The sequence below is a fragment of the Castor canadensis genome, chromosome 14 (genome assembly GCF_047511655.1).
Source record: "Castor canadensis chromosome 14, mCasCan1.hap1v2, whole genome shotgun sequence".
In the NCBI taxonomy this organism is placed as follows: domain Eukaryota; kingdom Metazoa; phylum Chordata; class Mammalia; order Rodentia; family Castoridae; genus Castor; species Castor canadensis.
The window spans coordinates 114488248-114775457 of NC_133399.1; the positions used below are offsets into that span (position 1 = coordinate 114488248).

The window sequence follows — 287210 nt, forward strand, 5'->3', positions numbered from 1 at the left end:
CTGCTCCCTCTTTGGGTGTGGCTGTGACATGGGGCACCTGTGAGACTGCCTTGCATCTCCTTTGCCTCAGTTCCCGGAAGTGCTTTCATCCACTCTGTAGGTGCGTTCCTTCCCATGCCCCAGGGTTCCCCCCACACCCTTGGGGGGCAGTGGGGTTGAGCTTGTTCTCCTTACCCAGCAGCAGTACTGTGCTGCTGTGCCATCTAAGACTACTGCTGCCCACACACTGGCTGCACAGCCCCCAGCTGCTGCCACCTCCTCTGCTCTCAGCTGGACTCATTCCATGACCACAGCTGGCATTCAGTGACCCAGCTCCTGCAGGTGTCGGCCACGCCAGTATCACTGGTGGGCTATGGAGTCCCTTTGGGCACTCCTGGTACTGAAAGCCTGAGTCTGTGCTCAAAGATGAATTTGAGGCAAAGCTTATGATGTTGTGCTTTACTGGAAGGTGCAGTCCAGGACAGCCAGAGAGGATAGAAAAATGAGCAGAGGAAGGGCAGAGAAGACAGATGACTGCGTTTTCAAGCTGCTGCAACTTCACAAGGTGGCTCTGTTATGGCCTCGCACTGGACGCCTCAGATGCAATGACGGCACTTCAGCACAGTGTGGCTGGCAGGCAGGAGAAAGAACCTGACCACCCTAGCCTCCACTGACCAACACTTGCCCTCCCATGGTGTGCCAGGTGCCGACTGGGCCAGGAGGCAGCAAGAGATGCCCAAACCTGCTGGGCCTGTCACTAGCACTAGCGAGGCTCCCGGGAGATCTGCAGAAGGGAGGAGGCCCCTGGGCATGAGTTCATGATGTCACAAAAAAATTTTAGGATACATCAAGGAAGAGACTTAAAAAGTTCATCAGTAAAACACAGATAGAGACAGTACACAGCCCCGACACGGGTGCCGGCACATCTGGTAACAGGTGCCCTGAGTGTGTTACCATCAGGGGAATGCATGGTGAAAAAGGAGGTTGGGGGTTGGTTTGAATTCACCTTGGGGAAAGAGCTCCTCTTTGCTCTGACACCTGGCATAATTGTCACTGCTGTTACACTGTTGTACCAGTTGGGCCGAGACTTCAAGGTTTTCAGACTCATTAAATTTGGTCATTAAGACCTAAGAGGTTGGGTCCTGCCAGGTGCTCCCTTCAGGAGAGGTGTTCATCTCTGCAATAAGTATTTCCCTTTGTAAACTCTTCTTATGCTCAGGAGTCATTTTTCCAAGAGATTTTTTTCCCCCAGGACAAGAGTCTTTCTTTAAGACATGCTTGCTCAGTTCCCAGAGCACACTAATTATTTGGGCAAACTGTCAAAGTCAGAGAACTGCTTTTTCCTTTTGTTCTTTTTACTAAATGTTGCAGTGTAAGAGAAGTCAGGCTCCAAACAAAGAAAACGGTGCATGTGTGTCTTTAATCAAGTCATTTATTAATACAGTGTTTACCTCTGAGGTCCAAGCAGCCGTTTCCCAGGCCTCACTTCCCCTGACCTGGTCCTGACTCAGGCCCACCAACCTCTCTGGGCCCTGTGGCCACTGCTTGGAGTGTGAGTGGTTGTGTTCAAGCCTGGCCACGTCCCAGGGTAGGATGGGCACAGACAGGAGAGGGGGGCAGCACCATCACTGATCCAGCCCGAGGGTCTGTGGGGCAGATGGAGACAAGGACACTAGGGTAGACACAGATAGTGTGCCTGACTTCTCATGTGCCCTGTGCTCACTGTGGTTAGTTACTGGCCAGGAAGGCTCTGCAGAGAAAAGACCCCAAAGCATTGCTGTGTCCACTGTCCTATCCCCAGCACCCTACAGAACCTGGTGTCACTTCTAACATACCTGAAGGACTCCAGAAGTCAGCTGCTTACTAAGTGCGCTGGCTTTCACCCTGCCTTCTTCAGCAGCCGCTGTGGGTATGCCTGTTCCCCTCACCTGTGGTTCACGCCAGGCAGGTGCTATGTGTTGACGGCAGGGCTCACTGACCACAGGCACTCACCTCTGACCCCCTGCAGGCTCTCCAGCAGTCTGCTTCTCAGGCCTCTGGCCTTCCCTGTTCTCAGAGGGGCCGGAAAGGTAGCGAGCAACCAGAGGTCACTCTGCGCTGACTGTGTGGAGATGCTCCTGGCCTCGGTCTCTGGTGCTTATACCCCTCCTTTCCCGTTCTAGGGGGAGTTCACCCCTCCTTTCCCGTTCTAGGGGGAGTTCACCCCGGCCTTGCAAAGCATCCGTAAGATGGACATTTTCTATGACATTAGTGACGTCACACACAAGAATGGGCACAGGCACGAGTCTCAGGAGGATCCCAGGACCCCTGGGCGCTGTCTTCCACCTGCATTGCCCCAGCTGGCCATGGTGATGCCAAAAGGAGAGAACAGGCGGCCGTTCCCTCCCCTCCTGGATGTGATCGCCCTCTTGTATTTTACAGGGAGAAAAAGGCAACTTGTTGTATTGTGTTCTTAAATAACAAGACTTTATTCATGAAATGAGATAGCAGCTAACAGTTAAGAAAGCCTGGCGTGTGCATGCAATTTGGAGAAATTTGGCCAAGTTTCACACTGGCATTTTTAGTCATCTCTAAAGTGCTGAGAAATTCCTTTCTGGTGAACGCCTGTTAGGCCTTTTTTTCCCTTGTTATCCATCCAGTAAAACATCAAAATGGAAGGACAGGTGGTGATTTCCAGTTCAACGTTAACATTATTTAAAATGGGAAGGCAAGAATGTTTGGTGATGACCCTGGAATCTAAATGTTGGTAGCAGTGAGCATTTTGGTTGAAAGCAGAGACTATTAAACACTAGATAATATAATGACTCAAATGTTAACTTAAGTTTTTGATAGAAAATTGCAATATAAAAATGCTACTTTGTTAAAATACACAGCCACACATCAGTCCACTTTGGAAAACCCAGTTCCCTTCCGAAAGCACAGCCCCGACAAGACTACAGTGTGTTACCTGGCTTATTACACTATTATAAATCTTGTTTTGGAATTTAAAAATGCAGAATATAAATAAAAGTGGTGAATCTGAGTCAAGTGAAATCATTTTAAAAATTGTTAATAAATTCCTACACTATTGAATACGCTACATTTCCCCACAAATCCTCTAAGTAAGAAGATACGAGAACAGGTTTGGAGCTGACGAGGCTGAGCACCTTCATTGCCGGTGGATGACAGCGGCCAGTGAGTGTGGTGGTGGTGTGGCCTCAGCGTCACTCAGTGACCCAGGACCTGTCTCCTCCGCGTGTCAGGTGTCAGGACAGCGCTCAGCTGTGGGGAAGAGCAGGTGGACCTGCAGGAAAGCCCCTGACGTTCTGCACTTTGCTTTCCCCTGCCGTTTCCAGTTGGCCCCTGGCAGTGTGGACATGGCCTGAGCTCTCGCCTATGCTGGGCCGAGTCCCTGACGGCCACTCTGAGGCCAGGAGGTGACTGCCCCCCTATGCACTGAGCAGCGGGATCTGCCAGACCATCACGGAGGACATCACTTCCTCCTGGGGCTGCCGGGCCTTCTTGTGCACACGCCGGTGGCCCTGGCCACCACACACCACTAGCACCGAGCTGGCCTTGGCTCTCCTGGACCTCTGTGCCCTGCTCCTGCAGTAGGCTGAGGGGTCCTTCAGGAGGTCACAGACACTGCTGTCCTCAGACCTGTGTTCGAGTGAGCTGGAGCCATGAGACAGGCTCAGTGACCCAGATGACGAGGACAGGTCGCTCTTCTGAGAAGTCAACCCCAGAGTGTCTCCCAACCAAACAGCTGTGTCAGGGTCACTGTGACTTGGACGGGAAGGGGGGCCCTCGCCAGGGAGCATGTCCTTCTGGTCTTCGCTCTGGGGCTCAGGGCCGGGAGGCGGGCTGTCCCTGGCTCCATCTTGGTCCTTCTTCTGCAGTGTGGTGGCTGTGACAATGAACTTGACAGGACCCTGGTGTGCATGGTAGGACACCATGCCTCTTCCTGAAGGGACAGTTCAACAAGTGTGAGAACAGACAACATCGTGCAAGGCAACCGAAGCACAGGTCACCATTCCACCAGCCCCCAACCAGAAGCCGCCATGAGTAACGCAGAACCTGGTGGTGGTGAAATGAGAATGCTGCTACATCACAATCCCGAGAGGTTCATCGGTTTCAAGGAAGCCTTAGAAATGACAGGTTACTCCAGAGGCACCTGCACACCCATGTTTATTGCGGCACTATTCACAATAGCCAAGTTATGGAAACAGCCAAGATGCCCCAGCACTGACGAATGGATTAAGAAAATGTGGTATCTACACACAATGGAATTTTATGCAGCCATGAAGAAGAATGAAATGTTATCATTCGCTGGTAAATGGATGGAATTGGAGAACATCATTCTGAGTGAGGTTAGCCTGGCCCAAAAGACCAAAAATCGTATGTTCTCCCTCATATGCGGACATTAGATCAAGGGCAAACACAACAAGGGGATTGGACTTTGAGCACATGATAAAAGTGAGAGAGCACACAAGGGAGGAGTGAGGATAGGTAAGACACCTAAAAAATTAGCTAGCATTTGTTGCCCTTAATGCAGAGAAACTAAAGCAGATACCTTAAAAGCAACTGAGGCCAATAGGAGAAGGGGACCAGGAACTAGAGAAAAGGTGAGATCAAAAAGAATTAACCTAGAAGGTAACACCCACGCACAGGAAATCAATGTGAGTCAATGCCCTGTATAGTTATCCTTATCTCAACCAGCAAAACCCTTGTTCCTTCCTATTATTGCTTATACTCTCTCTTCAACAAAATTAGAAATAAGGGCAAAATAGTTTCTGCTGGGTAGCGAGGGGTAAGGGGGGGTAAGGGAGGGGGTGGGGGAAGGGGGGAGAAATGACCCAAACATTGTATGGACATATGAATAAAAAAAAAAAAAAAAAAGAAATGATTGGTGCCAGTGGCTTACACCTGTAATCCTAGATATTTGAGAGGCTGAGTTTGGGAGGATTACAGTTCAAGGCCAGCCTGGGCAAACAGTTCTGGAGACCCCATCTCCAAAATAACCAGGATGAAATGGACTGTGGCTCAAGCAGTAAGCACCTGCTTTGCAAGCATGAAGCCCAGAGTTCAAACCCCAGTCCCACCAAAATAAATTAAAGATTATTCAAAATATGAAACTATTTTCCTCAGAACTCAGTTCTAAAACTCATCATGGTACTTCTGAGGTAATAGAACAGTTACTGTGCAGGTTTTTTGTATGAAATTCCTTCTCAATGCTCTATGGAAACATAGCTAATTTTCCTAAATCTTGACTAAAAACTTAAAGGTTGAAATGCGTCAGTTTTAGGAATAAAATCCCTACACTACTGGCGCTTCTGTCATTTTTTTTATTGCAAAAAGTTTCGGGGTTTGAAAAAAATTAAACCTACAGTCTTAATTAAAATGAGGACTTTTCGGTGAATTTTCAGGTGCTGTGACTCAAACTCCTCATCAGAGTCAGAAACACCTGAAGTTCTCCTGACCAAAGACCACCAGGTGCCCAGCTTCCGTCATGGGGGGGGTGGTTAACAGGCCGTGCCCTGGGCCATTCACAGGTGCTGGTCACTAAGAGACTGGGGTCTGGGTCTGTGCTCTTTGCACAGAATGATTTCAGGTTGAACCCAGGCCTCACCATTACCATCACCATCAATCTGGCCAAAGCAGATTAAGTTATAAAACTGTTCTCATGGTGAGATTCCATCCTCAGTGAGCAAGTAAAGCTCACCCAGGGCAGAGCCAGCAGCCACAGGTGGTCACACACAGTGAGGGGACAGAGGAGGGACGGGGTGCCCACACAGTGAGGGGACAAGGGGAGGGGCGGGGTGGTCACACATGGTGACAAAGGTTTGATGGGTGCTACGCCTGGGACATCTCAGTGACCACTGGTGAAGATGCACTCCAATGCGCTCTGCACTCCAGCAGCTAGACACACCTGTGCAGCTGTGTGCAGAAATGGCCACGAGAATACTAAAGGAATTATGTTATGTGATCAAAAAGCTGGAAACAAGTGAGTATCCACCACCCATGGAGCAGGGCAGGGTCCTGGCCTCTCAAAGGCCCACCAAGGGCATGGATGAGGACAGCAGGCACGCAGGGAGGAGCTGCAGAAACAGCACTGAGAAGACAAATCCACTAGAGAAGGTGCTTGCTGTGGGGCTGTGGTTGACATCACAGAAACAGGAAGTCGAGAACTTTTTTTATGCACAACTTGGTGAAACAGATGAAAATCACTGGAGTGAGTAGCATAAAACTCGGGGTGGGGAGCAAAGTGTCTGGGAAGGACTACGGCTGCATTTCCTAAGCCAGCTGGCAGGCAGGTGGCGTCTGCCTCACTACCGTTTAAGCTGGACAGCCTCAGTATTTACACTGCTGATAAATGCAATACTTAAATCACAAAACCAGAAATTAAGCAATGAACAGATCTGTAATCCTTTGTAATCCCTTATTCCTAACAGGGACACGCCAAAACACACCTGTGTCTAAACCAACGGTGGGGGGTGGAGGAATGGGGGGCAGCTGGAGGCAGAGTAGGGCTGGGCAGGGCCCTGTTAGGACGGAGCGATGGACTGAATCCTGGCTAACACACTGCTGAGTTCCCCACAGACCCTTTGCTGTCAGCCATTCCTCCCGGACAGAGAGTGTGGTCAAAAAGAATTTCACGTCTTGGTTTTACTTAGCATAATGGCGCCATCAGCATCTCTCAGAGCCCTGCTCTGCGGGGACTCTAGCCTGCTTCTCCTCACTTTGGACCCTCAGGCTATCTTCCTTTTCGTGCTGTTGCGATGACATGCTGAAGAGGCTGTCCCTGCACCAGGCTTGCTCCCACACCGGGCACTTCCTGAGACAGCTCCTGAGTGGGAACCCAGCTCTGGCTTTAGGAACACTTGAAGATCAAGACTCGTAACACCAAGCTGCTTCCCAGAAAGGCTGTTTATCCAGAGAGCAAAGAGAAAGGCCCCGTTTCCACCGAGCCAGGCCCGAGGCTGACGGGAAGTAACGGGGCAGGGACAGAGATGTGAACACGTCTTCAGAATGAGGTTCTCCTGAGGCCCCACCATGGCAAACAGAAAGTGAAGTACAAAGGGGCAGTTCAAATTTAATAGGCTTCTCTACTAACTATTTACAGTACACTAAAAAATCCCAATGATGAAAAAATGCATGACTGCTCCCAGGGAGGGGCTGACAGGGGTCAGTGTCCACTCACCAGTCACTTTGGGGATTCCCTGCAGACGAGGGACTGGCAGGGCCACAACAACGCCCAGGCTGGTGCCAACCATCAGCAAGCCATGGCAGACGAGCAGGCTGGTCACAGACAGCCGCTGGTGCCCTGGGCGAGAGAGGAGAGAGACAGAGAGAGACAGGAGGGGACAGAGGTGTATGTGTGCAGCTGTTTCGTGCAGCGGTGCTGGGAGGGCAGCGGGGACCAGGTACACTGTCTGGAAATCCCCCAGTCTCCCACTACACTCAGCCTCCTGCAGGCCGGCCTGGGAGCAGGCCCACCTGAGTGCTGGGCCTCCCTCGACCAGGACCTGAGGGAGGCCTGTCACTGCACCTGAACTGAACAGAGCACTCTCCCAGCTGCTCTCTGGCTGGCTCTGCCAGAGGTGAATCAAACCCCAGAACCATCTATTTAAGCCACGAGCTTCTGCACAGTGCAGCCACGGGCACGCACACAACACACCCACACGAACACACCTCCCAACGTGCCTGTGAGGTACCTGTGCACACCCATGAGCACATGCCCGCAACAGGCACTCCCATGCACAAGCACAAACACCCACACACAGTCGCCCTTCACACATGAAAAGCCATCTCCCACGGGCAGGGGACTTCTGGTGACACTCCACAGCATCGTAGGAACGTGAGGCTGCCTGTGAGGCCTCCCAGGTGTCTGGGCAGAGAACACCTCAGACACGATGCCAGCAACAGTGGGGACACCGGCACAGGGCTGAGTCAGAACGGCCTGTGGCGTCCTGGGTTCTGTCCTGTTGGGCTTTCTTTGCAGCCAGGGGTCTGACAGAGGCCATGGAGACAGGGCAAGTGCACCGGTATGTGGCTCTGCCACTGCACTTCCATCACAAGCAAGGCTTCCGAGCGGCTAAGGGAAGTCCTGGCATTTCTAACTGGCCCTGAAGCTGACAAGCACGATGGCACTGAGTTTGTGTGTGAGGTGTACAGTGGCCCCGTCAACCTCGCTCGATTCTTGCTTTCAGCAGGTGTACAGCTGGGTTCGATGTCTGCATTTGATCCAAAGTTCACCTTTATTTAAAGAGCCCGAAAGCAAACGATGTAAATGCCAGGCCCAGGAAGACTTGCTCTCTGAAGTCATTTATGAGGAAGCATTTAGGCAGCAGCAAAACTAAGTAACTAAACAGGCTCAAAACCCAAATGTGTGCGTTTCTCCTAAACACGGACTCGTGTCAGTTGTCAAAAGCTGAACGGCGTCGATGTTCTGGGAATTCTGAATGTTTGCCCTGTTTTGACTGGTGTGGGGGTCCTGGAGACGGATGGCACACAACTATTCTGCATGTCACCGAAGTGCCTTTGTTTCCAAAAGCCACAAGAAGCACCGAAGCCATCAGGACTGGTGCCCAGCACCCCTCAGGGCTTCCACGTGGGCATCCTCAGCCCGTCCCAAAGCCACGAAGCAGGGAAGACGTAAGTAGAGAACGTAGGCTTCCAGTGAGTTTGAGTAAATCCCTGAATGTAAGTAAATTTCCTTTTTAGAACACAAAAGTGCTGGAAACCATTAAACCAGCAGCCTGGCTGCTCCCCCGGCCCCGCCGAGGCCTCGTGGCCTTGGCTCAGCGCAGGGCAGGACAGCTCTCGGGCCTGCACGCTGACCCTGGGCTGGCTGGGAGGACCCACGTGGATGTGGAGCGCACTGCTCTGCAGCTGCCTAATCCGACATCCTAGAGAATTTTGCCTTGGGAAACGGAATTCTAGTTCACTTTTCTACACAGAGAAATTTCTGAGGTGAATTTTCCTCCACAGTGAATCTGTCCTTTTTTAAGTGTTGACTCGGGGCTTTTAAAGAAAAATCTAAAAACGTTTATTCTAATAAACAACTCCACTGAGAGGCAACTGATGCTGATACCTGGGCCTCTGAGTGGTCTCTCTCGACAATGAAGTTACATTTGCCCACCTCAAACAGGTCTTCACAATGCCTTTTCCTTCATTAAATCACATGAGGAAAGACTTCCAGCTGCGAATAAAAACAAAACCCAATTTACCTTCAGATGGCGAAGGGGAGAACTTCACTACCTGTTTTCAATCTCCCTGGGAATCTTCCCCTCTGCGTGAAGCAATACATTTAGAGACGTCCATTTGTCATCGGTCTTCAGATTCTAGACCCACATTATCTTAAGTGCAGTAAGAACAAGGAGGGTGAAAGCAGGCGAAACCCAGATACCAGTTTTTTCTAACTGGTTTGAAAGCGTTCAGAAACCAAGTCTCAGGGATGCCTGTTGCCTCCATGTTCAAAGCCGGCCACGACTCTTCATGTTTCGGTGACTGGCTGCGTTGCTGCTGCCATCCTGACCATCTGTTGGAGGACCTCGGGCAGGCAGGGGAGGACGTGAGTCCCAAGTGTGCCACTGTGTACCGTGGACCTCCATTCATGAACAGCCTGACGTCGTTACCGATTTCCTTGTGGCGTGGTCTGTGGTATTCACAAGTTACACTGACTTTTTTAATGGAAGTTTTGGCCATTTTATTTAAAATGGTCACACCACTCGTGGAGGCTACATTGACCAAGTGGGACACAGAAAGCTCAGTGTGACCCACCACCTTTCCACCATCATGTCCTGCCTGGGGCACTGTGGATGATGCAGGAAACACTGTGCCGTGTGTTTTGCACCAAGGGTGGACCGTGACTCCATCCTCTCTACCCCAAGAGGAAGTCAGCAGACAACAGCTGACAGGACGCACGGGATAGGCCACCTGTGTCTCACAGCTGGGGGCGTGTGCAGTTTGGTTTTATTACGTCCCGCACAGGGGTTATTTTCACAGAACACTGGAAACACAAACTCCACTCACACTTGCCGGCCTTCCCTCCAGCAGCTGCTCTGACTGTAACTGCAGGGGTAAGCACCAGGCCCAGCCAGATGCATTGTGTGTTTGGCTCTTGGGAGCCGGAGCCATGCAACCTCGCCTGTTTCCCTGGAGGGTGCAGGGTCAGGTCCTAGGGCCCTCAATCACAACACCCGTCACCACCCACAAGGACGGAGCCCGGAGCAGAGAGCACTCCCTGGCCAGATGTGTGCGCATTGTCAGTCCATGAGTGTGACTTGGTCCCCCTTGAGATGACCACCAATTCCAATGGTAGACACCTTCCTGGCAGCCTGTGTTTCAGAGAAAGCCCCTCCTCCCCAGCAGCACCAGCTTCCAGAGCTGGAGACTACGCCATTCTGGCTTCCTAAATAGAAACGTATGTTACACAGCCTCCATTTTCCTCACTAAAAATATCCCCCAACATGCTATCAATGATTTGCACAGCCAGCAGCGCCACTGAAAGAACAGCTGTCACCGCGCTTCAGATGCCTCCATCCTATGGACCTGGGGTGAGGGCCCCTCAGTGTGTCCTTGGCTACTGCCTCTCCTGCCTCGGCCTCCTGGTTCCAGTCACTTTGCCTCTGGTGTCTCCACCTGGCCCTTCATCCTCATCCACACTGGTGCATGTCCACACACACCGGCCACACACTGAGACACGTTTATACATGCTGGCCACTCACACAGGTCACACATACAGGATACATGCTTGCACACTCCACCTATGCTGATCTCCAGCAGCCACTGGTTCATGCAGACACGCGGGACCTAGCACGCTCACACGTGGAAGCTACACGCCTACACGAGGTGTGTGTGCACACAAGGGCCCACACCCCACGGGCTGTGTGCACTAGCCGCACACTGCTCACCCCTCCCTCAATCTGCTCGTTCTGTCCTCTGCACCCCCCCACCCACCCATAAACCTTTTCCTAGTCTGTATCCTTCAACTTGTTCCCCAGGGCCGTTGGCATGGCCACCTGGTTCAACCCACAGGACTTCACTCTGGCTGTGCTCACCGTGGAGGGAGCCGGGGCCACTGTTCCAGGGTGAGGAGCCTGACACCTCTGCAGGCCCCCATCTGCCCTGCACTTGGTGGAGGCTGTGCACAAGGGGTGGTGATACTGGGAGACTTCTCTCCCTCTGCAGGTCTTCTGTCACCTCTGCTCCTCACCTGCAGCACACTGTGTACAGGGCAGCGACACAGGGACAGCTTCCCCCCCCACCACACCCCCTCGTACCTGGCAGCATGCTGTGCACAGGGGCGGCGATGTTGACATCCTGCAGGTGCTTCAGCGTTTCCGTGTGGAAGAGGCGAAGGGTGGACCCCGAGGTGAAGGCGATCCAAATTCCAACGCCAGCCACGGCCATGTGGGAGATGACCATCCCTTCCTCTTGATGGGCCTCCAGCTGGCCCTGGGGTCAAGAGATAGTCATGGTGGTCAGGGGTGCTGCTGGAGCAGATGGCCCAGTGTGCAAAGCCTGCTGGGCCACACAGGGAGGTAACGGGGATGGCGGTGACCATGTACATGGAATCCTCACCACGGGGGCAGCAGAAGATGAAGCTACAAGTTCAGATGATGAGGAGTGCCTGGTTCACGAGCTTATGCGTGGCAAGCACATGCCTGATGTTACATGCCTCCTGACCAGCCAGTCTGTGCACCACTAGCTGCTGTGTGGACACGACCTGCCCTTCTCCACCCAGCTGGACGCCTCCTCTCCTCCCCCTCTCCTGCTGCTGCACTACGTTCACCACTGAGGTGCATTTAGGGTACTTCCAGTTGTTAGGGACACCAAGTAATGTTGCCAGCCATACAGTGAGTGCTCGCCCTCACGCCTCACTCCCCTGGAGGGAAGCCCTTGCAGTGGGACAGCAGAAGGAGCGAGCTCTGGGAACACTGACCGGCAGTGGGTGATTCTGACTCCCACGGAAGCCGGCTCAGGTCCCCTCCACCCGCCAAGACACGGACGCCCCGTGCTGCACAGTCGCTGGCTGGACAGCACTGAGTGTCCTTCCTTTGCCACTCTGGAAAAGGACACTCCAAGGTCCGTGGTGGCCCAGGGTCAGGAGAGGAAGCATCAATGGAGGGAGCAGAGGGGATTTTCAGGGTGACAAACCACTCTGTGTGATACTGCAATGGTCCATTCACATCACTGCACATTTGCCCAAACCCGCGTGGTGCCACACCAAGCATGGACCCTGATGCACCCTGTGGACTCTGAGTGTTGATGATGTGTCAGCATGGGTCCACCGATGGAAACAAGCTCCTTTTTTTTCAATCTCTTGCCCCAATTTTGCTGAGAGCCTGAATCTGCCCCCCAGATAAGCTGTGTTGGTAGAATGGCACCTTGCTTTACTGAGCAATGCAGTTACCAACAAGGCCGAGGGCGAGTGGCTTTTTCTGTGACCTGCCCTTCCAGGTCCTCTAAACGTTTTCTATTAGGCTGGTTGCCTTTTCCTTAAAGTTCAGTAAGAATTCCTGGTGTGCTAAGCACAGTCATTCTTGGTCATACATACAGGGAACATTTTCCTAATTTTTAAAGTAAGTATCCCGAGGTGCATGTATTTGGTATCAGATGAGAAAGGAACGACTTCAGTTCACATTTTCTCGCTCTATTTATGGCGACTTCTGAGGATCTGGGTCCCGGGAGAGGCTTTCTTCACTGCAGTGACAGACGCCTTCCCTTGGTTTTTATCTCCTCAGGGTAGAGTTTTGCCCTCAGGGTAAACTCCAGCCCACAGCAGTGCTCAGAGGCGAAGCTGGGCTGGTCCGATTCCTCACCAAACAACGCATTCGCCCGCTGATGTTGCAGAAATGTGACTGACTGGCCAGCGAGAATCAGACTCGAGCCCAGGGGGCTGGAGGAAAGGAAGGTTTATTTTGCTAGTGAGCCAACACCTGGGCTCGAGTCTGTCAGTCAGTCAGTCACGTTTCTGCAACAATGTGAAATGACCCTTTGGTCAGCCGCTGATTTTCCATATGGCCTCGAGCGCTCCACGTCCACCTGGATAAGCTTCTAGAGCAGTGTTTCCACTGCCTAGCAGGTGAACAGTGAGCAAGTGCTGCTGTGGGTAAGTGACTTGAACTTCCTAGCTTATCTATCTGACAACAACGTAGAGGGAATTTTCTTTGCACACGGCCCCAGGGAAGTAGCATCCCCGGCTTTCCACTGCCAGAGGCTGAGCGCGACCCCAGCTCCCGGGGTCACCTGGGCTGCTTCTGAAATGTGTCATTTCCACACCGAGCAGTGCTGGAGACGACTTACCTCAATGGCATGGGTCTCGGTGCTGACCATGGACACTTGACCTCCAGATGCTGCCCACAGCGTGTCCTCCACCAGCAGAAGACTTCTCACCGGCAGGACGCCCAATTTTATCACTTTCTGAGGTTCTGAATTCCAGGATCCATCTTAAAAAAAAGTATTTCCTTTAAACTCACGCAAGTTCAGGTGACTGCACACAGGGACAGAAACGGGATCACAGACCACTTTAAATAACAACCAAAATATCAACTGAAATCTTCCTTCCAGGTGTGCCCAGGTGCCAAGCACTAACCCCATTTCAACAGGGTGGCCTGGGGACGATGACAGATCATGGCTGCCGGGATGCTGCCTTTGGGACCCAACTGGGTCACCACTGACATGTGTCAGACACACACTCGTTTACCCTCGATCTCAGTTCCGTATCCGTCAGATGGGGACAATCTTCCCACCAGCTTCGAAGGCTGTTCTAAGAGTTGGAAATGAAAATGAGCCTTGAGCAAGGCTGAGCACAGGACCTGGTACACTGCTCAGTAAACACTGTCACTTCCAATTCCAATACACAAGGCAACTTGGTCCTCAGCAGGGACACACCCGGGTAACTGGGCAGGGGTTTAACTTCCCCCATTGCCTGCGTAGGTTTAAAATATCCCTCCACATGTATATCACAAGGAGACTGCCGCCGAATGTGGAAAAGAAATCAAGACCAGACAGGAGAAAGAGGGCCCTGCGTGACACTGCTGTCGTCCCCACCCATCCCTGTCCCCCAAGCCAGAGACCCACGATGAGGCCTACCATGCTTTAGACGAAGTGAGCCAGACACCGTAAGATCAGCGCGAGATCCAACACAAATTTTAAAGTGGCTGGTGCAATTAGCCTGTCACTATTATGACCAACCCCTCAATTGTCTAGTCATTCATTAAGCCACCATGCTTCTGGAGGCAAGGACGCAGTGCACCAATACCTGTGGCTTCCTCACTAAATATGCATCCTTTGCCCAAAGAAGACAGCGAAGGCTGGGCTCTTCCTCTGCCCAGGTTTGGGGCACGAACCTCTGATGACAGAGGGAGCCAGGGTGTGCAGTCGCCAGAAGGCCGCTCTGTGAACTCTGGCTGTGGTGGCTTCTTGTCATAGTTCAGCTTTAGTGGGAATTTTGTGTCCCAACTAGGCCAGACGATGCTGCAGGACAGTTACTAGGCCCATGGATGCTGGCCTGCCTTTCACTTAATGTCGGCTTAGTACATCATTATGTGGGTAAACATGCACTCACATCAAGCGTGCACACAGGAATGCAGATACACGCATGCACATGCATAGCACGCAAACATGCACGTGCCCTCACATTCTCCCGCACACACACATGCGTGCACACAGGAATGGAAGCACACACATGTATACACACATGCCCTCGCATTCGTGTGCACACACACATGCATGTGTGCAAACAGGAATCCAGGTACACACATGCCCTCACCTACACATGCACACCCTCATGCACAGGTGCACACACCCTCATCACAGGTGCACGCACATGCACAGGTACACACACACGCAAACCTCACGCACAGGAGCACAACACTCACACAAGGTGCACTCACACACAGGTGCACACACCCTCACGCACAGGTGCACACACCCTCACACACACTCACACACAGGTGCACACACCCTCACGCACAGGTGCACACACCCTCACACACACTCACACACAGGTGCACACACCCTCACGCACAGGTGCACACACCCTCACACACACTCACACACAGGTGCACACACCCTCACGCACAGGTGCACACACCCTCACACACACTCACACACAGGTGCACACACCCTCACGCACAGGTGCACACACCCTCACACACAGGAGCACAACACTCACACAAGGTGCACTCACGCACAGGTGCACACACCCTCACGCACAGGTGCACACACCCTCACGCACACTCACACACACCCTCACGCACACTCACGCACAGGTACACATTAATGCACAAGTGCACACACCCTCACGCACAGGTGCACACACCCTCACACATACTCATGCACAGGTGCACACACCCTCACACACACTCACGCACAGGTGCACACACCCTCACACATCCTCACGCTCAGGTGCACACACCCTCATCACAGGTGCACACACCCTCACACACACTCACGCACAGGTGCACATTCATGCACAGGTGCACACACCCTCACGCACAGGTGCACACACCCTCACACACCCTCACGCACAGGTGCACACATGCACAGCCTTCCCACCTGGTGCTCACAATCCTTGGAAGCACTGCAGCCTCCCCGTGAGGGAGTGACAGTCACTTGCTCCTAAGGGCACACAGATCTGAGGCCATGGGGAGCTCCACCCGTCCAACGGTGCTATTCCTTTGAAACAGGAGCTCAGAGATCAAAGGCGGGATAGCCTACTGTGACAGTCCACTTTGGCAAGGGGCCACTTCACAGCAACTGGCCTCTGTTCTGGGCGGTTAGGCTGCCTTCCCAGAATGTGCACAGTTTCCCTGGGTGGGGCGGCGTTCCACGCCAGCCACTGAGCACGTGTGGACATGGTCAGCAGAGCTGCTCTCAGGATGACTTTTTCCCAGGACTCCCCCAGGCAACCCACACCGCAGGCCGACTCCATGCTTGAGGTGAGTAGCACCTGACTACCTGGGCATTTCCTACCGAATTCCTGACCTCCAGAGGCCTGGTATGTGAGTGTTTCCCAAACAGCTGCCTCCTCTCTCAGTGAAGGCCACGACCTCCAGCCAGCCACATTGTCCACCACTGAGAACATAAGGACAGGCTGAGTATGGATGCTCAGGCTCAGGCTTGCAGGCCTGCCCACCAGCGCTCAATGAGGAAGAGGTTGAAACCCCTTAGGCAGACCTCCTGACCCTGCTGAGACACAGCCCCTGCAGGACAGACCATACCAGCACTGTTGTGATGCCCACTGCACAGCCCAGCGCAGGGCCAGCCACAGTGCACAGAGATGAGCACACACAGCCTTAAAGGAACTGGTCACTGAGTAACACACAAAGGACAAAATGGCCCATGCACAGGTAAGAGGGTCAAAGAATAATCATGTGAAAACACTGAAAAGAAGCAGGTGTGGTGGTGCATGCCTGTAGCCCCAGCACTCAGGAGGCTGAGGCAGGAGAATCACAAGCTTGAGGCCAGCCTGGGATACACAGTGAGACCCGGAAAAAGAGAAAAAGAAAAACCCCAACAGGAAAGGTTGTCACAAATAGAAGAGCTGCTCCTATACACTTTGTCCCTGTCCCTCTGCTGCCTCTGCCTGGCAACAAGGAGCAGCAGCCTCTGGACTCAGCTCAGCTGCCTCTTCCACCCCAAAGTCCCTAACCTGAGGGGCCCAGGGTGGGGCTCAGGAGCAGAGCACTCGGCAGGCATGAGGAAGACCCAGGTTTGATTCCCAGAACAGCATTTAAAAAAACAAAACCTAAAACAGTAAGGCCGGCCCTTTGCAGTCTTTCTGAGCACCTTGATATCCCCACCTGGGCTGTCATGAACAGTATGTCACAGCTGTGGCCCAGATGACCAGCCTGGGGTCACCTGGACAGAGCAGACAATCAGAACCTCTCCAAGGTGGGAGCCAATGTGGGGTGGGTGGGAGGTCACCGTCCACTGGAGACACCTGCCCTGCATGGGGGTGACTGGAGGGAACCCTGGTGACACCACAGCCTGTAGGGCAGGGCGGGGGAAGGGAAGCCCCGCCTTGGCTCCCGTGCTCTGCCTCCTTTGGGTAACAGTGCCACTGTTCTTACAAACCTTGAAGTGGGACTTTCTTTTCTCCCTGACAAAATATACTTCACTATAGCGTGAGGACGCTGTCCTGGGAACTGCTGAAGTTCCCCTACAAACATAAGAAGCTGCCCCTGGGGCAGCCACACACAGCAACCGGGTCGAGTGAGGGCCGTGTAGAGTGCCAGAGCATCTGGCAGGGAGGGTGGGCTCCCGAGCCCCCTGCACCCCACCTGGATGAGAGGAGCCACCCACTGTGAAGCGGGGAAGAGCAAGCCCGGGAACAGGCACCCCACCGAGTGGTGATGCCAAAACTCTCGGGAGGCGCTCACGAGAGTTTTGGCATCCCTCTCTTCACCACCGCAGGTTCAGGAGTCTGTGGACAGTGAGGGACAGCGGACAGCAGGCTGATACCCTCTCCGCTTCAGTGCTGGGAGGACCAGATGGGAGACAGAGAGCCATGGGCTGGTATAGTGCAGTCCACGGAGAAACTGTGGGGTGTCTATGGGCTGCAGAGCCTGTGGCCTGAGTGGCCCTCCCCCGGCTTCCCCAGAGCCCATCAGGACAGCCAGTGAGACATGGCCATGTGAGAAGAGGACTGGGTGGTCTGCACAAGGGGGGAGCTAAGGACGTCTTGAGAAAGAAGGGTCATGGGCTCAACACCCAGGAGGACCCTGCCCAGGTGGGTGAGGCCAGTGGACGCAGTACCACTTGTAGGCACCACCAAGAGGCAAGCTTGACCTGGATGGCCACCAGGAGCCCATGTAAAGGGCAGAAAGGGGGGAGGGCTGGGGAGGGGCCAGAGAGCCGAGAAGAATGCACGGGTGTGTGCAGAGCCCAGGAGGGCGAGGGTGGGGGCTTCAGACTCAAGTGGCGTGAGATCGAATCCCTGTGCAGTCCAGAGACGTCACCAAGAGGCTGGCTTAGGAAACAACTGCCCGTGTGTCCATCAGTGGCGTTTTGGAAAGGAGGAAGTTACCCAGGCCTAGGACCAGGGGTGACAAATGCTAAGGGGAGGGGAGACGGATGTGCCCACACCGCCCCAGAGACAGCCAGGGCTGAGCACCATTACCTGTGGCCTTGGTGTAGCTGGCCACTGACCCGTTGACCAAGCCAGCGTACAGGCCCTGTGGTGAACAGGCCAAGCTCATGACTGTGGACTTCTCGGGAGTGAAAAAGTGTTGAAGCCTCACTTTCTTGGAGCCTTGGCTGCTTTTGTAAATGGAGATGCTTTAAAAGAAAGACACAAGTTAGCCGGTCCGTTTGCTTGTGTGAAAGCCTCACGTCGCCCCGTCCTCCTCCCATTCGGGGACATGCTTGGCTACGCTTTGAAGTATTTGCAGCCACTCTGGTCTCTTTCTTGTATTTTCAGTGAATGTTCTGAGCTATGAATCTATCTCAGAACTCTTTAACTTTGCGCTAAACAGCGTCAACGTTCAATGTGATCGTAACACGGGCCGTGGTTCTGCTTTATTCTGAAATGTAAGGACTGGACTTGGAGACGCAGCAATAGAAATGGTCATTTCAGGAGCAAACGGCACAATGGAAACCTTCCCCTGTAATAAACTGCTTTCCTCTGGGGCTTCCTAGACAAATGCCCACAGCCTGACTCAGTGGTACGTTCAGAGTGCAGCAACCCTAAAAACGCCCCCTTGCATCCCATATTCTCAGCGTTCTGCCCAGCATCTACAATGAGGCCCCCTCCCAGGACAGGCCCCACGGCTGTGGACGCAGCCGAGGGTGACCCTGGCCACACGGGCCGTCCTCTACCTTCCTTCTTCCGTGCCCAGACAGATGGTGGGCACGTCGGAAGCCCTGGCGGCCGTGGGCTCAGCGTCCGGGGCTGCACTGGGCTCTCGGGGCTGCTCCTCCACGGGAATGTACACCATGCATAGGATACGAGACTCCACGTTGAAGCACTCGATGACTTTGGGGTTGGAATTTTGAAAGGAGACGATGGCAATCTGACCCATCTGGTTGCTGCAACTTCCGATCTGAACCGGGAAGGGAGAGGGGAGACAATGAGCAAGCGGTGGGTCACGCCTGCCTCTGTGACCCACGGACACCTGACCTATTGAGGCATCAGTCTTCATGTGGGAATCAACGCACGTGGAAATCCAAATGGAACATCAGTGATCTGCTAATATGACTCCTTTTTCTTTTCAACAGGTTTAATCAGGTTTTTAAAAACAAAGAGCATACTTTTTTTTTTTAAGTTATAGCTGGGCGTGGTGATGCACACCTGTAATCCCAGTTCCTCTGCAGACAGAGACAGGGGCATGGCAGATTTGAGGCCAGCCAGGGCAGAGTTAGATGAGATCCTTGCTCAAAAGCAAAATAAACACAAAGGGCTGGGGGCGTAGCTCTAGAGGTAGAGCACTTGCCTAGCAAGTGCGAGGCCCTGGGGATAAAGAGAGAGAAAGAGACCATCCTGTGCATTAAGAACCAGCTACCCATCAGTACACGGTGACAAAAGCTTAGGCGCACTCATTTTACAGTCCCAAAGAGCAAACTAATGTTGATTTTAGGAGGTTAACACCAATGTTTAGCCAGCTCAAGTCTTAGGTAAAACAAACCTTTGAACTGAGAACAACAGAAAAGAACGCAGTCCGCGGGGGCCAGCCATACAATCCTATTTTAAGCTTCCTACCATGTCTGGGAGGACAGGCGTGTACCACCACGCTCAGGGTTTTTCACTGAGAAGGGGGTCTCACAAACTTTTTTTTGCCTGGGGTGACGTAGATCTGTGATCCCCTAGTCTCAGCCTCCTGTGTGGTTTGGGATGTCAGGCACCTGCCACCATGCCCAGCCATCTCAAAAGGTTGAGATGGGGTCTCACAATCTTTTTTGACCAGGCTAGCCTCAAACTATGATCCTCCCAATCTGCACCTTCCGAGTAGCTGGCATTACAGAGGTGAGCCAGCACAACGGGCTGTGGTGAGCATTTCTAAACTAGTTTTCCTACATCAGGAAGTTCTGGGGTGTCAGTGTTCACTGGAGGAACACTGGGCGCAGTTACTTCCCTGAGTGCTACTGAAATTTAGTTTTGGTCACGTGGTCACTCCTCGTTCATGGATCTGGTTTGGGCGGTTGGCTCACTGGGTTTTTCCTGTCCTGATTTTGAGCCTGTTGTTACGTCCTGTCTCTCCTGCATTTGTCCATGCTGCAGATGAACGCCCGCCCTCCTTTGACCCTGCCTGCCTCAGCGGCGGGGTGTGACCAGGAGAGGGGTCGGAGCACCAACACCCACAGGCCTCCTGGGAAGGAAAACACACAGCTCTCCTCAGGTTCCAGCCCGAGGGAATCCAGCCTCTGCCTGGTTCCCTAGGTGGGCACAACTGAAACACCAGACAACCAGCCTGCTTCATCTTTAACGGTGACAGGACAGACGTCAGCCTGGAGCAGAGTCCAGGGGGGCAGGGGGCAGGCTGAGCGTGGACCCGACGCCCCGGCCCGAGGGATTCCCCTGCTGTGCCATAAACACGCCCGACATCAAGGCTGTGCATCTGGAACAGGCTGACCTTAACCTCTGAGCCTCCAGTGTAAAAAGCCAGCCGAGTCTCAAAGGGAGGAAAGTCCACGACGTGGAAAAGGGTAAGATGACTACTGGTGGAGCCAGCGATCTTTGCACTGAACTCAAGCTGTCGAAGGGCAGATGGAAAAGCAGAGAAAGGCGTTCGATGCCAAAGAACCCCTGTCTTCCCGAAGGCCGCCAGCCCCGCCACAGAAGCCCTCCATTCAAAAGTCAATCATGGAAGCGGCTGGAAGCCGGGCTTCTCGTCACGCTGCCTGCGCTGTCACTGCTTTGTGAGCGTGCCCTGAAAACAAGCAAAGACTCACCCACAGGAAGCCGTGTGCCGTGGAGAGTGAGTCCGGCTGACTTTCGTTACTTAGGTAAGGCTCCGGGTTGTAAGCAGCACACTCGATCTGAAAGAGATCAAAAACCAGACACTCACAAAAGGGGACCCGGGCTTCTAGGCTACGTCAGGTCCTAAGGGGAGGACAGCTTCAACAGCTAACCCAAATTCCAGGTCGATTACCTTCCAAAGATGAAAACAGCAAGGGCAAAAGCTTCACGTGCACCTGCCCCACAGTGTCCGCAGGGACAGGCTCCCCAGGACATCTACCCGGGGTGCTGAGACCCTTGGATGCGCATCGAGTCACGTAAAATGGCGCCACGTATGCACGTAAAGCCTCACACATCCCGTATGTGCCAAGTTTTCAATACAGGCGCCACCCACCCATGTTTTCCATCCTTGGTTGGCTGCATCACGGACAGGGAAGCCACGGGCACAGTCACGTCTCAGACGTGAACCCCGAGGTGGCTTCAGTCCGTGTTGTACTCTCCAGACCCCGTGGCCCGTCAGACAGGAGGGTGTAGCTGGTGACATGGCATGTCCACCTGGCCTCCCCACGGGCGCATGGTGGGACAGGGCAGGGGCTCTGAGACTCCCGAAGGTGTGGTCATGGGAGCTGCAGAGAAGCCCAGGCCAGGCGAAGTGTGGGACACGGAGGAGCGAGAGGTAACAACACCGACTTTGTTTTCAGAGGCAGGGACATGGACAGGTCACAGGTCACAGAGTCACTGGCGCTGCCGCAGAGGCCCCTGGAGGTGTAGCTGCTTCAACACAGGGTGGTCACCTGTGTCCAGCACACAGGCCTGGAGTCCTGACCCTCTGTGCAAACAGATAACCATCACCACGCTGCAGCATGGCAGGGTGACAGGTGTGACACAGGCCTCCCGACTGAGTGGGGAATGCCCGGAGCCCGGCAGTTGTCCCAGTGACCTCAGTGGGCGTCAGGGACGGTAGCTGAGCCCCACTGTGGCTGCAGACGACAGCAACTTTGAAGATTCCTCAGTGCACGTCCCCCTGAGAACCTCCCTGGAGAGCTGAAGTTCTGACGCTGGCCCACACCCATGGCCCCAGGAAGCCTCGGGCCCTCACCTTGAACTCGGGCTGCCTGGCCACCATCACTGGCGTGTGTCCCACGAGGAGGGGGTGCGTCTCCTTCTTGGTCTGGTTCCCGTCATCGCCCACGCAGAACCAGCCCAGGTGGTTCTCCTCCTCTGTGAAGACATTCGGAGTCCCGGGCGCCGTGAGCCGGACGCCCGGCACTGACTTTGTCTCTCACTGCAGGACACAAGTCTTTCTCAGCGGCCTGCTGCAGACTCGCTCACTGCTTCACCCCAGACGGCAGTGTGCCTGGGGCCGGTGGCACCACCCTCTCCCTCCAGCCCGAAATGGCGGGCAGCGTCAACCCCACAGGACTGTCCCCTCCATCCCTTTTCCTGGTTTCACAGCACAGACGGTTAGATTCAAATAACAGAGATGTAGTGGGAACCCCCAAACACGCGTGATGGTTGATCTTGGTCCCCAGCTCGATACGGACCGAGAGCTGCCTAGGAGACGGGTGACACACACCCTGGGGTGTCTGGGCGGTGTGTCCAGGATGACGGGGTCGTGAGGGCTCTGACCCCACGAACAGTGTAACCCACTGATGGACTTAAAACCCAAGCAGCCGCTGGAGGGTGGGGGAACCGTGGAGGGCGGGGTCTTCTGGGAGGAGGGGTCACTGCGTACATGTCCTTGGGGCTGCATCCTGTTCCTCTGTGCCCCCCCTGCCCCAATGGACTGAAACCTCGGACACTGTGGTGAGCAAAATAAACCTTTCCTCCTCGTAAGTGTTTACGTCGAGCATTTTGTCACAGCAACAGGGGCTGTAATGCTACGGATTAAAAAGTGCAATGAGATGGAGTCATCTGCTGCGACAGCAAAAGGGCCCTCCTTAGCTCTGAAGGCCATGGGCTTATTTTCACGTCCTTCACGACAGCCAGCAGCCTCCTGTTTGCTAAGTCCCTCAAAACCTAACTCAACAAACTGAGCTACCCAGGAAGGGCAAAGGGTCGGGAAGGCTCCCCTTTCATGATAAAAGTCCTTTTCCTTCCACTACCATCGCTTGCTAGGGGACAAGCAACACTCACTTCTCTTTTATTCCCAGATAGCATTTCAGGTTGTCTACACCTGAGAGAGACTTCACAGGTGCACACAGCAACAGGTCTGTGTGTGAATTTTACTCACCCAAGGCTAACAGGACAGAGGAACAAGAAAGCCCCCAGGGTCACCGCTACACACAGCAGACCTGTGTGGAGCTATCCTGGAGCTGGCCTGCACTCTGTGTCATGGGAGGGGAGCATGCAGCCGGGACGCACAGTGGACGTCCTGCTCCTGACCCACACTGGGGCCTTAAGCCCTGACCAGGACCCCGGCCTTGAGGGCCACACCTGAGCTCTACAGTCACAACTGAAAGCACGGCTCCGTCTCTGCAGCCCCTGAATTGCAGCATGAGTTTGGCAATGTCCCTCGTGCCGGGCCGACTCTCCCGGGTGAGGCCGTTCCTCGCTCCTGCATTTCCTCTGGACCCGAGTTTACGGTCACAGTTGCTTTCATGGTACAGAGGAACTCATGCGACCCAGGACTCCGAAGCGTCCAGTCTCGCAGAGCCGACCACGGCTTACCAAGGGCGAGCTTGGCCATCTGCAGGTGGCTGACCCAGGACTCTTTGATGGCAGGGGTGAACGTGTTGAACACAGCGGTGAAGAACGTCGGCCGCCCAGACCTGCCACACACAACAGCGAGCCGTCACAGGCGGCGTCACAGCCTGCTTTGCCGTCCGGCAGAGTCCCCGAGCCAAGGACGCATGTCATGACAGAAAGCACCGTCTCTCCAGCACTGGCCCAGAGGGTTCCGTTTTGGAGTTACTCACTTGTCCTGCTTCCCGGGGAGCTGCAGCTGAATTCTGCAGCGGTCGGCGGCTCTGATTTCATCTTCTTTCTTCAAAATCAGTCTTTGCAGACCTGACGTCCAGTCGTGGGCCACCGACTGGTTTAAGTTCTAGGAAGGAAGTGCACACACACATTCTCAAAGTGTTCACAGAAATGCTGCGGAGCTGTCACGGGAAAAACTCAGGGCCCAATAATACCCATATCTCATCATGGAAAAGACTCCCTGGGGTTAACCGCACCACGGGTGGCCAGGACACTTGTCAGACAGAAACGGTGCTGGAGGGTTCTACAAAATCAGACAGTGTCCGGCCCAAATCAGAGTGGGCCTTAAAGTCACCTCAATTCTCACTTCTGGACCACACAGAGAAGTAAAAACAGACCAGTATGGTAGCTCATACTTATAATCCCTGCTATTCGTGAGGCAGAGAATGGAAGAATCACAGTTCAAGACCAGTCTGGGCAAAAAGTTAGAGACCCCCATCTCAACAAATCATCTGGTGTGTGGTGGTCACTCCTGTAATCCCAGCTATTTAGGAGACAATAGGAAGGAGAACTGTGGTCTGAGGCTGGGCTCTGAGCAAAAATGTGAGACCCTCTCAGAAAATAACTAAAGCATGAAGATCTCGTGGCATGGCTCAAGTGTTAGAGAACCTAACTAGCAAGTTTCAGGCCCTGAGTTCAAACCCCAGCACCAAAAAAATACCCCTTCATTTCCATAAAACTGCTCGGGTTACCTGGTAATTCCCTTTGAGGTTTCCTATCAGCTGAGAGATCTGGCCGACAACATTGAGGTCGTGCAGAAGGTTCTGCAGATCTTGATACAGCTGTCCTGGCCCCATGTAAACTTTGCCTGAAATAAGGAGAAGGACAGACAAGAATAGTGGGGACCAAAAGCCTTGAACATGGCCTTTGGGAGAACACTAGGGCTGCACCTTGGGGAACCAGGAATCCCGCTGGCTCGACACTCGCTGTCCTGCCTTATCCAAATCACCCCGAATGTCATTTTCTACCCTGCAGTCAACATGGCTCCCACTGAACCTGACCTCCGCCTCGGGGACGGTCCCCAGCCGGGGACAGGCCCTCAGTCTGTCTCTGCTCTTGCGACCTGAGCCTTTCAAGACACTGGGGAGTTGTTCTGTAGCTTCAAGGTCTGATTTGGACTGGTACTTTGCCATTGCTACCGTTTTTTAATATTTACGTAATCACTGAGTAAGAAGTACTTAGAAGTAACCTGAATCAAATTTTCATTACCTAGGGTCAGCGAAGGTCAGACAGTCTGTGACTTTCCCCAAGCTAAAGAAAGCAGGAGTGGAAGTGGTTTCTGCCACGGTGTCACACGGCCTGGGGTGCACGCGCCCTCCAAGGCCGGCCCCACACCTTTGGGTGGGCTGCAGGAGCCAAACCCCACAGCAGACCTGTGACACCCAGACCAGACGATCCACCCCAGGAGTAGACTGTCCGGAAGAACTTGAACTCAGAACCGCACACCTCGCCCGTGCTGTAGACCAGTGCGTGGTAACGCCCAGCCTTCTCCCATGCTGCACAGAGAAATCGCCAGCAAAGGGAGCCAGAGCTCAAACGCAGGCACAAGAGTTCATTTGGGTCAAACGGTGACAGTGACTTGGTCCCTACAGGGCGGCTACCTGAGGTCTGGCCAGCCACAGGGCGGGAGCCCACCAGGGCCTGCTGGGTTTGAGGCTCTGCTGTCCACGTCTTGAAATTCTTCACAATTCTGAACGAGGGACCCGAGTGTGCATTTTGTACCAGGCGAGCATGTTACGAAGCGTGTCAGTGTGTCTGACGTAATGTGCAGGTTAAGCTGAAGACTTCTGTAGGGCAACGCTGCAAGCAGGCCACGGGTGCGTGCAGCTGAAGCCCCGCTCGCCCGAAAGCTGGGGTGGTCACCACCGCTTTGCCAGCACAGTGCGTCAGGGACGTAATTGCAGGGACACTCAGGTAGAGGCGGCCTGAGCGCTACACCTGACAGACGCTCTCAGTGAGAACTTAGTGAAAGTGCCAGTTACCTTTGCTAGCTCACGTCTGTTTCTCAGTGTACTTGTAATCATCAGTCAATAAAAGTACCCTTTTAATTTTGGTGTGCAGCTCTTGGAATATCAGCACACGTGCAGCCATGTAACGTCAATCAGCCCACGCCACGGTTCTGCGGCCCCCGGCACAGCCCTGGGGTCCCCGCCATGGCTCTAGGACGGACTCACACACAGCTCTCCCACCTGCAAAGATTCCCTCACTGTCCCCTCAGAGTCACACCGCCTCAGCCCCGCCCGGGCAGCCACCAGCACGTTCTGTCTCGCGGTGTCCCAATCTGCTCCTGATTGCCTGTGTCAGAAGAACCCCTTGGTTTTGGAGGACCAGAGTCTAGCCTGACCACAGCATCACTTGTCCAGGAAGCAGTGGCAGAGCACTCTGCGTCCCGTGTCCATCTGCACCCCATGTCTGTCAGTGCACGAATGCAGCTCTGCACACATGTCCATCTGCACACACATCCACCCGCACGCAGACACAGCTCTGCACCCCGGCGCCCAGAGGACTCAGCTCCAAGCTCCTGTCCCATCCCTGAAGCACACGTAAGCTGGCAGTAGTTTCTCAGCTAGTGAGTCAATCACCCCCGCCCTACCCAAATAATTTGTTCCTGTTAGAAACACAGAAACATGACAGCCAACGGCTCCTAAATGAGTTTGAAGAAAAGAATTTAAATTAAAAGAGGAAATTGGAAGAAAAACAATCTTTTCTATCAAAGTACATGTCACCCTCTTAGATTACTTAAAATTCCTCAGGTCGCCATCTTAGGGGACTTGCATTATTTAAAGGGCTCCTGTTTCTTTTGGATTCTTGTACAGCCCTATTGCCCACCAAATTACGTGCCCTAACCCATCCCCCAGGCCTTTTAGCCAATCAAGAAAGACTGTAACCTTTGACCTGGACAAATCCCAGGTGAGGGGCAGATACAGCCGTGTCAGGGATGTAAGGAGGAGCCACTGTCAGCCATTGTGTGCTCACGTGCTTGCACCTTTTGATCAAAAGAAATTGCTTGTCAAGACTTTGTCTCCTGTGTGTCTGTTTTCAGCACAGGAGGGTCTTTAATGCCAACAATTTGGGGGCTCGGTCCCGGATATTACATTTCGTCCGAGAACAGGGGCCCCCGGCCCTTCCCTAGGGAGACCTGTCCTGCTGCCTGGTTGTGGCAGCCCCGAGGTTCAGCTGACAACGACAACTTTCGGGATCTGTGAGTGATCATGGACTCCAGAATTTCTTGACAACGCGGAAAAAAAGAGCTCTGAAGACAGGGGCCATGGTGACCATGTAAGTTTTGTGCACAAACCAAGACAAGAAACGTCACGGGAGGGACCAAGTAATGTCTTGGTGGTCGGGACACTGGAGGCTGTGAGATGTGTGAAGGAGACGTGCTGGGTGACATGCAGGAAAAGCAGAGTCCTGATCTTCAGTTCCGAGGTGACCTCATACTGTTTAAGGTGGAATTAGACTCAATCCAAGTCAGCAGCTTATACTGACCCGCCAGCTACCAACGGGTGACTCTAGCTCCCACGAGGGACACGGCCAGAGATGGACAAAGAGAGAGAATCAGAGTGCAAGAAACCTCCAAGGCAAAGGGGGGGTTGAGCTCCTGATAGAGCACAGTCGACCAGAAGGGAGAAATGGGAAATAAAGGCAGCAAAGACAGGGGCCAGAAAACAAAGGCCCAGGATAAGATACCATCTGAGAGCCCCCTAGGGAAGATGTGAAAATATTGGGAAGATAGCCCCTGTACTAAAGGGGAAAGAAACAAAGAATGGTCAAATACTGTTGTTTTATCTGGACCCAAGAACTGATCTTAAAGCCTTTGGGTTTTTGGCCAAAAATTTGGGTCTGCCGAGGACTGGGTCTGTCAACTATGAATTCAACATGTAAACGACAAGAGCCCATCACTTAAGAGGAGATGGAATATGCATCTGTTGGAGACAAGTCCTGTAGCCCTGTTTCCACTTGAAGAAAAAAAACCTTCTAACTGGGCTTTTCTCTCCTCCCTCCCCACTCCCCCTTCCCCTCTTCCCCTTCCCTTCTCCCCCTTCCCCTCTCCCCCTTCCTCACTTCCCCTTCCCCACTTCCCCCTTCCAGCCCTTCCATTTCTGCCTCCCTTTAACCTCCTGCCCCTTCCCTCCCTACCTGAACCCCCTCCTTACCAAGACTTCAAAGGGAGTTAGAACAATGTCATCGAGACACTGAGAATCTAACTTTTCCTCAGTCTGAAGAAGAAAAACCCCACTCCCTCTTTCCTCTTAGGGAGATTCCCCTCGGAGGAGGTGAAATTGGGTTTCTAAATGCCCCTCTCACCAACTCTGAGGTCCGAAATTTTAAAAAGGAGTCACGACCCCTTCTCCAGGATCCCTTCGGGGTCTCAGAACAGGTTGATCAGTTTCTGGGACCACAGATAGATACTTGTGCTGAGTTAATGTCTATTTTGGGAATTCTCTTCTCAGGGGAGGAAAGAGCCATGGTCCATAGAGTGGCAATGGCTATCTGGGAGCGTGAACATCCCTGGGACAAAGTGTCCTGGCGGCTGATGTTAAGTTTCCTAGTCAAGATCCCCGATGGGATAACAACACCCCAGGGCACTGAGAAAATAGGAGACTTGAGAGAGTCGATGATGAGGGGACAATCAGGGGGAGGTGATTAACACGACCATTAGCTTTATAAATTTCCTGGGAAGCGGGGACTTCGTATTTCAAAGACTAAGTTACAATTTGCTGAGACTGGAGTAAAATATCTGGGACATTTGATCAGGAAGGGCCAACAAAGGATTGGTCCAGAAAGAATAGACTGGTCTCCCACTCCCAGGAACAGAACAAGAATTGAGAAAGTTCCTTGGTTTGTGGGATACTGCTGGTTGTGGACAGACTCATATGCCCTTAAAACTAAATCTTTTTATCTCAAATTGACCCAAGAGGAGATAAGAACAAGCAGATGAGCTACTTATCACAGCACCAATGCTAGCCTTGCCCTCTCATGAACAGCCTTTTCACCTCTTTGTAAATGTAAACAAGGGATTGCCCTTGGGGTGCTAACCCCAAAACACGGGGATCAATGTCAACCTGTGGCCTTCTTATCTAAATTCCTAGAACCTGTCACCCGAGGTTGGTCTGAGTGCATTCAGGCAGTAGCAGCTACAGCCCTCAACTGAAGAAAGCAGAAAATCACCTTTGGGGCAGTCTAGTTATTAGCACTTCCCATCAAGTTAGGACAATCTTAAACCAGAAGTGTAGACGGAGGATAGATTCCAGGGTCCTAAAGTAGGAGGCTATCTGGATAGAAAACGATGACCTGACTCTAACTACTGATGGGGCCCTAAATCCAGCCACTTTCTTGGAAGGGGAGGCAGAAAGGAGGAGCCCCACACATAAATGTTTAGATATTATTGAATACCAAATGAAAGTAAGGCCAGGCCTCGGGGAAACTCCTCTCCAGACCGGGCTCCATTTCTTTGTGTGTGGCTCCTCTTGGGTAATTGGGGGGAAAAGACACAATGGGTAGGCCTTGACTATAATAGAATCAGGCTGACTCCCTAGCAATTGGTCAGCACAGACGAATTGTTTGCTCTAAATCAGACTCTTAAAAAAATCAGCCCACTAAATTTGTCTTAGAGACCAGATTACTTGGATTAAATGCCTTCCCACAGCACTACTCAGGATAGGGACGGCCCCTCGGAAGGACACTGGCCTCTCCCCTTATGAAATGTTTTATGGCCTTCCTTACCTTAGCTCTGTTACTGATGTGCCTTCCTTTGAAACCAAAGAATTTTCCTCAAAAATTATACACTTGGATTGTCCTCTACCTTACTTTCTCTTAGGAAAAAAGGATTGTTAGCCACAGGCTCCTCCACTTGACCTTCCCGTTCACCTGGCACCAGCCTGGCAGTCATGTGCTAACCAAGACCTGGAAAGAAAATAAGGTCGAGCCAGCTTGGGAAGGGCGCTTCCTGGTCCTGCTGACCATGGAGACAGCCATCCAGACCGCAGAGAGGGGGTGAACAGGGGTGGGCTCATCACACACGGGTAAAGAAGGAGCCCCCCCCCACCCAGAAGGAACAATGGACCGTGCTCTCACATCCAGGTGACACCAGAGTAACCTTAAAAAGACTACAGTGAAATTATTCCTTCTCTTTCACCTGGGAAATGGTATGTTTATTATTAATGTAACTCAGAGTACTTTTCCCTTAACTGTTGAATTCAATGCCTGCCTTCCTCATGGAGACCTTACATCCCAACTCCAGCTCCAAGAATACTCCTTTTATATGTGCCCCATCCCTGAACCCACAGGGGAGCCTGGTATCTGTCCAGAGTGGACAGATGGGGGGTTGAAACACTGGGTATAAAGGATACACTTCTCCCTTTTATGACAATCCTAAGGGCTGGGCCAGACCCCAGGGCACTGGAAAGACTCCAATTTCCACCATCCAGAACAATCGACTGTCTTTTAACAGACTACAGTAGAAATTACAGCTGTTTCAGACACACCCCTCTCCTTCTTGCAAAGATAAACAGTGTGACCCACTTAGATTAGGCATAGAAAGCTCTTGGAGTATGACACGAGAACCATCCATATTTCATAAATATGGGTTGCCTCAGGAACAGACCCTTTAGGTGCCTTGAGCTCTGTCTAGCTTCCAAACTCTCTCAGGGGACACCCAGTTCTACCTCCGCACCAACATTACCTCCATGTTTCCTCCACGTTTATACAATAATCAAACTCAGGTAACCACAGTAGAAGTCAAGGACTTAAGACAAAATGTAGATACAAATGCTTGGATGGAATGGATAATAATTCTGTCAGCACATTAAAGAAGAGCGATTGCTATGTTTGCCCTACTGGGAGGCCAGTCTCAGGTGGTCCCGTTTCCATTAGGATGGTCCTTGGACCCAGATGGAATGTATTGCGTATTGGCTGTGTTGCAGGACACCAAAGCTTGGGGCAATGAATCCTGCGGGACGCTGTCACTACTGTTCCCATTGGTCAGAGGTCCTATGGGTCAGCCCCCGAGGACTAGGAGGCCACCCACCCTAGATGTCAATTATGTGTCATGTCTCACCAGGCGGGGGCACAACTGACAAATGTGGGAAACCCGGCAGGATGCAGTGAAAGCCGGTCCTCCAACAGCCTCACAAACCAGTCAGCGTACCTCCGCACAGCACCAAAACCGAGGAACAGGCCAGACCCGAGTGGGTTGAGAATGGGACACAGTTTAGGAAAGAATTATTTTTGTTTTCTGGCAAAAACGTATTGGTCAACCAAAAACCCTCTGTCAAAATGTTTGTTAGACTTGAGCTCCAGGCGCCCAAGTTGTAAATTCTGAACCGGTTCTCAGTTGCCGGGCTGGCACATAATGCCTGCCTGTCTCTGGCTTTTCTCATGGACACGACCTGTTTCCATGGAAATCCCTGCAACAGGCGGGGAACTCCGGGGTGTCAGTGGAATGGAATCTGATGTGACAAAACGGGCCGGGGCCAGGGAACAGGTCAACAGTAACAACACTTCAGCACCCTCGCTGGAGGGTGGGCTCCTTGCAGATCCCAAGAGCCTCCCACCTAGGAACCCATGACCCTTAACAAGACCTGAAGTGTCCCCTCTGCTGGCTGAGGCATCTGGGCAGGCGGTATCTGTGGGACAAGCAGGGGTAGAGAACAAGGACTCTGAAGCAAGGCCAGGTGTGGAGGCACACGCTTGTAATCAACACGTCAAGGCCAGCTTGGGCTATGTAGAGAAAACCTGTCTCAACGCCCACCACACCCCCAAAAAAGGACTCTGAGGCAGGAACTGAGGAGCACTTGGTGCCTTTGCGGGGAGGTAGGAGATGCAGGGTCAGATGTGGAGTGGGGGTGGGGGTGGGGTAGAGGTATAGGGTAGGGAACAGGTGCAGAGCATGAGGGCAGGGCCCTGGTGTACACGGGGGGTGCAAGGTGCAGGTGTAGAGGCACAGGCATAGGGTGAGGGGCACAGGGCTCAGGTGTAAAGGGAACAAGCAGCCCATGTGAGTCCCACAGGCCCTCACACAGGGTCACTCAGAGCTGCTTGTCAACCTCTGTTCCAGAGCGAGCCCTGCTTCTCAGAACTCCAGCCATCTTCCTCCTTGTGAGAGCTGGGCAGGGATCCAAGGGGCAGTGGCCCTGCCTAGCATGGTACTGGCCGCTGCCTGGCCTCCTCCTCCCTCTATCAGCGTCCAGCCTCCACCTCTGCAGTGCAGCATCTGCACACCATCTCCTTGGGGTCTAGGTTTCGTCCAAGAGCAAGGGTGGTGTTATAGAGTAAAGGAAGGCGACAAGAAACCACCCTCTGAGAATGACGTGGACAAAAAGCCACATCCCCTCACAGTTGGAAACCAGGTCTGAATGTGCAGTGTCGCTGTGACAGACAGAAAAAAGCACCAGGGGGACAGGACAACTCCAGATGCCCCACAGCCTGCCAGAGCTTCCTGCACTGTGACAGAGCAAGAGCAATGAAAAGGCACAGCCGCCGTACAGGCAGAGACCCTGGCTCCTGTGGCCAGCACTCCTGAAAGCGCTGTCTGGAAGCAGCTCCTGTCTTCAGTTAGCGGGCAGGATAACTGACTCTCGCAGTTAATGGACAGCAAGAGTCATGGGACTATTTTGAGTGGGGTTTTGTACCTGGAGAGGAATAAGGGTCAAGTTCAACCTTATTCACATATTCTGTATGTGAATATCCAAGTTTCCAGCACCATTTGGCAAGGAGTTTTGGACAAGACACCGAAAGCACAGGCAACCAGAGCACAGAAAGACAAGTGGGGTTCTATCTACACGCAAAGGAAGCACCCAGTAAAGAAACCACCCATGGAACAAGTAAAACTTCTGACAAGCAGCATCGAGAGCATATGAGGAACTCAAAAGACTCTGTAGCGAAAGCTGCACGAACCCAGTTTAAAAATGGGTGAATTACGTGAGTACAGGAAGTACATGAAGATGCTCAACACCATATCCTCAAGCCATACGTGGAACCCCACTGCTGGTCTCAGTGAGCCCCGGTTCTAGGAGATTCCACTTGGGCCGAGCCGGCACGAAGGCACGACGACACAGAAGGTGGCTAGCGTTTCTCAAGCCGTGGAGGGGCAGGCCGGCTCGATGCCGTGTCCCATGCAGGTCCTGGACGTTGGCGTGCAGGTGCCCGGGATGACTACGGCCTTTGCTCACTAAGTGCTGTTAGGAAGAATCTCGCTAACTGCTCAGGGCTGATGCCATGACTACTACTTCAGTGCCTTCAGAGTCACTCGAGCACTGCTTGGGGGGTCGTAGGGGGCAGTGCGCTTCCCAGGATGGCCAGGCACCAGGCACAGTGGGGCACGAGGAGACCCTGGTGAGCAGAAGGAAGCAGGCAAAGGCCCGGACAGGGGGCCAGGGAACTCCCGGACTCCACGACAGCATCACGTGGCCGCTCGAGCCCTCAGGGCTCCCCCGACTGGCAGCCAAGGGGAGGTCAGGAAGGTGGTCCACTCAGTCTCCATTCACAGCTAACCCTCACATCAGTCACTCTGTTGCAGTCTGCTCCAGTGAGCCCCATTTTCCTGGATGTGCCCTTCGCACTCCATAATGACCACTCAACTAGTTCAACCACAAAACGAGCACCGGGACGCAGCTCGGTGGCAGAACACACAAAGTCCTGACTTCAGCCCTCAGCACCCCAAAAAAAAAAGCAAGCAACAAAAAATGGTAAAATAGAAAACGTCTAGGAGTTTATTACTTTGGCCCCTTCCCTTTTATTTCAGAATTTCTCTTTAAAATTTACTCAGAACAGGGCTACGTGAGGTGGCTCACACCAGTAATCCCAACTATGTGGGAGGCAGAGATGGGGGGGACCACCAGGCAAAAAGGGAGACCCCCCTGTAACCAACAAGTCAGACGTGGTGGTCCAAGTCTCTAATCCCACCTACTCCAGAGGCACAGGGAGGAGGACCACGGTCTGAGGCCAGGCCAGGAAAAACACAAGACCTTACCTGAAAAATAACTAGAAACAAGGGCAGGGGCGTGGTTCAAGTGGCAGAGTGCCTGCCTCGCAAGCCCAAGGCCCTGAGTTCAAACCTCAGCCTGCCAAAAAAACCAAAACACACTTAAAGTACTTTGGAGGCCAAGCATGAAGGGCAGGGTCCTGACATCCTCACCACCTCCCTGCTGAGCCAGGCAGCCCTGGAGCTTCACCACTGCTCCCTCACGGTGACACTACTGCTTAAGTGGAATGCTGTCACAGACCATGTCTGCAGCGCCCCATAACCCTTACTGAAATCCCCTCGAGGTGCACATGGCCTCGGAAGGACTCACCCAATGAGCAATCACAAGCACTGAGAAGGTTGTCAGAGACCCCTGCATACCAGGCTGAGGGTGGCACAGGCCCTCAGCGTGGAGAGGCAGGGACAGGAGCATCACTGTGCCTGCATGGCCGTGTCACAGAGTTGTGTGGGCGGGCTCTGCATTCAGAAAGAGCCCAAGCTGGAGCTACTTACTGCCCACGACGTCCCACCTGCCTCCTACCATGGCGCCAAAGAAGACAACAGGGTATGAGGGGTGCTGAGTGCCAAGACCCCCCCACCAGTGCCCTCTGCACATGGCACCCCACCCCTGAGCTGTCCCACCGCTATGACAGCACATGCAGGGCTGTCCCCGAGGAGCTGGGGTGACAGAGGAGCTCATGTCCTCCAGGCCTGTTCTCTGCACACAGGGGCTGGGAGGCGCAGAGCCAGGCATGAGGCTCGGCAGAAGCATGGTTCTGCCCATCCCTCTGCCTGTGTCAGTCTAAGAAAGTGAAAATATTTTTAAATGCCAAAATCAAGAAAAAAAGCACACAGACATGTTTTTACACATGGCTCAGAACTTAAAGATGTTAGTATTTTGCTGTATTTCCTTCAGATGTTGCTTTTACCAAATGTTAAGGTGCCAGGTGCCCTGTGGCCTCTGTTGTTCTCGGGGTCAGAGTTTCCACTACGGCTCTGCCATATGAACAGCTCCAAACTCCAGGCTCTTAAAAGCTTACCCTTCCTTATGACAAAGGACAGCCATGGTTGGCCCTGCCCCCTTAACTTTTAAGGATTATGTAACTACCCATAAAGTAACAGGGCTGGTTGTTATAAAATCACTCAGAATTTGCACATGCGGATGAGTGGGCTGGCCTTAAAAACACATTGTGCTCTCAGTTCCCAGGATTCGGGGCATCTTGCTAGGAAGTGCTTACAAGATCTGCGATGTTGTCAGTCTCAGACTGTTCTCCTAAAACCCCTGGGCCTGTCTGCTAAAGCTGGTGTCCCTCCTGCTGCAGGAAAGACCCTGCAGAGCGGGCCTGGGACACCTCCCCTTCCTCTCCAGGCTCCTGCCTAGACGTCACCTTGCAGACAAGGAGTGCTCTGTCATCTATTCTATTTGCTGAAAGTGAATCAGGGCCATGAAGACTGCTCAGCTACCTGCTCCTGGCACGGGATGGCTGTTTTCTCAGGCAGTGACCTCCCAGATGGAGCACAGACAGCAGAAGTGACAGACAGCAGGGCCAGAAAGGCTCCCCCAGAGCAACTTGCCGGACCAGGCCTCAGAGGGTGCAGTCTTTCTCTTCCCCATCAGCGCAACTGGAAAAGGCAGTGAAGCCTTCAATGACCCCAGGAAAGTGCACAGTACTCTGAGAAATAACTTCAAGGGGTGGAACTCAGTGGGGGTTAACGCATGTGGCAGACGTGTACCCCAGACCCTGTTTTGGGGGACAGAGAGCTCACGGGCACAGCCCCTGCTTCCCCACCTTCCCCAGCAGCGGTTGCTAGGCAGTGACACCCACACTGTGCCTCCAACACCAGATGACAGACCAGCGCTGCCAAAACCAGATGCTACAGAGTCACCAACGGCAAGAAAGTCACACAAATGCATAGCAGAACGGGAACTTCCAGCTAGCTTCACAATGAGTCTGGCATAGCAGATGCAAGGGAAGGAGAAACAGAGAAAGAGAACACCATAGCGAGCCTGACACTGGTAATGAAGCCCTGAGGATGTTGGGGCCACCCAGGTGGTGTGACCCAGGGTGGGCCACAGTCCTAGTGCCACACAGAAGGGTGCTTGATTCCCTGACTGCAGCGTGGCGTTGACACGGTCAATACTGTGAGCCTGACACCAGACACAAGCTCACCTCTGACCCCAAAGACAGGCTGCAACACCTCCCACCCCAAGCTGGTGAATCCCCTCTCTGCATCCAGACCTGAGTACACTGATCGGCCAGCGACCCGAGCTGTGTGTGAAGCACTGAATCCGGCGTGTGTGAGGCACTGAGTCCAGCCGTGTGTGAGGCACTGAGTCCGGCCGTGTGTGAGGCACTGAGTCCGGCCGTGTGTGAAGCACTGAGTCCGGCCGTGTGTGAAGCACTGAGTCCGGCCGTGTGTGAAGCACTGAGTCCAGCCGTGTGTGAGGCACTGAGTCCGGCCGTGTGTGAAGCACTGAGTCCGGCCGTGTGTGAAGCACTGAGTCCGGCGTGTGTGAAGCACTGAGTCCAGCCGTGTGTGAGACACTGAGTCCAGCCGTGTGTGAGACACTGAGTCCGGCCGTGTGTGAGGCACTGAGTCGGCTGTGTGTGAGAAACTTGAGTCTGACTGTGTGTGAGACACTGTGTCTCACTGGGTATGAAGCAGACATGTCTCGCTGTGTGAATGCTGTAATAAAAGGCAGAAGTTTGAGAGACCAGCACATGCCACAGAGAACTGTCACATTCGTTCATCCTCGAGTCTGTGGTGGCCCACCTCTCTCATGAGAAGGGGCCTCACCTGTCCACTCCCTGTGGACCCCAACCAGACCCCCGAGGACTTGCCTCAGAGGGGTCCCTGCCTCCCAGCCAGAGGCATGTCATCCTTGCCACACAGCAGTGAACCTTTGAAAACCACAGGTGACAACACTCTGTGCTACCGAAACCCCACACTAGCGACCTGGGCATGACTTCTCTTTCTCAGGGATATGGACTCAACTGCGTGAGATGACAAGCGTGTTAACTAACAGGTTGTAGTCATTTCACAGTGCAGACAAGTATCAGACTCACCCATGCATCTTACACACATAAAATCTCATTTGTTCACTGTAACTCAGTGAGTTTGGGGAAATACAACCTACATGCAGAGTGACCACACAGTCCTTTCTTCAAAGACTTAGCAATAATTGCCAATTGTAAAACCGAAGCCAAAATTTCACCAAAGTCTCAGACAAAGGATAAGGTGGACGTCCCACAGGTTTATATTCTCACAGATGGACCAGGATCCCAGGAGCACTGTGCCAGCTACGCGGTCTGGTCCTTGGCTGCCCCAGAGCCACCGCTGCTTCAGGAGTGCCATGCTGGAGACCAGGTGCAGCTGCACGCACGCATGGGTGAGCCAGCCCAGGGGGGCTGCCTCCACCCACACAAGCTCCTCCTCAGCCCCTCGTCCTAAAGGCGTCCTCTCTTCTTCAGCTGCTAAAGGATTTGTCTTTGCTTCCATTATGGGATGTGTCCCAGGCTGCAGCATTTGTGTGTCAATGAGCCTGTCCACTCTGGCCATGAGCTGATTCAGGACAGCCCAGTCTGTGCCTCCATCACTTAGGGATTACAAGGTGAAGGAGACAAGTGGAAGACACCACCTAATCAAAATGCATTATCTCCCCATTCATTCAACAAGGGAAGTCATAAAGACTAGAGAAACGCAGAGAAGAATCAGCTGCCTTCAGATAGTCTTTCACACACCCTTAAGTTACCAGTATCCTCCGTTCTCAGTAACACTACACCAAGAGGCGTCAGACCCTGCCACCACCCTCAGTAACAAGTCAGTATAGGACACGTGCTGCCCGAGCATGGCGTCAGCGCAGAACATGGAGCAGAACAAACTTCTTTTGAAGGCAGAACAACTTCTTCATGCTCTAAGACAGTGTGCAAAAGGATGCCATGAAGAACGGCTCCTGCGGAGGCCAACGTGCTTCTCCATGGGACAGAGCACAGCAGGCTGTGTCTTCCAGCATCTTCCAACTGCCCATTACCCTAGGCTCTGATGGCAAACGTTCCTCCTGACACTCTGAGGACCAGTCCGTCCTCAGTGCCTCTCTCGCCGCTCACAGCATCTCAGGCTCAGGTGCAAAGTACACCTGTTCCGGTTTGTCCATCCATGGTTTCGGAAAGTGATTAAATCATCTGTACTGCGATCTTAAACACTGCTAACTGACTCTAACCTCATTCTAAGCTCAGTACGCATCACAAACCGAAAAACACAAGAAAACGTAAGGTTGTGTGCAATACTTAGAATTTATCTTGTGACTCAAAGTCATCCACCACTCTTCTGTCTTACGTCGTTTTGAAAATGTGGGATATAGTTTGATATTTTGGTTATTAGTTGAGAGACTTGCCTCAAAAAAACCACGAAGAACGTAACATCATGCTATGAAAACGAGCCTATTCAGCAGCTCGCCAACCCGAATGACTGTCCACGCTGGGGGCGGGCGGGGGGCGGGGAGAGAAAAGCAGAAGAGAGTTCAGAGCAGTTAGAGCTGGCGCTCGCTACACTGTGTTTTTGTGGCCCAGGCAGATGTGCACATCCGGCCAGAAAGGCTCAAGTCTTCCCTGCTGCTGTCTTGGATCACGTGAGAAACAGATTACTCTGACAGGTTAAAGCTCATTTAAGGCATGAGGTTTGCTGAAAGTTCCATTTGGTACATTTTTGTGAGCATTGGGGACTGAAAGCAGGGCCTTTCTTACCACTTGAGCCATGTCCCCAGACGCTCAATTCAGAGACAGAGGCCAAGAAGGGAAAAAGCTTAACTAGCCTCACTGAGCATGGCAGTGCTAATCCCAGCACACCAGAGTCAAGGCAGGAAGGTCACCAGACGCGGATAGAAATCTGCAGCCTGGGCCTGGAGATGAGGCTCAAGCGATAGAACGCCTTCTGGAAAGCACCAAGCCCTGACTTCAAATCCTGCACCTGTCTGACAAATGCCAAGCCCTGAGTTCAAACCCCTGAACAACGTTTCGTAGTAATAATTGCATAGTGACTTCTATGCAATGCTGAGACTTTGCCATCTCTCAGTAGGAAGCTCCCAAGTTCACGCTGCAATTCGGTACCAGAGATACTACCTGAGCCTGAGTCCTGCCCTGGTCAGCAGGCAATGCAGGAGAGGTACTTCTAGTGGCCAGTGTGTAGAGGAGCCCAAGGTCAAAGCATAAATATGGGCTCTGGACTGCACTGCCCTGACAGGTCTACTGTGTCAACCTGGTTCTAAACAGAAGCATCAGAGCTCAGGCGGCCGCGGCTTGCAGGGCGTTGGCACGTGTCACTTACGTGGCTTCACGTTTGCCATCACCGCCAGGCTTTCAGGCGAGTGCACAGCGGAGAACCTGCAGTGCTCTCCCGGGCCAGGACTGCTGCTGTACTCGATCACATCCACGTGTCCCAGGGGGACACTCCACTTGAGCAGGTACCTCTGGCTGGTCACAGCATGGCTGTCGTGCAGGCTGCTGGAACCACAGGAGGACTGTGACTTTGTGAATGACAGGTGGATGCTTGTAACACTGCCCACCCTCAGACACCACACAAGGAACACTCTAACTGTGGAGTTAGACTCCTGGCTTTCTTTCTAACAGCTGCCATGGGCTCCATGGTGGGCCTCCAACTGGATGAGTGCAGGAACCCTCCCAGCACTCTTAGCCAGACAAAAAAATTCACTGATAATGGGACGTGGTACCTGCCCAGCAAGTGCAAACAAAGCTCTGAGCTCAAACTCCAGTACCACCAAAAAAAAAAAAAAAAAAAAAAAGACCTAAAACAACAACAGAAATACTTACAGAAGCAGCTGAGGGAAGAACTCGGCCCAGAGCCTGACCTGCAGACAGGAGCTTCTGCCGGCCAAGGCTCAGCCCAGCCCCCCGTCCCTTTAAACTAAGCGTGCTTGCTACACGTCTCCCTCAGTGGCAGGGCTGGGTGTGCTAGCAGAGCGGCTCAGCTTGCCTCCCTTGCTCTGGATGTACATGCATGTCACTAAGGCCAGCACGTCCTTACCGGGAGCTGACCGTGGCACACATCAGCACGTCGTTCAGCATGAACAGCCGGCGCTCCTTGGTCTTCATGATTTCTCCTCTGTCGTTGTAAACGGTCTCTATCACATCATCAGATCGGATGAGGTACCGACTTCCACTGCTGAGGAGCTGGATGTGCAGAAGACATCTGACAGTCACCACAACCCCAATGTGAAAGGATGTGCAAAAGTCTCACCCCTCATCCCTCCCACTCCCCCTCAGGCATGGATGCCCTGGGTTTACAACGTGACTGTGAACTCCACATCTCACAGACATGCAGTCTGTGTGGCTGCACTATGCAGAGAAGGATCTAAAATCCCTGCAGAGAGGATTCCCACGCTGAAACGGTGGCTGGCACAGTCCCTGCTCTGTTCACCTGTCCTCACACTGCTCTTCCACTCACTCCAGCTCCCGCACCTCGGTCAGTGCGGCCTTCTCACTGACTTTCTAAAGATGCTCAGGCAGCATCTGCACTTCTTACAGATGCTATGCTGTTCCACCAAGACAACCAGGGCACAGGAACGATGTTCTGTGCCGGTCAGTCCCATGGCACGCCGCCCCGCACTGCGAACAGCGTATCCAATGGGAAACGCAGCGTTCTCAGCCCAGGTGATTGCTGCCACCTTCTGATCCCACCCCTGTGCTGGACGCCAGCCCCGCAGCTGGGCAGCCAGGCCGCGTGCTCACGTGTGCACGCCCGGGCTGCGGGCCCCTCCTCCACCCACACGTGCCTCCATGCCCTCAAGCACCAAGAACGCAACTGATCGCAAGTCCCTGTTCACAAAAATTCCACATGAATCATGGGGAGACTGGGGAACCTGCTGCTGAAAACGCTGTCACAAAGTTCCCAGAGTGAAATTACTGGACGCTATGATGGAGAAATTACCCCTACTGAGAAAAAAGAGACTGTGGCTTTAGCACGACCAACACTGCATGCAATTAGGAACACCTCCCCATGGACCAGGCCCTGCGTGGGCATGGGAGGCCCACGCGGATCAGCGGGCTCCTGCGGGAACGCATGTGCTGATACCAAGCTGAAACACAGCCGGCAGAGGACCCACCCTCACCCTGCGTTCCGCACGTCACTTTCACGACAAACGCAGCTTAGACACGCACTGCTGAAGCAAGCGGGGAATTCTGAAGGCGAAGTTTAGCTAAAAAGTTGCTCTCAGCCTCTCTGGGGTCCGCGCTCACCCGGGAACTAATGCCCCCAGTGCCCTCCCGAGGACAGCGCACAGCCCGCCGAGCCCGGCACACCGTCCTCAGCGTCCGCCACCCCGCAAGCTCCCGTCGACCCCACTTAAAACTCTGGCCAAGGGCAACGTCCCACATGACTGTTAGTAAGCGGCTGAAGTGACGCTGGCTTGTTAGTACGAAGCAGAAGTAACTTCAGCAAGGGTTGAAACACATCTCTGTCAACCTTGTTCAGGTATCGCTCGTTTATGGCTTTTGCTATTTGTTTGATCTCACAGCGCTGGTCGGCATCCCTCTTCCTCTCGTTCAACTTCTCCGCCAAGGTTTCGAGCTCTGTCAGCGCCATCTGAAGGGGTAGCCGGTCGGGGTGTCCTTTGGAAGTGTTCTTCAGCATGTCCTGTGAGCGAGGAGGCAGAGCGTGGGCCGTTACCACACCCGTCTCCACCGCACAGGTGCAGGTCACTCACGGTCTGACCAGAAGGAAGCATCGCACTCGGGAGGGCGGTAAGCTGGTGCAGCACCAAGCAGCTCCGTGTGCAAAAAGTGCAAGAGGTCTATAACCGGCGCTGCTGGTGAAAGGACAGCGTCTGGCAACGCAGGACTTGCCGCCGTCTCGAGGGTCTGCACTGTGTCTAGGATTAAACGTCAGGCTGTCTTCCTTGATGTGCAGGACAGATGCACCAACACATAAAGGAGTCTAGCTCCTTTTTCAAAACAGCAGTTTCCCAACACCATTAAACACCTGCGTGCACTCACCCAGCAGGGTCTACTGTCCCCACACTGAAAAAGTAACCTGGCCTCAGGGGGCAGAGCCTCTGTGGATGCTGCCACCGTGCGGGCAGACCTCAGTGTGCCACCACAGAGAGACCTCGGTGCACCGGGCAACAGTGCAAGGTCCCACCTCAGACTGTCATAGTCCATCGTGCCTCACACACACCGCCTTTCCCAAATTGGAGACTGCAGCCCCGTGTCCAGCAGCCCCAAGATGAAAGGCCCATGACACTGACTGCCCAACAGCATTTGTCACTTTGGATCTCGGTGTCACATTTTAAATCTCACTTGTGTCAAACCTTTTCACTGTGATGTGTCTGTTATGGGAATCTGTGAGCAGCGGTCTCTGACGTTACTATGTAACTGTCTGCTTAACGGTGAGGCCCGTGACCCTCCAGCCTGGTTAAGGACCTAGTCCTACAAGAGCGGTCTGCTGGCTGCCATCCTCAGCAAGGCTGGGCTCTGTAACGTGAGGGCCCTGCCCTTGGTGACAAATGCTGCTCCCCTCGAGCTAACGCTGTTGTCAACACATTACAGCTCAGGAAACACAAGCAAAACAAGGCTAAAACACAGGTTGGATGTGGTGGGGCACACCTGTAATCCCAGCTAACTGGGAAGTGGAGGTAGGAGGGATGCAGTCTGAGGCTGACCCAGGCAAAGTTAGTAGGAAACCCTACTTGAAAAACAAACTAAAAGCAAAAGACTGGGGTTGGGGGGGGCTGTAGTTCAATGGCTAGAGTGCTTGGCTAGCAAGCGTGAGGCTTGAGTCCAGTCCCCAGCACCACAAAACAGTAGATAAACAACAATTAAAAAATAAAGACGAAACACATTTTCTGGATACTTTGGTATTAGAGAAACAACAGCTTGTGCTATCAATATTCTAAAACAGAGTAACTGTACACTCGAAAACGTGAGATATCAGAAAAAAAAGAAAAATGGCCTATTAGCCTAACACAGAAACACTTGATATCGATATTCTAGCGTTTTTCACACTTTTATGACTACTTTTAGTTAAAAGACACATTTCACACAGATTTGTCTGGATAGAAAATAAAAACCCCAATGGACGGGGCCTCAGCAGTGCCTCTCAGATGCCCGCTCACCTGGGAGGGACAAACCCTGCTCATCCGGCAGCCATGGTACCAAGCCGCGGACCCGGCTGGCTGTCCTGCAGGGACAGCAGGGACTCCATGCAGGAGGAGGCCTGCGGGGACACCTCTGAAATGCATTTCTGCAGTGCTGGTCACTGAACCCAGAGCCTTGTGCAGACTAGGGAAGCGCTCTACCCAAGTCAGGTCCCCAGCCCTCAAACACACGCTCTAATGCAAGCCCTGGCGGCACAAGGTTGAGTGTCAAGACTTTGACAAGGCTAAGTGCACTTTGGGGCTCATGTGGACTTGGTGGGGAGACAAATGGGCTGGGCATAGACTAGTGTGTCACACGAGAGGGCTCAGATCTGCATTGCAGGGATGGATGGATCCCCAGAAAACACTAGTGCCTCCCAGTTCTGGGGGCTTGTTGAATAACTCAATGACTGACATAAATCTGCTTCTCTGTTTAAATCTGCTCCTAGCTTCCCAAGCCTGTCCTCACACACTGGCCCAGAAGAGCAAATCCCTTTTCCACATGGCTCTGGGCTGCACGTGGCTGCTGACAGCCCCACGAGAGCACCGGCCAGGGGACACGTGACACCCTCTGGGTAAGGTCGCCCACTTACAGGTGGGTGCTGAGGCTCTGCAGCTGCCTCTCCCACCCCTGGCCTTTCATGTGGAGTAGCAGGTCCCCCCCTTGATGGACAGCCGAGGCGGGGACCGGAGGCAGACATACCTGCAGCAGGAGGATGAACTGTGGGAACCGCTGGATGGGTTTCATCATGAGGCTGTAAAGGGTGACCCGGTCTGGGCTGCTCTCCTTGCTCTGCTGTGGGGACATTTGGCTTGTCACTGCAGCCAGTGGGACCAGGCTGTCCCAGCCACATGTGGAGGGCAAGGACGCAACTGCCCAGCTACTCTGGACCGGCTGCTTACTATAGCTCACCACGGAGAAAATGCCCTCAGATGTGTGGGAAGCACCTTCTACCTGCCCCAGAGGACTTGCTGTCCCTCCCTGCCCTGAGGGGTTACATCTCACTGCCACAGGCCCTGCTCTGGGAAGGACAGATTCCAGTATCCCTGAGTGTTGGGGCTGGCCAGCAGGCCGCAAGAGAGGACGGTCACCTCTCCACTGCTTAGGGCGGAAGGTTCCTCCTGGACCCTGAGGACACCTTAGCCCACCGCTGAAGATGTCACCAGGCAAGACCACTGACAGCCTGAGGCTGGGGCAGCCTTGACCCTGGGCAAAACCTGGGGCATCTCCATTGAAAGGAACCATCCAGAGGAACAGCCTGGCTCAGAGCCTGTGTCCAAGGCGGCCTCATACCCTAAAGACTGATGGTCCGGGGCTGTGGTCACTGCCACACCAAGGTTGACATCCTCAGCAACTTCGTAACAAAATCTTAACTCCGTCGTGTGTGCTTTCCCCGCAAAGGAATGAGAGACTGGGACAGCAAAAGGACAAAGTGGTGTGCCTTCCAGAGCTGGGGTACAGAAGACCTCTATGGGCTGGAACAGCGGGGCCACTGTGTCCATCAGGAGCAGAGGAGGGGACGAGGTTCCAATTCAAGAAAATACTGCCCTGTATTCACTCACCCCAGGTAGCACAAGTTTCTAAGAACAAGGTCCAAGTAACAAGAACTCTGTGTTCCAGGGTCTTATAATGCAAATGAATCAGGCTGGGTGGGTACAGCCTTTAAAGGGACTCTCATCTGCTCCACGTGCAGAACCCTCCTCTGTCCAGGTCTAGACTGAGCCCTGGCCCACACCAGCGGCACAGCCAGACGCCAGCAGCGGGAACAAGACCCTGTTCCGCCAGCCTCGAGGCTCTGCCTTCCCAGGCCTTTGCCTCTTGTTCTGAACCCCGAGTCCAGATGACCCCCCACCACCCGAATCCAGATGCTGGAGTTCCCTTATTCCTGACATCAAGCTGAGGACAGGAAGGCTAAGGCAACTCTGGGGTCTGACCTCACTTCTTCCTGTGAACCCACTTTTAAGGAATGGGCAAATGAAAATTATTCAAAAAGCTGCATTAGGCCTGAAATTCACCTTCATTTCAAGGCTATGCCCATATCCCGGACTCTGCTGGCACTGAAACCCTTGTAATATGTGCATTTAGAGGCAAGGTTTGGCCAAGTTTCATTACAGGCACCTTGACTTTGGGATTCATTATGAGAAGTGTTAAAGAAAAAAACGAATGTGCTTACCTTTAAAAATTCAAGAAAAGCAGGCTTGGTGGCACATGTTTTCCTGAGGACTGCCATAGCAGTGCTGAAATTGTTCACGTACTCACTGTAGGCACCCAGCACCATGGACTTGGAAAACTGAAATACAAGACGACTGAGGGAGAAGCAGTGTGGACAGTTCAAGTGCTCCCTCTCTGACCCAAACAGAAGGCCCGAGGCCGCCCAGAAGCGTCCCTCCAGCCGGTGAACTGTGACCCACCACAGGGTTAGCCACTGTGCACAAGGCACATCCTCCTGCCAGCCTGCTGGGAATGCACCTGGCTCTGCAGACCCCACATGCTGTCAGGAGTCCCTCTCCAAACCTCACTAATCTGGGTTTAGGTAAGAAAGGACCAGACTACAGACAAAAAAAGGTGGTAGTTACAGACACCCTTCTTTTAACTTCCTGCCGAGTATCCCCTGGGGTGCAAGCTCCGGGTGAGAACAGGGTCACGATACAAGGTCCCTGGAGAAGGCGCACTGCCAACCCCGGCAGGACAGGACAGGGCAGGGCAGGGGACTGGCTGCACTTCTCCCGGCTGAGGTCCATCCGTGTATGGTCACCTCCCTATGTTCCTAAAATCACAAAGGTTTCCAGAGGCAGGAGTGTGTGTCCTGGTACCAGCTTTTAGAGATACAAACTATCTGCTCTTGGGGAAGGTACCGCGCATCCTCAGGAACGGCCAGCAGCACCTGCGGTGTCACCCGTGTGACTGCTGCCTACTGGAGCACACGTTCACCGAATCAGAGTTTAAAAAAGATTGTTTCCACCTTAAAACGTGTTCCCAAGGTAGACAATTTGTTTCCAAGATAACTTTTTTTTTTGGTGGTGGTACTGGGGCTTGAACTCAGGACCTTGTGCTTACTAGGCAGGCGCTTTACCACTTGAGCCACGCCTCCAGCCCAAAGGTAGACAATTTGAAGCTATTATGCATCACAGGCAAAAACGTAACAACAAAGTAAGCATCCAGTACTTTTTTGCCTGTCGCAGGAACCGTGCAGTGCATTCTGCAAATGCTTCGGCAACGACTTCCAGTTCCACAGCAGCTTCAAAGCACCCTGCGATGCACACACCTCAGCAAGCACTCACACGAACGTACAGGACAAACGCTTTCTCCAGATGTGGGAGCGCGCGCCTGTAATCCCAGGACTTGGGACACAGAGGCAAGAGGATCTCAAGTTTGAGGCCAGCCTGGGCTGCGTGAACTTTTAAAAAATTCTCTCAAGCTTGAACTCCTCACTACCTTAAATAATTAGAGAACCAATCTGCTTCATCTGTGACCTTCCAGCTGAGACAGAGATCTAACCTTCATGCACTAGGCATGACTTGTGCAGAGCAGACATACAATGACACAAAGGGACACGGGCCAAGGATCCCAGAGCCGCTGCTGCGACACTGCGTCCTGTGTCACAGTGAGGGCCAAGCCTGGTCACACAGTAAGAGCTCCACATCAAAGAGGAAAACTCGAGGAACCCGCTGCCTTTCCTGCCATTCCCAGGCAGAGGGCTCTGCGCACACAAAGTGAGATGAGTCGGGGTGGGGGGCACATCCAGCAACAAGAAGTGCCACCAGTCACACAGTGGTGCACCGGGCATGAAAAGGCCAGGCGTGGCGGGCCACGCCTGTAACCTCAGCTACTGAGGACGTGGACATTGGGAGGGTGGAGATTCGAGGCCAGCCCAGACAAAAAAGTTCCTGAGACCCCATCCCCATCCCAATCAACCATCCAGGTGTGGAGGTGCACCCCTGCCACCCCAGCTCCATGAGAACTGTCCAGGCCGGCCTGAGCATAAACAAGAGACCCCATCTCAAAAATAACCAACACAAAAGAGGCAAGAGGTGTGTGTGGTAGAGCACCTGCCTAACAAGGGTGAGGCCCTGGCTTCAAATCCCAGTATTACCACAAACAGTAAAAATAAACATAAGTATCTTTAAACCTCTCCAGATACGCCTTCCGTCCTGAGCCTGTCCGAGTGTCCCCCGGACGCACCCTGCCCCTTCCTGCGTCAGCTCCAAACCACATCCTGACCCTGACCCCACGTGGAGACCCCGCCCGTGACAGGCACCCTGTGAACAGGCCTGGGGGGGAAGGCAGCAAGTTACCGAGGCCACGAAGACGTCACCGATGGTTTCCACGGCGTCCCACTCGGCCACGCGGCTGGCCAGCGCGATCTGGAACATGCAGTGACACTGCAGGATCTCCCTGATGCGGTGGAAGACTGTCCGCAGCTTCCTCTCGCTCAGGACCCGTGGCTCCATCGCCGACAGCGGCTTCTCGTAGTGCTGAGCCCAGCAGGTGGCATCGGCCGGGCCGGAGGAGGGGACATGTCACTCTCCATGTACACAGGGATGTTCGTCCCAAGACCAAACCCCTGCCGCCGACAGTGATGTGCAGCCGTGACACTCACACGCTTGAGGGTTTTATGCTTATGAACTATGTGCACACAGCCTAAGTGATCACACAAATGCCCACAAGGAAAGGGATGACCCAGGGCACGCGGTGAGGGGACACCACGTCGAGCTACCTCCACGATCCTCTGCAGTGCGCCCACGTAGTTCTTCTCGCTCTCCACGATGGAGCCCAGGATATACCGTCTCACCACCTGCGGGACGTGAAGACAGGCAGTGCCAAGGCTTCAGAATCCCACAGCCTTTTTACGTCGATGTTCAGGTGCACTGAGCAAAAAGGGTTGTTTTTAAACAGCAGGTAAAGGAAGCCTCCAAAGGCCTTCAAAGTATTCAAACAGAATGCAAATTAAACACATTACGGGGGCAAACATGCTTCCCCATTAGCACAACTGCATTCTTCTTTAAGCCTCAAGTTACACCTCCCAACAATAGCACAAAAATAAAATTATAGCACTAAAAGTAATTCTTTCCCTTATACAACGATGAACTGAATGAGCTGATCTTATTTTGTGCCCAACACTATGTTAGATGATATTTCATACAGAAAAGCAATTCCAGCCAGGCACTGTGGCTCAGGCCTGTAATCCCGCGACTCAGGAAGCAGACATCAGGAGGGCTGAGGTTCAAAGCCAACACAGACAAAAAGTTAGTGAGGCCCCCATCCCAACCAATAAGCTGGGTGAGGTAGCAAGCCCTGTAATCCCGTCTTCTACTGGGAGGCATAAATAGAAGGGGTCAGGGTACATGCAGGCCCCAGGCAAAAACCTGAGAGCCTATCCAAAAACTAGGGCTGATGGAGTGGCTCAAGTGGTAGAGCACTGGGCTAGCAAGCACAAGGTTCTAAGTTCAAACCCAAATACTGCCAAAAGAAAAAACAAAAACAGTAATTTCAGTCTTGACCAAATAAAGCTATTTGCAACAGTTATCTAAAATCATGATTTCAGCCAAAGTTCCAGAAAACAAGGGTTGTGGAAGGAAGAGACAGACCTGTGACCACACAAAGAGACGCCTGCACTGAACAGCACGTCATTTTCTGATTTTCTCATTAAAATCACAAGGATGTGGAGAATAAACTTGTGACGGGAAGATGCAGAAGGCCAAGCACACTGGACGCTGGCACTTTCAGAGGCCTGGGCACATGCCAGCCAGTGTCACCTGCCATTAGTGCTGCTAAGCATGCACACGCGCATACACACACGTGTACACACAAGCACGTGAGCCCATGTGCCAGCACACCTCACCACAGCGCACACAGCACACACTGCGTGTGCACACACACACACACACAAAGCCCATGTGTACACGGGCACACGAGCCAGCACACCTCACCACAGCGCACACAGCACACACTGCGTGTACACACACACACAAAGCCCATGTGTACACGGGCACACGAGCCAGCACACCTCACCACAGCGCACACAGCACACACTGCGTGTACACACACACAAAGCCCACGTGTACACGGGCACACGAGCCAGCACACCTCACCACAGCGCACACACGGCACACACAAAGTGTCCAGGCCTTGCCACTAAGGGACACCATTTGAAGACACTGCAGCGCCCCCTGGGGGGCACACCGAGGATTTCCACCCGGAATCCCTGCACAAACAGATGCCAGGGCACCAGTGGTTGTTTATACAACAGGAAGGAGGTCTTGTCCGTTCACAGAAAGGACGACATTTTTACTTCACAAGACTAAGACAAAAATAAACCCTTGCAGGGTACTAATGGAACTGATGTATTTTATAAAAATACAGGCGTGGTGTGGCTGGGGTTAGAAATGCACCCAGAGGATTAAAACGAAGTCCAGCTTGTGAGCAGCCCCAAAGCCAATCATGACCTTGGCTGGGCAGACCACGCACTTTAAAGCGACCCACCCAGGCTGTCCTCCCTCCAAAACCCAGATTCCCAGTCGCTCTCCTGGGGCTCCTGACTCACGTTACTTGAAGGTCAGAACTGTGAACTTATACACGTTTCAGCTTCGAGACACCTAGAAATCGTGTTGGATGAAATCCCATTATATCACACACAGCTGCCACCTCGCCGGAGGTGCTTTGCTAACAAATCACCCTTTACAGTCTTATACACTTCCGCTTCCTTTGCAGCACCTGGGGCAGGCGTCCTCGTCTTTAAACGCTGTGCACAAAAACCAAAGGACATCTGTAACCTCCGACCCCCAGTTTACCGTCACCCATGCCTGGGTCCAGGACGGTGACAGCCAGGACCCTGCATCCTCAGGAGCCAGGGCACTTTTCAAGTAAATGACACCCTGGAGAAACAAAGCTTTCCCTGCTCCTCTCAAATCTTAGTCACGTGACCTTCTTTCCATTCTTGAAAGGAAAAAAAGGATTCAAGCGCATCAAAACCCCCAGTTTGACCTTTGAAGACAGAGCAGGAGAGAATCATCAATGCAAATCACAACTGCAAGAAGCAGTATAGAAAAATCCAGAAGCCCTCACACCGGTAGGTGTGAAGTCAACACCCCACTCTCATCTCCCCAGGTCAGAGCTGGGAGAGACAGCTGTCCAAACCCTCATTCACACACTTCACAGACGGCCTTCATTATGCCACAAGAGTTGACGTCCCCATTTCACTGAGGGGAAGGGACGAGACAGTTCTAATTAACTGACCAACGTGACCAGGCAAATCCCAGAGGAGGACCTGGGGTGGACTCAGGCCTGGTGGGCTCCCTGGACAGCTGTTTCCACTGCACAGTGACCCGTGAAAACCAAAGGCCAACACAGACTAACTGACTTCATCAACATGAATGGCAAGAGGCTGGAGACGGATAGGGCGTTAACACCCTCTGCTCAAACATCCTTCAAGGGGTTTCCAACACACCCACCCTGAGCTGGACTCTTAATCACACCCCACACCCCACTGACCCCCTCCTCACACCCCTCTCACCCCACTCACACCACTCACCTCCTCCTCACGCCCCACTCACCTCCTCGCGCCCCACTCACCTCCTCCTCACGCCCCACTCACCTCCTCACGCCCCACTCACCTCCTCACGCCCCACTCACCTCCTCACCATGCCCCACTCACCTCCTCATGCCCCACACCCCACTCACCTCCTCGCGCCCCACTCACCTCCTCCTCGCGCCCCACTCACCTCCTCCTCATGCCCCACTCACCTCCTCCTCGCGCCCCACTCACCTCCTCCTCACGCCCCACTCACCCCACTCACCTCCTCACGCCCCACTCACCTCCTCCTCACGCCCCACTCACCTCCTCACGAACCACTCACCTCCTCACGCCCCACTCACCTCCTCCTCACGCCCCTCACCTCCTCCTCACGCCCCTCACCTCCTCGCGCCCCACTCACCTCCTCGCGCCCCACTCACCTCCTCGCGCCCCACTCACCTCCTCCTCACGCCCCACTCACCTCCTCGCGCCCCACTCACCTCCTCGCGCCCCACTCACCTCCTCCTCACGCCCCACTCACCTCCTCCTCACGCCCCACTCACACCACTCACCTCCTCCTCATGCCCCACTCACCTCCTCCTCAAGCCCCACTCACCTCCTCACGCCCCACTCACCACCTCCTCGCGCCCCACTCACCCCCTCTTCGCGCCCCACTCACCTCCTCCTCAAGCCCCACTCACCTCCTCACGCCCCACTCACCCCCCTTCGCGCCCCACTCACCTCCTCGCGCCCCACTCACCACCTCCTCGCGCCCCACTCACCCCCTCTTCGCGCCCCACTCACCTCCTCGCGCCCCTCTCACCCCCTCCTCGTGCCCCTCTCACCCCCTCCTCGTGCCCCACTCACCCCCTCACGCCCCACTCACCTCCTCACGCCCCACTCACCCCCTCCTCGCGCCCCACTCACCCCCTCCTCGCGCCCCACTCACCCCCTCACGCCCCCTCATGCTCGTTCGACTCCCCCACCACAGGGTCCTGGCCCAGTCCCACCGCCTGTGTGAAGCTGCCCTCCTCCTACCATGGCCAGCACTGCCTTCTTGCCTCCCGCCCTGCACAGGAGGCCGTTGCTTTTAGTCTCCATGCCTCTGTTGACAGAGCAGGATCCAAGCAGCATCTGCACCTTTGGCCTCCACTGTCGTGCAGAGATCCTGATATGGTCAGTGTCCAGCACACACTGTGCCTCAGAGCCTGTGGTCACGTCAGTAGCTCCAGCCTCCCCCTCCCTCTTTTACAACTCCAGCTACCTAAGACGAGTGGGAAAGTGACCACTTTGTTCCCGTGACAATCTGTTAACAATCCTCCTCAGGCCAGCAGCTCAGGTCACATTTCCACAGCTGGACATAAGAGAGTGGTTAGGAGTGGGCTTGTGGTCAGAGAGAGATAAAAACCAGACTCTTCCATGAGTTGCTGTGGGACCTGGCTGGGATTATTAAGTTTTCAGATGCTTGTTTGTAAAACCACTGACGATGCTCCAAGGATCACGTGAGATGAGGTCTACTGGGGACCAAGTTCGCACGGGCGCCTGTGAGGTGCCCCATAACCACCCCCCAGGCCGTCTGCGCCTCACCTTGTCACACGTGCAGACTGCTCGGTTTATCTTCGCTGTTTTCTCATTAATCCCAGCTCCCTTGGGTCCCTCTTCAAGCCCAGTGAAATGGGAGCTCACCCTGTGGGCCTCGCCATTATCACCAACCTCCAGATACACCTTCTAATTGCTTCCAAACCGACCTCAACACCTGGCACTTTCACGTTGTCTCCCTTTTGTCTGTCATGCTCTGAATCTACCTGCATTACCATCACTCCGTCTGCCTGTCCATCAGTCCACCTCCACTCGTCATTGGTCTCTGTCACATGTCTTCTTACGTCTACACATCTATCCTATCTGTCCATCCGCCCACCTCACCCGCCATGATTCATACCACACCACCCACACGGCACAGACCTCCGACCCCACTCTAAAGCTCACCCCTATAATTAAAGCCCCACAAACTCTGGCACTGCTGCTAAGTTTTCTCTTCCTTTTACCCAAAGATAACCAGATGGAAACTTGTTCTGCCTTTTCCTACCTATTGTCAGGCTTTAAGAAATGCATCCAACTCATGAAAAATCTACCTTTTCATCTTAAGCTCCTATGAACACACGAACTTTGCACACACCCATGTACTGTCTTTTTGTAAACATGTCATCAGTACAAACAAGTGTAAATGACTGCCACAAAGAATGTGAGTTCCGCACACTTCTCACAGCGAACATATTTAAGAACCAGGATGTCACCATTCTGTCTGCGAAGCCATTCTGTCAGCCTGAGCTGAGGCCACAGCAGAGACCAGGACCCCAAACCCTTCTGTTGTGCCCACCATTAACCTTTCATTTGCTGGAAAGCAGACATTTACAACTGGCAGGAAAACCTCAGTCGTTAAAGCTAACCGGGCCATCCTGGTGCACAGCACCTGGGCATCACCTGCTCACCACACCTGTTGCTGAGACAAGCCCTCGGGCATCGGGGTCAGGACGGCCTCTGGGTGCCTGCAGTCCACGTCTATGAACAAATTCTGCTCTTCTTCAAGACCAGATCTGTGATCTTAAAAAAAAGAAAACAGCCAAAATGCACACATTTCATGCTGAAATTCTGTGTTTTCAACATTACAGCACTGGAAACAAGGTGTCCAGTAAGTCTTTCGTGTAGACCTCAAATTCACATTTCTAACCAGTTATCATTAAACTGAGTTTAACAAACCCAATAAAATATCCTTCCTATGAGGGTAACATGGTATTGGTATTTGAAATCTTCAAGTTTACCTTCAAAACGCAGAGGTAACCTGACAGCTAACGGCGAAGGTGCGTCTTACCCTAGGCCACACTTCAACCAGACAGAAAGACAGCGCCTGGGAATGGCTGAGACAGACACTCACCATCAGGGGAAGGAATGTGAGTCCGCAGACCGAGACACCTGCACCCCCATGATCACAGCAGCACTAGTCACAGTAGCCAAGCTAGGGAGTCAGCCTAGTGCCCACCAACTACAGAAAGCTTAAAGAAAATGTGGTGGATATACGTAATGGAGTATTAGTCAGCCCTAAAGAAGGAAACTGTGTCATCTGCAGGAAAATGGATGGATCAGCATGTTCAGTGAAATGAGCTGGACTGAGAAAGGCAAATGCTCCTTAAGAGCAAATGACGGGAGTACAAAACAGGTTCTGTGGGAACCAGAGCAAGGTGGCAAAACAAAAGGATATGGTGAAAGGGGGATATAGTTTATACACATGAAAAACCTGTTGAAAAAAACAGCAATCAGGGAAAACTCAGGTGGGACTCGGTGAATTTCTTGACTTTCTGTCTGCCTCTCACTAGAAATCTGAAAAGGCAGTTTTCCAAAAATAATAATGTTTAAACCAAAACTAAATTCATTTTTAAAAACCAGAGATAGCTAGCTATGTTAAAGACCGCACAACATGGCTGGGGACAGATGAGCACAGAAACTTTCAGGGCACAGAAACCTGAGCTCTGCTGGTTCAAAGATCCCAATGCCTGGCAGCACAGACAGAAGCTGAGGGTCTGTAAAACCCTGCAACATCCCACTCCTTGCCTGGAGACTGGACGGCTGGGTTGGCGGGGCTGGGGTGGCGGGTCTGGGCACGGAGTATTCTTAAGGAGGTTTCTGGGTAATTCTGGGTATATCCAGGACCAGGAACACTAGCTTAGTCTGAAATGCTCACTTGGCAGCTTGGGGAACAGGGAGGTAAGGCTTAGAGACTGGCCTGTCAAGCTGCTGTACCCCTCCAGCTAACCCCAGGGACCACCCTCAAGCCAGAGATGAACCCCACCTCATCTCACAGGTACACCCAGCCCTGGGGGCCTCTCCAGTCCACAGATCCCAGCTGAGGCCTGGGGTGGGGGTCCAGGGTGGGCATTTCTGTCGGGTCCCCAGAATCCAGGACCTGGACCACGGTGACACAGACTCACTGTGAGCCAGGGACCCACAGAACGCAGACCCAAGTCCCAGCTCTTCCCACCTGGTGCCCACACACTGCTGGCACCTCGGCCAGGGCACTGGTTTGACTGCGAGTATCCCAGGGATGCACTCGTCTATCTCCTTCACCAAGGGAACACGCTGGGTCCCAACTGCCTCCAGCAGCTTGTGTGAGATGCTGAGGACTTTGTCAGCATTGGAAAGTTGAGGCTGGTGAGCCTTAACTCCACGACATGTGGGGTCCCCAGGCTACTCCTGAGCAGACCCGGGGTCACACAGTGTGGACAGACGGCAAACGCTACACATGCACCAACATGGGACGTGAGCACCAGAAATCACGCAGTTCCCACCCTCCCTCCTCGCCACAGGATGCTTGGTCATTGGTGCTCAGTGTAGACAGACGGCAAACGCTACACATGCACCAACATGTGTTGAGCACCAGAAATCACGCAGTTCCTTGCCACAGGATGCTTGGTCATTGGTGCTCGCAGGTGTAGGGAGCCTCCTCCACCCTGAATGATCCCACGCCTGGAGCTCAGGGACAATATACAACGCCCCAGACGGTCTTTCACACACAGGCTGCACAGGTCACGGCCCGCTAGGGAGATTCAGGAAAAATATCTCCACTATAGATCCTCCCCTACCAGCATCGTTTCTAAAACCTGTTTAGATGGACACCTGCTGGCCTACGACTTCAGTCCTTGCAAGCAGGGAGCTAACACACAGTCCATGTCACTCACTGCCCAGCTTAGGATGGGTGAAGTAAGTAGGGATCCGTGCTGACCCCAGGGGCTACAGGGAAGGCGCCCAGTAATGAGGCCAAGAGGAGACCATGGGGAGAGGTCGGCTGCCTGGAAAACTCCTTTACTTTTCCACTTTGGGGGACATGTCCCTTTGTAGCCTCTGTCAGTGATTCTCAACACCCACAGCTACTTGGGGTCCTTGGCCTAGAACAGCGAACGCCCCCCTCCACGTGGGAGGCGGGGACAAACCCTCTCCCCCAGGGTGAGAACCCTCCATGCTGCCCCCGCCAACGGAAGGCGGTGCCCAGCTCGGCTCGCGTCACGTGCAAACCCACAGGTCCCAGACCTTGCGAAATGAAAGACTTGGTCCTGATGAAGGAGCGGCCTCTCTTCACGGCGGCCTTGGTTTTCTCCAGCCCGTCTTTGGTGCCTTCCTTGGCCGCCTTCATGAGTTTCTGCATCTGTGGGGCAGGGGCAGCAGTGAGAAGCAGACTGGCTCGACACAACTCGCCGGATCTAATTTACTGGTTTTAAAAGAATACTGTCAAGTAGTCCTGGGCCCGAAACGTTACCTGAGCTTGGCTTTGCGGTTTGGGGAGGGCCTTCTCGGTAGTGTGTGTGGCTACTTGTTGTTTTTGTTTTGTTTGTTTTAAAAAAGGGAAAAAAAAAACTTTGAAGACAGAGCTCCTTTGACAGGTCACAAATGTTTCCTGCTACATTTAAGACTTTATTTTTACTACACTCACTTAGAAAACTCAGGTCTTTGCAGGGGAACCCGGTGCTCGAGGGCACAGTGTCAAATGGCTTGCCCCACATTAAATGGCTCCATTCAGCCTCAGCACTCTCCAGGAGTCCCTCCTCACATGTCCCAGGCACAGCTGGCCAGCTGCTCAGAGCAGCCACTTTGCACCAATGGTCACCAGACGCAGCCCAGAATGCGGGAGCTGAATTTGGCAAGATGGAGCCGGTGGCTAGAGAACACTTGGGCACGAGCTGCGTGAAAGTCAGGCAGCTGCCACCGCTCCTCAGATTCCAGCCCGAAAGACCTCGTCCCCCGGGCCGGACTTGGCTGGCCCTGGTTCCCTCCAGCCAGGGCCGTGTTTTAACACGCACAGTGCCACTGGTGCTGGAGAGCTCAGAGCATCAGGGCTAGCATATTATTCCTGATCTTTAAAAACCCTGACGTGGAGGTGGTGGCCAGTGGACACTGAGTCTTCTTTCAGAGAAAACCCGAGTGTCCTGTTAACAGACAGTGGTGTCCCCTCATGCTGACCTCTCAGAAGGAGAGCACCCTCTGCTCCCGACTCACTGGCTTCAGGGCTTCTGTGAGTTGTCGGACACTTCCAGCACTAGCCTTGCCCCTTGGAGCCCCTGCTTCCCAGTGCCGCACGCCCGCCTTCAGGATGTCCCTGGCACAGGACAACCTAACTGAAAGTAAACGTCTGCCCACCCCCCACCAAGCACTTCAACTCTCGCTTCCACCTGCACAGCCCTGTCTCCTACGTCAAAAACACCAAAGCCACTCTCACTCACCAACTCCTGTGTCCCTCAGCCCCACACGACCTGCCCCTCGTGTCACTGGCAGCTTCTCCTGTGCCCTCTTTGTTGGTACCCAGGGGCCTCGTGCTCACCTTCTTGCAGGCATCCAGTCAGCCTCCTGCCCGGTGCCTTTCCAAGCCCTGCTCTTTCCTAACCCACACCTGAGCAGCTGCACCCTGGCCCAGACTGACCATCAGGACCATCAGAGGACTGCAGGCTCAGGCCCCCAGGGCCCCGGCCCATGTGAGGTGAAGTGAATGACTTACCCTGGGCCTCATCCTGATGAAGGGCATCTACCTGACCTGTCCCAAATTATCACCTGGTCTTACTTCTTATCCTCCTTACACGTGGCCATACCTCCTTGGCCCTGGGGCTCACTGTCTTCCGCATTTCTCAGCTGGACTGAGCTGGGCTCCTGCAATGCACAGACCCTGCAGCCTCCAGGAAAACTCCAGATGGTGGCTCCCCCAGACTTGCCACCATGTCTCTCACTGTACTGCAAGGGAACCAGCCAGGCCCCAACGAATGGTGGGATGGCTCCGGGATGGGGGGGGCCGCTGCTACTCGAGAGCCCGGGGCACTCAGAGCACACTAAGAGCAGATGTCTAGGGTCACGAGCAGGTCACCCCGCACCAAAGGGACAGAGGTGAGATGAGGAGAGCATTACTTGACAGTGCCCTTTTAAAACACATCTCAGGAACTGACCGTCACAACACCCAAACCCAGCAGTTCTCAAGCTTTTTGGCCTAGAAGCCCTTTGCTCTGCTAAAGCTCATTATTAGCAGGGTTTTTCAGTGGTGTTGGGGATGGAACCCAGGACCTCGTGCCTGCTGGCACACACTCTACCCTGAGGCACACCCCCAGTCCTTAAAAATTATTGAAAACCCCGAAGAGCTCTACTTTATCTGGGTTTTGTTAATCTGATTGTATTGGAAGTTGAAACTGAAAAAAATTAATGCTGTCAGCATTCATTTAGAAGATAAAAAACCTATTACATACTATCCTAAATAACACATTCATGAAAAATTACTGTATTTTCCTAAACAAAAAGCTGCTGTTTTGCGTTTCTGGGACTTTCTCTCACTTTCAGACACAGCCGTACTCCGCACTCAGATGTGATGACACACTACTACTACCTGGAAGAGGTAAGTAACAATGGCTCAGAATGGACATGACCCTGAAAGCACCTGGGTGACCGCAGGAGCCCGAGCCACACTTTGAGAACCACTGTTCTGGCATAAGTGACCACTGCAGCCGCCTGGTTGTGTTCAGCACGGCCTGCTGTGAGCAGGCGTTTTCAAACGCGGGTCAGAGACCCCACACTACCTTCCGCTCCCGCCTGTGCCTGGGCCGCTGCACCTCCACGGCTCCCACCGTGCTGGCCACCAAGCCTCTCATCTTTTCCTCACAGTGCGCCTTTAATCGGCTTAGGTCATGAGAGAGCTAAGGCACAAAGAGACACAAGCTTACGTGAGGGACAGTGCCCCTCCTGATCAGAGCCCCCAACACCCTGGCCACACGGGAGTCCCACGGCCAGTCCCGCTGACCTGGGAGGTTAAGTGCGTGTACACTGCAGGCTGCTGAGCAAGTCAGCGCCCAGGACCATCAGTGTCAGATCACAGTCCATCCTGACCAGTAAGAGTCACGGGTCACACACTGATTCACACTGGGAGTTCTTTCGTGTTGGTACCCAAGGGCAAGACACCTGCATTCAGGTCCACACTCTGTGTGGCTTGTTGGGGACTACCAGTCTCCAAGCTGCCTTCACAGCCTCTCCAAGTGACAGGCTGGCTGGGGTTTCCTGGACATCGGAACCCCAGACACCACCGGCTCACGTGTGTACGACCAAGCCCACTGCTCCCCTGGGGCTGTTTCTCACATCAGCCTTGACGTGGGCACTTTTTAAACAGCATTTAATAAAAGTGGGAGGCCATGTCCGAGGTAGTTTTAGAAACATGACATCTTCACCTAGAAAATCTGTACTTCTACAGAGCAGCCTTCCATCCCTGACCTGGCCCTGGCTGTCAGGGGCAGTGAGTCATCTCAACCCATGTTCCCAGGCACCCCTCACCCAAAATGCTCCACAGCTGAATTCTTTAAAGACCTCAGGCATGTCTGCCATGGCGTATCCAGTCAAACATCCCCCTCAGTTATGAGCTCCAGAGCTACAAGTACAGCTCCATCATTGGTGAAGTCCCTGTGGTCCTCTGGCACAAGTAAGACAAACCGCTGCTCCTGGAGAAGCTATTTATAATCAGAGTGGTAGAGTGACCACGGCAAATCAGTCATTTCTTCCTGGGAGTCATGACCCATGTTTAGAGGGTGTGAGAATTCTACGGAACCTGTAACAACATGGAAACCAGGCCAAGAGCATCTCAGGTTCCTGGGGCCCCTGGGGGCAGAAGTGGGGATGGTCACTGTCACAGTGGGAGGTGACAGGTCTGACTGGCTGCCTCGATGAAGACTATAAGCAAGCTGCCTGTCGACCTCACACAGGAAGTTCCCACGGCCACCACTGTGACTGCACAGGTGAGGCCCAGTCCACCCTTCTACACATGGCCACGAGAAACCCTACCAACCAGGATATAGTGGCCTGGACAGCCACAGTGAGAACCCCACAGAGAAATGTGCCTCAGCAGTGGCACCAGGCCTGTCCTACAACACCCAGTCCACAATTCACTCTTCAGGGCTCCCCCCTCTCTCCTTGGACCCCTAACCTCATAAGTTACCCAACACAACATAGAAGTTCCCTGTCAGACAAGATAATCCCAAGGCAGCTTAGGAGCTGTGTTCGCACATCTCCTGCACACGTGCAAGTGCTCACATTCAGGGCGTCACGTGCAGGACGCGAGGCTCACCTGTCTGAGGGCATCCCACCTGCTCTCTCAAGTAGTCCAGGTGGGGTGACTGCCTGGGACCTTCTAAGGGACTTAGTTTCTAAGTCTAGCATCCCCATCCTCAGTGTGCACTGTGAAATAAGGTACACCTCTCCTTTGTCAGTTTCTTAGGTATTTCTGAAAGTGTATGTCAATCAATGTCTTAAAAGTAAGTACCATGTGAATCAAAATCGTGCTTCCCAGCCCCATTCCCAGGTTATCGGAGCGCTCGCCCTACATGTACTCAGGACACTTACTTGCTTTTTGTGGCTGCCACGCAGGAAGGACCTGGGAATCCCATTCTTGCACTCAGAGTCACTCTGCTCTTCGTAGCTTTCAAACTCACTTGAGCTCCACCCGTATTCCAAAGAGCTGTTTCCACCTTCGCCTCCATTCTCCACATCGTCATAGATCATTTCATCTGGACGCACAAACACCAAGATGAAATTCAAATGAGAAGCAGGGTTCACTCACCTGCTTAAGGTTCGACCTTACCATCTGGAGTTGGGGTGGGGTTATCAGAATAATACAAAGACCACCACAGCAGGTACTCAGCCAAGCTCCCTGGTGGAAACCAGTTCTTAGAGCCCCCTCCATGCGGGCAGTGAGTGACTTCAAGGTCAGAAAACTCTTGTCAGGTGATGCTGATGGACCCCCCCCCACCCAACCCCTGCCCACATGCTAAGGACCAGCAGTCTATGGACCCCACCACCATTACACCAGGTGACTTGCTGACAGTGGTAAATCCTCCATGAAGTGGTAAACTCCTTCTTTACACAGATGTACTGAACATAAACAGAGTGGACAATGGATAGACGGCAGACAGGTGGACAGACACGTGTGCCCATCTGATTAGCAGATGGTAGACAGGGAAGCAGAGACTCCAGATGATAGCTGACGGGTGGGCAGGCAGATCCAAGGGTGACAAAGAGCTCTCCAGATAGCTGGACGGACAGATGAGAGACAACCAGGTGAGGCTCATTCTCCCTGACCCAGAGCATGTGACAGAGGGGACCTGCCCCCCAGGGGGCTTTGTGAGCCCAACACAAACACGTCAGCAGCTGATTGTGTAATATTCCTAAAGCTTGTCAAAGAACGGCCTCTTCGTTCTGTTGATACTCTATCATTTTGTCGTTCTGCTTCACCACTTTGCCCTTCCATCGTCTCCCCTCAACTTCGCTCCATCTGCTGTGCTGTCCTTTGTAACTGAGCTGTGTCTGAGCTCACCACGTCTCAGTCGTTTTTAAATATACACTCTTCTGTCTACAGCTTTATTATTTTAAATCTGCCCCGTAAGTTTTTAGATCAAGTCGAAATGTTCGATTTCCATTGTTTTCATCCTTGACTATTAGTGATGTGGTGTAACTCGATTTCCAAATGCTTCTGGGGTTTTATTTTCATTCATTTCATTAGATTATCACATTTTGAGACCCAAATATCAATTCTTTGGCATTTAGAAATATTCACTTTGAAGCATACTGTACATTTCAGAATGCACAATTTCAGAAATATTCCATGTTTTAAAAATGCACATTCAGAAACCACCAGCTCTGAGGTTCTATGTAAGTCTTTTTAATCAATCATGCTAACCTTCCACGTGTATTAATTCTGTATTTTGTGCCCAGACAGTGGAGAGAGCTTTGTTAAAAACCGGCATTCCAATTTCGCCTGATCAGTTTGCTTTGTGCATGGGGTGCCTCTTGGGCGAGGCGCACGCAGCACACATCTGTCCCATTGCTGGCTCGTGAATTACTCCATGACTCTGAACCAAGGATCTTCACAGCTTAACACCTAACGTGTGATCGTAGCCATGTCGGCTGCACTTGGAGGAATTAGCCGTCCGTTTCTTCTCCCGCCCGTGTACTTCCACACGCTCTGTGTCCTCACACACCTCTCGGGAGAGCAAGGCTTTGCTACCTTGTCCAATCCAAGAACTTCTCTTGCTGCCAGTTGGAGCCAGTATGTTCAGACTCGTACTGCGTACTGCCTTCCTTTCACTCTTAATTTGTTTTCCAGCTTTGGGCGAAATCTGGTTTTGCTTTACTGGTTTAAAAATGTATTTCTATTCCCTTGGCAGTCGCCCATAAAATAGACACTTGACCTCTGGTAGCCAAGCAAAACCCCCAAACCAAGACAAACTAACATCCACCCTCCTCCTGAAAATGCACTCAGTGTGTGGAGGGCCCACGGCGCCCTTCAGTGACCCCAGCCCAGGGCTCAGCCTCCTTCAAGTGGATGGACGCTACCTGTGCTGTCCTGGTGGACGTTAGGTTTACTCACAAGTCTGCAATCTACCTGTCCACTACCCTTTCTCACTTCCCATTACTTCAGTGTAGGTTCAGTATTGTTTCCTTGGAATAGCACATTAAACCCCCCACCCCAGTCTTTGTCTGATAGGCTTTTTTATGTTTTAACACAGGGTCTCACTAAGTCCTTGAACTCACAATCCTACCTTAGTCTCCCAGGTGCTGGAATTACAGGTATGCACCACCACACCTGGCTTGTCTTCTTCTTTTAGGAGGACTGTAATTTGGCTACATATGGAAACCTGGGCTGAGGTAGCATCTTCCTTCCTTGCTTTAAGAACAAAATCATCTGTTGGGATGTCTGCTGCTTTTTTTGGTGGCACTGGGGTTTGAACTCAGGGCCTCGCACTTGCTAGACAGGCACTCCACCACTTGAGCCACTCCGCCAGCCCCGTTTTGTGCTGGGTATTTTCAAGACGGGGTCTCAAGAACTATTTGCCCGGGCTGGCTTCGTACCTCAGTCCTTCTGATCTCTGCCTTCTGAGTAGCTAGGATTACAGGCCTGAGCACCAGCACCCAGCCTGTTTTCACTGAAGATCAGCGTTCTGCAATTTCAGTTGCATTTGCCTAGGTCTGAGCTGATGTTTAATGAATCTGCTCTGAGTTTGCGTTTTTACAACCTGAGAATTTAAGTTTTCCTTTAATTCTAGAAATTCTTGATAACCCTTTCTTTGAATATTATCTTTTCCCACGTACGTCATTTGTAGATATACGCTGGTGCTTCTCAGTCTCCTTTCTCTCTGTTCCTAACTTCCCATATTTCTGCTTCAAGTTGTAACACACACCCGTGTGCACATGGACACGAGTACACACACACCCCAACCCTCGACCACACCACGGCGTGAACCCAAGGAGCACACCACACTGGTCACTCTGCACCCACACGAAAGACTAAGCCACATTTCCTAAGTTCGGTCCCAGACAAGATCAAACCTGGTTCAGAGTCTGAGTTTTCCCTTGGGACATCGTCGTAAATCGCTTCCTCTGGATCTGCAGCGAGAGGAAGGAAACATTAAAAACTGACCAGAGACAAGAGTGACCAAAACTTCCAGATAGTGTGGACAATAAACATGAGTACTGGGGAAATCTAGACAAATTTCACACTGGAAATAAAACTGCTGACAAATAGCTAATGACCATTTCATACTGTGATGACCCTTATTCGAGAGCCCCAGGCACAGCCATCTAACTACGCTAGGACCTGGCTTTAAAAAGTCACAATTAAAACACAGAAGATAATAGAATAGTTCCTAGCAGCTAACATGGCTCGGCCTTAAGTCAGTCACGTGAAACAATCACCCAGAAACTAGGGAGCCAGAGGTAAAGAAAAGCATAATTAGAAAGTAATCTTTACTTTCTGCCTAGAAATTAGAAACAAGTAAGTCTAGCTAAAAAGTCTCAGCTCTTAAACTACACGTGGAACCCCAGGTCTGATGTGCCGTCGGGCAGCAGGCCAGCTGAACCACCTACCTCCCCAGTCTCCCAAGGAATCACAAGTGAGAAGTTTTGCAGGTGTCTCAAGTGACAAGCTGGCTGTGGGCTACAGGTCAAAGCACTGCTTCCCCATTCTATAACCTACAACAAGGCCAAATCCACCCCAGAAGGAAACCTCAGGAAGGAGCAGGCTGGGATGCAGAGCTCTGATGGATGGTGGGAAAGGAAATGCCAGCCTCAGAGAGGCCCGTGGAAGTTTCTGCACATACAGCTTCTGCTAAAATTTTAATTCCCAATGCGCTGTTACAACACTGCCACCTGCTGCAGGCCTGCGCGAGCTCACAGGGAACTGGTGTACTCACTCTCCATCCATGCAGTGTTGGCAGGGTCGGCCGCCCAGCGGGCCAGGGCGCTGCCCTCCTGGCTGCCAAGATCACCGCTGGAAGGAAACAGACCGTTACATGGGGATGTGAAGAAGCGGAGGCACGTGTGTACATGTGCACGTGTGTGCAGGCTATTTGCCTGCTAGCTGTGTGTTTTCCCTGCTATGAGTGCAGACTCCCAGGTTCAAGTTTTCATTCTTAACTCTTTCAGCAAGCGCTTTCAACTGCCCCCGAGAGCACAGCACAGTACCTGGTACTATGGGGTCACAGTGGAGTGGCCTCCATCCTGCACTGGAGGCCTGGATTATTTTCCTGTCTCCCCTGTGCCACAACTACCTGGCAGGACTCCTGAAAGAGGACTCGGCTCCTGTCACCCTCTCCCAGCTGGCACTGGCCCTGCACACACAGAAGTGACACCTGGTGGCCAAGGCCTTTGGTAAAAGGGAGCCACACACCCAGGCAGGGTGTAGACAGGACAGGGCCCGAGAGCTCAGACACATGTGAGAGCACACAAGGGCCACTGAGTCCAACACCCAGAACACAGGCGCCGTCCAATGCCCAAGCAGAGCGGCGATGGATGATACCTGGGTGGAGGGTCCTCAGAGCTCAGAGAACTGAGTGGGCAGTCTCCCATGATTTCCGGTGTTTCTGCTGAGGAGAAAGAAGTGACGTTTTATGCCTGACAAAAGTGTTTGTGCCGTTGAGTTTTACCCTTAAAATGATTTATTTCCCTTTCTTATCAAAAGGCTGTTACCATAAAGATGATTAACTGACGCTTTAACATGTCTTTTAGATAAAATGCACTCAAAATATGATTACAATAAAATAAAATGAAATGTGAAATACCAAGGACTTATGACAGACAAAACAAAAAGTACAGCCTGGCAGGTCAGTCAGGCTGCAGTTAGAGGCAGCAAGGCCTCCACCTTCCATTTTCCAGGCTCTGTGGTATTTCACTACCTGAGCAGCCTGCAGGGGTATCCACCTGGCAAACCCAATGGTCATCAGACGACAGACAGCAGTGTGTGACAGCCCCGCTCTTACACACAGGCCCCGCCTCAGCCCTCCTCGGGTCTGACTGGTCTTTTCCTACCGTATGTTTCAGTTTGCAAGTGCTGAGCACGTGACAAGGCCGGTCCATGTCCCACAGGCTCCATGTACTCATGCAGGGGGACATGAGCAGACAGGCAATGAGCGGCCTGAGAAGCAGGTACAGACAGAGGTAGACCTCCAGCTGGGACGGCAGGTGGACAGGAGATGCACCCACCGTCCTCAGGTGGCCTCTGTCCTTGCCCAGCAGCCCTGTGCAGGGAACCCCTTGGTGTGAGTTGATGCTGCCTGGCCAATGGCTGGTGTGATTCAGCAGGCTGGCAAAGGTGCTCATGATGGGCCTTCAGAATGGACTTGCTTTACCAGCAGGTCCTGGACATTCCTAACTGCCCAACAGCTAACGAAGTCCAGGAGAGTCGACCCTGTGCAGTCAACGAGCAGACCTCATCCACAAGGGCAGCCTGTCACCTGGGCTGCGGCCACTAAGCTCGCGGCCACATAATCCACAGAGGTGCAGGTGTGGGAGCTGCCACAGGAAAGGGACGCACCCCCTCAGACGTGGCCTACCCAACTGGCCTGCTCTCACTCTCTGCTTGGGCTCTTGCTTCCAGGAAATGAGAAGCAAGCTCAGTGTACCCCAAAACACGAGAGCTCTGACTCAGGAGGTGGGAGCAGTGAGCACACTTGGGACACGGGACGCACGAGCTCTCAATGGCAGAGGACTGATGTGCCAAGTGGCCCTGGCCTCAGAAGCCCGCTGTCCCTGGGGGAGGGGGCCTGAGTAGGAGTTGCATCCCGGGACAATCCTACAGAGCTCAGTGGCCCCCACCGCCAAGGCAGGTCATGGGCACCCAGAGCTGAGAGGCTAGAGGGCTTTGAGCCTAGGTCCGAGATGAGGCACCTCGGATGGGTGCTGCATTCTCCAGCCCCGTCTTTCTCTGCTATCTTTCCAGGTACAATGCAGAAGCTCCCAGGTGGGCAAGCTGCTCTTCTCATGAAGTGAGCTGAAGGTGAGGACGGACCACTCACGCAGAATTTAACTTGCACGCAGGTGAAACGTCCAGAAAAGGGCTGTTTTCTTTCCAGTTAAAAGCAATTAAGGAAAAATCTGTGACAAAAACTCTTGTCTCTGAATGCTGGAAATCAAGGTTCGTAGGATGGATTTTAACACAGATTTTCCTGCCAAAACTGGCCCAATGCTGCCTTACTGTGTAACACAGAGGAGGCCAGCCACAGGGAGGGAGAGAAAATTACAGAGGTTTTGTGCTCAGAGAAGCACTTTGCTTTTGTCAAATTATTTTTTTTAAATAACCAAACATCATTTAAAGTAATTAATTTTGTAAATAATCTGGCATGATTTTAAGACAGTCAACCAAGAGCCGGTAGTGAAACTCATCGTAATGAACACTGTTGTAGGTTCTGTTTGTCTTATGTTCCTGTTGCTGAGGACAGTGTCAGCAACAGGAACAGACTGCTCTCCAGAGTGGAGAGAAGCAGACGGAGGGGCTGAGGGCATGTGGGGGCCAGCACGGGGTACAGGCCAGAGTCCTTCCAGGTGCAGAGAGCAGATACTCACATGCCCTCAGAGCTGTCAGACAAGACGCCGAGCCTTTCCTTATCTGCCTCCTGTCACAGGAGACAGTGGATTTGGGTCTCTTTTTCCAGCCTCACAGATATACACTTAACGGTGGAAAGGAAGAGGTAAGAGCAACAGAACCATCGTGTTGCTGAGCAAAGGGACAGGCTACATACCTTCCTCCTCCACAGACTCAGCACGGATGATGACAGGGCTGGAGTAGGCCGGGGGCACCAGCAGCGGCAGGTTGGAAGGAACAGCGTAGCCACAGGGCACAGGCACCGAGTAGCCGCTGGGCACATGCAGCCCCACCACATCTTCCTCCACATTTGGATCAGGGCTCGGGGGCTGGTCCTCCTGGAACGGTGTGATGTCGATGACAGAATATGGGTTCACTTTTGTAGTGATGGGTTTGGCAGGTTCTGCCATGGTGGCCCCATTTCTACCTCCTGGAAGATGGAAAGACAGGTGTCAGTAAATGGCATTCCAAAATGCTGAGGTCCCTCACGGCTACAGCCAAGTACACAGAGACCCCAAACTCTCCATCCAGCACAAGGAACCCCGCATTCCCAGATCATCACAGCTGATCACAAGGCCAGGGTCCACACAGACAGGCTGGAATGGGTGAGGCCACAGTACCACCTCCGGGCACAGGTGAGACAGGCACTGCCTGGGGGCTCAGGATGTTTGTCCAGTGAGACAGGCTGGAAGGTCATGGGACAGGTTCTGCAGACAAGGTCCCTAGACCTCAGCTGGGTCTACACAGCCCGCTGATGAGTGTGTGTAGGCCCCCATCCACCTCCAGACTTGAACGTGAACCTTGACGGTTAATTCACCCCAAATGGCATTGCGTTTTTAATATTTTATGTAACAGTAACATGGTGATGAGGCAATTTCTGTTAGGAAACAGCAGTGCCTCTGTCTCCAAAACGTAAGTAGGAAAGGAATGTAGAATGAGATTGAAAATTTGGGGGAAAAGTACAAAACAGCAGAAGAAACTCAGCCAAAGCTGAACAAAGTTGGTAAGAAGCCAGGAACCTCCCTAGCAGCTCCTGCCAGGCAGAAGAGGAGCCCAGAGCCATCTGCAGCACACAGTGGGTGTGGACAGCAAGTGGCCAGCAGGACTCACCTGCAGGAGACACAGCTCTCCCTGCTTCGGGGGTTTCACCTGCCTCAGCACCTCTCACCCCGGGGGTGGACGGGGCTTGTCGATCGGCTTCGGGAACTTCATCTCCACTGTCAAAGTCGAACTGTTCTCCCTCCTCCTCTTGGTTGTTATTGTTATCACATTTCACTTCATTTTCTAGAGTTTAAAATAACATAAAGCACAGGTTTCCTGTTCCTGGCATGGCATTTATTCCTTCCTGTTCAAGGACAAATCCAACAGAAGAGGAGAGACGGGGCTGCTGGGCAGGAGCCTGTGCAGCACAACCAGGCACTCTCCTTCTCTTTTGTCTTTCGCCTTGTAGACATCCATGGGCAGTGAAAGGACATCTCTGCCTGCTTGCTCAGCCACCTCCCCTGCAAGAGTCCTGGGGAGCGGTGTGCCTGCACAGGTCACTGCCCGGACAGAAGCCCATGCTGCAGGGGGGTGAGGCGCAAGGGTGACAGGCACAGGAGTGAGCCAGGGCAGTGCATCCACAGGGAGCCCTGGCCACTCATGCCCTAAATGCTCTCTGGCCAGCAGCAGAGGGCTGCGGTGTGAGCAAGCCCCCTTTCTCTAAGTCTGCTCCAAATCTGACATAGCTCTGAAGACACGAAGGAACTAACACCCCAAGAGCAATCTCAGAGGATACTCACCCTCACGCTCCGAGGCTGTTAAAAAGGACCGCATTTGATTAAAATATGAGCGCTTAATTCCGCCTGATTTCTCTCACTTCATATGAAGGCTATTTGCTTTTTGCCTTGTTTCTTAATGTGCTTTACAAGTGTCAGGCTCCAAACAGCTTCATCAGCAAGCGGCCTCGTGCCCACCAGCCTGGCCGACCCCACTGGACCCGGGGTGTCCTGTGGTTCGCGGCTGCACTGCTGAGGAAGGAGTCCAGGCACAGGCTCCCGCTGTGTGCAGGACCCCCGGGGGAAGGGGCCTGGAGCGGGAGTGTGCAAAGACTCACAAGGCCTTTGGTCACCGACTCTTCATGCATGGACATTAATATGGCAGTAGTACCCATCTCTCTTGAAATCTCATTTGGAGTGGAATTTGCCATGAATGAGAGAGGCGCTGGTGGCCATGTGACTTTAACATTACCACTGCTGAGCTTTGCTTTTGGAAGTATCTCAGAATGTCTTCAGGCACAATTGGTTTTAACCCAGACCTTCCTACAAGTTAATTTCTGTGCTTCACAAATGCCACCTGGCTGAGTCCTCGTGGGGTGGAAAGCCACCCGAGCCCAGCTTCTATCTTTTACTTTTAATGTTAACTCTCTCCTCAGCACTTCCAACACTGTAACAGTGTCTGCCACCTTAGGCTGTACCCACGGCAAGACCGTGTGACATGGGCTGAAAAGATCCATGCCAGATGAGCAAGGAGCTGGCCCAAACCCACGCACAGAAACAAGAGCAAACCACGGCCCAGATTCTGGGTCTCACAGCTTCAAAAATCTCCAGAAGGTGGGCTTCCCATCTGAGTCCTTGCCCTTCCCAGGAATCTCAAAATGGTGTCAGTGCTGCTGGCCCTCAGGGGCACCTCTTGTCCTGCTGGCTTCGTCCACCTGTACAGCCTTGGTCATTCATGACATCTCTGAGTGCCTGATTCACTTGGGGAACAGATATGACTGCAGCTGCCACTGTGTGTCACAGGCTCTGAGAGCCAGAGCATCCACGCAGTGGACAGAACAGGACAGGAGTACCAAAGGCTAGTCCCAGGTCATACAGGCTAATCTCTCCCAGCCCGCGCTCCTAACAGCCTGAGAACAGGATCAAGTTTCCCAAGAGCAACAGGAAACCATGCTAAAGGCCGGCTGTGGAAAAGTTGAGCACAGAGGCCAGCATCCACTGGCAGGGTCTTCCGTTAAGGAAAATAACTGGCAGGCTCCCCTCACACAGTCTCTAGTACTGAGCAGATGGGTGAGGAAGTCTGTGGCCCTGAGCTGCCCCACGGGAAGGAAGCAGGAAGCCTGGAGTATCACCCTGGCAAGGAAGGGTTTATACCTGGACACAGTCCCTCTTCAGCACCTCCTCCTCTGATGCAAGTCTGATTGGATCAAGGGAGGGAAACCTCAGGGGATCTGAGACACTGTGGATAGGTCACCAAATAGGCTCTGTGGTCACCCAGTCATGCAGGTACAAGAGCTTGGGGGAAAAGCTGTCGCCCCTTCCTATGGCAGTGACAACCTCATCCTCTCCCTGAGACGCTCTCATCAAAGGGCCTGCAGTGTACTGACTCCAGAACTATGGCATCCTCACTAAAAGTCATGGCCACTACAGGCTCCAGGGACACCAGGGTGGAGGCCGAGACATACCTGTGGGAACAGGAGGAGGCAGCTCTCGCTGGTCCATGTCAGCCCTCGTGGCCTCTGTCCAGGGTGGGTCAGGGAACAGGAGCCACTGCAGACAGAGACATTGCCCTTCTCTTTCCAGGAAATGCTGGTCACTCACTCAGTGCAGGGCTTTCTAGTAATGACCCTGAAACAAGGAGAAAGGTCACATCATTCACTTGCAAATCTCCCTTGAAATAATGGAGCAAAACAAAACAGTTCTCAGAATGATTTCACCTGGAGTCACTGCCAGCAGTTTATTTTGCAACCCGGATTCCCAGTCCAGACCCAACACCCCAAGACCCCCACTTCAGTCCACACTCAACTCCCCCAAGACCCCCCTTCAGTGCAGACCCAACACCCTAAGACGCCCCTTCAGTCATTGCTGAATTTCATGTCATGGTTTCAAGGAGAAATCAACACAGTGAGAAAGTATTTTTGCTTCCTGCTCCTTCAACTAACACTTTTTAAGGGTTTTTCAGAGACTTGCTGGAGATAAAGAACAAAGTTACCATTTTCTTAGCTCCCTTTGAGCAAATGTGTAACTAAACTTTCTAGACTCATCCAAACTTTCTAGACTCATCCACAAGCCTGTTTTTTTTTTTCCTTTGTATATTTCTTTTCCATCTGACCCATGCTAAGACCACCCAATGCCCACCCTGGTTCTGCCAGCACTTCCAGAAGAAAAGCAAATGGCTGGAGACCCTTCCTGGTGGCTTTTTGCATTATCTGGAACCCATGAACAGGACATTCCATGTCACAGCTGCCCCCACTCCTCTTCCACTCTCTTCTGCCCACACCAGGACTATTGCTGTGCTCACGTGCTCCTCACTGAGAGCAGACTCAGGAAAGGCATAGGGGCTGGGGGGCAGAGCTTTGGACTTTGCAAAAGTCCATACCTAAGACACCAAGCCAGCCCAGAGAATTCTAACTCAGAACTCATGCTTGCTTTGACACTTTCAGGAAACAAACAGTGCTCTAGTTAAGAGGAGCTGGTGACATGTCCCAAGCCTGGCAGCCCCTGGGACGCAGAGAGCTTCTGTCTGCCAACCTCTGGTATGCCACTGCATGGGTCTTCAATGCTGCCCCATGCACTCCTCACCCAGCTTCCCTCACTCTCACTCTCATGGGTACTGGAAGCCACTTAAATGCCTCAGCCGGAGCCAGCAGGCTGCTCTGAACAGCTGGGCCTCCTCACTGGGCAGCTTGTGTTGCCTGAGTTCAGGGAATTTCACCAACAGACATGCACAGTCCACCCTGCCAGTATCTGCCAGGCACAATGGCAAAGGTGCAGGCAGGCTGTGGTTGTCTCACCTGTTGACCGCGTAATCACAGCTCCTACGAGTGGGTCCCATTATTATTTCAGATGGAGAAACTAGGATTGAGAGGGCTTGTGAGATCTACCCAGGATTATACCTGAGGACAGGTGTCTGCCCTTCCACCTGCCAGCACAACCTGAGCAAGAGCCACGATTTCTGTGCAGCCCCTGCTTAGCCTGGAGCCCATGGGCTGCAGGTAACACGTCTTGTGCAGGTGATGAAGACCGGTGCCTAGCATCATGCTGGGCACACGGACCAGCCATCACTGCTGCTTGTGGCAGGAGCAGGTGCTGAGGCTGCTCAGCTCCAATGCTGCTCTGCCTCACACCCACCACCCTGCTGGAGCTCCCACAGCAGGAGCTAGAAGACATCCCTCCATGAAGAGCAGAAGCAAAGCAGTTCATCTTCACTGCAGAAAGTGGTGGTTTAGTGCCCAGCTTTTGGCAGTGGTGCTCAGACCACGACAGTCACAGTAGCACATAACACAGGTGGAAGGCGTCCTCGGAAAGAAGCTGGACAAATGGTGCTTCCAACACACAGACAGACAGGAAGCAAGGAGGATGAGGAGGGCTGTTTCATCAACAGATATGCACACACACCCATGCAGTGCTGCAGAACCACACAAGTTCTAGAGTGGCATGCTCTGTAAATGATGGAGGCACATGTGTGTGCAAATACACACATACACACACAGAACACTGGAGATGCCATGGAATGACACCATGGAGACGACCCGGTGGGTCACGGAAGGACACAGTAAGGAAAGGACAGGATTGAGGTGGCCTGAGCAATTCCTGGCGCCTCTGACGCTCGCTGGGAGGAAAGCACTCCCAATCCTCGTGCCATTTCCCAAGGAAAGAATACAAATTCTGAGTGCACACTTAGGCATCCTGGGAGTTTCCATGATTCACCTTTGCTGGAGAACTGGAGCCAGACAGCTCGAGATGACCAGAGGTGCTGGAGGCTCAGTCCCATTAGGGAAGGAACACGGACCAAACTGGGTAGCTCCTCAGTGGGCCCAGCCCTGTGCCTGTCCTTCCACAGGGAACAGGACAGATGAGTCCAGCCAACAAAAGCCCTTGACCTCTGCAGTCCTAAGAAATGGAGAAGGAAGCAGGCAGTGCCTAGAGCACTTGTGGCAGGAGAGACAGCCTCACCATTGACAGTATCAAGGTCAGGCAGATCACGACCAAAACTCAATCAATCACTCGCAAACACCAGTAAGAAAAAAGACAAGCATAGCCAGGGGTGTCAGTAGGATGTAGAAAAAAAGCAAAACTGTTCTGTGCTCACTGCTTACCTGAGGGGTGAGCGACGGCAAGGGGCTCACCCTTCCTATCAGCAGGCAAAGCAGTCATATTTTGCCTGGAGTCTGTTGAAAAACAGACATACCACGTGGCACGCTGCTATGTTACCTTGTGTCTTGAGCCTGAATGCTTACTCATTTAAAAACAATTTCTAAACCACACTGCAAGGTGCTCGAAATGCATGTACACGGAGTCCGACCAACGAGAAGACCAACCCGAAACAAGTCTGCCTGAACTCTTGGCAACAGCTGACCTTTGAGGTCATCCTGGCTGGCTCTCAAACAGAGCCTACCATGTGCAAGCTGTCCTGGAACTTCCAGTGTACAGCCCCAACAAAACCCACACCACACTCCCAGGGAGAAAGACACTCTCTGCTCCTCACCAGGGATGAGGAGAGAAGCCCAGAGAGGGCCCACTGCCCAGCTGGTGAGCCTGACTCCAGGGCAGTGCTCCTGCCCACTGGACAGTATCAGGCAGGTGCTCTGGACTCCTCCTTTGGACCTCTGTGTCCCTGGAGACCTCACTCCTGCCTGAGCTGGACACTTTCTAGGGACGAGCACAACAGCTGCTTTTGTCTCCTGCACCCAGAAGGCAGCACAGCCACATTTCATGGTACACGGAGAAGCACACACCCTCCTGCCTGCCTGCCTGCACACTGCTGGGGTGCTGAGAACAGAGGTAGGTTCTCCTGCAATGCTGGGCTTTCCAGAAGCATGGAGCACCCCACTGCCCTGCAGCCTGGGACTTCAGTGCCCTCTCTAGGGCCGGCATGCATGCCTGACTCGGTTGCATTCTGCAGATGGCATTCTCACTGGAGAGGCTGGAACCGCAGCCAGACCAGGCAGGCACAGAAGAGACCGATCAGGGCCAGAGCCCGGGAGTCTGCGTTTAGAACTGCCTGAGAGCATGAGATAATACCAGCCTGGACTTCGGCCTTTGTTTGTTCCACTGCTGTCATCTTCCAATTTAAGCATCATAATGAAAGGTCTCACTGTGCACTTGGGACTGTGGTTTTAAACAAGACGTCATATTCAGTCAAAGAAGCCCAGAGACACTGGGCGCTGTGTGCTGGGGACACAGCAGCTCCATCTGACACAGCCTACCAAACTCAGGGCGGTCATCACCTCCCAAAGTCACTCTTCTTCCTCATGGAGGCACACCCACATCTCACTTCTGTGGCATCACGTAGCTGGGTCTTCTAGGAGATGGACGGTCAGGGAAGGACCTTGGGGAGCTTCCAGGACCACATGTGCACCACAAGCTCCTACAGGCCAGGAAAACGGACGTCCTACCAAGACCCCACATGCTGAAATGTGCAGAGGACAGAGGGTGGACACACAGCCCTCCTGTGCGGGCTCTACTGTACCAGGCACTGACCCGCATTGACTGCTGTAACTGAGAGGTCACGGAGGACGCCCCTACCTGACAGCTGCCTGAGGCCTGGGTGACTGGGCCTCACAAGAGCCCCGGGCAGGGCTGGCAGGCAGAACAGTGTCTTTCTCACCTTCATTTCTGACGCAGCTGTGTTCATGCGGAGCACAGGCCTCGTGTGTCCTGGGCCTCGTGCTGGGTTTCCTGATGTTTGTCCTTCCAGCCTCCAGGCCCTGCAAGGGTGAGGCAGCCAGGACAATCCTGAGTCTACGCCAGACTGAGCCAGTGTGGGGAACACCGAGATCACCGCCAGAGGCAGGTCTAAGGTGGTCGTCGCCCAGCAATCCCTGGACAGAGGGCCTGGCTCAGAGTCAGTAAGGTCCACGTGAGACTTGGGGGCCACTGCCCTGCAAGTCTGGGGACAAGGTGGCCCCTGAAGCCAGGAAGCCAGGGCAGGAGCAGAGGCCGTGGGCCAGGGGCAGATCTGGGGCTATGCAGTCTCTGAAGTCCCCAGGGAGAGGCCTGAGGCGCCTCATGCTCACAAGGCGCTAAAGCAATGCAAAACCCATGAGGACCAGTGCTTGGCACAAGTCTTTTGCAAACAAAGCACTGGCTCTTCCTCCAGAACTTTCCATAGCAGACTTAAAGCTTATGAAAAGAGAAAATCCAGAAATGGCTTCTCTTCCACACGAAGGGAGCCCGGGCACCCTGGGAAGGCACAGTAGGGACCAGGGGTTTCAACAGGCCACTCAGAGAGTGCCATGCAGCCAGCATGTATCTAAGGTGATGCCTGCTCACGCCGGATACAGACTAGTCACAGAGCTCCATTTACTCTGCAAAATGCACAGTTCATCAGCTCACAGCACCACGGGGACAGCCGGTCCCCAATGTCAGCCGGCTCTTGTCCCAACAGCCAGCTGTGGTCAGTCACATATCCTACAACTGCCCTGCTGCTCATGTGCACACGCACACACTTCTGCCCAGCCCTTTCCAGGACTTTCTCACCTGAAGACTGCGCCCCCAGTCCCTCTCTCACTGACTCGTTCCGTCCTCTCTCTCTCCTTCTCTGCTCCCAGCCATGGGGACAATGGTGGCAATCCTCAGGAAAGCACTAACTTGGGCCTGACTGAAATACGGTTGCAGTGATTCCTAACAACAAGGCCTCATTCATGGGCCTGAGGCAAAACCCTGGCTGTCCTCCAGATGAAGCACACGCTGCAGAGGCCACCAGGGACAAGGTGGGTGAGGACCGGCAGGTGGGAGTGGGGTGGCACCGGAGCTGGCAGGGACTTTGGTTGGTGTAAGTCTGAGGAAAGGCAGCCATGGCCCACAGAGGGACGCGGTACCAGGCCCAGCCCTGGCCCCTTCTGAGCCACAGTGCCCAACCTCTAAGATCTGTGGCCCCAGGCCTCTGCACCAGCTGTGCTCCCATGATGCCCTGGCCCAGACCTGGGGCCAGGTCCCTTCGGGGCTGGGAGCATCACTCACCCGTGGGGGCCCTTCGTCCTGCTCAGAGCAGCTGAGATGATGCAGGGTGCATGTATTTGGAGACAATGCATTGGTCCAGCCCAGCACTCTCTGTCCCATGGCCCCTTCCCAGAAGCAGGTGTGGCTGGTGACAACTACCACCAAGAGTGTTAGCCCAGCACTCCCTAAAACACTGTGTGATGCACAAGTGAGTCCACAGGGGACCCCCAGGTACTATCTGTACCTCTACCCAGGTGGAAAACGTGCATTCAGTTGTTTAACCTATGTGAGAAATAAAAACTCAGAAATGCACCTGGCACCTGCTCAGCAATCACAAACCCAGTGTGGAGAAGGCAGGGAGGGAAGAAGTGAGGGGCACGGTCAGTTGTGGGCACAGCCAGGGCCATAGCCAGCCAGACCTGACCTGGCTGCTGGCCAGCTTACACGAGCTCTCTCTGAATCCGGCCACCAACCAGCATTTCCACACCCAGGCCCGGAACCCACCAGCTAAGTGAGTGCGTGTGTGCGCGTGCGTGCGTCCTGGAGCCCAGCCTGAGCCTCTGCATGAAAATGCACTCCCTGCAGTCCTAAGTGAGTCACCACACCCAGGGATGTTCTCTGAAGCCTCAGACCACCTCGATCAAACCACAAGGTCCCGTTACTACAACATCCCACGTAGTTTGATCGTTACCTTGCTTGGCAGTATGGCGACAGCCTTGCACACTTTTTCCGTGAAACAGGACGTTAAATTCACAAAACAACAGAGCAAGTCAGGTGCTGGTGGCTCACGCCTGTAATCCCAGCCAGTCAGGAAGCAGAGATCAGGAGGGTCATGGTTCAAAGCCGGCCTGGACAAATCGTTCACGAGACCCTATCTCAAAAATCCCTTCACAAAAAAGGAGTGGAAGCGCACCTGCCTAGCAACCACGAGGTCCTGAGTTTAAACTCTAATACCACCACATAAATAAATAAATAAAACAAGAGCAGAAAGCTTTCCATAGAGGGAAAGAGTCATCAGACCTTCCCAGCTCAGTGGACAGACCCCTCTGTGGCCCAGCCTCTCCTCAAATATGAACTTGGACCTTACAGCAGCATCCCAGTCCTTGCTGGTTCACTGCCTGTGATGTCCCAGGCCATGCCCAGTCCGAGAAGGTACAGAAGACAACAGAAAAGGGGAATTCGAAAGCTGACCAGGGATAGAGCTGAGTCAAGCCAAACCACCCTAAATGGACAGAGGCGAGAAGGGGACAAAGGGCAAGACAACGCCTGAGTTCCTGCTGACCATGGGCAGTCATACCAGCCATCTCACGTGTGAAAGCCCATTCAAACTTCCAAAAGTCACTTACAGACGGGACACCATGGCTCTGTGATTTAAGTGATGCGAGAGTTGCCGTGGAGCTGCAGTTCCTCCTTCAGTCACCAGTGGGGTCCCCTGTCTGGGAGCTCACAATCCAGTAGCAGCATGCAAGTGGATGGGGTGTCACAGTTGTCATAAATGGCTGCAGAGAAGGCAAAGGGATCCAGCTAAGACAACCTCTGATGGAAGGAGCTGGTTGGCCATGCTTGCCAAGCTGGAGAGCCACGAGGACTTCCTGGAGGTGGCCCTGGAGCCCAGCTCTGCAGAAGGGGAGGGCGCTAGGCTGGGAGAGGTTTGGGAACAAGCATGGACAGGCCACTGGGACATAGGAGCAGGCAGCCTGGATGTCCCTGTCCAGGGCATGGGTGGGTCCTTAGAGCAAAAGGGATCCACACCCAGGGCTTAACAGGGCCAAAGTGGGTCCTGGAGGAGGAGGAGGTGGAGGTGAAAAGGGGTGGCAGTGTCCCCAGGAGGGCTGTATGACTGGTGAAAGGAGGGATGGCAGACTGTGGGGGTCTGCAAGTCCTGGGCTAGACTTCAAGAGGACAGGAGCACTGATCCTCAGCCTGGCCTTGCAGCAGTGCATCTGCAGACTGAGTCACGTGCAGCCCTCAGAATGCTGCTGTCTAGAGGTGCCAGCAGAAAGGGTCCAGGCCACCCCCATGGCAGACTACGACCACCCTGTCCTGCACCACTCCTCCAACCCAACAGTCCGGAGGAAGCCCACATGGCACAGGCTCCTGGTAAGACACCTGTCCCTCAACCCCAGGGTGTCTTTCCCTTCTAGTGGATTCTCATGGACTCTGTGCCACTGTCCACACACAGACACCAATGGACAGAGAGCTCCAGTCCAGTCCTTCCCCACCCACACTGAGGGGGAGCACAGCTAGACAACCAGCTTGGACACATGGATGGACCCTCAGGCCTTGGGGTTGAGTGGTGCAGACTGGCCAAGTGCCAGCCTCTCCTTCTTCAGGTGGGTCTGAGCCTCACTCCACAGCAATGCTCCTGAAGTGTCGCCATGGCCAGTAGGACTTCTGTGGACCTGAGGTGGCTGGGCAGGGCAGGTGCTAAAAGCTACACCTATGCAGGCCTCTGGTTTCTCGCCACTCACTCTGAACCAGGTGTCGCCTTCACCCCGATGCAGTGGCCCTCAGTGACCTGCACTTGGCCTGGTCATCAATGACTGCGTAAGGCCACAACCACTGTCTGACTCAACCAGCAACAGGACCTGATACTCCCTTTCCGGCTGCTCCTTCTGCTGTGTCTCAGGAGGCTGATAACTGCATCCCTCCTCTCTACCTCCTGCTGCCCAGGGCAGTCCTGACCTGCTCTCATCCACCTGGGTGGCTCCATGCCACCTGCATATCCTCAACCTCCTGGTGCAGGGTTCCCAAGCACAGCTGCCTGCTCCGCACCCCGGAAGACACCCGGCAGACCCTGCCCACCTCAGACTCAGCAACTAGCCCAGCCGACCACATCTCCCTGCTCTCCTCGCCCACAAACCCAAGGCAAACCCAATTAGCTCGACTTCAAATCCATCCACATGCTGACTGGCACAGTTGCCTCCCTGATCCATACCAGCCTCACCTCTGCCCAGAGCCACTGCAAACTCTCAGGGAGAACCTTGGCCTCCACCTCTGCCTCTGCACAGCTGTTCCAAGTGACACAGAGAACAATCCTGTGGGCACGCCAACAGGTCTGCCCAACACCACACTGTCGCACTGGCCCTCCACGTGCTGTCACCCCGACCCTCCAGATGTCACCTTGGCCCTCCTGGGTTTCCCCATACTTTGCTGCCAGCTAGCACAAAGTCCAAGCAGTCCTTTCCTTCTGCACTCCACTCCCTGGCCTCGCTGCTCCTTGGACATGCCTGGTGGAATCAGGGTCTTTGTACATGCTGTTTTCTTGCCCGGAATGTCACCTTGGCCCAGTCCCTCCACCCTCAGCTCTTGATCAAATTATTCCTTTAGGGAGGACCTACCTGGCCCCTATGTAACCTGCAAGTCCCTTCCTGGGGAACCTTCTACCCCACTCCTACTTTTCTTTCCTCAGCCCTTCCATCAAAAGCACCACAAACTTTACTTGTTTGTGACTGCCTTTAAGCACGAGGATGTCAGTCCACAAGAACAAGGGCTCGGCCCACATTACTCACTTGGTCAGCACTTGGTCATACCGCGCCAGTGCTCCTCCCGTGCCCCCCACTTCCACATTTGTGAAAAGATTATTAAAAATTAACATAAAGACATGAGAACTAAATGATTTGGGAGAAACGGAGGCCTCCTGTGAGCAAGAAAGTCCCAGACATTTCATCACCCCCGAGGCTTTGTACAGCCCCGGTACCCAGACAGCAGCCATGCCCAGGAAAGGGTGCCTACTGGGAACAACAGCCTCAGCCCCAGGAATGTCAGCCATGTGCAAATGGATGTGGGTGTGAATCCGTGACTCTCTGAGGCTACAGGTAGGCACACGCAACATGCTCCCCTTCCCTTCAGTCTGGAAAGTCACCAGGAGTCCCAGTGTGTCTACAGTCACAATACAGGACAGAAGCAGCCTCCACAGTGGGAGCTGCCAGCTCTCCAGCAATGCCAGCAATCACCACGGAGACGCACATCCTGGAAAACACAGACCTCTCCTCCCCGTCGCTGCAGCCACCTGTGCTAACTTTCCCGACTGTGCTCGTTGCCTGGCACGACGCTGCACCTTTCATTCTTTACTACGAAATCACTGGGAGCCCAGCGTGTCTGAACATTATTCCAGGAGCGGCTCGGCAGGTGCCCCAGGCTTCATGCACATTCTTCCACTTCCAGACCTGGACCAGGGCTGTAAGTGGAAAATTGTGCCTCTCTCTAGGCTCAGACCTGCGCAAGAGTTCACATTTGAGCTCTGAATGAAGAGTGGCCTGTTCTGCATGACAGGATCCAAGCTTCAGAGACTCCCTCCCGCATTGCTCTGTATAGGGTGTTTTGAGGGGAGGGATTTAGAACCCACCCAATATTCGGGAGCCCCTCTGCTGAGGCAGGTAGCCTGCTGAGCAGCATGGAGGCTGCAGCTCTGCTGTGTGGGCTGCTTCCCCCAACCTGCTGAGTCAAGTGCTTGAGAACAAAGCATGAATCACTTTCTTATCATTGGTGCAGCCAGCAGCTGGCCAGGGCCAAGGCGGGGGCCGGCAGTGGGAAGGAAACAAGCTGGCCAGGCCCACACAGAGCGGAGGTCACAGCAGGACCTTGCAGCATCCTGCCTGCCTGCCTATGAGACCCGAGACCCGCTGACCCAGCCAGGCTCACACACCATCCGGCAATCACAGATTCTCACACAAATCCAGGCTTCTGGGATGCAGTCACCATCACTTCTGGAATGCCCTGGGCTGTGTCCACACTGGCCCACAGGCATCCCACCAGGGCCACTCAGTGAATGCCCAACATTTTCAAGCTTCCTTGGAGCCACAATGGCTGGCCTCATGGAACCAGCCACTGCCCAGCTTGCTAAAAACCCAGCTGCACATCCTCTCCCAAGAGCAGACCCACAGTCCTTACCTTTGAACCTCTGCTCAAATGGGCACTGAGAATGCTTCAGCAATTCACTTTCTCATGTTCTGATGGCTGAAACCAGAAATGTGCAAGGAAATCAGAAACCAGACGGCAATCTCTCCTTTCTCTTCAGAAGAAAGCAGACAGCAGACTGAAGCAGTCAGTGTGCACAGTTCACTTTTATCAAAACATAATTCCTGACTAGCTACTTGGGAGGCAGAGCCCAGCAAGATCACAGTTCAAAGCCAGCCTGGGCACATAGTTCAAGAGACCTATCTCGAGAATACCCAACACAAAACAACAGCTGGCTGGTGAAGTGGCTCAAGTGGTAAAGCACCTGCCTAGCAAGTATGAGGTCCTGAGTTGAAAACCCCAGTGCCACAAAAACAAACAAACAAAACCCATAATGGCTGGGCACCTATAATCCTAGCTACTCAAGAGGCAGAGATCAGGAGGATTGTGGTTTGAAGCAAGACCGGGCAAATAGTTTTTGCAAGACCCTATCTTGAAAAAAAAAAGAGCTGTTTGGCTCAAGTTTGTAGGCCCTGAGTTCAAACCCCAGTACCACCAAAAAAAAAATCAACAACAACAACAACAACAAAAAAAAACACATAATGCCTGGGCAAGGGGTGTCACTTGTTGGTAGAGCACTTGCCTCGCATGCACAGGCCCCTGGGTTGCACGGTGAGAGTGCATACACACATACACATGCCTATTTTCTTGACCTTTTCTGTACAGTCAGTTCTTCATCATCGACACCAATGAGACAACAAAGGCTCACATTCAGCTAGCTGTGTGACTGAAGCCTCCCTCCAGGTATCATATTGCAGGTGAATACCCACACTGCTTTTCTCCTGAAAAACATGACATCGAGGATAAGGATCTGTTTCCCAACAGCTTCACAACACCCCCTGGCCGTGACCTCATGACCTCACCAGGTGAAGCAGCCCATACCTTTGCGAAAGGACATCCCACTCATTCAGAGCTCTCTACAGCTCTGGGTACAAGGTCCAGCACTTCAGTAGAACCTTGTTCTGTCAGCAGAGCTCCAGCCAGGACACCACATGACCAACTGGCCTCAGGACTCGAGTCCGGCATGGCCGACCAGCACCCCAAACCTGTGTGGGGCACTGACCAGATGTGCAGAGCCCCGCACTCTACCCACGAGCACAAACAATGCCGTGCCCTCAGCTTCCTCACAAGGCCACCACACAACTGTCACTTTTTTTTTTTTTTTTTTGAGACAGTGTCTCACTATGTAGCCCAGGGTGGCCTCGAACTCATGGTCCTCCTCCTCAGCCTCCCAACTGCTGGGATCACGGGTGCACCACCATACAGCTTTGGTTACAGCTTTGATTCATATTTTGTGCCATGAAATCACTTCCTGTATCAAAAGGTGACACGTGAAAGACAAAAATATCAAATCAAAGAACATTTAAAGATAGTCTACATCATCTCCCTTTGCTTAATACGAACATAAAAAAACAACACACTAGTAACACTGTGCTAGCAGGTATACATCAATGCCATAAGGAAAACCAAGAAACAGCAAGAGATGGAAAGAAAAGAGTAACAGGTGTGCTATGAAAAATGACCGCTTAATTTTATAATCAAGATTTTGACTATTTAAATGCGGAAAGAAAGAAGCAAAAACAAATTCCCAGGCCCAGCAACTGTGGGAATGCTGAGCTGGTATCCAGAGGGAGACCCACAGGAGCTGTATGGACGAGGTGGGGGCTGCGCCTGTTCCCACAGGCGATGCTGCATCTGTCCAGTTGGGCCCTTGGTTGTAGCTCAGGCCCAGCCCAGCCCAGGCAGGGCCCAGACAAGGCCAACACCTTACGCTCCCAGCAGAGCTCTCTAGAACTGTGCCCCCCCCCCCGCCCCCAGCTCTTCCCAAATGACACCCCAGGAGGCCTGGCCAATGAGAAAGCTGTAATTCCACCCCATCAATGATTGACAACTATGTTCCTCTCCATCTAACTCCCTCCCCCCAACCCCACCTTTCTTCCCAAACTATAAATTCAGTCTGAATGTTAATATACCCTGAATATCTCCAGGCCTGAATCTTTCATTGCATCCATTCTGTTATGAATTCTGCAATTAAAGAATGATGGACTGTGCAATGGAGGTTTCTCACCTTTTATCATAAGGTTTTCATGCTGTTATTTGCAGACTAAAGCTTCCATGGTTGCTGCATTTTCATTCCACACTGGTGGTGAAGAGCCTTTTAGTTTAAGAAGCATTTTCATACACATGGCCTCCAGCAACTTCCCAAGCAACAGTCCTAGCCAGAGTAGAGCAGACTCCCCACAGGCCAGGCAACACTCACTCTGCCAGCATCCCTCCCACCACCATTAAGGCATATCTGGAACTTCCAGAGTTTGTCTCAACTTTGCCACCAAGGACCTATACAGAAAAGGAGGCACTGAAATGTCAAACATCCAGAGGGTAAAACTGGTCAACTCGAAGGCCAAGCACCCACTTTGAAAGACAAAGAGCTGCTTCTAGCTGGGGACTACTTAGCTCAATGGTAGAGCACAGGCAAGCCTAGTGCCCAGAGAGTCCCCGCCTGGTCTCTCACTCCTCTGACAGTAACTGGAGTATCAAAGATGACCAGCACCTTAGAAAGGACTCTGTGGAAAGTGACGGTATACAATGTAACTTAGATGCAGTCACTGAAGGCAATCAAACAAACGTTGTTGGGGTTGGAAGGACAAAAAAAATACACAAAGTGTAACCCTCTATAGCCTTTGCTAATAAAAGTCCTTTTTGATAAAAGAGATGTTCAAGCTGTTGTTGTTACTGGTTTCTTTGCAGTGCTGGGGATTGAACTCGGGGCCCTCCACTTCCTAGGGAAGCACTAGCCCACTTGAGCCACACCCCCAGTCCTTTTGTTTTTAGCTTGTTTTTCAGATTCAATCTCCTGATTTTCTCCAGATCAGCCTTGGACCTTGGCCTTGGCCCTCAATCCTCCTACTTCTGAGTAGGAGCTGAGATTACAAAAATGCACCCAATAGCTGAGATTACAAAAATGCACCACAATGCCCTTTTTTTTTTTTTTTGGTGGGGGAGACAGGGTCTCACCCATGCTGTCCTCAAATTCAAGATCTTCCTACCTCAGGCTCCATATATATATATATATATATTCTTTTTTTTAATAGTAAGTGAGGCTGGAGATGTAGCTTAGTGGTAGAATTCTTGCTTAGCATGCACAACGCCCTGAGTTCGATCCCCATACCATTAAAAAAAAAAAAAGCAGTGAAAATGTTACCGTCTGTGATGTTCTACCTACAGGGAAACTGAGGAACTCTTGCGCAGAATGTGACACTGACATCTCCCAGCTTTGCTTGTGGCCCAACCACAGAAGACAATGAAAGGCTGTTGCGATTTGAATTAGAACTTTTACGTTTAGCTGACACCACGCGGTGTCAGAGTGCGCCAAGCATGTCTACTGTGCCTGGGACCCACCCAGCACCCTACTAAACACTGACTCAGAGTTTCACATCCAAAACTTAGGGTCCCACAAAGTGTGGGGCCAGAGGGAGTGAGCAAGGCACCTGTGACCTAAAGCGGACTCACCCAGGATCTGCCTGGATTCTTGCGCAAGGATGGGCTGCCAAAAACAGGAGCCACCTTCACCCTAAAGTGGACTTCAGGGCCGTTACTACCCGACACGAACAGCTCAATGGGTCTTTCCGCACACAACTTCAATGGGGTGCGCTCGACCCTCGTCTCCAGGCCCGGAGCCACGTGTTCCTCCCACACATCCCTCCCTGACTCCTGGAGCCCTGGTCCCCTACAGTTATCCTCAGGACACCGCTGAGATTGGGGGCCTGCTCACTGGCCTGTGTCCAGGGACACCCGATGAAGTTGGGGGCGCTACTTGCTGCCCTATGACCAACGACACCTGCTTAAGTTCGGGGGCGGCTCGCTGCTGTCTGTGGCTGAGGCGGGGGAATCACCTGCTTAACTTGGGGACTGGTCGCTGCTCTGTCGTGCCGGGGGCACCCAAATTGGGGGTCTGAAGTTGAGGGCTATGCGCTGCCCTGTCTGTGCCCGGGACGCCCGCTGAAGTTGGGGGGCTGCTCGCTGCTCTCTGTGCCACTGACCCCATACGTTCCTCAGACCTAGGGTGGGATCTTCGGGGACCCGGGCAGAAGAGCAACTTTTAAAGGACACAAGAGGCCCGCGCTCGAGCGGCCCGGGGGCGCGCCCAGGACACTCACCGAGGGACGGGGAGCCGTGCGCCGTCCGCGTCCGCCGGCCGTCCCGCACCCCCCGCCCGCTATGCGCCACGGCTCCGCCCGCGCTGGGCGGAGGCTCCTCCCACCTCGCTGTGATTGGCCAGCGTGGGCCGTGACTGATACCCATTGGCCGGAGCGCCTGCCCGTTACTCGGCCACGTCCCGCCCTCGCGCCCGCGCATTCCTGCGAGGCCACGTGGCCTCCGCGTTACCCCCACCCCCCTCAGCCCAGCGCCCCGCCCGGGCTGTGCGCGCGCGCGTGGGAAGGGGCTCCCTGCAGACCGCGCCCCAGAGCATCCGCGATGCCCACGGACGCCGGGTCGGTGGGGGCGTCGAGTTGACATGGTGCCGCGTCCCCAGCATCCGCCCTCCCTGCGCGCCCCACCCCCCGGCTGGGCTCACGTGGGCGGAGAGAGCGGAGCGCCCCCCACCCACCTCGGTCCCCGCCCCCCAGTATCCGCCGCTCCCTGCACAGCCGGGCCAGCCGGGGAGGTCCTGGTCCCGGCCCCGGCCCGGCCCCGGCGAGTCCGCGGCAGCTGCCCTCGGGCCCGCCAAGGGCAGGGCGACGGGAATCCAGACATGACTTCACCCACCTCTCCCGCAGCTTTGCAGCTTCCCCGGCACCAGGAGGCTCTCCGTGGCCCCGACCTGTGGCCCGGAGCCTGCCCTACCCGGCCGGCTTCCCCCTGCTGACCGCGCCGTGACCTCAGGGAGGGGGTGAAGGGGGCACAGAAAGTCCTGCAGGTGCCAGGTGGGAGCAGAAAGACCCTGGGATACTCAAGAAGAGCCTCTGTCTGTACTGTTCAAAATGCTTGTGCTGAGCACTTGTTTTATAATTTTGAAAGAGAAGTGAGTTATAACTACTACTAAAAGAAGAAACTGAGGCAAAACAAGGGGATTGGACTTTGAGCACATGATAAAAGCGAGAGCACACAAGGGAGGAGTGAGGATAGGTAAAACACCTAAAAAATTAGCTTGCCTTATTGCCCTTAACGCAGAGAAACTAAAGCAGATACCTTAAAAGCAACTGAGGCCAATAGGAGAAGGGGACCAGGAACTAGAGAAAAAGTGAGATCAAAAAGAATTAACCTAGAAGGAAATCAATGTGAGTCAATGCCCTGTATAGCTATCCTTATCTCAACCAGCAAAAACCCTTGTTCCTTCCTATTATTGCTTATACTCTCTCTTCAACAAAATTAGAGATAAGGGCAAAATAGTTTCTGCTGGGTATTGAGGGGGTGGGGAGGAGAGGGAGGGGGTGGAGTGGGTGGTAAGGGAGGGGGTGGGGGCAGGGGGGTGAAATGACCCAAGCCTTGTATGCACATATGAATAATAAAAGAAAAAAAAAAGTGTTTTCATTCATTAGTGGGAAGTAGCAATGGGACTATTTCTCAGGGATACAAAAAAAAAAAAAAAATCAGAATGACCACTGAAGAATGCTACCTGCTACCACAAGGCAGTTAGCCAATGTGTACACCATGCCAGACTATTCCTTCTCCCACCCCAAACTCAAATCGGAGAAGTTACAGTCAGAATTTTAGACGTGGCAGGCCCCTTGGAGACCTCTAATCCCAACCACTCAGTAGGCAAAGCCATATAATCGATGAGAATTAGACTTGCTAATTGTGTAGGAATGGACTGAGTTGTTTCCAAATGCTGTGAAGACAATACATGAATCGGTTGGAAAAGATAATCTCAGAGACTTTAGGATTCGAAAACTTATTTGGGGTTTCATTTGGTAACTTGTTCAAAGGTCTGCTAGACAATTTACAATCCTGGGCAACAGTTCATTTACTCCACAACGGGAAGAAGGTGTGATATTCTCTAAAAGGGTGGAGCAGAGAAGAGGGGAAATAGTACCACGTGTACAATAGTACTGTGGGTGAGCAGCCCCCTGACTCATGGCTGAGGGAGATGTCAGTGGGAAGGACCCCCAGGCAGGGCCTCCAGTAGGGCTGGGCAATAAAGACTCTTTTGGGGCTGGAATCCTGTCCACTCTACTGTAGTGATCTTCAGATACATCACATTTTCCTGGGCAGAGGGTGTGGCTCAAGTAGTAGAGTGCCTGCCTGGCAAGCCTAAGGTCCTAAGTCCAAAACCCCAGTACCACCAAAAGCAAAAGAAAAAAATCAGCAGGGCTATAATCTCATTCCCAAATGGAGGTGGTGCTGAAGTCAGTAGAGTGCCTGCTTTGCAAGCTCAAAGCCCTGAGTTCAACACCTCTCCCCCCACCACACACACAAAAAAACCACTTTGACAAACCCAGAGGTGGAAAAGTTGAGATTTGCCTTTGTGATTCCCTCTTTGGCCCATGGGATATATATAGGAAATTAGGTTGAATTACCAAACATTCAGGGACTTTCTCTTTTCTTTTTATTATCAATTAAGCTTAATTGCACTGTGACCGAGGGATGTAATCTGTATGGTCACACCTCCAGTCCATTTTGCTGTGGTTATTTTGGAGATGGGATCTCATGAACTATTTTCCCAGGGTGGCCTCGAACTTCAATCCTCCTGATTTCAGCCTCCCAGGTAGCTAGGATGACATGCCTAAGCCACCAGTGCCCAGTGATTTTCATCTTTTAAAATCTGTGCAGACTGGCTTTGTGACCCCTCATTGTCTGTTTTGGTCAATGTTCTATAATGACCATTTGAAATGTCATCATGTCCTGTTCCTGTCAATGAAGTCATCCCGTACTGACTGCTTTTATCTTTTTGCTCTTTCGGACACTGAGAAAGGTACATCAATGTCTTCAACCATGCTACCTACCCAGCATTCTACAAAGTAAGAAAACCGAAGTGCAAGGATGGGGGGGCTGGCACCAGTTATTCACAGACAATGTGAAAGCCCAAAATCATCAGGAGTTTGAGCTCAATCATAGACGTAAGTGTAACAAACAATAAGGAAACGGTCTTATCAGCCTTCATAGGACATGAAAATATGCTGTTTAAAAATGATTAAATGAGCTCCATCGAAATTTAAAATTTCTCCACATCCCTCCAGCTCTCCCTTTCCAACGTGGCCGGCAGAATGGCTCCTGCAAAGAAGGGTAGTGAGAAGAAGGGCCATTCTGCCATCCACGAGGTGGTGACCCAAGAATGACCCATCAACAGCCACAGGCGGACCCATGGAGTGGACTTTGACAAGCATGCCCCTCGGGCACTCAGAGATCTGGAAATTTGCCATGAAGGAGGATGGGGACTCCAGATGTGCACATGGACACCCAAAGGAATGAGGGATGTCCAATCCCATATCCACGTGTGGCTATCCTGAAAACGTGTGAGGGTGAAGTCACCAAACAAACTATGCGTTGGTGACCTATGTGCCTGTTAAAAAACCAAAACGTTCCGAAACGTGTAATGTGGACGAGAGCTAACCGCTGAGTGAAAACGAAGTTATAAAACTGCAAAAACATCATCATTTCTGCTGGTCTCATGACATCGTTAACAGGAACAGGCAGGCCAGGTGGGGAAAATGTTACTAGACGCATCTAACAAAAACCTGTTGTTTCCTTTGTCTTGTACTGCTGTAGCAGAGTGTCCGAGACAGGGTAAGGTATAATGGAAAGAAGTTAATTTCCCACAGTTCTGGAGGCTAAGAATCTGGCAAGGCCCTTGTTTCCTCGTGATCCCATGACAGAAGAGAGAGGGAGAGGGAAAGAGGGAAAGAGGGAGCTCACCTCCACCTCCTGGGGCATAGGGGCCATCGCCCGGAAGGCAGTGCCCCATCTCCCCGCACCTCTGCCTTAGGGATCAAGTTTCCCACACATAAGCTTTGCAGCTGCATTCGAACCATAGTACACGTAAATAAAGAGCTCTTGCAAATCAACAATGAAAGTGGACAAAAGACATTAAAAAAAAAAGATGACAAAAAACTATTGGTGCCCAATAAAAACAGGAAGTGATGCTGAATGTTATTAATTTCAAGAAAATCCAAGTTAAAGCCAGTGAGCTCCACTGCAGCCCCGGGAGAATGACTGAGATGGGAAACTAAGGCAGCAAGTGTTGCTAAGGATATAGAGGCTGGGACTTCTGCAACCCGGGTGGGGGGGGTCAGGGGCAGGGTTGGGGGTAGCCAGAGACCACTGGGAACAGCTGTGGGGCAGCCTGTCCATCCTCCGTGATCCCTCTCTCAGGCCTTACTCAAGGTAAAGGAAAACGTGAGCCTCTAAAGAGACTTACAAGCACGCTTGCTCATGACAGTTGAAACTGTTCAAAACCAGACACCACCCACATGGCATCGGCAGGCGAAGGCACAGACCAGGTGTGGCCTCTCCGTGTGGTAGAACACTGGTCAGAGACAGGAAGGACCAGGGTGACGGCAAGTGCATCACAGCCACTATGCTGCATGAAAGTCACAACAAGGCAGGTGTGGCGGGCGAAATTCAAGAAAGAGCTAACCTTGACTGTGATTATAGGAATTAGAACGATGGTTAATTGAGGGGATTAACTGGGAAAAGACGTTAAAAGAATTTTTTGGAGAGGAGTGAAAATGATTTGAGATGCAGACACACAGATGTGTTCACTTCTTAAAATATTACAGAGCTGAATACAAGTGGGTGTTTTATGAGGTGTCCATTACTTTATGGTCTGAATGTGTTCTCCAGCATCGATATGTTGAAACCTAATCACCAATGTGGTTGCTATTAAGAGGAGGGGTCTTAGCTGGGCACTGTGGCTCACACCTGTAATCCTAGCTACTTAGAAGGCTGAGATCGGGAGGATCACATTTTGAGGCTAGCCCTGCCAAATAGGTCAAGAGATCCCATCTTGAAAATAACCAGAACAAAAAGGGTCAGAGGTGTGGCTCAAGGGGTAGAGCAGCTGCTTTGCAAGTGTGAAGCTCTGAATTCAAACTCCAGTCCCACCTAAAAGATTTTTTTAAAGGGGCGGGGTCTTTAGGTGGTGGATAGGTCTTGAGCCCTCTGCCCCCCCCATGGAACTAGCTCCTCCCACACTTCTTGTGCGTCCTTCCCTCCGACATATGTGAGGACACAGCATCAAGGCACCGTCTTAGAGGCAGAGATGCCCCTAGAAGCCATGGATGCACCTTTCCTGGCAACTTGACCTTGGACTTGAAGCCTCCAGAACCCTGAGAAATAAGTTGCTACCAACTACCCAGTTTAACTAAGGAATTTATTATAGCAGCAGGAGCAGAAAAAACCGTTACATATCCATAGAAAGAGGTTTTTAAAAGCTGGACTGACGCTTCCTAAACATTGATTCACTTTGTTAGTTGGGTGTAAAATGCCCCTTTATTAATTGAAAACTAAGCAAACTGCAAGCTCTGCACGTAGTGAGAAGGTAATTTATACCAGTTAGGATGCTCAGGAAGCAGAGAAATGGCAGGACAGTATTGCTAGCTCTGGGTCCCTTTTCCTACTTTCGTCTCCCCTGCAGCGTCCATGAGGTCACTGTGGCCTGGAGCCCGAGGACAGTGGGCTGGACCCAGGGCTTGGCTCTGTTGTCATGAGGTAGGCCTGGAGTGACTTCTTCCCTTCCACTACCAACCGGTGCCTCAGGCTGGGATTTACTGTCCCATCCTGGACCTTACAGGAACTGGGAATGCTCCCTGTTAGGGGCGAGAAGACAAAGGGTTTTGTGTGCACAGGGCCTCACAGGCCCTCAGGACATTTTGAAGGAGGCTGAGGTTCTATCTGACGGGGGTTCTATCTGCATCCAAGTCCAGGGCTGCTTACTGGGTTCATATCCCAGGTACATCACTTGCCCTCTGCACCATGGAACCTCAGTTTCTTCAATAAAGAAATGGGTTGGGGACAACAAAGTGTCCCAAAGTGACAGAGCACCTGCCTAGCAAGCATGAGGCCCTGAATTTAAATCCCAGTACCACCAAAAAAATAAATAAATAAGTAAAAGAAAGAAATGGGTGAACAAACTGGGTGTGGTGGCTCATGCCTGTAATCCTAGCTACTTGGGAGGTGGCGATTGGGAGGATCAGGGTCAAGGTCAGCCCAGGCAAAAAGTGCAGAGACCCCATCTCAACCAATAAAAGAATGTGGTGGTGCATGACTGTCATCCCAGCTACTCTGGAAGCATAAATATGAGGATTGCAGTCCAGGCAGATGGCAGACTCTGGCATAAATTTGAGATCCTATTTGAAAAATAAGTAAAATAGAAAGGTCTGGGGTAGACCGCCTGCCTAGCAAGCCCTGAGATCAAACCCCAGTACTACCAAATAAATAAATAAATAAATAAAAATACAAGCAAAAGAAGCAGGCAGAGCATTACCTAGCATGCTGGCTGGCCCGGGTGTCACCCTGAGCAGATCCCAGTTCCCAGGCAGACGCCGGTCTTCACTGAGCCTCAGTATCTCCGTTGTAAAGCTGGGCCATCACAGGGCCAAGCAGGACCTGCTGCAGAGGTGAGAGGTGCCTGCCCATGACCACTGGGATGGTTTAGTGAGTCATGGGAGTACGTGGGAGTACAGCCAACAAGTGCCCCTTGGCAGACAGCCCAGCAAAGACTTGGAGTGGACAGACCTCCCTCCAGGGTGACCTTGGGGCGGAGCCTTGGCTTTCACAGGGTGCACAGGCCCTGGGCACACCCGCAAGTCGTTCATTCTGTGCCATTTTGAAGTGCCCTTGCAGGCTCCTTGTGTGCCTGTAGGTCATGGAATCAGCAGGTGCCACTGCCTTGAGGCTCTGCGGGTCCTCAGGCGGCTCAGCCTGGCTGCTGCTGTGTGGGCCTCTTTATACCACACAGAACTGGGCAGGTGTTGGGTGGATACTGGAGGAGAAGCCTCTTCCCCAGCCCTGCCCCACCCTGATCATGGCCTCCTCTCCTCCACAGAATGCTGGCTGGGGGACAGCCTGTCACCTGCAAGCCTGCCTGGCCCACATGCTGCACACGGCCTGTCTCCTTCCTGTGGGCATCCCGGAGTTGGTCTCATGCCAGGGACAGGACGGTGTCCAGGACTTAGAGAGAACAATACTACCCGGAGGAGCACTGTGGGGAGAAAGGGTGCAGCTGCAGGTGCCTGGTGAGACTCAGTCACTAGAGCTCGCAGTGCATCCAGTGGAGTGAGTTTCTGCTCAACTATTGCCATTTGTCCTGACAAAAGTTCTAAAGTGAAACAAAACCAAACAAGTACAATGACATAAACACCACCAAATATTGGTTAGGATGTCCTTCTGACTGGACAGGCGGCCCTAGCAGGAGGGCCAGGCAGGGGCGGGATTAGTGAGGATTGGCTTGGGGTTAGAGCAGGGGGTGGGTTTCCTGGGGGAAGGGCAGATCTGGGTAGGACAATTTACTTGCACTCCTGATTGTGATGAAGGCTTCGCATTACAGCTATAGACCTGCACACTCACCGCATCACACACTTTAGCTGTGTGCGGTTCATCCTGTATCAGTCGCCCCTCTTTAAAGCTGCTAAGATGAGAGAAATGGTGACTGAGAGCAACCCTGCTCAGGATGCCCTGAGTTTTGTTGAGGCCTTTGGAAAAACCACCCTCAGCTAACATTCGAACCTCCTAAATCCCCCTCTTGTCCTATTCTTAGGAATCTAGTTTGTGGATTATGGTGATCACTATCTGTGATCAGCAGCTGGGTAGGTGATGTCCTGTGGACCACTGTGCAGGGTGTGGGCAGCTGCTGGCTGTCCTGGACTTCAGGACCCTGACCTCCATCTGTTAAATGCCCCTGCTGACAACCCAGCTCCACCCCCGGCGCCCTGGTGAGGACTTCTTTCTTTGCTCACGGAGCTACCTTTTGGGCTGGGTGCTTTCCAGCTTCCCAAGCTGAGTCTGTGTCCCCTCCCCTCAGAGCAAAGTAGAAATGGGAGAAATGGGAGCTTCCTCGCTGAGCTGCTTCTCCATACTCTCCTGAGGGTGGTCTAGTGCAGAGGACGCTGGGCATGAGTGGCCAGTCCTCTCTTCCACAGAGCAAGCAGAGGCACAGCTCCTTTGTCCTCCTCTCAGGGGCCAGTCACTAGAGGTGGCCCTGCATGTGTCACTCAGCTCCAGGTCTGGCCGGCTGGCTGGGGCATATGGCTGAGCTTCAGAATTGGAGATGGTAGGTCTTGGCACAGGCTGCTGCATTCCAGGCCATGCCCTTGGCATTTCTTGTCCCAAAGATCTCCGTTTCCCACCCCGCCCCCACTCAGGGCCCTTTGATGGATCCAAGCCACAGGGAAAAGGGAGGTAAAAAATTAAGAAACAGAGAGGAAGCTTTGGAACCCAGAAAAGATAAGGCCAGACTCTCACTGATGCTCTTTCAAGGGGTCCATACAATCCAGTGGGAGAAGGACACACTGTTCCACCAGGAAACAGTGGCTTTTTGTTTCCAGAGCTCTTGCAACAACTAAGCCTGTTTTCTTGCTTTACTTAGTCTCAAATGGGAGGGTGAGGCAAAGGGCAAGAGAAGTCTAGGAGGAGAACGCAGCTCTCCAGATGACCAGAGCACCCGTGGGGCCCAGGAGGGATGGACGCAATGCCTCCATGTGAATGTGCCCCTTCAGCACATGGCCCAGCAAGGCTGGGAGGGGCTGCAGACGCCTGTGCCCCCCACCCTCGTCCATCCTCCACGGCCCTCTTCTCTGTCTACCAGCCTCTGGCAGAACAGCCCAAGGTCTGAGCAGCTGTGACGGTAAGGAATGCAATGGCTAGGGGAGAGACTCCATGATATCTCTGCCAGGACAAGCACATCTGCAGTGCTGGAGCACAGGCAGAGGACCAGAGCGACAAGATAGGTGATCGGGACAGTGGTGATGCAAGGGGTACTGAGGCAAAATGCTCTGACGCTGCATGTGTGTGCATGGCTGGCTTGGATCTTCCTGCCCCAGCACCCTGACGTTCTATACTGCTCACGAGGAAGTGATTCACCGAGCTACGTTCTGGCATGTCCTCTGGGATCACACTCACGGCTAGCACCCTGACAATTCAGCAGTTACCAGCCCATCCCTAGTCCTTGAGGACCTTCTAGGAAGAGCCCCGGGGACAGGATGGAATGGGAAGGGGAGAGGGAAAGAGCTAGATGTGGGGAGACTCAAGTAACAATGGTGACTGAGTGCCAGGGGCTAAGGAGAGGAAGACGGTGGGAAGGGGCACTCAGAACAAAAGTCAGAGTCCACTTCACCTAGGAAAATGGGGGCTGGGGGTGTGTACCTCTTTCCTCTGCACAGACACCAGCAGGTGGCTCCTGAGCCCTGATCACAGGGAGCAGAGTGCCCAGCCTGGCTCAGAGCGCCCCTCCACCCTGCACCCAGAGTGTAGTTGGGCATTGCACCACTATTTCATTATTTAAAAAAAACACAGTTAAGCAAGGTGTGGTGGCCCCTGCCTGTCATCCCACTTATATAGGAAGTGGAGGAGGATCTGGCTTGAGGTCAACCCCAGGCAGAAGCATAAGACATGTCTGAAAAATACACTGATACATAAAAGGGCAGGGGCATGGCTCAAGTGACAGAGCGTTTGCCTGGCAAATGAGAGGCCCTGAGTTGAAATCCCAGAACCGACACACACAGACACACACACACACACACTCTCACACACTCAAGCCTCATTTCCTCACTCAAAACCCCACTTCACCCCTAGAAATGAAGTCAGCAAACGCTGGGGCCCTCTCCTCTCAGGGCTGTGTCTGTCCTCCAGTTGGGTCCCCTCCTCCACTCTAGACCCTCACAGGTCTGGGTTTTAACCTGTGAGGTGACACAGTGGTGGCCATTTCTAAACACTTCAGTCATTGTGGAATTTAGTGCAGGTGTTTTTACAGTGTCAAAAAGAGTCACAAATTTTTTTGTTATAAAATTTTTATTAGGATATATTCATAATAAGAAAACAAAAAACTAAAAAAGGAAAAAAAGGATATTTTCATTATGGGGGGATTCATAGTGACAATTCCGATTAGACTTATATTGTACATTGCTCCCATCGACTCTCCCCCTCACCCCCTCTTCACCCCACTTAAAGCAATTGCAAGAGGTTTTAGTTCTGTTCCATATAGGTATATGAAGTCCATCTACCATACCATCACCTTAATCTCCTTCCTTTACCCTCCTACCTCCCACTATACCTCCCCTAGATACTAAATTTTTAAAACATTTTTCTGTGGCCCACTTAAAGAGGTATTAAAAGTTTTTTCAAGGATATCATACTGTATTGCTCAGTTATTTACATAACTTCCTGTTTTACTGTGAAATGAAATATACATTCAGAAAAAATTAAGAAAAACCAAAAATCTCATAGATCTACAAAGTCAATGGCATGCCACCAGGTCACACAGACACCTGTGACCAGAGCCCTGGTCTTCCTAACTGCAGCTCTCCTCACGGGAAGTTTCCTTGGTTTTTTTGGCCAGCTAACCCAAAACCTCACCTTACTTTCCCAGAATGCCCCAGAGCGAGATGATACCAATCCACTGTGCTGTTCATTTGGGGAATTCTTTATAGACCACAACCCAACCTCTCCCTTTCTCTGGTTTGCCTGTCACTGACTGAGCTCCTCACACACCTGACAACCAGGTTCCTGAGAAATCAGACTTTATCAAAGACTAGGGTCAGACCACTTGTCAATTCACCAGTCACAGTTATTGTCTGTGACAAGTACATGAAACGTCAGAGTTGAGGTGTCAAGTTTATGGATAAAATGCGCAGAAATGCTAACGAAGGCATTGAAAAACTCTGGTTATGTGAGGCACACAGGGTACCGATTTACGTCACTTCCAGTGGCCTGAATATGGTTGTGGAGTTTCTGTTTGTTATTTTGTTAGAGTTTGAACTCAGGACCTTGGCTTGCTAGGCCGTTGCTCTACCACTTAAGCCACGTGTCCAGCCCTTTTTACTTTAGTTATTTTTGATATAGGATCTCCTGTTTTTGTCTGGGCTGAGACAGTCCTATTTATGCTTCTCTTGTGTCTGGGATGTGTCTGGGATGACAGGTGTGAGCCATCACACCTGGCCTGATTATGTTTTTGAGGTGGGGAGAGAAGTGAGGTGCTCAAGAACCAAGAGAGCTAAGGCTGGGGGCTGAGGTACCTGGACGGACGATGGGCAGGTGGAAGGCAAAAGTCGTGGGGGGATAGGGTGGGGATTGGAACCAGCAGAGAGGACCCAGGGGACTCTGTACCCAGAAAGGGGAAATGTTGTAGGGACATGGGTGGGCTGGACCTGAGCCCAGCTCTGAGAGGAGGGAGAGGCACTGGTGGTTCACGGATTGAATTTGCAGGACCAATGGACAATTCTGGCTGCAGGTGGACCACAGACAGCAGGGCAGGGATGGCCGAGAGGGAGAGCAGGTGGCAGATCTGGGCAGGACGAGGAGGGTGCAGGGAATGAATGAAGCCTCCGTTCTGGAAGATACTGAGGGCTGAGGCAAGGGGAATTGTCCATGGGCTGGAGTGGGTGTGAGAGAAACAGGAGAGGAAATAAATCCCAAGAGTATAGCTTCCCTGGAAGGAAAGACGCTGCCACTCGAGACAGAGGCAGCAGGAGGAGTGCAGTCAAAGCTGCAGTTGATGACAGAGGCTCCAAGTGTGCCTGCAACACACTGGACAAGATGCCAGGCAGCACTGAGCTAGGCAGGCCTGGCCAGAGACAAGATTTGGGGAGCTTTCAGCCAAGGAACAGATGAGTCAGCCTGGGAGGAGTGCGCAGAGAGAAGAGGTTTGGGAAATGATAGTGGAGAAGATGGAGGCAGGGGGAGGAGTAGAGGAACAGCTCCAGGACCCCAGGATGGGACAGGCCTCCAGGGAGGAAGGCCCAGCAGAGGAGCAGCAGTGACACACACACACGTGGGAGAGGGCCTGGGAGGGAACAGAATAGGAAGTGGCATTGGGTTCCAGATGCCCCTGTTTTCTTAGGGTGCAGCATCTAAGATTAGGACACTGCCACAGGTACAGCAAAAGAACCACGAAAAATAGGAAGATAGGAAAGCAAAAGGATGCCTCGAGGGGTGATGTGGCCGCTGGACAAGGACTGTCTGCCTGGAAGCTGGGGATGAGGGGATTGGGGTTTTTATTAAACAAGGTAGGGTCCCTAACTGAGGCCTTCCCCTTATGGGCCTCCCCAAATAGTGGCTGCCTGGGTGTGGGAAGGCATAAGCTTTATCATCTGCCCTTTCTGGTCACTGTGGAAGGTGACAAGTCCAACTTGATAGTTGGTTCAGGTCCAGGGTGTGGCCATCTGGGGCTTTAGAACCTTGTAGGGCTGGTGGTGTGGCTCGAGTGGTAGAATCCTAGCAAGCATGAGGCCCTCAGTTCTTGAGTTAAAACCCCAGTACCACAAAGAAAGAATTAAAAAAAAGATCTTTGCCGGTGCCAGTGGCTCACGCCTGTAATTCTAGCTACTCAGGAGGATTGAGGTTCAAAGCCAGCCTGGAGAAATAGTACGATAGACCCTATCTGGAAAAAAACTAACACAAAGAGCTGGTGGAGTGACTCAAGGTGTAGGCCCTGAGTTCAAGCCCCAGTACCGCTAAAAAACAAAAAAGAAAGAAAGAAATCATGTAGCCCAGGGCATTCCCCATCCTGCTCACGTCTGCCAGTGGTAACATGGCCTCTGTGCACGGCTTCCTTGAGGCAGTTTTACTAAAAAGAGGAGAATTGCCAGCGGCTGGAGGTGAGGTTCAAGGATGGCTTTAACTGTAGCAACTCACAGCATGCTGGTGGGTGGACCGACATCACCAAGTTGGAAGAGATGACTGTGCCAGGAGGCCAGGAGAGCAAGGCAGCTGCCTGGGCAGATCCAGGGCGCTGGGCTGGCTCCAGGTGAGGCCCAGGCAGGGCAGTGCATGGTCTCACTTGTGGCCACAGCAATATATTTAAAGGACAGAAGACACAGATTTTGTCTTTGGAGCCCTTCGGTTATTTATTTATTTATTTACTAAACCCACAGATGCAAAGTCTTTGTCTGGCAAAACAGGTGAGAAGGAGGTACTGCTGGAGGCTTGGGAAGACAAGAGGCAGGCTAGCAACAGGGAAAGTAACCAGTCATGGGAAGCCCTTCTCTTCTGCAAAAGGTCGCCCCATGCTCAATTCCTTCTCCCCACCCAGTACCATCCTCAACATCCCCTCAGTTGTAAATTCCTTTGCAGACTAGGAGCCTCTTGGGCGGTTTGGACTGGAAAATGGCACATGCCCAGTAAAGGGGAACTTGTCCTCAACTGGACTTCTCAGACCTGTCGGGTGAAGCCCTCCACTTAAGACCTTATGAATGTTGGTCTCACTCACACAATTAAAGAGCTTGTCACTCAAACCTGTCGATCACCCTAGCCCCTCCTCCAAAGACCGCCCAGATGTTTCCTCTCTGTTGCCCTTACAACTTGTATATTGCCCTTTGAACAGACATTGGGGCGCCTGTGCCATCTGGTCAGAGCCCACCGCTCTTTCTTTTGTGGTGCCTGAACTTTCCTTTTCTTTCCAATAAAACTCTACTGAGGTTTTGCAGTCTGTATCTCTGTCCAGTTCTCTGTTCAGGAGTTGCAAGGACCTGAGGTCTTCTGATCCAGGGTCTTCTTAGACCACCCATCTGCGAACACGTGGGTGAGGTGGAGGGAACATGGGGGACTCAGGAACTGCCGGGCAGCAGGCCTGTCAGCGAGCGAGTGTGTTAGTGTGTTGATGTGACTGGGGGGGTTGCCCACGTGAGTGGGTGTTAATGTGACTGTGTTAGTGGGAGTGGGCGAGGTGTGTGAGTGTGCACGGGCCTGGATATGTTGCTGTGTGTGCAAGTGTGTGAGGACTCGTAGTGTTAACGTGGGCGAGCGGAGATGAACGCACATTGACGTGAGTGTGTGAGTTAATGTGACTTGTGTGCGTGTGGCTGTGACGTGTGTGTGTGCTAGCATGGTGATGGTGTGTGGGGATGTGACGATAAGGGCGTGCGGGTGAGTGTGAGTGAATGAGAGCACGGGTGAGTGTGCAGGTGTGTTAATGTGACAATGTGTTAATGGACCTATGTGTGCACGTGCACGTGTGCCTGTCTCTGGCTGCCCAGGGGTTCAGCAGGACAGTGTCAGGGCACCTGCCCTGAACGAGGCAGGAGGCAGCAAGGGCTGGGCATCTGCCTCCCCTAGACTCTGCATCTAAGGAGGTGAAGGACAGGTATGGTGACAGCACATTCCCTGCAGGGACCAGTGGTCGAGAAGATGACTGGACTCAGTCTGGAGGGGCAGCACAAAGGTGAGGAAGTCTCAGAGGCGAGATTCCTTCCTGAGGGATTAAAAGATGCCCGCGGTCGATGGCAGGCCAGTGGTTTATACTGCCCGAGGGGGTCAGGGAGGACGAGAGTAACCACAGTCAATGGGCAGCCAGAGAGGAGGTCATGCAGTCGGGGCAAGGCGTCCCAGGGCAGGAGGGCGCAGGAGGACAGCAGGTACAAGTTACTGTGAACATGGAGGGTGGAGACACCTTGCCTGACTGAGCAAGCCAGCTGGAGGAGCACAGAGCGTCCTTTAGAAGGCTGTGTGGGGACATGCTGGGGGCTGGGCTACAGAGAAAAACACGGGGAAACTCTAGGCCCAGACCCAGGCACCACGCTGACGTCTGAGGCTCGTCTGTGGGCGCACACACTCACATCTCTGTGTGAGCTGTAAAGGGTACATCACATCTTTTCTTGTTACATGCTCTACAGAGAGGCCACTTGACCTGCTGCCACCTGGCCCCACAGTGAGTAGAATGGCCACGTTCAGTGACCTACCCGCAGTCCCTCGGTACTGTCTGAGCAATGCCAGGTCCTGAGGTTTGGGATGAACGATGTGACCGTCTGTCAGGGGCTGGGTGCTCCTGGCTCTCGCCCTGCACTGTGCGCCTCTGAACTCTCGCTGCAGGGCTGTCTTTGGTACAATGGCCCTGCTGTGTGGTGCGTCTTGGTGTGGAAGGGCTGTACCGGCCCTCAAGGTGGCCATTGGACAGAGGTCTTTGATGGGAGGAACCCCGTCCCTCCCCCACCTGCACACAGGAGGTCAAGGACAGGTCTCGTAGGAATCAGCAGTTGCACAATCTACAAATTACAGTTATTTTTTAAAATAAATTGTTGGGAATTTCATTGTTGCTCTACTGCTGTTTTAAATTTTGGATAATAGTGAAATCAAGGCAAATGATTTAAAATAAGTCCAATTGTGTATACTTTATGGCTTTTTGTGTTTTTGGTGGTACTGGGGTTTGAACTCAAGGCCTATATGCTTGCTAGGCCCACACTCTACCACCTGAGCCACTGCACCAGCTATTTTTTTGTGTTGGATATTTTCGAGATAGGGTCTCAAGAACTATTGACTGCGACCCTTCAGATCCCTGCTTTCCGAGTAGCAGGGATTACAGATATGAGCTACCGCATTTGAACCTCTCTCTCTTTTTAAATAGCAACCACTGTAATGGGTGTAAGGCGGTATCTGTGGTTCTGATTTGCAGCTGTCTTTAAGGACCGCCCCCTCCAGTTACAACATGGGGGTTAGTATAATGGTGTGATGAACTCTCTCTCTTGACAACTTGTTCTCAACCAGCACAAATTCCCCACTTGAAAACAGAAATTAAACAAAAGAAACTGCCGGGGCTGGCACAGCAGTGCTGTACAGGTGCCCACACCCACGGCCCCTGACCCTGTCAGCCTGTGACCTGACGTGGCCACAGGCGATGCAGCCCATTGCCCTGGGCCATCCGGGTGAGCCAGTGTCATCACCAGAGGACCTTGCAGAGCCCCTGGCATTTCCAATGGCCCCTCTCCTAGGCATCACACCTCTTGCAGACCCTTGCAAGAGGACATAAGTTTATTTACGGCAACCTTGTTTCTAAGTGCAAGGCTAAGATGGGGCTGTTAAAGAATTCTGCTGGCGGGAGTTTTCTCAATGGACTCTTCTCTTCCTGCACCCCCTCCCTCCTCTTTTCCTTCTTCTCCTTCTACAGGATCTTGCTACATTGTCAGGGCTTCCATCCAACTCACAATCCTTCCACTTCAATCTCCCTGACAGCTGGAATTACAGGTGTGTACCACTGTGCCTGGCTGGCTGAATATTCCTAGGCGAAAGAAGCAAAGTACACCTGCTTTCTATGCACAAAACCCTGAATTTAAACCCCAAGCCCACCAAAAAAGAAAAAAAAAAAAGCAAAATACAAACGAATAAGCTGCTGCCTTGAGAAAGGCAGAGGGACAATGAGAAAACATGCTGTATCTGCTTCGTTGTGCAAAAGACCTAAATAATTAAGCACCCCGTGTTCAAGTACACGCAAATGTTTCAGAGGACATCTCCAAAACTGACCTATAGTCAATGCGATGCCTACCAAAACTCCAGCTGCATTTTTCTTTTTGCACAAATTGACAAGCCTATCGTAAAATTCCTATGGAAATTCAGAGCACCCAGAATAGTGAACACAATCTTGAGCAGAATGAAGTTGCAAGAATTTTGCAATTTGAAACTTTAATGCTACAGGAGAGACATGCCGGTCAGCCCTGGGGTTGGGAGTCCAGAAAACATCGTCCATTTAGGCCCATCGGGTTTTCATGCGGGTGCTGTATTAGTCTGCTCTGACTGCTTAACACAATACTGCAGTCTGGGTCTTTATTTCCAATGCTTGTGGAGGCACAAGACCAAGATCCAATAGTGAGGCCGAGACCCTGACCTGGGCGTGAGACCAGGGCACGCGCAGGTCCGAGACCAGGCATTGGCCCAAGACCTAGGCCCAGGCCTGAGACTCAAGACCCACATCCCAGGCAGGAGCTGGAGATCCAGACCTGAGACCCAGGAGTAGGCCAAGACGCAGGCCCAGGCCTGAGACCCAAGAACCAGGCTCAGGTCTGAGACCCAGGGACAGGCCCAAAACCCAGGCACAGGCCTAGGGTCGAGACCCAGGTGCAGGCTGGAGACCAGGCACAGGCTTGAGAAAAGATGCAGGCCCAAGACACAGGCATAGGCTGGAGACTCAGGAAGACCCACATCCCAAGTGGAGCCTGAGAATCAAGCAAGGCCTGAGACTCAGGAGCAGGCCCACAACCCAGGCAGGAGTGCAAGACTCAAGTCTGGGTGGGCCCAAGACCCAGCCCCAAGTCTGAGACCCAGCACCAGGACAAGGCCCAGACCAAAGCCCAGGCTCGAGATCCAGCACAGGCCTGGAACTTGCACAAGCCTAAGACCCAGGGTCGTGGTTGAGACTTAGGCCCAGGTGTGAAACTGAAACTGGAGTTTTGGACCCCAGGCTCAAACTCCTGAGATTCCGTATGCCAGGTCCAGCTACTCGCCCCTAAATGCCAAATAAACAGGCATAGTGAAGCCAGAGAAAGGAGGTTTATTGCACAGCTCGGGACATGCCATGGGAAGAGGCAGAGTGAGCTCTCAGCTCATCCTCAGCCATCTTTGGGGTACAGACATGAGATAGGTTTAAGTAGACAACAGAACTGGGGCAGGGGACAAAAGGTACAGTTAAACAGTCCCAGTCACAGGTGTGTTCTGGTTGACCATAATCTCAGTCCAAGGTTTCCCAGAGGGGTGCAGCATCATCACCAATGAGGTCATTGTCCTCATTTGGAGGGGTATCTGTCCTGCAAGTCTCCACTCTTCCTTATGGGAAGTTTCAGTCATAAAGACATTATCAGTTCTGTCCTTTCTGAAATCCAAGGTGATTCAAAGTGACTACAAAGAGAATGGCTTAGCGCAAAGACAGATACAAAATGGAGGCAGGGATGCCAAGCATCTCCTGTTTTTAGTTAATTTGTGGATCCAAGTAAGGAGTCAGTGCTTTTCAGCAAAAGCAATTTGAATGCCTCTTACAAGACCGTGCACAAGCCTGAGATCAAGGCCTAGAACCAAGACCCAGGCTCAGGCCTGAGACCAAGGCCAAAGACCCAGACCCAGGCCAGAGACCAAAGCACAGGTCTGAGACCCAGACATGAGCCCAAGACCCAGCCCTGGGCCTAAGACCCTGACCCAATTCCCAGACACAGGCTGTAGACTTGGACACAGCTCCAAGACCAAGAACAGGCCAAGACCCAGACCTGGGCCTGAGACTGGGTACAGGCCAGAGTACCAGGCCCTGAGCCCTAGGCCGAGCCCAAGACCCAGGTGTAGACCCGAGGACTAGACCCCGGGCCTGAGGCCGAGGCCCAGATGTAGGCTCAACAGCAGGCACACACCCAAAACTCAGGAACAGACTGATGACCAAGACACAGGCCTGAGACCCAGACACAGCCTTAAACCCAGGTCCAGGCCCAGAACTCAGTGCAGAACCGAGGCCCAGGTATAGAACTGGGGCCTAGGCCAGGTCTGACACCGAGGTGCAGTCCCAAGACAAGGCCCACAAACCAGGCAGTAGTCAGAAATCCAGTCCCAGGGGCTAGTGGAGTGGCCCGTTGTGGAGCACCTGCCTAGCAAGTGTGAGGCCCTGAGTTCAAACCCCAGTACCCCCCCCCCCAAAAAAAAGCAAGATCCAGGCTGAGGCTTGAGACCCAGGCACAGGCCATTCATTTTCTGGTTTTCAGGAGAGAGCACTCAGGAGAACTTCAGTCCCATCCTGGGCCACCCTGTGACCTCATCTGACCCCAAAGGCCCCACCTCCTAACTCTGTCCCAGCAGGGTCATGACTTCAACCTCTGGAGTTGGTGAAAATGTGTGAAAGCTGATTGTGGTGACACTTTCAGTTATTTGAACACTAAAACTTTGCATGGATGAATTGTATAGTATGTGAATTGCTGTTCAAAAAAGCTGTGCAGGAAACAGGAGGGTGTGACATTTCTCTGAGCATAGTTTTTTAAATAGTTTGACTTTTATAAGCATGAAATAAACACGTGTTGGCAAAAATCCCACAACTGAATATAAGCAAAAAATCAATGAACCAAACGCCTTCCCGAGGATTAGATGTGTGACTCACACCTGTAATCCCAGCTATGTAGGAGGCAAAGAGTGTGAGGATCATGGCTTGAGGCCAGCCTGGGCAAAAAGTTAGTGAGACACCCCATCTCAGTCAATAAACCTGGCATGGTGATACACTCCTGTGATCCCACATGAGGCCATAGGTAGGATTTTGGTCTGTTGACCCCAGACAAAAACATGAGCCCCTACTTGAAAAATAACTAAAATCACGAAAAGTCTTGGGACATGGCTCCAGCAGTAGAGTGCCCAGCCAACAAGCAGGAAGGACAGAACAGCTCACTTTAACACTAACTCAGGGCCTTGGCTTCCGAGATCAGGCCTCTCCACAGAGGCATTTGGTAACCACGCTCGTCCCGTGGCCTTCTGAGGGGGCAGCTAGGGCAGGACAGAGCCTCCACACTCTCGCTCAGTCTGCTTTGCTCAGGACAAGTGCACAGGCTACATCTCTGTTCCCACCCCATCCTTGGGCCTCATGTCTGTCCCCATGGTGACAGGAGCAGGTGACCCTGCAGACAGCATGACTGCATATGGACCAAAAGGAGGCAGGAAAGCGGGGAGGCTTCTGGTGTCCAGGCTGGCCTTCCTTTGGCTGGAGAGCACCTCAACATGACAGGGTTGCCAGGGAGACAGGACACCACAGCCAGCTGAACAGACCGGGGCTCATGGTGGCGGAACAAAACTACAGTACCCATAACTAGCTCCAAACTAATGAAAAGCCATTTCAGGTGAAGGAGTTCCCCAAGCTTCACTTTTTTAGCAGCCTTGTTCTTTGCACTTGAGACAATCATGAGCTAACAGAAAAATTCATGTTGGGTGGGGGGGGGAAGGAGGGGGGAGGTGGCGCCACTCCCCAGCTCCGCATCTGCACACGAGCTCCCTGCACCCCACCACCCTCGCCCTCCGAGTTTGTGTCTGTGGAGAGGGAGTGAGTACCCGAAGTCCCTTGAGACAGCAAAAGCTTTGGCTGGGAGGTTCTGTGTTCTAACTGGGATTTTGTGTGTCCTGTGGTACTTCTGAAAAACACCGTGAACTGTGACAGTTACAGGGACTGTAAACTGAGGGTGGGGACTGTTCAGATCCGAAGACTTGAAGTTTAATGACTAATGACTGAGGCTTTAGACACGGGTTAATTTCTGGAATCCTTGGACTGACTTGGGGTTTCAGGGATAAATGGCAAGTTAGCAGGAAACTCAAGGCTGAGGATGACTGGGAGTACCGAGAAACCCGTGCAGTGCAGGAGCGTGAGGACTCGCTGGGGGGAAGACAAGCACATTCACATCCTGGCCACCGAGCTCTCAGCCCTGTCTACAGGGCCACAGACGTCCGGCTCTCCAGGAGGAAGGGTGGGGTCCTTTCCTGTGGACCCGGCTCAGGCTATGAGGCAGGGAAGGCTGCCAGTCCCCAGACGCGCAATGTAGTCAACCAGACACTCAACGTGGAGTTGAGTCATCGGAAAAAAGCAAGTAAGAGATTTTTGAATTTGTCACATCACTGGGTTTGAAATGTGACTAGGCAAGTAGATTTCGGTTACTAAATAATAATGTGCATAGTACATGTTAGTTTCTGTAAACGGGGAAATTTTCTCTTTCAGTAAGAGAAACATTGAATTACTATGTTCTCCCATTAGAGCAAAATGGACAGATAAGCATTCAGGGCAGGCTGGTTGCCTTCTGTTTACTCTCAGGTGAGTCGAGATCATGCAGCCCGAGGGGCACTGAGCAGGGCTCCTGGGTCGGGCTCCATCCTCCTTCTCCACCCCGTTCTTGAGCACAGACCCTCGGCAGTCAGGTCACCCAGGCCATGGGCCACCTGAACATGCAGAGCAAGGCCTGAGGCACGAAACTAGACACCTGGTTTTCAGAAGAAAAGATGGAAGCAGCAGGGGGAGCTCCCTGGCATTCTGTTCCCAGAGTTCTTGCCACCTAGCCCAATCTCAGGCATCTGTGCCTGGTCCCCAGGGCCACTGCCTTTCAGGCACCTTGAGGTACAGCAGGCAGCTCCAGGGAGCCCCTGGCCAGGGAAAGCCTCGACTCTGTACTACCCTCCCACCTGGGCATGTGGGGTGAAGTGAGCATCCTGTCTGTCCTGTGAAGGCCACAGTGGGATCCCATGTAGCTGAAGGCACTTCTGACCAGCTTCTCCAGCCCTGTGCCACTGTGGCTGAACACGGGCTACAAGTGCAACCCATAACACTGTGTGATGGCAGGTGAAGTCGAGCAGACCTGATGACATGGTGAAGTCTGTCAATTGGTCACAAAGGCAGTGACAGGGTTCATGCAGTGCCACAAACACAAGGCTTTCAGTCTGTAAAACATTTAGGGCATATTCAACAGAAGAAATGTGAGTAGGCCATCAGTTCACAGGTCAGAGACTCACTGGCGTCCACACTACTAGTGAGAAAGGAGAGGATGATCCTATGGACCCTACACAGTTCTCCTGCTTGCCAAGGTCTGTCCCCAGTCCCCCTCTGGGTGGGGCAGTTCTCAGACCACCATTCTCTGTAGAGTGTTGCCTATGGCCACCCGACCAGGCACTGTGTGTGGGGTGGAGCTGTTTCCCAGCCTCCTCACTCTGCCTCCTTATTTAATATGCCCTTGACATATGTCTTCCATTGCCCCCTTGGGTTTGCCTGTTTTCTGGCAGACACATGACACCACTCACCTGCTCATTAACTCACCACTTGGTGAGCAGCTGCCCCACACCGGGCATGACAGGCACCTGGACTTAAGTCAGGGAAAAAGGCAGAGCTCATGAAATTTGACTGGTGCAGGAAGGGCTCTTCTAGCCTCATCCATCCCTCTGTCACTTCCATCATGTGAGAATGCAGTGCTTCTCCCTCCCAAGGATGCAGCAACACCATCTGTAAGGAGAGGCTGGGCCCCTCCCTGACACCCTGAACCCACCGCCACCTTGACCTTGGACTTTTGGCCTCCAGACCTAGGGCAGTCAACCTCTGCTCTTCATCAGGGACCCAGTCAGCTCTTGTCACACCAGCATGGTGGACTGAGACAGAGGCGTCGTCAGGTCAGCACAGGCTATGTTTAAGACTACAAGTTTTTGTTTTCTGCGGTGCTGGGGTCAGTGCATCCCTAAGAGCCCTGTAGGTCTGGTCCCTGGCTAGCTGCTGCTGCCAGCAATCGCCACCTCCTCCAGTCTTGAGCTTCCCCAGCTGCACAGTGGAAGCAGTGGGCCTGCTGCACAGAGCTGTTCGTACAAAGATGGGATGTTGTAAGTCACCTGGCACCATGCCTTGCAAAAATGAACGCCAGCAGCCTCTGTCACTAGCTGTGTTGTAGCAACTCTGGCAATACTTTGGAGAGTCTGAGGGGTACTAGACCTGCAATAGGTTTGGTGCTAAATTAAAGGGGGCCAAATAAAAGGCATTCTGTCCCACTGCTTCCAGTTACTCAACTAAGTTCATTTTATTTTCCAATTTTGAAAAAAACATGAGTACTACAGAGAATATTTCTCTACCCAAAACAGAAAGTGCTGTGCCAAGTTACTGCACCTGGGTCAGGCTGGAGAGCCTGTGACTGGCTGGGGCAGAGCTGATTTCTACATTAGATACCTGTCATCAGGAGGGGTAAGCAAGGCCAAACACTGCCTCTCGTCCAACTTCCCAAGTGATGCCAGAGCTCCTGACTGTCAGATGAGCTCTATCACCAACATTTGCTCTGACTCCTTTCTTGCAGTGCTGGGTATCAAACCCAGGATCTCATGCACGCTAGGCAAGCACTCTACCATTGAACCACTTTAACTTCTTTTTTAATGTTGTGGTACTGGGGTTTGAACTCAGGGCCTACACCTTGAGCCACTCTACCAGCTCTTTTTCTGTAAAGGGTTTTGTCAAGATAGAGTCTTGTGAACTATTTGCCTGGGTTGGCTTCCAACCGCAATCCTTTGATCTCTGCCTCCTGAGTAGCTGGGATTACAGGTTTGAGCCACGGGCGCCCAACTGCCACTCTGACTTGTAATAGGATGTGTGAGTCTCATGGGACACACCTGTAGCTGAATAGTGGCCAGGCTCCCACCTGGCTCAGCACCACCTGCACTGTGTCCCACTCCAAGACACATCCACTCACATGGCTGGTGAGGAGTGATGGTGGCACACAGAGACATGAGAGGGGCTGTGCCAGTCTCAGGCAACAGAGGCACAAGCCATTGGATTACATGTCCCCAAAGCCTTCTCACCCCACACGCTGTCTCCACGCTCCTCACAGAGGCTCATGGTCTGACAGAGTGGACTGACTGAGATACTGAATGGCACCCAGCCTCTGTAGACAGATCACATGGCCACTAAGAAATAGGATGTAAAGCATGAACCTCCAGGGAGCCAAGGTCCTAGCAAAGCTCAGATGAAATCAACTCAACTCTGCAGACTGCAATTTGACACATAAAGATTTAAGATCACATTTTGTTTTTCCAAGACCTAATGCACTCCCAGGGATATGACCGGGTAGGTAAATTTAGGAGACAGGAAATGATATCCCGTCGGGTTCTGTAAACAGCAGTCACTTTATTAAACCCCTGCCCAGCTGAAAACCACCAGCTGCTGCTGATTCCACAGGAAGTGCTCTTCGGAGCTCTTCAGGACCATGGGGCTTTCAGCTGATAATCTCAGAGGGACACAGTTTAAATAACTTCTAAGAATGAGATAAATGAGTACTATACATCTTGATCTAATTGTAATCAATAAAGTTAAAGCACTAGTAATCAAAATGTGCCCTTCTGAGAGCTCCAGGAGACACAGCAGTACAAGTCACACGATTCTGGGAGCAATAAAACATGTTTCAGCAAACACTTTTCCAAAAGTGCTTCTAATAAAAATAAACTTTGAATTTCAATTGAAACAGTAAATAGGACTTTTGCATGTCTCCACTACCACTGCTAAGTTGATGCATAATTCTACCCAGCCCAATGCAATGAAAAGAGCGTCACGGGGCCCGTCACCAGGTAGTGGCCGACCAGGGCTGCCGGAGGTCTGTTCTAAGCATCTCTGGATCCAGGACCACTCGAAGCTCGTTGGGAAAGTCACCACTGCCTTTCAATGAAGTCTACAGAGAAACACCAACTGAGGAATTGGGATCTAGTCTGGGCACCCCTGGGCAACTCAATTAAAAATGGCTCTAAAACCTGGATTAAGATGATTGCTAAGCATTTTTGTCAACTAAACAGTAAAATGTCAATAAAACTTCCTCTTTTTAAAATAGGTCCCTTCATTTTAAAAAAGCGTAAGATTTCAGGTCCACGCCCACATCAAGGTGGGCAAGCTCCAAGGGGCTCTGCTCCTGAGGCTGCTGCTACCTTGGGTGCCACTAGATGGCACTGCTGCACACCGGGTTTAACAGTCCATATGCTGGGAGGTTTTGACAAGGGTTAAAAAAAAAAAAGAAATCACATTATTTTCTTAGGTTAACCCTTTCCATCTAAAAAGAACATGACTTCTGAATAAGACACACAGAGTCGACCACACCCGATGGGGCACTTCCTTGTGAAGTCCCTTCAAGTTTCAGACAGCCTCCCCATGCTACACTGACTGTCAAGGAAATCTAGACAGAGATCTGCTCCTAAGGGTGAATCAGGTCTGGATAATACTTTGTGGCTGCTTGAGAGTTAACACCAGTAAACAGAGTTAGTATTCGCTTGGGTCTGTGCCCATTCACTACCTTATTTTTAAAACAATCACTATTTGCAGAGCTTCGCAGGGTGTCCTCCTCTGCTGGCATCACTGTCCATGTCCCCAGGCACTACAGCCTCTTCTTCTGCAGCACCTGGCCATTGGTCCTTTCTGGTCGGCTGCTCTTGGGCTCTGGCTGTGCAAAGTTCCAATCTACCGGATTCAGAAGCTGCTGGGTCTTCTTGTGGGTCCAATAGGGATTAAGAAGTAGTGTGAGCAGAGCCAACCCAACAAGGAACAATGCAAAGTGAGGCAGGTACAGGCTGCTGATCAGGCTGTCCCAGTGCCAGAAACACACCCACCACATGTGGTAGGTGAGGACCATGCGGCAGTGAAACATGTGAATCATCACCCACTGGTTGAGCTTCCAGAGCAGAGTGGCAGAGCAGCCGGCCTGCGGGGATAGAGCAGGTGAGAGCTCAGTGCGGAATGCAACCCATCCTCACATCCCAGGAGGCATCTGCACCCTTCACCAACCCTATGCTGGCCTCAAAGCAACAGACTCACTGGCCTTGCTCTCCCTGGCTTAACTGTGAGGACTGCCTGAGCCAGCAGCCAGCTAGCCTTGAGCCTCGTGGGCACCTGTCAGTCCTGCAAATGTAATCCTTCCCAACATTTTTATATAGAATTTGCACATATGAGCAAACAGGCTCTACTTTCCTAACAAGAGCAGAAGACACATGCGAGCTGAGCTCACATTCCCAGACCCTTGGAGGAGACTCTCACAAGAGGTGGATTTAGGATGGAATGTGTGTTCTGCTTTAGAGCACTTTTATGCCAGAAGGTCTTGGATGGAGGTCACAGCTGCCTTAAAATTAGGCTAAATTTGCACTGAACGAGTAGTAGTCGTAGGTAAAATGGAACAGCTACACGATGCCTCAGGTCACGGACACAAGGGTGGCCAAGCCAGGCTGTCCCCAGCAGGCCAAGGCACTGCCTGGCATCAGTTTCTCTGACATCTTCCAACTGCCATCCTGAGCTGCAGACTATGGAGGCAGCTGCTTCTACAACAGGACACTGCTGCTCTGCATGTGCAGAAGGAAACTGAATGGTTGGGGACCAGAACACTGGACACAGGGCAGTCTAAATCAGGACAGGAGGCAGGGACGGGCACATGGCAGACAGGGTCATCGGGATCTCGGGCAAGGATGGTTATGTAGCTGTCTCTTCACCTCCCTGAGAATAGGGAACCAACTTCTGAAGTCACCAAAAGAAGGAAATGCTGCTCTTGCATTCATATCATAAAAAAACATGTCCAACGCCTTGCCCTCACTGGTGGCTATTTTGGGAGGTGGTAGAAACTGCAGGGAGTGGGGCCTCGCTGAAGGAAACAGGCCACTGGGGGCGAGTCTTTGAAGGCAATTATCTGGTCCCCAGTCTCCTCTGCTTCCAGTCTGCCATGATGTGAGCTGCTGAGCTTCACCACACCCTCCCTACCATAATGGACTGAAACCTCCAGAAGCCTTAGCTAAAATAAACTTTCCTCCCTTAAGTTGTTTTCTCAGGTACTTTGGTCACAGCGACACAAAAGTAACATATCTGGTAAGGTCTCCCCAAATCACTCCTGCCCAAACACCTCACAGCACCCAACTCTCACACACAAATCTCTCTGATTCCTCACTGAACTGCTGTGGGCACCTTTTATTTTCTGTGGCTACCCTGTGACACCCTGTGATGGTTACGAGGGTGCCCAGCTCACTGGCTCTTGATCACTGGCCACAGCTCAGACGGGCCTTGTGGCTCCTTACACATTCTACTCTGAACCACAGTGGAGCAGCCTGGGATCCCAGGTCCTGGCAGTGACAGCCACAGAGACACAGCTGGTGCTCCACAAATGCTGTTTTGCTGCTAACTTGCACGTGATGGACTCCCACCATACATCCAGCTAGGACCCAAAGGCAGGGATGACATTTTATGATCACTTCCTTCCCAAAGCCTAGCAGTGCTCTGTGAGGAGTGCTGAATAACACAAACTATTTGGACAATGCAATGTGTCATAAAAGACAGCAAGGATCAATGCTAAAAACACTTTTTATAAAAAGTGTAACATGAAGGGCATTTTGACATCAAAGTGAGAATCATGATCCTGTATGGAAGATAAACATTAAAAAACATTTCAAACCCAAAAGAGAAGTACTAGACAAGTCACTATGTTAGGTGCCAGCACTTTTGGTCACCAGTAAAACAGGTGGCTGGGGACCTGTGTGACCTGAGAGGAGCATGGCAAGGCCACCTGCATGTGGCCAGTGAACGAGGGTGAGTGGGTGTGCTGGCCAACAGCACTTATCAAAGTTAAAATGCCAAAAGTTAGGTGTGTATACATACACATCACTTAACTTTTTTTTTTTTTTTTGTGGTACTGGGGTTTGAGCTCACAGACTGCACCTTGAGCCACTCCACCAGCCCTATTTTTGTGAGGGGTTTTTTGAGATAGGGTCTCGGGAACTATTTGCCTGGGCTGGCTTTGAGCTGTGATCCTCCTGATCTCTGCCTCCTGATTAGCTATGATTATAGGAGTGAGCCACCACAACTATTTTTTAAGTACTGAGAAAAAAAAAGTAATGTTTTCTAGGACACGCACTCTGTCCACTGATTCCCCAGACCCACTGAACTTCAGGAGCAGGTGCCTAGAGGCTCAGAGTTAAGGAATGATACTGGGCAGGCTGCAATCAGCTGCTGGTGAATTCTGGCAGGCCCAATGCACCAGCAGCACCTGCACAAGTGCCTGCTCCACGCAGCTGCTGGGCCTGCCTCCATGGGGGCACTCACCTTGAGGAGCATCCAAGAAATGCAGGTAAAGGGGGTACTCATCTCCAGGAGCAACGTGGTCATGGCGAGATAGTGGCCAGCTCTGAGATTGGCAGCAGAGCCAAGGAATCCAAGAAAGGCAAAGAGGTGGTGGACAACCAAAAACAAGTCAAAAGTCTGGAAGAACAGGTTGGAAAGGTGGACAGCCACATTTTCAAAGAAGAAGAAGCCGGTGGCTGTGGTGATATGAAACCAGCACCAGCTCTGTTGGCCGAGCGCCTTGTCAGCTTGCAGCACTGAGTCCCCCAGCAGAGCCCACAGGCCTGCAGCTGTGCTCTGGACACCAAAGACGGCACGTGTGGCTGCCAGGTCCCAGAAGACCTTCTCTCTGGCTGCCAGAGAACGATAGGTGGCATTCAGTGAGGATGAGAGCTGATGGCAGACTACAAAGACGCCCAGGTAGAAGACAAAGCCTGCGACTGCCAGCGTCGAGCGAATCTTCCAGGAAGCATAGTCCAGGTCAAAGACGCTCTGTGTTGAGCCCCCATCACTCACAGGAGTCATCCTCCTCAATTGCACACCAAAGCAGTCCAGGGGCCAATGTTGGGCTGCTGGACCTGATGTATCTTTTCCAAGAAGACAGTCCGTGCAGCTGTCTCTTCATGCATCCACCTTCAGGCTGAAGGAGAAAAGAGAATTTACCTTATGCCAACTCAGCAGAAGTGCGACAAATGGCCACCCTAGCAAGGACACCCAGAAGGGTTCCTTTCAGTTCTTGCCTTATTCTTTCGTACTTACAAAGACACAAACACAGCAAGACAACATCTACTGGAAGTATAGGAGAATGAAAGAAAATTAACTTGAGACAGAGAGGCACAGCCACAAACAGGAAGCAATAAAGTTTTAACATGAACACATGGCCTAAGCTCTTCCCACGGAATTCCACAAACTAGGCTCTAGGTTTCGTGGTGGTCTGCTAGTTAGTTGCACAATTTAGAGGCCATAGGATAAAACTCACCTCAACTAACTGCAAATACACTTTGTTGAAGCACTGCACTTCTAGAACACGAGGCAAGAATGCCAACCTGCTCCGCTCCAGGGTTTGAACTCAGGGTCTAATGGTCACTAGGCAGGTGCTCGACCATTTGAGCCACTCAGCCACCCCTTCTTTGTGCTGAGTTTTTTCCAGATAGTATCTTGCAAACTATTTCCTTGGGGCTGGCTTCAAACCCCAATCCTCCTGATCTCTGCCTCCTGAATAGCTAAGATTCAGGTGTGATCCACTATGCCCAGATGGTAAAGCTATTTGTGGGCTGCACCATATTTTGGTCACTGCCCAGACACAAGGATGCAGGGTCAGGCATGCCTGGGCTCAAATCCTACTCCATACACTGGCCACAAAGCCTTTGGACTTCTCTGGACCTAGCTTCTTCATGAGGACAGCAGACCAGAGCACTGGAGGAAGAGGAGATGTCATGGGACTATGGCAATGCCTGGTGTATGATGCAGGCCAAACATCACTCCAGGATTTGGAACTTTCTGAGTGCTGACTCGTACTAGAAGAGGAAAAGTCCTCGCCTCACCTCAGTGACAGATCACTGGCAAAATGCAGATGTATTAACAATGCCTTGTACCAGACACACAGTGGCACATGGCCATAGTTCCAGGATGCAGGAGGCTAAGGTGGGAGGATCACTTGAACCCAGGACAATGTGGCTGGGGCAACACAGAGAGGCCATCTCAGAACAAAACAAAACAAGCCATGTGTAGAAGGTGTAAACAAAACATGCATTAATTGTGTTTAGACTGGGGTCCCATCCTGGAGGCATCTCTCACTATGTCTGTGCAAATATCCCCAAACCCAATAAAACCCTACATCTGAAGCACTTCTGGACCCAAGCTTTTTGGATAAAGACGCTCGACCTGTAGGAATTTCAGCGAGTGTAGAATGATTATCACCACTGTTGTTATAAACAGTGGAGGGGAAAAAAAAGCCCTCAGGTTGGGTCTGTTACCTTGCAAGTGGCCTGAACTCTGTTCTCAGGGTCCCATCACCTAGAAGGGCACTTCAGTACCTATACTGCTAGGCCACCAGACCACCAGGAGAGACCCCTTGACAGCTCCAGGGCTCCAGGCAGCCTCACTAGTCTGAGCAAATCCCTCTAAATGAACCCGTTCCTGCCGGGGACACAAAACCCTACTGGCCTTCCCCAGCTCTCCACAATGGTGACGGTTCCCAATCCAGGTGTGGGAAAATCCCCTCAGCTGTGATGAACATGAAGGCTTAACCCGAGGACCCTGGATATGGTTCATCAGAGTCCTGCTTCAAAAACTCACTCTCCTATTAACAGCGGGGCCTGTGGGCAAGGAAAATATTGTGAACCATGTGCATTCTGAAAAAATAAGTTCATGGAATTACTGACTTGTCTCTGCAACACTGTGAAAACAGAAGCTCATTCTCCCATTGTTGTGTTTGTGCTGCTCACAACCATTTCCTGTTCCTGACAACCTGGAGACTACATTGCATTTCAACAGCCTTAAACCTCCTGCGCCACATCAGGAGATGGTGGTTCACTTGTTTTATTGGCTACACAAGAGCTTGTCCTAGGAACCTGTGCTCCTATTCCTCACCTTATTTCCTTGACTAACACCTGGCAGGGCCTCCCAAAGCCAGTAGCATAAGTCTGACCTCCTGCCTGGGACCTGCAGGCATGGCCCTGTCCCTTCCTGGCTCCACTCTCAACTTCCCCTGCATCTCCATGCGGCAACTTCCAGCTCTTAGAAAATGCTGAATTCTCCCAGCATCTGGGGATCTGCAGGTGTCCTTTGCCACTGGCTAGCTTAGAAACAGGTGCTCCCAGGCCATGGACTGGGATACATGCCTCTGCTGTATTCCTGGATACATCTCTTCCACTACTGAACCTACAACTGCTCAGTTAATCCAGCTCTGCCAGACAAGCCTCCAGTGGGTCTGCTGGCGTTCCTGGCCTGACACAATGTCTGGCACATAGCAGGCACTAGTAAAATACTCATTGAATGCTCTAAGATTTTAAATTATGCTCAAGTGGCCCAATGTACCGAACTTTAGAACTGTTTTGTTTGTGAAACTGTAAAGGCCAGAGTCTTAAATTCTCAACAATGGAAAATAGAGGCCTTCTGGGCCTGTGATTTATAGAACCAGCACATGGAGTTGGCCACTGAAGGCAGCCTCAGAAGCCAGGCCTCCTTGTCCTTCGTGTATAGGGTGCACCTGGCATGCACCCCTCAGGGAGAGGGACCTCTCAGCACCCACACAGGGGAGTGAAGACGCCTTCACAAGGCTGTACCCTCACTGTGGGAGGCCCCAGCAGCGAAGGAACTGAACCAAGAGGCACCTGGGCTGGAGCTGCTAGCCACAATATACCAGAAAGTCACTCCCCTAATCTCCATGCCCACACCTCAGGACACAGCAAGTACTAACTCACTCGAGCCTGTGCTAAGTCGGACTTTTGAAGCCCACTGCAAATGACAGAGGAAACACCTATAGCCTCTGAACTATCGGGGCAAAATTCTCGAAGTGCTTGTTTGTGTCTAACTGTCCATGCTATATGAACACAATTTTGGTTGGGGAAAAAAAAAAAGACCAAGTTCACGTTCACGTCTTCCCACGAATTCTGGGGGCTCCACAAGCATTCTGCTCCTAGTTTGTCTTCAGGACAAGCAGTGCTCCCTTCGCGTGACGACCAGGAGGCTTCTCTGCCTATGCCAATACCCTGTGGCTTATCCTGCTGCTTTCCTATCCATCTCCAAAGCACTGAAAGTTACTTTGTACTCAGACCGAACTGAGCATAGTACCGAAGGTCTGGCAAGAGCACCTGGCATTGGCACAGGTCTGCTCCTTCTAATCCAGGCAGGTTTTAGGTGCAGATCTGTTTCAAGCCAAGTCTAGGGCTAAGGAGAGGAGACTGATCTTCAAAGCTAGAGAATTCCAGAGGCCTCACTCACAGGCACCCCGCTAAACTGTTACCCTGAACAAAACTGCTGACTGCTGAAGTACGGACTCCTCCCCAGATCCCTTCTTGCACTTTCCCATGTGTCAGTCACCAGACCTGGTTGCACTTCCCATTTTGCCATGATTGCATCGACATGGGCTTTGCCCTGACATGGCGACCCCATCTCTGAGAAGCTCTACTGAGTCCACTTCCAGGCACAAGAACAGTGCTGCTTCCAGGAGGTTCTGGTTTGGTCAGGGTCCAAGAGACCCGGGGGCACCAGAACCAGAGGATCAAGAGCAGCCCAGTTTGCTATGTAGAACTTAAGAAAACAAGTTTCTCTCCTAACCACACTAGACCCCAGTGTCTGACTGTGTGTAAGAAACACAGACCAGCAGCAAGGGAAGTACCGACTATGTGCCAGGCACATTCAACTGGTTTGCTGCATCTTTACCAGAGAGAGACTGGCTCCCAGGGCTTCAGACCTTCTGGGCACCTTTTGGAGACAGGACCACACTTACAGGAAACACTGTGGACAGACTGGTCGTGTGCTGACACAGAAGCAGATATGCAAGAGTGGAGGCCTGGCAGCCCTCCTGGTTCTGGCAATCCCAATTAGGTAAGAAATAAAAGGTTATAAACTCAGAACACCTATCCTTCATGCCATGTCAATTTCCTGGTTCTGTGTTCAGACCTCAGGGGTGTCTGTGCTCCCACAGCCATGTGCACACAGCTTCTGGATAAGACTGTGATGTTGGTGTAACAGCACCAGTCAGCATTCCAAGGTGTGGACACAGAAACAAGGTAAGTTCAACTGCCCGAGCTATAAGGGTAGGCCAGGCCCCAGCTGCACGGTGTCTGCCTCCAGCTGGCCAGCCTTGCCTTCCCTGGAGTGCTGCAGAGCCCTGGGACCCCTCTGCACTGCTACAGCGAGACAGCTGTGGTTTGCCCTGAGTCACCAGGTGGGCACCCCGAGAGGTGTGGCTGGGCCTCACTCTGGTAGGCAGCTCAGACTGTGTGAGGTGAATTCCAGTTCTCCTTTTGAGTCTATTTCTACTCCCCTACTCAACCGCATTTCTCTCACCCTAGAAAGGCAAAAAGGGATGCTGAGGTCACCACCATTCCCCTGCTGCACACCTGCCTTTCATCAAGCCCAACTCAAGGACTACCCTTAAGTATACTACAGTCAGCAGCGACTGCTCCTTCCAGGGGTAAAACTGGAGATCACTCAGCCCTTCACTTCTGTGGAGCCAGGGCCAGGACAGAAGGGAGGCTGCAAAGGCTACTGGCTCCGCTCAGCTAGAAAAGCCCCTGACTACAGGTCTTTGTTTCCTCTGGGGAAAAATGTCTCACCAAACCTTGTCTTACTCTTTCTCCTATAACCTTTACTGGCTTCGGCTGTTCTACTGCACTGAAGCGTGCCTTCAAAATATTCTGAATGAAAACAAATTAACAAGAGTGTTAGCCCAATCTGCAGTGTGACCCAGCAGCCACATCAGCAGGAAGTAGGATTAGGGCCCTTCAGCTCTGTCTGCATCTCAGAGCCTCTGGCTCACTAGGGATACCAGCACTTTTGTGTTTGGTTAATATAACTCATCCAAAACCTGAAATGACGTCAAAGGGCTGCAAAGTGGCTACGTGTTGTCTTTTTTGCCAAGCCAGGTCACTGCTTCAGAAAGGTGTAAGGAATAGGAGTAAAAACTAATTGTACTATCTACCACTGACTGATCGGCCCCAACACTCCACAACCTGCCAAGCCAGGTTAACTGAGAGGACACTGAGAAGATCAGGAACTTTCCTTTCCTCCCAGAAGGAACCATAATCCCCAGAGCTGTGGTTTCACTGCTCACTGGAATCCTGCCAGCTCCGTACCTAACCCAGAACTTAGTTACTTTTACTCACTCACTACAGGAACCCTATTTCAGTGTATTCTCTTGTGAACTGGCATTTTAATTCTGCTGGATCTTTCACTGATGACTTAAGTATGACATGAGATGGGCTGCTGGCATACTTCTAACATTTTGAGACTTACACATGGATAGGTGGTCAAATATTTTCTCAAAATCAAAAGGAACACATGCTTAATTAACAAAATAATTTAAAAAAAGAAACAAGCACGACAATACAGAAAAAAACCTGGTTACCTATTCTCCTACCCAGCTCTAAGTTCTATCAGTTTTTGGTGCCTGCTGGGTAAATTTTTCTTGATACAAATTTTTTTCATAAGAAGGGATAAAAGCACACAAGCTGCATGTCTCTTTCCTTTTAGCAGCATATCATTACATCAACCCTCTTCCGCAGATAGATACAGAGACCCTTATCTGGATGTGTGCTCATTTACCTACCCAGTGTCCTCACAGTTTTTCACTACCATAAAATATTCTGGGCTGAACACATCTGAGCCACTTAGGGAACCTGCTACTTCAGCTCTTTCCAGAGAAACTACGTCCAGGTGGAATTCCCTAGTTTCCTCCATAACAACCAAGGGCCTGGAAGCCAGGGCTAGTCTGCTGTTGTTGATTCTGCAAGGTTGGGTAGGGAGTGAACACTCTCCTGTTTTCTCCGTAACTGGCGTTTCCTTCACCACTGCTTTACTTTGGCACAATCTCCCTGAAAAAGTTTAAGTGAAAAACAAACAAACACAACAAAATAAGGAAATGAGACAAGCAGAGAAAATAGTTACAGATTTCACAGGGAAGGTAAATTCAAACAGAAGTGAGCAACTGCCACGCCCCCAGTGGGTAGGAAATGTCTTCTAGCAGAGCCTGCAAGGACGCACCGGGGCCACCTGGACCTAGGGCACAGGCCCTCACACCCCAAGCGGACCGGACTCCGCAACGGCCATGCGCCGTGCTGACCCGGCCTGACACCCCAACCACTCGCACCCTGGGCCGACCGAGCCCCGGGCCTCGGCCCCTCGCATCCCAGTCTGACTCGGTCCTGGGCCCCAACCACTCGCACCCACGGCTGCCCCGGCCCCGGGCCGCGGCCCCTCGCTGACTTCGCCCGGCTGCCCCGGACCGTGCAGGTCGCCTCCTCCCGGGGCCGGGCGGTGACAGTGGCTCTGCCGTCAGATGCACACAGGTGCGCAGCTCTGACTCGCCGCTTCCGCACTCAGGTGAGCGGACACCTGCCCATCAGCTGATGCAGTCGGCGTCCGCGGACCTCGCGCGCCCTCGGCTCGGCGCGACGCACGGGCACGGAGGGAGGGACGGCTCGGCCATCAGCGGCCAGCAGCAAAGTCCTGCGCCGCGAGTTCAGGGGGCTCCCGTGGCCCTCCGCCCTCACCAGGGCCCACGCCCTCACCCGGCTCCCGGCAGTCGGTCCAGCCCGCCCACAGGGCGCGGGACTCACCGACAGCACTGTCGCACACTCAGGACCCGCCGGCCACAAACACGAACTGCGCAGGCGCACGGCGTGGGCCGAGAGGCCCCGCCCCTCCCGCCCGGGCGCTACCAAGGCGGGCGCAGGGGACGCCAGGCCGTACCACCCGACCAGGCGCGGGGGGACGACGAGCCCGAGGAGTGTCCGCAGGAGGCTGGATTGACCTGAACTGTCTGTAGCGGGATCCTCAAGCGCCCCCTTGTCCCCTTCGGAGAGCCCTTGACAGGGACATTGTCCACGCAGGTGCACTCCGGCGGAGACCCCTCCACGCGGACCCCTCCCGGGCCGCCTGGGCCTGCGAGGGTGATGCAGGAAGCTGGACCGCTGCACGTCCGCGGAGGGGCGTGGACGGGTGTTCCCGGGCGGGGTCCGGCCTGGGTCTTCCAGGCGCCGTGGGAAGGGGACGTCTGCGCGGGTGCAACGCGCGCCACGCGTTCCCTTGGCAACGGGTGACTGACGGGCGCGTGCGGTCCTCCGTACCCCGCGTGGTGGACTCACATAGTGGTCCAGTCAGGCGTCCAGACAGGGCAGGGACCTGGCCCACGAAGGATGGCGTTGGGCGATCAGCATCGGCCCAATGGCTTTGAGTAGATTGCTAGGCGAGCTGGAGCCGCCCAGCCTAGAAGAAACCAGACCTGTCCCAGAGCAGCCGGTGGCACCTGGTCAGCCTCTGCCCCGGGAGCTTTTGTGCAAGGTGCATGCAACAATGATCAGGTGCTTCCGAGGGAGCCCAAGTGTCCATTGGACCCGGAACTGAGACTGGGGCAGTGCCCTGGGAGAATCCTTTATCTCACTGACTGCCTTCATACCTGTTGCTGTTTTTGGTTTTTTTTGGGCGGCTTTGCTAGTTTGAACTCAGGGCCTCACTCTTGCTAGGCAGGACATCTTACCGTTTGAGCCACTCCACCAGCCTGCCTTCCTTACTCCCTCCCTCCCTCCCTCCCTCCCTGCCTCCCTGCCTCCCTGCCTCCCTCCCTTCCATCCACACTGGGGTTTGAACTCAGGACCTCACTCTTACTAGGTAGGCAGTCTTACTACTTGAGCCATTCCACCAGCTCTTTGTGATTTTTTTTTTTCTTTTGTGGTACCAAAGTTTGAACTCAGGGCCTACACCTTGAGCCACTCCACCAGCCCTTCTTTGCGAAGGTTTTTTTTTCAGGATAGGGTCTCACAAAATGTTTGCCAGGGGCTGGCTTTGAACCTTAATCCTCCTGATCTCTGCCTCCTGAGTAGCTAGGATTACAGGTATGAGCCACAAGTGCCTGACAGCTATTTATTTTAAAATATTTTATGTGGTTTTATTTAATATTTTAGTCATTTTGAAAACTGTCTCCTGCTAAAATAAAAGCAGCATGAGGGTAGGGACTTGATTTTGCTCACACTTTTCTCCCCACACTAGAATTCTACCTACCTGGTACTTAACTGGTGATCGGCTAATGTTTATTGAAAGAATGCAAGAAATGAGATAGATGAGAAGCATTTGGCCTGTAACAAGAAATCTTTATCCATCATGCCTGCCCACCCCCACCTTCAAAAATGTTGACTTAAATTAAAAACATGATATGCTTTTCTTTTTCTTTCCCTGTTTCCTTAGGGTGGTATTATATGTAAGTATTTATCAGGTACTTGTTGCAGGCAGGAGCCTGGGCCAGAGCCCTCCAACTTCATCCTCCATCCATCCTGGCTGCATTCCAGGGGTGCTGTTGGGCTTGACCTAGGCAGGGGAGGCTGAGGCTTAGAAAGGTGAAAGATACATTCCTCAGCTTGGATATAAATACTCCAGGGGTCTGCCTTCTGCGTTGTTGCTGTTAGTAATTACAGGTCAATCAGGACAATCATCTTTGTGAAACTGATTCCTGTGCCTACTGTCACCACAGTGGAAGCCGGATGTTTACAGGCTAGTCATTCTCCTCCCACCTGCCCACCTGGCTCCCTGCCCTCCTCCCGCCACAATTCCAGTAACAGTGAGGAGTACCCTTCTAAGCATCCTGGGAGTCAGGCACCATATTGCACCCTGAGTCCATTCAGATGTAGTAGCTGCCTGTTCGAGGCACCATCACCCATTTCCATAGGAGAAAACAGTGCTCATTGGGGTCAGGGTGAGGTGCAGCTAACTGCACATCCATACAACTGCAGGTGACAGCTGGATTTTCAGATCCTAAATGCAACGAGGCAGGCTGGGCGACCGTGGCTCACACTTTTAATCCTAGCTACTTGGGAGGCCAAAATTAGGAGAATTCTGATTCAAGGCCAACCCAGGCACATAGTTTGAGAGACTCCAGCCCCCCAACTCCAAAAAAATAACCAGAGCAAAATGGACTGGAGATGTGGCTCAAGTGGTAGAGTGCCTGCTTTGCAAGTTCGAAGCCCTGAGTTCAAACCCCAGTCCCAGAAAGAAAGAGAGAGAGAGAGAGAGAGAGAGAGAGAATGCTGTAAGGCATTCAGAGAAGACAGTTGAGATGCCTTTCGTGGAGGTGGTGGTGCAAAGAACGCTCATAGCAACGTTTGGCTGTTTCTTTAAGACAGAGATCAGCAAACAATTGGTAAGGTTCCTTTTCTATCCATTTCTTTCTCCTGAACTCATCAAAATGGCCCAGTTCTCAGAGGAAAATATCTCAGGATGAGAGAATTTACAGATGCATGTATAGCAGGACTAGAAACTGCCTTTGCTGAAAAGCACCAACTCCTCACCTGGGCCAACAAGGTAACTAAAACCGGGATGAAACGCTGGCTTCATTTTGTATCTGTCCCCTTTCCCGTTGGGTCTGACTCCTGCGTAAGTCTGCACATAGGCATGTCAAGCATTCTAGGATTATCTCTGAAAGCTGGTGACACCAAACCTGTCTCATTCCCCCACAAGGCTGGGTGACAGAGATAAGAGTAACTGAAGGGACTGGAGGTGTGGCTCAAGTGGTAGAGCACCAGCCTAGCAAGCCCTAAGCCCTGAGTTCAAACCCCAGTATTGCCCTTGCCCCCCCCACTCCCCCTCCCACAAAAAAAAAGAGTAAAGCATCTCACTGTCAGCTTTTTTTTTTTTTTTTTTTTGTGACACTGGCATTTGAACGCAAGGCCTCATGCTTGCTAGGCAGGCGCTCTATCACTTGAGCCACCTCCAGCCCCACTGTCAACTTTTGTTAAGACCTGCTCCACACCTGTTTTCTGACCCCTGAAGAGCTGCCCAAGAGTCTCCGGTCATTATCTTAACACATAGTCACCTGGGACTCCAGGAACAGCAGCGCCTCACACACAGGTCACCCCATGATGAGATCACCCCCAAGCAGGAGCAATCATCTCATGGGACCCAGATTGTCCCCTCAAGCAATAAGGACTTCAGGCCACCTTGCAGAACCAGAACTGGGTAAGGATCATCCAGACCACAGTTTGCCCAAGACTGCTTAATTTTGTGTTCCTCTTGTCCCAGTCCCAGTTTTTTTCTCTATTTAAAACTATAACTCACATCAGTACCCGAAAATGGGTCCAAATGCTTATCTAGCTTCCCCAAATGGCCATTTTGATTAAAGTCTCTTCCTGCCTTTTCACCCATTGTCACACACACCAGGCGTGTTTGTTTTCTTTGGGTGAGTGACTGGACATGACCTTGTAACCCCATAGTTGGGCCTCTGGCCTGGGACTCTAGTTACACCTGGAGTCATTCCCCAGAGAATAGTTTATCCTGGACACAGGAGTGATAGACCACTGTGCTTCCAAACAGCCCCTTACAGGAACGCCGGCCTGTGACCTGCTGACAACAGTCGGCAGCGAGCAGAGAAGTCTTTGGATCTGTGCAGGTGGTCAGCTTCTCAGTCTAATGTGGCAGATGCTTCTCCAACTGGCTCCAGCAGGAGCCTCTGAACCTGAACCTCGGGCCAGTTTCGGCAGGAGCCCAGCAGGGCCAGGTTAGAGAAAGTGCTCAAACTCCTCATTAAAATTCCTCTCTGCAGGCCAGCTGATCAGTTTTCCCTCCAGCAAGAATCTTGTTGAATCCATTGTGTGAGATCAATGTTCCCAGACTCGGTGTTTCCTCCCAGTAATTTTCCAGTTCCTGGTCTGCACTGTCTGTCCAGTGGAGTCCACTCTTGCCCCTGCTGCAGATCCCCACTGCAGTGTCCTGACCACTGCCACAGTGGGCTCCTAGTAAAGCCTTGCCACTTGGAGAAAGGGCCATGAAAGGGGCTGGAGGTGTGCTCAAGTGACCGAGGGCTTGCCTAGCAAGCACAAGGCCCTGAGTTCAAAACCCCATATGGTATACAAAAAAGCATCATGTATAATTTTTCTTCTATGTGGCAAATTAAAGCTTTCACAAAAAATTGTCATAGGCAAATAAATAAAAAAATTGTCATAGGAAAATAAATCTATGACTATTCCTGCTTATGTGGGAACTCATGCCGTTTCTTTTTCTAAAAAGCATATCCTGAGAATCCAAAAGACTGAGCCATAAGCCCAGTCTCTACAAAGGGCTCTAAACTTCTTGTGGCAGCGTGGGGGACTGGCTTTGTCACCTTTCAGCCAGGCTTGGCCTTCCTGAGCCACACCTGTAAGAGGACCCGGTTGGTTCACTGTGAGCCTGAAGCCAACAGTGGTGATTATCTTAGTCCACAGAGAACCCTGGAGTCCTGGCTGGCCAAAGACATCGCCTTAACAGCCAGCTGTATGAAACACCCTGATAAGATCAAGATCAAGGTGAAAGAGGGCTATGAAAGCAGGCTGTGCTGTGTGCTACCAGGCACCTCCCCATCTAGGCCATAGGCTCCCCCGGGACATCTGTAGATATCTGGAGACTCCTGTGGTTTTCACCATCTGGGGGGAGCGGTGCGAAGGTGATGGCCTCTGGAGGGGAGAAGCTGCCAGAGTTTCATAGCACTGGGTCAGCCCATAGCAGGGAGCATCAGCCCAGAGGGCCAGCAGGGCTGAGGGTGAGGAGCCCTTCTCCAAGAAGAAGACGTGACTGAACACTGCAGCTGTCGAGGATAACACTGTGCTCCAGGTGACTTTCCACTGCCCCACTGTAGTGGCTTCCACCTGATACATCTCAGGAAGTCACCAAAAAATGGGACTCAGATGGCCCAGTAGGTTTTGGGGCAACTTTTTTTTTTAACTGCGTGCTAGGGATCAAGTCCAGGGCCTATTATGGCATGCTGGGCAATGGATTACTGCTCTGCTGTATCACTCAGCCCCACCCCAGCCAGAGAAAAAACTCTTTTCTTTTTGTTTTTTGAGATGGGTTTGTACGGATGTTTAAAAGCTGCTTTTGCTGAGGAGCACAGACTCCTTACTTGGGTCCATGAGCTAACTAAAGGCAGGAAACTGTTAGATGATTGCAAGGCATCTTTTCCAGTGAAATGGAAGGAATGAATAGACAGTGGGAAAAATGTAATCAGAATTATAAAATGGGAAAACTTGGTGTTGCCAGCCAGCTTGATGGTCAGTTTACCTCCCTTGACCCTTCAGTTTCTACGTCTTATCTCTGACCACCAGAGAAGTAAGCATGTCAGCCAAGACACACATCTTCTGAGATGTAGCTCCAGGCACCTGGAGAACCAAGGCCAGCACTTATTCTGGGCCATGTTTTTTGTCACATACTCAAACCTAGCTCCTGGACTCCCTTTTAGAAAGTGGACATTTTCTCTCAGAAGTGGGACAAGAGAGCTTTGAGAGGTTGTCTCTCCCTGTCCTCTTCATCTGATAAATAATAAGCCTTATTTCCTCTTCCTCAAAACCCTGCTCTCATTATTTGTGAGTTAGCATTGAGGTCAGGGACTGGCTTCCTAGTAATAGGTTCAAGCTATGGTGCCCATGCTAGCCTCAAACTGCTGGGTTCAAGCCATCCTCCTGCCATGGTCTCTGGAGTAGCTGGAACAGCAGGTATGAGCCACTATGCCCAGCTTAGGGGCAACTTTGAGAAATGCTTAATTAATTTTCCAAGATACATACAACCACTTTTTTGGGGGGTCGGGACTGGGTTTGAACACAGGGCTTCACACTTGCAAAACAAGCGCTCTCTAGCTTAAGCCACACCTCCAGTCCATTTTGCTTTGGTTATTTTAGAGCTGGGGTCTCATGAACTATTTGCCCAGGCTAGCCTGTAATCACGATCCTCCCTCTCAGCTTCCCAAGTAGCTAGGATTACAGGTATGAGCCGCCAATATCCAGTCACATAGCCACTTTGATTTACTTTTCAACCCACTCACTATTTTAGGGACAAACTTACAGGCTCAAACCTAGCTTCTCCTCCCAACCAACACAAGGCATCATGCGTTCTGAGTCAAATATTTAGGCACACAAAAGAAATTCTGTGGGGTTTAGTGTTTCGAAAACATCACATAGAAGGTCACAAAGCAGGCAAACCCAACAAGTAGCACACCAAGTTAGTATATTTGTTAATTGCCAAACAAGTAAAACTTACCTAAGCGTGTTCTTTCCAAATTTTCCTCCCAGGCACTTGCGTTGGGTTTAGATTTGTAGATAAGGACATAAAACTTTGGAATAGCTGAACAGAAGCCTCAGACAGTGCCTAGGAAACAAAATTCCAGTAATGCAATTATCATGAAGGGACGAGGCTCCAAACATCCTTCCTGCCGACAGTAACCAGGGCATCACACATCTTCTCACGCGTCAGCTAACAGAGCTGGTTTTGATAATGACTGGGCAGGCCCTGGGTTCCTCAGGTCAAGGCTTGAGTCACCCGACATGAAAAGGGCGTCACAGGATGTCTGCTAGGAAGCAGGTCCCAGGCCAAGGGATGTAGTTGTTATGCCCTCCCCAAGGTTGGCCCCAAGCCCAGTTGTCACACCTGTTATTGGGTAAGTCGGTCAAGGTAAAGAAAAACCAGGTGATCCGGTGTCCAATGGGGCCTGCATGGTAAATGGGCTGCCCTGGGTGCCATGACTCAGTTGGTAAGTGAGCACGGAGGCTGGGGTGCAGGTGGAGAGCTGACGTCCCCAGCAAGCCAGCACTGGAGTGAGGCCTTTCTGCTTCGTTCCGCCAAAGGACAGAATCATACCAATGTAGTTTAAAGCCTTGACCTGGTTTAAAAGATTTGCAATTCTAGTACAGGACAAGGATGAATCCATGAAATAGAGCACATGCTGCCATGAGCCAAGCAGAGAAGGTGCTTTACAGACAGAAAGGGCTGAGGAAAAGCAGCATGGAACACAGAGATCTATCATTTTAGTTACTGTTCTCATAGGTCAGGCACAGGGACACCGAGCAGCAGGAAAAGACCTGTTTAGGGGCTGGGTGTGACTAGAGGTGGAGCTGGCCTAGTCTGCCCAAGGCCCTGGGTTCTGAGAAGGAAAGAAAACTGCCTGGTTACTCTTTTTCTTTCTTTTCTTTTCTTTCTTTCTTTCTTCTTTCTTTTCTTTCTTTCTTTTCTTTCTTCTTTCTTTCTTTTCTTTCTTTCTTCTTTCTTTCTTTCTTTCTTCTCTCTCTCTCTCTCTCTCTCTCTCTCTCTCTCTCTCTCTCTCTCTCTCTCTCTCTCTCTCTCTCTCTTCTTTCTTTCGTTCCTCCCTCCCTCCCTCCCTTCCTTTTCTTTCTTTTGATTAAAGCAGAGGGGACAGCATCACTGCAGCTCTTCAGTGTCTTGCTGACTCAACTGTCCTGTTTGGGACATTTGACTGTTACCTCCTGTTTCTCAGACAGTCAGAGTCGGTTCTCATGGATGACAGAACCTCAGCAGGAGTCCTTTTGATTTTTACTCTGAGCTGCTGGAACCCAACCCAGGAGTCTTGTCCAAAACAATGGCTTCCTGCCAATTTAACAACTATCTCCTGTCATGATATGTCAATCGTGGAAGTCAACTAGCAGCTGACTTCTAAGCATTCAGGAGCATTTAGAAGCAGGATTCATACAGGGCACAACCTATTTGATTTTTCTTTTCTTTTTTGCCCCCAGAAATTAACAAGATGATTTGTGCTTGTGCTGAAAAACCCTACGACACAGATATTAGGTAGTTACTACTTCGTGGAAAACAATGAACATGCGTACAGTTTCTTAGTTTATAAAGTTTGCTTTGTAGACATTATTTTGAGGCATGCTCAGGCATATTAATACAGTAAGTGACAGACATGCCACTCACTGTGTGACTGTATGCCATAACTCAGAGTCTGTCAAGGGGAGCGTGGAGTAGAAATTTTCCCCACTGAAGAACTGATTATTGGTTCAATCATAGTGTTTGTGGGTATCTGTGTCTGGTTGTGGTTTTCATTTGTTGTGTTTTATTTGGCTTCTACATCCTGTCTGATAACCCTCCCAGGTTACCAGACATCTGGACACAGCAGGGATTCTTTCTCCCTGCACAGGACCAACCCGGAGCCCCATGCCCTGTTGATCTGGCCCTTCCACCTGTAAGACACTAGTCTTCCTCCTAGCTGCTGAACCCACATAAACTCACAAATCCAGCCCTGGCCGGCCATTCCCTGCAGAAATCACATACAGCTTCTCTCTCTTGGGCTCCTGCCACCAGCGGGCCTGGGTGACCTGCATGGCACAGTGTGCCTCCCGCTTTAGAGGTCTGGGAGTAGAGACCTCCTTCATGAAGTCTTCTCCATGCCTGTGTCTTGGCACAAACCTTTCAAAGTAGTCTGCTACGATTTACACTGACATTTTCAGGAGAACGAATAAATAGCTCCTTCAGGGCTTTAAAAGCTAATGAAAACAAAACAAAGACCAAAACATCTTTAAATCCAAGCAAAAGCACCACCATCAACAAGAAAAACCTTTGCGTTGACAAGGTACTGTTAACATTTTATGCAACAGAATGTCAATAGTGACACCTGCGTTGTTTGGAAGCAGGGTCCAGGCTCACTGTGTGACATTTTGTGCACTTCATATTCTAAATTGGATAATAAGTCTGAGTTCAGACATTTCCCCCAAAGGGCTTGTTTGCTAAGTGGTGGCGGGATGATCACCCTCCCCATTCTGATGGCACCCACCACCCCATAACCTGTCCACATGCTGGAGAAGAGGGAGTGAGAGACCTGTGTGTGGTCGTGGACCATGTGCCATCCATCCTCAGAGCTCTGCTCTCTTGTGAGGTGCAGGAGCCTCAAGAGAGCCACTCACAGAGATGAGTACCTGTGGCCCAGGGTGGTGGCACCATTCCCACCAGAGCTGTGCCAACCATGCACCCTGCATTGAGGGACTCTAAGAACACACAGCCGGGGGGCCACAAGTGCACCATTGGGTCCTGCTTCCATTCAAGAGTCTTGTAATGTGTGGCCTCAGAAGCAACCTACAAGCAAAATGAACCTGTTAGTAACAATCATATCAACAGTAAAAGCAATGGCTTGTGAGTATGTAGTCATTACAGCAAGCCTGTGCTGGCCTATTATTCCTTGTCCTTTCTTTGTCATATATGTGAAGTTTAAAGATATCGAATGACTTATGGTCACATAACAGTAGGAAGCACAGGACATTTCTGGGTGAAATCCAAGATGCACGAATAACATTCATGGTGAAGAGGACGATAGCCTTGAAACAGGGTCATAAAACATGGTAAACTGTCAATTAAAAGCTGTAACCTCAGACAGAGCTGTGAGGAATTGGCCACTAGAGCCATGCAAAAGTTCAGGACCTAGATAAAAGGCACCATGCAGAGATAAGCACCCATTCCTGCCCTTGTCTCTACTTGTAAATAAACTTTCCAAAGCAGGTCTCCCCTGCTGACCTTATCTAGACAACATTAGGTCCCTAGCTCACTACCAGCCCAATTAGCCTAAACAGTGTTAGGTCTCTAACTCACTGGTTAGGACACCATAACCTTAGCACATTTTTGTAACCTGATGCCCTGCACTGCCTTTTAAATATCTTGTGAATCCTTTGTTCAGTGCTCAGACACAGGTACACATCTGAGCCCGCTGGTTTAAAAATAAAATCTGAGTTCTCCACTCCTCTGAGTGTCACTTGGTTTCTCATCTGACTATACGACCACGACAATGGCACAAGTCATATGAACACTTGAGAAACATAGGTAAGGCCCTGTCAGAAGTCCACTAGCTCGATTGTGTGTAATAATAAGATAAATGCCCCTCTGGGCCAGCAGAGCTACATAAGCAAAGCAACTGACCAACTTGCTACAAAGACAGAGCAAGTTCTTTGGTCACAGATCGAGTTAAAGCAGAAAGCTACTGGTAGAAATTAAAAATCTCTGGAGGCTAGCGGCAGACACTTGGTTACTGACAAAATATCTTTTAACTCTCTCTAGTTTTGAAGTAATCAAAGCACATCTAGAAAACAAATGTCAGTATCATAAGAAATCAAGATATTCAGTCAGTAACACTTTCATTTGTGGAAATGTGTGGAAAACTGTTGGCAATAAATCTGACTATGCAGCCAAGAAGGAGAAGGAGGAGGAAGACGAGGAGAAGGAGGAGGAAGAGGAGGAGGAGGAGGAGGAGAAGGAGGAGGAAGAGGAGGAGGAGGAGGAGGAGGAGAAGGAGGAAGGAGGAGGAGGGAGGAGGAGGAGGAGGAGGAGAAGGAGGAAGGAGGAGGAGGGAGGAGGAGGAAGGAGGAGGAAGGAGGGAGGAGGAGGAGGAGGAAGGAGAAGGAGGAGGAAGGAGGAGGAGGAGGAGAAGGAGGAAGAAGAAGAAGAAGAAGGAGGAGGAGGAGGAGGAGGAGGAGGAGGAAGAAAGAAGAAGAAAGAAAGAAGAAGAAGAAGAAGAAGAAGAAGAAGAAGAAGAAGAAGAAGAAGAAGAAGAAGAAGAAGAAGAAGAAGAAAAGAAGAAGAAGAAGAAGAAGGAGGAGGAGGAGGAGGAGGAGGAGGAGGAGGAGGAGGAGGAGAAGAAGAAGAAGAAGAAGAAAAGAAGAAGAAGAAACCTGCATCCCCCGGGGCCTGGTGGGTTTCTCATGCCAAGATGGTGGTCACTCCACCCACCTGCACATCTGCATGTGAGCGGGTACAGCAGCCCGGAGAGGCCCTGTTCTCCATGTGAGCATCCTGGCGGCACAGGGTGGGCATTAACGGCGAGGTCTCCAGGCCAACCGTGAGGTGAAGCAGCCGTGGCCGAGCTCAGGGTGCTTCCTGAGGGCCGCGGCCCTCCGAGGGCTGGAGGGAGTTGTGGGTTCTGGAGTACAAACGTGGCCAGTGAGGTGACAGACTCTCACAGGCCATGGGCAGGACGGACACCCAGACGGGAGGGGGAAGCAGCTCTGAAGGAGCATGTCACCTCGAGGTCTCTCTGGAGCCACAAGTCTGCTCTGCCACTCGTGAGCGGAGCGTGAGGGCTCTGGAGCAGTCGTGAACCTGCGGATTCAGACTGGATTGACTGACCGTGCTCAGTCTGTGCAGCTGCTGTAAGAAAAACACCACGGGCTGGGGAGATTATAAACACCAGACATTTGTTTCTCACAGTTCTGGAGGTCAGGGCGTGACATTCCGGCCGGTGAGGACTACTTCCTGGTGAGTGGATGGCACCTTCTTTCCGTGTCCTCACATGGTGGAAGGGTTGGGGAACTCTCTGGGGTTTCTTTATAAGGGCTTCAACCCGTGGCGGGGGCTCCACCCTCATGACCTTATCACCTCACTAGCACTTTGGGGTTGAGGATTTCAACACGAGTTTTGAGGGGTCACAGGCTTTCAGATGTAGCAGGGACTCATAGCACTTAACATCTACAGAGCACTTTAGTTATGTGGGGTGTTGGCAATAATGGCGCCCATAGGTTTCAGTTCTTACTGCACCCTTAAGCCTCCGCTTTCCAGGGTCACGGTCCTGCCTCAAGTCTAGCTTGAACCCTCCTTGTGCCCCAACCTGCAATCAGCATGCACCATAAGATCCTAACCAATCAGATCATGCTGAGTCCCACCGAGGGGTATTTAAGCCCCTGCCCCTCTCTCTCTCTCCCTCTTGGCTCCCTCTTGGCTCTCTCCCTCTCCCACCCAGCAATAAAGAATCTCTTGGCCAGATCACTCCTCTCCACGTGGTCATTTTTGGGGCCTACATTTCCAACATGGGGTGACTGTGAGCTGGTGTCCCTTGTGTCTGCCTGCAGGTGTTCATGCCCTGTGCAGCCCCTCCCTCCTTAGCTATATGGCTGGTTTTGACTGACAGGACCTTCACAAGTGTGACACAGCAGTGACCCGGTGAGGGTGCACGTACCCACTCACGGCACTGCTTCCCCACAGACCTGCAGCCACACAGTGGGATGTCCAGGCATCGTGGAGAGAGAGGCTTCGTGTGAGAGTGAGTGTTGAGTGAGTGAGTGTGAGTGAATATGTGAGCATGAAAGAGTGTGAGAGTGAGCGGGTGTCCGTGGTGTGTGTGAGGGCGAGTTCGTGTCTTTGTGTGTGGGAGTGAGTGAGGATCGACGTGTGAGTGTGTGTGTGCGAGTGTGTACGCGTGTATGCGCATTTTTGGGTGAGGGTATGTGAGGGTGTGTGCGTGTGACCGTGTGTGAGGGAGCGTGAGTGCGCATGTGTATTTGGGAGGGAGGGATGGAGTGTGTGTGAGTGTGAGTGTCAGCTGTGGAGACCGTGTTCTCTGTTGGGTGCACAAACCTTCGTGAGCCCCTGGGGATGTGCTAATTTCCATGTTTCACTTCTTCTTGCTGTGGTTTTGATGTGGTTTGAGTCCTCAAAGACTTCTGTGTTTAAATTCAATTCCCATTGGGAGGATAGAAATTTAAGCTCCAAACTCTGTGGTGTTTAGAGGCGGGTGTTGGAAGGTGGTTGATATTAGGTAAGATCATTGAAAGGCCCCATGATTAATTACTGGAGACAGACAGAGAGACAGGCACACACATACACACATGCTCCCTGCCTCTCACCCCACATCACCTCTGCGTCACCTGGGACTCTAGCAACGGGAAGCAATCACCAGTCCTGGCCTTGGACCTCCAGAACCTTGAGTCCAAAAGACTTCCCTGTTTAAAAACCTATCCAATCTGGGGAACTTTGCCATTGGCAACAGAGAAGGATGAATACCCTTTTTCTTCCGAATGGGGCTGTTGACTGACCCCGCCCAGGGCTGGACAGCAAAGCCACTCCCATCATGGCTGTCTTTGTTGAATGTTAAAATACTCCAAACCAGTTGTAAAGAGCCGATTCCCCGAGCCCATAACCCAGGTGAAGGTCATGCTGGACTCATGACTGAGTGCTGTCCTGCCTCAGATGTCTGGGATTTCGAGGGGAAGCACTGAGCCTGCCGCTCTGTGAGCGTTTGCCGTCGTGCGCCTACCCTTTTATTTTACAGAAGATTGGATACTCAGTCTTCGTGTGTTTTACGTTAAGAGGGTAGATAGAAGGTTAAGAGTGATTAAGTTCTTAACTGAAGTGCGTAATTAAAAAATAATTGAAAAGAAGCAGAGATAAGGTCTGCCAGGGTTTCCTGTCATTCCTCCTCATGCTGAAAAGTTATTGTAAATTTTAGAGAATTTACCTTGAATGCTCTTGTAAATTAAATCTTGTATGCAAATGACTCAGAGGTGAATCCAGTAAAGGTGGAACAGGGAGTCACCTAGAAGCTGTCACCACCGATTCCAAGCCCAGCCCTTTTATTTAGCTTCTTATGACAGTTTTGGCAAGAGACTTGAAATCCCTGTGGGCTTTGTGCAGAAAACCTGCAGAGGATTTGTGGCTGGGAGATGCAAGGACAGGGCTACTGTGTGTGGCCAGGGCTGCGGGGCTGCTGGAGGGAGATGCAGGAGGTCACGGGCTGCTGGGAGGCATGGAGGGGGCCCAGCACCTGACCTCAGCCACTAGGGCAGCAGTGGGAAAATTAAACCCCAAAGCGTGGACATTATAGATAAGACCGTCTCGAGAGCCAGGACACTTCCAGCCAGGGGCAAGGTGTCCCTGGGTTCTTCCCAGCACTGCCAAACTCATGAATAAGTAAATATTTATATATATCTACACACATATACACATATGTGTATGTACATATACACATCACTGGACACACTGGTGCACCCGTGTCCCAGCTCCTCAGGAGGCTGAAGCAGAAGGATCCCTTGAGCCCCGCAGTTCAAGGCCAAGCTGAGCAACATTTGAACACATCTGGTGGTCATTGCTACATAGCCTCATGGGGCAAGCTGGGCAGGTCCCTTCATGTGGGAGGTCGGAATGGCAACTGTGGGGTCAGGCTGTGCGCAGGCCCCCAGGATCCCTGAGTCATGTGACAAACAATCTGGGGCTGGAATAGGAGGGATTGTGGCGTCTTCCCTACTATAGGAGGAGAGAGGAAGCTTCTTTATTTTATTTTATTTTACTTTATTTTATTTTATTATTCATATGTGCATACAAGGCTTGGGTCATCTCTCCCCCTGCCCCCACCCCCTCCCTCTCCCCCCCACCCCCTCAATACCCAGCAGAAACTATTTTGCCCTTATTTCTAATTTTGTTGTAGAGAGAGTATAAGCAATAATAGGAAGGAACAAGGGTTTTGCTGGTTGAGATAAGGATAGCTATACAGGGCATTGACTCACATTGATTTCCTGTGCGTGGGTGTTACCTTCTAGGTTAATTCTTTTTGATCTAACCTTTTCTCTTGTTCCTGTTCCCCTTTTCCTATTGGCCTCAGTTGCTTTTAAGGTATCTGCTTTAGTTTCTCTGCGTTAAGGGCAACAAATGCTAGCTAATTTTTTAGGCGTCTTACCTATCCTCACCCCTTCCTTGTGTGCTCTCGCTTTTATCATGTGCTCAAAGTCCAATCCCCTTGTTGTGTTTGCCCTTGATCTAATGTCCACATATGAGGGAGAACATATGAGTTTTGGTCTTTTGGGCCAGGCTAACCTCACTCAGAATGATGTTCTCCAATTCCATCCATTTACCAGCGAATGATAACATTTCGTTCTTCTTCATGGCTGCATAAAATTCCATTGTGTATAGATACCACATTTTCCTAATCCATTCGTCAGTGCTGGGGCATCTTGGCTGTTTCCATAACTTGGCTATTGTGAATAGTGCCGCAATAAACATGGGTGTGCAGGTGCCTCTGGAGTAACCTGTGTCACAGTCTTTTGGGTATATCCCCAAGAGTGGTATTGCTGGATCAAATGGTAGATCGATGTCTAGCTTTTTAAGTAGCCTCCAAATTTTTTCCAGAGTGGTTGTACTAGTTTACATTCCCACCAACAGTGTAAGAGGGTTCCTTTTTCCCCGCATCCTCGCCAACACCTGTTGTTGGTGGTGTTGCTGATGATGGCTGTTCTAACAGGGGTGAGGTGGAATCTTAGTGTAGTTTTAATTTGCATTTCATTTATTGCTAGAGATGGTGAGCATTTTTTCATGTGTTTTTTGGCCATTTGAATTTCTTCTTTTGAGAGAGTTCTGTTTAGTTCACTTGCCCATTTCTTTATTGGTTCATTAGTTTTGGGAGAATTTAGTTTTTTGAGTTCCCTATATATTCTGGTTATCAGTCCTTTGTCTGATGTGTAGCTGGCAAATATTTTCTCCCACTCTGTGGGTGTTCTCTTCAGTTTAGAGACCATTTCTTTTGATGAACAGAAGCATTTTAGTTTTATGAGGTCCCATTTATCTATGCTATCTCTTAGTTGCTGTGCTGCTAGGGTTTCATTGAGAAAGTTCTTACCTATATCTACTAACTCCAGAGTATTTCCTACTCTTTCCTGTATCAGCTTTAGCGTTTGGGGTCTGATATTAAGATCCTTGATCCATTTTGAGTTAATCTTGGTATAGGGTGATATACATGGATCTAGTTTCAGTTTTTTGCAGACTGCTAACCAGTTTTCCCAGCAGTTTTTGTTGAAGAGGCTGCTATTTCTCCATCGTATATTTTTAGCTCCTTTGTCAAAGACAAGTTGCTTATAGTTGTGTGGCTTCATATCTGGATCCTCTATTCTGTTCCACTGGTCTTCATGTCTGTTTTTGTGCCAGTACCATGCTGTTTTTATTGTTATTGCTTTGTAATATAGTTTGAAGTCAGGTATTGTGATACCTCCTGCATTGTTCTTTTGACTGAGTATTGCCTTGGCTATTCGTGGCCTCTTGTGTTTCCATATAAATTTAACAGTAGATTTTTCAATCTCTTTGATGAATGTCATTGGAATTTTGATGGGAATTGCATTAAACATGTGGATTACTTTTGGGAGTATAGACATTTTTACTATGTTGATTCTACCAATCCATGAGCATGGGAGATCTCTCCACTTTCTATAGTCTTCCTCAGTCTCTTTCTTCAGAAGTGTATAGTTTTCCTTGTAGAGGTCTTTCACATCTTTTGTTAGGTTTACACCTAGGTATTTGATTTTGTTTGAGGCTATTGTAAATGGAATTGTTTTCATACATTCTTTTTCCGTTTGCTCATTGTTAGTGCATAGAAATGCTAATGATTTTTCTATGTTGATTTTATAACCTGCTACCTTGCTATAGCTATTGATGATGTCTAGAAGCTTCTGAGTAGAGTTTTTTGGGTCTTTAAGGTATAGGATCATGTCATCTGCAAATAGGGATATTTTGACAGTTTCTTTACCTATTTGTATTCCTTTTATTCCTTCTTCTTGCCTAATTGCTCTGGCTAGGAATTCCAGTACTATGTTGAATAGGAGTGGAGATAGTGGGCATCCTTGTCTGGTTCCTGATTTTAGAGGGAATGGTTTTAATTTTTCTCTGTTAAGTATAATGTTGGCTGTAGGTTTGTCATATATAGCTTTTATAATGTTGAGGTACTTTCCTTCTATTCCTAGTTTTCTTAGAGCTTTTATCATGAAATGGTGTTGGATCTTATCAAAGGCTTTTTCTGCATCTATTGAGATGATCAAGTGGTTTTTGTCTTTGCTTCTGTTAATGTGGTTTCTTACGTTTATTGATTTTCGTATGTTGAACCACCCCTGCATCCCTGGGATGAAGCCTACTTGGTCGTGGTGAATAATCTTTTTGATGTGTTGTTGAATTCGGTTTGCCATTATTTTGTTGAGGATTTTTGTGTCAATGTTCATTAAGGAGATTGGCCTATAGTTCTCCTTTTTGGAGGTGTCTTTGCCTGGTTTTGGGATAAGTGTAAGACTGGCTTCATAAAATGTGTTTGGCAGTTTTCCTTCCCTTTCTATTTCATGGAACAGTTTAAGGAGGGTTGGTATCAGTTCTTCTTTAAAGGTCTGATAGAATTCAGCAGAGAATCCATCAGGTCCTGGACTTTTCTTTTTGGGGAGACTCTTGATTGCTGCTTCAATTTCATTTTGTGTTATAGGTCTATTCAGGTGATTAATTTCCTCTCGGTTCAGTTTTGGATGATCATATGTATCTAGAAATCTGTCCATTTCTTTAAGATTTTCAAATTTATTTGAATATAGGTTCTCAAATAGTCTCTGATGATTTCCTGGACTTCCCTGGTGTTTGTTGTTATCTCTCCTTTTGCATTCCTGATTCTACTAATTTGGGTTTTTTTCTCTCCTCATTTTAGTCAGGTTTGCCAGGGGTCTATCGATCTTGTTTATTTTTTCAAAGAACCAACTTTTTGTTTCATTAATTCTTTGTATGATTTTTTTGGTTTCTGTTTCATTGATTTCAGCTCTTATTTTTATTATTTCTCTCCTTCTATTTGTTTTGGGATTTGCTTGTTCTTGTTTTTCTAGGAGTTTGAGATGTATCATTAGGTCATTGATTTGGGATCTTTCAGTCTTTTTAATATATGCACTCATGGCTATAAACTTTCCTCTCAGGACTGCCTTAGCTGTGTCCCATAGGTTCCGGTAGGTTGTGTTTTCATTTTCATTGACTTCCAGGAACTTTTTAATTTCCTCTTTTATTTCATCGATGATCCATTCTTCATTAAGTAATGAATTATTTAGTTTCCAGCTGTTTGCATGTTTTTTGTTTTTACTTTTGTTGTTGAGTTCTAGTTTTACTGCATTGTGATCAGATAGTATGCACGGTATAATGTCTATTTTCTTATATTTGCTGAGACTTGCTTTGTGCCCTAGGATATGATCTATTTTGGAGAAGGTTCCAGGGGCTGCTGAAAAGAATGTATATTGTGTAGAGGTTGGATGAAATGTTCTGTAGACATCATTAGGTCCATTTGATCTATTGCATATTTTAGATCTTGGATTTCTTTATTGATTTTTTGTTTGGATGACTTATCTATTGATGATAATGGGGTGTTAAAGTCTCCCACAACCACTGTGTTGGCGTTTATATATGCTTTTAGGTCTTTCAGAGTATGTTTGATGAAATTGGGTGGTTGACATTGGGTGCATACAGGTTGGTGATTATTATTTCCTTTTGGTCTATTTCCCCTTTTATTAGTATGGAATGTCCTTCTTTATCTCATTTGATCAATGTAGGTTTCAAGTCTACTTTGTCAGAGATAAGTATTGCTACTCCTGCCTGTTTTCGGGGGCCATTGGCTTGGTAAATCTTCTTCCAGCCTTTCATCCTTAGCCTATGCTTATTTCTTTCGGTGAGATGGGTCTCCTGTAAGCAACAAATTGTTGGATCTTCCTTTTTAATCCATTTCGTGAAACGGTGCCTTTTGGTGGGTGAATTAAGTCTGTTAACATTAAGCATTAGTACTGATAGGTGTGTGGTGATTCCTGTCATTTAGTTGTCTTTGTTGTTTGAAGGTTTGATTGTGTGTACCTAAGTTGAGGTTATTCTCTACTGTCTTGCTTTTTCTTTTCCTGTGGTTTGGTGTTGCCTGTCTTTTCATGGTTAAGTTGGGTTTCACTTTCTGTGTGCAGAATCCCTTGAATAATCCTTTGTAGTGGTGGCTTTGTGGTCACATATTGTTTTAGTTTCTGCTTATCATGGAAGACTTTTACTGCTTCATCTATTTTGAATGATAGCTTTGCTGGGTAGAGTATCCTGGGGTTGAAGTTATTTTCATTCAGTGCCCGGAAGATCTCACCCCACGCTCTTCTTGCTTTTAATGTTTCTGTTGAGAAGTCTGCTGTGATTTTGATGGGTTTACCTTTGTATGTTACTTGTTTTTTCTCTCTTATAGCCTTCAATATTCTTTCCCTAGTTTCTGAACTTGTTGTTTTAATGATGATGTGTCGTGGGGTAGTTCTATTTTGATCTGGTCTGTTTGGTGTCCTGGAGGCCTCTTGCATTTGCATGGGAATGTCTTTCTGTAGATTTGGGAAATTTTCCGTTATTATTTTGTTGAATATATTATGCATTCCCTTCGCTTGCACCTCTTCTCTTTCTTCGATGCCCATGATTCTCAAGTTTGGTCTTTTTGATTGAGTCGATAAGTTCTTGCATTTTCTTTTCACAGGTCTTGAGTTGTTTAATTAATAGTTCTTTGGTTTTTCCTTTAATTACCATTTCATCTTCAAGTTCTGAGATTCTGTCTTCTGTTTGTTCTATTCTGCTGGATTGGCCCTCTGTTTTGTTTTGCAGTTCTGTTTCGTTAATTTTTTCTGAGGTTTTCCATATGCTGGGTGGTTTCCTCTTTAATGTTGTCTATTTTTGTCCTGAGTTCATTTATCTGTTTTTTCATTGTGTTCTCTGTTTCACTTTGGTGTTTATACAGTGCTTCTATGGTTTCCTTTATTTATTCTTTTGCTTTTTCAAATTCTCTATTTTTGTTGTCTTGGAATTTCTTGAGTGTCTCCTGTACATTTTGGTTGACCCTATCCGGTATCATCTCTATAAAATTCTCATTGAGTACCTGTATATGTCTTCTTTTAAATTATTCTTGTGGGCTTCATTGGGTCCTTTGGCATAGTTTATCTTCCTTTTGTTGGAGTCTGGAAGTATCTGTGTTCTTCATTCCCCTCTGGTTCCTGTATTAATTTTTTGCTGTGGGGAAACTGGTTTCCTTGTTTTTTCTGTCTTCCCATCACTGTCTTTGGTGTTGTCACTGTCCCTGTACTGTGTGCAATTAAGTATTTTCTAGCTTGTAATAATAACAATGGTAATATTTAGAATGGAAGGGTGAGCAGAGATGGAAAGCAAGAAGTTAAAGAAGAGGGAAAAACAAATACACAGACAAGAGGGAGAAAGGAGAACAAGGTTTCAGACAAGAAAGTTTCAAAGTTATAAACAGGGAGTGTTAGTGTACTAATTGACAGTAAGCTGAACAGACATTAGAGAGACAGAGAGAGGATTGAAAATCAAAAATAAAAAAAAATAGATAAGAATAAAAATAAAAAATAAGTAAATGAAAGAAATATCTATATAATAAAAATGAATTAAAATAAAATGGAAAATAGAAAATTAAAAAAAAAATGAAAAACCAAAAAACCAGAAAACCTCCAAGTTCAAGTGCAATGAAGTTTCAGTCTTAATAATTTGGGTGTCTGTCTCAGTCTCCAATCCTGGAGATGGTGCCTCAGATGTTGTTCTGTAGTTGTCTCATCAAAGGGGACGCATAAAGTAGAATAAAACTACACACACACACGCACAAAAAAAAACCCCACCAAGTGTTCCAAGTTCAAATGCAATACAGTTTCAGTAAGTTTTTCCACTTGCAGGTGTAATTCGGTTGTTCTCTCATCAACGGTAGGGAGGAAAAGGAAAAAAAAGAGTCTGGAGACAGTTCTGAGAATGGTATCTGTGGCTGTAGCTTGCCTGCCCACTGCTGTCAGCCTGCTGTTGCTGGCGGCGTTATTTATGCAGATCTCTGGGGTGAGCTTAGCACTCACCTGGCCCTGCAGGATTTGTTTGCTCAGAGTTCTCCTGTGCGTGAGCCTCTGCTACAGGCTTTCCCCTTTCCAAGCACCGGGGAAAGTGACACTGCACCCGCGTTCTCAGGCCTGCGTGTTTATTTACAGTTCATGTGGGAGGTGGGTCTTCCCCCCTCTCCTGGGCAGTTTTCCTCCCACTGCCACTTTCACAAGCTTTCCTGCTCCTGATTACTGGGCGGTGCTGCTGCTCCTGCCAGCCACCATGTTTGTTTACAGTTCACGTGGGAAGTGGGTCTTCCCTCCTCTCCTGTGGAGTTTTCCTCCCTCCGCCACTCTCACCAGCTTTCCTGCTCCTGGTTGCTGGGCTGTGCCCCTACTCCTGCCAGAGCCTCTCTGGCCCACCCGGCTTGTTTATTTATAGTCCCAGGAAGGATTCCCTTCCCCCAATCTTCAGCGCTCAGGGCGCCCCACCCTCTTTCCCGCGTGTCTTTATTGCTCTTATTGCTTATTAGTCAGTTTCTCTTTTTTCCCCCGGGTGGAGGTCAGTCTGTCCAGGAGGCTATGCTGCTCTGGCCCAGGCTTGTCTGTGGGAGTACCACTGTACCGCGAAGCTCACCTGGTCTGCGTCTTCCCAAGCCGTCTGGGCGCCAGCGACTGGCGGCCCGGGGGGCCCTCCTGGTTTCTCTGTTTAACATGAAGTGGAGATGCTCTGCGCCGGCTGGAGGTGTGGAGGGGTCTAAGTTATGCCTCTTCTCAGTGATTATGCCTGCAAAGTGTGTCTCCAGCATCTCTCCAAGATTTCACTATAGGAAGTTCGCTTTCTGCTTCCTCCCTGTAGCCGCCATCTTGGAATCCCCCAGAGGAAGCTTCTTAATTTCTGTGCTGCCAGGTGGTGTACAAGTTATGTGTCTATATCTACAATCACATTGGTCTCTATAATGTGTATGTATAATATGTAAAAATATTTGTGTATATGTATATTTATAATATATATATGTACACACACACATGCACACATACTTAGAGACGGAGTGACAGGGCTTGCCTCAAACTCCTGGGCTAAAGCCGTTCTCCTGCCTCAGCCTCCCTGGCAGCTGGGACCGTGGGCGCAGTGATATAGGTATGCATGGAAATATATGTGTATTTACATACATACACATACATATTTTTATTTACTTATTTGTCAGTGCTGAGGGCCTCATGCCTATTAGGCAGGCACTCTACCATGGAGCCAACCCCAGCCATCTACAGTTTTAAAATAAGGAACTAGATCTGGGAATGTGGCTCAAGTGGTAAGAGACTCTGAGTTCAAAACTCCAGTACCCCCAATAAAATGAAATTAGCTCATGAAATCTTGTCATGAGCTAATGACAAGTGTCATGTCAGAACTGCAATGTGCCACTAGGCTTGTGTGCCCTCCAGGCCAGAGGCCTGCCCACTCTGCCAGGGCAAGAATGCCAAGGTATTTCTTATGCCAACCCATTCAGGATCCTTCACCAAATCCCAGTGGTCCCCTGAATACACACCTGATTCTCAGTGCCTAAGAGGCCCAAGGTATCTTGTAAGGATGAGGGCTGCTCACAGCTGTATGGACTTCACCAAGTTCAGATGCAGCATTGTGAGTTTTGAGTTGATGGTGACACCCTCAAGATTTTTACCTACTGCATCGTGTCCTTGGAAACTCACATTTTATAAATTTGCGCAGTGGTATTTGTGCATGTGCTTTGGGATCTAAACCAACGAAGGCCTTGGTGCTCAGGTAGCACTCCTGAGTCCTCCCTGTGCCTCTTATACACCAAGGCAGTCATGAGGAAGGCCCTGAGGGAGGAGGCAGGAAGCTCTGCTATCATCACAGTCAGCAGTTTGTGACTCAGCCGATCACGAGACTGGGGCCAGCAGAGCCGGGGGAGCCCAGTGCCCTGCTTCCAGGTTCCTGGTCTCCCAAACAGCTGCCTTGTAATCTCCCTGCACGTGGGTTTGTGGGTGGAGTGGGGAGACAGCTAGCAATTCCTACAGGTTCAGGCAGGTGGCACTTTGTAATCAAGCACGTTGGTGCAAGATACTCAACTTGTCTTATTTCAGCTCTGGGGAACACAGTTATTGGAATCTTAGTACTGTTTCCTTTCCTCCGTGTTTGCCTTATTTTCCTGATATTTCTCTCCACATGGGTGGGAAAAGAGGCAGTTTAGGGTGGATAGAAGTAAAATTGAGAAGAGAAAGAGCACGAGTGGACGTCAGTGCACATGTCAGCATTGAGATTCAGCGTGCAGTTCAGTGAGCCTCTTGGTCAGGGCACCGAGTCCTGCATAGGCAAGGCCAGTGATGTCAGGAGGCCTGAGTGCACGGCCCAGCTACTCTCCTCAGACTCTTATCGCACAGCCTGGTTCTGGGATCTCTTCAGGCATGCCCCATTCAAAACTGGCCTCTGACAGCAGTGGCAAATCCAGGAAGAGACAGGAAAACTCCCTCAGGACTTTGCTAACAAGGCCCCTCAGAAAGAGAGAGAGAGCAAGTGAGGGAGTTAGGCCTGGCCAGAGACAAGGTGCAGTCACCCTCACAAGGTGTCTGGACTACAGGACTCAGGCAGAGCAGACTCTGTTCTTGTTTTTGGTTTGCAAGAAGCAATAAGTTGGAGGCTATTAAATTTTAATTTTTGGTGCTGGAGATTGAACCTTGCATATGCTTAGTACTAATTCTACAGCTGAGCTCCACCCTGGCCCCTGGAGGGTGTTTTTAAAATAATGTTCTTTAATCACAAAGCAGATACTGTCAAAGACTGAAGACTTAAACACTTTCATGCATGAAAACACATGACAATAAAACAAGAGCAGGTAGCCACAACTCCGCATTTGGCCATGGCCTTGGTTCTGCCCTGTAACACAGCTGCCAGCAGTGAAAGACAGCAGCTGAGGGATTGGGAGGAAAATGTCACCCACCAAACTAGTGTCATCACCCAGCCTGTCCTCATGACTGCACCTCTGAGCTGAATTCAAGGCTAGCACGGAGGAACGGATGTGCTCTTCCTGGAGTCACTCATTCCAGCTTCCTGAGTGCTCACTGGGAGCCAGGGCAGTGCCCAGGGAGCTGTCTGGCTTTTGGTGAGCTTGTTTTTCTCTGGACACATGGTGGGAGGTGTTTGTCCTCCTCGTCATTCTTGCCCTTTGTCCATAACATGCCAGGGACTGCGTCGATGCTGAGGGCAACAAGCCAGCTATAAGCACGACATCCAATATGAGCTCTCAGTGTCCATCCCTGCAGGATCCGGCAGCATGCCTGGTCCTGCCCCTCACCTTCTCCCAGGAAGACTTCCGGTGCCACACACCATTTGTAGATGTGACTGTTGACCTCAATCTGTGTTTCACACCCGGGTCAGTGTTTATTGACATGATGGGCTCCCCTCTGTCTCCCTGCTTACACAGAGGTGGTGACCTTGGGAGTAGAGAAGCAGCTTTGAAAGGACCAGCCTACTTTCATTCACTCCTTCTTCCCCCAGTGCTGTCTACAGAACCTTCCCCGCTGCCCAGCTTTGTGCATCATGTGCTGTTTTTGTGCAATGAAATGCTGCCTGGCTCTACAACAGTACTAAAGCCAGCTAAGATCCTTAAGAAGAATTGCAGTTTTTGTCCCTTGACACCTGGCATCCTGTCCCACTGCACATTTCTGCCAGGAAACTCCTGTGTGCCATGCTAGGCCATCTGAGGGACTGCTCTCCACCTTCCACCTCCTCTTGTCCTTGGGGAACCTGTCCCCTCCAGCCCCCTCACGAGGAGCCTCTTTGCCCTGTTTGTCATGCTAGCTGCCTTGAGTGAATCAGACAGGGGTCTTTATCAAATTGCTGCTTTGTCTCTCTCTCTGTGGTGGCTTGTCCTGGGGTGACTTAGCTGATCTGGAGTTATACCTCTCCGACTTCCCTTCCCTAGTGGTTCCAAGTTCCTGTTGGAAGGAGGAAGAGTTCCCACGACATGGAAGGTGGAAGTGAAAGTCTTACTGCAGTACTCATTTGGAAACACCAAGCCCCACTCGCCCCTCACAGGACGTCCTCCCCAGGCCACCAATACCATGAGAACCTTCATACATGAGTTTGAAGACTGCATTTTTGGGGTTCCCATTGGCTTGGATCAGAGAAAGAGGATGAGCTGGGACACAGTCAGTCAGACGTGGAAGGAGGAGACTGGGTCTGCAGTGGACGTCAGCTTCCCCACTGTTTTCAACACAGTAGAGGCACAGTCCACTGTGCTGAGTGTCCAGTCCAGAGGTCTTTCGGCAATTTACATTAGTGCAATCAGATTATAAGTCACAGGAGGAGGACTCTTGTCTTATCAATCGTTTCTTTGTCACCTGTGGATTCTGAACACTGCTTCTCAACTAGCAAGTGACATCTGAGGTACTTCTCACACCTGAGGACCCCATCTTGGGACGCTGACAGGTGTGCAGCCTCTGCACACTGTCCAACATGGGCTCCTGTCCCATTGTACTCTGACCCAAGCAGGCTGCTCCTCTGACCCATCCAGGACAGGCTGAGCCGTTCCAGTGTCAGGTCCTTTCGGTTTGCTTCTGTCCCTGCCGGGATCTTCTTTCCTAAGTCATCCAAAGGCCACCAAGACCACATCCACTTACCCTTAGGTCTCAGCTCAGGTGGGGAAGAGTGACTTCCCAGGACAGTCATCCCTAGGGAACAGCTTTGTTCTTTTCTCTGCCTGACCCTCATATTTCCCTTGGACTATGGCAGGACCGAAGTGGGTGGGTGCCACACAAAGCTGGAATAACCTAAGCATCCTTGCACAGAGAATGGTAATACATCACCCCAGCCAGCCACTGCCAGGAGAGGGGACCTTACCACACAGAAGGACTGGTGTTATAGCCGTGGCTGGCTCTGACCATGGGAGCTTGGTCCACACTGGACACGGCCAGTGGAGCCTAACTCCTCTTCCCACCAGTACCACTCATGTCTCTTTTCAGAGGAGATGTACCTGGATGGCACAGGACAGAACTGGGGCTTCTCCAAAAGCTGGCTGACCCAGGTGGGGAGAGGAAGAGCGCTCCAGACCCTGACACTGTACAGTCCTTGAAAAAGTGCACCTTCCTGTTCCCTGGACCACAGGAGAGCCCGCGCTGGGAAAGTCCAGCGTGAGGCTGATTTCTTGTTGTACCCTGCCCTCTCCATCAGGCTTCTCCATTTGGTTTCTGTTCCCAGCTGGGCAGAGTCTCTCCCCCTCTCTGCTTCTCCGCTTTGTGATTTTACCTGTCACCTTCTTTTCTGCCACTGTACCAGAGTGAGGAGGTGAAGACTCACTGTTAGTTGGGCAATGATTTGTTCTCCCAGTTGATTTAAAAACGTTTTAAAGAAAAGTAATGCTCACTCGTAAGCATTTATATTTTCATTCACAAGTCTCTTACTGATCTCTCCTAAATAGACAACGTTTTGGTGCTAAGCAGAGGCCTCATGTTTGTCTATTATTTTAAACAAGTAGGTAAAATATACATGATTTATGAGAATTCAACTCACCTGACTGACTCCAAGGATTTTGGAGTCTTGTGAACAGAGACTCAGAAAAAATGTTCTGAAACCTGATTTTTGATGGTTTCATAGTAGTTGATAATGAAATCATTTCTAACTTTTATTTATAATACGTTTTCTGTGAATCCATACTTTCATAAATTAAGTTCATAAATTCCTATAGATGAAATTTGCAGAAAGCAATTATATGTGACTATTTTAAAGTGTTTTGACATGTATTTCCAAAAATTATTCTAATATATATGATTATGTCAATAATTATGCCAGAAATTTTATGAGAATACTTACTTTTCTGAATCCTTGTTATTATTTAAAAAGTTGTCTAGTGAACTGGAGGTGTGACTTAAGTGGGAGAGCACTTGTTTTGGAGGTGCAAAGCCCTGAGTTGAAACCCCAGGGCTGGGTTGGCGGAGTGGCTCAAGTGTTAGAGGGCCTGCCTAGCAAGCATAAGGCTTTGAGTTCAAACCCCAGTACCACCAAAAAAAAAAAAAAGCCAAAAAAACCCGGTCTTCCCAAAAAATAAATAAAATAAGAGCGTGCCAATTATGCTGGGTGTGGTAGTACACACCCTTACTCCCACACTTGGGAGGTTAAGGCAGGAAGGTTGAGAGTTCAAGGCCAGTCTGAGCTAAACAGCAAGACTCTGTCTCAAAAAAATTGCTTATTGGGTAGACCAAAAAGCAGTCTTATTGTTACTCGAATTCTGTTTTTTAGTATTAAAAAGTCAGTTTTGAATCATATAGCACTTCCATTTGCTGACTCCAGTGGGCGCAGAGGCCAGTAAGACCTCCTGCTTCTGAACTTCAGCACACAGCCTCGTGAGGAACCTGAGATGCTGCGAGCCTTTGGTCTCATCTAGTGGGTCTCATTTCATTGCTGGAAGCCAAAAATATCCTCAGGCAACTATGTTAAGATGTGCTCTGCTTTAGAAACAAACTTGCTTCTGAAATCTCATCTCCTTTCCTAGCTCTTCTTCAAACAGGGTCTGTAAACAGATCTGCTGGTGTCAATTACTCATCGCGAATAGAGAATTCAGTGTTAACTTCTTCATGGTTATTTCTGCGAAAGCAGCCCAGGCTTTAGAAGAATGTTCCTCAACACAAAAGGCTGCATATGACAAACCTAGATCCAACATCATATTAAATGGAGAACAGCTGGAACCGTTTCCCCTTAAAGTCAGGAACGAGACAGGGTGTCCACTCTCTCCACTCCTGTTCAATATAGTTTTGGAATTCCTAGCCAGAGCAGTAAGACAAGAGAATAAATAAGGGGGATTCAAATAGGGAAGGAAGAAGTCAAGCTATCCGTATTTGCAGATGACATGATCCTATACCTGAGAGACCCCAAAAACTCTACCAAAAAACTATCAGAAATCATAAACCCTTTCAGCAAAGTAGCAGGACATAATATACAGAAATCAGTAGCTTTTCTACATACCAACAATGCACAGACTGAGAAAGAAATCAAGGAAACAACCTCATTTACAAAAGCCTCCAAAACAATAAAGTACCTTGGAATAAATTTAACAAAAGAAACCAAAGAACTTTTAAATTAAAACTATAAACCATGGAACAGAGAAACCGAAGAAGATATCAGAAGATGGAAAGAACTTCCACGCCTGTGGATTGGTAGAATCAGCATTGTGAAAACGTTCACACAAACAAAAGCAATCTACATATTCAGGCTTTAGAATAGGGGGCTTGCAGGGAATTTACCTCCAAACCCGTTCCCTGGCTTACCTCTGGAGGCTCCATTGCTCGTGATTCAGATAGAGACCCCTGGGCACTTCACAGGCAATCGCTAGACTGGATTAAGTGGGTAGGTTAGGGGTGCAAAAGCCTCTAGAATTTTGGGTAGTTTGGAATAGTTTATGGAATTACTTTCTTAAAAAAATAGCATGCCATAAAATATTAAAAAAAAAAAACCCAAAGAACCCAATACAAAGTCATCTCTGATACAGCTGAAACAAGCTCTTATAGTAAAGCTTTCAAAACATGTAATAGTTTTTTTTTACAGAGTTCCTGGCTGAGTGTGTTTGGGGAGCACAGAGCCCTTGAAAGTCTTGATGTGGAGCCTTGGGAGGGAGAAGAAGTCCCAAGTTGCAGTGGGAATCCGGTCCCGGGTGTTAAGAAAGGAGCACTGTCCAGAGGATGCTCTGTGAAAACCCCACTCCTGTTTTGGGCGGGGCTCATGGGGACAGCTGGCCAGGCTCAGAGCTCTGGCCTCGCACCTGTGTGGTCCATCGCGCCAGGCTGTAGCCAGTGCTCAAGGTCTGACAATCCCGTGACCTGTCCTGTTCCCCAGTGCAATGCTGGCCTAGAACAGAGAAAAACTTTTGGTGTAGCCAGCTTGAGTGCTGGCCAGTTTATTGTTCATTCATTAAACTGACATTTTCCCCCCTTTTGTCTACATGCTGGAGAGCCCAAGGTTATCTCCCTTTACTCCTCAGTTAAATGGGACAGTCTTCTCCCCTTTATCTCTCTCTGACCACCAGAGCAGTAGACCTGTCGCCAAGACATTCAGCTTCAGAGAAGTGCCACCGGACACCTGGAGAACCAAGGCCAGCACCTGTTCTCAGACTTACATTTCATCACATACTCAAGCTGAGTTACTCCCCCTTAAAAAGTGGACATTTCCTCTCAGAAGTGGTCCAACAGATCTTTGAGAAGTTGACTCTCCCTGTCCTCCTTGTCTTCTGATGAATAATAAACCTTATTTCCTTTTCCTCAAAGCCCTGCTCTCATCCTTCCTTCCTGCCAGGGCAGGGACTGAAAGGTGCAGCAGTGGTGAACTGCAGTCACTGTCACAGCTAGAAGCCATAGGAGGAGAGGGAGGGGGCTCCAATCAGAAAGCACACTGTGAACTGGACAAGATCCCACTGACATTGTTAACCAGGAGCAGCGGCTGGGGAATTTAGATTTCAGAAGCAGTGCATTGCAATGGGTGGAAGTTGATGTTTTATCAGATGCACAAGAAGACCTAGAGGACGATACCATTGCTTGTGATAGGAAGATAAGGCAGAGAGGAAGGGGTGCCAGCTGCCATGCCACAGGTACCCATCCCAGGCAGAGTCTCAGTTCAGACTCGAGCTTCAGGCTGGTCCTGAGTGTGGGGAAAAGGAGGAAGCTGGGGTGGGGGCTGGAGAAGGGAGCAGGGCTGGCACCTGCCGGGGCCCAGAAAAGCCCAGCAGGGACAGGCTGGTGTAGAGCAGACCTGAGCTGTGGGAATCAATAATACAAAGTGATGTGGATTTTTTTTTTGGAGTGAGGGTTTGAACTCAGGACTTCCCGCTTGCAAAGCAGGCACTCTGCATCTTCAGCCACTCCTCCAGTCCGTTTTGCTCTGGTTATTTTGGAGATGTGCTTTCATGAACTATTTTGTCCAGTTTGGTTTCAAACCTCTATCCTCTATCTCAGCCTCCTAAGCAGCTAGGATTACAGGCATGAGCCACCTGTGCCGGGCTCGGGACGTGAATTTTGAACATGGTCTGCATCTTTACTGACTCAGCCAGGCAAAATGTGTTGTTCGTATAAAACTGAATCTCTCATACTCTGAATTGTTAAAGACCACAGCGGTGTAATGGGACCATTTGGAAACAGATTTTCACCTGCATTGAACTCTAATTGTTCACGCAGATCCACCCAATTTCAAACTACAACGAAGACTCAAGAACAACGCCACTGAGAACTGTGGATCTTAAATCTTTTCCTCTTTCCCGATGCTCTTCACTTTAATTAAGAATCAAGCAACAATTCTCTAAGTGCGTGAAGTCATGCTAATTTGAGAGTGAACAAGATAAAAATAATAAAAAAGACAGAGCAGAAATCTTATCAATCTCATTTTCACAATGCAACTCATTTAAAATTTCAAATGATGGAAACAAACTGAAAACCTTTGAGTTGTTGCATGTGACATTTTGCAGGCGTTGTCTCTTCTTTCTTTGCTCATTTTTAAGTAATAGGTTATTTTTTTTGAGCAAGTTAGATTTACAAAAGAATTGAGCAGAAAGTGCAGAGGGTTCCCAGTGATCCCCCTGCCCTGCCCAGTTCCTCCATGCTGATGTCTTGCACTGGTGAGATACAGTTACATATGACAATTGTTGACACATTGTAATTAACTAAAGCTCCTAGTTTGTATTTTGGTTCATTACTTTGGGTGCTGTGCATTCTGGGGGTTTCGACAAATGTCAGCAAGCAAATATCCACCTCCGCAGTATCTTAGTGTGGTTTCCCTGCCCCAAACTCTCCGTGCTCCCCTGTTCATCCCTCCTCACCCAGCCCCTGACCACCCTGACTGACCTCTGACAGTCTCCATAGTTTTGTCTGTTCCAGGATATTCCATGGTTGGATCCACACAGCACCCAGCCTTTTCAGACTTGTGATCAGAGGACAAAAGAGGGAGGAGGGGCACCAGCTGCCTGTGCCACAGGTGTGACCAAAGGCAGAGGCTCAGTTCCGGAGACTGTGGCTTCAGGCTGCAACTTGTGTGTGGAGAGAAGGAGGAAGATGGGTTGGGGAGATGGAGAAGGGGCAGGGGTGGCACCAGAGAGGAACCAAGGCAGGGTTTTCACTTCTTAATATGCATGAAGGTTCTTCCATGTATGGCTTTGTCCCTCATTTTTTTTTAGCACCGAGTAATATTCCACTGTCTGCATGGATCCGTTTGTTTATCCACTCACTTATCTTAGTCACTTCCAAGTGCGTTAGCTATGAATAAAGCTGCTGTATGGCAGGGCTGTTGGAGTGACTCAATGGTAGAGCACCTGGCTAGCAAGCGTGAAGCCCTGAGTTCAAACCCCAGCACCACCAAAACCAAAACATCCATAACATCCACCTGCCATAAACATCTACGTGCAGGTACAGATTTCAAGTACCTGAGATTTCAGGTAGAGTCTGAGAAACAGGGATGCTGGATAGGATGGTAAGTTTCTTTAGATAATTCTGAGCATTGTTGGTAGGACAGACTTGGTCTTGTGAATGTCCGAGATATTTTATTTAAAAGGTCTGGATTTGTGTTTGGTTCTAGGGCTCACGAATACCTTTGGGTAAGGTTAACACAAAAGCTAACGTTTATTTCCTTAAGCATTTTTATTAGTATTTAGTAGTTATATAGGGGTTTTGTTGTGACACTTGCATATCCACACATATTGTGCCCCGGTTCGGTTCTTCCCCTCCATTAGTCTCCATTTCCGCCACTGTCCTTCTTAAAATGACTTCAACAGCTTTCAGTGTTCCATATGCATGCACAGAAAGACCTCAGCCACACTCTCCCTCCTTCACCCTCTGCATGCCCCCTCCCCTCCACTAGCGCCCTCCCCTTGCCATCACCTGTTTTGCATTTGTCCTTCATTGTTTAGGCGTCTGTTCGTTGTTCAGTGGATTTTGTCTGGGTATTTTACCTGTAAATATATTGTGCTTAAGTCAGTCTAACCCTCTATTACTCTTCCTTCTCCTTTGATAGGTAACAGTGAGCCATGAGTGATGGGTGAGGCAGGAGAGATAGATGAGGAGACAGGGAAATTATATATTTGTAAAAGCTTTACAAAAAGCCAGAGCAACTGATACAAAAACAGCCACTCTCTCCCACTTCCTTTTAGATGTTTAAGTCACAAGAACGGGGTTATCTGTATTCCAGGATGATCTGTATCCATGTCTCTCTCTCTCTCTCTTTCTGCTGGTTCTGGGGTTTTAACTCAGGGCCTCATGCTAGCTAAGAAAGTGTTCTACCACTTGAGTCATTCCAGCAGCTCTTTTTTGTGATGAGTTTTTATTTATTTATTTATTTAGTTTTTGAGACAGGAGTTTGTGAACTGTTTGCATGGACTGTCTTCGAACTGTGATCCTCCTAATCTCTGCCTCCCAAGTAGCTAGGATTACAGGTGTGAGCCACTGGCTCCCACCTGGTCCATCTTTCTCTCTTGGAGATGTTAACAAACTCCAAGGCTTCTTGGATGGGTGGAGGGACAAAAAGAATGAAAGACATGGCTAGCAAATGGAAGTCCTAAAGCACACCTGTTGTCCCCGTGATGTGAGTAGGCCTGGATGACACCTCCCTGTTTTAGCATCCATCTCAGTCACCATGTGGATTCTTCCAGGTCTCTGAAAGTGGAAGACTAAGAGATGAGGACCGCCATTTTGATTCTCACTCCATTTCCTGCATGTAGAGCAGGAAATGTTTCTTCTTTTTTCTCATTTCTCCCCACTTTTATCCTGTTACACTAGATTCCTTTCCTAATAAACTTTACTTCTACTGCTACTACATTTTTGCATCTTGCCTGAGCTCTGTATCCTCCTAGTTTCTTCAGTTATTTCTTTAGATATTTAGCAGTCAAGGAAGAGTATGCAATACTGGTAACTCCAATGCCCAAGACTAGTAAGGCAGTGGTGGGCTCTTATTTGTTGGTCTAGGCAGATCATAGGCAGAGGGGGGAACTAGAAAGGGATGGATGATGGTTGGCATGACAGATATTAGGGTTCAGGTGCCTATCCAATTAGGGGGCCTGCAAAGAAAGTCTGATGACCCACAAAGAAAATAGAATCCTTCAGATGGGAGAAAGCAGGGATGTAAGTAATGTTGGTGTAAGCCTGGAGGGGGTGTTTAATATTTTTCTGGGTAATAGCATCAATTGCAGCTAGACCAATGCCTGCAAGGGGGGAGAGGCATGCTGTCTGGAATGGGAGATGGCTGGCACTTTCAAATCTGTATTCCCAAGCTGAACGTTGGTGATAGGGATTATGTCCCCAGGCACAAGATGGGAGGACTGACTGAGAGAAGAAGGGACAGAAGGTGAAGTACGGAGCTTGGTCCGGAGTTGGGGCCCCTCAAGCCACTGTGTGCAGAAGTTCCAGGAGCGATGAGTCAACTGGAGGTGCTTCCCTTAAGGACCTTCCTTTCTTTTTTTTTTTTCATTTTTCTTTTATTATTCATATGTGCATACAAGGCTTGGGTCATTTCTCCCCCCTGTCCCCACCCCCTCCCTTACCACCCACTCCGACCCCTCCCTCTCCCCCCCAGCCCCTCAATACCCAGCAGAAACTATTTTCCCCTTATTTCTGATTTTGTTGAAGAGAGAGTATAAGCAATAATAGGAAGGAACAAGGGTTTTTGCTGGTTGAGATAAGGGCGTTGACTCACATTGATTTCCTGTGCGTGGGTGTTACCTTCTAGGTTAATTCTTTTTGATCTCACCTTTCCTCTAGTTCCTGGTCCCCTTCTCCTATTGTCCTCAGTTACTTTTAAGGTATCTGCTTTAGTTTCTCTGCGTTGAGGACAACAAATGCTAGCTAGTTTTTTAGGTGTCTTACCTATCCTCACCCCTCCCTTGTGTGCTCTCGCTTTTATCATGTGCTCAAAGTCCAATCCCCTTGTTGTGTTTGCCCTTGATCTAATGTCCACATATGAGGGAGAACATACGATTTTTGGTCTTTTGGGCCAGGCTAACCTCACTCAGAATGATGTTCTCCAATTCCATCCATTTACCAGCGAATGATAACATTTCGTTCTTCTTCATGGCTGCATAGAATTCCATTGTGTATAGATACATTTTCTTAATCCATTCGTCAGTGGTGGGGCATCTTGGCTGTTTCCATAACTTGGCTATTGTGAATAGTGCCGCAATAAACATGGATGTGCAGGTGCCTCTGGAGTAGCAGTCTTTCGGGTATATCCCCAAGAGTGGTATTGCTGGATCAAATGGTAGATCGATGTCTAGCTTTTTAAGTAGGCTCCAAATTTTTTTCCAGAGTGGTTGTACTAGTTTACATTCCCACCAACAGTGTAAGAGGGTTCCTTTTTCCCCGCATCCTCGCCAACACCTGTTGTTGGTGGTGTTGCTGATGATGGCTATTCTAACAGGGGTGAGGTGGAATCTTAGTGTGGTGTTAATTTGCATTTCCTTTATTGCTAGAGATGGTGAGCATTTTTTCATGTGTTTTCTGGCCATTTGAATTTCTTCTTTTGAGAAAGTTCTGTTTAGTTCACTTGCCCATTTCTTTATTGGTTCATTAGTTTTGGGAGAATTTAGTTTTTTAAGTTCCCTGTATATTCTGGTTATTAGTCCTTTGAGGACCTTCCTTTCTTAAGGAAGGGAAAATCTCTTTCCTAATGTTGGTCTTGTTTGCATTGGAGATAAGTTCATTTACTGGGTCATTTGTTACTCCAGTGGACAGGTTGCCTACGTTGAAGCAGGTCCCATCGTTGGGGCCCCTTCTGGAGATATTGGGTTGATCTGCAGATAACTTGTGGGGTTTTTATTGACTTTTTTTGTGTGTGTGGGGGGTTAGTGGTAGTACTGGGGTTTGAACTCAGGACCTTGTACTTGCTAGGCAGATGCTCTGCTTCTTGAGCCACTCCACCAGCAGGAGTTTTATTGACATTGCCTTGAGGATGCTTTCAAACTTCGTGTTGTTCAGAGTCACAGTGTAGGACACCACCTGGCTTTTGTATACTCAACCTGTGTGTCACATCACGTGTTAGTTACAGGAGGCCTTGCTGCTGTTTCTTTGGCATTTTCTACATAGACTGTTGCCTTTTACAAACAAAGGTAGCTGTCTTGTTTCTGCTTCCTTCTCTGTGCATGATTACTGCCTTTGCTTACCGTGTTAGCTCGACTTGTGTCGATGGCAGACTCAGTGAGTGTGGACGTGCTTGCCTTGTCTCTCATCGTAGTGGGAAAGGTCCACTTTGAAGTGATAGTTTGTCATTGTTACAGGCAACATTAGCTGTGGGTTTCCTTTTTTTTTTGCAGATGCTCATTATCAAGTAGAGAAGTTGAGGGAGTTCTCTTCCTTACTCCTAGTTTGCTGAGAGTTTTTTTTTTTAACTACGAACAAACAAGTGATTTTGTTAAATATTTTTTTCTGTTGCTATCATCATATATGTTTTTTTCTTCTTTGGCCTGTTGATGCAATGATTCTGTTAGTTGATTTTGAAGGGCTGAACCAGCCTGTATCCCTGTGGTAAATCCCCTTTGGTTGTAGTGTGCTATCGTTTCTACATATTTTTTAGATTATTTGCAAGTTTTTTTCTGAAGAGTTTTGCATCTGTCTTCATGAGGCATCTGGTCCCCTTCATTGTAATGTCTTTGTTTGGCATTGGGGTAATTCTGCCTCGTGGAGTGAATTTGGAAATATTCCTTGTGCTGTGTTTTATGAGGAAATTACAGAAAATTGGCATACTGTCTTTTAAAAATATTTGGTATTATTTACCAGTAAAGCACACGGCCTGGTGCTCTCCGTGTTAGAGGGTTTTCAGTTATTAGTTCAGTTTCTTCAGTAGACTCAGGCCCATTCAGCTTTTCTACTTTGGTGATCTTGTTGGGTTATGTCTTTCAAGGCATTGCCCCTTTTCATACGAGTTACCTACGTAGGCACAGAGAGAGTGATGATTCTGTTATTTTATGGTATTATGTATTATATTATTACAGTATTAATAATATTAGTGATATATTATCCTTGCCATGGCCAGGGACCAGTAGCAGTGGCTTTCATTTCATTTCTTTCATGTTTTCTCTGTCTTCTTTTTTCTCTTGGTACTGGGGTAGAATCAGGGCCCTGTGCACACCACACAAGTGTTCGTCCACCATCGCTTTTTTCTTTTTTCAACTCTGCTTGGCTGGAGGTTTATCAATTTTATTTCAAAGAACCAGGTTTTGGCTTCATTGAATTGTCCCTTATTTATTAATTGTTTGCAATTTTGTCAGGTTCTTCTCTAATTTTTATTGTCTTTCTGCTTGTTCTTTACATTGGATTTAACTTTTTCTCCTTACAGTGTCCTAAAGGAGAAATGTGCATGATTGAGTTTGGATCTTTCTTCTTTTCTATACCTGTGTTTGATGGCACAGCTGTCCTCCTAAGTATGCTTTTCATGCATCTGAACATTTTGTGAAAGTTGTACTTTCATTTTCATTTATTTTATTTTTATTTTTCATTCCTCTCAAGACTTCTTAGACCCTTGTGTTATTTGGAAGTTTCAGCTCCAAGTGTTTTGAGATCTAGCTATCTTTTTGTTATGGATCTCTGCTTTAATTCACTGTGGAACCAAGTGTGCTCATTGCGTCATTTATATTCTTTTAAATTTGTTCAGCTGGAGATTGATGTCCAAAATGTGATCTCTCCTGGTGACTGTCCAGTATGACCCTCTGTGGTCATTGATGAAGTCACCTGCAGGTGTCCAGCAGATCCAGTTATGTCTCTCCTAATTTCCTGTCTGCTGGGTCTGTCCATTGCTGGTAGAGAGGTGCTGAACTCTCTAACTGTAATGATGGATTCGTTGATCTTTCCTTACAATTCTGTCGGTCTTTGTGTCTCTGAAGGGTTTGGCACAGACACGTTAAGGACTGCTATGTCTTCCTGGATAACTGGCCCCTTTATCATTACGTGATGTCTTTCTTTATCCATGATACCTTTCTTTACTCTGAGCTAGCTTTGTTTGGATTACTATCAGCATGGTATGGTATATACTGCTTTATTCCTTCACTTTTGGTGTCTATACTTAAAGTGCTTTTCCTTCAGTCATCAGTTGGGTCTAGGTTTTAAAAATATTCTGACAGTCTGTCTTTTCATTGATATATTTGGACTACTGGTGTTTAAGGTCGTGGCTGAGGGGTTAACATGTGCTACACTTATCGTCTTCTAGTCACTGTCCAGCTGTTTCTGTTTCACCCATTCTTTCTCTGCCTTCTCTGGTGGTAATTGGACATTCTATATGATTTATTTTCTCTGTTCCTCTTCCTGTCAATTATGCATCTATTTAGTTTGCCTCTGACAATTTTTTCTCAGAAAGGTCTGAAAAGATTTGCTGTTTTCTGTTGGTTCACCTTTTTTTGTTGTTATTGTTGTGAGGTCAGAGTAGTAACTTCTAAGTGCGACACCAATTGCGGGAGAAACTGGAGGTGCTTGGGATCTGCCTTGTGGGTTTTACTTAGATGGCTCTGAAAATCCCCGGTTACCTTATAGTAACTTGAAATGAATTCTGTGTTACTTGCTTTGCACTTTCACTGACTTCTGGGCAAATAGTGTTAAACCGCTTGCAGACAAAGTTCCAACTGAAAAGCCAAAAAATTTAAAACCTTTTTTGAAGGATTATAGGATTAAGAAAGAAAATCACATCAAGCTTTTTTTTAAAAGTTTCATGTATAATAGAAAGAAATGCATGAAAGACTAAAGTATGCTTTATGTACTCTTCATTTAGTAGCTTGTGTTTACAACTCAATTTCTTAAGAGAAAACTTTAAAAAATCTTGATTATAACTGAATGAGATAATCAGAAAGGATTTGTGAGTGGGCTGTTTTCTCAGATGGTCCTGCTAATGTAGAATTCATGCACTTCAACCAATTAATTGTTTGTAGGAATTCCGAACCAAGAAGTAAATTTCACCTGGGATTAGGATATCGTCTTCCCTGCTCTGATAGTCACTACCCTCTTCACTCTGCCTCCCTCACCACTGCACCTCCAAACTGAGCAGGCTTTGGGGGAGGGCAGCAGTAGGGGTAGGGGCCAATTCAGGACACTCTGTCCCATATTCCATGTGCCTGAGGACTCACTGCGGTACTAACCATCATCTGATGTTCCTTACAACTCAAAGGGGTGCCAGCCCATTAACTAAGTACTGTAGTACTTATTAATTTTAAACACAGTGATCTGAGCCTTTTTCACACATATTAAATGTGGAGCCTTAAGGAATGTCCATTTCTCCTAAGTAAACAGAGAAACTGAAGATATTTCAACAATGAAATGTATAATGGAAGAAGAGTGTCAGTTTTTTCTTGGTAAAACTCTTTGGTCTGTATAATTTTACTTAGTTTAAAATAACACAAAGAATTCACTCCAATAAAAAGGTGAAACATTACTTTTCTCAAAAAATTTAATTGCAGAATTATTTACAGGAGATGAGGGTCAGCAATACAGAAATCAAAGGAAAGGCATTGCCAGAGAAGAGTTTTGGAGAAAATGATGAATACATTTTTTTTTTTTTTTTACAATTAGCTAAAAGTGGAAAAAAAATCATGAAAAAAAACCTCCCCCCAAAGCAATCTTAAATGCCTTAAAATAATGACCATTCTGATAAGAAGTTATTAGCAGGAAGACACCATTGGACGATGGATGGCGTACTGAACAGCTAGAGCAGGTACACTGCATACTGCTAAATAGGGCTTATCAAAAGAATGTAAAAGCATGAGAAAGAGAAATGACACAAAATAGGTTATAGTTCTGGTGAAAGCAACTCTGTACAGGTGTTGGGTATTTGGCACTCTGTCCATCCTCATTGTAGATATGATTTCATATGTATATTTATTTATATATATTTATATACTTTTGTTTTAAACGTTAACTAAACAGCTACTTTCCTGTTCTAGCATTCCTTAAATTTCTATACAGGAGACATCTAACTTAGTCCTCAGGCCACACCTGGGTATTTTGGCATGTGGGATGGAGTGTCTGTACAGGAAAGGACCTGTACCAGGGAAATGGTTTATCATTTGGAAAGAAGACATGAAAGTAGCCCAGTTCTTGGGAAAACCTTTTGGAATTCAGCAAACCAATCTTCAAGCGGAGTGAGGGAGATATTCATGCTGAGCCCTTTGAAAGTGATGGGACCAAGTTATTAAGAAGACTGGGGCTGGGTGTGGAGGTGAGTTAGGGATAAATCAGAAAACTAGTGAGTGACTTTCACAGGTCCCATAATCGACCTGGCTTCCTTCATCACATCCAGACATGTGCTGACTTACTCCCCATGGAGACCACGGGCTGCTGAGGAAGGTAAACAGTCTTCCTCTTGTTAGCCCCTCTCCTCAATTGAGCACAAGGCTCAGCCTGAGTCTTTCAGGTTCAGAATAAGCACCAATGATGAAGTCTCCTAAAAGCTAAGAAAGAAGGGAGATAAACCCCTGTTACCTAGGTTTGTGTCTATACAAAATCATTTAAAAAGTAGTTTTGTAGTAGGTAATTAACATTTCCTCTGCAAAGAAGTCATCTGTCAAATGTTTAGATTGAAACATGAAATAATTTAGTGCTGGATAAAAATGCCAGGGCTAGGACACCTACTTATGAAACTGTGACTTCTTGTCACCATGGCAAGAGTGAGAAGAAGCAGTTCCTCAGTGCACCCGGGGGCCACTCTGCCTGGCTGAGGTGACCAGGAGCAGGATGGGGAAGCTGGAGCGAGTGGTCAAGTCCACACCTGGCAGCAAATGACCGAAAAGCATGGCTATGCCTCATCCTGCTGCTTCCAGGGTGGATTTTCCTTTTAACACCTGTTCATGTCATCTAAGAAGCAGCTGAACTTCTGCAATGGGGAAAATGGTGCCAAATTGGGGTTGGTGCTTGGTTCTAGTTCTAGGAAACATCTAGAAATTGAAATCACAGCCAGCAGGAAAGGAGGCCACCCTCAGGAAGCTCATTTTCACCTCCTGAAGCAAGTCTCATTGTCATTGTCCTGCCATCTTGACTCTCTTCCAAATGTTTATGGCCTGCTTTGACTTCTTCCAGCACCCCACATGATCGAGGGGGTGAGGATGCGGCATTTGGGAGGGAGGATGAGGGTCCATAATGACCCTAACAATAATATACTTTTGGCGTGCCCTTTCTTTTTGTTGTTTTTTGGCAGTACTGGGGTTTGAACTCAGGGCCTTGCCCTGGATAAGCAGGTGCTCTACCACTTGAGCCACACCTCTAGCCTACCATGCACTTGTGAGCTCAAAGACATCACAGACAATATGTCACTACTCCTTACATCACATCTGAGAGGGAAATGGGGACAGAGCTCTGACCCATGTCACAGAGGAGACAGGGGAGACTTGAAGTGAAGACAGGTTGCTGACTGATGCACGAGACCAGGTAGCCTGACAAACTTCCTGGAGTTTCCTGGCAACTTATTCACTTCCCAAACATTGCAGCTGCAATGTGGCTGGGCAGCTTGCTTAATGTAAACATAAGGGGACTTTCCTGAGTGCTTTGTTCGCTGCTCCCGGCTCGTCCTAACAGTCCACTCTGGACACCTCTTGCCACGAAGGCGCAGGGATCTGGTTTGAGCTGACGTGTTTGCATGTTTACAGCAGGCGATGCAGAGGTGAAGACAGAGTGAAGTTCACTGTCCACTCCGTCAACTCAGCTGAAGATGCTTACTAGTCAGAAAGCGATTGTATTCTTGGCCTCCTATGCTTGTGGTTTTCCATTTTATTTTCAAGTTTGGAACCCTGTGTTTGACCCAAACCTACCAAGAAGTATAAACAAAAACATGGATAAAAATAAGAGAACCTCCAGAAATTCCAAGAAGGTGTAGTTTGAGGACCATAATAACTGCAGAACTAACTAAGATACTTTGCTTTAACTACCTGATTAGCATGTTAAATTTCCATTAAAAAAAAAGTTCAGGGTTCGAGAAGTAGATGTCTGGGAGGTGAACACACATGAAAAGGTGGAACTGCTGTTTGGGGGAGGCGACTCTTATTTCAGGTTTCAGGGCCGGGCCTTTCCACACCCAGTGCTGTTCTGGGCAGTGTATGTTCACACCAGCACATCCTCCCACGTGTTTCCAGTGTCCTCCTCCATCCAGTGTCTTCCTCCTTCTAGTGTCCTCCTCGTCCTTGAGGCAAACAGGGATGTCCTTCTGACTAGTCAGCCAGGGCTGGTCAGAGTGGCACAAGACATCTTCTGTCACCATGACATCCTGGGGCACCTGTCGGAACTCTGAACAAAGCTGACTGACATTACTTATAGAAAGTTGTTCAAACCTGACTCGGGACTTCCTGAAACAGCCTTTTCCAAATGGTTTCTGATCCTTCAGGGCCACAGGAGGGCTGCCTCAAATCTGAAGGCCCTGCTACCAATTGCAAAAGACCCCCTGGTCAGTTTAGAGTACACTGTTCCTACTCCCCAAGGCTTGGCCCAAGCTAGACAGCTGTTCCTAAGACCCGTGCTGGGCAGTTGCTACAGGTGTTTGGACCACTGGTCTATAGTACCACTGTACTTTGCAGAGAAAGCCCACCCTGGGGCAGGGTGCCTAGCAGGACGTGTGAGCAGCAGAGACGAGTGAATTCACAAAGGCAGTGGAGTTTAATTAAAGTGATGGAAACAATGGTTGCTTACTATGGTATTAAAAAGGCAAAAATTATGACAGGCAGAGAAGTGACCAAACCCATGCATTTGTGTGCTCTGCAGAAACTTGGCCTCTTCCATGAGGGCTGGGGGTGTGTGTGGGCCCCTCTACTCTGATTTTGTGATTTTATTTGTTTTTAAAAGAGGCAACTGTAAATGTAATTTGTACCTTTTTTCTCTAATAATATACCTTTACATTAAATGCTTGAAGTCGTCAGGATTGGTTTAGAGTTGAAAGCATGGACATGTCCTTTCAAATAAAAATGTGATTTTTTTGGTATACAACAGTTCAGTGCTTTATACACCATTCGAGGATGGTGATGCAGATATGCTGAGGAAAATATAGTAACAATCATTCCTGATGACAGCTGGCCTCACATCAAACACACAATGGCCACGGGGAGATGAGTAACATTGAGGACGGTCGTGATAACAGGCAGCGTTCTCCCGTCCTGGTCCTGCTCAGGATGCTTGTGTTTAATTTCGGATATGTGAGGAAGGGATTCCTCTCGGTGACCTTCGGTTCTTGAGTAACCGGTCCTGTCGCTAGGAGCACAGGTGTGCGGCTACAGAGAACACTGACTTTCACCATGACATTCCGGAACACTGGGTGTTATTATTTTCAACCGTGTTCTCAAATCTACTCAGTCTTTCATTAAAATGTGTTTTAAATGGGATGAGAGGACCACACGAGAGCTCTACTCTACATACCTTCTGGACACGACGGAAATCAGCCAGCTGGAGGGAGCAGTGCACGTGTCAGGAACAGTGTCATTTTTCTTTGCGTGCATGACAGGTAAACATGGCTTATCTTGTTCCTTGACAGAGTGTCACCTGCATGAGGACTGAAGGCATTGCACTTGACTAGCGAACTCGAGCAGCTAACACTAGTAGCAGGTGTTTATTTACACAGACATTAAATAATCTTCTTTGGAACCTAGTGAACCTGACAGGGGTTCATTCTCCACTTCAAGTCAGGGACCACTGTGCAACTTTGTGGCAGGTTAATTCGATCACCTGGGTATGGTCTAGACCAAGACCTTTGGGATTGTCAAATAAAACATAAAAAACTAATCCAAATCTAGCAAACTCTTCATTCAAGTTGGGATCATAGAATCTGGGATCTAAGACAAATGGTTGTTTAATTGTGAAAGTTGTCTCTATGTGTTTTTGAATAAGCTTCAGGAAATGAGAGAACACATCGGCTGCCAGGAGATAGGCGTACGTGGGCAGGTAGCGGCAATGTGAACATTACATTTCCTCTGTCTGGGGTAGATGCTGATCCTGCTCGTCAGCGGTCACTTCTACAGAGCAGTTCCTTTTTAAAGAATGTCATTTTCAAAGTCTAAAATGACAATGCTTTAACACAGCAGAGTGAATACAGGAAGAAGATCGTTATTGTACACTCTTCAGGGTTTAGGTATTTATTTAGGTAGAAAAATGCTTTGAACACTGGGGAAATAGGATTCAGTTATAGAAGAATATTTCAGGGATTTTTTTTTCTTTTTTTGCATTTTTCAAGGGTATACATTCGTGTGATTTTTGCTTCCAAATATATTTTAAGGCTGTTTGGTAAAATATATACCAGATATGAGGCTCAATTTACAGGGTTTTATTCTAACAGGGAATTCTTAACTATTCAGCTTTAAAAAAGTAAAACTTTGAAGCTTGACATGCTGCAATATCAACTGTGCCCCGAGAACCCCATGCGTGGTGGAGAGTGGATGACGAGGAAGGACAGTGCAGCTCACAGATGCCCAGCCCAGCTCCTCACGGAGCCCAGCCGTGACGTCCTCAGGCTGCACAGGGGCTGGGTACATTTTAAAGTGCCATCACAGAGAGAAAACAAAGTGCTACAAAGCTTTCCGCCTATGGTTAAGCACACTGTGCTTCTTAAAGCAGCAAGAAGGAAGACCTGTCATGGTGGGGATGTCTGAAGTGCTCATCCTGCCTGTGTCTTGGGGAAGATGAGGGCTCTGAGGTCAGGATCCAGTGGGGGGTCTGACAGACTCTTCCTTCACAGGCATCTGGATTGTGATATGGAGCTGTGTGGGAACAGCGATTGCCATGTATAAATTTAATTATACACAGAAAGCCTATTAATCAGAGCTGTCCCCCTTTCCTGCTGGCCTTCAGAGTCATGGACATATTCCACAGTTGGAAATCACCATATGTGACCTTTTTTTCCCTTCATGTCTAACACAGGCAAGAAGTATGTTCTTAACTTCAGCAATACTGCATAGGACAAAAGAATTCTGGAAAAATACAAGTATAGACCACATTTTTTCTTCACCATTGAAACTGAATGTACTTACCACTCACATTCATATTTCTTATACTTTTTACAACATCACAACTGTCATTTTAAACAAGCAAACTTTTTTTTTTAAAGGATACCCTGAAAGTCAACTGATAGGGCAGTTTGAGAATGTATATAAACGTATATAAAAAAAACCCCACATGTAGCATAAGCGGTGAGATTTAAAGAAAATGATATATGTAATGTTTTAAATTCAAAGGGATTAAAAAATATAATGACTGTTTCATAGAAGTGGACAATTTTTCCTCTGTATTTGTACTCCCAGACTTTTCTAAGACTCCGGTCCGCCCCTTCTCACCACTGCTCCCTCCTGGGAGCCACCCAGGTCATTTTTGAATGTGGGGGTGATGGGCTGGATTTTTTAAAGGGGGTTCAGACTTGTCTCCTGGCTTTGGAGAACCATACAGGGGGAGCTTGGAGGTTAGAGAGACCCCTTTTCATTAGCACAAACTCGACACAAGGAACCTACTGCTTCCTATGGTGACCTGGAGGACTAGGATAGCAGGGCAGGGGTCAGGTGGACTGAGGGAAAGGTACCTGGAGGTTATGGGGGATGGGTCTGTCTTTCCTGCCCTTCCAGTTGTAGCACCTTCCATTTGGGTTGTCTAATGTCTCTCGTGAACGGTGAGATGCACCCTTTGTAGTTATTAATCTTACCCCTAGTTATCACACGATTTATAAAAATAGAAATAACAAAGTGTAAGCTGGGGTCCATCTCCAGAGGCGTTCCTGTGGTCCTCTGAGAACGAGGAGGGGAAGCCAGGTCTCACCAAGCCTGTCCATCAGGACCGAAGGTCAGTGTCACGGCCACCTGTGAGAAGAGTCATTCTTGCCGTGGGCTGGGCACACGGGGGTCAGCGTGTCCACCGTGGCTGCGGTCAGCACACACGGCAAGGGCGAACTTGGTGGAGGAAATGAGACAAAACAACCAGGTGGGCAATAAACTGTACAAGCATCTGGTGAGAAAGCCCGAGGCGGCACAGCGGCCGCCTGGTCCTCAGAGCCGGGTCTGGGCCTCGGGGATGTAGATCTCGATGCTGTCCGCGCGCTCCGTGGCGGAATTCTGCCGGAAAGAGGCCGCTCTCTTGGCGGCCATGAGCCGTCTTCGGGCCTCTTGACGCTGTCGGTCGGGCAGCTCCAGGGACCTTTCCCTTGTGATGGGAAATTTCCCCTTGGGGGGCTTCTTTGGTATTGGAGGGGGGACCTTTCTTTCTTCCTGAAAAGCATGACAAGTGAGAGTGAGGTCAGAGTGAGGTCAGAGTGAGCCCCGACCGTGCTGAGCTGGGAGCCCTGCTCCGTGCGCCCCTGCTCCGTGCGCCCCTGCTCCGTGCGCCCCTGCTCTGTGCACGCTCCAGACCCCCAGCAATGTGGCACTGTGCGTTTCCTACTGGGTTCCTTGGCCTTTTACTCCTGTGGTGACAGATCTGCCTTTTAGATGACACATGGCTTTCTAAGTGCCCTCCAGTTCTTCAGAGGGGACAGAGGAGTTTGGCCGGTGTTTAGGAGTAAGGAAGCAAATTGCATATATCAACAACTGACTTCTCTGTAGCCTGAGTGTTAGAGGACACCCACCCTCATTCCCACCCTCTCTGAAACACTGTCCTGGCAGAGTCTGGCAAACACCTCACAGTGACCATGGTGCTGTCACCCAACATCTGAGTCATAAACTGTGGTCTTTGCAGCCAATTCTGGATCTTACCAGGGTAAGGAGGCCTTAGCCAAATTCTTATTATCCTAAAACCCCATCAACGCTGACAGTATTTATGCATACGTGATGATTTTCCACTTGCTTAGCCAAAAAGATCCTGACCCTCAGTTCATATTCTCAAATAAGATCAAAATACACTCAAGTCTTTTTCAGAAATAAAAATTTCTCAGCTCTGCAACAAACAAGGAATAGAAGTGAAGGGTTTGCAACCACCAGCTCAGCACTTCTGAGAAGCAACATTGCATCTGGGCCTGACATTGGACTTCTGCCTCGCCATGGCTTCCTTTCCAGGAAGGGCACAGGACAAAAGCAGACAGCCAGCCTTTGGGGACATGGTGGCTCCACCTGTGTGTCTTCTCCCTCAGGCAGTTGCATAAGCCTGATGCCCACGGTGTACCCAATGCTGGGGCCTCAGTGGATGAGCTGCTGTCTGTGTCTGACACTTTGTTCCCATGGTGTGTTTCACAAAGACTTAGACCAGAAGCAATGACTCTCTCCTGGCTTTCTGGCATGCCTCTAAAACACTGAGTAATTAATTCATCAAAACCTTTCAGCTATTTGAAAATGCAGTTCCTGCCTTAAGCACACAATGTGTGACTTCCTCGCCTCTTGGCAGCCTCTGGAACACTCACCCATGGGGATCACACCTAGCATTTCTTGTGAGAGTTCCATTTTAAGGGGCTTGAAAGCCCGCAGGCACACTGTGACCCAGACGGGGATATTGGGGCTATGCAGAGCCTGGAGCCCCAGAGGCATTCAGAAGGGACAGGGGCTTTCTTTAGGGTGCAGACCCCCGCAGCTCTGTCTGTCCAAGGCTGCTCACTTTCTGCACTGGGGGTGTGTGTGGCCCCAGGGACAGCCATTTTCACTTGAGAATCGTCCTCTCTGGATAGCCTGGGAAGATGGGCTCCTGTGTGCTTTCAGTTATAGAGTAAGGGAGATGGGAAGGAATTACTGCATGCATGGAGCTCGTTGAAGGAGTTCTATTTTGGTGTTCTGCTGGAATAATCTTTTCACTTTTGATTCACACTTCCTACTGCCTTCACCTCAAAATGAAGCCAGGGCCATGTGAACTTGCTTCTGTCTCACTGAGGCTTCTGTGCACCCTGGCTTTCCCACACCCCTCCTGTCATCTGGTACGACAGGGTTGTTTGCCATCCTTGGTGGTATCTGGATGCTGGCCTGGGACACCCTCTCTGCTGCTCCCCGATGGCTCCATTTGGGGAAGTATAAAAGATGATGACCTGCACTGGCTTTCTTTCTAGCCACCCAGCTATCTATGCTCGCCTGTATATTAAACTCTACCTCCCCAAAGAACTCTGGATGAGCTTTCCTTGTAGCTTTAATTGACAATGTCTGCCTAAAAATTCTTCTGCAAGACTTGTGGGGGTGACTCGCCCTCTAGCTCTACCAGGATGATGTCTTCAGCAAGACGTGAAGAACCAGGGTTCCGATTTAATGCAAATTTACAGCCTCTGTGAGGGCTGAGGCTGAAGATCCTGGAAGACCCCGTCCTCAGATGGATAGACAGGTTTAAATTTTGTCATGTCTCTAACTCCCGACATACACCTGGAAGGCATATTTGAGTAGAAGATTGTCACTGCAGTTACACCTAAAGCTTCCTAAGGGAGAGCATCTTAAATATAATCCAAACAAAAGGTTGATGGAAATAATTCAGGGGGATTTATCCCTGTAAGAAATGAGACTACAGATGTGGCATTGGCCAGTGTCTCTGAGCTGTCTATGTGCCCCCGACACAGCGAGAAGGACAAGGCTGCTCCCATGCCCGCGACTTCCACCCCACCTGTTTGTGCACATGTGTCCACGTGCAGGCGAGACCTGGTCCCGCATTGCTAGCTAAGGGCCAGGAGCCCCCTGCACACCAAGCTTGCCGCAGCCCATTGCTGCAACTGGATTTGAAGCCAGCAGGCAGAGCTCGGGCCATCACACTCGTGGCGTGGCGTGGCGTGGTTACCTTTCTTTCCGGTGACTCTACGGTCTTCCAGTCGCTGAGCTTCAGCTGGTGCAGCTCGTCGAACTTCATGCTGACATCCTCAACGGACAGCTGCAGCATGTCCCAGTAGCCGGCCAGGTCCTGTGACGTCGGCCTCGGCATGGCGCTGGGGTCCTGTGGACACACATCCGGGATTAGAGGGCTGCTCTTTTCCATGGGCACCTTTCAAGGAATGGGAGTAGAGGCCTGGCTCATTCTAACACCGAAGCAAATAAGGCCTGCCATGATTGGATGAAGGTTACTTCAGCACCAGTGTTTGCCAGTGGTTTAAAAATACACAGCACATCCCCTCATCGTTCTGGGTTGGAAGTGCGGGGAATGGGGTTAAAATGAAGGTTTTAGATGCCCGGTAGCTCACAGATGCAGCAGGGCTCTGTGGCTATTGAGGTGGTGGAGGTGGTGGTGAGAGCAGGGCCATTTGCCCACTTTGGTTTCTTTGGGTTTGTGCGGTGGAGGTCTTAGGTCAATGATCCTGATAGAGGTAAAGTGGATTTGGTTTACTGCAAGGTGCAGACAGCACAGGCGGTTGATCCCCTGCAGGAACAAACCATCTCACTAGCTGTCACCAGCTGCTGCCACCCAGCCACATGTTCCTGAGCTGTCTGTGGCCCAGAGACGAGCTTTGTCCCTACAGATCCTTGGCCCCACCAGCTCCTGCCCTGAAAATGCTGGTTCTTTGTTCTATCTCAGATTGGTAGCCTTAAATAATCAGACGTTTGCCTGAATTTGTATAAAGTGTGCAATTTTCAGCTTAGTCTTCAGTAAGTGACATTGAGCATGAAGTGAACTTCTTCAGCTGGCATTCCTTTAATCTGACTGACACCCATATCACCCATCTCCTCTAGGCAATGTCTCCTCTCTCCTGGGCACCCAGAGGGCCATCTGCACTCCATGAGGGTGTAAATGAGCAGATTACACTTTTTTCTCTGCAGCGCATGGGACTTTCTCCAAAACAGGTCATGTCTGAGGTCATAAAGCAAGCCTCGATTAAAACAAAGAAACTGAAGATCCTACCAGACCACCATGGCAAGGAAAACCATGAAAGCCACTCAAACTCAGAGATTGGGCAACATGCTCTCTCTCTCTCTCTCTCTCTCTCTCTCTCTCTCTCTCTCACAGCACTGGGGTTTGAACTTAGAGCCTCACGCTTGCCAGGCAGGCACTCTACCACCTGAGCCATTTCATCAATTTTTTTGTGTTGGTTTTTTCGACATAGGGTCTCGAGAACTATTTGCTCAGACTGGCCTCGAGCTGTGATCCTCCTGAACTCTGCCTCTTGAGTAGTTGGGATTATAGAGGTGAGCCACTGGTGTCTGGCAAGCACCACAGCTTTGAATGACCTGTGGGTCATTGAAGAAATTCCTAGATTCAAATGAAAATGAGGACACAATTCACCAGAACCCATGGGAAGAGGGAAGGTTATAGCCATGACTCCTACATTACAAAAATAGATCTCACACAGACAAGCTGAGGATTCACCTCAAACGCCTAGAAAAACACCAACGACCCAATTCAAAAAGTGTTAGATGGGAAGAAATGATAAAAATCAGGGCAGAAATCAAAGAACTGAATGATAGAATGAATTAATGAAACGACAAGTTGGTTCTCTGGAAAATAAAGAATATCGGCAAACCTTTAGCCAAATTAACTAAAGCAAGAAAGGAGAAGACCCAGAATGAATAAAATCAGAGATGAAAAAGGGGCTGTTACAGCAGACACCAATGAAATTCAGAAGATCATATGGGAATTCTTTAAAAATCTATAATCTAGCAATGTGGAAAATGAAGAGATAAATACATTTCTTGACACATATGCCCCCCTCCCCAATTGAACCAAGAGGACAGTAACAATTTAAACACATCTGTATCAAATGATGAGCTTGAAACAGTTGTAAAGAAGCTCCCAACAGAGAAAGTCCAGGTCTGGATGGATTCACTGCTGAATTCTTCCAGAGCTTTAAAGAACAAACACCAACACTCCTCAAATTATTCCTAAAGTACAAAGAAAAGGAATAACACATTCTATGAAATCAGTATTACCTAATACCAATGAGGGGGGGGGGGGAGAGAAACACGAATGTGTAAGTGGGCTGTCTGAGGGGAGTATGGGGGCAGGAGATGGAAGGGAATGACAGAGGTGAGTAATATGAAGACAATATCACGTCATGCACTGTAAATTGTTGAATAATAGGGGAGAAGGGCAATAGAAAAAAGTAATGGGGGTTAATCTGATTAAAGTATGTTGTATATACATGTCTGAAATACCAAGACAAAATCCCTGAAATATCAATATACACTGAAAAAATGAAGGCCAGGAAGGTAAAACAGGTCCTGTCTGGGGGTGGGTACAGTGGTAGGAGGGCAAAGGAGAGGGTGAGGGAGGGCGAATATGGTCGATGTACTTTGTGTTCGTGTGTGGAAATTGAGCAGTGATCCCTGCTGAAATTGTTCTAAGGAGGGTGGAGGGGGGTCCGGAGCAGCCGCTCTCTGTTTGAGCCCATTCTTCCTCTGAACCACTAGAGGGTGACGTCTGACCATGCAGCCCCAGAGGCACCCTGGCCAAGCAAGACTTCCCTGTGAGGATGGTGTGTGTCCAGGGCAGCCCCAAGAATGAGAGAGCAGAATCTGTCCAGGATGATCTGCCCTGGAATTATGTCATGAGTCACCTACATCCTCCTCACCTTGGCGGTATCTGGGAGGGGTCTGGCATCTCTAGGGTCCTTCTTTGGACTTAAAGCTTCCAGCTACTAGCAATGCTCCTCTGACCTATGAGGGGACAAAACACCTGTCCCGTCTTTAGCAGGCCTCGCCTGCCAGCCTCTCTCAGACCATCGCCTTTCACGGGAAGGGTTTCAGACTTTTTGACACTAGTCCTGAAGAGAAGCCAGAAGAGGAAGTAGCACAGCCAGTATTTCTGGACAACAAAGGCATCAGAGATACTGGGATGAATAATTTCAAGGCTAAATCAAGCCGCCTCTCGTGGGGAGGTGATGAGCATCTCACAGGCTCGAGGGTGAACTTTGCAGGTTGTCTGTCCTGTGAGGCTCCAGAGGAGACACTGAGGCCTCTCCAAGTCTGCATAGCATACCAAGTTCCTTTGTGGCAAAACCAGTTCCCGTGAAGATTATGCGTGGATGGCAGGAACGTGGGTTGTGACATGGCAACCCAACACTTACAGGCTTTGCTCAAGGACTCAAAACCTCCCGTTCCCTTTTTAAAGTGCCAATGAGACTTTATGCCATAGGTCACATGGGGGTAACTCTAAGCCTCATGATAAATGTTAATGGATTAGTTAGAAAATGTTAGAAAAAAAGGCTTCAACAACGCAGTGAAAGATGGGGACCAGCGGGCCGAGGAGCCCACTCTTTCTGCATGTCCACGTCTCTGTGGAGTTAACAAGCAAAGCAAAGCACAGCCAAAACACCTGTCATCGCTGCTGTGACCGGCCAGGCGGAGACTTTCTTGCCTTCACTGAAAAACCTTTGGTGTGAAAACAATGCAGTGTTTTTATTGTAAAATTATTTATGAAGTCCAAGATGAGTAGCTAGTCATTGCTCAGGGAAATTTCTCAGGGAAATTTGTGTGTGTGCCTGTGTGAACCCTGGTGTACATTATTATCTACATACGAGTTTGTTACACATACCATGCGTGTATGCAGATAGGTGCACGTATAGATTAACATCACTCCTGTACAAAAACAACACGCACGTGAGTACATTACCAGGTGTGTATGGGAGTAGCACATGCATTGTTTTTCTTTCCCTTTGGTTGCCAGGAAGACTCAGGATTAGCGCCAGCTGCATTCACACATCTAGTTCATGGTATATTCATTTACATCCTGACTACAAAATATAAAGTCCAAACTATTTCTAAGATCTCCCTTTAATCTCTTTACATGTAGCTGTTTCTGTGTCTTTATTCCATGTCACCTCCGCTCCTTTTCTTTACTTATAACCTTGGGCTGTAGTGGCGATTTACTTCTCATCTCCTCATCGGGTTTTTTGGGGAGAAAAACCTCTCTCCATGCTCCAGAAACCCCAGCGCCCCTCCACCCATATGCCCCTCCTAGCCTCAGCCCTGGCTGCACGTGTAGACCAGGCTGGGGCTGTGGGTTCCTTAGGGCCAGGCCTGGAGTAGGTCTGGTGCACCTATGGGACCTGGGGGCTGGGGTTGTAGGTCACCGGGGCTGAGTTTGTGGGTCCAGGGCTGGGTCATGTGAACTTGCTCATATCTGCTTGTGTACAGGTAGGTCAGCCAACAGAGAGACCATGAGGACATGCAGTGGAGCTCCTCATCTCTCAGGTGACCACATCTCCCCAGGCTTACTTACCATGTTCTGCTGGCAGAGCCAATAAAACTGTTGGAATTTCTGCGACATGAGCAGCTGGGCGCTCCCCACGGCACTCCTGATCTTCCCGAGAACTGAGAGACACAGAACAGAACAGACTCAGGACAAGAGCAGCAAAAACAGAAGCAGAGCACCATGTCTGGGGAGCCTGGACCATGTAAGACACATCACGGATTGAGGTTTTCACCCATTGGCTTCCTTTCCAATTCTTGAGGAAACTCAAAAATGACCCCATTCCCGATATGTGAATATTAGTTTTTGGTTCAGGGGACAATTTAGGTCTCAGAGGTGGCCAGTACTGCAGGGTGCTCCTTATTTTGGCATGGAGACTGCTTCAGTGCTGATCGTATGAGCTGGAGGGTGAGTGGTGTGTCCTCAGTCACCTCTTATGTTGTCATGGGCTCCGGGAGGTTTACTGAACTCTATTAAGATGTTAATTCTTGAATTTTGGGAGAAGCACTTTGATATCTGTTATCTCGCCGGATGCAATAGAAGACTCTAGTGAATTGCCGGCAACTCTGTCACGGCAATGGTGTGATGTACACTTTAAAGTTGGCGGAGTTATGCAGAGGCCACACAGGGATCGTGACTAAGAAGACATGATTCTCATCTCGAGACCCACAACAGGGTCACGAGTCACGCAGCAAACTCACAGCCTGCTGGAGTCGCTGGTTTATCCAGGGGTTCATAATGATGACTGCTTGAGTGTGCCATGATGTGTGTGGCTGTTTGGTAAATCAAACAGCACATTTGAAATTGCTAAATAATATGGTTTTATCCATGCAAAGGATTTAACAAATTAAAGAAAGGTAGACGTGGCCACTTCTGGATTTAGACTGGACAAGAAAAAGACTTTGTCCCAGAAACAGAGGGGAAACTCTCCCTTCTCCAAGCACCTTTAAACGGCCTATTCCCCCTTCTCTGCTGCCAGGTCCTGTCCTGGGTCTGATGTGAGCACAGCACTGTTGTAGAAATGGTAGCTTTGTAGACTCCAGCTCACATGGTCCTCAGAACCACTTGGGAATTGACCAGCTCCTCTTCTTACCATCAGTGTGATTATCTTTGCTAGGTTCCATTTGTCAGGCTCCTGCTATCCACAGAGTCTGCAGAGAACAGTTGCCTGTTTTTTCTGTTCCTGGGTCACCACTGGGCTGGGCTGCCACCCACGTGGCAGGGTATGGATGACCTAACTGTCTCATCAGGCTTACTTTGCCTGGGTGTCACTGGGGCCCCCTTCCAGCTTGGGACTTTCACAGGTAACCCTCTATCATGGAGGCTGTGCGTGGAGCTTTGCCTACTTCTAACAGCCAGTGAGTTACTTCCACCTGCTCAGTGTCTCCTCTCTTCTGGGTCTGCCTCAAGAATCTTTGCTGAGCATAGATAGCTACCCTGCACCAATATTTAAAACCCAGAGCGTTGCTAGTTTGGCCTTGCTGGAAGACAGCTGTGGCAAGCTCCTGTCTGCCATGTTGGGGATAAGTGGTCCAGGATGGGGTGGGGACCTGTATCCTGGAGATTTGTTTCCCAGGAAAGTCAAGGTGAGAGCTCTGTCACCACGTGCTTTGGGTTTTGTGCACGTCAAGATGAATGTGAATGAATGCTCTGTGGTTTTATCTACAGCAGTTAGATGACGTAGTTTCTCAGAGACAGCACAGATCTGCAGAGGACTCTACATGCCTGCTGGGTTTAAGACCACATCTCACACACGCCCAGGTGGTGCCCAAATGGCCCCTGGACCTGCCTCCATCATCCTCCCCATCATTCCAGAGACCCACACTCCAGTCCCTTAGCACACGTACTTCCTCCACGGTTATTTCCCCAAATATTAGTGATGTTAACAGCCAGTCTCAAAGCTAATCTGCAGATTCTGATTGACAGCCCAAGCTACAGCTGCTGCATGTACTTCCGCCTAAGCCTGACTTGAGGGGAAAAGGAATTATACAGAGTGGGCAGAAAGGGCCTTAATATCCACATGACAAAATCCTACGAGGCTATTGAAAAGGATGTTCCAGAACTGATGGATTTGAGAAGGCGTCTGAGACACTGTGATGGAGGAGGCACTTACAGAGCAGCGTGTACATGCCTTTATTTGAAAATGGGGCTCTGGCATTATAGATCATGTGCTTTTGAAGTTGACTTTCTCCTGAGCAGGACAACAGGTGCAAACACTTCTTATTTAGGTGCATTTTCGTAGTTTTCTGCAGCATGGAAAATTACATATATACAGATGATCTGAAAGAAAAGCATAGCAAACGCCTCCATCCCCGGGACACACAGCCAGTGACCGGTGTGTGTGTGGTGTCTGCCATGTGCCTGCGGGTTCTCTGGGACCATCTGAGAGTTTGTGGTAGCTGGCACTTCACCCCCTGTCCTGTCTAATCAGTGTCATCCTCATTCCTGAGAGGTCAACAAGTCTGACTTTGCCTAATTCTAGATTGCTTCGGGATTATTAAAACAGGCAAATTACACATTCTTTCAGGCTTAGGAAGAGACAGCAGAAGGTTGCAGGTGTTGATACCTGGACCTCCTGGACTCTCTCAAGGGGACGTGCTGTTTCTAACCGGCTTCCTTCCCACCACCCCCTTTGATCTGATTTGCAGCCAGATGGGCCTGGAGGAGGGGGAGAAGGGCTGGGACACAGGGACACAGGAGGACCCTGGCCATGGTGTAAGGTGAGCATCCTTTCCCGAAATGCTCAGGCGAAGAAGGGTTTCAGATTTCAGAATTTGTTGGGATTTTGGAAATTTGAATATAGACAAGGGGATATCCTTGTCTTTTAGACTTGTTTACCCAAGTCTAAACATGAAATTGGCTTATGTTTCATGTACACTATCTTCACGTGGCCTGCAGGTAATCTCATCCACTATCTTTGACCTGACTGTGCCTGTTTTGACTTTGGCCTGTCACAGGAAGTCAGGGATTTTCCATGTGGCATCATGACAATGCTCAAAAATTTTGAATTGTGGAGCATTTTGGATTTTTCAGGTTAGGGTGCTCCACTGGTACAGGGTGGAGGGGTCACGGTTCTGGCTCAGGTGAGAGGAGAGGAGAGGAGGGTGGGCAGCCAGGACGAGGAAGGTGTGGGTGGACAGAGTGGGGTCTCGACGGGGAGAGAAGGTAACAGCTTGGTTTGTTGACATGAGGCTACCACACATGAACCTCACTGGGGCCGCAGGGAGGGACCGTCTTTGCCTCCGAAATGTTGAGTTTCTACGTCTTTCGAATTCCATGCACTGAGTAATTGATGATAGTATTTAAGAAGGGGCTCATTTTAGCAAACTGCTGCTGCAGAAATATAGAGGCCACAGATAAGTGCACATGACTGACTCAACTGTTTTACATTGTAATTAAAAGTCAATTAGGTTTACAAAATTTGAAGTTTTCATCCCTAATTTTCACAATCCTTTTTAAAACAGAATTCTGCTGAAGAATTCATGCAATGGGCTTCAATTTATAATCTTTAGCACAACATGAGAAGTTGGGCAGCACTTGGTGTTGACTTTTAATGTAGTGGAGAGCCATTAAAAAGGCCATAAATTGAATAGCGTCCAGGTGAGAGGAAGGACGTCAAAGAGTGCAGGCAATGCTGGGCTTGTGAGCAGCAGGGGAGTTTTGCTGCTCAGTGAAGGGGATGATCCTATCTGATACCTGTAATGTAAGTAGCTTCCCATAATTGCAGGGAATTTGCAGTGAAAATTCAATTTATTCCTTTCACTATACTTCCCTAATTTTGGCATAGTTTGAACGGTTTTCCTCTCAAGGCTGCAGATAAGGACTAGTGCTCATCAGAATGCAAATTTACAAAGAACCTGGTGGAGCCTTTGCTTTTGATACACTAAGAAACTTGATTACTTTACTTGGCTCTTTTAATTTATTTTTCACGCGTCTACTATAATTTGCAATTCTATGTAAATTTGCTACGATGTGCCAGGACATTGACACTATTCTGCTGTTCCAAAATTCCAAGTGAACCTCTGTAAAACCTGCAGAGTTTGAAATGGTCGTTGGGACGTTTATGGATTTTCTTGGGGTTCCTTCATGACTAATTCTGCAGAACTGGTGTGGGTCCATCTCTGTTTCCTGTCAGGTTCCGTGTACACGTCCTCTTCTAAGGCCACCTGGTTGCTGGGGTGTGTGGTACATCTGCACAGGTACTTAGTGAGGACTGTGGCCATTGGGCACAATTCTTGGCCGGGATTCTGTTGGATGTCTGCAGGTCGTGGACGACTGTCCATCATGTTACATGAGTGTCCACCCTGGGGCCAGCAGCCGCCCTGTGCACACAGCAATCTGCTCTGCTCAGATGACCACCATCATTTCTGACTCTTCAGTGTGTTTTGGTCTCTGCTCATGTGAGGCATTCTGGGTCCACTGGAGACGAGGTGTCATTTATTTCTCTTTGGCTTTGTCCTCCTCGCTTACGTGTTGAGCATGTGTCCTGTTCCTTCTTGGGGTCATCCCTTTGGTCTGTGTTGGTGTCCCCTGCAGCTGCTGGACAGCCCCACCCAGGGACAACTGTGCTTCATCATGGAAGATGGCCTGGATGACTGAACGCCATGTGTCTGACCTCAACTCTGGCATTAATGTGACTCGAGAGGCAGGTGGTCGTTGACTCGTCCTGCCTGAAGGCTTCTCAGTTGTACAAGTCTCTGAAGGTCCTCTCGGCTCGCCTGTGGCTTTGGGTTTGCAGTAAGAGAACATTTAGATTCTGAGCTTCTCAGGGAGGAGTTGTTCAGAGCAGGATCCCACAGCACCATTTCAAAGGCCTATCCTTGAAGACCTCGTGAGGGTCACGGCTCAATCAATGCATTTACCGAATAGCATCTTTGTAGTCGTGGCTCAAGCAGTAAAGCATCTGCCTAGCAAGCTCAAAACTCCGAGTCCAAACTCCAGTAATGGAGAAATAGTCTTTGAGACTTGGAATGGTTGTTTCAGAATATGTTCTAAGTTGGGTCCACCTTGTACCCACTTGGTTTAACAGAAGGACTATAAAATCCTACACTCTTGCTTTGTAATGGTTTACAGTGTCTCCTGAATATTTCTATTTTTGTATCGACAGTGGGAAGCCTGCATAGTGTGACTTAACGGGAACTAGTTTGTACTTGGTTCATGATAGTTTCCATTAAACACAGAGAACGGAGTAAATCTAGATCAGTTCAATCATTTCAGTGGAGTGCGATTATAAAATTATAGTGTAGGCAAAGATTATTTCACCTAATGGAAATTTCAGTATTCAGAGCTCAGGGTTTTCATTTAATTTGATCTTTATTTTTTTTAACAATGTTGAGCCCAATGGCTCTCTCTCTCTTGCAAAAATTAGAACTAGAATTGGAGGTTACATCACCTTTTAAACATTATTAGAGAACTATCTGAACTCGATGAATATTGTATGAGTTTTATGCACCAAGCGTGCAGATGAGAGGTGTGAGGAGAGACCTGTCCCCTCTGCCCACAAGAAGATGGTGGTGTCCGGGACACTTAAAAGCACAAGGACATGTCTTGAGTATCAAGTGCATCCCTGTTCCTGTGCTCCAGGCTCGCAAAGTGCGGTGTTTGGTGGTTGACTAGCAGGTGGAGAGGACACAGCCAGGGTCTGCAGAGCAAGGCTGCAGGAGACACCTGGCCCCACACCTGAGGATGATTCTGTGAACACACTTTACGAACACATTAGATGTGACCGCTGCATTTCAGGGAACTTGAAATCACCTATGACAGCAAAATGGCAGTGACAGTGCTGTCCTGTCCTTTGAGGGACACTTGTCCACCCGGAGTTCTGAGAGGTGACCAGCCTCTCTCCACAGGTGGGTGTAAAGGGTGATGTTTTGGTGGTTGTCTTCTCAAATTGGAGTTTGACCACAGGCCCCTGCTTCCCAGCTCTGTGCCCCTCTTGAGTCCTGAGTCTCCCTTTCCTTCAGTCTCATCCGACTGCTGGGCCATCTTGCCCAGCATGAAGCCGCCTACCCCGCCAGGCCACCTGAGAATCTTGCCCATTGGATGCATGCCTCAAACTTCTGCTCCTGTTTTCTTTTCTCCTTTTCATTTATCGTTTTTAGACTTCTGCACTTTTCAAGCTCATGCTCCACCCTTTTCTTACGGCGCCGATGCCCTGCACTTGTGCATGTGGTTTTTTCCGGTCCTGTTTCTTTCCATTCTCAGGCGTTATGCCGCATCTTAATCCTTTTTGTCTATTGCAGTGGCTTGCCATAGTCAATATGCAATAAATCCTGTTGAGTGTGTACATCAGTGGGGGTCCCTGAGATAACCCAAAGGTTAAAAAAAGGCTAAAACACACATTTAAGGAAAACAGTGGGGTCAGCAGCTCCCTTAGCACTGTCTCTTGCAGAGAAAGGCGTGCTTTCCAAGTGGCGAGTCAGCCAGGCAAGAGAAGCTCCTACATTTCATATGACAGTGGATCTTGCTGCTGACTCAGCCATGTGTACAGTACTTTCTGGCATAATTTCTAGAATTTCCTTGGCTGTTCCCAGAGAGAAGAAGATCATGATTCATGACCATGTTTCAGCATCAAAGTCTTTAAACTATTTAAGTTCTTTCATCCTTTGTTGAGAAAAAAAAATTAGTCCCTAACATTTTGCTCTTAATTTCCAGTGGCCCAGCACTGTGACCCTAGTAAAGGGATGCTTTTTGAACCACAGATGCTATCACAGCTGTGGTTCGGGGTAGCGACGCCACATTTTCTAAAACAGCAGAAGAAGGTGGCGTGACATGGGGCAGAGGGGCTGCTGCACAGGGAGGAAGTTCCCAGAAACGGAGACATTTGATCCCTAACTTCAGATGCACAGCTTGACTTTCAATCAGATGCTTGACATTGAGACCTGGCTGCATTGCTATGCCTCGTGTGTTTGGACAGGTACTAAGTTCTCAATACCTCTGATTTCTTTTTTCCTTTTTAAAGGTTTTTGTTGTGGCTGGGTTGCGGTGCAGGAGATGGAATTTAGGTGCTGCTCGTGCTAGGCAAGTGGTCTACCACTGAGCTGCACCTCAGCCCTCAATGCCTTCTTTCTTTGTTGACAATGACGTCCTCTCATCTCCAGATGGTCTCAAATGCAAAGCACTTAGCACAGACCTGGCATATAGTGAGCATTCAGCAAGTCTCTGGAAAAATGAAAGTATCCTTTGAAGATGGAAAATGATAACAATATCTGTGTTATCTTACAAACACAGGAACGAGTGCCAAAGTATTTGTACATTCAAAGAAAGACCAGAGCCTTTTAAGTGTATCCCGAATAGTCCTGATTCAAATGATGTCAGAATAAAATACTATCGACATTTTATGGAGCTGAGACCTAACAAATGTTGTCTCTTTGTGAATCAATCAATCTCTCCCTCTTTCTCTCCGCCTTCCTCCCTCCTTCCTCCTCTACTTCTATCCCCAGCCTGTGGTGACCACGCTCCCCGCTGACTCCATGTCTCAGATAAGTTTCTCCTTCTCAAGCAGAAGGAGGCAGTTGGGGTGCAAGCTGCTGTCCCCCTCTCTGTGGGGAGGCAGAGACCTGGGCAAGCCATGAAGGTCTGGACAGGTCAGTGTTGGGGACACTCAGCTGGGGAGATGTCACAGGTGGCATCCTCACCATGGTGTGGGAGCTGAGCACACTATCTTGGTACTAACTGAGTGACTCTTATGGAGCTACGAATTTCCTGGCATAATGCCAAAGCGAGTTTTGCTAAACATAGACAAAAAGATAAAAGCGTTCCAAATGGAATGTGTCGGAAGTCAAGAGAATTGGTAAGTAGATTCTGAAGAGTGTTAAGCACAGAGCATCACCTATTCCCCATCTACCGAAACAAACAAACCCCGCAGAAGAGGCTGCTAGAGCCTCTCCTGTATTTATGCTGTTCGTGGAGGTGAGTGGACATGAAGCACACTTAGCTTCTCTCCCTCGAACACCGGTGGGTCTCTCCCCATTCACTCAGACATCTGCGTCACTGAGAAATCCCCAGGGCCAGCCTGGGTCCTTACTTTCCTCCGAGAGGTCGTTCTCCTCTGCTTCTCTCTCCATCTCTTTGCACCAGCCTTCCATCCTCTTGGTCTCTGTATGCAGCAGTTTCAAAAACCACGAGCCATCCCTGCGGCATGGGGACATCCTCCCGGTCTCCACTGTCTCCAGGGATGGCTCCAGCCAGGGGTCAGGTGGGGGCAGGGTGGAGGTGTCCACCTGTGTCCTGTAGTCCTCTCTGTAACTGAAGAGGCCTTGGGTCCGCACAGTCCTCACTGCCCCATACTGCGTCGGGGTGCTGGGCTCCGAGTGCCGCTGGAAGGAGGAGCCAAACTGCAGGCCCTTGTCCTCCATGGTGATGTGTCCCGGGAAGCCCTCCAGCTCCAGGTCGGCCTGGACAGCAGCTGTGACGCTGTTGGAACGTTTAAAACGTCCATGCCTGGAAAAGAAAGGAAGAGGGCAGATGGCAGCCTTTTCCTACAGAGAGCTCACGGGACACACCCGAGCCGCAGCACTGAAGACCCAAGGGCAAGGCTGTCATGCTTCTCCAGTCATTACGCTGCTGTCTGAGCAGCTGCCAGTGGCTGAACTTGAACCCGTGCCTAAGTCTCAGAGTCAATGATACCCACTTAGGATTTCAGTGCATTGGATGAATGATGACAGTCACATGTTCAGTGATAGCTCTCTGTCCAGAAATGGTACAAGCCAACTCTGTAAGTCACGTGTGAAACAGAGGAGCTGTGAGTGGCTTTTCTTGTGCGAATGAGTCTGCATCATTCCTTGTGTCTGTGGCTTCCAGATCCCATTTCAAGGCCTGGGTGACTTCCCTATCGGGATAACTTAGCTCTCACCCCCAAAATAAGCTTGACTCAGGCAGGTGTTGCAAGAACGTCTCCATTGAAAATATTAAAGTGCCACCCGTTTCCACACGGCTGGTTACAAGCTCATAAAATCAGAGCCTGAGATGTCTGGGTGAGAGCCCTTTTGTGTAAGGTATGCATGAGTCTGCATGTGTGTAGTGGGTGTGTTTGTGTCCCTGTGTGTGTGTGTGTGTGTATGGTGTGTCTGTGTCTGTGTGGATGCATGCCTGTGACCCTCAGTGCTGACCTTATGCTTAGCTCTACTGGCCCACAGACAGGCACAGCTGTGTGTGAGGCTGGGAACGTAGTGGCCGCTTACATCCTTTGCTGGTGACACAGGGACAAGAGAACACCCTGGCAGAAGATATGCAGGCTCCCTGAGGTCTGCTTGGAAGCTCAGAAAGCTATTAGCTCTTGTTCTGAATTTCTTTGCCATCAAAATCTTTGTAGACTGGGTTCTGAAACCCCTGGGAGGGCTGTACCTGTGCACAGCACCCACCTAGGGCCCACTGCAGTGAGCTGAAGTGCTCTCGGTGAAGTCTGTCTTATGCAATTGACATATATATATATATATATATATATTCCTTAGATACAAAATAAAGCTGTCATTCTGCCTTTGTTACCTTGTAACGAAACAACACCACTCTAAGGGATGTCTCTCTGTGTTTTATATTTTTAAGTAGTGCATTTGAAGGGTGACAATTCCATGACACAGCTGACAACTGCTTCTCTCTTTCTCTCTCTCTCTGCTCTGTGTCTATCTCCATGTCTGTCTGTCTCTCTCTTTGCTTTTAGCACTACAAGGTGAGACACACATTTGCTCCACCCTCAGCCTGTCTTTTTCTTCTTTGGATAAAGGACTTTGACTTCAGCACCGTCAGCCACACTGCTTTCACAGGTAGAAAATTACTTGAACGATACAAACGGCAAAGTGGGAGTGGACGGCCCTGTGTCATGAACCGCGTGACCTGCTGGAGGCTAAGGTGGCCGGCGTGTAGCGGGCGGCTTGGGGACGGGAGCTTGTAGGGGCTGAGTTACCGCTTTTCGTCCTCCACTTGCACGCCGACTGAGTGGTACTCGCGCAGGCCGTGGCTCTCTGTGTCGGAGTCTGTGGCTGTTTCCACCTAATTCAACACAGAACATCTCATTTTAGAGCTGAAACATGGGAGCTAGGCCGGGGGCTTTTTTTTTGTTATTTTTGTTGTTTGTTCATTAGCTATAATTAATTATGCATTTGTTCAATTAATGCAGAATGCACTTGACCCAGCAGCATCACAGACAGAGGGAGATGCACTCACGTTGGTGTGATTAGGCCGCTACTGGGTTCCATCAAATTTTACATAACTACTTGAACTCCAGGCTGCACTTCAGTCTACTAAACATATGCAAATAAAATTGCTCAGTTCAGCTCAGGCAAAAAACAGGTTTTGCTGGACTGCATTATTACGGGACTTAGAAGCTCTTATCACACCCTGCAGTGAAGAGAGGAGGGGCGCGAGAACCAAGCATGGCTAACGACAACAGAGAAGCCTGTTCGTAGAATGTACTGATGGCTGCATCCACACACAGACATGGGAAGGGAGCTGAGCACCCACGGAGACACAGAGGAGGCTCTGCCTGTGCAGCATGCGGAATGTCCCACTGCTGCTGGACCGTCAGCAGGCAGGGGCGGGTGAGAGCAGAAACCCAGTGTCCTATGGGCTCCTCACTGTGGCCACATTGGTCAGAAGCCCCCCCAACCCACCCCCCCGAATCACCCACAGGTGCTAATGGTCACCAGCCACATAAAGTTATCACACGCACGAGGACATTCTAGCACTGAACACTTTCCAAAAAAAAAAAAGGAGAAAAACCCTGGCAAGTCTCAGTAGGAAAAGTCTGGGTAACGGAGGTTAGTGAGGCTCCAAGTTCCTTCCAGCTGCTGCTCTGTTCCTTTCTTGATCTTACCTAAGACGTCTGCAGGACCTGACCCCAAATGGAAATGTTGCAGCTGAGGGTTGTTTTTTTTTGGCGGGGGTGGGGAATGGTGGTACTTGGGTTTGAACGCAGGGCTTTGCGCTTGCTAGGCAGGTGCTGTACCACTTGAGTCACATCCCCAACCTAATTTTTAAAACACATTTTGTTTTCCTACCACTCATTTTCAGGAGAAAGTGCACACCATGAAACAAGCATGGTGGCACTGTCTCCCTGGCCTGGGGACAGAGCTGAGTCCAGATTTCAGCTGTTATCTGCAGTTTTCCTGTGCCAGGCTCTGTAAACAGTGCCACTCTGCTGTGGCAGGACCTGAGCACGGTCACCATGCACTTAACTTATGTGCCAGGCCCTGGCTTTGTGTGGCTGCACTGTGACTCGTCATCACACACTGGTGCTCCTTGACGCACCAACGGCTGTGGAACTAGAGAAGGTCAGTGACTTGCCCAGGGGCGTCCAGCTTCTTTGGGCAATGCCAGAATCCTTGCCCGTCTCTCTGGCTTCAGAACCTTGCTCTGCACCTGTCCTCTGTGGTCACAGGTAACACAGAGCTCCTGTCCCTCTACTGAGCTGGGGGAGGGCCGGAGACTCACTGATGGTTCTGGAGACGTGTGCAGAGCTGGACCTAATTAGGACATAATCTGACAGCTGGCAGAAGAAATGATCCAAGGACTGTAGAAAGGACACGCTGGACAGAATGGTCATGGCCCATTGTATCTTGCTGGACGTAACATGGATATTAATACTTTGTAACAAAGATCACAATAGAAGTGAATGTATTTAAAATTCCATGCCTGGACACATGTTGCTGTCTTGAGTTGTTTTAACGGAGTATTATTCCATTTTATGGACATGACTTAGTTTATTTATTTTTGGTGGTACTGGGGTTTGAACTCAGGACCTCAAGCTTGCTAGGCGCTCCAGCACTTGCTTAGATGACAATCTTCCTATTTACGCTTCTCAGGTAGCTGGGATGACAGGCATGCACAACCATGCCTAGCTTGTTGATTGAGATGGGGTCTTGCTAACCCTTTTCCCCAGGATGGCCTTGAATCTCAATCCTCCTGTTCTCCATCTCTGGAGTAGCTGGGATTACAGACGTGGGTCACAGCTCCCAGCATAATGTAATTTATTTAACTGGTGTCCAGTGGAGGGATGCTTTTGTTATCTCTAGTTTTTTTTGTCACTATCAACGAGGCTATGGTGAACACACACCCGTACTTGCACAAACTTTGTGAAGATAGTCACGGGATGCCTGGTTGCTGGGTCAGTTTTGCTGTGGCCACATTTGATGGAGGTGTGAGTGTGTACACTAGGTTCCTACATGCAATTTTAGGGAGATTTTGTAATGAAAAGGGCACAGATTTGCATCATAAGTGTTGAGAATCTGTGACTAACCTCTTCCAGCCTGAAGAAAGCATCTTAAATTTAGACACACGTGCGGGGTCTTCACCATACCATGACTTTTAAGGTGAAATACGGGGAAAGAGGGGCCGACAGAGTGCAATTATGATTTGCTCATGGCACAGGACACCTGCGGTCATTTCAGCGATGGTTAACAAGCAATGACACGAAGGTGCCTTTGATGTAATGGTGACAAATGGTGACAAATGGTGTCAGATGGGCCGGTATCGAGAGCACAGTGTTAGGAGATGTGCGTGCACACACGACACACGTCCGCAGACGGTAATGTCCTGTACACCGCCAAAGAATACGACGAGCACACGCGGAATATCCCTTCCTCTCTTTAGTTCTTCGAATTGTCTCTAATACAATTTGGTTGTTTTTATAATGAATTAGGAAAACAAAGCTTTGGGGCCCGTCGGGTTCAGCTTGGTGCGGGCAGCACGGTGGTGGAGTCTTACACTTTGTTGACTTTTGCTTCCTTGCGTAGAAATGTGGAAACACCTCTTGTGACAGAGGTCGTGTCTCAGAGGCTCGGTCTGCAGCAGACCCTGTCCCCTCCACTTTTAGGACCGTTAGGCTAACCCTACATGCACGCGGATATGAAGTGAAAGAACATCGGATGAGTTGTGCAAATGCTTCTGAGAAGAACGGAGCTGTCTCTGCACCGCAGGATTTGCTAGTTCCAGAAATCCTGGGGGAGAAGCCTTTGCTGAGGCAGAAGACAAGACGGAGTGCTTGTCCCTGTGTGCGCAGTGGGAAGGGAGCTCCAGGTAGTCTTCTCCTGAACAAATTCGGGCTACAAGTGGGGTGAATTTAAAACGCTTTAAAACCGTGTGTGTCAACTTCCACAAGATCCACTGGTGTGGAAGGGAAGATGAGTCACTAAAATCACTGTGTAAATGAACTGGTGAGAAGCAGAAGCCATGTTTGCAGGGTCTCATCAGTGGCGAAGACACATAAACAAGCGATTACGGGGTGACCCACAGAACTCTTCAGAGAAGGGACTCACAGGACCGGCCACTCATGACCCTCGCCGGGCCCTGTTGACAGGGACTTTGAAGACAGGGGCAGGGAGGGCACCTGTGCACACCATCTGTTTAAGAAACAAGGAACTTGGTGGGACTGGTTTGTGTCTGTGTGTGTGCATATGTGCACACTTGCTGGTGTGCCTGTGTCTCTGTATGCATGTGTACACATGTGCAGGTGTATGTGTGCCTGTGTCTCTGTGTTTGAGCATGTGTGAGGGTGAGTCCAGGGCTGGCAGTAGGAGGTACTCACCTTCTGCCAGAGCGCTGATCTGAAATCTTTGCTCTCCAACCAAGCCCTTTTAGCTCCACCTTCGAAGCCTTCCAAAGAGCAAGGTGGGTAGGTTTTTAGAGGTACTGGGGGATTGAACTCAGGGTCTAATGCTTGATAGACAGGCACCCTACTACTTGAGCCACTCTGCCAAGTCGCGCATGTTGCTTCTGATGCAAACTTGTTCTGCTTCCCTCAGGGACCAATTCCACTTCCAAGGGTTACATATGATTTTCCTGCCCTCATGCCGAGAGGTTTGGGGATCCAGCAGGAGCGAGAGTGAGAGTAGGTGGGGCGGGGGCCTGGAGACACGAGACAGCTGGGCAGGGCTGTCTCAGTAGGACATTCAGTAGACGTTGCCACAAAGCCTTCCCAAGGCTGTCCCCCACTCTCACAGCCATGGTGGACACGGGTGGTGATTGTAACCACCGGAGAGGTGCACCCAGAGCGTGGGACCTGCAGCGTCAGGGCACACATCCACCCAAAAATGAAAACCTCTGCACAGGAGACACACCACAAACTGCTAAAAACAGAAAAACACAGTGATGAAGATGGAAGGAAGGACAACTACGAATCCAGTTCACACGACCTGTTTAGGAGCTCAGGTGATGTGACCAGTGCTTTTCCTCATCCCAGGCCTGGTCTGTGAGCTTCCGGCTCCCTGCTCTCTGCAGAGGCACCCGGCCTGCAAGTCCAGAGCTCCGGTGGCCCTGTCTGCGTTTCCCCGAGGCTGGCCTCACACTGGCATCCGGCCATTTGAGGAACAGGCTCGTGCCTCACCTGGGCTGGGCAGGCAGGGAGGATTCAGTGGCAGGTGTGGCCAGGTGAGACGCTCTCTGGACATCACACTGGACAGAGCCCAGGAGGCTCAATTCAGCTCCTGAATTTGTCACTTTGAGCCTTGGCTCCACAAGCCAGTGGGTCACGTAGTGCGTTCCACAGTAGGAACAGCCTTTGTAACATGCAGACCGTCTGTATTCAGGCAGCTCTGCCGAGCTTCCCCAGGGAGCCACGCTTGTGAGAAATGGGTCAGCGTCAGGGTCAGGGCCAGGGAGAGGCAGGTGGGAAGCATATGTTCTGGACACGCTGCTGGCTGCCCTTCTTTGCATGCTGCAGGACAGAGGACGCCTGCTCCAGGTTCCAGAGCGGGCGGTGCATTTGTCCCTGCAGGTCATGTGAGGAGAGGCAGGCTCCAGGCTCAGAAGGGCTCTACAATTTCAGCTTTTTTCTGGCCACAGTGTGGCGTGGGGTGAGGGCTGAGGGATGTCACCTCCTGGGCTTTGCTTATGGTCTTGGCACTCCTGGCTGTGTACCCTGAGGCAAGTCACTTACCCTCCCTGGGCATATAGGGTCACTATGAGGATTGATGGGTGCACAGCAGTCGGACGCAAAGCAACATGTGCACAAGTTTATTTGCTCACTCATTTCCACTTTGTGTTTTGCCTTTGGTCCCTGGGTATCTACAGATAACCTTTCACCTGCTAAAACATCCACTCTCTGTCTTTGTTCTGTATTCTTTGAGTTGGTACCTAGTCTTAGCTCTAATTTCTTTGGCTATTTTTTTTTAAACCCTGACACTGGAGTTTCTTAGACTACATTTTCTCTTTAGCTTTTCAACTGACTTCATTTGGACCATTAGAAGGTTACTAGCTGACATAACACCTTTTTCCTACCGCTGTGAAAGACAGTGAATGAGTTACCCCCTGAGACCCTCGCATTCACACGTACCTCCACCACGTACCACCACCCCCATCGCTCACTCACTTATCCCACATTTACCGAGCGCTCACTATGTGCCAGGCTCTGTGCTAGGTGCTGGGGTGCCAAGAGGCAGAGGCGCAGAGCGGCCTTTGCAGAACACACGGTGTGGGAGGTTGGTGTCCAGGAAGCTCCAGGAGGCTCCGGCATGGACGGAGCTCTGGAAGGGAGGCAGCAGGGGCCAGAGAAGCAAAAGGAGCAGATGGAAGCCAAAACTCAGGCAGGACTCAGCGCATGTAACTGAGTGCAGGTGCAGGAGTCTTGTTGTGTGGTGAGGCAGGCATGGCAGAGTGCAAGTACAGGCATGGCAGAGTCTCAGGTAAGGCTGAGGCCAGGTGTGGGACGCCTGCTGTGGGGAGGAGGCAGGAGATGGTGTTGACTTTGTAGCATGATTAACTCCATGGGTTCTGAAATCTCACCTTCTACTTTCAGCTGAGGGCAGCCCTCTCCCCTGGTATAGGCGGGCTGGAGGACATAATGGGTGAGAAAACCAGAGAGGACTAAGTGAAGTGTGGACCTCAGAGCCTCTGTCACAGATGTGGCCAGTCGGAGGGGTGGCAGATGCCCTACATACTCCCACTTTTGCCAGCTAGGATCCTGTGGAGCCTGGGCTGTGTGACCCCGCCTGTCCTTATCACAGGGGCCATTGGGCAGGACCCCAGTTCTGCACAACAGTGTGGAGCACCCAGCAGAGTGCCTGGGACATACAGCCAGGACAGAGAGGTGACGAGCAGTTGTATGAAGGATCCAAAAGAGGGAGAGAAGATGGAATTCATGCGTACATGGCTTTGGGGACATTTGGTACTTACATCTGACCTTGGGTATGGTTGATGTTCTGGGAATTCAGAATCCTAAACAAAACAATGAAGCCACAGTGTGGAGACCTGGTCCCGGGACCCAGGCCAGCGGGCCAACTCCCCCCATGAGTTGTCCTGTCCCCGCCACACCTGAGAGGCACGGTGCCCCTCACTGCCAGCTTCCCGTACAACCTCCCTGTGGGGGTCGGGTGTATCCTGTCCTGCTGTCCACAGGCTGAACAGGGCAGCAAAGGAAGCAAGAGGTGAACCGTGTCAGCAAAGGCCTCGGGCAGCAACCCCGTGTCATGAGGTCTTGAAAGGACATCAGTGGGAGACAAGACCCACTGTTCTGGATTAAGAGCACCTCTTTGCAACTCACCAAGTGGGGGAAGGAATGAAAGGGCCAGCTGGCCGCTACTCTGCTTACAGGAGGGTAGGTTGTGGCCACACCCACAGCTTAGGGAGATGTCTGGGCCCTCACTGGACAGTGGGTCACCCTGTGTGGTGTGAAATCACAAGGTGTGGCATTTGTGACCAGAGGCCTCTGGCACAGCCAGCAGTCTGGGGCCTGGCACAGTGCACCCCTGCCCCAGTGTGTGTCCCCTCAACTTGGTGGACCATGACTCCCTCTTCCTTCTGCCTCTTTATTCCAAGAACCCTTTTGGGAACTGAAAAGCTTTTGAAAATCCAGCTTGGACAGAAAACCACCCTTCTCAGGCATCCAAATAACATCCACTTCACACTGTCTACCTGGCGCTGATCCCCAGAAAATGCACGCCAGATGGAGTGCGTGGGGTGGTGGCAGCAGGTGTGAGCCAGGTCTCTTGGGGTCCCGCCCTGGGGCCCATCTCACCCGGTGAGTGTCCAACCCCATCCCTGCACTGGCAGGAGGTGCCCTCAGCTTTTAGGGCTCTGCTGTGGACTGCAGCCAGTAGTAAGGACCCAGGGCCATGGTTTGAGTTTTGACTTATTCTATGCAGGGCATCAGCATGGGGTGCTCAGGGGAGGCTACCTGGACCCCGATGGAGGAGCAGCGGCTCTTGAGCAGCTCCTCGGCCTTGGACACCAGGATCGCCTTGTCACTGGTCCGCGTGGAGCTGCTCTGGCTGTCCGCGGCGTGACGCTGGGCCGCGGCTGTTTCCAGAGCAAGATTCATTGCCTTGTTACTGTCCAAACTGTCCGTGGAGTTGTAGATGCTACGGCTGTCCTGGGGCCACGGGGACATCCTCTGAGCACGGCTCTCCTGGTAGGCGTCCTGGGTGGACTCGGTGCTGCTCTGGGCTGTCACCGAGATCAGAGGCTTGGAGGTGGTCCGCGGAGGCACCGGTGGGGGTGTCTTCTTGTAGCTGGCATAGGAGACAGCTGCAAGAGAAAGAAGGCCAGTCAGTGGCACTGACCTCCATCGCCCTCTGGTCCACAGCCTACCCTCCATAGAGTAAGTCCACTCCTGGACATCCAGCCTAGGAAAAGAATGTGAAATATGGGCAAAACCCTTGATGTTCAAAGACATCTACATAGATAGATCTGTAGCAGTGGAAGATTATGAAAGCACCCCAAAATCCAGCAACAGAGACACAATTAAGCAACGCTGGTCTCAGTAGGCAGAATGTGTCATCACCACTGTCTGCTCTGATTCCTGATACAGGTCTAGACAGGAGGTTGGGAAACCCGATGGCCGAGAACCATGGCTTAGATATTGATAGGGACTCCCATCCTGGTTGGGGACACCTGCCTAACAAGTGTGAGGCCCTGAGTTCAAACACCAGTACTGCTCTCCCCACAAAGGAATTATCCTGGACTGCTGATGTTAACAGAATGGCTTGCGATACACAGTAGGGCCTTGCTGACCTGCAGATCCCAAAGATCACAGAAAAATGGCAGCCCCAGTCTGACCATTCAAGGCCAAGCACTGCCTCACCCGACATGTGGGAGTTGGTGACACAGCCCAGTCTCTGAAAGTTAACAACATATCGACCTAGCTTTCCAGGACTGAGCACCCCCATGTCTGTAGACCCCGGTGAAAACTTCGGGTTTTGACACTTACAGTGCAGAGGCCTCTCTTCAGGCACTTCTGCTTTTCGTTTGTTTTGTTTTGCATTAGTGTAAACCTGTTCCCGCTTAGGTCTCCTCTATGTCCATACTTGAACTCTTTCTCCAGTGAGGCCAACAACTTTCTGGCCCTAGGAGCCAGTGACCTGAATAAAGGGACATTGCCACTTTAAGTAAAAATCCTAAACCCCTCAGAGACAAAGATGGGAAATACACACAGGGAAAAGACACAGTTGACAGGACAAATGTTAATCAAGGTTATTGTTCAGAGACAATATTGACATTTGTCTGTATTTTTAAATGCCCTTATAATGAATATCTGTTATTTTATAATAGAGAATACATCCAACATCAGAAAACTGTTTGCTTCCCCATAAGTGCGTGTTTACAGGGATGCATAGCAAAGGGCACCTGGTTATGAGTCCCTCCTGGGGCAAGGCCAGCCTCACCTTGGGCCCTCGCCAGCCACTTCTCCTAAACCTGCATTGCATGGGGATCCACACTATTCGTGGCACAATCCATCAATCAAAGAGAAATGAGTGCCTTTGGAGGTGGACATTGCTTTGGATCTCCTTCGCAATCTTTCAGTGACCCGTGGGCTGCCTTTGCCAGGACCTGGCATTGCTTTTTGTTCCAGTGGAGACAGATCCTCGAGTGCTCTGGTCTGAGCCGTTTTCCTTCACAGCCAGTCACGTTCCCTTTCTGAAAAGGCAGAACTGAAGGACATCAGGCTCCTTCCCCACGGGGTAAAGCACGCAATTGAAGGCCACTTTGAATCCCACAGCTAGAGCTGTGACGTGAGCACCTCCTGGAGCATTTTTCAGTGCCTCTCCAAGGACAGACTGAGAACAGCAACTTCAAGGACGTGTGGACACTGCTGGAGGGTCACCGGGCTGCTGTCACGTGAGGACAGCTTGTGACTCCTCACGGGATCCGTGAGGACTTCAGCTCACGTTCCTGTTCCTTACCTCAACTCCAGTTGCCTTTTAGTCTGTGGGAATGGGCTTGCCTAACAAGGAAAGCCTCAAATGTTATGCTGACCGTGCCATATGGTCTGAGTTGAAGGCATACAAATTGCATATTAAAATTGATGATGGGGGGACTTTTCAAAAAGAACCTTGGGAAGAGAGTCATGACACAAACTGGGGTAGGTTAATGGATGTCTGTTACAACCAGATGCTGCACTAGAGAAACATCTGAGTTTTTCCTACTGTGAATCCATCTCTTATGGAACGTTATTGAACCCAACGATGTTTGAGGTGTCATTTTGGGAGACTCAGAGATGTCCCAGGTAACATTCCAACGTGTCCAGCTTCCCCAGCCCACCATGCAACTTTTTCAACAATTGCTACCTTTTACAACAACCCCGAGACTCATATTCTCAGGCTGTCTCCACCCCAAGCTCCCTCAGTCAGAAAGCACATGTCACCGTTCGCAGCACCGTTTTCTGTCTGTGACATGAACAGCACCCTTGGAGCTGGCCTCGACTCTCCCTCGCCCCACAGCCAGTCCATTCTCAAATGTGACAGATAATGTGTGTGGTGCCTTGTCTGCTGCTGTCTTCCCCTGTCCTATAGCTGGAGGTCCTAGAACAGCCACCATCCTGCCCCAGCTCCGACCCTCACTTAGTCACTTGGTCCTACAGGGAGCTCACTTCGGCCTCTCTCTGAAGCCTGTGTCACTGTCTTCTCATGCCATGCCTTCCTCTGTTTTTCCTCTATCTCTAGTCCACATCTGACGAGAGCCATCCCCCGCCCCGGGGCTTGTGCTCCCTCTTCTTTGGTGACCATCATTTGCTGGACTCTGGGCTCTTTCGGTCTTGGGACAGTAACTTTGGGCCCTCCACCCAGCATAATGAAGACTGATCAAGCTTCAGCTACTGCTGAAGTCCCAGTAGCCTTTCAGTGCAGCCAAGGTCACTCAGCAGGACCCAGAGGAAGCCTGGGGCTCTACTTCAACCACAGGGCTACTGAACAGGCTCACTGTGCTACAGCATCGGGACCCAGTGAAAGGAGAGCTGTGGCCTCGAAAGGTGAGCTCTGGCCATAGGAAAATCTACGAATTGGTTTGTGCTTCTCAAGCAATAATCAAAGGTGTTGTTAAGCTGGTTTTAAATGTGTGTAGGAGAATGCAGAAGCAAAGGCTGAGGGTGTCAGCATACCCAAGCCTGGAGTATGGGTCCAATGCCTCCAGAGCTATGAAGTCAAGATCCCTGGGGACAGCCTGAGACCACCATGTATGGGGCCTGTGCCCAGACATCTGGTCTGGGTTCTGATTGGATTGGAGCTCATGCAGAAGGAGGGCTGTGGTGTAGACCTGTGACCTGCATTAGTGGTACTGGCTCCACCTATAGGGCCCATATGGGCTTTTCAAGGGTGTCAGCCTCACTAGAAAGGCAAGGCTGGAGAGATGAGGCCACATTGACTCAAGCCCCATGGTGCATGTGCACACAGCTGCACTAAACACGCGTGTCAGCTGTAGCAATTTCCGGGCTCTGATCCTGTCTCTCACCTGGTACCCGAGTGGGATTTGGGTGCAGCAGACAGTGTGCAGGGGGCTGGGTTGTAGCCCGGTTTCGACTCACTGTGTATTCAGTGATCAGAGACAGCCCTGGCAGCACCCAGTCACACTGCAGTCTACACTGTGGTCAGAGTCGTCAATCTCAGAGTACATTCTGCTAGGATCTGACACCCCGGCCCCAGTGTGCTCCGCACATTGGCTCAATGTGCTCAACTTAGAGGTGGACATGAAAGCAAAGCGTGCACGTCAGAGCCCAGGAGATGTGGGAAAGAGGGGCTTGGGGAAGGAAGTTTTCACAGCACATGGACCTTGTCTTTTCTTTGAAGGTTGGGAAGGTGCGTGGGCAGTGCAGAGGGGGACATGGCCTGTCCACCAGACATGCTGATGTGGTCACATCTGTGCATCTGGTGCCTGATGCTGAAAACACCACCTGTGTGGAATGGGAGCTCCATCCCAGTGACCAGCAGTGGTCCATGGAAGACCACCCTCTGTTTCACAGATGCTATGAATTGCACCTTGGCTTTCTCAGTGGTCTGAGACCTCCCTTTGGGGCTGGATGACTGGTACATTGACCTTCTGGGGACTTCAGCCTCATCACCTCCTTCCTTCATGTGCCACTGACTTTCCTCCAATTGTTTCTTTTCTGGGAGAAATATCAAATGACTGCTCTCTCTTCCCCTAAATGGAACAAGGTGCTCTAATGTTCAGACTCTGCTTTGACGTCTTATTATTTTAACCTCTTGAGTAGATGGTGGTATTTGTTCCACATCTTAAAGTCACTGCAGTTGAATCACAGTGACAGAATCTTAGATTGCAGAGAAGTCACAACTGTTAGATCAAACCTAAGGTTTTATAGAGGGTTCTTGGAGAGCTCTTTCACCAGAACCTTCAGAAAGGCAAGTTTCACATACTGCCCTTCTTGTTCTATTAGGGCTGAACTGAATCTCCATGGCTTCGGACATAAAATGATGTGATCACATGACCGTGGGACATTATCTCCTTCCCATCCCTACATGTTCATCCGCATCCATTGTCAAGTTCTCAGAAGGTTTGCCATCACAACAGTGGTCACCTAAAGCCTCTTGTGGTCTCTGTCCTCAGTGACCAAGAAGAATAAATACCACTAGCAACCAGGAACTTGGCCCCAGGCCTTTATTTCTTCAGAGATCATTACTGCATGTTTACTCATGAGATACAGTTATGAGAAAGAAAGTCACTGTCACAGCCACACCGAATACACACAGAGGCAGCCACGGTGGCTCATGAGCACCTGTTACCTGGCAGGTGCCCCGGAGTGCCCTGCAACTGGGCCTCAGAGAGCCTTGTGAGGCACACAGTGTCGTATCTCCATTTCATGGACAAGACAATGGAGGTTCAAATGGGTTTAAACATTTTCCCGACATCAGCCAGCAAATAAAGGGTAGAATTGGGAAAGAGATGAAATATACCCATGTCCTGTAATCCAGTTACTGAATGGTTTAGCTTTTGATTGTTTCTCAAGAATCATGAGAGTCACCTGTGAATCATTGGGTAAGGACAGCTCTCTGTGTAGTGTCTTCCCTCCTGAGTACATTAAATTATACTATTCAAGATGGAAGGAACCACACGTGTGATAAACTTGAGAAATTTCTATTAACCCTGCATGGAACTGAAAGCTTTGATGCTTAAAGGAAACTGTGCTCACTCAGGTGAACTAGGTCCTTCTTCCCTGCTGGAGCTGAAAGGGCATGGCAGGAAGAGGAATGCAAAAGCCAGGTCTCCAGGACTTATTAGGGTTGAGCTCATCCCTTTTAAAAACTGAAGAAACCCCTGGAAGCCCTGGCCGTGAAAGACTGTCAGGCAGGGAGGTGGCAGTGCCGAGGAGCTGAGAATGGGAGCCGTCACAGCAGCCGGCAGGGGTGGCAGAGAGAAGGGGGGGGGGAGTGAAGACCAGCACCCCCCAGGCAGCCTGAAGACACACACATTTGCCATGATTCTACCAGAAAGGCTGGACTGCCCTGTCCAATGGCACAGCCAGTAGGTGATGTGAATTACCTGACCTAAAATATCTCAAGATCTAAAATGCAGTCAGTGCTCAGCAACTCTTTCAGAGTACCTGTCTCACCTGCCAGCAGCCAGGTGTGGCCACAGCTCCTGCCTCAGAAAGCCTCTGGGCACCTGCTGTATGAAGGCAGCACAGATCCTCCTGTCTGCTCAGTACACGACATAAAACAAGTGCAAATCTACGGGATGTTCTGAGGGTCTTCTAAGTGCTGAACTAGCACAGGTGTTGGGGGAGAATCTGGAGCGACACATTTTATCAGAAATAAGCTCAGTGGAAGAAAATGGGGCATTCGCCCCAATCCTCAGTTCCATGTGACCTTGAGTGATCTTAAGAGTGATGTCACTGCTGCCCGTGATGGCTCCTCACTGGCCCACTCACTAGCTGCAATCCTAGACACCGTTTCTGAATCCAAACCTTAAAAGTCATTTGCAAGCCAACAAGGCGATTTAAAAGTTGGCACCTGTGATGTGAGGCACAAATACGCAATCAAGGTGCGTCATTCTATGTAAGAACAACGCTTCAATCCATCTCACTCTCTTAATTAGAACTTCAAGTACGGCAGCAGGAAAGAAATTACAGTAATCAGTCCATAAATGTCTAAATGAGGGAGTGAGTCCTGCAGAAGCCAAACTTTGAAGGCAAAAGATTCAACATCAAAGATTATAGACACTTTGACACTTTAATTAATGTTAGTCTCCAAACATAAGTGTAAATCAAATGGGACAGGAAAATCACATCCCATAGGCTACACAAAATGGCTTCCCCAAAGTTACAAAAAATGATGTAGCCCCACAAGTTCTAAGGCCACATTGAGGATCAGCAGCAGAGATGTCTATTTGGAACGTGTTAATGAGCAAGAAATTATAGTCTAACCACCACTTAGCATCCCATAGACAGTGACATAAAGCGATGACAGCTGTTTCACTCTCCAAGACACTTCCTGTTTTCATTTTAAACATTTAAAGATCACATTACTCCGTAAGAGCTTGTATTTTCTGAGGAAAAGCTGAGAATGAACCAACTTTTAGCGATGCCAAGTGTCTCGTAAGTTTCTTACTGCAGAACTCTGAATATGAACAGGGCCAGGTGACCCGAGAAGGGACCTTGCTGCCTGTGACAACACTCAGGGAACTGTCTGGTGTTCAAGGACAAGGCAAAATGAAAAAGTGCGGGCAGCAAGTCTTGGTTTCCTCCCTGATCAGTTCCCTCACAGAAACAGATCAATAACTGTGACACACTGGCAGCCACTGGTGACATTGATGGAAGTCTTGAGCTGTTATGCTATATGCACCTGCTGCGTCTCCACAGTGTGTTTGTGCATGCACGCTTAGCTTTACTTGGGACATTTAGTTGTGAACGAAGACGATACTAAAGTTGTACCAGAATTATGTTTTGGTCACTGAGATTTGGAGGGGGGTCTAATTCTGCCTGGTGTTTGCCTTGAGATTGAAAGAGTTGATTTCACCTGTGTCTTCCTCCAGCAAGGGGTGCAAAACGGTGGACCCAGGTAGGTTAATGTATCTGGAGTTTCTTACTGATGTCTCTTTGTTTAAGGAGGAGAAAAATAACCTTCCATAAAATTTAATTTAAAAAATAAAGCCTAAGTTTCTGGAAAGGGTAGGAAAAGTATGTACTTCTGACTTACTGATGCTTCAGAGCGAAATGAATGCATCCTAATTGTTGTCTGCTTCTCCTATAAGGGTTGGTGAGAAAGTTGGAAGGCCTCCAAGCCCACTGGACTGCAGTGTCACCTTATCAAGGTGACTAGAGTAAGAAGAAAAACACAGGTATTGATCCCCTATGACACAGGCCAACCATGTTGAATTGCTTTCTTCCCTCCTCATTGTGACTGGGCAGACGGCCCAGTTCAGCTGTGCCAATCAATCTGTGTCCTTGGTTGCTCAGAGCCTCTGTGAATCAATAAACACCTCCAAGTTGAGCTGGCCAACTTGGAGACCAGCAGGTGGGTGGCCACTGGAGAGAATGCGGGTGTGGGGGCTCGATTTGGGCACCCAGCCTGCTGTGGGCAGGGAAGGGTCACAGTTGCCTTGCACAGTCACATGAACACCAAGACAAAAGCTGCACTAACCTAAAGTGTTCTTGTAATGGGCCCGTTCGTTGCACTTCTGCTGTGCCCTGTGTGTCAAAGTCTCTGAGCACTAAGGAGTGCTTCTGACAGGTGGGAAGGCTCCCTGCACACTGCGTAGCTAGGATATCAAGGCTCTCACTGGCTGGCCATGGACGCCTGGACAGGAGGAGGCAGCAGACTGAGGACTATGGTTGTGCCTCCACCTGGAGACGGGTGTCTGGACCGATGACACATGGGCCAAAGCTTGGATTTACTGTGCTGTTCAGAGAGACTCACAGCTCTCTGGTTTGTCAGCTGGCTGCCTGACTGAATTCCGTCATATTCCATATTCTTTGTTTAAAAAGAAAAGCTGCTCCTAACTCCAGGAACTGGGGAGTTGAATGATGCAAATTCCATAATGAACCGTCAAGAAGTTTGCACACACCCCATGAAGGCCTGGTGTGTCACTTAAAAAGCCTCAATATGTATGGATGGACTGCACCATGCTGGGTGCCACTGATATGACATGGCAGGAACTTTATTTCCTTCCCTTCTCCTCTTCCCCTTTCCTTCCCTTCTCTCCTCTCCTTCTTCTTCCCTCAACTCAGAAAAATCGTTTGGAAAGCCAACTGACAATGGTACCCTCAGTTTATGGAACGGAAAGACAGAGATACCCCTTTTCATCCATTCCTTGACACATTCATCTGTTAATTGTTTTCATGAAAGAAACAAAGATTTGCTAAGTGCCAAACGTGTGTCTGCCACACACTGTTCCAGGAACCTTGAGTGTAGCAGCAAGAACTTTAGTGCTTAAAAGAGTGGAAGAGTCAGAGAGTCAATAGAGTCAGTTAGTAAACTCTGGATCACAAAATGAGGGACACTCTGGACTCAAGACAGAGTCTGGGTACAGCTTTGTTGAAATCCTCTGGAGGGCATCCCAACACCAGGGTTGCAGTCCACCTTCCTGCTTCACTCGATACTCATCGAGCGCATGGTTAATGGGATCACTAAAGAAAGAAACACGTGACTCTCTCATTCTACATCTACCTGTTAGTGGAAGTATGACTAGGGAAAGCCACTTAAATTCTCAAGGGAAAAAGAGCTGTGGGCAAACAGGGCTTTACAGAATGAGCTATGTTGACCTGCTGGGCCTACTATAAGCTGTCTGGACTTTGTGATCAGTTTTGTCTCATCCAAAGCTTAATGGCTAATAGCCTTCTGGCCAGAAGTGGTGTTAGCTTGCCCTGGGGTGGTCACATGCAGGACAGTATCCATTCTTTTTTTTTTTTTTCTTTTTTCAGTTACCAAATTTACTTCTGATTAGCTTAAATCCAGATCAAGAATAAAGACAGCCTTTCCTGTGGTAGGGAGGCTGCCTTGCAAAGCAACCATCTGCCCGTGATCCTGAGCACACAGGAGTTCCGTGGCCCATTCTGTATCCGGCTGACGGAACTGAGTTAAATGTTTGTGCAACTGGCAGACAAGCTACTGAGAAAGTCCACGAGCTTCGTGGCTCACCTGGAGCTGCCCCGGGCAGGAGTGGGACAGCTGTTACAGGGCATTTTCTAGGAGGGGTGCTTTCCTGTCTGCCTCATGGCCATTCCTGTTGCCCTAGCTGTGGGAGAAGCAGTCGGTGGCTTCCTGTGTTACACAATGTGCCATTTGCTTAGTTCTGACTGTCAACAAGGGAAGCCGGGAGACTGCCTCACCCATGGAGCCAGGGCAGAGGTGGCTCTCTGAATGACCCCCAGGGTTCTGAACACCTGAGGGAGGTGACCACACTGTGGTGACAGGTGCCTCGCTCCTGCTGACCTGAGGAGCAGCCAGGAAGACAGTGCTGTGTGATCTAATGGGCCAAGACTTGTGTCCTTCACAACTCTGGCTTCAATCTTGGCCTAGCTTCTGAGACACAGAAAGTTGGGGAGGAAAAAATATGGGATTGAGTGATGGAGAAAGAAAAGCCCATCATTTCCAGGGCCTGAATTGAAAAGATGAGTTGTTTCTCTGTTAGCAAATGCTCTCTATGTGACCCCAAAATTACACCAAGTGGGGATTTTCTCCGTCACAGATGAAGGAGGAGTATACGTGAAGCTCTAGCAATGGATCTTATGGCCTTGCTTTCTGCAGTAACTCTGTTCTGGGAATCTTCTGCAAAGCACCCAGAGCTGCTCCTTCAACCACCCAGCATCCAAAGTAATCCAGGTTGGCCAAGCTGAGTACAGATCACGTACATCTGTCAGGACATAGCCTCAGCCTGCACAGAGGAAGGCCTGGGAGATAACGCCTGGGTTCTTATAGTTAAAACGCAAACTCTAGACTCATCCTATAAATAATACAGAAGAGAAAGGAATTTTGACCATTTTATGGATCATAGAACAATTTGTAATAATCCAACGTTAATTAGCATGAAGGATTAACTGTCACCTAGCAAGTATGAACATAGAAGCTTCTGAGTGTGACTATTCATCCATTCGCCTGTGTGTCTGGAGCTAGCTTCCAAATCTAATTCAGATTGTGTCTTTTCACTTTATAAAGTGTCTCTTCAGTGTCTTACAGACATTAGGCCCTAAATAAATATTTGTGGATTTAATTCCATTGGCTGTGTGATTGATTACAATGGCAGGGGAGCAATGGCCTGCCATAGATCAATAAACTCAAAGGAAAATGTCAGTTTCTATGAGAGAAGGAGATGAAGGCGAAGCTGACAGCTTGAAGAACTGGAAAATGAACTTGTCCACATTCATGAAGTGAGTTTTCTGCAGGAGCTGCATGCACCTGCTGTGGCCTCCATCAACAATGACCCCTGAGTTGCTTTGACCGGTGAGTCTCCCTCCTCTGTATCTGTATCTGTGCTCATGGTAACATTCATTATCGATTGGTTTATTCCTCCTATCTCTTTCCTACATGGATTCCAAAATAAGTAAATAAATAAGTGAATGAATGGACAGAGCTACCAATATTAGCCACGATGAATCCATTGTCAAAGGGTTCCTATGTTTAAGAGCGCAGCATGGTCCTATCTTTTTTTTTTTTTTTTTTGCGGTACTGGGGTTTGAACTCAAGGCCTACACCTTGAGCCACTCCACCAGCCCTTTTTTTTTTTTTTTGGTGATGAGTTTTTTCGAGATAGGGTCTCACAAACTATTTTTCCGGGCTGGTTTCGAACCGTGATCCTCCCGATCTCTGCCTCCTGAGTAGCTGGGATTACAGACGTGAGCCACTGGTGCGGGGCCAGCATGGTCCTATCTTTACGACTACATTAGGAAGGAGTAAACCCAGCATAACTGTGTGTTTTGTTCCTTTCTGTACAATCATTTCCTTCCCACGTGCTGTTTCAACCTTCTTTCCTGTCTGAAATTAGTAAGAGCAATACAAATTGCACAACCCAAATCCCTAAACCATAAACCAAGTTCACCATATGTATATTTGGCAGCCTATGTTTTTGGTGTTTGAAAAGGAGCTGAAAGACTAATTTCAGGGTAATCAGTCTCATTCAATTCTTGCTTCAATCTTGGAAACATTAAATTAGCTAAACACATTTCATCTTTTAGCCCAAAACCCTCACCGAAAGTCAATAATAAACAGTTGGCACACTGGATGTTGGGTCTGAGCAGCTTGGGTGGCTCTGAGACGCTTTTCCTCACTTTAAAGAATATTTTTGAAGCCAGGTTTTGTGGTACATTCTTTAATCCCAGTGTTTGGGAGGCTGAGCCAGGAGGATTGCGAGTTCGAGTCCAGCCTGGGCTATATAGTGAGACCCTGTCTCAAAAACAAATAATACTTCTGAAGCATATGCTTAGCGTTTGGATTGCTTGAGTTTTAGAGAAAGGCAGCTCACTCAAATTCAATTTATATGCCTAAATAATTATCACCTTTCCAGAGAATTTGAAGAGTGACAGATATGAATTTGTGAGCAGCGGGGCCACTATGGAGCTCTGATCAGAAGTCACAGAATAAGCAGGCCATGGCCGTGCTGGGGAACCTGCCCTTGATCTCCACGCAGACGAGTCTCTGTGGGGTGATTCTTATTTTCCCACACCCTTCCCATTTCTAGTGGGCTCAGGGTCCCTCTTCTCAGAGTTCCTTGGTTGGGAAAGCCACTCCAGGAGGACCTCCCAGCTGGTGAAGCCCAGACTCCATAGGGAGATTGCTGGGAGGGCATGGAGGGAGGGGAGACAGCCTGTGGCAAGGTGGCAGCAGGGACAGGATCTGCTGGTGTCAGTGCCTGCTCCTGTCCTGACGCCTCACTTGCAGATTCAGCAGACTCTGAGGGCCTCACACAGAGGAGACCTCAACATCCTTGGGCGGCCAGTGGTTTAGACCAGGGATTTTCTGGAGCTCCAGGTGCCGTGGTGGCTCTGGGTGCCCCTTGGATTCCTGAGACCGAATATGCTGTTATAGAAGGAAGTGGGGGCCAGGACTTGGAGTTGGAATCGAGTTGATTAAAAGGAAATAAATACATGTGCTGTTCCTCGCATAGCATGGTCACAGGCCACATAGATGTCAAGTGAAGAATGCAGTGAGCAGCCTGGGTCAGTCCTGTGCGAAGAAAGTCTCCCCAAAGAGAAAAGGAAAGCACCCCTGGATGTCTGAGATGACCGCTGAGCACAATGGGTTTACGTATATGAGTACTGAAGCACTCTAGCTTAGTGCCAAGCTTGCTGCACGTGTGATCAGACGTGCTATTCACCAAACTTCCTAGTCAGTCACCAGCATGTGACAAAGCCTTACTGAGCCCTGCTTTGCTCGGGTGTGCAGAAAAGTTAGTCTCAACTCATCTGGTCACCTCTGAACACGTGCCCTCGGTCAATACTATGTCCTTTGACTCCATTGAGCTGCTTCACGGGTGGACTGCTCCTGTCCTCAGTCTGGTCTGCAGTAAGACACATTTGGCAGTGAGTTCACGAGGACCAGCAGGTACCTCACTGTGTGGCGCATGGTGCTGGAGGCCTTCGATGCAATGCTACAACTCGTTCCCATGCCGGAGGACGCATAGGAAAGACCAGAATGACTCTGACACTGACATCAGGGTCTAGAAAAACCCTAACAATGCAAATAGTTCAAATACTTGAAAACTGAGACTTAGTGTGGCTCCAAGGGTCACCTTTCTCTTTAGAGTGGAGGACGAAGACAGAGGCCTAGCCAGAGGACAGTAGCTGGTGCATCTTCAAAGCATGGTGAGCTCTGACATGTTGACACACAGCTGGGGCCCCCGTCCAGATGTCAAGCTCTCTTGGGTTTGCTTATGGGGTCAGAGCACGTTTTGCTATCACATCTACAGTTGGAGGAAACTGAAAGTTGAAGTTCACAGCAATGAAGTGCAATGAAGATCTACTTTTACTCCACCTGCTTGCATCTCCTGGGTTCATGAAGATGCTGGGGTCCCTCTGAGGTCTGTGGACTCAGGCTGGGCCGTTGTCAGAGGCTAGAGAGCTGGTCTGCAGATCTACGTGGTCACCCTAGAGAGTCTGTATTCCCAAGGCCACCGCCAGAGGAGCTGCTGTCTGAAGCCTGGTACCATGGACAGACGCTGGCCCTCCTCTGTGACCACTCACTCTGCTCCTGAGCTTTGGCCTCTGGGCTGATGGATATTGGCTCTCCCAGCTCACCCTGGTGTCCTCGTGCCCTCAGCTCCATGCACTGCTGACAGCTGTTAACAAGCAGCCACCAGCCGGGACTTTGCCGGGGTGACTGAGTGCAGACTCCGGCAGGAACCGGGCCCTGAGTCCTGCGTGGAGTTCTGTAAATGCTGGGCATGTGGGAGGGGATTTGGAAGACAGGACCCGGGTTTCACTCCAGAGCAAAGCTTCAGCAGAGGATCCATGGAACCCGTGGAATCCATCAGTCCCAGCAGCTTCTAAGAACTAAGTGACCCCAGGACCTCAGAGATGCCCTGGACACACGTGGGGAATTTTGGACTGACTTCTGTGCAGAGTTGTTGCTTTCAGTTTTCTTGACTTGTTGTGGATTTATGCTGCTGTGCAGGGCGGGAGACATGGTTTTGGTGGAAGTTCTGATTTTCTGAGAGCATAGAGGAGACCTGGAATGCACAGAGGGCTCTGATCTCACACGGGGGTCTGGCATCCTCTCCTGGGTTTGATTTCACATCATTAGGTGACCTTGAACTTACAATAATGGTCAGCCCAATTTGTCTAGAAGAGAAGTGGGTCCCCATGGGTCAGTTTAGGAAGACCTCGTTCACGTATATACTCACCCAGTATTTATCGACAACAAATCATGTTAGAGTCCCTCATACCCAGCCATGTCCACGTCTTGGTCCCTGGAACCTGGGACCATGTCACTTGGTGTGGCAGAAGAGATGGCGTGGGTGTGACTGGAGATGGAGGCTGGGCTGCCTGGCTTACCTGCTGGGTCAGTGCCATCATTACTTGAGGGAGGCAGGAGGATGAGGACAGAGGTGATAAATGGAAGCAGAGACCTGCGACGTGGCCAGAAGCTGCAGAAGGCAGGAGACACCTGAGGTTGAAGAGGCAGGAGGGACCCTATGGTTCTTTTTGGAGCCAGTGTCTGAATGTAGCTTGACACCCACCTGAGACATCTGAGGCCTATCACTGCACACGATAGATCTGCAGGGCTTTAAGCCACAAGGTTCATGGTTATTTGTGAAAACAGCCCATATGGGATGGGTGCACCTGCTGTTTGAGGCCTCCTCAGTCCCAGAATCCCAAAGCTGTCCCAGAGGTCACACAGGGAGAGACTGGACTTGGCCCAGGTTGGTGTGGGTGGGATCCATACTGTTCCTCAGAGAAGGGCTGCATGGCCCAGGGCCTCTCCACTGCCTCTTGGACTTCTGTTCACATTGCCAGAGTTCAGCAGCAATCTTCTGCCTTGTGCTATGACATGGGTGCTGAGGTTGTTCTTGCTGTCCTGTTGTCTCCCTGTGTTGTCCTTCTGTATGTCTCTGACAAATCTCTTCCTGTAAGGCATCAGTCCTCTTGGGTGAGGGCCAACCTAGTGACTGCATTTTAACTTAATCACCTCCGGGAAAGCCCTCTCCAAATGCAGCCACACATGGAGGTCCTGGAGATTAGGGCATCAGCACAGGAATTGCGTAAGTCACGACTCAGTGGGTAACACCCTCTTCTGCTCGATGTCCTCCAGTGAGTGCCAAGCTGTGTGGGTCAGAATACAGGCCAGGCCCAGGCTCTCAGCAGTTATTGTGCTTCCTGCTACAACATACTTCTCTATCCGGGGCCCTGGAGGACTGGCTCAGGACTTCTGGGTCTCAGAACACAGCAGTCTTTCCTGACTCTAGACTCCATGCTGCCTTCCTCTCTCTCTCTTCACACACGCACACACGCACACACGCACACACACACGCACGCAATTGGTGGTACTGGTGCCTGAACTCAGGGCCTCATGCTTGCTAGGTATGCATTCTACGCTTTGAACCATGCCTCCAGCCCTTTTTTGCTCTGCTTATTTTGGAGATAGGGTCTTACATTTTTCCCAGGCTGGCCTGGACTACGACCCTCCTATTTTATGCTTCCTGCCGATGCTGGAATGATAGGTGTGCACCACCATACCTGGCCATTGGTTGAGATGGGAATCTCACTAACTTTTTGCTCGGGCTGGCCTTGAATTTGGATTCTCCTGATCTCAACCTCCCAAGTAGTTAGGATTATTAGGGTGTGAGCCATCAGTGCCCACCTCCGTCTATCTGTTTTTTACGACTTGAAGTAAAAAGTGTCCACATCCAGGTGTGGCTTTTTCTGTTAAAGTTCCTTGTTCATTTGTTTAGACAGATATTTAGGGCTTTTCTCCACCTCACTGGGAAGGTCACAGCTGTGGTTTGGGAAGTTGTGAGTTTGGGGCGGGGTGGTCACAACACCCTCACCAACAACTTCTAGGTCAGCAACTTGGCACATCTGTAAAGTCCTGTCATTAGGATGGTGAAGGATTTGGCAAAGAAGTGAAATTTAAAGACAGAAACAACATCATAGCATTAAAAACCCCACTCAGTCTAGCATTCAAGCAGCAGAGACAGACTTTTCTCCCGTGTGTTAGCAGTGGCCTGTCTTGGGGCATATGTACCCTGAAAGACAAGTTGTCACAGAAATACAGACGACGAAGCAGCGTCAAGCCACCCTGCTCCTCTGACTTCTTTGCGTGGCTTCCCTAGGTCTGATGGCTTCCAGAATCAACCATGACACATGTCGAGAGGATTTCTGACCCAGAGAAAAGTTGTTATGATCTAATTTTATACAGTTTTTCTCCACAGCATTTATAATATTCTTTTCCTAGAAAGAGGGGGGGCGGTGCACATTTAGACAAGTAAATCTGCCCGATACATCATTTCACAGAGGAGAAAGAACCCGAGTGTGAAATGAAAGTTAGATGTTTTCAAATCCACTTCACTGTGGGAAGGACACCAATCAACAGCACGGCGTTCTGTAGTGAAGGGAGCTGTGGGAGGGAGCACTTGGGAGCTGGGCCCGCTCCTGCCTGGGCTCCCCGGAGGCCAGACCGTGGGGTTTGCTTAGTGAGACAGGCGACCTCCGGCCCAGACAGGCGCAGCCACCAGCAACACCCACCTGTCAGTGCTCAGGAAAGTGTTTAAAAATTCTTAGTAAATCTGTCATGCATCCATCTGATATTTACTATTATAGGAACATTAAAATTATATACCTACATGTTTACAAAGTGAGACAATCTTAGAAGAATGCCAATTTTGTCTTTCAAGTCTGCACAAAGAAACATGTTTAATGAGTCTCAGTCTTCAAAACAATCACTGCGGGGCGTTTTTGAAAATAACATTTTGGATTTTTTTTTCTTTTCAAGTCGGGGGTTTGAACTCAGGGCGTCAGGCTTGGTAGGCGGGCGCTCTACCACTTGGAGCCACTCCACCAGCCCCTGGATTTATTTTCAAGGGCTGGTTTTAGAGCCATAAGAAAATGAATTTGTCAGAAAGAATCCCTCTCTTCTCCACGCACACACCCACACCCCAACGATAGCTGCTGCATGTTGGTATCGGTATAAGAGTTTACAAAAGTAATAAATACCTAAGTTATTGAAATCCACTTGCCTCTCGGCAGGAAGCTTGGGTCAGACTTGAATTGTGGCTGTCACCATTGTCACAGTCCTTAGGCATTTACGTCCTGGGTCTGCGGTTCTTTTTTCCCCTCCATGTTTGCTTTTTCCAGATGGGGTTTCTCCTTGCTTTGGTATTTTTCATAATCTTATTAAATGGGTCTCCTTGTTTGAGAGGAAGATTGTAAATACCTGGAGGCGCAGCAGTGGGGCCTCGTGATGAATCTGTGCTTCTGGACTCACAGGCCCTGCTACGACATGGGTGACCCCGAATAGTCCGAGGAAAGGCTGACTTGGCAGCGAGGCCTGGATCCTGTGGAAACTTTGATGTAAATATTTAAAGCCTGTTTTGGGTGTAGACTCTTGGAATATGTTGTGTGCATGGTAAGAATGACAGACTGGATACATAAATCAGAATTTTGGCCTGAGTTCAGTACTGGTTCTCATAGTATCTCTGTGAAATCCCAATGACAGCCCTAAAACAACAAAGCCATTTTCTATCAGGATATTTCTGTTTCCAAGCATTTCTGAGGATCATGGAAGTGTTTGTTCACTTATTCATAAGAAACACTCAACAAACGCTGATGAATAAATGAGTAACACAATCTTAAAGGGTTTTTTTTTGAGACAGGATCTCACTGTGTGTCTCAGGCTGGCCTTGAACTTGAGTGCTGGGATTACAGGAGTGCACTTCCATCCCCTTATTCCCAGGGTTGCTTTGCTCTTTAGTGCAATGATCGCAAAGCTCAACCTTCTCTGAGTTTCTAATTTGCTTTTCTTTTTTACATAGGGGCAGAGAAGGAGTGGTCAGCCATCTGAGGACATCTAAGAGGATAGACAGAGGCTGAGATGGCCACCTCTTCGTCTCCATGTATGCCTCACTATTCATACTCACAGCCCTGCCTATTTTGTGTGAGATGAGCCTGGGTTTTGCCCTCTCTGGTTTGCAAAAATCTTGTTGTGCTACAGTCTTACTCATGTCTCATGGAGGCCCCAGGCTTGGCAGCCAGAGTATGGCAAAGCCTCTGCTGGAGACCTGAAGCCACATAAGCACAGCAAGGACCCATAGTGTTCTCAGAACAGTTAGCCATTACGCTCACTGCCATCACTCATGGTGATGGCTTCTTTCAACTCCTCAAAAACAGCCGGAAAAGTTAAGGAGCCTGAGCTCCCTGGGTGGTGAGGGGATGGAAGAAGGTTTGGGGAGGTTTGAGCCAGTTGATTCTCCTGCAGAGTGCACGGTATACAGCTTGACTTGGACACCCGGCATGGGTCCTACAGCTTCTGATTCTGCAGCCTCCTGGGATCCCCACTCACGCCAGCATGGAACAGACCCAGGCCTGCGGTGGCACCCGGCTGCCTCCTTCTACCTCCTCCGTGTTCTCCCACCCCCTCACCTGTCTTCTGCTTCCTGGTGCTATTTCCTGTGAACGAAGCTTGTTTTATTTCTCCTCAGTAATAAATCCTCTCAAATCTTACCCTCAGTCTTCAACGCTGGCATATTTCACAGCTTCTCTTCCCCGTCTTCACCTGTACTACAGTGATCTTTTATTGCGTTTTTTTATGGTTTCCTCCTGGCCATGTGTATTCATGGTATTATATAAATAAGAACAGTGCAGTAAATTATTCAGCAGGCATGGATGTTTAGCTTAGCTGGTAAATTTTCAAAGGGGTGGATACGGCTTTTCCTTAAGAACCAAAGGAAACTGTGACACCAGATCTTTCGAGCTCTAAGTCGATTAGGGATTTGCATTAACGATTGATTGGCCTTGGAGCAATGAATCACTTTTATGGATCCTGAGTGGCAGGGACGGAGGCTGGACTGCAATACAGGAGCTGGGGCCACTGCATGTCCACTGACACTTCACTATGACCTATTAAACTGACACCAAAAACAATCACCTTCCAAATGTCAGCGCTTAAATTCTTTTCTCTTGTACAAAACTATACTTGATGATTTTGAAGAACCTTGGTAATTGATATATTCTCTCCTGAGAAAAAAGAAAGGCTGTTTATGAAGGAAATGCTTCAAACCACTGTTGCAAATGTGGTTGTATAACACAAGCAGTTTGGAGAATTTCCCAAAGGCTGGGGAGTGAATTACACCTATAGTGAAGGCGTACCTGCTCCTTCAAGGATAAAGACTGACGCACTCCCTTGGGCTCTCTACTAGGGGGTCAGAAAGGGTGTCTTTACCTGATGTTGATCTGATGGTTGAGGCCATGTTGGGCGCTGTCATCCCAGGGATACATTCGTCGTCTTGGGAGTAACCAGCTTGGATGGCTCGAAGGTAACTGTGACTTCTCGTTCGGAAACATCCAGGCAAGTCCAGGGCGTCCATGGCCTGAGATTCAACTTCACTGAAGACGGATTCACACACTGACTCGAACTGCCCGTTGATCTCTGCTTCACTGATCTAGAATGACCAAGAGCACAACTGACATCTGGGTGCAGCAGGGGTGTCACAAGCACAGTGCAAAGGAACAGGGAGACCCAAACGCACCCCTGGATACCATCTATGGTCTCAGAGTTTCAGCACAGCTAGTTTGAAGTCAGCATTGGGAATCGGTTGAATTTGGGACCTCGCCTATAAAACAGGAAGGTGGACAGCTAGCTCAGATGTTGATGAGACTGTGGACCCCAAGGCAAAGCTTTCATGGGGACTGACAGCAGTCACAGAGCATAGGAGACAGGGCATGGGAAAGCTGGGTCACATGCCTGGTCCAAAGCCTGCATCCACACTGCTAATCCCCCATTTCCCAGTCACCCTTCATCCTGCCATGCCACCCGCAGCTCTGGTTGTCAAGGCTGCGTAAGTAACCAAAGACTTAAGTGTGTAAGCTGCTGTCAGCTCATTTTCAAAGTGCCAAAGTCTACTGCTGCTCATTGTCATGGAAACACGTCTTGTATTTGGTGCACGCTCCTGCCCGTCTCAGAACCATGGCAGCATATGCCAAGTCCAAGTGGGAAAGGCATCCTTGCACTGGAGTTTCTGTCTGCAGAAACCAAGGTGCATCAGCCTTAATGCCAGCCCTGTTTTGCCCCCTTAGTTTGAGATATTACTGTACTGACTTCAGTTAATAGTGCAGCAATAAAGTGAGACTCTTGCAGCCTGCGATTTAAGGTCCAGGTATGAGGGCATCCTGGGATATAAATCTTCCAACTGATCTGAAGAAGTGCTGTGCTGGCCCTGGGACGTGGGGACCTCAGGTCGGGGTGACAGGGGCTGGACTATCAGCTCAGTGACAGGGCCTCTGCTTAGGTGGATGGCCTGGAGGACATGCTTTTCCTGGGGCTTCCTGACAGTGACCTTGTGTGTTGTCCTTGAGACAATGGTAGAGATTTAAAGGGAGAATCCAATGGATCAAACTGCAGTACCAAAGAAATATAGAAGGGGTGGCTTAGGAGAATGGGGCTGGTCACTCAGGATGTCCCTCATGGGTGGGGCAAGAGGCCAGGTGTTTAATATGGACTCCCTGCTTCATGTGGGTGGTTGGAACTTTGGTAAATGACCTCATTTCCTATGAGCACTCAAACCAGGGGTCTCTCCTTCAAGTGTGCCTTGCTATGTTAACATGTATGACACATGTGGGTGCTTGTCAATGCCACCCATGGAGGGGTATGTGTGAGGATTCCTGGGGAGTCCAGAAAGCAGAGAGGAGCAGAGCTCAGGGGAAGGTAGGGTTCTTCTGTCTGCTGACACCTGCCTCCTCTTTCCCTCCAGTTCCTCCCATTCCTTGCTGTGGCTTATGGAGAAGTTGTGGCCAGTACTCTTGGATTTGTCCTTGGTGTCCAGTTGGTCACAGCCTGACCAGCCTGGCTTCAGTGAGCATTACAATTTCTTCTCCATACCTTGGCCCTCCCCACTTTCCCCACAGCCACACAACTGCCCACTGGGTCTCTCCAGCTCAATCTAGCACCCAGAACCACATCACCGCTGCTTCTGATTGTCTCTAGCCCCAGGGATTGCAATCAGAACAGATTCCTCAGCATGGCTTCCCACGATCCACTTTGGAGCCACGCAGACTCTGCACTCCACACTCCACTGCTGAACTCCACCACATGCAATTCCCCCTCTCCCTTGCTTCTGAGCTTGAACATGCTGCTCTCTCTCTCTCTCTCTCTCCGAGACAGCCTTTCCCCACATCTGTTGGCCTCGCTCCAACGCTTGCAGACCCTGCTGGGAAGTGGCTTTCTCCAGGTTGAGCCCTAGGCCTGCCGAGTGACACCCTTCCCAGGGTTCCCACATGGCACGAGCATCTGTGCACCTAACACTCACTCTCTCTGCTGTGTCACTTCAAAACTGATTCCTCCCTTTCGTGCTGCCCTCCTACCTCCCTCTTTACTTCCCCCAACTCCAGCACCTCTCCCTCACACACTAAAAAAGCTGACAATTAAGAAATGATCTTTTCCTTTTTGTTTTTTCTGGTCCATGGCCTCACATCTACAGGAGCTGTTAGAGGTCAACTACCAACAGCCTCTGGCTCGGCTGGGTCACCCTGGCAGACAGTCTAAAGAGAGGGGACTTTAAACACCAGTGAGGCCTCTCTGATTGGTCACCCAGGAAAATCAGGGCCAAAGAATCAGATTGTTCTTCTAAAACAGAAAACAAAACATTGGCCCACTACAGATCAATAGGTCACTTCTCAGACTTCACCGGTCATTACTTACGCACTAGAAGAACCGACTCTGTCAATAGATGGATACTGAGTCAGGTCAGCTCCGCTTGATTTCATAGAAGACGGGGAGGGTGAGGGAGTGTGGTACAGAGTGTGAGGAACCCAGCTTGATTCCGTAGAGGATGGGTAGGGTGAGGAGGTGGGGTACAGAATGACAGCAGCTTAGCTGTGACCTAGACCTGATGGGAGGGACTCGCGTAGTATAAGCAGATGGCTGATGTCTGGAGAGTTGGACCTGTGCTGGCAGAACTGATTAGGGCATAGCTGAGCCTGCCAGCCATGGGATGATCAGGTTGTGCTCTGTTAGGTAGAGACTGAGTCACAAGGGGCTGAATTACCATGTGCTCAGAGACACTGATACTGGCTTTAAAGCAGCATATTTTAAGGGCATTATGTTTTTTTCAACCCAAGGTTTTCCTTACATGGGATTTTATGAAAAAATCTTGGACTATTTTGTAATTTGTCGAAGACCCTGGTTGGGCATGTTGGAAAGGTGAAAGTGTAATGTGTGCAGCTCCCACCCCAGATCTGCAGTAGAAACTCTCCCCCACTCCCAGGGACCCACTAGGCTCTCTCCCCTGAGAGGAGACACCAGGTCACGGCAGGTGCTTGTCACAGACAGAGCCTGAGGTGCAGCACAACTGTGGCCATGGTTGGCTGCAGCCCTCAGCACAAGGTTCTAGGTATAAAAGTGATTTTTTTCCCAACACAAGTGAAAAGCTTAGGACGTCCAGAAGAAAGCAGAGTGGTCCGGGCTAAGTGCAGTGCTTACACAGCTGGCGGGGGGCGGGGAGCAGGGACGGCAGTATGACCTCACATTGTCACTCAGGTGGTATGCAAAACGTCCTGCAAGGACGTTTAGTTGGGGGGGTTACAGAAATGTCCAGCATGGTCTGAAGTACCCCACTTTTCTTTTGTGGACCCTAACTCAGAACTGTGCCTTGAGTTCCTCAGGTAGCAGATGGACAGTAGGAGGAAGTGAGGCAGAGAAGATGGGGTGGGTGGTGATGACCACAGGAAAAGAAGGTGACTGGCTTGTGGCTCATAAAGTGAGTCCTTCATAAAGTGAAGGGTGGGCACGTGGGAGGTCATGACAGGTGATGATCATAAAGCAAGACACAGAGCGGGGAGGATCTGGAGAAATAGCAAGCCCCGTGCTCTGTGCTGGGAGTACAACAGGAAGCCGCTATAGGCCAGTACTAAAGATGGGATTATGCACAACACAGCAATTCTGCCTCTGGGTGAGTAGCACAAAGACTTGAAGGGCTATTTGCACACCATGGTCAGAGCAGCCACAAGGGGGCAACAACTGAGTGTTTATCAGTGGATGACCACATAAGCAAAATGTTATCTGACCATACAGTGGAGCAGTATTCAATCTAAATCTAAAAAAGGAAGGGAATTCTGACTCATGGAACAAGCCAGTCACAAAAGGACTCACATCAGGGACAAAGAATAGTCAGTTACAGAGGCGGGAAGCAGAGAGCGGATTGTCCAGGGGCAGGGAGAGGGACTGGTCAATGATCACTAGTAGGGGACAGAGTTTCAGTGTGGGGAGACAAAAGAGCCCTGGCAATGGTGGAACGTGCTTGGAGCTCTGACCCACAAGTCACCGTCACACACGGTGAAGATGGAAAGCCTCATGTCATGTGGATTTTACCACAATCTTAGAGAGAAGGAAACATGGCACAAAGAGGCCGCACTTACACCCAAACATCCCTGTAAAGTCAAGAAGAAGAAGAGACAGCAAAGATACTGGTATGATCCAAGACTGGGGAGGAGGAGACACTGGCTGTGCATGTGGCTTTGCCACCCCGAGTGTCACCTGCTCCCTCTGCAGTGAGGCACTGCCTCATTGACCCCGAGCCTCCTGCAATGAGGACACAGATGGAGGTCATACCCCCCTGGGGCTGTCCCTGTGCCTGGGACGCAGGGTTCTTGGAGACTGGCTGGTCTGAGCCAAAGGAAGGTAGACCAGTGCCACGAGGGTGAGAGGAAGGATTGGGGGCTCTGCCCACCATGCTTGGCATCAAGAATGATTTTGTTTTTCACTCGGTGACCGTCCTAGCCACCTTGTCCCAAGAGCTCATGCTGTAGTTAGCATAGCCCCACCACGACCCCAATATGGCACTGCAGTTACTTTAGGTCATGGGGACTTTGGGATATGGGTGTAGAAGTGCTGAGAGCAGCCATTAGGACTTGCCAGGTGATGAGGAAGGCATCCTAATGGGGAACATGGGGTGAGGTCAGAGGTGAACTGGAAGGGTGAGGGGAGCCTCCCAGTGGCTCCTCTCACTTCCTCAGACAGCAGGAGCCAGGACAGCATTTCAGGATGGGGCAAGACAGGTTTTGGACACAAAAAGTCTGCTTTAGCTGTTCTCATCCTTGCTGGGGAGGAGGTTGTTAAAGTGTACCACTGACTTGCAGCTGACCCCTGGACCTTCCAAGGCCACCCGGCCCTGTCTGTGGAAATGAGACTCTTCTTGGCTGATGGAATGATTGCAAAGGCCTGGGAGCACTTGTTAATTTGCACTGTTATCTGCAGGGGTACTGCGTGTGGACAGGGTGACCATCTGTCCTGGTCACCCTGTTTGCCCAGGCCTGAGGCCCCCAGGAAGTGACACTGAGGGCTAAACCCACAACCTGGGTTTGCAGGGTTAGGAATGGGTCTTTCCTTATCAGTAGGAAAAAGAGAGATGGAGTTGTCTTTGCTGTGGATGGAAATATGACCCACTTCCAAGAGAAAACCAGCAGCTAGACAGGCTAATGACAAAAACCCTCAAGTCAGGGGCCAGGAGCCAGCCAGAGGGCTTAGAGGGAAACCACCAGAGTGCAACTGTCTGATTAGGGGACTGCAAGATGGGTGGTCATCTCAGAGGCATTAATGTCTGCAGCAAAAGAAAGATGTACCTGACCCCGGGCCCAGCTGGTACATTACCTGACTACTTTTGGCGTCTGGATTGCAAACTATTATGTTATTTAGTGTTACTTCAGTAGTAAAGAAGGCTGTCATTATTGAATGCTCACTGTATGGTGTCCATCAGACCCTGCCTTTGTTGCTGACTGCACTAGGGGAGGGCTCCCTGAGCTGGACTCTCCACTGCCCCAGTGAGGAAACACCTGTGTGAGAGCTAACAGCGAGCACAGCACTGTTTTTACCAGCAGTTAAAATGAGTAAGCAACGTTTAATTGAAATTTAGAAATTCAGTTCTCACTTGTGGCTCAGCGCGGGGGACGTGGACCTGCAGGGCCTGCTCTGGGCAGTGTGTGCTCTTTGGCCTGTCTCCCGCCTCCCCCCAACCCCCACCATGGGAATTCTGCCAACTCCTTCCTCTAATGTCAGTCAGTCCCGGGGTCTGATCCCAGCATGCTGTTCTCAGATGTGCTAAATCAGAAGCCACTGAGGCCACTGTCCCATCAGTCAGTGCTCACTCAGGGGGAATCGATGCGGAGCCTTAAATGTCAACAAAATTAATCTTATAAAGTTCACGGGTTCTCAGTCGATCAAAGCCAATGCTGGCCGCACAGGCTCCTCAGGGTTGCCTGGGCGTCGTCTGTCATCGTCTGGGTGCGGGGAGGAGGCAGGGAAGGGGCCCCACCTGGCTCACGCAGCTGGCCTGACTCAGGGTGCTCACGGCCCTCATGTAGCTCTGGTTCCTGGAGCGGAATTTCGGGGAGTTGTAGTTGGCAGAGGGGTCCAGGCTGTGAGCGGCAGGCACCTCACTTGCGGCTTGCAGGTAGCTCTGGCTACAAACAGAGAGAAACGAGAGGCAATCTGTGAACACCAGGGAGGGGTGGAGGGGACCCACAGGCACAGGCTTTTGCTGGATCACCTTGCCGTATGCAAATCTTCCTCGGCTCACATTCACAGGGTGAATGTCATCAAAAGTAATAGGGAGGCTATTTACAAAATCGCTTTGAAACCTGACGTTTTATGGCTACGCAGTAAAATCAAGATCATTCCACGCCAGTGCGGCAACCCTCCTAACTCAGCCAACAGACAGCAGACGCAGCTGCAGAACTCAAGCCAGAGGCTCCAGAGCCTCACGAAACCCAGGCTAGCCTTTTGGCAACTTTACGCACTCAAAAAACATTGACGTTTCACTTAAGCAAAAGGTGAGGGACTGTGACCTCCAAGAAGGCCAGTCCACTGCGTCTCCACAGGGCGCACTTTCTCCGCACTCCCTTAGGAATCAGCGTTGTCGGGCTTTTTCTTGTCTTTTTTAAAGGCTTGAGCATCTGGGAAAAGCCCAGGAACCTTTAGCAGACAGAAGGTCCAGCTTAGTTTGTTTCTGGTGAATGGGACACCTTTCCTTTTAAGGTGGATGGACAATCTTTCCACAGCACAGCAAGGAATCATTTTAACAGAAATGGGGTGACATGGACAGAAGTTATCCATCCTTCTTCTTCCCTGTCTGGACCCTGATGGAACGCTAAGCATCACAGCGCAGCCTGTGTACAGACCCGGGCCAGTCCGCCCTTCTGTCAGGTGTCAAAGCAAGTCTTTTCTTTTCATAGTAAACTCTAGGTATCATTGGTTTTTCTTTCTGATTAACTTCCTTCTTAAAAAAATGGGACATCAGAGAGAAAAATTACTCTTTATAAATCAAATAAATGAAGCCCATTACTTATAGATTTTAAAGTATTTCTGTTTTTTTGGTGGCACTGTTTGAACTCAGGACCTTGTTCTTGCTAGGCAGGAGCTCTGTCACACGAGCCATGCCACCAACCCTTTTTTGCTTTCATTATTTTGGGGATAGAGCCTGTGTTTATGCCAGGTGGACCTTGACTGTGATCCTGCTATTTATGCTTCCTGTGTAGCTGGGATGACAGGCACATGCTACCATGCCAAGCTTATTGATTGAGATGGGGTCTCATGAACTTTGCCCAGCTTAAGCTAATTATTTCTATCAAAAATAATTTTTACTTTAAAAGAAGGCATATAACACCAACTTTTACCTCTCTCCCCTCATCCCAAAAGAGCAGGGGAGAGAGAGAGAGAGAGAGAGAGAAGTGGAAAAAATTGACTTTAAGCTGACTCTGGCATGGTGACTCTACCTGCTCTGGCTGTGCCCATGGGGATGGGGACCTGCTGCCCCTCACTTTTCCTTGGGTCCCCCAGATCATGCCAGAGCACAGGTGAACAAGCATGGCCAACTCCCTGGAGTCCACCCTGAGCTAGCTCACTGGAGCAGCAAAATGCCAGCGAGGCTCAGGCAGACTGTGACAAGCCGACTCCCTGTGGCTCTGCAACTGACCACGGCTTGCTTCCCTTGACAGAGCATCTGATTGCTGGAGTGCGTTCAACATGGAGTCACGGGAGGGGTGACCGAGCCCCGAGCCTCACTAAGTGCTCACTGACTGGCTTTTGTGTTTGCAAGAGCACAAACTTCCTGCTTTTCCCTCTCCTCCTGTGACTCCTCGGGAGCTCTGACTTCACACTTGCAGTCCAGAAAATAGAGCTGACATCTGTTTCCCTGTCGGTCCCCACCACCACTTCATCATCTGAACACTATCAGATTAAACCAAATCGAAGGGCTGGTGTCCTCCTGACCTCGGTGTCCACAGCTTCTCACCAGTGTCTGGTGACCCGGGTGGAGGATGGCCTCACGCCTTTGGTCAGGACCCGACCCGTGTGCATCGGTGCTTGTGGTGTCTGTTTCAAATGTGTGTGACTTTCAGTGATTCTCCTTATTCCAAGCCTGGTATGAACTTAAAGAAATGCTGCCACCACAGAAAGCCAATAAAAAGCTTTCTTTAAAACACAGACTCTCAGTAGCTAGCATTCACTATAGAGGATTATGCCTGACTCTCTAGTAGCCATTTAACCTCTAGACTAGCCGATTACAGTTGGTCTATGAGCGACACTCACCTCAGAAACCAGACATGAGGCCTGTGACCATTGAGCCATGGGCCCAGGCTCAGGCAGAGCCCAGGCATAGTGGATCCAGAGGTCCAAGATCACAGCCGGTGAATCAGAACCAGACAGCCAGACAGGTCCAATCCTCAAGCACCAAGTCCAGCCATCCCACGGTACAGCCATGGCGATTCGTTCTGAAATCCCCAGGACACCAGGGTCCATGATGCTCAGGACAGTGTGTAAAGTGGGAAGCATTTGCACGTGACCCACTTGTCCTCTCAAATAGTTCAAATCATCTCCGATGACTGACAGTCCCCACACAGGGTAAGTGCTATGGAGAGTTGTCACACTGTGCTGTGAGGAGTGACAAGGCACATCTGTGCATGTTGCATACAGGGGTAGCCATTGGAGGTGACAGATGCTCACATATGCGCGTTGGAGAGACCGGTACTGTGGAGGATGAGGAGACCAGAGCGGGCTGTGTCCACCTGTAAGTTCGTTCCTGTGGATCCAGCGTGGACCTCAGTGCACTGCAAACTACAGTTTTGCCTTTTGGAACTTTCTGGAAGATTCTTTTTTCTAGAATGTTCTTTTTTACTATTTTCCCCCTGGCTGGTTGAATCCATGGATATGGAACCCATGTATACAGAGGGCCGAGTGTATTTTTAAAAGAGCCGGAAAGCTCCATTTCACCTTATCAGGCTTAAGAAATTTCAAATAATTATTATAACTGCTTAGCATTTTGTAATGTGCCTAGGAGGGCCTGCTGTCCTTATAAGTCACAGATCTGGGGACTGAACACCAAGAACTAAGAATGGGAGGCGCCAGGGTCGGGCGTGCTCACCATGCCTGTGTGCAAGTCCCATGCACTCCTTCCTGGACCTGCCCATGACTCATGGAGACCCCAACTCGGAAATCCCAGGCCATTTTGAAGTTGCCTTTCAATCTCCCAGGATATTCCTTCAGAGTGGTAATTCCTACTTGACAGAGACTGAAAAATATCTTCCCTCTAGATTTGGTGGTGGCTCTGGGCATTTTAAAAGGAACCATAGCACTTTCTAGAATAACATGGAACTACTTTGCTCGAGTGTTGGCTTTGGAGTGTTGTTCTCGTTAGACACGCATCAGTGCACAAATGAGCCTGGGAACCAGTGCTGGAAACTCTGAGTGGAGGGTCGTCATAAGGAGGAGAAGAAGGGGGCCCCAGCACTGCTTCTCTTCCTTCCTTGAATAGGTCCAGGGTTGTGTTCTGAATCCTGGCTCGGGAGCCTCACCGTGACTAGGATGATTCTGACACAGTTACTTGAAGACACATTGACCTGAGGTCCATGCAAATATGCTTGGAAGGAAATAAACGGTGTACACTGTCTCTGTCACCCTGAGGAGCAGCAGACTCTGCACAGCACGTATTGAGGAAGGGAGAAAAACCAGTTTATCGTGCCGGGTGTGTCGTCCCAAACAGAGGGCACCTTTCATTTCATAAGTGGAATCAGACAGGACCGGTACCCACATATGAAAACGGGCTTCTTTCCCTGCCTTCTGTGCAAAACACAGCATGGGAAAGAACACTGCACAGGCATGTGTGGTGTGTGTGAGTGTAGACAAGATGGAGACTCAGGAGGTGCCCTGGCACTGATGCCCTGGCCACTTCGCCAGGGACACCCAGCCTGTGGGAGTGGCAGGGACTGAGAGGTTCCAGCCTGAATATGGCTGTGAGAGACCGGGACCATTCAAGACTCCTGCTGACAGAGGCAGGCACATCCCAGGGAGAGGGCTGGTGCCAAGGGTGGCGTGAGTGCCTCATGGCCATGGTGGTCTTAATGTAGTGTGATGTATTGGTCAGGGCTGGAAGGAGTGTGTGGCACAGAAGGAAAAGCCACATGGTGTGACATTATGCTCACGGTGTCACAGAAAAGAGGAAAGGCCTTGAGCACAGGGTGGAGAAGGTGACCCCGTATCCTGGAAGGAGCCTGAGGGAAAGTGAGAGGGGAGGAGGCACCAAGTGTCTGGGAACCAGCAGAGCCCAAAGGACCGGGAGGTGTCAGATGCTGGAAGAAATCAAGGGGAATGAGACCAAGAAGCTGCTGTGGGGAGAAGTGTGGTCAGCAGACACTTCTGAAGAGTGGTTACAGTGGCTTCAGGGCAGAAACATGGTTGCCACTAGGTAAAGGCGGGAAAATGGATGTGCAAGACAATTTTCGACAATTTTTGTATTTGTCGGGGAGGAGAAGAGGCGAGGGACAATCTGAGCAAGGTTATGAGTTTGCTGGAGCATGAGTGAATGTGAGCATTCATCTAGAGAGTGACAACAGGTGCACTGGAGAGAAGGTGGCATAGGTCACACTGCCTCTGTGCCAGCCCTGTGCTCAGCCAGGGAATAAGGCGTCTGAGCCGCCACGGTGTCCCAGTGCACAGAAGTACAGAACACGTGGAGCGGGGTCTGATGTCAGACAGATTCTGGCTCAACCACCTGTAATGCTGTCATTTTGGACAAATTACTGTATCTCTGTGAGTATCCATGAGACAAGGGTGGTGGCAAAAGGAAAACTCGTGGAGTTTGTGAGTTTTAAACAGAGGGTCAGAAGCAATGTAGTTAAACAGCGTCTGGAACTGGTAAGCACTGTTATATTGATGACCAATATTTTGACCTTGGAAGGCCTACACTGGGGGACACACCTAGGGTAGCAGTTGGTGATTGTGGGGGTTGGTGGTGCTTCCTCAGGACACCTGAGGGGGATGCGGGGACAAGAAGGATCAGATGGGATGTCTGCTTTTTGGGTGAAGTTTTGCCTGAACAAAACATTTTTAACTATTCACATTTTTGAAAAAGAGCGAACATAGGTGAAGTCAGCTAGAAGAAAATTATTTTTCTTTCTAAAAAGCCATGGGACAGAAAAATAAACACCCTTGACATTTATTCATTGAGAAAACAGATGCACTTGGAACGCATAGTCTACCCATTCAGGATTAGGTGTGTTGATGCAGTCTGCTCTGTCCCTTCTGCATCTTGTGCTGTTGCTGTTCTTACTTAGGTCATCCTCGGGAAGCTCATGAGGGCTTAATTTCCATCTCTTGGTGGCTGATGACCCGCTTACTGCCCATTTGTCTATCTTTTGTGAAGAGACCTTCATGTTTATCACTGTTTTATAGGATTATTTGTCTTCTTTCTTTTTTAAATCTATTTTTGGTTAGCATGTATTAGTTGTGTACGGAGATTTTAGTGTGGCTTTCCATTTATGCCTACAGGGTATGCCGATAACACAGGGTACACACACATGGGTACATTGTATACACATATGGATACATTGTACACAACATGGGTACATTGTACACAACATGGATACATTGCACACAAACATGTACACATCCGTACACACATGGATACACTGTGCACATGGATAAATTGCATACACATAGGAATACATCATGGATACAACTAATTCCACCCCATTCACAGCCTCTGTCAGATGACCACTCTGAACATTCTGTCCCTTTTTGTTTTTGTCACTGTGTTTGGGGAGCAGAGATTGTACTGATGGTTGGGGTTTCCACTGACCTGCTTTGTCCACCCGAGCGGGTCTTTACCTGGCCATCATGGGGACATGTGGCAATGTCAGGACATGGTGGGGCTGTCCCACCCTGGGGAGGGAGCTGCTGGCATCCAGAGGGCAGAGGCCAGAGATGCTGCTAAAATGTCCTTCAGTCATGGATCCAACGAAGAGAAGTGCCAGGTACCAATAACAATGTGCCAAGGTCGTGGAACCTGGTCTGTTCTCACACTGTGTCAAGCTGTCATGTCTGCTCTAGATTCATTCTAAACCTTGGACTCAGCGTCCTCCAGCTCCTTGTCCTCTGCCACAATTGCCTGGGCTCTTCTGGGTCCTCTGCTTTGTCATGTGCGCTTAGAATCTTCTTGACAGGTTCCCTAAGGATGGACTGTGTTGATTTTGTTTGAGGCCACCTTGAGTCTGTACTTGTATTTTTGGGGAATTAACAGCTTAACAACACAGAGACTTCTCCCCATCACAGTGCACCTCTCTTGAGGTGTTGTGTAATTACCTGCAGCAGTATTTATGTTTTCAGGGGAAGTGATTCTGCAATGCTACGCCAACTGCTCACTGCTGATCTATGGAAATGCAATTGATTTTCACAGACTTCATTAGTGTTCTGGGGTTGATAAATGACATTACGTGTTCCAGTATCCAGTATTCGTTCTGAAACTGCCTTAGCTGCCTTAGATTTTCTACATTCTCAGTCATGTGGTCTGAGAATAATCCCAGGATAAAGTCTTCCTTTTCAGTCCCTCCCTTTTCTTCTCCTGCTGGCCCGATGTCACTGGTGAGGACCTCCATGGCAAAGTTAAAGAAGAATGGTGGGAGTTGATAGCCTTTTCTCTTACCCAATCTTAGAGAGATAGGGTTAAACATGTCACCCTATATGTTCATATCAGTTCTAGGTTTTGTGTAAATGCTACCTGGTAGGTGTGTACAAGATGGATTAATGAATTTTGGAAATTCTGGATGAGTCTAATTTTGTAAAACTATTAAATATTCCTCTTTATCCCCCTGGTCACATTTACAGTTCTAAAAGTCTTCTGAGCCTGGTAGGAATACAGCCCAGCAGCTTCCCCTTGTTTCCCATTTGTGTCATTTATTACTATCCTTTTCTCTCTCCTTCCTTTGTTCCTTCGTTCCTTCGTTCCTTCATTCCTTCGTTCCTTTGTTCCTTCGTTCCTTCCTTCCTTTCTTCCTTCCTTTCTTCCTTCCTTCCCTTCCTCCCTCCCTTCCTTTTTCCTTCCTTCCTTCTTTCCTCTTTCTTCACTATTGGTAGAGACTCTGGATTGTGGTATTTTGCTTGGATGAGTTAGTTTTTGTTCTGGATAATCATTGTGAACTTTTGGATTTTGAACTTTATTTTAGTCGGACTTTTTGTCACTGATCAAATATCTGACATAAAGGAAGAAAGATTTGTTTTGGCTCCCAGTTTCATAGGTATCAGATCGTCATGGGTGGAGGGTGTGGGGGAGCAGAGCCTTTCACATCATGGAAGCCAGAAAGCAGAGAAAAGGACAAGAAGGGGCCTGGGACAAGATACCCCCAAGGTCCTGCCCCCTGTGACTTGCTTTCTCCATCTAGGTTCCCCCCTCTCAAGTTTAGAGAACCTCTCAAAACAGTGCCTGCAGTTGGGGACCAAGTGGACGAGCCACTGGGGCATTTCATATTCAACCATAGCAGGCTTATGTGTGGTAGGGTGGTCTGTGGAAAGCCTCAAGTGTTGCTTATTTAACTTGGTGGGCTTTGGCCACCAACACTTCCATTTCAGTGGACAGCAGCTGAATATTAAACTCAGTTCAGGGATCACAAACTTTTTATATGGATTTTGATTTATTGCTCCATTCTTCCTGTGCTGGTATCCCCTTCTTGTCATCGTGACATCCCTGAGTCCTGTCCTTTAACATGTTAACCCATCAAGATCGCAACTCTCTGCTCAAGCTCTCACTGGTCCTGCCACACGGGGCAGAGAAGGTGCACAGGAAAGTCACACTCCATGCTGTCACTGAGCGAGAGTGGCTCCTTTAAAATGTGAGTGCTTCAACAATGGGATTGGACTTTAAGCACATGATAAAGCGAGAGCACACAAGGGAGGTCTGAGGATAGGTAAGACGCCTAAAAAACTAGCTAGCATTTGTTGCCCTTAACGCAGAGAAACTAAAGCAGATACCTTAAAAGCAACTGAGGCCAATAGGAGAAGGGGACCAGGAACTAGAGAAAAGGTGAGATCAAAAAGAATTAACCCAGAAGGTAACACCCACGCACAGGAAATCAATGTGAGTCAACTCCCTGTATAGCTATCCTTATCTCAACCAGCAAAAATCCTTGTTCCTTCCTATTATTGCTTATACTCTCTCTTCAACAAAATTAGTGATAAGGGCAAAATAGTTTCTGCTGGGTATTGAGGGGGTGGGGGGGAGAGGGAGGAGGTGGAGTGGGTGGTAAGGGAGGGGGTGGGGGCAGGGGGGAGAAATGACCCAAGCCTTGTATGCACATACGAATAAAAGAAAAAGAAATGTGAGTGCTTCTTTTTGAACTGCAGTGTGTGTGTGTGCACACACGTGTGCATGTATTCCAGAATTTGCAATTGTCTGTCTTCTTTAGGAGAGTTGGTTCAGTATAAGCTATTATGCCAGAGCCCAAACTAGTTTTTACTTTTTTTTTTTTTTTTTGCAGCACTTGAGTTTGATATCAGGGCTTCCAGCTTGTGAGGCAGGCGCTCTACCACTTGAGCCAGGTTGCCAGCCCTTTTTGCTTTAGTCATTTTTTTGGATAGGGTCCTGGATTACAGGCATGAGCCACCATGCCTGGTCTACTTTTCACATTTCAAGGAATCCCATCACCATGGTGAATGTTTGTCACTTTTTGGGGCAGCCCGAGTGCCAGTTCTTTGCTGTGCTGCTCTGTGTGGATTTTGGGAATCCAACCCTGTGAGAGGGAGAATCTGACTCCCACTACTGACTCAGCATGCTTGACACTTCCTTTCCTGTTCCCTAAAGCAAGGTGTGGGCACCTGACCCCGCTCCTTCAAGGAGATGCACTGCTCCAGGCTTTTTGTCTGTTTTTGTTTTTGGCAGTACTGAGTTTGAATTCAGAGTCTCACGCTTGCTAAGTGGGCACTTTACCACTTAAGCCACTCCACCAGCCCTGTCTCAGGCTTTGAGAGGACACTCACCACACAAAGCAGAATCCTGATCAGTGGCTCCAACCTCAGTGCCTGCTGGCCCGGTGCTGGCAGCAGTACTCACTGTGCAGTCTTGACAGTGGGTTGGCAAAACTGTTCATTAAACCAGTTGTGAGCTGACGCCTATTCTTCTGGCCACAGAGCCCTCAGATGTGGATCTCTGGCCCTGTGGATGCTCTCAGGACACCCTCGGTCCTTGCACAGGCTTCTCTCCTGCCCATCGGTCTGTTCCCATCTGCTAGGAGCCCAGCAGAGCCCACATGTGGTCCTGGGAGGGCTGTGTATGAGGACGGCTGGTTTCCTAGACGACACATCCTTTAGGAGACAGTGGACACTGGGCATTGTGTCCAAGTCCTGTCTCCTGAGCCCTTTCGTCTGCTCTCTGAAAGGCTCCCTCTGGTCCATTTTCACTGAAAACACTGTTGATTCCAACACCTTTTGGGTCACTTATTACCAAAACTGTTCTTAGCACAAATATTTGTTGACAATAACTACAAGAGAAAGTAACAATTTAATCCTGTGACTTTCAATGTTCCTGAGGCATGGGTTTTTAAAATTCAGTTTGCTAACATCTTTCCCTGTAATTTATTTTTCCAGAAAGACACAAAGTAGAGCAGGCCAGTATCAGCCAAGTGCCTATGAAGAGTGGACTTAAACACGGAGGAATTCAGAATAGGGGAGACCAAGATCCATGAGGGAGAAAGCTGTTTCTCTCGAATGGGTGCATTTTTGTTGTTAAAATATGTTCATCCAGAAAACGGAGACATTCACTCACCAAACACTTACTGGGCACTGCCGTCATGTGGGCCTCCTGATGGAGCCTGCTAAGGCAGTTGGGGAAAAGTGTTTGTCTTAATCCATTTTCCGTAGGTAAGAACGCAATGCCACAGGCTGGGAGGCAGGACACAAGGAAAGAAAGGTTTTTTTTTGGACCAGGCTCATGGTCCTGGTCCAAAGTCAAGTAGCTGCACTGGTTTCGGCCTTCCTGAGGCATCACACATGAGACCAGGAGTGTGCCAGCCAAACAGCGTGAAGAGTAGATGCACGGTGAGGTAACCCACCAGCCACCTGCCCTACGTCGCCCTAATCCACTCACGAGGGCAGAGCCCCACTCGCCTCATACATCCCACCTGTCCCCATCTCTGAACACGTCACACAGGAATACAAATCCTCAATAGAGTCCTGAGGGACAACGTGTACCCAACCACAGCAGTGATACAATCGCCTGCATGCTGCTTGTAGTGGAAGTGAGACCACAGTGCGATCTGGAACGAATTTTCAACATCCAGCAGAGGTCCTCCTAGTGCCTTCGGCCTGTGGTCTCTCCTGGACACCCAGTGGGTGGGAAGGACAGGGGCCCACAGCACTGGGGGCCATGGCAAGCCACCTCCACAAAGCACTCCTTCTCCTTACCTCCTTGGGGGCTGGTTCTGACCTTGGAATAGGTTATATCTGCATCTCCCTGGTTTCAGGAGAACCTCTGTGCACAGAGTGGGGCAGAGCAACAGCAGAGCTGAGATCCAGCCCTAAGATATCAGTTCCATGTTTGGCACAAGTGGCCTTAATACGACCACTTATTACAAAGGTTTGTAGTGGGTGATTACAACTTTGGATAGAGTAATAATTCAGATGAACGCAGAGACTAGTCAGTGGGCTGTCCCCAGATCACGGCACTGCCAGCTGGCTCTCCTGCTACTCTTCGCTCCGTGATCTGTTACTAAAGTGACTCTCCACTTCCTCCCTTAAAATGGGACAGTCTTGTCTCAAGGTCATGGGTTTGTAGAACGATAATCACTGACAAGAGTGACTGAAATTGCTAAATGAAGGGCTCATCCTCAAGAGGCACTCCAGGCAAACGGGGACACAGCAAATGTTCACAGAGCCACACATGCAGGCCAGAGCAACAGCTGTCACACTTGTGTCCTGAGTCCCATTCTTCCCTGCTGTCTCAGCTGTGACGAAGGCCCTCAGGAGAACATGGAAACCGCTTGTCTGTAGGATCCTTGCATATCCTCTGAACAGCCACTGCAGGGTCTGCAGGAACCTCCCAGAAAAGTCCACAGAGAGCTGTGACCATCTTCCCCACAGAGGGGACGGGGCGGTGGAGAGGAGTCCTCCGTTTGAGATCTGAGGGTCTGGGCGTGTCCCAAGAGCTCTGACTCAGTGTCCCTTTGTGTTTGCCACAGAGTTGCCTCTTCCCTGCAGGGCCTGCGGTGCGGGTCAGCAGATTCCAGGAAGGCCGTAGCTTTCAACAGCGGGGGCCATGAAGCCTGGGACCTGCAAGGTGACAGGTGCAGGCTGGCTCTGGGACTGTGGTTTCTGCAGGTGGAGGTGATGAACCACCTTGTCTGCATCCCAGGCTCTGCAGTGAAAGTGAGGCACCAAACCTCTCCGCAGCACTGGGCAAATGGGACTCCATGATTGGCTCACTCCAGGAGTGACCTGTCACCAAGAAATTACTACACTGCTCAAGGCTGCCTCACCATTGTTATCTCTAAGCCTCCGGTATTTTTTTTAAAACTAAGTAAATAGCTTTATTAACACTTCTGACAGCTATCAGTTTATGCCATAAGGCTGGTGTCCTGGCCACAAGAAGTATCCAACAGTGTGCAAATCCTAACCTATGCCAACCTCTCCTGGGGACTTGAAAATTGAGTAGATTCCTAGATCTCATCCCCAGAGATGGGATTTAGATGGCTGGGGTCACCTCCAAGCCCCCGTTTTAAACCAGACCATACTCTGAGGACCACGGCTCTACTTGGATAGAAGACAAGGAGCCGCTGAGGTACTGTTCAGAGATTTCATTTCTTTTTGGCAGTACTGGCATTTGAACTTAGGACTTTGCTTGGGAGGCAGGTGCCTCTTTTTGCTCTTGCTATTTTGGAGACAGTCTCACTTTTTGCCTAGGCTGGCCTGGACTGCAATCCTCCTATTTTATGCTTCCTGCCGTAGCTGATGACAGGTGTGTACCTCTGAACCCAGCTACTGGTTGAGATGGGATCTCATGAATTTTCTGCCTGGTCTGGCTTCAAACTACAATCCTTCTGATCTCAGCCTCCCAAGCAGCTGGGATTACAGGTGTGAGGCACTGTGCCCAGCTGAGACCTTGGTTTCTTATTCATTTTATCCATGAGTAGTACTAAATACGCTGATGAAGTGTATTTTCTGCTGTTGGGAGGGAGGCTTACATCTGTACTTTCAAGAAGATTAAGACATTTGGGCACATTTCCCCTGACCACCCAGCCACGCTTCCTGGAAAGTCATGGCCAAACCTTGGTGACCATGGTCAGGAAGAGCCAGCGTCATCGCTATTTGAAACCTCTGTGTGCACGTGCACTGGCCAAGCTTGTCTTTAGCACTGGGCAGGAGAGGTGGACACTGGAGTGTCCCAGGCAGGAGAGGTTCCTCTCAGTTATCCTGGCTGGAATGACAGACTCAGAACCACTTCACTCTGAGGCGAGTGGAGTTTAATAATTTTCACAGAATCTCATCAAATATTAAATGGTCAAATATTGAACAGTGGCTTCCTGCCAGGAGAGCTCTCGGGGAATTCTCAGTCTGGTCCAGAAATGTCCTGCTCCCTTCCCGGGCCGCCCCTTGCCCCTTAGCAAATATCACCGAGGCAGGAAATATTTGCTGTCCAGCTGCAAGGAGCCGGGCTCCATGGTGCCCTACTGTGTACAGGAATCCCAGAGGGCAGTTCTGTCTCTGCTCCCATCCTGCTGTGGGTGACAAGATGAGGACCGAATGACAAATTCCAACACCTAGTGCCTCACCCAGCTGGCCATCAGTCTGTCACTCCGGGCCAGATCTCAGGGTGTGGTGAGTCAGGACAGACAGGCAGGGAATGTGGTTCTCAGAGACCCTGAACTGCCCCGTGCGCCAGCCTTTTGTGTCCCCACAAACCCACGCAGAGGCTGAGAAGCCGCTACAGACAGCCCAGGGCACACATTGCTGGAACCAGCTTCATGGCTCATGAGCTACAGTGGATCCACGAGTGGGGTTCATTGCACACACTCATCTCTGCTCTTTTCACCTCTCTTTTTTTTTTTTGGTGGGATTGGGGTTTTGCAAAAGCAGGCGCTCTACTGCTTGAGCCCCTCCTCTGTCAATTTTGCTCTGGTTATTTTGGAGATAGAGTCTCACACACTATTTGCCTGGGCTGGCCTTGAACTGCAATCCTCCCAATCTCAGCCTCCCAAGTGGCTATGATTACAGGCGTGAGCCACAAGCATGGAGCTCTAAGAAGAGCCTTTGATCCCTAAATGCTGCCAGAGGAAAGGGCCCAGCTCTTGGTTCTTTCTATTGATATAGACTTACTTCTTTTTAACCTTATTCCATCTGTAGGTCAATACCCATGTCCCATGTGACTGACCTCTGCATGGCCGAGACACATGTCCCTCCCCCCCAACTGACCTCTGCATGGCCGAGATCCACATCCATCCCCACTGACCTCTGCATGGCTGGCTGAGACCCACGTCCTACAGGCTAGGCTGTGCGGAGCTGAGTGCCTGGTTCTCTACCCTCTCCACCTCAAGGCCCTGTATTCTGCACTCCTCCTTTTAGCCTCAGATCCTAAACCTTGGAGTCATTGTCTCCTAGCGTTTCTCCTTCCTGCCCGAGCCTCGGGAAGTCCTGTTGGGTTTACATACACAATATCCGGAATGTGACACTTCCCCTATTCCTTTGACTGCTGTGCCATTCAGGGCCCTGTCGCCTGGAGCAGAAGGTCTGCTGTTGTGACCCTGTAACTGGCTCCCTGCTTCTGACCTCATGGCTTTGCAGCTAACTTCATCCCTGAAGCCTGGGCTCCTGGTACAAAAGAAATAAGATGAATTCACTAGTCTGTTCCAGTCTCTGGGTCCCTCTGTCCCTCTGAGAGAGATGGCCACGTGTAATGACACAACCACAGGGTCCTACCTGACCTGCCCTGCCACCTCCAACACTGTCATGTCTCTGACCAACCTCACTACCATCTCCTCCAGGGTCACTCTGCTCCAGCTCTGCTGGACTCTGCGCCCCCTGAATCATGAAAGCTTATTCCTGCCTTAGGTCACTGGCCTTCTGTTCCCCATATTAGGATTCTCTTCTTACAAACATCCACAGTGCTCGCCATGCCCAAGGTCACCTTCAAAGTGAGGCCCACCCTGACCACACAATTTCTACCTGCACCTCCTATGCACACGGCTGGCTGACCCTCCACTCGTGAGCTTCTCCCATGGGGACTGTCACCTTTTGGGTACTCCGTCCTTCATTTCTGACTACTTTTATGACCTACACTGTCAGAGGCAGGGTCTCCAAGGGCTGGGACTGCAGTCTGTCTGTCTGTTACTTGTCCCGAGCACCTGGGACCCTGTGATACACAGGAGTTCAGCAGATGCCTGTGGAGTGGGTGAATGAATGAGTTGATGTCACCTTGGGGGAGAGGCATTTTCTTCCCACATGGTGGCCTCTGAGCTGGCAGTATGTCAGCCTGGAACAGTTGGTGGCACCCTGCCATGGCCTGTGGGGTGCTGGATGGAACAGACACAGGTTTGCAGAACTGAGAACCTGTCTGGGTGCCTTGTCCCAACCTCTGCTTCCAGCTGCGTCCAGCCTTGGACATTGGGTCGAAGTGCTCTGGAGATTCCCCTTTGCTTGGGACTTCTACTTCCAGGGCTAACGATTCTTGTTAATAAGCCACCTCTAAAGAGCAGCCCCAAAGTGTGCTTCGAAAGAAAACATCTGTTAGATAAGCATAACATTAATTAGAGATAGACTCATTATCTAAAGCTCTCCAATAAAACAACATTCTTCTCCTTATGTCACATTGGGCCGATCAACAAACATTTGCTACATACCTAATATGTGTTAGGGGATAGTGCCAGGCATAAAAGATACACTAGGGTCAGGAGTATGGCTCAACTGATAGAGTGTCTAACAGCAAGTGTAGGGGCTGAGTTCAAACTCCAGTACCACCAAAAAATTATTAATTTTTTTTCACTAACACATTGGCTTATTGGATAAGTGCTTACTGACTGCTTCCCTGGGGTCTGCCAGGATCTGGGTGCCAGGATTGCAGCAGCAGGCCTGATGGACAGGGCTTAGGAGGGACAGAGAGAACATTAGTAACCAAGAAAGTAGCTTGGAGTGACAAGAGGCTAGTAAGCAAACAAAAACAAAATTAAAATTTTAGACAAACAGCAACTTGCCACCTTTGCTCTGTTTAGGTCCCACTGGTGTGCACAATCGTCTTCCACGTTCAGCCTGAGTGTCCTGAAACTGGAAATGAGTTTCTTGTGGACAGTCCATAGTCAGGTCCTGTCCATTTATCTTTTATCCACTCAGCCCGTCTATGTCTCCTGACCAGGGAGTTTAGCTGTTTACAGTAAAGCAAATATTTCAAGGGAAGGACTTAATATTGTCATTTTGTTGTTTTCTTCTACTTAGAGTTCTTCTTTTTTTTTTGGTAGTAATGGGGTTTGAACTCAGAGCCTCACGCTTGCTAGGTGGGTGCTCTACCTCTGAGCTACACCCCCAGCCCTACTCATAGTTCTTTTGCCTGTGTTTTCCTCTCTTGCTGTCTTCCTTTATGTTTTGCTGATTTGTTTTTTGATATGCTTCAGATCCTTTCTCTCTTTCTTTCTTCTTTAGCTATTTTTGCTTGTGTGGACACCTGGGGGGTTTACATTAAATGTTTTATAACAGTCCATTTGAAGCTGAAAACAATTTAAGTTCAATTTAAAGTATGAAATTACATTTTATCGTCCCCTTCTCATTTTGTTATTGTCACAATTTACATATATTCATACCGTGTACTTTATTTTTGCAGTGCTGCAAAACCTAGCATAAACTCAGGACCACGAGCTGCAAGGCAAGTGCTCCACCACTGATCTACCCCCAGCCTGCGTATGTGAAATATGCTTTTGGTTTGAGTTAATTTTAGTACTTTTGCATGAAGCGGTTTAGTCAGCACTGCCCCGTAACTGGCACTCTGCATGTGGACCTGTCCCAGCGCGCTCATGGTTACTCACGCTGCCTGGCTCCTGTCCTGTCTGGGGTCCTTCTGTGTCCACGTCAATAACTCCCCGTGTGGCGATGGCAAGGCAGTCCAGGGAAGAACTCCCTCCGCTGTGCGTGTCTGGGAAAGCCTTTGCTTGTCTCACTCATTGGTGACGGACAGCTTTGCCATCTATGGTATGCTCTGCTGGTGCTTGCAACACCCCCCACCCCGCCACTGTCATCTTAGCCTGCCAGGCTTCCTGTCAAACTCCACTTACATCTTATGGGGGAAGAGGGTCCCTTGTACACGACAAGTCAGGAAAAGCGAGGTCCTCCTTTGCTGCTTTGAGTCCTTTTGACTTCTGACAGTTTGATACAATGTGGCTTGGTATATATTATCTTGGATTTTTACCTTATTAGGTGTCCTTTGAGCTGATTGGGACTGCTTGTCCTTTTCCTTCCTCAGATTTGGGGAATTTCAGGTATTCTTTCTGAATAAGCCTTTTGGTCCTTTCTTTCCTCTCTTTCTGGAAATTCCACACTTTGTATAACGGGCTTCCTGATGGTACATTCCTTAAGCTTTCTTTTCACTTTCATTTTGTTCTTTTGTCTGTTGTTTCTTCCTCTACTATGTTTCTGATGACCGTGCCTCTGGGTTCATCTGCTGTGCTGTTGAACCTATACGGCTTCTCAGTTCAGTTTTTCTATCCCTCCTGACTTCCATTTGGTACTTTTTTTTTGGTGGGACTAGGGTTTGAACTCAGGGTTTCATGCTTGCAAAGCAGGTGCTCTATCACTTGAGCCCCACCTCCAGTGTCTGTTTGGCACTTTTTTTTAAAAATATGTTCTATCACTTTGTTAAAGTTCTCATTTTGTTCATTCATTGCTCTCTTGACTTTGGCATTTCTCTGACAATTATTTTTAATTCTCTGTCAAATAAATCCTGTAGTTCCATTTCATTCGAGCTGGTTTCTGGAGGTTTGTCCTGTTCCTTTGTTTGAGATCTTTGCTTGATTTTTCATCTGCTTTGACTTTCTGTGTTGGGTCCGCACATTAGAGAAATTAGGTCTGGCATTTGGCCAGAGATCCTGGGCGTCTTTGCTGTGTTCTCCCTGCTGTCTGCTGAGCTGGGGCGGGAGCCACAGCACTGACTGGTTTAAACCATCATCTCTGCCCTCCAAGGTAGGTAGAGGCTGCTGGACTCACCAAAGCCCAATGCTGGAAGGTGATGCCGGCTCTCTGGGCAGCCTTGGCAAAGTTGGGGTGCTGCAAGCATGGATGGGCTCTTCCCTCCTAGGGGAAGCTGAATGCTGGGCTTCCTGCTGCTCACTCTGAGCTGAGCAGGGGGGATATGTCACCAACCCAAGCCCTCATCTCTGTCCTCCTCACGTAGCTGCACTGTGCAGACCATTCTGAGCTCTGAGCTTGTAGATGATCAGAAGCCAGACCTCTGGGGAGCACTCTTCGGAAAGCTGGGGAGACGGGCGTGCCACGGAACGCTCTCTCTCCTGAAATCATTGGCATCATGCCCAGGTTAGAGACTTGTGAGACCCTCCCTCCCATCTTTTGAGTCTGGTTTCATGTTTTCCCAGGGTTCAGGCAATTTCCAATTACTTTCTAGACTTCTCACAGAGATTCTATCCACAAATTATTGCTGAATTTGTGTTTATGAGGAAAAGGAGTGTCTAGGGCATCCTACCCCATTTTCTTGCTGATAGAAAGATTCCATTTATTATTGCAATGTCTAATGCTGAATTTAATAAGTAATTTGAGTACTCTATAATATAAGTGTAAGGATCAATAGAAAGGAAAATCTATCATCTCATCTTGACGGCAGATAATGAAGTGTTCACTAACCGTGAGTGCATTTGGAGCTAAAATAACAGTGCACTGTGCAACAGAACAAAACCGCTGCCCTAGCCAGTTAGCAATGCCTGCCGAACGTCACAGCACATTTGCTGTGGGGTAATAAAAAGCCATGAGCAACACTGCCCTTCCATTTGACGAGGTCATGACTTAAATCGGGCAGTACAGAAAGCCATAGAAGATAAAAACCAACTCTCCAGGATTGTGAGATGGCTCCCTGGCCCTTCATGACACTGTGTGCCTTGAGATCCCATTCTGTCCTTCCTCCCTCCCTCCCTCCCTCCCTCCCTTCCTTCCTGTGTCTCTCCCCCATTCCTTTCCCCTCTTTCTCTCTCTTTTTCTTGCTGACAAGAAGGCATCAGCCATTCTGGGTTCTCCTCTGGATGCTCTGGGGAGGTGTCCACTTACAGGCTCATCTGGGTGTTGGCAGAATCAGAATCCGGTTCTGGATGGCTGCCAGCCAAGGTCGCTCTCAGCCACGGAGGACCCTCCATCCTGGAGCCAGCAATGGCCGGGCACACCCATCTCTTGCATCCCATCCCAACCCTCCTCCGCCTCCAGCAGAGGAGAAGGCTTGTGCTCCTACAGGGCTCCTGTGCTTAGGTGGGGTGACTGGGACGATGGTGGTTAGCCTGTAGTGGTCCACCCACACTCGAAGGAGAGGGACATCGGGTCACCTGAGAACCTTTTGCATGTGCTCACGTGGAAATTCCAATGTGGTTGAAGTGAGCTTGGAGATCATCCTCCAAGTACAATAATTCTACAATTTCCTGTACTCTGATAGATTCTTGGCGAGCCTTAAAAAGTGATGACCAAAAAATGGATAAATTCCCTAAGTGAATGAGTCTCAGTGTTTACTTCTTTATATAAACAATAGTGAGAGATTGAATTCTTCTAGGATTTCCTGTTGTTTTGCTTAAATGAAATCATACAATTTCCTTAGGATCCCATGAAAGGAATTTATAGATACATATAACATATATTTATATGTATTCTTCACATGTTGCCAGTTGCTCGATGAAGGAAGTTTTAGAAGCATTTTTATCAATGTCAAATGGTTATTTCAAAAAATCTCACTCTGAGAAACTGTGTGGAAATGACTTTTGCAGTTTTTCTTTTTTGGTGGGACTGGGGTTTGAACTCAGGGCTTTCCCAAAGCAAAGCAGGAACTCTACTGCTTGAGCCACACCTCCTGTCCATTGTGCTCTGGTAATTTTGGAGATGGCGCCTTTTGAACTATTTGCCTGGGTTGGCCTCAAACTATGATCCTCCTGATCTCAGCCTCCCAAATAGCGAGGATTACAGGTGTGAGCCACCAGCACTCAGCTGGCGCCTGCAATTTTTCATTAGGAGTTATGTAATGTTCTACTAACCTGCATGTTTCTTTATTAGCCTTTGACTTGGTGATTTGTATATTCAGTCCTCAGCATGTTTTTGTTTTGGGGATGACTGAACGAGTGCCTCCACACAACTAGGTATGAAGAAGCAATGAGTTCAATACAATGCGTTGTCTTCCCCCTCCGGGAGACGACGTGATATGATGAGTTAGTGAGAGCCACTGCTCTTCACACGTTGGCTTAATTTTACTCGTGTCCCCCCCTTTTTTTCCTCCATTCCCTCCTCTGGACCTTGCAAATCAGCCCTACAGCAGCCGTTAGGTGATGGCTCACTGACGGGACACCTGTGTGGCTTTTTATGGAGAAGTCTGTGCCCCTGCTGCTGCACATTGTGGGGTCTGTGAAGTAAAGAGAGCAACTCCTGGTTCAGGAATGGCTGCTGGGACTCTTCACTGTGCAAAGGTGACAAACTCTGTGCACTGCACTCTCAGAACCCCTCCAGGAGGCACGGGCTGGGTGTAGGCAAGGCCCCGGGTCCTGGGCGGAGTGCACGTTCACGGCAGGGGAACCATGGCAGACACACACAAAAGGCTCGGTGCTGGAGGAAGACCCAGTGAATGCACTGTGGCTATGAGTGTCATCGTGAGTGGAAGAGCGAGAAAGTGGAACATTGAACACGCATTGGATCAGAGATGGGAAAAGGCCAAAAAAAAAAAAAAAGGTATAATTTTATTTATGTCTCTAACCAAACTTCCTACTGAAAGTAAGGGCTGAAAAGAAAAAGATGCCAGTATCGAACAAGTTTTACACAATATAAAAATTTATAAAAGTAATGAAAAGGAAGGAAAATGATTAATAGTGACTACAATCTTTTTCCTGTTCACCCCATCTCTCCCTCACTTCATTCACTCAAAGTGGAAATCAAAACTGAAATGGCAGAACATGTGGAAAATAGCCATTACAAAGCATTGGTTGCCAAGGTACGTGTGATGTGGCTAAAGACATGTTCCTAGAAACATTTGTGTCTTCAGCATCTACTGGCCAAAGAATGAAACAACAAAATAGATTTAAAGGACAAAAGTAACGAAGGCAGCAATTGGGCTGGAATGTAGCTCGGTGGCAGAGCGCTTGCCTGGCATACACGAGGCCCTGCATTCAAACCCCAGCACCAAAAAAAGAGAAATGATTAAACTTGAAAACAGGACACCAATGAGAACCCACCGAGGCTGGTTCTGCAACGTGGTCTTCATGATGCCCTGGCCTCTCCCGCTTTCCTTTCTCAGACAGCCCCCTGGGGTTGACAGACCACTGCATTCAGTCATCTTCCTCAGAAGCCAAGGCATCAGACCGTTCTAACATTGTCCCCGAAGTGAACGGTTTCTGCAGATGGACGACGGATTGGCAGTGGACTTCTGCAAAGGGGTGGACACTAGGGACAAGCCTGCACTGTCTAAAGATGAAGAGATTCTCACGCTGCTCTTCAGAACACGACTTTCTAAGAAAGGGTCCCTGTTAGGTTTCCAGGGAGGTGGGCAGTCGGCCAGGCCCAGAGGAGTCCCTGCCTATCTCCCCCAGGACTTTGCAGAGGTAGGGGGTCAACCATGCATGGATTAAGGGTACCAGGGAGCCATAAAAGAGGTGGAATTACTTTCCTTCAGCCCTGTGGGGGTGAAGACAAAAGATTCAGCAGCAGCCATACCCCATGAGGATTCCCCTTTGTTGTTGCCAAAAAGAGAAGAAATACCCAGGCAATAAGTGGGTGGGTGTCAGGACACAGCACAAGGAAACATTTTCTTTGCACATTGTGTGGATAACGAAAACTCAGGCAGCTCCTCAGCAATGAAGTCATAGACGATGAATTGTAGCAATCTCCTGATTGATACCAAGAGTAGGGCATGTTAGAGGCATCGGTCTGCTATAGGGGGTTGCCCGTGATGGTTGCAGAGGCAGGGTTTTGACCCCCATGACCTTCGGCTCCTGGTGTTACCCCTAAAAGTGTGGTAGGTTACGTGGCAAGAAGAAGCAAAGGTTGCAGAAGGAATCGAGAGTATAATCAGTGGTTCTTGAGGAAGGGGAGTATCGTGGATCGTCTGCATGCGCCCACGGTCATCTCAGGAGCTTGGAACATGGAGGTGAGGCAAGAGCGGTGTGAGGACCAAGAGGGACCCACCCCTCTGCAGCTGGCTTTGGAGATGCAGGTGGGGCCACCAGCCAAACCACACCTGCCAGCAGCCTGTAGACACTGGGAGCTTGTCCCAGGTGACAGTCAGAGGACACAGGACCCCCCCATCCTGCAGCAAAGCCCCCTGACATGCAGGGAAACTGACCCCCACCCAGGGGGCCAGGCCCACGACCCACAGCTCTTTGTGACAATGAACCTGCCTTGTTTAAACTTATTGTAACAGCAGTAGAAAACTCCCTCAATAGTTGAGAGGAAAAGGAGACCACACGGTAACGGGCAGGGGATGGTCTTGTTCCGCTCACGCTGTGTACATGCACGCATGCACTAACGAGCACATGAAAAGTCCAGGTGGGCAAGACTGACCCTCTCCAGGCCACAGGAATCCGAGAGACAGGGTGACATCTACTTTACACGGTTATGCTTGGGTGAGGTTTTCACTGTGAGTGTAACTAGTTTTATGGTTTAAACAATTAGTTTCATGGTTCATTTAATGAGCTGACCAAGGGTGTGTTGTGACACCGGCTATGATGACCCTGTAAGGGGATGGTCCACACTGGCCCACACTGGAGGAAGGGCTTGGGCTGGGGGTTCCCACAGACAACCACAGGGTACTTTCCCTCAGGGTTGGTGGCCTGAGGTCTCCATGCTGCCTCTCTCATTTGCATCTGTATGGTCCAGGTGCTTAAAAAACAAGATTGTCTTGTGGATTATGGGTTTTTAGTGTGTAGTTACATACAAGCACCTGCCATCATCCAGCACTGGGGTCCTAATGGGGTCCCTCATGGATCAATGAAGACCAGCCTTGAGAGCCCCTGTTTCCTTTTACTCTCTTCCCCTCCCCTCCCCTCTCCTCCCCTCCCTTTTTTCCTTTTCTTTTGGTGCTGGGGATGAAACCCTGGGCTTCCTGTGCACTAGGCAAATGCTCTACTGCTGAGCCACCCCCCTCCCAACTTATATTTGCTTTTCTTTCACTTAGTTTCTTTTATTACACTTCAAGAATGTCAAAATGACAGGAAAAATACTAGACTAGAAGAACTAGCATCCTGTTTATATTTGAAAACAAAGGAATGAAGCCAGGAAAAAGCTAAGGATTTCCCTAGAGAAACAATGAGAATCGATTTGCAGCTGAGACGCCTGTGACCTCAGGAGACAGCGCCACAGGCACCACCGTCTGTCATATGTGGCAGTGTGGCTTTCTGATGGCAGAGACCTGCGGGACAAATGCCAATTGCCTTGCACCTTGCATGCTGACACCATGCCCCTGCTGGGGACATCGTCAGCTGAAAACACATGTTCCAGTGCTGGCAGCCGCTCTCGGCCTGGCACCGAAACACGACCCTTGTCTCCTCCAACAGAAATCACGGATTTGGAAGCGGTACGCACACAGGTGGTCGTGGAGCTGGCGAAACGGGATACCTCCTCCAGGGAGCATATGGTTTTTTATTAATTGAAAAATCGCACGTTTCAGGTGTGTGATGTTCTCTGGGAGGCAAGCATCTGGTCCCTTTATGCCTCATGTGAAAGAGTTCAAGAAACTGGGTGAGTACGACACTGTTTCTCACTCTTCTTCTGCATGAAGAGTATTTACAGGTGTCCTTTACAGCAGGTCACTGTCAGCCTCGTTAGCAATGACCCCTGACAAGCGACTCCCAAGACGTTAGTTTTTTTCATTTGTTTGGTGTGTGTGGAGCACATGTGAGACTCAGAGCAGTGAGGATACAATGACAGTGACGCAGAGCTGGCCTTTCCCTCCTGGGCCTGCAGTCCTTTTGGGGGGACGCTGCTCTCCCAGGAACAGACCACAGGGGACCTAACTGGAGGGAGGCCTCCAGGAGGAAGCCATCTTGAGTTGGTAAGGCAGGACTAGCAGGTGTGAGGATGGGCTGGAGAGCATGGTGCCTTCTGGAAAAGACTGGAGGGTGGGCTTCAGGGTTGGGGATCAATGAGGAACTAAAGCTTCCAGATGTGAGGTCTGACAGCTGGTTCTGCTGGGTGTGAGGCTGGTCAGAAAGGCAGCACTGGGAGGCAAATTGGCCTGTGACTCGAGGCAGGGTTGGGCATCTGTGGCTGAGGGATCCAAAAGCAGGATGGAGACCCGGCAGCAGAAAATGCAAAAGTGCCAAGGTTGTTGGTTAGAAATGTGGACAGTGGCTTGGAGGGATCCTTGATCTACTTTCCTAGATGGACTGTGAACACAGGCGCTTCTTCACCAGCCTTTGTGACTCTCCCTGGGATGTCTGGCCAGCTCCCTGTGTGACACAAAACCACCTGCTGGGTCCAATGCAGAAGACTGGCAGTTTTCCCATTTACAAGAAGATGGCGCTGTTCTACATCTGGAGAGAGCTTTCCTAGGGCAGGTGGATGGACAAGAGGAACGTATGACTGTCTGAAGGTTACCAGACTCTCCTTGGACAGGCAGTGAGAAACACTGACAGGTTCAAAAACTGACCTGAGCCAGAAAACCCCCGGGGTAAAGGGGGTGAAATAAAGTCATGTGCACGTTGTTTTTCAGAGCGAGATAAACTTGATTCTTGCTTAGGGGACGAGGGCCAGGCTCCAGCCTCCTGACGCTTCCCTATCTTTTATTTTTTCAAAGTGCTGGGGATCAAAGCCAGGACCTCACACACACTAGGCAAGTGCTCCACCAAGTCACATCCCCAGCCCTTAACAGATTCCTTTCTAGATCTCTCCTTCATGACCTTAAGTCAGTAGACATGATTTTTTCCTCCTCGTGCAGGAGGTCAGACCCAGCATCTCATATGTACTAAACAAGGTTGAACCACTGAGCTACATCCCCCATCCCTCCCTTTATTTTTACTATTTTTATTACAATACATCTATGTGATAATCTCATAAATGCAACCAGTGCACCTTGAACAAGTTCACCCCATCCCCATTTTTGGATACGTGGACAAAAAGTAATTTAAGGTGCACAATGACTCTGAGTGCTAGGTGCAGTGATCCAGCCAGTGACAAGATGGGACACTGGCACAGCTCTATGGATTTTGGCAAATGCACAGTCATGTGGTCACCACCACCACCAAGGTTTGCAGCTCTTCCTGTCTTTGTCCATTTCCACATCTGCATCCGTTGTCACCTTGTTCCACATCCACGTGTCAAGAGCTTCCTGAAACGCTTCTTGTAGCACAGGTCTGGAGGTGACACACTTTCTCAGTTTTTAAAATAACCGAAGGTTCATTTCATTTCATTCTCAGGGAGGGTTTTATTTACACGTAAAGATGCTGGCTGTTGTCTTCTGGCTTGAACGGTTTACCACCAAGCGCAGCTGCAGTTCTTTGCTCCTGTGTCTGATGTGTCTGTTCTTCTCCAAGGTTTTCCTCTTTGTTCTTCATTTCCAGTAGTTTGAGTGTGATTTGCATGAACCTGTGGGATTTTGTTTTGTTTTTGCTATGCATCTTTTTCCTTCTCTCTCTCTCTTTTTTTTTTTTTGTGGTCGAGGGGACTGAACCCAGGGCTTCAGGGATGCCCTGGAGCCCCAGCCCCTGGTATACATCCTTCTTGAGCTGTTCTCAGATGCTTCCATCTTGATTTAGTATAGTTCATTATTTTTGGAAATTCTCAGCCATTACTTTTTAGATGCTTTTCTGTCTGGTCTCCTTTTCCTTTCCTTCTGGGGTTCCGATAGTGTGTGTGTTGGACCATTTCATGTTTTCCCACAGTCCTGCTTTTATCTTCCAATCTGTTCCTCTGAGCTTGGTTTCATAATTTCAATGACCCCAGCCTAAGTTCAAGGATTTGAGCGATGGTTACGTTGAGTCTACCGGTGAGCACGTCTGCAGGATTTTCTATTCCTAACGTGACTTTTATGTGTAGTTTTTCTCTCTGCCTCTTTCTTGTAGCTTTTGTCTCTCTGCATCTCCCCATCTATGGTGCACATTGGCTCCTTTCACTAGGTCCTCTTCCACATTCTCTGGTGACATTGATGCTCCTCTGACCATGCGTGGGGTGAGTGACATCCCAGAGCTTCTCTTGATTTCTCTGCCTCTTGAGAGTGAGCTTTCTTTTCTTGTATTTCATCTCCCAAATTTGAGTGGAATGTTTGTCACTGCGTGTGGAATGGTAAAAGCAGAGGAAAATCGTTTCAAGCTTGGAAGGGACATACCTCTCGTCTTGGTGTTTGTGTTGATAATCTAGAGAGTGACTGAGACCAATGACAGTGTTGTTCTGAGGTGGCCTCCATGCCAGGATGTCATTCTCCCAAGTGCTGCATTGGCTCAGGGGGCAGTGCTGCTGGCGGTGGCCCTCAGCTGTCTCCCCCTCCCTGAGGACAGGCACTTAAGTGACCACCTACAATTTCTTACAGAGATACACTATCAAAGAGTGAACATCAATGTGTCATTTTACATCTCCACCAGCATTTTACACCATTCAGTTTCAAATAGTGTACTCTATAAATTATTGATAATTAATTATCCATTTCATATTATTGATTCCTAAGGCATTTCGACAAGTGAAGGATATGAACACAGGTTCTTATATTACCCAATTCTGCCCAGGTTTTTATTACTGTTGTATCTTGGCAATAGCACTATCAGTTCGTTGTTTTGTTTGTTTACTTGACTGAGCTTTTAATTTTATGAATTCAAGTTGGTCAGTATCTTATAGTTTTTTCCTATGGAACTGTGTTTAAATACTTCTTCTCTATATCCAGATTACAGAATGCTCACATACATCCATGTGCACCCATATATTGCTACATGTATGCAGTGTGTGCACACGCCTCACACAAGAATTTCTCTCTTATTTATGACAGAAAGTAGTTCTGGAAATAAGTCCTCATTTGTCCATAAATTTAGAGTGCTGGCTTTATGACAGAATGACTCAGAGATTCAAATCTATTAGACTCTTGGTTTTAATTCAATGACACAGAAAACAAAGCAAAGACCCCCAAAATAAGATTTTTGGTATACCATTCACAACAACCAAAATTGAATTGGTAATTCAAATGTGCCAAATGCTAATACTAAAAATGCAATAAATTGGGTTCAGTAGTAACTTGAAATTTGCATTTTAATTAATTGACAATAATTCTACGAGGTGCTCTGTGCCAGGCAGGGTCTGGTCTGAGGACAGATGGCTGCCAGGCCTCCGGCTGGCATCCTGATCGATACACAGCTGGAGAGAAGTTTGTGCCGGAGGGTAGGAGGACCCGTGTGACAAGGATTTCCCCTTGTTGGCTTTTATTTCCTTTTTCTTCTGAGAGCTAATGACTTTTGAGGACCAGCACCATTTCAGAGAACTTAGCAAGGTGGAAGTGAAAATGCATGTGTGGATAATAAGGACTTGTATTGCATCAGCGGCGGGAGGAGCACTGACTTGGTTATATTAGTGGTGGCAGCGCTCACTTTCTAGCAGAGGAAGGCAGGGCAGTTTGCAGCAGAGTAATTCTGGTCTTGTTCCAAGGGGTCTTTTTGAAGCAGCCTACCTGGGAGTGGGGGAGGTGGTAAGGGGGTTTCTATTGCATGGCTCAGACGGAGAACTGATAACAGCCAATTAAAGGCCTAGACTTCTTCCAGCCCTGTGGTCAGGAAGCTTCGACATCCGCTGAGCCAGTCTGTTTTGTGTGATGGTGGAGTGAGGCGGGAGGCACCTCAACCATGTAAGGCTCTGCTGTGCAGTAGGATGGCTTGATGACAAGAACTCGAACCGACACTTACCAAATTAAAGTTCAGGTAGCCACCTTAGGTAACTAAGTTCATCTTAAATTCTGCCCATGGTAATAGAAGTTGCTTGTACTGCACCGGGAGAACAGAATCTTGCAGAGATAAGCAAACCCCACTCCTGCTTTCATCATTTGAATCACTGTATTTGAGAAGACCCTGATGACTGGCTCCTGCTGGGAAGTTCTATGTGTGAAAGGGGAACACTGTAGATCCAGTTATTCCCAATTATATTCTGCATTTAACTGTAGAATTATCAATTTTGTTTAAAACGGTCTGAGTGTAAAATAAACTCTAGAATGAAGAGGGTCTTTTTTGTGTATTTGACTGGAAAATAGAGGTTTACGTTAACTTCAGTGATTTCTACACCTTGCTTCCCATAGCTATGACAGTTCTTCAGAGGGCCCTGTGCAGAGAGAGCTCAGTGGGGCCCACAGTAAATTGAGGAAGAAGGTTAGTTCTGATTGCGCCAAGTATTTCTTTGTTCTCCAAGACCTGGGATTGCTCATGGGGGAGCCGGGCTGCTCAGCGTCTGCAGCTAAGATTCAGTTGTGATTCAAAATTTTTATTTTTTGTCCTGTAAACTAACATTCATGAGTTATTGGATTTCTTGGAAGAAGTCACTCGTCATGTCCTTGACTTGTCATTGTGAGCGTGACAGGAAGGCAACACCTTGGTCTGGAGCTTACGCATGGAGTACGCATGCAGTATGCATAGCTTGTATGCCACAGTTAATGACCAAACAACAGGGAAGGGAACAGAGCAACTGCCTCACCGGCCACTTTCCTTGCCCACGGGATGACAGCAGCACAGTGGGAAGCAGAGAAGACACCAAGGCTCTGAAGTCAGCAGGTGGGACGGGGTGGGGCTGCTGAGAGCAACTGTCATATTCCCAGTCCATATGACTTCCCCAAACTGCTCTGTTTAATTTATCAGTGATGTATCTTTAGATAAGTATACAAAGCATTTGATCTCACGTTTGTAAAGCCAGGACACCTCTTCACCTTTAGGAAACACTGCTGTTACCTAGAAATGCACTTACGAACTTACAGTAGCCAGAGAAGCTGGTCGGGCTGTTTCCTTATATCACCGAGCACACTCGCTCAGCAGAAGCATGAGTCCCTCCTGTGGAAAATGTCTGGACTGCTCTGGGTTTTTTGGACAGTACTGGGATTTGAACTCAGGACCTCATACTTGCCTGCCAGGTGCTCTACCACCTGAGCCACTCTGCCAGTCCCTGACTAGAAGGCTCTGAAGGATCCTGATGGTTCTAGGGACTTTAAAATCAGACATAGAAATTGGCCATGCATATTTTCTTAATTACGATGCAATAAACAACCAACCAAAAGTCTGATCATTTTTTAAACAAAGGACTTAGAAAGCATGGCTATGGGTTTGTATTTTTAGTGAAGCTTAACTTGATGACAAAAGTTATAAAGTTTAACTTTCACCCACGACTAAATAGCTCTGAAGAGAGAAAGGTTGAGAAACCAGGAGAGAGAAGGCATCTTTCGTACCTTTGGTGGTCTCCAAGTGGCCTCTGTGTGATGGATTTCAGCAGGGGCTCAGGGAGCATGGCCGCCTTCGGGGATGTTTTGGGGCTGGAGTCTGACTCTGCACTCTCTTCGTCGCCCATGGCTTTGATGTAGCTGCCACTTCTCATCCTCCGGCAGGGTATCTCCTCTTCCTTGCCACCCGCGGGGTACCCGCCCCACTCGTCCCGAGGCACCTAGCGGACAGGGGGAGCAGAGGCGTCAGTCTCGCCATTGTCATCAGGAGCCTGGCTGGTGGCTGTTTGGGACAGCACATTCTTCACAATCCTCTTTAAGGCTGCTTATCGTTTTAAAGTTATCACATAAAGATAAATGCTTCTTAGCACTGCCTTCCAAATCTGAAAAGGACATTTGTGTGAAAATATTGGTTCCTTTCCATTACAAAAGTGACAGCTAAACATTAGAAAAAGGGAAGAAAGTGTCAGGAAAATAGGAGGAAAAATGACACCTTTTCTAGTTGTTGGGGAAACCATTGCTCTCACTTAAGACTTACTCCCTTCTGGTGAAAATGGAAACGAAAATGAAGACTTGAGAGAAATGAAAGGAGAAGAAGACATGGAAGAGGAAAAGAAGCACTGTATTATTGTCTCTATTGTTGTCATTGTCACTCAGTTGCAAGCTAACACAGAAGTGGATGCCAAGTCATTGCGTGCAAATCCCCGCACTCACAGAGGGAAAGGGCACGCCGTGCCACCCTGTGCTGCTGCAGAGACCTGCCCACTGTGCACGCCATGTGTACCAGGGATGGCCGCAAACACCCTCACCAGGCTTTTGTGCTGCGCTCCTGGCCCGTGGAACCTGTGACGCTCTCTCCACCACAAACAAAAGTCCTGGAAGTGACTAAGATGCTTCCAGAGCCTCAGACCCACTCGCTCAATGCAGCACAGGGCCTGGCTTCTTTCCTAGTGGCTCATTAACCTTGATAAAGTTGATTCCATGAGCCAAATTCACACTGACACAACAGCAAAACACAGGGCATAACAGCAGAGTGCAGAGACCTCCCAAACGACGCCCAGCACCCAGCCTGTCCCGGGCCGTCCTGCCGTCAGCCTGAGGACCTGCCCAGTGTATTCCGTGCTGAGGAGAGGGCCCCCGAGTGTGGTGATAAATGTCATGCTTCAAAACTACTCGGCCTTGGTGTTTCCATCATAAAACTCTTATGTTCCCGGAGACATATTCTTTCTATCCTCCCAAGTAGGGTTCTGCTTATCCTTCCAACCTGATATCGCCGGGAGCCAGCTGGTCTAGCACGCCCCACAGGGAGTCATGGACTGGCTGGACAGGCAGGCCATTCAGCAGAATGCGCCTGTGTTCTTTCCCTAAGTGGCCTGCTGGGCCTTGCCAGGCAGATCTGATGCCTTCCATGCTACAGCCAGGACAGGAACCAAGGGAGAAGGGTGCTGTTGCCCATTTGTAGTCCTCATTTGCTCTGCACTTGAAGCCTGGTCAGGGGCACCCACCACTCATTCTGCAGGGTGAGGCATGACACATGCCCTCCAGGCCCACATGGGTATGGTGCAGGTGGATTATATCTGCAGCTTGTGTTTTTAAAACAGCACTCCCCAGAATTGGCTCAAAGACACAGCAGCTCGTTGATTCCACACAACACAGCACTGCCAGTGCAGACTTGGGTGAGGCGATGGCAAAACAGAATGGAGTGCCACTTGGGGAGTCCGAGCCCAGCACCCCGCCACACACCTGAAGTGGGCCAGGTGCTGTCTACAGTCCCTTCCAGCTGGATGTTTCTAAAATCTTTATGATTTGGCTCTGTGTCAGACTTACACAGGCTAGAAGAGGAGTACAGCCCACCCTGAAAGGGCATTATGAAATATTAAAACCTGGTCAAAGCAAGAGTCACACAGATCACATCACAGAGCAGCTGAAGTTGCAGGCAGAATGACGTGAGCCAGGTGACACGCAGCAGGCTCGTTCAGTGAGACATCAGCAATTGAGAAAGTGGGCATGATTTGCCCATGGTGAAGCTCGATTTCACAGGAGGCATCACTTCCTGACAGCAAGCATGTCTGAGCACCAGAAAGAACGGCAAACGATGAGTAAAGAATGTACTTGTCCGGGCACCTGACAGCTCTCATCTGTGTGTCTTCTTACCACAAGAAATGCCAGGAGGAGGAGGGACACAGGGGGCTGGGTGTTTCCTTGTCATCCCATGCCAGGCAGTGGGGCGGGAAGAGGAGCCCGATCTTCGTGGTACTTAGGGGAAGACTGCAAGACTCTTGTCCTGCAACAGTGTCCAGGACAGCAAGGCCAGGCACTGGGGAGCCCACACTAGCGTCAAGGAGTAAATGATGATAGTACCTTGTTACAACCACACAGTGGACACTACTCAGACATCAAAATCATATTGCACAAGGATACATATTCCGCTATGGACAGACATTCAAGGGGTGTCCTACCTGTTTTCTGTTGCTGTAACTGAATACTACAGGCTAGGTAACTTACAAACAATAGCAGTTCGTTGCCCACAGTTCTGGAGGCTGGGAAGTCCAAGAGCCACTGGGGAGAGCCTCGTGCAGTACCACAGCTTGGACAGGGCATCACATGGTGAGACTGGGCACACATGTCAGACCGGCTCGCTCTCTCTTTCTCTTCTTAGAAAGACATGGGCACCATCATGGGGACCCCACCCTCATGACCTTGTCCAATCCTAATTACTTCCCCCAAACTCCAACCCCAAATATCATCAACATATGAATTTAGGGATTAAATGTCCAGTACATGAAACTTTGGGGACACAGTCAAACCACAGCAGGGCAGCGAACACTCAGATTCTTTACTTCCTAAAGCAGGCAGGCCTGAGCCACGGACCCCGGCGGTAGGGTGTGGAACAGGCGTCGTCACTGGGACCGGGGATGAGGGCTTTTCAATGATTATTCTTTGTACTTCTGAATACTGCTTTTGTGACAAAACCTTATTCTTACTCTAAGGAAAGTTACAGTGCTCAATGAGATTAAGTTTTAGTAGAGGATGGGGACATAAAGCAAGATGATTTGTGGTGTAATTGGGGTGAAGAAAGCGAATGTGGAGGGTAAGGGGTCAGCAGAAGCCCCAGGCGAAGAGGGCGACGAGTCAGGGAAGCTTGTATGCAGAAGACACCGCACACAGGCACTGCTGCAGCCCGTGCTTGGCGATCAAAGCTCCCACCCTGCAGCTGTCCCAGGATGTCGGAGGGACAGAACAGATGGGGAAGAGAACCCCAGCAGCCAAAAGGGAAGCTTGTGCTGGCAGGTTTGCGGAATTTTTTTTTTTTTCTTAATCAAAAACATGTTTCCATAAAAAACAAGGTAAAGAGCTTTTTCAGCACCCTGCAAATTAACTAACAAATGAGACCAGCTTGTATGTTTCTGTTTCTGATTTGAGAAGCCAGCTTTTGACAGAAAAAACCTCAATGCAGAAAGAGCGCAGGCCTGAGTCTGTTTCAGACGAACTGAAGTACTAAATAGTGATGTCAAAGCGCATGGCTCTCTCTAGACTATGAAAGGCCTAGGGAGTGGTGCTAACGGGCCACCGTCTCAGAAAACACCCGTCCCTTTTTAAACTTACGGCATTAAAAACCTGCAGCAGAGTGCTCAGGAGTGGCCACGTGTGCACCCAGAGTGACGTGGCCTCATGGCCCCTGGGGAATGAGTAGGTCATTTCTCTTCCGACACGTCCAGCCTCTGCAGACCCACACTCAGCCTTTGCGGTGTCATGTGATCCAACACCCTGACCACCCACCTGCACACAGGGGTGAGGACACTCGTAATTTCTGAAAAAGGGCATTTTCCTGAGGCTGACATCTGCGCACATTTTGATATCTTGCTTTGAGGGTGGCTCAACACTGCATGCTAAAATATTCTTTCTTTCTGTCAAGCAGCAAGGCACAGGTGAAAGGGGCCAGGCTTTGCAATAATATTGTCTTTCTGGAGTTGAAACCAAGAAGAGTCCAAAGCTGTGCTCTCCCCGGGAAACATTTTCCTTATGCCTCTGGCAGCACATGTATGTGAGGGTGCTTGTGCATACATGTGTGTGTGCATGACTGCGTGCACGTGTGTGCATGGATGTGGGCATGTGTGTATGCATCAAATGCACATCAAGCCCACAGCCACAGGGGATGGAATGCATGCTGGACATTATGCTGACTGAAGTGGGTGAAGGACGGATCTCGGTGGTACCCCTGGAGTCTCGGCCACCCTGGGTATGGATCTGCGCAGCCTTGTCCTCACAGTGCTTGGGAAGCCTTCCAGCATCCAGGGCTGCAGTGGTGCTGGTTTTCAGGGGACAATGAAGTGATCCTGCCTGAGGAAGGGCTGTTCACCATCCTGTGTGACTCCAAGAGGCTGTTTTCCTTTCTTGTTTCCTGAGCCTCGAACTGGACTCTGCTTTGCATAAAAGCCAAGGCATTTTTTTTTCAATTTTAATGAGCAATGAATTTCTTTCAGGCACATAGCTGCCGTGTAAATGGAGACCAGGAGCTGTTCACCGGCAGTGTACTGGGGAATCAGAGCCCTCGTTAAGTTCTCTTCTCTGTCCAATCACGGTGATTCCTCACCCAGAATACTTTGTTCAGGACAGATTTGATGTTTTTATGTTAAAATATTTTCAGTTGCAAGGGACTTTCATTTCTCTGTTGTTTAGAGTTGGGGCCATAAACATAAATGTACATATTTATGTGAAAAATGTATTTCCAAAATAGTGTGTGTGCAGGCAGTGTAGTGTTTTCACTTCAGACCACCAAGTTGACATTGGTAAGTATTTGCTGTCGTGGACGCTCAGTGTGGTAAGTTCCTGGGTCATTGTATGGACAGGAAAGTGGAGTCAAGGATTGCATGAACTTGTCACGAGCACGAAGAGGCTGGAGCGTGCCTGGGAACCACACAGGTCTGTTGCACATGAGATTTCTGCAGAGCTCTCCCCAGGTGAGCTGCCTGCACCTGCCAGGCCGGTGGTGCTGCAGTTGGGATGCTGAGCTTGGGCAGGTGCTGTGAGCTCTCCAGAGAGGAGCCTGGGGAGCCTGGGGGTGGGAGGGGAGGCACCCTGAGCCATCCGAGAAGCTGGTGCCTCAGGGCCCTGGAAGCAGCGTGGAGAAAGGCCAGGTAGAAGACCAGTGTCAGCATCAGGCCCATTTTTACCTCTCAAGCTCCAGGGTAAGCACCTCTGCCCTAATTTCCATAGATGGCTGGAGCCTAAGAGCCACGTGGAGTGGAGTCTTCAAGGATAATGGTTCAGCTTCCTGCTTAGCACAGTCACAGGGCCACTGACGCTCAGTCCAGTTTTTTTTGGTTAAAATTTCCTTCTCTTCCCTTTCTGGATTTGTTGTATCTCTCTTTCTGTATCTGGTTCTTTCTTCCTAGCTGATGGGGCTGGGGGCTTACCATCCTGTCTACCCTGGTGTTTCAGCCTCCACACCTCTGGGTCCAGTACAGGCTCCGGTGTCCCCTGGAACTCAGATCACATGCACTTCCTCATTAAGGTCTTTATTAAGTGTGTCAGAGCCCCTCCAGATACAAGGTCATATAATGACAAGGATATGACTCATGTCTTCCACTAACCTGTGTCTTGTTTACTGACTTGATCACTAAAGACCAAAGCAGACAGGTTCTCTAGAGTGATGGCACCCCACTCATCCCACAGCAACAGACAGGCACCCTGCTCCCACCGACACAATGCAGTGTGGCTGTGTAGCAGGAGCCATGATCGTGCTTCTGTGTGCTGCTCACTGTCCTTCCCCATCCCTGCACAGCCCCCAGGAGCCTAGAACTATCAAGTACAGCTGAAGAAGCTGAGTGGAAACTACAGCACTTGTTCACCTGGAATCGGAGCGTCAGAGTGTACCAAACAGACACCTAGACACATCGCCAGGAGAAACATGGCTACTGAGAAAGCCATTATGTAACACTAGTTGGGACAACAGATCTGCCAGATGTGCAAATATCTACAAACAAAGGGACATGGAAGGGCAAGGTGACAGGAGGCCACTATAGGAGGACAAAGATTGTCTAATGAAAGACCCGAGAAAAGGAACTGGGTGAGCTGCCTGCAAAACAGTAACAAGTGATGATTCTATGGAAACTCAGGAGCCTACAGAGAGACAATCCAATGATGCTGGAGAAACAATTCATGGTCTGAATAAAGAATTTAGCAAAGAGATAGAGTTCATTAAAAAAGAACCAAGCAAAGCTCTCAGAGAGTCCATAAATGAGATAAAATGCAGTTGAGAGCCTTAACAATAGGGCAGCTCAAGCAGAAATGAGGCTTCAGAAACAGAAGATCGATTTTTTTAAATAATCCAAACCAGAAAGCAAACAAACAAAAAAGGGTTAAAAAGAAGGAAGAAATCCCGTGAGGCTTTGGAACACTGTTAAGCAAACAAATACTTGAATTGCAGATATTCCAGAAGACGAGAATGAAAAAGACACAGAAAACATATTCAACAAAATGAAAGCATAAAAATCCCCAGATTTTGGGAAAGATATGGACATCCAGAGGCACAGGTTCAAAGGACCCAAAATAGTTGACCAAGAAAAGGTCCTGTGTGAGACAAAACATAGTAAACTGTGAAAAGTATAAGGCACAGAGCGAATTCTAGAAACAGCAGGAGAAAAGTGCTGCATTCGACAAACATCAGAACTTTGAGCAGAAACCTTACAGCCAAAGAAGCTCACCGTCCAAGCAAAGCTAGCACTCAGAGGCAAAGAAAAAAGAAAGTCTTTTCATGATAAGCAAAACCAGGAGGAATTCAACACCTTACAACAAATGCTTGAGGGAGTCCTATATGCAGAACAAAAGGAATATAGTAGTCACCACGAAAGCATAAAACCCAATGGAAGGGAAGGTACCCAAGGGAAAAAAACCCAATTAGTCAATGCAGAGAACCGTGGACCCACAAAGCAAACAAAGGAGGAGGAAGGGAATAAAGGGCAAAGCAATGACGGGGGGATGGGAGTAAGTCTTTATAAACTAATATTAAGTGATTTAGATGGGCTGAGTAGATTAAAAAAAAAGAACAAACGCTATCTCCAGAAATTCATGTCAATGGTGCAGAAGCATTCAGACTGAGAAGTCAGGATGGAAAAGATGTTAGCCAACTTACATCAGATAAAATACACTTCAAGTTAAAAACTGTAGAAAGAAACAGAGTAATCGTGATCAAGGAATGAATTCAGCAGAAGATGTAACAACTTAAAATATACATGTGCCTAATGCTGGAGCACCCAATTTTATAAAATGAGTCTAATTCTGCCTGAAGGAAGAGATAAACTCCAGCAGTGTCAGTTGGGACTTCCATATTCCCTTTGCATCCTGTAGAAAAAATAAAGAAACATCAACGTTCAAGTGCGCCCTAGCCCATGTGGACCCAGCGGACCTTTCCTACTCTGGCTGCACATCACACAGTCTTCTCATCAGCACAGGACACAGACCACAAAATGTGTCTCAGGAGCTCAAAGATTGAGACCATTGCCATGCTTCTTCTCTGAGCACACGGACTAAATCTAGAGAACAAGATGGATGTTAAAACTTGCACAAATGCATGTGCACTTAAGAGAACAAGCTCCTGAATGAACACTGGATCGACAAAGTAATCAATGAGAATGGAAACACAACACACCAACACCCGTGGGGTGCAGCAAAAGCAGTACTGACAGGACAGCATGTCGCAGTAAACACCTACATTGACAAGTAGAAAAACCGCAGTGAACAACCTAACGATGCCGCAAGCACAAAGCAAACCTAAAAGCAGTAGAAGAAAAGGAACAGGAAAGATCAGAGCAGAACTAAGTATACAAAATGTGTTCAAATGTGTTTTGAACGTGAATGATCAACAAACCTTTAGTTAAAGTAATTAAGAAGAAAAACTCAAAGAAACAAAGTAAGAGATGAAAAAGGACACACTACAATTAATAAGATAGAAACACAAAGGATCATGAGGGACCGGAATGAATAACTCTATTCCAGTGAGTTGGAAAACCTAGAATGAACAAATGACTCTCTGGACATGTTACCCACTCAAAGTGAGCCTTGCGGACATAGAAAACCTGAATTGATCAATAACAAGATTGATCCAGTAGTAAAAAGAAACAAAGAAAAGCCCAGGGCCAGAATGGCTTTAGGGCTAAATTTTACCAAACTTCTAAAAAAGAAATAGTACTAATTATTTTCAAACTATTGCAAAAGGAAAACACACACACACACACACACACACACACAGAGGAAACCCCTCTAAACGCATTCTACAAGGCCAATGTTATCCTGATACCAAAATCAATAAAGGACACAACAAAAAATTAAAGTGCAGACCAACTCTCTGATGAGGCAAAAATTCTGAACATAGTGTTGCAAACCAAATTTGATTGTGTGTCAGATTGATCGTACACCACGAGCAAGTGGAATTTATCCCAGCATTGCAAGGATGGTTCATTGTATGCAAATCAATAATCAACATCCCACATCAACAGAATGAAGGATGAAAACCATATGATCATCCCAACAGATAAAAAAAAAAATCAACAGAATTCTACATGTCTTCATGATAAAACCCATCAGCAAATTAGGTATAGAAGGAACATCACACAGTAAAGACGATATGACAAACCCATAGCCAACATCATCGATCAGACCCAGTGGGATTTCTGTAACAAGACAGGGTGCCCACTTTTAGTGCTCTTCCTCAACATTGTGCTGGGAGTCTTAGGGAAACTGCATAAGAGAAAGAAGTGAAGGGCATTCAAATAGGTAAAGGAAGAATTAAAATTCTTCCTGTTTGCAGGTGACAGGATTCATATTCAGAAAAGTCTCAGGACTCCACAAAGTTGCAGGGTATGAAGTGAACATATTAGAAGCATCCTTGTGCACCAATCACAGCTATAGAAATGAAGACAGCAATCCCATTCCAACAGCTACGTTAGTGAATGATAAAAGAAAGTGAAGGAGACATGCACACAAAAACGGAGAGGCCACCCTTAGAATTCATACCCTTAACAGCATCACACTGCTAAAGGAAACATAGATCAAGTTCATTGTCTGTCAAAATGTCTATAGCATTCCTCATGAAAATAGAAAAAAAATCCTAAAACTCATACAGATCCAAGATTGTCCCTGGATGGCCAAAGCAGTCTTGAGCAAAGAGAACAAGGCTGGATAGAATAGAAAGCCCAGGAATAACAAATGCACACATTGGCAGTCCATGGACCTTTGACAAAGGTTTGAACCACACACTGGAGAAAGGAGTTTCTTACATAACTGGTACAGGAGAAACTGGACATCCCCACGCAGAAGAATGAAATCCAATCTGTCTCTCACTCTACAAATCAACCCAGAACAGATCAAAGATCGTAATGAAAGACCTGAAACCCTGAAGCTACTAGAAGAAAGCTTAGGGGCCCTGACTTCAGGCGGGATGGGCGGAGCTGGCCAAGGATCTCCAGAGATCACATGCAGGCCTCAGCACCAGTGATGTTTAGTTTGACTTCTGGACGGTGTAGAAACACATGGCAGGGCTGTGAGGTTCTTCATATCCCTTTGAATGCTGGTTGTAGCAGCAATAAGCTGGAAGTTTAACTCCATTTTTTAAAAGACAGATGGTTTCTCTAATGCATGGCACATGAGATAACCTGTCGAATGGATGTACTGGGAAAGTGCAGTGTTGAGGGTGTGTTTTGTGCATTTGGAAACCTCACAGTCTTAGAACTGAAGTTTCACACCAGCACCTTGAAGGCTGGGATCCACGCGCTGTCTGGAGTGGCGTTTAAACCCTTTTCTGAGCACAGGTGGGAGAGGGCTTGGGACCCAGTGGCTGGGAAGCTCCTGCAGGAAGGTCCATGTGGAGGAAGATCAAAATTGTTACCCTGCACCTGATCTTTCCCTTCTTTTGCCTCTCAACAAAACAGAGGGTCTTCAGGTATAAAAAGCCACAGGTGCTCCTGCCTGTGTGCAGGGTGGAGCAGACCTGACACACCAGTGAGCGGAAACTGGAGGCCCCTCTTTGCCAGAAGCAGTCCCTCCCTGGGTGCCCTGGAGGTCTCTGTCCTTCAGGACATGGAGCCATTTGATCCCTGAGTGAGGCTGAGGTGAATCACGGTCCACACTCTGACAACATTCCTACAAAGTTTGGCCTTAGCCGGTTTGTCTGCTGCTGCAGAAAGTAGGAAAATGAGAGCGTTATTCTTGCAAAACAATTCTGCTGGCCAGAATTATCTTTCAGTTCTATTTGTCATCTGTTCTGACCTCCTTAAAACCAAGGATCTCCCACGAATGTTAAGGACATCTTACAAGTCAAAGGAGAAAATGAAAAATCACCTTTTCATCCGGCTGCAAATTTCTACTTTGGGGAGAAGAGATGAATGGCACTCGTGGACAGTACTTCTCTCTTCCTGTTCTTTTAGGTCTTATTCTTACAGAAGCACCTTCAGGTGCAGTCCTTTCGTTCCCAGTGTTATGGCTGCAAAATGAAGTCTGGCTCCTGAGGCCCAGAAACCTGAACCTGTCTTCCACACAGTTTAATGCACTCAAGACGCAGGACAGCCATGCCAGGACGTCTTTGAAAACACAGGACATCAATTCAGCACAGTCCAGGGACAAACACAGCCAGAGGGGACAAGTGCGTGGTTTGTGATGCTCACCTCCATAAATCTTTCCATGAGCGAGGACTGAAGAAGGGGGATGTCGCTGGAGGCGGATCTCTTTCAGGGGTGAAGTGGAGACAAGCTTGCTGCCTGGGGCAAGGGCTTTGTGCATGAGATGTCTTGGGGTGTTGGGGCCCTGTGAGGGCTGTCTCTGTTTCCTGGGGTTCCCAAACCTCCCGTCCTGCCACAATGCTCCCCCTCAGAGCTGGAGATGATAATGTCTGGGTTTAATTTCCAAGACTGATCTAGGCCAGCAGTGGGAAGGGAGTCTGGTGACCGAGGCAGGTGCTGCACAACATCTGCCATGGAGGAATGGATGGGGGTCGTCAAGGATGAGAGGCTGTTGGTGGCTATGAGGGCCATCATGGCTCTGCAGTACTGAGATGCTCACCCCATGCCAATCCGCTTGACATAGCCTCACGTCACAGCTTGTCACTTGTTTTTTTACACAGCACTATAAAAGTCATGATGTTTTGAAGTCTAGAAAATGCATTTTGCTCAGACAACAGCTCAGCCTGAACTGTTGTCACCTGTATGGACTCACTGCTCAGCCAGCTCTCTCTAGTGACCTCTGGTTACAGGTGGACAGAGCAGAGGAGAGACCTCAGAAGAGAAGGGGCAGCTTTGACTTGGTTCCTGCCCTAGTGGCTCTTTAAAGCTAGCTGAGAAGTAAGACTGATGACTGTAAAATACTGAGTCACTGACACACACCTCCTATCAAGCCACAGGAAGCCCAAGATCAGTAGCCCAGCTCTGGACCTACAGAAACTGGAGGCTACAGTAGCATCCAAACTGACCCTGTGATGACCCAGGGTGCAGAGCCTGTCAAAACCAAGAAATTTAATTAAAAAAAAATCAAGAGTGAGGGGGAGAGGAGACAGAGCAGAAACTTAAGGATAAAAAGGTGTCTAAAAGGCAAGCCCACCAGTTGCCTTGCAGGGCCTTCCTCTGGATTCAGACTCAAACAAATGGCCAGGAAGAACTTGTGAGGAATCTGACCAAAGATGTGACATCATCGAGGAATTCTTCTTTTTAACATCACAGTGGTTGTGTTTCAGTGTGGGCCCTGCAGAGAGGAAGTGGCTATGTGGGCTTTCTTTCAACCTAACCTGGGTGGAATGGGGCACACTGGAGAGATGAGACTGCCTGTGTTGATAGTTTGGGAAATGTAGTCATGTCACACTTCACCTCTGTACGTGACTTATGTTTTCTGTAACTAGAAACATGAAACAGGCTGTTGGGGAGCAGAGATGGGTACAGCCACCGCAGGGTTTGGCAGGGGCATGTGTGAGTTGCAGGCTGTTGCTGGGAAGATGTGGCTAGGAGCAGAGAGGAGCAGCAGGTAGCACTGGGTCAGTGGATTAGTTCTGGGTCAGTGGGGACAAAAGACCATGGCTGTAGCATCATTCTAAGTGTGCAGGGAACACTGAACTAGATACTTCCCAGGTACAAACAGAACAAAATAGAGTTTTGCTTCTATAACAATGAGAAAACCAAGGAGCAAGCCCCATGCTACGCACCACGATCCTTTAGGAAAGTAGATAACAGTTTTACATTGGGACATTGTTAAGGTTTGCCAGCTGCAAGCAAAATGTGAGCCTCTTCCACTGCTATAAAAATAAAACTTTATCCAACTACCAATTTTTATCCTTGAATAAATCTAGCTGTACACACAATTTGGTTAGCATCCCCTTTCAAAACAGAACCAATGAGCCTCAGACAATGCACCGGGAGGAACTGGTGCCTCTGGAAGGCTCCGCTGTGGCCGGCTCCTGACAAGATTCAGTTGTTTATCTGTTCCATTAATTGACTGCCTGGTGACTCAGCCAGTGTTTAGTGCCATTACTCATTCTTCTAGTAGGATTTTTCTTGACCAACGCGTGCCACAGCACCAGCTCTCAGGCGAGTAGAAAATTGTGGATTGGAGCACATATTATACAAATATGAAAGAAAAGCCTGAGACTTTTCTGTGGCAGAAGCAGCCACAGAGGCTTCCCTCACAAGGGTGGTGTGCATCTCCAAGGCTGATGCCTCCCCTGGCGACCTTCCTTGGTGACAGCATGGTCACCAAGAGACAGGGAGGGGAATTATACAGAATGCAGTGAGCCAGCTCTCTCCAGTCACCATCTGCACTATGTTTTGGGCTTTGGTGAATTCATCTAGTCTGTTCCTCAGAGAAACAGGTGCACTTCCCACAGACAGACTCCTTGTGGCTTAGCGACCCTGCTGCCAAGTTGGTGAAATGAGCCCCTTAGAGCAGCCTTCTGCCATTGAGCAGCCTTGAGTGCGCAAGGGTCTGCGTGGGCCAGTATATTTTTGTTACCGTTGTTAAATCCTGAAGCGTTGGAGGCATTGAAGGATGGCCTACCCCGTTGAGAGAGATGGTTCCAAAAAGCAATTAGGTGGCCAAAGCCAAAGGCACCTGTGATGTCTCCCATCAATTCTGCGGTGAGGGCATTTTGGCTCTGTTCACAGCCGCCAACACTTGCAGTCAATCTAAGTGTCCATTGAAAGGGGAGTGGATAAGGGAAATGGGGTGTGTGCATCCCACGAAACACCATCCAGCCTCAAGGGAGATGGCGCTCTTGCCATTTGCAAAGACATGGACCACCATGCCAAGTGAAATCAACGAGGCACAGGAAGACACACACACGACACAATCCCACTCACGTGGAAGCTAAAAACGTTGAACTCACAGAAGTAGAGAGAACAGGGTGCTTACTAGGGGCTATGGTGGGGCTGGGGAGATGTTAGTCAAAGGGTGAAATATTTCATCAGAACAGAAGAGTAAGTTCAAGAGATCCATGGTACAATACAGTGACTGTAATTAATCACTCTGTTACCGTACACTTAAAAACTACAGTTGGCAACTATCAGTTAAAATGATCTATGTTTCACAATAACTACAAAAGAACAGCTTGAAGGTTCCCACGGATGTTTAGTGTTTGAGGAAACAAAGGTACCTATTACCCGATCCCATCACGTGTACGAATATTATGTCTTAATAAGAAAGGCAGAGTAGATTCAAAGTGTTCTAACTAGCCTACGTGAACAAGCTTGGTTTGGACATCATAAAAATGTATCCAGATTTCAAAACTTGTTACATGTTTATACAATCATGTTCTATGAGTTACAAATGACAGTAACTGAGAAAGAGCTCTGTTTGCCGGGGTGCCTTACCTGGAGGTAGTGGCACGGCCGCAGGGAGGGCTTGATCTCCGGGTGGACCAGGGGCTTGTCCAAGTTCAAGGAGCTCTTGCGGTAGGCCTCCTTGGCCTGGCTCACCGTGAGCGTGGACCAGGAGCTGCGCTTCATGTACTTGGCCTCGGGGGTCAGGGCTAAGCCCTCGCAGGCCGAGCACTTGACGTCGTTGTTGCTTTTGGAAGTCTTCAGCGAGAGGTCCCCAAAGGGGCTCTGGAGCGCCTCGGGGTAGCAGTGGGAGATGTGGTCCACGTGGTGCCTGTTGACCACGCTGGGTGTCCGGTACGTGCTGTCACTGTCCAGGTTGTCGTCAGAGCTCCACCAGCTGCTCATGCTGGTTTTGTGCTTGTTCTCGGGTTTACGCTCCTTGCTTTTACTCCTTTTACTGTGTTTGAAGTGGTGGCCGTGGTGGTGGTCATCCACCCGAATGTCCCCCTTGGTCCCATTGACGTTGCTTTTGGAAGAGCCTTCCAAAGAGTGCGACTTGGTGAAGAGTTTCTGCACGGAGTGGACCAGGTGTCGTATTCGGCCCGGGCTCTCGCTGCGTTGCTCGGTGGCAGTGGACGCCCGCTGGTACTGCAGCGTGTGGAAGCCATCCCTGTGCAGGGGCAGCTGCTTCTCGAACTGGTCCAGGAGGTTGGCCGGGATCCGGTTAATCTTTGTGCTCGCATGGGACATGCTGCAGTCGTCCCTCGTGTCGTAGTGCGAGCTGTAGTGCATCCTGGGGAAGGTGCTGCTGGACACGTGGTCGCCCAGCATCACGGGCGTCATCACGCACTCCGAGTGCACGGAGCTCCTGGGCGAGCAGCGGTGGTGCTCCATCCGGCAGCTCTCGGCCGGGCTGAGCAGGTAGGATTGCCGTGCGTCCGGCCCATGGTGGACGTGGTCATGGGGGTGATCGCAGTCACCGGGAGGCGTCAGGCCACAGGTATGACCCGCACATAGCTGCGGTTGGTTCCGGCTTCCAGATAGTCCTTTCATATTCCTGGGAGCCGGCGAGTATCTTTCTTCATTGAAGTGCTGTGTCGGTGACCATGAGTACTGCTGACCTGTTCACAGAACAGAAACGTCATTTAGTGCGCTGGAAGTACTGTAAGATCTCTGCGTCAGAAAACGGACACGATTGACACCTCATGAGTCATCGTTCCCAGCAGCCACTGTCCATCTGTGGCTGAGACACTCAAGTGGACAGTCATGACTTTGTATCAGAACATGAAGAAAAGAAAACCTTGGTATTCCCGAATGATGCCCACGGCAACAAGTACTTAATGTTTGGTAGTCACTCAGTCAACAGAGTTTGAGGCATTAAAGAAAGTTGGGGTGGAACCAGCTTTAGTTCAATTAGCTTTGAGTATTTTTGTTCAGTTTAAGAAGTTTGAAAGCTAGCATGTGGTATTTAGTTAGTAACATTGCCTGGTAAGCTGATTGTCATAACTGATATATTAATCATGGAACCATTTATTTACTGCTGCCAGCAGGTGGATTTCTTAGCTTCAACTCTGTGTGGGTTTGGGGTCATGGAGAGAGAGAGATGGCCTGGTGTGGGACCACCTTGCCTCCACTCTCCCAAGGACAGACCCTGTTCTGTGGGGGACATGGCAGGGGCTGTCAGACCTCCCCCTGCTCCCCGTTCCCCAGGGCTGTGTCCTGGCCCACTGCCCGCAGGCTTCCTTCCCACCTGTTTCCCTGCTGGACTCAGAGTCCTGCTCTGTGCTTCCTTGTTGGCTGCCAGCGGGAGGGTTGATCTAAGTGGGAATCACCACGGTGTCTTTCTAGTTCAGATGTTTGCTTTGAGCTGAAAGATTCCAAGATTCCACCCTGTGAAGAAAAGAGTGTGGGATGTGCCATGGCAACCCACCAGTCACCTGGCCAGGAGTGGACCTCCCAGATGGGCCGCGATGTGGCTCTGGTTTCCAAGGAGGACGGAGTGTGTGAGGGCTGACCTGGACATGGGCTGGGGTTGTAGTCAGTGCTGCTCTCACTGGGTGTGTGATTCAGGTGTCCCTGGCTCTCATGCTTCAGCCTCCTTGACTGTGTGCTGGGATTCAGAACACAGTGTGGACAAAGAGCCAGTGTCTTGCACAGGGACACTCAATGTTAACTGGTTATGTTGACATGGCTGTAGTTGTTACCAGTTTACACTCGCTTGGTCTCTATTTGGAAAGTTCAGGGTCTGTGGTTTGAGACTGGATTTGGACCTCTGCAGAAGCCCCACTCCCTCTGCCTCCTGCCATCTGTCTGTCTCGGTGTCAGTCCCAGGGTAGATCTTATATCCCACTGGTGGCCAACGGACACAGGAAACACAAACTAGGGCACTCTTTCCAGCAGGAAAACGGGAGGACATTGTTGCAGGACACGGACCCTGGGATTGAGTGGGGAGTTCTGACACCTCTGCCATGTCGTCCACAGAACAGGATCTGTCCTCCAGGAAGAGGGGACAAGGTGGTCCTACACCAGTGGTCTCTCTCCAAGACCCCAAGCTACCTCGCCTGTGGCAGAGGTCATGCCCTTGTTCACCTGTGCACCACTATGCCCTGTGGCCTGGTGTGGGCCAGCTCCCTCTGCTCTGGGCTGAGGCTGTCAGGCAGTGTGGCCTGTTTTATGACACAGGGGAGTGGAGTGTTCGGTGCCATGTTCTCCTGCTTCACCCTGAGACGGCTCAGGCACTGAGTCACCCTGGAGGAGAAATGTGCAGTGGCTCCTGTCCTCTGGCTCCTCTCCTGGTCCTGTGCCTTCCTCCTTCCACCCCTCTGAGGCTCTCACCTCCCTGCACCCATATCCTGCATCCCAGAGCCGCTCCCTGGCCTAGGCCTTATTCTTGTCACTGGGCCACCACAGTTGCCTTGTGATGGCTCTTCCTTGGTGCCCGTCTTCCCTTCTGACTACCCAGATGCCGCTGTTGGGCCACTCATCCTTAGACTGACCAGCTCAGCTTGCTAGGTGAGCCCTCATCCCTCAGTTCCCAAGTCAGACTCCTTCTTAGAAGGAGGGCCAGACTTTGCTGTGTGATTGCAACCAGCAAGGCCAGGCAGCTCCCACAGATAAGTGACGTTGGACGGCCTGGCTCTTTTCGGCCTCCCTCTCAGACCCCTGCAACACGCAAGCTGCAATCACAGCAAGCTTCCTGCCCTTCCTACAAATCCCTGTGTAAGCTCTTTCCTCAGCCCGCTGCCTAAGCTGTGTGCTCCTCTGAGTTGCTACTCCAGGATGGCTGCTGAGCAAGTCCACTTGTCCGTGTTGCCCTTGAACTGAGGCCCAGACAGGAAGCAGAGACAGCCTTTGTCAAGTACAGGGTCTCAGTAGACGCTGGCCCAGCTGTGTGTGTCCCAGCCCTGGTCTGCAGCCATGGCATGCCTCAGTTCAGGTCCCTTGTCACTCCCTCACCCCGTCTTCTCCTCACCTCCACAAGTGTCCCTTCACTGACCCTCACTACTCCATCTCCCAACCTGAGGTAATCCTGGGCTGGTCAGTTATGCCTGGAGATCATTGGGTCATCAGCCTGAACCCCCAGAATGTACACATGGACACCAGGGAAAGAAGGAAAGGAGTCAGCAGTTTCTCCTGCCATGTCCAACCCAACTCACAGGTCATTGCTGTAAGGACACAGTCACCACCAACAAGAATGCTTCCCAAGTGACCAGGGTACTAAAACATGGACTCAGAATGTCCCCTGCTTCAGACTCCAGACTGCAGTGTCCAGGTCAGCTGCAACATGGGAATATGTGATAAGGAAGAGGTGTGAATTCACGATCCCTGAGGGTCCAGAGTCCCCTCAGTGGGAGGTCAGAATTTCCCCAAGAAACGGGAGCCAGGGGCTCCCTCTTAAACCTTCACACAACAAGTGACCTTCAACTCAAGGGCAAAAGCTCCCAAACCCCAAAGAGAGCGTCCTGTGTTGGTGTGAGGTGGCAGGTGGCCTGTGAGTGGCTACCCTGCCACACGCTGGCCTTGCCCTTCTTCCCCAGTGGTCAGGGCACAGCCACGGTGTGCAAACACATCAGGAGGGAACCGGTAAGCTGTATCTCTCTCTTAATGTAATTAAGAGCAAGTTTTCAAAGAAAATTCAATATTCAGCTGATAAATGCAAAACGACGTTCTGTAATCCAGACTTAACAGCAGCACGAAGTTCTCATCCTACTATTTTTTTTTTTGCTTTATTTTTCCATTAACGTGTAATTTAATGTAGTTTTAATCTTCTTTATATTAAAGAGAGAGTCCATTATGGTTCCAATCACACGTCCAGCTTCTGCCCAGTGTTTGGCCGACAACCTGCATTATGAATGTGACCACGGAAGAGAACAGCAGAAGAGATAAAAATTTAACTGGAATAATTAAATTTGAGTGTGGAACATGTCGGCAGCACAGCCTCGTTCTCGTGGAACAGGACTGAATTTCCCTATGTACTCATGGGAACGTAACAGCTCTTAACAGTATCACAATAAGAAGTAAGATAACGCACTCACTGCAAACAGCAGCAATACTGAAAACGTGGCTAGGATGGTTATTCATTATTTTTTCGGCAGCACTGGGGTTTGAACTCAGGACTTCATGCTTTCTGGGCAGTTGCTCTACCACTCAAGGCATGGCTCCAGCATCTAGGATGGCTTTTATGTCGACACAACATGATAAGTACTTGGGGAAATGAAGTAATATGGACAGTATCTTCTTTCCTGATTTTCAGCCATTCACGACACCTTTTGTTATTGAGAGAAAATAGCAATTATGGCTGTGACTCATTAGCATATCCTCACTCCCCAGATTCAGAATAGAGTGGAAATGTAGCTTTTACAGCTGAGTTGTGAGACTGTGCAACCTGTGAGTGTGGTACAAAACCTTTTGCTAATGTTTGTGGGGTGCACCATGCACTGGGCAGGCCCACACCCCGACATCTGTAGCCATGGTTGAAAGACATTGGAGAGAATGTAAATACATGGAAAGACACCCCACATCCAGGGTTGGAAGACGGCATGGTTAGGATGGAAATGTCCCCTTGCCAATCCAGACCCCCACAAATCTCCACCAAATCCCAGCTGGCAACTTAGTAGAAATTCAAATACTAACCTTCAAATTCATGTGGGTAGAAAAAAGAAAGTGAGTCCAAAACTAGCAGAAGGAAGGAATTTATAAAGATTACAGCAGAGAGACAGAACAAAACCAGATGTTGGGACTTTAAAAAGTCATCAGAATGAGCAAATCTTTAGCTAGACTGAAAGAAGAGAGAAGACTCAAGTTTCCTGAATCAGAAATAAATGTGCACTGACCTCGTACAAGTAAGAGGTATTGTAAGAATACTACAGACGACTGGATGCCAACCAATAGAACAACCTAGATGAGAGGACAGATTCACAGAAACACACAGATTAATTCAACAACGAGTAGAAAATCTCAACAGAGTGAAAATCAAATCTCCCAACAAAGAAAAGCCCCAGCCCCGATGGTTCACAGGTGAATTCTCCCAGACAATTAAAGGAGAATTCACGTCAAGCCTTCTCAAACTCTTCCAGAAATAGAAGAGGGGGACACTTGAAGTCTGTTCCATAGCAATGTTAACAGGGTCAGAGTTACAAGCAAAGAAAATTGCAGACCACCACCCCTTACGATCCCAGATGGAAAAATCTTTTTAAAAAGTCCCACTAGTAAGCCAAATCTGCAGCGTATCAAACGACTTATACACTGTGGGTTATCTCAGGAAAGCCAGGGTGGTGTGGCGTAAGAAAACCAATCAGCATAGCACACCACAATAACAGAAGGGAAACCATGTGTTTGTATAATTGACAGATTAAAGGCATTTGACAAAATACGTCATCTTTTTGTGATGAAAACACTCAGAAAACAAGGAATAGGAGAGGCTACTTCAGCATGAAATGGGTATTTATGAAAACCCTACAGCTAACCTCCTACTCCACAGTGAGAGAAAGCTTTCTTCAAGTACAGAACAAGACAAGGATGTCCTGCTGGCCGCTTCTACTCAACATTGTACTGGAATGTTCCGGCCAGAGCAACTAGAGAGGAAAAAAGAATAATTCTCGTCCCGAGTAGACAGGGAGATACAGGGAGACCTCTATCCACAGAGGACATAGACAAGTCCCCGGAGAATCCATGGGAAGGCTACTCCAGCTGAACCATAAACTCAGCAAGTTGCAGGGCACCGAGACCAAAGCATCTCTATACTCTCGTAGTAAATAATCCCAAAAGGAAATGAAGAAAACAATTCTACTTATAATAACATAAAAATAAGAAAAAAAATCAGATAAGATCAAAAGGTTCTCTGCTTTTAAGGACACCACTAGAAAGGGAAAAGTCAATCCACAAAAGGGGAAAAACTTGTACATCGTATCCAATAAGGAAATTGTATCTAGAATCTAAGGACTTCTTATGATTCAGTTATAAAAATGCAAATAAACCAGATGCTGGTGGCTCACCCTGAAATCCTAGCTACTTGGGAGCCTGAGATTGAGAAGATCATGGTTCTGGGCCAGCCTGAGCAAGTAATTCTCCATCTCCATCTCCAAAATAACCAGAGGAAATGGATTGAAGGTGTGGCTCAAGAAGTAGGACCCCTGCTTTGTGAGCGAGAAGCTGTGAGTTCAAACCCCAGACCCATCCCCTCCCCCAAATGCAAAGGATCTAAAGGACATCCTTCCAAAGAAGATACACAGTTGTCCAAAAAGCTGTCAACGTCACTGGCCTTAAGAAAATGCAAATCAAGCCCACAGCAGGACACCGTTTCACACCCACTAGGATGGCTACGATAGAAAACACAGTAACGAGTGTTGGTGAAGACTGGGAGAAAGTGGGACCTTGCACACTGCCAGAAAATGTAAAATGGGCCACTTTGGCAAGTGATCTGGAAGGTCCTCAAAGGACAACACAGAGTCACCACAGGACCCAGAAATTCTACACCTATGTATATACCAAAAGAAATGAAAACATGGACCCACACGAAACCCTATATACAAATGTCCATAGCAGCATTGTTCACAGCAGCCAGGTCACCCAAATGTCTACTTAATGATGCGTGGGTCAGCCCCTGAGTGATTCCTGCACGGTGGAATATTACTCAGCACTGAAACACACTACGTTGCGGGTGAGCCTTCAAAACATTTCGCTAAGTGAAAGAAGCCAGTCTTAGGACCAGAGACTACATGCTTCCGACTGTACGGAACGTCTAACACGGGTGATGTGCAGAGCGGAGAAAAGATGGCTGGTCTTCGGGGTTGGTGGGTAGGGGTGACTGTAAGGGTGATGACAAGTTCTGACATGATGTTTGCACGCTCCAGTTAAAATGCAAACCATGGCTGAATCACACACTTTGCTGGGCGACTGGTACGGTGTGTGAATTGTGCCCCGTGGACGTGCACAAGAGGGAAGAAGACAAAGACAAAAAACGGAATGTTTACAAGTGTCGCTTTAATCGTCCTCCTTCCTTCTGGGACACAGTGAAATCTCTCTTTGGAAAGATATAGGAAAGCACACTTTCCCCTAAATCTTTCTCTACAGAGTACGGTTGTGTTGCTTCCTGTTCTGCTTTGATTGCAGAGGCTCAGCGTCAAGGTCCTGTGACATTCTATTTTATTTGTTCTTCGCTATTAATTAACTAATTAACTTTGGCAGTACTGGAGTTTGAACCCAGGGCCTCCTGCTTACTAGGCAGGCTTTCTACCACTTCAGCCATGCCCCCAGCCCTTTTTTTGATTTAGTTATTTTTCAGGTAGGGTCTTGAATTTTTGCCTGTACTACCATGCCCAGCTTGTTGGTTGAGATGGGGTCTCACTAATATTTTGCCCAGGCTGGCTTCAAGTCTCAAACCTCCTGATCTCTGCCTCCTGAGTAGCTGGGATTATGGTGAGTCAGTGAGTTGACACAAATTTACTCTTATTTAAAGCCTCTTGATTGAGATTTTATTTCTGGACTCACATTGCTGTGCTTTTGTTATTTTTATTGATTTCATTTGTTTTTGTTTTTGCTTCAGTTGCTTACAAAACGAAGGCAGGTGTACATGAGTGAAGAATCAACTTCAACTTATCCACCTAACATGAGCTCCCATCACAAGTCAGTGACGACGATGTCTGAAAGCTTGGAAGAGTGTGGAGTTGGGCAGGGGGTGAGCCGGGCAAGCACGGTGTGGTTACACAGTTAACCCCTGGGTGTTGGCTGCTGAGACGGTGTTTCTGGGAGTGTAGTCCAGGGCCGTAGACATCAGGCTCTGTTTTCTTACCTTGATTCTCAGTTATTACTGAATCTCCCAATCACACTCACAGTGACTTTGGGTCAGGCTCTGTTCCTAGCAACAGTTCCTGAATTGGTCTCCATCATGTTTGGTCATTGACTGAATAAATGAGCCAAACGAAGTGACAGGAAGTGTGTGTTAGGGGACCTGCGGGGTGATGGCCTGGCAGACAGAGGCTCTGCTCATCATCTCTGGGCTCAGCTGAGGCCCAGTCCTCAGGCTGGTGCTGCTCAGAGTCCCCAGGACCTGGGGTGCTTTCTGGGGAGCAAGTCTGCAGGAAGCCAGTTTTCAAACTGAAGCTCAACGTGAAGCAGCTGAAGTGATGCGGTTGCACCTGCCCTCACTCCTCTCTCCTTTTTTTCCTTAAATACTGATTCAGAACCATTCTGGTCACAGAATCTCAGCCCTGGAAGAGCATGTACTTCCAAAGGCAAAATTGCAGCGGGGACTAAAATACAAACTCTCAGGTGCAGTGGGTTTGCTGAGCATTTATCTGGGGATTCGAGCTGACATTTTTCCTTTCTCTCTTCCCCTTGCTGGGAAGGTCAAGATTAACAGGCCATCCCTCTCCCACCTCACTCCCATCTCTCCCCAGTCACGGGAAGGACAAACCGCTGTCAACAAGACATACAACTTCAGGGCTGTGGTGCTAGTAATCCAGGAGATTAGGAGGACCAAGGCCGCCACCACCATCGGGTCTGGGGCACAAACTCTGCATTAAACTCATGTGCACTTCCTTGAACTCTGGACATCTCTCATCTCAAGGACGGCAGGCCTTGAGCCTGGTTCTCACGGTTCTTCTGGCAAATTAACTAATAAACCTTTATTTCCTCGAAATCCTCCTCCTCTTGTTATTTGCAAATCGGTGGAGTCCAGGGATTAAGCTTTCGGGAACAGAACTCGGTCTCCACGAGCAGCTCAAGGGGTGTTGGCTCCCATGTTGCTCACGGTCGCCCCCTGCTGGTCCCGGGGCTGGGGCGGGGCAGGGAGGGAGCTGCCCTGGGCAGCATCAGCAGACACCTTGTTTACTGTTTTGTTCTCATAAGCTCACAGACAGAATCACAGAACAAGGGAGGTTGTAGACAGAGCAGCACCCAGTTTTCAAGATGCTGTCCTGCGTCTTGCATGCATTGCCGACTCTGTTCAGTCAATTCGGACAAGATGTGGTGAGCCTCGGGCGTATCTAGGCCCCATGAAGGCAACACATGGAACAGAATCCCTGCTGCCTTGAGTCTTCCTTCCCGTGGGGGCTCCCACAGTGAACCAAAAGATAGGCTGCTATGGATTATGAAAAGACCCAGTGAGAGCTGGTACGTGTGCCGGGCGTCACTCTTTCCACCAGGTGTGTCAGGTAAGGTCGCACCTGGGCAGACCTGGATGAAGGTAGATGATCTCGGGTATGGGCATCTGTGTAGATGCCCTGGGCAGAGTGAGTGGATGCACTGCCCAGGGGAGGTGGTGAGTGCACTGAGCCAAGTGAGCAGGACATCAGGGACAAGTTAAGAGGAGACCAAGTGCAGACCGGGGAGAGCAGTGCAGGCCACCACGGGACTTGGTTAGTTCTTGAGTAAATCAGGAGGCCACCGGAGCTGAGGAGTGGTAGGAAGACACTGGTATCCATGGCTCTCTCTGGGTGTTGAGAGCAGGAGGCAGGGTGACCAGGAAGAGGCTACCGCGTCCATCCAGGAGCTGGGGAGATGGAGCTCACGGCCTGGGCATGTCTGGGAGAACTATATGACTACGTACAATGAAAAGATGGAGGGAGTAATTTAAGAGAGCTAAATCCTACCATAGTAGTCTAAATTGCTTTGAAGTTGCCCTCCTATCTTCTGCTGAGCCTGTCCACTGCCTGGAACAGAGGAAATTAACTCAGCAGTGTCAAACTGGAATCTTTGAATTGGAAAAGAATAAAGAGGTAGGAGAACTTGGAAGAGAAATGGCACAGTATGCCTGGGGTGTCCGGACAAAAGGGAGAGCCAAAGAATATGCACTGGAAACACCGAGACAGAAAACTGCCACCTGCAGCTCGGTTCAGGGCTGCTGTTGACAGTGTGTCTCTGGACAGCGCTCTGCGGGGAGCTCAGGCCACACATCACAGTGGCTCCAAGTTCACCACGCTGGCTTGAAAGTCTTCGTGAGAAAGGCAGCTTTGTACTTCACAGACTGGAAAAGCACAGGTCCCGTGGCTCACCTGAAAATCCAGGTGCTTTTATCCAGCTGCCTCTGTGGGGTATCGACCACAGAAACGAACAGACCCAGGTTGCCAGTTATGAAGTGAGATGCTGTTTTAGAAACACAGCCCTTGCTCTCTCTCATTGATGGGGCTCTGGTAACAGTATCAGAAAGGGATTGGTGTTCACACACACTTTTTTCGTTGCTCTACGAAGGCGAAAGTCCCAGGTTAAATGGCTCCTACGAGGCTAAGTTTCTCTTGGAATCCATGTCTCCTGACTTTCACTTACTCCTCTCTACTAACCAGTGACTGCACTGGGAACCAGTACCTACCTGCCCTGGGCTGGGGTCTCAGGGAATTCAGTCCCACTGTGTTGACCTGACCCACAAGCATTTGCATTGCTTCAATGGACACACCTGGGCTGAAGTTACCCACGTGAGCCCCGTCTCATCCTTGCCAAGACTGGTCCTCTTAGGCTTGGGTTGTGTGAACGACAGGTGTCCTTCACTCCTGTATGCACACCGACTCATGCGCTCCCTGACCCTCAGTTCTCCAGTACAGCTCCATTTTTGCAGCAATCCTCCAGGTCAGCCCTGGGCCGCCACAGCCCACGTGGCACCTGGCGAGCCTTGGAACCTATAGGGTCTCAATACACTGCACCAACTGAGTTCTGCTCAGGGTTCTTTTTCTTGCTGGGATCACCCTGCTGATGAGGTCAGAGAAATCCTGTCCGTAAAGTCATGCCAAAGGCAGCATGTGAGGCCTGCCTTCAAAATAAACATGGTAAACCCCAACTTGTTTTGCGTAAAACGAAATCTATCACATATCTTTTTTGACAAGAGTTCAAAACAACTGAGTACCAGGCACACCCTCTGACCACACGGGGAGCTCTGCCATGTGGTGGTCGTAGTAACACCTGCTCTGCAGGTTCAGAGAACAAGGGTCAGGCTGCTGATCCGTCATGGGATTAGGGCAGGCAGTGCTTCCGTGTGCTGGTGATAGGATGAATCACTCTTCTTTGGTATGTGAGCTCCAGACATTCAGAGGAAGAGTTTGTTGATGTGCCAGTCATGGTCAGAGGCCAATCCAGTGACTGGCAGATGCCCAGGTCTGAAGGCATAATTAGAGGGGCAGTCGGGTCCCTACCCTGCAGTGTCCTTACAGAGGCCACTTCCAGACACGAAGTTCTGAACTTCCACCAAGCAGCTGGGCAAGCGTGGAGACAGACCTGCTTCCTCTCCATACCCAGAAGCTCTGTGGTGTGTTCCTTACTGACTTTTTCTCGAGGTGCATCCAGAAAGCACTCGGAAGATGGGGAGACAGGAGCCCCACACTCCAGTGCAGGGAATCCATGCCTCCTTGGAGATGGAAGTGACTGGGAGAGGGAGTTCATCCATTGACATTCAACCACAGTGTTGACCAAGTATTTAGGGTTTCATTAGCCCTTCCCACTCAGTCCACAGCGTAGCATGCGTCTTATCTGGTCTCACCACACGCTCGTGACTGGTCTTGGTTCTTTGACCTGCAGGTTCAGTAGCATGATCCATAATTTAAAAGATATACAGCTGGCTTTTTAAAATCCCTACCGATTCCACCAAACACTCAAGCTACAAATTAAAAAGAAAAATTGCAGTGGATGTCTCTGAGGTCAGGGATTCAAACCTCTAGCTCTTGCCCAGAATTTCATTATGTTTTCTATTAAGCTGTATCCTGAGCACATTTGCAACTTAAAAATTGCACTTAATTACCAAATGACATCTTATTTATGGGCTTAATAAATAGCTTTTAAACAGACTGTTATCGTAACATTCTGAAGCAATGAATTCCAAAGAACAAAGGAGAGTTCCTAGTAGCTAGAAGCCTGATCCCATCGTTCCTGGGACCAAAAGGTCATAACTGATTTTTCATATTGGAGAATGTCACAAAACATGACATTAGTGTCACAAAGCAATTAGAATTGTTCTCCAAACACTTCTTACCTGGTACCCTTTGATAGAAATCAGAGGTTCCTAATTTAAACCAAGGAATCTTTCTTGCTCATCTTTTACACAGTTTTTGGTGATTATCTTACAGGTTTTCTTTGACAAAATGCATAATCTGTGATCGTTCTGAAATTATTTCGGAATCCAGCAGAAGTGTGCCGGTTTTCAGCAGCTGACTCTCGAGATCGCTTCATAAGCAAAGATAACTTGGAAATGCAATTCACAAGATAGTGTTGGTAACCTTTTCATTTTATAAACTTCAAGTTTTAAGAAAGCCAAATTAATTTTAAGTTTCATACACACAGACATTTCAGACATTTCAGAGTTTCAGAGACTGAAACTCGCATTTCAGTCTCTGGTGCAAACAGTGTGGTTTGAAATCAAGCTATTCACCCGAAAGTAGACATGTGGTGCCCACCTATTGTTGATCCATGCACAGTACAGGTTCAGGAACAACAGATTCTCCCCCTAAATCCAGTGGCAACTGGAAGATGGCAATGTGGGCTTATGCATTAATCTTATTTCTTCTTGGTGCCAGTGATTGACTGAAAATTTCTTTGGGCAGTCTATCTCATTTGGGAATCTTTAGGTCAGGCCTATCCATCCAAATGGCTCACCCGCAAATGATTTCTGAGGAGGCTGAGGAGGGAGAAGCAGGCCTGAACATTGCCAGGGCCTCTGCGAGGTGGAACGGGGTGTGGAGAGCTCCATGTGTCATGGGGGTTACAGGAAATCACACATGCCAACACTCAGCATTGTCAGCAAGGCTTGTGTTTCTCCACAAGAAAGATCCTACTTCAGAGTCAGATGAAAATAGTCCAGAACCTTCGATAATGATGGAACCCCTTTTCATCACCCAGTGGAGTCAGAGGTGCGTCCGTGCATTGTAAAATGATCTGCTGAAAATGGAGGTCAAGATACTTCTGCACATTTCTTAGAATCAAACAGATCTATTAAAAATTAAAATGGGTGCGTGGTCAGAGGTGGTAAGGCACAAACCTCTTGTTACTTGAGGGTATTTATAAAGTAGTGTGACCTGGGAAATAAATCAGGCACAGTCGTAGAAGTCATAAAAATGTTCATACCCTTTGGCAGGGCAATTAGAGTAATCCACATAAAAATGCTCTTATGTGAAAAATCACTTTTGCACAAGGATGTTCCTGGTAATATTAGGAAACCCATCTTAGGTTGCTTGTTTGCTTACATTCTGGCATGCTATGAAAAGGATTTAATCTGACATTGCAAATACAAATAAGAAAGTAAGGGAAATTTAAAACTTTAAATGTTTTTAAATTAAAGCAAGAGAAAGGAAAGAGGGGAGACAGAGCAAGACCACTGCCCAGTGTGGATGCCAAGAACCGCAGGCGTGATTCATGGTGGGCTTTCATCTTTCCACAGCCAGAGCAAGAAGAAACAGAATCAGAAGATGTTAGGTTAGCCTCAAAAGGTGGTCAGAAAGATACAATTCAAAATCCAAGGGGATTTTTTTCCTTTTAGAGATACTAAAATACATAAAAGGAAAGACATCCTCTGACCACTCATATCTTTAGCATTTCAAGAAGTCACAGAAATAAGAAAAACACTTCCTGGAAAAAATTAGCAAGTCAAATAAAAGTAATTTCATAGGTGTGAAAATTACTAAGACGTATGTGAAAAATTTGCCCTTACTAACAAGCCATAAAACTACATGAACGAAATGAATAATATTCAGAATTGTAGATCATTTGCCAAATTATTTCACCTGGAAATTTATCCCAGAAGAACAATAGAGCAAGGAAAGAATGAAGTTCTCATCTAATCGCGTCATTTGTGGAATTTCTCCCAGGCTGAGCACACGACGATGGACAGACAGACATGCACCAGCTCTTGGGTGGCTTCTTAGTATTAACCAATTGCCTGCTTTTTGGGTGAACTTAAGTTGCCTTAATAATGGACCTTAAATAAAGCTTACAAGTTCAGCACACAGGGACAGAGTGAAGAATAAACTTGGGTCTTTACGATTTCTTAAGATTTATGAAACACAAAAATTTGGAATGAACTTTGAAGGTGAATAGTTGTACCTTATTGATGACATTTGAAACCCACACATGTTCCTGAAGGTGGGGTTTTTGCCCACTGGGGTCCTAACTGCTGGGTCACACCTTTGGCTGATTCCCCCATATCAGAACTCCTTCCTGCCTGACTCCTCACCTGCCTCGCTCAGAAGGACAAGATGGTGCACACTGAATTGTGAATGGTTGTAGCATCCATGATGATCTTACTCTGGACAGTTTTTAGACTCTGTTCAAAGAGTGATTAGCACCCACATTTTCACGTTGTATAAGCCCAGCTTCTGTTATTTTTATTTTTTTCTAAGGAGATCTGGTTGCTGTGACCACAGCTGGCAGAAGAGAACACACTGGGCAGGTTGTACTATACAGCATCTTTACCTTGCTTTTGGCCAGGAGTTTAGGATGTCTTCTGTTACCCTGTACTGGCTTCTTTGCCCTAATCCCTGTGGCATTCACATCCCTGGGCTGGGTGAGGACCGTTTCCTACCCACCCCAGCCCAGGATGTGAGCGCCATTGCTCTGAGCTCAGCTCTCCTGGGCGCCTGGTCCTCTGCCCTGCATGGACTCACACCTGGCCATTTGAGGCCAGGAGACCACAGAGGAGACATGGAAAGGCTCCAGGAAGGTGTCCTGTGGACAACGGGAACCGTGAATACCATGAGCAGTTTGCTTGAGAGCGTACTTGAACGTACACGAGTGGTGTATTTTTCTTTTACAAACTGCAAGCATTTTAAAAGTTGGCTGAGCTTTCTGAGAGCTGCTGCTGGGACTCATCCTAGCAGATTTAAACACACGCCACCTTGTCCCAGCTGGGTCCAGGTGACATTACTGCGGCTCCCAAGTACACCTGTGCTCCGGGAGGGCTGAAAAGGGAAATTTGTAAATGTTCCCATGGCCCTGTGATTTTGTTGCCAATAAGATACTCTGGTACTTAAAATACTATTCCATGAGCACTGAAGTTTAAACATCATTTGCTACTCTGTTAAAAGTCTTCCCAGTGGAGACTTTCAGCAAGTCAGAAATGTCAGAATGAAAACCCAAACGTTTCTTTTTTAAAGAGAAAAACAATTGGGGAAGAAAATGTAATGGTCAAGGTGCAACAGTACCCTCTGCATAGGACTAAAAAGCATGATTTGTGGCTTAGTGTGAGGCTCGGCTTGAGCCTAGCAACTCTTGACTGCAGGAGGCCTCTGTCTATGGTGCTTAGGGAGCCCAGCTGAGTAAGGCGAGACCCTGACTCTTTACAGTATAAATTTCAAACTTCGCAAGTGGCATGTGATCTTGTGTTCTCACTATAACATTTTATAGTCAAAGCAAATATGATTCTTTGACAAGTGCAATTGATGAGTAAAAAAATTAAATTATTGGACTACTGTTAATTTTATCTTCCACTTTTTAACGTGCTCTATTACTGTTAATTTTATCTTCCACTTTTTAACTTGCTCTATTATTATGAGCATGTCAACTGGCTTCATGGCTGACTGTCTTGCACTGCCTCCTATAGTCCCTGCCTGGTGTCCTTGGCCCTGAATGAACTTCTGAAGGATCAAGGAAGGTGAAGAGGACGATGGGACCTGGAGTGGCACAGCAGTCCAGAGTGGAGCAGAAGCCAAGGGTGGCATGCAGGGGGAGAGCGGCCTCAGGTGGCTGGTGTCATCAGCTCCAGCTGCTGTGACTAAGCTCACAGACGGTGACCTGTGCCGCAGACACTTATTGTTTCATGTTCTGGAGGTTAGAAGTCCAAGGTCAAGGTGGCAGGACTGGTTTCCCGGAGGGTTCTCCCTAACTGCAGACTCTATCTTCTTGCTGTGTCCACATGTAGCTGCCCTTCTACGTATTAGCATCCTGATATTCCTCTCTTATAGGGACACAGGCTGGGTATGGCTCCCCACCCTCCTCACTTGACCTAAATTACCTCTTTAAAAGCCCCATCTCCAAACTCTGGTGGCCTAGGGGCCAGGGCTTCATCTGTCAGATTCGAGGACAGTGCAGGCATAGGCAGTCTCTGTGTACTGAGACCTGGGCACGATGACTGTCTGACTTCCACAGAACACACAAGCGGATGTGTGAGAAGGAAGTGGGTGACGCAAGTGTGAGGTGTGACATGTGCTAGCAAAAGCTTCAGACAAACGGGTGCTCCGACTTGACAGATCGCGGGCATTGCTTTATGAAACACAGTCTCTATATACACGCACACAAGCATTTATGTAGGCAATCTGTACACTCCAGGCCCGCGTGTGAGACACCAGGGGCCAGAGTAGACAGGGTCGGTCCCTGACGATAGGTCAGCAAAGCTGCCAGGTTAGCTGAGGATTCATCCCACAAGTTTACACACTGAACATCAAGCCAGGCACAGCCACACGGTAAGCCAGACAGCCACGCTGGGCTCCTTGCTGCAGAGGGCAAGTGGTCTGGGGGGGGGGGGTGGAGCGACACCCAATCAATAAGAAAGGAAACTCTGCCACTAGAGTTGTGGAAACGGCTGGGGCGGTGAGCTCCTGAGTTTGAGGTAAGTTGGCTCTTAGAAGCTGCAAAGATGCAACGTGGAAGGGAAGCCATCCGAGCACTAGAGGCAACTGGTGAACCCCTTTAAAACTGCTGAGGGGGACCTGACAGTGACTCCAAACCCAAAAGCTGTGTAAAAAACCACCAGTACCTCTGATTATGTTGAAATGCTTCTGCATGAACACAGAGAGAAACAAAGTAAATTTCAAAGAACAAATGGAGGGAATGATTTTCTACTTAAATCTCCCTCCAAGTGCCAATCTCCCCCCAAAAAGCTGCAGAGAAATTGAGCAGATAAATGTCAACAAATGAAACAGGAAATGTGAGCAGAGGGATGAGGGAGGTTCACAGAACCCCAAGAATTAAGTCCTACCAGTCCTGCACAGACGCTCAACTCGGATAACCATAGATGCAGAGAGTTGGAGGAATGGACCCCAAGACTCGGCAGACCCCGACAAGTTCACCCAGTGACATCACTTCTTGCTCATGTAATTACACAGGGAGGGCCCAGGCTCTGCTGGGTAATAAGAGCAGAGGCAAACCATGCATTTCAGATCTGATTTGCCTGGGTTTGTAAGAAGAAACACAGGTCGAACGTGCAAGAAGCAAGCTGAGGTGGTGGCTCACAGCGCAGGGCAGGGAAGGAGTGGGCAGGCCACGCTGCGGAGAGACTCTCAGTGTAAATCTTCTTATATGTTCGGAGTTATTCAAGTGCATTATCTGTTGAAAATAAATAACCCAAGAGAAAAAGCCACTGGCCTTGCTCTCTGTTCTGTCCAGATGGGAGCCTGGTTTCTGGTTCCTTCTGAGCCCTGATTATGGAGCCCCTGGATGGTACCAGCTGGACTTGGCCCCTCACAAACCCCGTGACAGGGGATGGACAGGACCACAGGTTGAGAGGAAGTGGGAAGCAGGCAGCAGGTGTAAGGCCCTTCTCCCTGCTGGACTGCAGAGGCTCCAGGTCTGAGCAGAGCCTGGTGCTGGCCAGCCCCTCATTCTTGCCTTCATTACTCTGTTTCTGCACAGGACGGAAAGGGGAACCATGCGTTGTAGAAACAAATTCAGTAGTTAGCTGGAGGTGAAGTGTTTTGATATCATCCTTGTGTAAGGCTTTCCTTACTCTACATCACATCACACCCTCACATTTCACTGCCAAGTCCTAAACCCCAGAACCTTGGGATGTGACCATATTTGCAGAACCTTTGAAGATATACTTAGAATAAAATGAATAATGTGGACAGGCCCTTGTCTCCATGTGTTCGTGCTACTATAACAAAATGCCTGAGACTTGACATTTTATAAGCAGCAGACACTATTCCTTGCGTTCTGGAGGCTGGGCTCCCAAGATGGCGGCACCAGTGGGTTCTGGGTCTAGTGAGGCTGCTCTCTGCTTCCTCCTGTATGGGGCACATCCATAACCTTATGTGGGGGAAGGTGGAGGGGTAAAGTGCAGGCCTCCGTACCCCCACTTTACTGACAAGAAATTACAGCATGAAGGACATAGAAGATTCATGGGTGGCCACAGGACATGAGAGGCACAGTCTGACACCAGCATGGGAGGGTGGGGCTGACATATGTCTTGACATCCTGCACAAGCCCACAAATGCTATTGACTCTCAAATGCCAGGTCCTGGGCCACAGTGACCATCACAGCTGCAGCCTCCTGACCTGCTCCAGAACCAGGGGAAAACATGGCAGTGTCCAAGCATCCAGCTGACAAAGGAGTGTGTGGTGGTTCACGCAGAAGTCGAAGTTGGTGTGGCGGGAGATACTCTCGAGTGGCGTCTTTCCAATGGGAGGAGACCATAGGAAAGGGATGGGCGCCCTCAGACACTTGGAGGCCAGCAAGCAAGAGACAGCAGTCCACTGAAGCCTGCCCAATGTCCACTGTGTTGACAGTGCTCTGGAGCTATCCTTGTGGGATCTGCAGCAGACTTATGGCTCCATGTCTGTGGATCCGCAAGGAACTGCACCTTCTACCACCCTAATGCAGGCCCTGTCTTTCCCTGCATGTCTCCCTGCCCTCCAAGCCTGTGGTAGTCCCAGACGCTCTGAAGTACAGTTTGGATCTGCCATTCCTGTGTAAAAACAACTAACAGTCATGCCTCAAGGTCTTTGCATCATCACAAGGTGATCCAAACTCCGTGGATTAGAGCAGGAGTGCCCTGCTCTCTTAGGTTCACCCTTCAGGACCTGCTTGTCTCTGGTCCTCACTCTGCCTGGGCATAAGGCCTTCTGCCTGCAGCATCTCCATCACCTACTCTGCTGCCCACTGCAGGTCCAGTCCTTCTGCCAGTACCAGGCTTGTCACTGCTGAACACATTACCACCATCTGGGGCCTGAAGCAGCACACATTGGCCTTGTGGCCAGCTCAGGAGGAACCTGGACATCCTCACTCCCTCTCAGAAAATAACAAAGCTAAACAGCAGCAAGTCTTCCTAGATCCAGAGGAAAATTGGCAGAGAAGCTGCGTGCTGTGTGGATCCAACCATGGGACAGCCTGGAAAAGGCAAAACTATGGAGACTGTCAGAGGTCAGTCAGGGTGGTCAGGGGCTGGGTGAGGAGGGATGAACAGGGGAGCACGGAGAGTTTGGGGCAGGGAAACCACACTAAGATACTGCGGAGGTGGATATTTGCTTGCTGACATTTGTCGAAACCCCCAGAATGCACAGCACCCAAAGTAATGAACCAAATTGTAAACTAGGAGCTAGTTAATTACAATGTGTCTGGACTGTCTCGTCAGTTGTAACTGTATCTCACCAGTGCAAGACATCAGCATGGAGGAACTGGGCAGGGCAGGGGGATCACTGGGAACCCTCTGCACTTTCTGCTCAACTTTCCCGTAAGTCACATCTGTGACTCTGACTTTTCTGTCCTCTAGGGGCCTTAATGATAGTCACAGCACGGACAATCTTATTTCAAAGTCAGTGGAGTGGCTCCACTCCCAGTGCCACCTGAGACCCCTCTGTAAAGGGGTCTGACACTTTCACAAGTTGAGGGACTAGGATGTGGACACCTGGGGAGGGCAGTTCTTAACCTGCCCATCACACCATCCTTCACACCGTTTATTCTCTCTTCTCACACCATTCTGGGTGTGTTCACCTTGATGTTCAAATTCTTTCCTGTTTATGTTTTGTTCAAGGCCAGGCCCCACCTCGTTCATCCTGGCTTGCCGTGGAGGAGAAGTCACATCTCTAAGCGACAAGTCATTACTTATGTGCCCATGTGGATGTATTTCCTTTGTGACCACTAAACACATTTGTCAGGTGCAATGGCCAGGCCACTGTGCATCTGAACCAGGGGAGGGCATCCCAGCTGCCAGGAGCAAGTGGGCAGCTGTGGGGTGGTTGTCCTTCATGCACAGTCCATGACTGAAACAGCACAGGAGGTAGGTGATAGACTCCAGGGCACTGGGTCTTGGGTCCACCTCTCCCATATTTCCAAAGGAAGCAACCATCCTTAGCTTTGCATAAAAATGACTTCCCACCAAGAGCAAAGGAGAGCTGGGTCCCCAAACTCTTCTGCCTCTGACCCCACACCTAGGCTTCTCACAGGAAGGCAGGCAGGCACGTGTGGATGTCCACCCCATACTGGACTTGTCGACTTTGCTTCTGTGGTCCAAGACACTGAATCTGTATCTGGAAGAGAGATGGAGGAGCTGATGTGCATGGGGTGGGGGGCATAGGGAAGAGAGCTGTAGGGAGACAGAGGTGGAGGTCATCCAAAAGCTGGGCAGGGCTGAGATCTTCACTGTGAGGGTAAAGGGCTCCATGAGGCTGAGGTCTTCCCTGTAGATATGAGGGCTCTGTGGGACTTTCTGAACAAGTCGCTTGTCCAAGAGGAAATGAAGTGTTGGGTGGCAAAGGGAAACTTCAACGTGTCTTCTCAGAGTTCCAGAATCCCATTTCTCAGCTCTACCTGTCTGCTCCAGAAATCAGGTCAACAAACCATATCATGCAGAATCCTAAAGTTCAGGCAGAAAGAAAACCTGGACCTCTTATTTGGAGTACAAAGAGCCTGGCTGAGTTTTTAAAGAGTTTTCTACATGGGCAGGAGTACATTAATTTTGGCTTATAGGTTGTAGGATGGACATATCACAGCTGAAAGCTGAGTTGATGCTGCGCCCTTGGACTTGTGGGTGCCATTACTGACCCATCAGAAGCCTTTGCTTTCCTCCAACAATGGTGGGTGTAGTCTTCATATGCATTTGTGTCCCTTGCCTGGCCTATGAGCACCTAAGTGAGGATTCAGTCGTTGCCTACAGGTTAGCATGTGTGCACATGTATGCAAGCACATAAGTACACATACACATAGAATTAAAACACAATTAAAATATTTCTAATAAACAAACATACACTAGAATAGAAATATCCAGTATTGGTCTAATTTGATTCTCAGAATGACAATACAATTTGTACATTACTATGACAACTTTCAGAAACAAAGCAAGCACTAAAGAAAGATTCAGTAAGTTACTTAATAACAGTGGTACACGGCAGAGAGGAATGGGAGTTATATTGCCTGAGCTCAATTACACTACAACACCAAAGCTGCTGGGAGACCCAGGTTCAAATCCCAGTTCCGTCACTTATTAGCTGATCCAGGTTCGACAAGTCACTTGACCTTTTGAGGCTCAACGTCTTTATCTGAGACAAGAGCATAAGCACAGTTGTGTTGTGACGCTTAGATGTTCTAGCATTCAGTCTGTGCACTGTCTACACACTAAACATGCACTAGGTAACTGGATTTTCCCTTCATAGTCTGTATTTAAAAAGTCCATCATGCAATCATACTTGGTCTGCTACAGAGACAATAGACAATGAAGACAGAAACAAAGCCAAACCAAACCCCAGGAGCTGGCACACTGTGTCCTGGCAGACGCGGGTGATGCAGACAGATCTCATTAGGACCAAATGCAATTTGGGAGCTGTGGCCATTCCAGGGGGTGGAATTTGACTATTAGCAAACTCGATTTTACACTGGATTGGAAGACTAAATGGTACCGACAAGTCACAGAACACAGGACACAGGGCTCTGTGACCCAGGTGCACCATGGGCTGGGCCCAGCCAGGGCTGTTTGAGATATACTCCAGTCTTCATGGACTAGCCAGGCTTCCAGCTTGAATCACTTTTAAATTCTTCTCCAGATGTCATTTCAACAAAAGACCCTACAAATCTGCCTTGAGTGAAATTCAGTTAGTTTGTTGTTATCCTTCTGGCAAGTTCCAGGTGCCAACCGTGCATCCTGGAGTGGCCCCCTGGGTGCAGTGTCCCTGGGTAGCCCCCTGCATTCCCTTAGGCCTCAGGATCACAGGACATGCTGGGGCTTTGTTTTAGAAAAATAAACACACTTTTGTGACTCCCAATTCAGTAAGCAGCAAGATATCAAGTTCTTACCTATTTTCCCAAGTGTACCTGCCCGGTCCCACCCCAGCTGCCTCCAACAATCTCATCCAGACACGTTTTATGGCCTGCACAGTGTATTTTGGCAGGTGTGGGTCTGTGTCCGACTTGAAGGTCTTTTCTGAGTGGACAGGGAGGGGATTTACTTGGACAGCTGCTCAGTAGTTTCCCAGGGAGGATTGGCTCTTTCCTTCTCCCTCTCCTTGGGGCTGCACAGCCTTGGGGCACAAATGGAGGCAGCAGAGGCAGAGCTGCAGGTGGAGAGAACCACAGGGGAGCATGAGGTGTGGACACTTGAAACATAGGTGGCAAGTGACCTGAGCCCTGGGGGACTAAGGGCCGCCCCCCATCACCTGCCCTCTGTGCTGGTCTGGGTCCCTCCTCCTTCCTCCTGTCCCTGTTTAGGTCTGGCCCTCCATGGCCACCCTTGCTGGGCTCCTTTTGTCTCCATATTCTGAGGAGGCATCAGCATTTCCCTTGCTTCCACTATGCAGTGCCAGATTTCCCATCCTGACACGTCGCTCCTTACTACGGGACACCAGCTCCTCCTCCATCCCCTGTGTGTAGACCTGCACTAGCGGATGTGCAGGCCATGATGTGACTCTATGTGATGTGACTCTATGTCAGAGAGTATTGGCACATCTACTCCAGGAGACATGGGGTCTGTGGGGTGGACTTGGTCCTCACAAGGAATTTCTCTCCATGGTGCCAGCTCTTCAATCTTCCCAAAGAAGCCAGGAATCTGGACTACGAAGGAACTTCCTGTGAAGTTTTCTTTTTCACTTGTTCTTGGTTTGAACTCAGGGCCTTGGGCTTGCTAGGCAGATGGTCTATCTTGTGAGCCATGCTCCCAGCCCTTTTTTGCCTTAGTTATTTTTTGGATAGAGTATCCTATTTTTGCCTGGGGCTGGTCTTAGAAACAATCCTCCTATTTATGCCTCCTGTGTAGCTGGGATCATAGGTGCACACTACCATATCTGCTGTCGGTTGAGATAGGGTCTCATTAACTGTTTGCCCAGCTGGCCTTAAACCATGATTCTCCTGATCACTGTCTCCTAAGCAGTTGGAATTATAGATATTAGCTACCATGCCTGACCTGCCTTGACCTTCTCTTGCTCATTGTTTTAAAGAACAACTTGTGGGCAACACAAAATGCACCAGAGGCCAAGCTGAGCTGGGGAACTGGGATCCATGAATTCCTCCAGAGACAAACAACTCTCACATGACATTTGGCAGAAATCCCTCTTGATGAACAGCTGCTCAACAGCTGGACGTGGGGACTCTGTCCTAGGGACACAGGCTGGAGGCAGCTCCCGCCACAGGAGGGAGTCGTGTGCTGTGCACCCTGGCTCCTGTGTGTCCCGGGTGTCCTGTTGAAGGGCCATCCTCAGGGCCCAGGACCTGTGATGTCACAGGCATCTCTTGGTCGCTAGAATGCCAGGCTGTCTGAGTGAGGAACCTCCACACTGATTTCCATGGTGGCTGGACTGACATTCCTACCAACAGTGTACAAGGGCTCTCTGAGCCTGCATCTTTGCAAATGACTGCGGTTGTCTATGTTCTTGATGGTGGCCATTCTGACTGGGGTGAGGTAGAATCTCAGTGTAGCTTTGATTTGCATTTCCCTTGTGGCTAAAGAGGCTGAGCATTTTCCATAGATTGGCCAGTTGCAACTCGTTGTTAAATTCATTTGCCCATTTGTTGATTGGATTATTTGTTCTTTTGGTGTTTACTTTTTTGAGTTCTTTATATATTCTGGGTATTAATCCTCTGGCAATGATTATTTCTCATTCTGAATGCTGTCTCTTTGCTCTGCTGACTGTTTCCTTTGCTGTGCAGAAGTATTTGAGTTTATTTTAGTATTCAGTTTGCAATCCCATTTGCCAGCTCTTGCTCTTATTTCCTGAGCTATTGGAGTCCTTTTCAGAAAGTTCTTGCCTAAGTCTCAGTCTTGAAGTGTTCCTCTATGTTTTCTTCAGTATTTTCACAGTTTCAGGTTTCATATTAAGGTCCTTGACTCCTTTTGAGTTGATTTTTGTTCAGGGTAAGAGACAGGTTCTAACTTCGGTGTTCACATGTGGATATCCAGTTTTCCAAGCACTTGTTAAAGAGGCTGTCTTTTCTCAATACATCTTGTCACCTTCGTTGGAAATAAGTTGTCTGTAGCTGTGTTTTTATTTCTAGGTCCTCTCTCTGTTGGTTATTGTGTCTGTTTTTGTGCCAGTCCCAAGCTGTTTTTGTTACTCTGGCTCTGTATTATAATTTGAACTCAGGTATTGTGACACGTCCAGCATCGCTTGTTTTGCTCAGGATTGCTTTGACTGTTCAGGGTCTTCATGCTTCTGTATGAATTTTAGGATTTTCTCCTAGTTCTGTGAAGAATGTCATCAGAGTTTTAATGGCAATTGCATTGGATATAGATGGATTTCAGGTAATATAGGTATTTTCACAATGTAAATTCTGCTGATCTATGAACATAGTATGTCTTTCCCCCTAATGTCTTCTTCAATTTTTCCTGCAGTATTTCATAATTTTCATAATACAGCTCACTAACAACTTTCATCAGGTTTATCCCTAGGTATTCTTTTTTTAGTGTTGGTGGGGGCTATTGTAAATAGGATTTTTTTTCTGTTTCTTTCTCAGTGAATCTGTTGGTGTATAGATAACCTATTGATTTTGCTAAAAGTGTTTATCAGATCAAAGAGTAGATTCTTAAGGGTCTTTCAAGCATAGGATCATATCATCTGAAAATAGGAATAATTTAAGTTCTTCCTTTCCTGTTGGTATCCCTTTTATTTCTTTCTCTTGCCTTATTGTTCTGGCTAAATTTCAAGCACTATATTGAACAAGTGGTGACAATGGACAACCTTGCCTCAGTTCTGATTTTAGAGGAAATACATTCAGTTTTCCCCACTCAGTATAATGTTGACTACAGGTCTGCCATATTTAGCCTTTATTATGTTGAGGAACAATCCTTCTGTTCCTAGTTTCTTCAGAGCTTTTATCATGAAAGGACGTTGAATTTTGTCAGTGGCTTCTTCTGTATCAATTGGCATGATCAGTGACTTTGTCCTTGATTCTGTTTATGTTCTGTATTACATTTATTGATTTGCATACATCAAACTATTCATGTCCTGGAATGAATCCAACTTGATCATGGTGTAGGTCTTTTTGATGTGTTGTTGAACATGGTCTGCAGATGTTCATTAAGGAGACGGGTCTGTAGGTTTTTGTTGTTGTGTTCTCATCTAGCTTTAGTATCAGGGTAATACTGACTTCATGGAATGAGGTGGAAAGGGTTCCTTCCCTTTGTACTTTGTGGGATAGTTGGAGGAGCACTGGGGTTAGTTCATCCTTAAAGGTCTGGTAGAATTCAGACAAGAATCCTGTGGTCTTGGGATTTTCTTTGTTGGGAGGCTGTATTGCTGCCTTAATCTCCTTGCTTGTTATTGATGTTCAGGTAGTTGATATCTTCTTGGTTCAGTTTTGGTCAGTCACATGTTTCTAGAAATTTATCAATTTCTTTTCCAATTTGTTGGAATATAAGTTTTCAAAATATTCCCTTGGGATCCTCTGAATTTCAGTGGTTTCTGTTGTAATGTCGCCTTTCTCATTTTTAACTTATTAGTTTCTTCTCTCTCTTTCTTTTGGCAAATGATTTGCCACTCTTGTTTATCCTGCCATGGAACCAACTGCATTTCACAAATACTTTGCCTGATTCTTTTAGTTTTCATTTTGTTAATTTCCAGCTCTGATTTTCATTACTTCTTTCCTTTTACTAATTTTGGTGTTGGCTTGTTCTCCCTTTTCTAGGATCTTGAGGTACATCATTAAGTTATTTATTTGCTCTGATTTTTAATGTACGTTCTCATAGCTATAAACTTCCTTCTTACAGATTTGCTGTATGTCACCTGTTCTGCTATGTTGTTGTTTCATTTTCATTTGATTCTAGGAATTTAAAAATTCCTCCTGAGTTGTCTGATGACCACTCAGAAGTGTGTCTTTCAATCTCCATGGTTTTGTACATTTTCTGCAGTTTCTCTTGATATTTATTTCCAACTTTGTTCAATTATGATTGGATAAAAGAAGCTATTTTAATTTTCTTGCATTTGTTAAAACTTGCTTTATGTCCTAAAATATGATCTACTTTGTAGAAAAGTTTCATGGGTTGCTGAAGAAGCATTTTCTGCAGCTGTTGGATTGAATATTATATAAATGCCCATTTGATCTCTAATGTTATTTAATTCTGAAGATTCTTTGCTGATTTTCTTGTCTGGATGACCTATGGGTGACAGTGGGTATTGAAGTCACCTGCTATTATTATTTTGGGGTCTATCTGAGGTTTCAAATCCAGTACTGTCTGTTTTATAAAATTGAGTATGCCAACGTTTGGTGCATACATATTTACAGCTGTTATGTCCTCTCAGCAGATTGCTCCCTTTATCAATATGAACTGACCTTTTTTTATTTTTAATCTCCTCTGACTGATTTTTGGTTTGAAGTCTTCTTTGTCAGATATGAGCATAACTACTCCTGCTTGCTTTCAGGTTGCATTTGCTTGGAAAATCTTCTTCCCCACTTTCACTTTCTCTGTGCATGTCTTTGCCAGTGAGGGGCATTTCTTGCAGACAGCAAACACTTGGGTCTTGCTTTTTCAAGTCGATCATCCAACCTGTTTCTTTCCGTTGTAGAATTGAGACCACTAATGTTCAGTTATTATGGAAAGGTATGTGCTGATTCCTGTCATTTTGTTGTTTTTGTATGCTTGATTCTTTTGTAATCCTCATTTCCTTATCTACTTTTCTAGTGGTATTTATTCTTTCCCATATTCTCACAGTTGTGTCCATCTATCTCTTGTGTGTGTAGGATTCCTTTAAGTATCTCTGCAGTGCTGGCTCTGTGCTTATGAATTCCTTTTGTTTGTGCTTATCGTGGAGGACCTTTATTTTTCCTTCAATTTTGAAGGATAACTTTTCTAGATACAGCAATCTAGGTTGGCAGTTATTTCCTTTCAGTGCTTGAAGTAAATCATTTCATGCTTCCCCGGGTTTTACTGAGAAACCTGCTGTTATTCTGATGGGTTGGCCTTCTTTTATGATTTGTCACTTCTTTCACCTCAATTTTTTAGTTTCAGGGACTTTACCTTTTCAGTTTCCAGCCAATATCTGTCTTTCAGACATATTGATCCATTAGGGGAGCCCACAGCAAATAGGTCTCAGGTGTTCAGAAGGCAGAGGATTGGTCTGCACCTGTCTCCATCTGCTATTGCTGGGAGATGCAGGTGCTTATCTTGTGATGCCTCCATAGCTGGGTCTGGGCCACCAGACTACCTGTGCCTACTGCTGGGACCCTGCAATGCTAACATGTCCTCCCAAAGAACAGAGGCTGGCTAAACCTGTCTACCCAGGCACCTGCTGTCCAGGGTTAGGTCACTGGGAAGCCAGAGTAGGAACTTGGATGTTGGCTTTTCTTCTGAAAGCATTTATGATTGTCACAAGTTTATCTAATCAATCTTCAGAATGCAGTAGAGTTCGCCGAGGTCTACTTCATGCACACAGAAGAAAGTTAGGGTGTCTAGGTAGTTGCGGTCAGAACTTCCTGAATTCTTAGTAACAGAATTACTTTGCTAGACCAATTGTTGCTACTTGCTTGTAACCTTGGTGTAGGGATTTTGCTGTCTTGTTAAGCTACAGCGAGTTGTGGCTTCCCTCGTGAGGACACACAACTCAAGTGCAACTTAAGGATTTGGGGGCTGCCATGTTCCCTGCTAGACTTTAGAGTCAGAAACATTAAGTGTCAGGGCAGAGCAGATGGTCCACTGCTGAGGCATCTCTCCTCACACACCCACACCCTGCCGAACTCGCCCTTCATACTCTGCAACTTATCCACAGTTAGTGTGGCGTTTTATTTATTTATGATTTTGGCAGTACTAGGTTTTGAACTCAGGCCTTTGCACTGGTCAGGCAGGCACTCTACCACTTGAGTCAAGCCTCTAGCCCATGACCTTTGATTTTTAACTGGTGGTGATCTGCCTGTGAAATTGTACAAAATAAATAACTTGACTATGCTTAAATTCATGGGCTACCTTAACATCTATGTCATTTGTCTGTGGGCAGCACGGGGAGTGGTCACCTCTGTCCAGTTGTCTTCTCCCATGGTTCTTTCTCTGACCCAGTGACTGACACTTAGCAGATCTGAGGGCTCTGATGTCAGGAGGATTCTGAAAAACTGTGGGCTAAATGCTTACCTAGTGCTAATTACAGCCAGTGCTCATCTTATGTCAGACGTAGGACTTGTTGGATTACACTTTACATGAGATGTGCATGTTTTTGTCACACTTAGATAAAAACCTGGAACATAATTGTAACATAAGGCTTTTCAAGCCTTACACAGATTTTGCTCAAGTGACATTGATCATCACAGACACAGTCTCTCTACAGAAGATGGCTATCCCCTAAGGAAAGTCACTTTCAGCTACATAACTGCAGTGCAAATGGGGATGCTTACAGTATGGAAAAGATTGTAAGAAGAATTACATACCAGGCTGGGGAGAGCAAGCACTGACCCAGAAGATGAAGGGTTGTGACATTTACATGAGAAGTGGTACTTGCCTAGGAGGGTACGCCAGGCTAATGAAGCCAGTGAGCATGTGTGTTAGTCTTGCTTGTGTCAAACAAATTCCTATTAGGCATATAACACCTACTTTAACTTCATGTGTCAAATTAATGTTGTGTTCTCTACATAGGTCGATGCCTCAGGACCCAGGTAGGTGACACTTTGGTCTCCTTGAAGGAGCAGCAGGAGCAGGGGGAGATGTCCCAAGTCTGGCTTAGCTCAGACCATTAGTGATCCTGGACCAGTCCCTTAACCCCCTTGTGCTCCAGTGCCCTGGCCTCTGGCTATAGGACAGTGGACTGTCCTGAAGCTCATGTGGGTTGATGTGTGACCAAGGCGCTAGGTGATTCTGGTGCTTTTGGGGTTGCATCCTTCCTGTCCCTCCTTCACAGAGCCTCTCACACCTGAGCCCCTCACAAAGGCAGAACCTGGAACCCCAAGAGCAGCGCCAGGGCACCTGCACTTTGCTTTTCCTGCAACTCCAGGGCCACCTCCTCCCTGGAAGCCCACCTGTCCTTCTCCTGGCCCAGGAGCCAAGCCCTGTTCCCCAAGCTCAGCTCTTGCCCCACACTTTGGGAGCACATGGTTCCTACCTCTCCCCATCTGTGGGACAAACACCCATGCATGCCTGTCTGCACAGGAGCCTGGGACACAAACCCCGGCTCAGAAGTCTGGGTTTTCAGTTGTCGCAATTTGCAAATGAACCAAGTTGTCATGGAAACCACACTCAGGAATGACACTAAGTGGAGTGGACATCTGTCAGGAGCAGCACTGTGCTGTCCGCCTCAGACCCACTCTGCACACAGCACTGGTCACAGCCCCACAGTGACCACAGAGACAATGGTAGAGTGACAACAGCTGACACTTTCCAGACACCCGTGTAAGCCACACCTTGTCCTAAGGTCTTCTTCTGTCTGAGCCTTCCTCTCAATGATCCTATGTGGCAGGAAGTGGTCTTTCTGTCCACAGTGCGTCCCTTCCTTCATTTTACTAAACACAGAGTCAAAGGCAGGGGGCATTTGGGGCCATTGCTCAGTCCCGGGGGGCACTAGGCCTGTCTTCAGGGCCGCTTGCTCTAAGTCAGGGGTTTTCAAAACTTTTTTGATTAGGTTCCACAAGAGGAAATGTCTCTCAAGTCAGAACCCCTCGCACTCTCAGTAACGGCCTCACACGGCTGAGGAACACTTCACCCGACACTTGTTCTTCTCATGGCGGTGCACTTGGGTATTTTATGTTACATTCTCTCCTACCTCTGCTTTAGTTTTCATTTTACAGTAACTGCCGGGAGTGACCCAGGAGCCCGAATTCGTGACCCAGTAATGACTTGTGCAGCCCACGCTTTAAAAATTCGTGTTTCAGGTCATGTAACTATAAAATGTTAGACAAGCGATGTGAATGAAGTCGCTTACTGAATTAGGAAAGTCAGTGAAGTAAGCTGTGTCTTTTATTATTAAAGAAATGGCTGTGACTTCATTTTCCTCTCTCTCTTATTGCTGCCCAAGATCACTTTAACCAGTGTAAAAACCACTTATTTAGAAGTTGCCAGTTTGAGTCACTATTGTAGTAAAAAAGTCATTTCAGGGATCAAGTTTTAAATATAAAGTCTTAATGAGTTGTCATCCAAATTTGTGCGTGTGTGTGCGTGTGTGCACACATGTGTGTGTCCTCCCGTGTGTGAGTGGGGTCTGTGCATATCTTGTTTCATCTGACAGATGCCTTCCCCATGGGAACAGTGCCTGGGTGCAGCAGGCAGCCTGGGCAGCTTGGGGTTGGCCCTGATTGCCCAGTGCTGCACCTGGTGGAGTGAGCAGACAGGCACAATGCAGAGGTGGCAGGCAGCACCCAGCTGCAGCCCTGGGGCGGGGAGGCCAGGTCGCTGGGGCTCACACTGCTGCAGGGCCGTGCCTGTCACCAGGGGCCTGTAGTCTCCTTACCTGGTGTGGATGTAAGTGCAGCCCTGGCTAACCTGGGTGTCTTCCCCACACTGTGGCCCAGTCCTGCAAACATAGTTCCCAGTGCACAGGTCAGCTCCCACTGAGCTCAGATGACCCCAAACCCCCAAACTGTCACGTTTGTCATTAGCTCCTCTCAGCTACTGTTTGGTTGCTGCTTCAATGTTTTATTTTAAGCAAGTTTTTTCTCAAAATTTCCGAATTGAAATAGCAGCTTGTGTGCTAATTCAAGTCTTTTTCTGTCTTCTGTGAATGTTTCTTTTATAGAATCTCCAGATTCTATAAAAGTCCTGGGGAGGGAGTGCAACAGTTTTCAAGCAAGGACACATTTGCCCCCCAGGGGGCCTTGGGTGATTCTCCAACGTGTTTCTGGCTGTCCCCACTCGGCAGTGAGGCTATGTGGTAGGGACCCGAGATGCTGCTGGACATGGGGTGGCACGGGCGCAGGGAGACCCTGGCCAGTGTTCTGGGCCAGGCCAGCTTCCCCCGACATGTCCTGCTTCCCCTGCTCTTTGCCCTCCTCCCTTCCAGTCACTTGCATGTCACTCCTGCTTTTCCACTCAAAGCTGTGTGCTTCATCCAGGTGGAGCACTTTGTGTCTGCATCACACACAGAGTTTGAAGGAGCCCAAGAGCTGAGAGCAGCACCTGCCTGACCACGGTTGGGGAAAAGTCCTGTGCTGTGCGTGACACAACTCAGTCTGGCCCGTCTGTCTCCTGGACAAGGTGAGCACATGACCACCTGCTACAGCTCTGGCCGTATGTAGCCTCCAAGAGGCTTGCGTGGCATCGGTTCAGCTCTGTCCTTCCAGAGGGGTCACCACGACAGGCCAACGGTCATGTCCTGACCAGTGCTGGCTTCCTCCTGCATTCATCCCTCAATGTCCGAGCGCAAACACTGAGACCATTTATACACTGCAAGCTTCTGTCTGGGATAACCCGATGGCAGGAGAAGCCCAGGCTCAGGTCACCTGTCCCTGCAGGTGGGGTTACAGGGGGTGGGCAGGCCTCATCCCCAAGCCTGGCCTCTTCCGCCTTCTCTTTCTGCGCCGTCTTCCTGGCGTCCTCAGTGGCTCTCACCTGATTCCCTCTGCCTGCAGCTGCAGCCCTGTTTTCCCCTCACAGGCACGGCAGCCGTGTCTTGGTTTTCCTTCTAACTCGTCCATTGTGCTGGGCCCACTAAGCCTGGGGCTCTGGTCATTGGCCCCACCACTGTGTCCCACAGGGAAGAAAGCACCATAACTGAGGTTTGAATGGCTGGAGTGTCCATA

At 49.5% G+C, this 287210-nt stretch overlaps 3 protein-coding genes across 34 annotated transcripts in view; all 3 read right to left on the reverse strand.

Annotated features, from left to right (window-relative positions):
• Positions 1-2400: 2400 nt before the first annotated feature.
• On the reverse strand, positions 2401-111822 carry Arhgef10 (Rho guanine nucleotide exchange factor 10). 19 transcript variants are annotated; one of them, XM_074055312.1, is made up of 33 exons: positions 84425-84442; positions 82336-82482; positions 80851-81049; positions 80202-80267; positions 76655-76807; positions 69830-69992; positions 67498-67671; positions 66545-66817; positions 64327-64393; positions 63722-63798; positions 62859-62915; positions 59877-60040; positions 58070-58186; positions 55551-55665; positions 52966-53072; positions 47676-47753; positions 47254-47433; positions 45132-45248; positions 43661-43753; positions 41289-41459; positions 39852-39997; positions 39135-39310; positions 24538-24653; positions 23785-23912; positions 23537-23637; positions 21966-22087; positions 20860-20946; positions 18790-19013; positions 18092-18249; positions 13270-13412; positions 11244-11418; positions 7160-7282; positions 2401-3922 (listed from the first exon to the last, which is right to left on the reverse strand). In XM_074055312.1, exons 6-33 carry the CDS (start codon positions 69864-69866, stop codon positions 3408-3410), a joined length of 4041 nt encoding a protein of 1346 aa, XP_073911413.1. In that variant the 5' UTR covers positions 69867-69992; positions 76655-76807; positions 80202-80267; positions 80851-81049; positions 82336-82482; positions 84425-84442; the 3' UTR covers positions 2401-3407. The 19 variants fall into 19 exon arrangements, with proteins under 19 accessions (XP_073911413.1, XP_073911424.1, XP_073911423.1 ...); XM_074055323.1 differs by lacking the exon at positions 82336-82482 and having other exon boundaries at positions 64327-64390; positions 84425-84498; XM_074055322.1 differs by lacking the exon at positions 82336-82482 and having other exon boundaries at positions 43661-43750; positions 84425-84498.
• On the reverse strand, positions 106651-125661 carry Cln8 (CLN8 transmembrane ER and ERGIC protein). 5 transcript variants are annotated; one of them, XM_074055332.1, is made up of 3 exons: positions 125437-125661; positions 111700-112357; positions 106651-109324 (listed from the first exon to the last, which is right to left on the reverse strand). In XM_074055332.1, the coding sequence occupies exons 2-3, from the start codon at positions 112240-112242 to the stop codon at positions 109001-109003; spliced, it is 867 nt and encodes a 288-aa protein (XP_073911433.1). In that variant the 5' UTR covers positions 112243-112357; positions 125437-125661; the 3' UTR covers positions 106651-109000. The 5 variants fall into 5 exon arrangements, with proteins under 5 accessions (XP_073911433.1, XP_073911432.1, XP_073911431.1 ...); XM_074055331.1 differs by lacking the exon at positions 125437-125661 and adding an exon at positions 119004-119161; XM_074055330.1 differs by lacking the exon at positions 125437-125661 and adding an exon at positions 118956-119109.
• Positions 125662-156918: 31257 nt separating this feature from the next.
• Positions 156919-287210, reverse strand: part of LOC109696566 (disks large-associated protein 2) — a 664364-nt gene continuing 534072 nt past the window's right edge. For 9 of the 10 annotated variants that reach the window (XM_074055339.1, XM_074055343.1, XM_074055340.1 and 6 more), the window contains 11 exons: positions 255008-256077; positions 241173-241384; positions 212613-212760; positions 206531-206750; positions 187615-187964; positions 186615-186656; positions 180412-180497; positions 178537-178952; positions 170541-170632; positions 166173-166325; positions 156919-163705 (listed from right to left, as the gene is read on the reverse strand). In XM_074055339.1, the coding sequence (XP_073911440.1) occupies positions 163487-163705; positions 166173-166325; positions 170541-170632; positions 178537-178952; positions 180412-180497; positions 186615-186656; positions 187615-187964; positions 206531-206750; positions 212613-212760; positions 241173-241384; positions 255008-256077 (3008 nt within the window). In that variant the 3' untranslated portion in view covers positions 156919-163486. The remainder of the gene's footprint in view (positions 163706-166172; positions 166326-170540; positions 170633-178536; positions 178953-180411; positions 180498-186614; positions 186657-187614; positions 187965-206530; positions 206751-212612; positions 212761-241172; positions 241385-255007; positions 256078-287210) is intronic. The other variant, XM_074055338.1, reaches the window with a different exon arrangement.

What these genes read in the sequence shown, in the direction of transcription:
- Arhgef10 (XM_074055319.1), bottom strand. Translation starts at nt 69,866, where the DNA reads ATGGACCAGCGAGAGCTGCCTCCTCCTGTTCCCACAG. An exon ending in TGAGTCTGTGGAGGAGGAAG is followed by an intron (nt 64,394 to 66,544) that starts GTATGTAGCCTG and finishes CTTTCTCCTCAG; the next exon opens with CAGAAACACCGGAAATCATG. An exon ending in GTGGCAGCCACAAAAAGCAA is followed by an intron (nt 58,187 to 59,876) that starts GTAAGTGTCCTG and finishes TTTGTGCCTTAG; the next exon opens with CTCTCTCATGACCTAAGCCG.
- Cln8 (XM_074055332.1), bottom strand. Translation starts at nt 112,242, where the DNA reads ATGACTCCTGTGAGTGATGGGGGCTCAACACAGAGCGTCTTTGACCTG. An exon ending in TTTCTTGGATGCTCCTCAAG is followed by an intron (nt 109,325 to 111,699) that starts GTGAGTGCCCCC and finishes CTATCCCCGCAG; the next exon opens with GCCGGCTGCTCTGCCACTCT.